Source organism: Dromiciops gliroides, chromosome 2 (assembly GCF_019393635.1).
Source record: "Dromiciops gliroides isolate mDroGli1 chromosome 2, mDroGli1.pri, whole genome shotgun sequence".
NCBI lineage: Eukaryota > Metazoa > Chordata > Mammalia > Microbiotheria > Microbiotheriidae > Dromiciops > Dromiciops gliroides.
This window is the reverse complement of record NC_057862.1, coordinates 369,637,315-369,925,672: the sequence shown is the minus strand read 5'-3', so window position 1 is coordinate 369,925,672 and position 288,358 is coordinate 369,637,315. Positions and strand designations below refer to the sequence as shown.

The window sequence follows — 288,358 nt, the reverse complement described above, 5'->3', positions numbered from 1 at the left end:
ATAACTTGAAAATTAGCAAAAGCTACAAATCAGGGCTTGATTTGTTTTTTAGTTGATTGCCTAGAATTAAGAAAGTGATGGAAAAATTGTTAATTATACATATCAAATTTTTTAAATTACAAAAGTATTTTATGTAGAGATAGTTTTCAACATTTGCTTTTATAAGATTAGTAGTTTCATAATAATTAATAATGATTAACAATTTTTTCCATCACTTTCTTAATTCTAGGCATGTTTTGGCACGTGACTGCATTGAAACCCTCAACACTGGAAGAAGCTTGAACTCAAACTCATCACTTATGCCATTTACAAGCTATTTGCCATATACACACCATATACATGCCATCACATGGCGCACATGTGGCACACATGACACAAAACATGAAGACATGCCAAAACGCCATCTCACCAAAACATACCAAAGCAGCCAAAACACGCCCAAACATACCCAAATATGAAACAGCCCAAACACGAAACATGCCCAAACACGCCAAAACACAAAACACGCCAAAACATGAAATGCCCAAACACAGACCATGCCAAAACATGGAAGCATGTAAAAACATACAGAAACACATCTAAACACATCCAAACATGTCAAAACAGACCAAGTGTTTGTTGTATAAATAAAATCATATAAATAAAATGTCCCCCTCTTGCAAGAGTTGTTTCATATTTTTTTGTGTCTAGCACTGAAACCACTGAGAGTGGTTTGGGAGTTGGATATCTAGACAGATAAGCAGACTTAAGAAATCCTCAGGATTTCTGAGAAACTCCACATGAAAGAGTTGCTGCCTCTTACACTTTTTTGTAGATATTTTAGCTACCAAGCTAAAAACTGTCACACAAGGAACCCTAGAACTCAGACTGTCAGTCATTTTACAACTGAAGAAACTGAGGCCTAGAGAGGGGAAAGGGGTTGTTCATGGATATATCGTAAGCTCCTGCTGAACAAGAAGCAGGGGATGAGTCATGGAATTTCTGGAGGAGGCCTAAGAAAGGCTCAGGGGAGGATCGTTGATGGGAATGGGGGATGTGTCTTCTCTCTCAGGCATGGGACCATTCATTCCAATGACTGGAGCTGTCAGTTGCTTCACTGTCACTCATCCATTTAACCTTGGGGGAAAAACACATTTGTGGCAGATAACAGGCATCAGGGTGGAGCAGGCTGAGCAAGCCCTTCCCGGAGCTGCTCGGCCTGATGGATGGGCGACACAGGCCTTCTCTGACCTGTGCGTGTACGTTATCTGCTCTACCACGGGAGGCTTTTCATCATGCCGACAGCTACAGCATAACACACCTGCGGTGTCTGCGTCAATGGGGAGCTCTGTTGGGGAAACAGGAGACTCAATCCAGGGAAAGAAGATGGGTCCCAGTGGGCAGTAGTTTCACCAACAATTCAGGCTCAAACTACAAGGCCTTAGCTGGAAGCCAGTTGATTGGAGTGGAAAGAGCATTGAACAGGGAACAGGAGGTATAGGTCATACCATGGCATGACCTTGGGTAAAGTCAATTGCCTTTCCTGGATCTACTTATCAGCAAAACAATGAGGTTGAACTGTATGGTCTTTAGGGACTCTTCTGGATGTCATTTCTCAATAGTCAACAAGCATTTATTAAGCTCTTCTATGTGTTGGACATTGGGAATATGCAGACAAGCAGAAATATAGTTCTGGCAATTGGGGTTAAGTGACTTGCCCAGGGTCACACAGCTAGTAAGTGTTAAGTGTCTGAGACTGGATTTGAACTCAGGTTCTCCTGACTCCAAAGCCGGTGCTCTATCTGCTGCACCACCTAGCTGCCCCGAACATACATTTTAATGGGGGAAGATGATACACAGAAAAAAACTAAAAGAAATAAAGATTGCTGGTTCAAAGATAGAGGAGAGGAATAAACATGGTGGCCTGGGTGACCTCCCTAAATGGATGTTCTGGGTGGAGCCATCCAATCAGAAGAAGAACTCACAGGAGCAAAGGGTACTTCCAAGGGCTGGAGTAAGCTTCCCAAATGAAAAGATTTCTAGATATTGTAGAAAAAGACCAAGGTGCAGCTTGGAAAGGAATGAACATTATATTATGAATATTATATGAAAAATGGTTGGACAATTTGAAAAACTACAATATAAATTGTCAATCAATGTATTTATATTGTAGTAGGCTTCCACCAGTCGCAGACAACCATGGATCAATGCCTTGAAGAGCCACAGGCCACAGTGTGGCTGTGCAGTCCGATACAGGAGCCACAGCAACAAGGACATTGGAAAACTGCTTCTCTGTTGCCCGTGGGTTCCTGTGTCTCATTCGTTTTTCTTCCTCCCGAGCTTGAAGGCCCATCTCAGCTGCACGCAAGCTGCTCCAGAGTACTGAACTCCATCGGGCGCGGTCCTTGGCCATCTCCTCTCAGCTGCCAATGTCTATTCCCAGAGCCCTCAAGTCTCGCTTGCATACATCTCTGTAGCGAAGCTGGGGGCATTCCTAAAGACCTACTCTATGGAGAGTTAGCCTCAGGCCAAAGACCTGCTGGAGGCCTCAGTCAACAAACATTTATTAAGCTCTTACTATGCTAATGGTAATGCTCATATTCTAATGGGGGAGACAACAAACAAACAACCAGGTACAAAGAGATAAATACAACGTAAATTGGAAGTAATCCCAAAGGAAAGAAATTTGTAGGAACGAGGGGACAGTGGAAAAGACTTCTTGGAAAGTGAGATTTGAGATGAATCTTGAAGGAATCCAGAGAAACCAGAAGATAGAGGTGAGAAGGGACAACATAGGAGACAACCCATTGGTTTTATTAAAAGACATAAAATAGTGAGGAGATTCAGTACCCCATGGAAAGAACAGCAAGAAGTCCAGTATTGTTAAATTGTCAAGTATGTGGAGTATGAGAAGACTGGAAAAGCAGGGAGCAGTCTAATGATGAAGGGCTTTAAAAACCAGAGGATTGATATTTGAAATGGGTAATAAGTTTATTGAGAAGAAGGGTGGTATGGTCAGGCCTTCATTTTAGGAAGATCACTTTGGCAGCTAAGTGGAAAGGACTATTATGATAAGGCTATTATGATAGTCCGGACATAAGGTGACACAAGTCTGTACCAAGGTGGTGGCTGGGTGAGTGAAGGGAAGGAAGAGATGTTGTGAAGATAAAAGCAACAAGATTTGGCATCAGATTGGATATGTGAAATGTATGTAAGCAAGAAATTGAAGATGGCATTAGGATTGGGAGTCTGATTGGCTGAGAGGATGCAGATGAGAGGAAGGTGGGAAAAGGGAAGAGTTTGGTAGGAAAGATAATGAGTTGTGTTTTGGACATGTTATATTTGAGATAGCTACAGGACATTCAGTTCAAAATGTCCAAGAGGCAACCTTGGATGGTGAGAATAAGAACACAGATCAGGAGAGAGATAAGGGATACACACACGTATATGTGTATATATACATGCATGTGTGCATACATATATACATGTGTGTACATATATACATGTATATACATGTGTTGTGCGCATACATATTATAGACCTGGGGTTTATCTATATAGAGGTCATAATTAAACCCACAGAAGTTGATGAAATTACCAAGTGAATAGGGCTTCTTAAACTTTTTCCACTTGTGACCCCTTTTCTCCTGAGAAATTTTTACGTGACCCTCGGGTATATAGGTATATAAAATGGGTATACATAACCTTTTACTGTTGCCAAATTTTTCACAACCCCCATATTACATGGCCCCATATGGGGTCACAACCCACAGTTTAAGAAGCTTTGGGACAAGAGGGCCAAGGACAAAGCCCTGGGTGACCACATGGGCATGACAAAGATGAAGAAACAGTAAAGGAGACCAAGAACTAACAAGACTAAGTCTAACAGGTAGCTGGAGAACCAGAAAATAGCTGTGTCAAAGGCTGCAGAGAGGTCAAGAAGGATAAGGATGAAATATGTCTTGTGTGACTTCATAGGTTTGATGGATGTCATTTCTCTTGGCCTCTCAATAGGGAAGGAGAGAATTTGGAACTGAAAATAAAAATTCAGTAATTTTTTTTTTAATGAAGGATGCAGATTGAGGAAAGGGCATTAGGTTTGGCAATTAAGAGATCACCAGTAACTTTGGAGAGAACAAGTTCATTCAAATGATGAAGTCAGAAACCAGATTGCAGAGGATTTAGAATTAAGTGAGAAGACAAGGGGAAGCACCAATTATAGACACATTTCTTAAGGAGTTTAGCCAAGAAGGGGAGAGGATATATAGAACAATAGCTAGCAAGGGTGGTAGGATCAAGTGAAGGTTGTTTAAGGATGGGAGGGGACATAGTCATGTTTGTAGGCAGCAAGGAAGAGGCCAGTAGATTAAGAGAGATCAAAGGTTAGAGAAAGAATGGGAGCGATAGAGGGGACAATCTGATGGAGAAAATGGGAAAGGATGGATTCAGGGATGCACACAGAAGAGTACTACTTCATTAAAGTCAAGGATGAAGGAGGAGATAGTGGGAGGAAGACATCTGAGTGATATGAGATGATGAAGAGAAAAGAGAGAGCTGTTGGGGAATGGCCTCAATTCCATGAAATATGAAGCAAGGTCCTCAGCTGAGAGATTGAGTGGGTACCATGGGAAGCTTGAAGAAAAATGAGAAGGTTTGGAATGGCTGTGGATTTGAAAAACTTTAATGTAATTACATATTTTATGTAAATCCAAAGAGCATCACAAAGACCAGTGAGTGGAAGTTACATGAAAGCTATTTTCAACTTGATTTAAGGGAGAATCCTCTAAAAATCAGAACTGTCCAAAAATAAAACGGTCTGCCTTTTGAAGTCATAAGTACCCTACTACTAAAGACATTTGGGCAGAGACTGAATAATAACCTGGCAAAGTTTCTGAAGAGGAGATGCCAATATGAGGACTAGATGATCTCTAAATACTCTTCCAACTCTATGATTCTAAATGATAAGGACCTGAGAACAACTTGGCTATCATTAGGAGAAGAAAAGAGAAGAGGAATGTCAAGGATTTTGTAGTCAATAGAACTGAGAGAACTTGGTGACTGATTGAATGCAGTTCAATTTAGTTTATTACTTTTTTTTTTAGCAACAAACATTTATTTTTTTTTCCAGTTACATGTAAGAGTAGTTTTCAACCTTCATTTTCATAAAATTTAAAGTTCCAAATTTTTCTCCCCCCTCCCTCCCTTTTCTCCCCCCTCCACAAAATTGCAACCAGGTTGTATATGTACAATCCACAAGTGTTCTTTCTATGGGGGTGGATAGTAAGCTTCCTCATTAGTTCCTTGGGATTCTCTTGGATCATTGCATTGCTAAGAGTAGTTAAGTCATTCACAATTGCTCATTGAACAATACTGCTATCACTATGCACAATGTCCTCCCAGCTCTGCTCACTTCACTATACATCAGTTCATATAAGTCTTTCCAGGTTTTTCGGGGATCATCCTGTTTGTCATTTCCTATAGCACAAGACCATTCCACCAAAATCATATGGCACAGCTTCTTCCATCATTCCTCAATTGATGGACATTCCCTTGATTCTCAATTCTTAGCCTTCACAAAGAGTTGCTATAAATATTTTTTGTATAATTTTCTCCCCTTTTCTCTTTGTCATGATTACTATTGTTAACTGTTTCCCTTCCATCCTATTCCCTTCCCCATAATATTTATTCTATTATCCCTCTTCTTTCATCCTATCACTCTTCAAAAGGGATTTGCTTCTGTCTGTCCCCTCCCCCACTCTGCCCTTCCTTCTTTTGCCCCTCTCTCTTTATCCCCTTCCCCTCCTATTTTCCTGCAGGGCTAGAGAGATTGCTCCACCCAATTGAGTGTGCACATTATTCTCTCCTTGAGCCAGTTCTAATGAGATTGATGTCTTTGAGCCAATTCTGATGAGTGTTAGGCTCATTTATTGCCCAGATTAAACAGATTACTACACCCAGTTGGGTGTGTGTGTTAGTCCCTCCTTGAGGCAACTCTGATGAGTTTAAGGTGTTTGAGCCTTTTCTGATGAGTATAAAATTCATTTACCGCCCTGCTCCTCTCCCACACTCTTCCCCCACTCCATAAGCCTTTTCCTGTTTCTTTCATGTAGGATTTCACCTCTGCCCTTCCCCCTCCCCAAGTGCATTCCCCTCACCCCTCACTTTAACCCTAAAGATGTCATCATGGGGCAGATAGGTGACACAGTGGACAAAGCATCACCCCTGGACCCAGGGTCAAAACCCAGCCTCAGACACAAGAGAGTCACCCACTGTACAACCCCATGTATGTCCCCCAACTCCAGTTTTTTTTTTTTGCAGGGCAATGGGGGTTAAGTGACTTGCCCAGGGTCACACAGCTAGTAAAGTGTCAAGTGTCTGAGGCCGGATTTGAACTCAGGAACTCCTGAATCCAGGGCTGGTGCTTTATCCACTGCGCCACCTAGCTGCCCCAAACTCCAGTTTTTTATAGTTCTCTAGGGTCTTGTATTTGAGAGTCAAATTTGCCATTCAGTTCAGGTCTTTTCATCACAAATATCTGAAATTCCTATTTTTCATTAAAGTCCCATTTTTTTCCTCTGAAAGATGATGATGAGTTTTGCTGGGTAGTTGATTCTTGGTTGTAATCCCAATTCCTTTGCCCTCTGGAATATCATATTCCACGCCCTCTGGTCCTTTAATGTAGAAGCTGCTAGATCTTGTGTTATTCTGACTGGGGCTCCAGTATTTGAATTCTTTCTTTTTAGAAGCTTGCAATATTTTCTCCTTGACCTGAGAGCTCAGAAATTTGGCTATAATATTCCTAGGAGTTTTCCTTTTGGGATCTCTTTCTGGAAGTAATCAGTGGATTCTTTCAATTTCTATTTTACTTCTTCTTCTAGAATTTCAGGGCAATTTTCCCTGAGAATATCTTGGAAGATGATGTCTAAGCTCTTTCCTTGATCACGGTTTTCAGGTAGACCAATATTTTTCAAATCATCTTTCCTGGACCTATTTTCCAGGTCAGCAGTTTTTCCCAGAAGATATTTCACTTTGCCCTCTATTTTTTTATTCATTTAGATTTGCTTTATTGTGTCTTGGTTTCTCATAAAGTCACTGGCTTCCATTTGTTCAATCCTAATTCTTAGGCAATTATTTTCATCAGAAAGCTTTTTCATTTGGCTTTTCAAGCTGTTGACTTTTTTTCTCATATCTTTCCTGCATCACCCTCTACCTCTTTTTTCCTCTACCTCTCTAACTTTATCTTCAAAGTCCTTTTTGAGTGCCTCTATGGCCTGAGACCAATTCATATTTTTCTTGGAAGCTTTAGATATAGCGGCCCTGATGTTGACATCTTCCTCTGAGGGTACACCTTGTTACTGAAGAAACTTTCTATGGTCCTCACCTTTCTCTGTCTGCTCATCTTGCCTTTCTTTTACTTGACTTTTAGCTCCTTAAAGTGTGGCACTGTTTCCAGGCTACAGTATCCTAAGCTTAAGACATCCCAGGTGGTATGATTTAAGGAGGATCAGGTTCTTCACTCACCTTGCCTGTTCCCTGGTCCATAGATGACCCCAGGCCAACCAGCCAATCAACCAGATTTCTGCTCTGATGAGCCTGTGCCCCTCCCCTACCTGGGCAACTGCTACTTGAGTCTACCTCCTGGTTCTCAGCAGGGGTGAAAAATCCAAGTTCTGCCTCAGCACCAGCATAGACCCCTGTAGTCTCCCCTCTGCCAAGGGCTCAGCCCACTCACCAGACCGTGAGCTTAGTTCCAGATGACACTGGCACTTCAGCTGACTCGGAGGCTCTGGGGGTCTGCTTCTCTGGTGAGGCCTTCCTGGGACTGGATCTGTGTCAGGGTGACTGAGGGGTTGGGCTCAACTCCTGTATTAGCACAGCAGCTCCCGCCTTCTGACCTTCCAAGCTGTTCTAGGTTAGAAGATGATTTCAGCACATTCTTCTGCGGGTTTTGCTGCTCCAGGCATTGTCCTATGGCATTATTTCGATGGTTTTTTGGACCGATCATGTCATGAGTTTGAGAGCTCACTGCCTTTTCTCCACCATCTTGGCTCCCAAGTTCAATTTGACAAACCCTAATTAAGCACTTACTAGTACAAGGTACTGTGCTAGGCACTCAGGATAGAAATATAAGGATAGACCCTGTTTATGGGGAGCTGGGTGGCACAGTGGATAGAGTGCTGGCCCTGGAATAGAGGACTTGAGTTTAAATCTGGCCTCAGATACTTACTAGATGTGTGACCCTAGGCAAGTCACTTCAATCTGTTTGCCTCAGTTCCTCATCTGTAAAATTAGCTGGAGAAGGAAGTGGCAAACCACTACAGTATCTCTTGCCAAGAAAACCCCAAATGGGGTCACAAAGAGTCAGACACAAATGAAACAACACAACAGCATACCCTGTTTAGACTTAAACAAAGTTGAATAACAGGAGGCAGAGACATAATGAAAGGGGTAGAATCTTTCAGGTGTAAATGAAGCACTGTACAACTTGGAAGGGATCTGAGGCTTTGAATAACTCAACTACTTATGAAAAAGCCAGAAGAAAAAATAAACTTTCCCTTGGGGTACAGATTAGCTCACTGACAAAGTCAATAGCTACTCATTTGCCTAAGACCTCTCAGGAATACGGATAACTAAGATGGTTACCATAACCTGGGTTTGACTGTAGCTATGTTTAAGATACTAGTAAGAGATCTAACTGGATCTAACTGCCAGAAGGCAATGGGAATAAATAACAATTAGTGCATTTCTCTATAGAATTTTAAGGTGTGCAAAATGTCATTTATGCCATTATATCCACTGGTCTTCATAAACAACACTGTGAATTAGGCATTACAGTAATTAGCCCTATTTTACAGATGAGGAACTAAAGGTCAGAAAAGTCAAGTCACTTTCACAGTTGGTAAGCATGGGAGGCAGAATTTGAACCCAGGTAATCTCCTGACTTCATGTCCAACTAACTTTCCACTATAACACTATCTGTTATTCAGTTGAATATATTCAGTTATATCAGCCATCTTTGATAAGTACTAAATGAGGGTACAGACAGTACCCTGTAGAAGGCCATGAAAATAGGAAGTAGCTAGGTAGCACAGTGGATAAAGCACCAGCCTTGGATTTAGGAGGACCTGAGTTCAAATCCCACCTCAGACACTTGACACTTACTAGCTGTGTGACCCTGGGCAAATCACTTAACTCACACTGCTCTGCCAAAAAGAGAGAGAGACAGAGACAGAGAGAGACAGAGAGACAGAGACTGTGGAAATTCAGAGCAGAGAAAGATATGAACACAGATGAGATGATCAAAGTAGACTTCTAAAAAGAGGTACCATTTGAGGTAGGTCTTGAAGGATTGCTAAGATGCTGTTAAACAGAGGTGGGGACAGTGGGTGAACAGGATTCCAGGTAACTGCAAGCAAAGGACATATTTGGGGAACAAAAATTGTCCCAGCTGGCAGAAGCAGTGGTAGCCTAGAAGGCGAAAGGATAGAAGATTAGAAGGGTAGGTTGGGAGGAGGGTTGCCAAGCAAAAGACAAAAGACATTTAGGATCCTAGGATTTCAGTGAAAGTTTGATAACCAGAAGGTAGAGATATTGACCATCAGTCCTTTCCTCTTTCCTATCAGGTTAAAGGGTGAAATCAACAGGGAACATAATAAATATTGAGCAGCCTAAATTCTTGATTACTTAGCTACTTTGTTTAAACATTGCTCCTTTAGCTACCTAACATACCTTTTAGCAACATTGATTAGTCAGATGTTCATTCAAATGTGTGAAGCTTTGGTCTAAATCAAGGGAATAAAATGACATGTTACAGATGTGACAAGAGTCACTGGGCCTGTCTTTAAGTCCTACCTCAGCCCCTGACAACCTTGAGGAAGACATTCAGCCTCCCTCTCAGTTTCCTCACCTATAAAATGAGGGTGTTGGAATAGATAGCCTCTGAGGGGAAAAGAGGGAATAGGGAAAGGGAAGGAAATAAGTATTTATTGAATACCTGCTAGGTTTCAGGCACTGTGTGAACACTATTGATATTCTCTCATTTGATCTCTCTGAGGTCCTTCTAGCCCTAGCTCTGTGACCCTATGATTCTATGATTAGAAGGAAGCTCAGAGATTATCTAGGTCAGTCTGCTGTTTTATAGATGGAAAAATTGAGGCCCAAAGAGACGGAAAGCGATTTGCCCAAGGTCACACACTAAGTGAGTAGGAGAACTGGAATTTGCTCTGCAAGCCAAAAGAAGCCTCCTCCCCAGGCTTTTGTTAACCTCTGGTCCCCTCCAGCCCCCACCTCCAGTCACCTTCTCAGCTGCCCAGACTCGGCTTCCTCAGAGCAGCCCGGCATTGAGGGCACAGACTGGAAAATAAATGAGTCTGTTTATGAAGCCCATAATGTCTCCTGCAAAACAAGGCGCTCAGCGGAGCAGCGCCGCCTCTAATGGGATATTATTTATGTCATTCTCCTCCCGGCACCCGAGTCATTACCGCCTGGGATGGGTTCTCTGTCACCCTGCACTCTGCTCCGCTCCCTCACTGATGGGCCCCAATGTCAGACTGAAGGATGTGCAGCAGCCCCCCACCCCCACCCCCAACCAGCCATGAGCCTGCTCTTCCCTCATGTATCCTCTGGAAAGAATAAACCCATCGAATCCCACAGCCCCCTTCGCCCCTCAAGGGGCTAGTGAAAAGGCACAGGAGGGGGAAATCACATGACAGATATCCCAATTTAACCTTGACCCGCCCAAAGGAGTTAAAATTTCCCCAGATCTGTGGTACACTGAAGAGCGAAACCTTCTCCCATCTGTCTCCTCACAACAGCTCTACAGTGAGGTAGAGTGCAAATATGATTACCCCATTTTAGATGCAAAATATATGTCCCCCATAAGAGATTACTCTGTGGTTCCACAGCCCCTGAAAACTATAGCTCACAAGCCCCCATTGAAGTGCTCACTCTTACCAGTTAGCCAAAGGACACAACTCAGTTAGTCAATAAACATTTATTAAGTGCCTACTGTGTACCAGGCATTGTGCTAAGTTTGGGAATATAAAAAGAGGTGAGGAAATGGACACCTTGATTTGCTTGAGTCCTCCACTTATCCAGATAATCAGAACAACTTATAAGGACTGGCTGCATTGGCTAACACACCTCACTGAAAAGGTGATCAGAGTCAATCAGAGTCAACCTAGCTGGAAAATTAGTAACTCTGAAGTCAATTAAGCTCATACCAGCATTGAAACTGATCCTGAACTATTTGTGATGGTAGTCCATAAGGACCTTCAAGAGACATTCCTTTCTTACCTGATTGCAAGTTATGAGACCATGAACATATCCCATTTATGGTCTTATTGTCTTCAGCTCTCCCCCAACTTTGGTTATGGGACTCTCAGAATTATCCTGGGGGTTTTTTTGTGGTTTTTTTTGTTTGTTTGTTTGGTTTTTTTGCAGGGCAATGGGGGTTAAGTGACTTGCCCAGGGTCACACAGCTAGTAAGTGTCAAGTGTCTGAGGTCGGATTTGAACTCAGGTACTCCTGAATCCAGGGCCGGTGCTTTATCCACTGCGCCACCTAGCCGCCCCCTATCCTGTTTTTTGAGAGATCTCCTAATCAAACCTTGAACTGTGAACTGCTTATCACCAAGGATGCTTTCTGATTTGTGTATCAAAGGCCACTTCCTTGACCCCTGGAATTCCTCACTCTCCCCTCCCCTTGGGAATGGAACCCACTAACTCATTCCTTTCTAAGCCCACCTTTTCCTCCAAAATTTTTTAGTTGCCTTTGTTTAAAATGTATATAAACCCACACAGTCTACTATCTGGTGTCCTATGTCCTGGATAGTACCCATGCAGCATGTTAAATTTTTTTCCCTGATAAATAAAAACCTTTCTTTAATTTTACAGGCATTGTCTGTCTCTGGTTTCCTTCCCTTTTGGGGAGAAGGGGATTTAAATCTCAAGAACTGGCCTTTGTGTTCTCTAATCTCCTTTGGGGAATGAGAGATCTAAATTCCATTTTAGAGAAGTTTGCCTCAGTTTTACAGAGGCAAAAGACAGTTCCTGCTCTCAAGGAGCTCACAGTCTAATGGAGGGAGACAACCAGCAAATAAATATGTACAAACAACCTATATACAAGTTAAATAAGAAATAATTAAGAGAGAAAAGACTAGAATTAAGAAGAGTTAGGAAATTCTTCCTGTAGAAGGTAGGATTTTAGTTGGGACTTAAAGGAAGTCAAAGAAGAGAATAGGCAGAGATGAGAAACTCAAAACAGAAGGCATAATAATAATAATAAAATGTTAATAAATAAAAACAAGCATAGTAAATATAATAAAACAGCATAGTAAGAAAAGTAGCAGTATATACTCCTTCGAATATATACAAAATGGAAAGAGTGAACACAAATAGAGAATGCATACGGTCAGAGTACATAAGAGTCACATATATACTAGGACATACTAGTAGGTTTGGAAAGCCCACTGGTACAGGGTCAACTCATATCACCAGTGCTGCAGGGCCCAAGGATGGCTTCTGATGACATCATTGCATTTCTCCTGCTGATCTCCCAGTGACTGCTGCTTAGTCATGCTCCATTGGTCCCTGCTTATTGCTGCCAGATCAGGCTTTACTGGGCTCAAGGTTGTTGAGTTTCTCTCTGTTTTTTGGTTTTAGCCAGGGCCCTTTACTTATACACTATCTCTTTCCTCATATGAAGTGTGGGCTTGGTCATCTCAATTTTGGAGCTCCTAGTGCTTCCCTTCCCAGCTCCCACCTCTGAAATGACCTGTATTTGTATATACTTTGTATTTATTTATAAGTGTACATGTTTTTTTTCCAAGAGAATATAAGCTCTGAGGGGGCAGCTAGGTGGCACAGTGGATAAAACACCAGCCCTGGATTCAGGAGGACCTGAGTTCAAATCCGACCTCAGACATTTGACACTAGCTGTGTGACCCTGGGCAAGTCACTTAACCCTCATTGTCTCACACACACACACACACAAACATATATGAGCTCCATGAGGGACAGAATTGTTTTGCTTTTGCTTTTGTGTCCTCTGCAGCTAGCGCAGTGTCTACAAAATAGAAGGCACTTATTGAATGCTTGTTGAATAAAGCCAAAGGCTCAAGCTACTACTCTTTTAGAAAGGCTAGTTTTTAGAAACACTCAATTACTAGACTTTTCCTCCCATAGGAAGGGAGACATACTGGGGTGAGACCCTATCTCCTCCCCATGCTCTTGGATGGGGCAATTAAGCCCTATTTGGTCCTATCTTTGATTTCCAGGACTGCTGTCCTGGTTTTTAGTCTCTCCTGGTCAGGAAGCTTACATTGGCTTCCCTAATGGGGACCCTCTCCCAAGGTCTACAGACTTCTAGCTATCTTTTGGGGAAGTCTTGAGCTTTTCTCTGTGAATTTCTTGGTCATTTTTTGATCAGGTGCCCTTTTTAGATCTATTCTCAAAAAAAAATTCACTTGACTTGACATCATCTCAAGTTTTTTTTTCCTTTATTTCTTTTGCCTTTCACATACTAACTCCTTGAAAGAGTTTACACTACTCATTTCCTTAGAAGATGTCAAAACAATCTCTTAACTGCTAAATCAAATTACCTTTTCTTGTTCCTTGTGTTCCTTGACTTTTTTGTAGCTTTTTACAATTTCCCACAGGACTTTGAAATAGGTATTTCCTCTCTGAAAGAAGCTTCCTTATCCCAGGCACTAAGCATTCTGGAACACAGAACATTCAGCTAAAGTCCATCAACTCAGATCTTTTTTTTAAAAACTACTTTATACTCACACAAGACAGAATCTCTGTCAAAAACCTCACTCTGACTCAGGGTTAGAAATTCCTTGTAGCTTTCTTCTTCTTCTTCTTCTTCTTCTTCTTCTTCTTCTTCTTCTTCTTCTTCTTCTTCTTCTTCTTCTTCTTCCTTCTTCTGGCAATTGGGGTTAAGTGACTTGCCTAGGGTCACACAGCTAGTAAGTGTTAAGTGTCTGAATCCGAATTTGAACTCAGGTCCTCCTGAATCCAGGGCAGGTGCTCTATCCTCTGCGCCACCTAGCTGCCCCTTTTAGCTCTCTTCTTAATAGCTGATTGCTAAACTGCTCCCAGAAAGCTTCAGTTTAGAAGGTACCCTTCTGATAAACTGCCAAAGGCTTTCTGGGTCCCTTAGCAACCTAGACAAAATGCTTTTTGTCTCCTGTACAAATGAAAGGGAGGGGGAATACTCAGGAAGCACAGAACTATACTCATTGTCTTCCACTGGCCTCATCCCATTATATGCCTTTTAAAAAAATGTATGTGTGATGTGTAACTAGGCCTCCAAAATACAAATGAAAAAACTCAGGTAGAAAGAGAGGAATGGAATTGTCCAAGGTTACAGATCTCATAAGTGTTAAAAGAAGGACTTGGGGCGGCTAGGTGGCGCAGTGGATAAAGCACCGGCCCTGGATTTAGGAGTACCTGAGTTCAAATCCAGCCTCAGACACTTGACACTTACTAGCTGTGCGACCCTGGGCAAGTCACTTAACCCTCATTGCCTTGCCCCCCCCCCCAAAAAAAAGAGAAGCATAAAAAGGTAAACATGAAAGACTAATCATAAAGGACTCAGTATAGTTAAATTGTTCACATTCCTATATGGGAAAATGAAACCTGTAACTCCCTTAGGGTAGTTAGAAGGCATTTAAATAAGCAGAGGGCATGGCTGTAAGTTGAATGTGGATAATCTCCAAAAAAATTGTAGGGGTGAAAAAGAGGGATGCACTGGGAGAAGGGAAAAGGGAAATCTAGAAGGTGAGAAATTTTCTTATATAAAAGAGGCAAAAAAAGATGAGCTTTTATAATGGAAGGGGAAATGGGAGCAGGGGTATGGACAATGCTTGAACCTCACTCTCACCAGAATTGGTTTAAAAAGGGAAGAATAATATATACATTTAGTTGGATATGGAAATCTATCTTATCTAATAGGGAAATAGGAAGGGAAGGGGATAAGAGATAGAAGGGGGAATGATAAAAGGAAGGGCAGATTAAGAGAGGCAGCAGTCAGAAGCAAAACCAACTTTTGAGGGGAGACAGGATAAAGAGAGAAGGATAAGCAGAAGAAAATAGGATAAAGGGAAATAATAACTGTGAGTGTAAATAGGATGAACTCACCCATAAAATGGAGGTAGATAGAAGAATGAATTAGAAACCAGAATCCAACAATATGCTGTGTACAAGAAATACACTTGAAATAGAAAGACACACATGGAGCTAAAATAAAGGGCTGGAACAGAATCTATTATGCTTCAACTGAAGTAAAAAAAAGGCTGGGATAGGAATCATGATCTCAGAAAAAGCAAAAATATACCTAATTAAAAGAGATAATCAAGGAGGGTACATTTTGCAAAAGATATGAACAGGTAGTTTTTTGATGAAGAAAGCAAAGCTATCTATTGCCATATGAAAAAATGCTCTAAATCACTATTGATAGGAGAAATACAAATTAAAACAACTCTGAGGTATCACCTCATACCTATCAGATTGGCTAATATGACAAAAAAGAAAAATAATGAATGTTGGAGAAGCTGTGGGAAAATTGGAACATTAATGCATTGTTGGTGGAGCTGTGAACTGATCCAACCATTCTGGAGAGCAGTTTGGAACTATGCCCAAAGGGCTATGGGAGTGTGCATACCCTTTGACCCAGTAATACCACTACTAGGTCTGTATCCCAAAGAGATCATAGAAAACGCAAAAGGACCCACATATACAAAAATATTTATAGCAGCTCTCTTTGTGGTGGCAAAGAATTGGAAATTGAGGGAATACCCATCAACTGGGGAATGGTTGAACAAGTTGTGGTATATGAATGTAATGGAATACTATTGTGCTGTAAGAAATGATGAGCAGGGGAGGCTAGGTGGTGCAGTAGATAAAGCACCGGCCCTGGAGTCAGGAGCACCTGAATTCAAATCCGGCCTCCGACACTTAACACTTACTAGCTGTGTGACCCTGGGCAAGTCACTTAACCCCAATTGCCTCACTTAAAAAAAAATAGAAATGATGAGCAGGCAGATTTCTGGAAAGACTTAAGTGGATTGATGCTGAGTGAAGTGAGCAGAACCAGGAGAACATTGTACACAGTAACAGCAACATTGTGTGATGATCAACTGTGATAGACATGGCTCTTCTCAGCAGTGCAATGATCCAAGATAATTCCAAAGAACTCATGATGGAAAATGTTCTCCACATCCAGAAAAAAGAACTGTGCATTCTGAATGCAGAATGAACCATAGTGTTTCTACATTTTTGTTGTTGTTTTTTTCTTTTGGGGTTTTTTTCCTTTTGTTCTGATTCTTCTTTCACAACCTGACTAATGCAGAAAAATGTTTAATGTGATTGTACATACACCTTTATCAGATTGTTTTCTGTCTTGGGGAGGTAGTAGAGAAGGGAGGGAGGGAGAAAAATTAGGAACTAAAAATCTTATGAAAACAAATGTTGAAAACTATTTTACGTGTAACTGGAAAATAATAAAATACTTTTATGATATAAAAGAAAAAGAAAGTACATGTTGCTAAAAGAAACCAGACATAGTAATGTCAAAAGAATTTATAGCAAGTTTCTCTGATAAAGGCCTCATTTCTCAAATATATAGGGAACTGAATCAAATGTATAAAAATAGCCATTCTCCAATTGATAAATGGCCAAAGGATATAAAGAGGCAATTTTCAGAAGAAGAAATTAAAACTATCTATAGTTACATAAAAAAGCTCTAAATCACTATTGATTAAAGAAAAGCAAATTGACACAACTCCGAGGTACTACCTCATACCCATGAGAAATGACAAATGCTGGAGGGGATGAGTGAAAATAGGTACATTAATGAACTCTTGGTAGAATAGTGAACTGGTTTAACCATTCTGGAGACAATCTGGAACTATGCCCTAAGGGTATAATGAAGTGAACAGAACTAGGAGATAATTGTCCACAGTAATAGCAATATTGTAATAATGATCAACTACGAAACACTTAGTTACTCTGATCAGCCAAATGATCCAAGACAATTCCGAAGGGCTCATGGTGAAAAAAATGCTATCCACCTCTAGAGAGAGAACTGATGAACTCTCGGTACAAATTGAAAGATAATGTTCTTCTTTCCTTTTTTGCTTTGTTTTGTGATATGGTTAATATAGAAATATATTTTTTATGATTTTACATGTATTTAAAAGACATATTATTTGCCTTCTTGGTGAGTAGGGAGAGGGGTGGGAGGGAGGAAGAAAATCTAGAACTCAAAATTTATTAAGAATGTTTAAAATACTTTTTTTTTTTTAAAGTGAGGCAATTGGAGTTAAGTGACTTGCGCAGGGTCACACAGCTAGTAAGTGTTAAGTGTCTGAGGCCGGATTTGAACTCAGGTACTCCTGAATCCAGGGCCAGTGCTCTATCTACTGCGCCACCTAGCTGCCCCTAAAATACTTTTTAAAAAGAAGAAAGCAACTGGTCTTCCAGGGAAGGGGATAATTTATAAGATCATATATATATAATCCTAGAAGGACCTTAGAGACCACCTAGGCCCATCCCACTGTTTATAGATGAGGAAAGTACAAAGAAGTTAAGTGGCTTCAAGGATGTTTACTCAACAATAGAATGAAAAAGATGTTCATCACAGGTACAGGATTGGTTCAATGGGGGCACAGTGCCTCTTTACTCAACCAATGGTGCATCTGGTCAGAAGGTTATGTTGACTCAAATGGTAGTGGAAAGACCATCAAGCCTGAAGAGCTTCAATGACTTGTATGCCAGGCTGTTATGACCAGCAGGCTACATAAGTGGTTCAAGCCTTAGTCCCCTGGTCCCATTAAGTTTCTTTTCTTTTCTTTCTTTCTTTTTTTGAGGCAATTGGGGTTAAGTGACTTGCCCAGGGTCACACAGCTAGTAAGTGTCAAGTGTCTGAGGCCAGATTTGAACTCAGGTACTCCTCACTCCAGGGCCAGTGCTCTATCCACAGTGCCACCTAGCTGCCCCCCCCCATTAAGTTTCTAGAGTGGTTTCATTGCCTTGTTTAATCCATGTGTCAGGGACCTTCCAATTTTCTATAGACCAGGCATGGTGAATTTCCAGTTATGTAATGGGGTCTACCTGTAATGGGACCTACTAGCTCCATGGTCCCTACAAAATAGATAATACATGTTGTTTTTATCACAGGGGTGCATGTTGTTAGGATTATATAATTTAAAATTAGAATGCACCTTAGAACATAGAACATCCTAGCAGAAATGGATCTTAAAACATAGATTTCTATGTTAGAGTTAGAAGGGTCCCTAGAATATCAAATGTAAAAGTGAAAGGGATCTCAGGAATAATTTTGTCCAATTCCCTCATTTTATAGATTAAAAAAAAAAAACCTGAGGCAGACAGGTTAAATAACTTGCCCAGGATCACACATTTAAATTCAGGTCCTCTGACTCCTAATACAGTGTTCTTTCTACTACACCATACTGCTTTCTGCTACACCATGTTGCTTATTGCTGGAATTGTTCCAGTATTACAAACTGATTTGCAATACACTGAGGTGGGGGGGGGGGTGGGGCTGGTGAGGAGGACAAGCCTGACTATATTGAACAATGACCCATAGTGTCAATTTTTCCCAGCTCTGGGTGGGAGTCAATGTAGCATGGTAGTAAAAGCATGCCCATGCACAAGTGCATGCATTTACTCAGAAACACATGCCTTTACAAAAGCAATAGTGGAAAAGGGAAGGACTTTTGCTTGCATTTCAAGGGGCCTTAAATCTGCAAGACCCAATCTAGAGACCTACTTCTTACCATCAGAAAATGCTTCTGATGACGCTGTGGCCACTCCCAGCTTGGATTCCTAGGGACCAGTCCCAGGAGGTGAGAGGAGTGAAGGCTTCATCAATCATTAACCATCATTTTTTTTTTTGTTTTTTTGTTTTGTTTTGTTTTTGTTTTTTGCGAGGCAATGGGGGTTAAGTGACTTACCCAGGGTCACACAGTTAGTAAGTGTCAAGTGTCTGAGGCCGGATTTGAACTCAGGTACTCCTGAATCCAGGGCCAGTGCTTTATCCACTGCGCCACCTAGCTGCCCCCTAACCATCATTGTTTCAGGGTCGCAGATGATCAGAAGCCCCCTGAGAGATTTAAACCTAAGGTAGATGATAACGAAGTGAATGAGGATGTCAAAAACAAGTATCTCAAATGAACAGTCGGACCCAATCCCAGCTCTAAAATTTTTTTCTATATTCTTATATGCTAAGGTCTAAGGTTCCTTTTAACACCAATATTCTATGTTCTAATGTTTTGTTTTAAGGACTCTGATCTCTAAACAATCTAAGAGTTTGCAAATCTCAGCAATACATAGTAGCAAAGTGTGGTAGAAAGAATGGAAATCAGGAGATAGTTCTAATCCCAACTCTGATGTTTGTTGTTATTCAGCCATGTCTTACTCTTGGTGACCCCATCTGGTGTTTTCTTGGCAAAGATACTGGAGAAGTTTGCCATTTCTTTCTCCAGTTCATTTTACAGATGAGGAACTGAGGCAAACAGGGTTAAGTGACTTGTCCAGGGTTACACAGCTAATAAGTGTCCAAGACTGGATTTGAACTCATGTCTTCCTGACGCCAGTCCCCGTGCTCTATGCACTGAACTACCTAGTTACCCAACTCTGACACTGACTTTTTAGAAATCCTTGGATAAGTTGCTTACTCACTTTGGGCCTCAGTTTGCTCTTTCGAACTAGTATGAGGGGGGTAGCTAGGTGGCGCAGTGGATAAAGCACTGGCCTTGGATTCAGGAGAACCTGAGATCAAATCCAGCCTCAGACACTTGACATTAACTAGCTGTGTGACCCTGGGCAAGTCACTTAACCCTCACTGCCCTGCAAAAAAAACCAAAACCAAAAAAAAAAACACAAAACAAAACCCTGCTTTGAGGGCAGGAGAGTTAGTAGGAAATGAACTAAGTGATCTCCAAGTTCTGTTGGAGCTTTGAAATTCTGGGATTCTGTGTTTGGTGGAAGTATAGCTATAGGAACTCTGTGAAGTCTAAGGAAAGTGTGTTGGAGCTTCATAGAACTCTCTGGGAGGACTGAGAAGAAGACTGTGAGAACTTGAGCCTGCAGGCGAAGGACATATGGAGGAAAATCTTGTCATGCTTATGGTCTGGTGGGAGAGGATGCTTTAAATTCCCAAATTACTTATCTGGCATTGTGATGCAGTGGTGAGCATGCTAGCTTTGGAATTACAGAACCACGTTTCCAATCCTGGCTTTTACTAGCTCTATGTCCCTGGAAGAGTGACTTCTCCTCACTGGTCCTCAGATCCCTCTACCATAAAATAAGGTGTTGGGCTAGATGATCTTCAGGACCTTTTCTAGCTCTAAATCCTATGAGCCAAAAGGAAGAGACATATGGCTGGTTTGGGGTCTAGTCTACACGTTCAACCAGGGCATTAAAGCTGGATGGCGAGGCTCCCTCTATCCCCATCTTGTGCCTTTTCCCACCCTCTCCTTGTCTCTTTCCAGCTCTAAATCTATGATCCTATAATAGCAAACCTACTCTAGGTTCCCATATATTCTCTTGCTCTATCCAAAATTGTTCTCAGGAAATAATCCCCAAAACACATTCCAATCAAGTATCAATACTGAGAATATCTCCCTCAGCGAAGTCCTCCTTAGGGGACTTGGCATTTTTAGAGATCTGAAATAAGTGAACCTGTAACATCAGAACTAAAAGGCAAGCCAATAGGTACAGAATGTATTTTAGGGATAGGAACTTTCTTGGACACCTTGAAATCACAATATACAGTCAGCCACCAGTTCTGCCTCCTCTGGTCCTGGGAACAGCTACCTATTTTATTTCCCATTGAACCTCCTGCTAGTAATTTTTTTTTTTTTTTTTTAGTGAGGCAATTGGGGTTAAGTGACTTGCCCAGGGTCACACAGCTAGTAAGTGTGTGTTAAGTGTCTGAGGCCGGATTTGAACTCAGGTACTCCTGACTCCAGGGCCGGTGCTCTATCCACTGCGCCACCTAGCTGCCCCCTGCTAGTAATTTTTGGTACTTATGAGTTTTGTCTTTACAGTGACTCCCCCACTATCCCAATCCTTCTTCCTTCTGTTGGCTTTGGCCCTCTTCACTTTAACTTCATTACTGTAATTAAGACCAATCTCCTCTCACACATAGGGGAAATTTTAAGTGCCAAAGAGGCCACCTAAAGTTCCTTTCCAATCACAGCCTCCATAGTTCTCTCACTGTCACTGTCTGTCACATCACCCTCCCCATTTCAATACAATTTCCTTCCCACCCTGGATGTCTTTTGTCATAGTCCCATCCTCATAGTCATCTCTCTATCACTATCTCCTTCCAGTAATTAGGGTAGATATGTCTATCTCTCCTTTGAACCCAAGAAGATCAGCAGTTGACACCATGAATACCTTTAAAAGGTACACAATTTCTAGAACACATCCTATGTTCCTTAGTTTTTGAATGGAGACTCTGTTTCAGGAATGGGTTTGCTAGTGCATATATTCCCTATGCCATGTAGCACTCTGGATCTCATTCAAGCCTTCTTACTCCCATTGTAGAATGACCCCAGGGTCCAAGATATCTCTCTATATCCTACTCAAGTTGAACTGACCTCAAATTGATTTCACCAACTCTTAGAGCATTAACCCTAAAGGGGACATTGGAACATAGAATGTCAGAGCTAGAAAAGAGTTTAGCCACTAGAATAGAGAATGCCCCAATTGAAAGTAACCTTAGAATTTAAAACCTAGAACGCTATATAGCAGAAGAGGCCCTGGAAACAATCTAGTCCAACTTTGTTATGTTATGGGGAGAAAACTGAAAGCAGAGAGGTTGGTCACTTGCCAAAGATCAAGTATCTAGCAAGTGGCAGAAACAAGAATAGAATCCAAGTATTCTGACTCCAATTCCAAGGCTTTTTCTATTGCAGCCTGCTGTACAACTGAAACCTTTCCCATCGAAGCAAAACATTCAGAGTTAGTTAGCAAGGAACTGGATATAATTATTATGTGCAGCTCCTTGCCCACATACAAGACCAAGATAAAGTCAACTCAGAGCAAAAAGACTTCTGTTTAAGAAATCTCCAAAGTAGAAAACTTTGTGATTTGCCCAGGTCCCCTGTTATAGAAGTTAACAAAGTCTCCTTGTATGTCATGTGAAGCACCTTGCAAACCTTAAAGTGCTATATAAATATTACTGATTATGACGATGATGGAGGAGGAGGGGAAAGGGGCAGAGCTGAACAGCTCTTATTTTGATGAAGATACCTAGGTGGTATAGTAAATAGAATGCTGGGCTTGGAGTTAGGGAAATCTGAGTTCAAATCCATTTTCAGATAGTTACTAGCTATGTGACCATGGACAAGTAATTTTACCTCTGCTAACTGTCACTGTCAGGAGGAAACCTATACAGGGAAAATATCACAATGATGACAACTGTAACATCTGGGACTCTCTTGGGAAAAAAACCAGCTACTCTTACTGCACAAAACAAAAATGGTTGATAGGGAGTTGAAACTCAAGAGAAATAGGGAGAGGGAAGAAAGAAACTGCTTTTGATGTGTTCAAATTGCCAGGCCAGGCATTATGTATGTCTTCCTGAATGAAAGAAAGAAAAAAAGGAAGGAAGGAAGGAAGGGAAGAAGGAAGGAAAAAAGGAAAAATCAAACCTTGTTCGTGAGAAAAAAAATTCTTTTTAGATCTAGCCCAAGTCCTTCCAACTATGGGTTTAGTTCTATGTGGCAGATGAGCATATCAGGGCTCTCGAATAGCAAAGTGAGCTCCCAGGTCTCCCAAATACTACAGGAGGAGTATCTCTGTGCCCAGGGCCTACTCTTCCTCCCGGATATCCCTGAACCAGCCCCTTTCTTTTATTCCCTCCCCTTTCCCCAGGGGATGGATGATTTGGGAGCTGAAGGCCTCCAAATGGGGAGGTTATATCCTGAGGACAGCGACATCAATCACTGCATTTTCATTATTAAGTAACCTCTCGGTGCGCTGGGCTGAGTCCGCACCTTATCTGAACCCAGCAGCTGGGCCCTAAATTCCAGTCGTGGCACCTGTCTGGAGGAATTCAGCTGCCTGTGTTTAAAATGAGTGTTAGCATCTATCATTTCCCCCACACCAAATGGTTTTGTGTCGGGCTTTGGCAGCACTAATCTGTCACTAGGGTATCCACTGCCTGGCTCCATCCCCTCTCTGTCACTGTCAGGAAGATCCCACATGGGGGAAATGTCACAATGAGGACAATTGTAACATTTGGGACTCTCTTTAAAAAAAACCAGCCACCCCTACTACAAAGGCCTGTTGTCTATTTCCTACGTCACAGGGTTGTTATGGTGAAAGCACTTTGTAAACCTTAAAACACTATAGAAACATTGAATTATTATTATCCAGATCACTCTGGGTGGTCACTGAAGTGAAGTAGTCATTGTCTTGTCACCAACCATGATAGAAGTAGATGGAGTTGATGGCATAGCATGAATGAATAAATGAATGAATGAATGAAGCATTTATTAAAAGCATTTATTAAGAATTTATTATGGGCAAAGCACTATGCTAAGCACTGGGGATACAATTAAAAAAGCAAGGCAGTCCCTGATCTCTCAAGGAGCTCATGTTCTAATGAGGAAGACAGCACATATGGAAGATTTCAGTTGCAAGTCTAATGAAAAAGTCCCATGGTCCTTAGGGTACAGTGCAAAGCAGATGTTAATGCTTTTTCTTTAATATCATTTCCACTGGCAAAATCATATCAGTCTCTGATGTTGAGCCATTTGACAGTGCCAAAGACTTTGGTGGCAAGAACTTTCCTTTTTGGGTCTTCTGTAACTATAGCTCTAGCACCTGTAGGAGCACTTTCCTGGCTGTAACCACAAGGGTTGCTTTCCAGGGGTTATTGGGTTGGAAGCATTGCTGTTCTCAAGACCCTTGGTTTCAGGGTCTTGGGCTCTTTCCATCAGGAGTGATGGCAGTCAAGGTGTTTGTGGTAGTTTGACTTGCCTGGCACATGCTGCTTCCAGTGTATCCCTCGGGGTGCCTTGCTGTTCAACTAGACTGGCTTGCATGCTCTGTATGTAGCTATTGTTTGACATTTGGTAGGTATGACTGGTCCCTTTTCCCACGGTAGCTGCTTCCATGATGATTGGCCATGAAGTCTGGGCTGGAAAAAAGGACTGGTGGACTCTAGAATGCTACCACTCCTGACATTATCCCTGGCACCTTGGATCAATACACAGGCCCTGATCATGGTACTGAATATATATCATTGATCCTGATACATGCTGGGGAAACAGAGATGAATATATAAAATGCAGTTTCTCTCCTCAAGGAACTCTAGGAAGAGAGTTGGGAAAGAGATACCAATAATTTCAACAACAATAATAACAGACATTCATATAGTACTTTGAGGTTTATAAAATGCTTTGTAATTTAAAAAAATAGAATATGATAAGTATATCAGAAAGGTACAAAGGGCCAGAAGCAATCAGAGGGATCACTCATAGGACTTTTACCACCAGCTTTTGTGATGGAGGAGAAGGCTCAGAGAAGCCTTTATGGAGAATGTGGCACCTGGGTTGAAGGATGTAAAGTATCCCACTAGAAAGAAACTGGGGTGAGAGGAGGGGAGGAAAAGAGTACATTCTAGGGATGGAGAATGGTACAAGGAAAGACAGAAGCCTAAAAAGGATGGTGTGATTTCTAAGTATAGTGAGTAATCCAAGGTCTCTGGAGTCAAGGTTGCATGAAGAAAAGTAGTAGGAGATAAGACTGGAGACATCTAGCACATGGAGTGACTACAGTGACAAGGTAAAGAAGTTTTGACTTAATCCTCTGGGTGGTGTATCCTCTAGCCACTGAAGTTGTTTGAACACCAGGCTTAGGATGTAATCAGAGATGTGGTCTTGACAATATGTTCAGGATGGATGAAAATAGCAGAGGTTAGATGCAGGGGGATCAATTTAGAAACTATTATAATAATCCAGACAAGAAGTGATAAGATGATGTCAGTTGGAGGTGGAAAGGAGGAAATTAATGCAAGGTATCTTGTGGAATTTAAGTGAGCAGGACTTGGAGACTGATTAGGTATGGAAGAGAAACTTGTCTAACTTCCCTCCACTGGAAAAAAATAACGATGCCTTTTGTTTTTATATCACAGTAGTTTCCAGATATTTCACATACACACAACTATAACAACCAAGCAAAACCAAACAACATGGTGATTATTTCTGATAGAGAATACAATATTTCACACCATTTGAATAGGTAAATTAACTCATGCCACACAGAATGGAGAGAGGCCTTTCCTTATCTCTTCTTCATAACCAAGACTTGTCATTACAAATGCTTAGCACTGGGCTTCATGTTAGCATTCTTCCTCTATATGACTATAGTCATTGCATATGTATTGCTCCTGATTCCATTCCTCTACTCTAGTCCCAAAGCCCCCTGCTCTTTTGTGCTGTTTTACTGGTGCTATTTTCAGCAGATGATCCTAGAACTGAAAGAGCCCACAACAGACCATGTAGACCAGGTCCTTGTTTTTAAAATAACCTCTATTTTTATTGCACTTTAAGATTTACAAAGTACTGCCTTCACAATAACTCTGCAAAGGTGTTAGTGCAAGGACTATTATCCCCATTTCACAGATGTAGTAACTCAAGCCTTTAAAACAGTGATGTGACTTGCTCAAGGTCATAGGACTAGTCAGTGTCACAGCCAGGATTCAAGTTAGCATTCAAATACTGAGTCTAGATCCAGCATTCTTTCTGCTACATTTTGATGCCTCTTGCTCACTTTTTTCAGGCAGGTGAATGTCTCAAATCATACAGATAGTGGCATCTAGGATACTCAAGCTAAATATTGTACATAGGAGCCCCGCATAGCTCAGCCTACCTAGAAATGACCTTGTTATGCACCTTGTAGGTCCATACACACTTCAGAGATTATTTAGATAGTAGTGATATCTACCGATTTGGTGATCTGTGGGTTGTCTCTTCTATGTTTTTCATGTCTACAAGGATGAAGACTACCATTTTATCGTTCTGACAAGCAAGAAGTTCTAGGTGAAATCTTTCCAATTTTCAAATAAGTCCATTCTTGGGTTATTTACAGAGTGAAACAGACAGAAACAGAGAGACAGAGAGGGGGATAGAGAGAAAGAAAAGAGAGGAGAGAGATTTTTGTTGAATGGATTAAAATAGAAGACATTAGATGCAGAGGGAACAGCTTGGATGCTATTATAATAATCCACACAAGAGATGATGAGATGATGTCAGTTGGGAGTGGAAAGGAGGAAATTAATGTAAGGTGTATTATGGAATTAAAATGGGCAATATTTGGAAAATGATTATGTGTGGAAGACTTCCCTCCATTTGAAAAAATTATTGATACCTTTTGTTTTTATGTCACAAAATTCCAGCTATTTCACACACACACACACACACACACACACACACACACACACACACACACACCTATAACAGTCAAGCAAAACCAAGCAACACCATGACATAGTATATAATATCTGACTGAATTCCTCATGCCACACAAAGTGAGAGAGGTCCTTTGTCATCTCTTCTCATTGATCAAGACTGCTTATTATAAATTCATCAGTGAACTTCATGTTAGTATTATAGTCATTGCATATATTGTTCTGTGAATTCCACTCTTCTCCATTCCTGGGATCCCCTGCTCTTTGTCATGCTGCCCTGGTCCTTTTTTCAGTAGATGTCCTCTAGATTACAACTGGTTCATCATGATCTTTGGTCTAATTCGTGAAATATATTTCACTAGACCTCAATAGACCATCGCTATTTTTTATATTTCTTTAATATGTTCCCACCAGATTTTCCTTCCAAAGATCATACTGCTGATTCACTCCCATTGGTTTCCATCTGATACTAAGGAGGCTAAGGTCATGAGTCTGATCCCTCTGAGGGACAGTTACCTTCACTAAGTAGGCCCAGTCTGCTGCATTACTAACTCTGGCTGTTTAATCTATTCTTCAGGTGCCTGCACTTATTCATCAAGAGAAAGGAGAGGGAGAATGTGGATGGCTCAGTACAAACACATCTCTACTGGAACAGCTCAAAGCAGGAACCCTACCGATGATTGATCTGAAGCATTATCTTGATGTATGAAGCACAATTAAGCTTCAAAAGCCCCTTGTAAGAAAGTCCAGAGGAGAACAAACAAGATGGGGACTGAAGAATCATGTTCCATGAAGATAAATGGAAGGAATGGAGATTGTTTCAGTGGTGGAAGAGAAGACTTGGAATGGGGAGGGCACAGTAACAGCTTCAGTTAAGTATATACGATGTGGAGGATTGGTTTTGTTCTACTTTGCCCCAGAGGGAAGAACTAGGAGTCATGGGTAAAAATGAGAGGAAGACAGGTTTTCTTTCAATCGATCAACATTTATTAAATGTCTACTATATGCCAGGCACTGTGTTTAGCCACAGGGATACAAAAAGAGGCAAAAGAAAATATCTGCTCTCAAAGAAATGACAATATAATGGGGGAAGGGACAACATGCAAATAAATAGACAAAGCAAGCTAGCTCTATACAGGATAAATAGGAAACAGTAACAGACAGAAGGCACTGGAAATAAGATAGGTTGGGAAAGACTTCCTGTGGAAGATGGGATTTGAGTTGGGACTTAAAGGAAGCCATGGAAGTCAGTGATCAGAGAGGAGGAGGAGGGAGAGTGTTCCAGGCCTGGGGGACAGCCAGAGAAAATACCCGGAGTAAAGAGATGGAGTGTCCTGTTAATGGAATAGCAGGAAGGCCAGTGTTACTAGATCAAAGAGTATGTGTCAGGAAGTAAGCCATAAGAAGACTGGAAAGGTAGGATGGGAGTAGGCTATGAAGGGCTTTGAATGCTAACAGAGCATTTTGTATTTGATCCTGGAGGCAATAGGGAGCCACCGGAGTTTATGGAGTGAGGGGTTGGGAGTGAGGGTGACATGGTTGGATCTGTGTTTTAGGAAAATCGCTTTTGTGGCTGACTGGATAGTGGATTGAAGTGGGGAGAGACTTGAAGCAGGCAGACACATAAGCTGCTATTGCAATAAGCCAGGCATGAGGTGATGAGGGCCTGAACTAGACTGGGGGTCTGTCAGTCACTACAAGGAAGAACTTTCCAGTCATTTCACCCCCAAATGGGTGAAAGTCTTCAGAGACAGGCTGGATAACCACTTGCTGGGGTTATAATGGGAATTCTTGCATAGGGAGGGAGTTGTTCTAGATGACCCCTGACCTCCCATCTAGCTCTCAGATCCTGTAGTTCTACTGGACAAATCATTTTTTTCCATTTCCAGGTGCAAAAACCGAGGCTCAGAGTTAGGATTCGATTTGCCTGCAGAAACAACCCTCACTGTCAGCAAGTAACAGAGAGAGAAAGCAAGATTCGGTTCTAAATGCTGACAAGTTTGGTATTCTTGGGCATTTATCTTTCATTTGACCTTATAAGAGAGTCTATTTGTGCTGGGATTTTAAATTGAGAATTTTTCTCTTTTTAAAAAAAATCCCTGTGCAGTTAATACAGTTCCATATTAATTTCTATTCACGCCAGTGGTTCTTGTATTTATTCTTCTCAGGGACCACTGAGTCGAAAGGGACAGAGTGAAAGTCATTTCATTTTGTGGTTGGTTTTGTTTTGCTTTTGCAGCATGAGGTAGGGGACTGCAGGGAAGGGAACAGCAGGTGCAGAAGCCTTAGTCTTAATAAATGCTTGTTGATTGATTGGTCTAGAAGTCTGGTATACTTGGGATCCACCATGGTTCCTTCATAATGCCCAGAGCCCCTCATATTAAGCTCTCTAGCCTACGTGTGGGTGAAGGCCTAGTAATCTGCGATTGGAGACACTTTGCCTGAATGACAGGACTGAACGACAAACTCTACACTAGATAAATATGAGCATAAATGGGGCAGAGAACCATTGACAGAATAAGAAGCAGTGTGGTGTTACGGTAAGATGGTGGATTTGGAATCAGAGGGTCAGGGTTTAAATCCTAGACCTGCCACTTAGTACTTGTGGAAAAAATGTACATCTGTATGGTTGGGTGTTGTTGTGTTTGTTTTTTTAAATCGGTTTCACAAGTACAACATGGAGTGGATAAAGCACTGGCCCTGGATTCAGGAGGACCTGAGTTCAAATCTGGCCTCAAACACTTGACACTTACTAGCTGTGTGACCCTGGGCAAGTCATTTAACCCTCATTGCCCCGCAAAAACAAAACAAAACAAAACACAAGCACAACATGAAGAAGTCATGGCTTGACTTCAATTCACCTGAAAAAGATCTGGGGGTTTTAGTAAACCATAAGCTCAGTGTGAGTTAATAGTGGGATCTGGCCATCCAACTAGCTAACTAGATCTTAGGAATTGCATACAGAAAGAAGGAGGTGATAGTCATGCTCTCTCAAATCACAACTGGAATATTGTATTCAGTTCTGGGCATCACAATTTAGGAAAGACATGGGCAATCTGGAGAATATCCAGACCAGGACAGCCAAAGTAGAGAAGGACCTTGAATTCATACCCTGTGAAGATGAGTTGAAGAAACTTGGGATTCTTATCCTAAACAAGAGAAGCTTACAGTAGTGGGGGACAGGGTGAGGGTGGCAGACCTTCGATGTCTTAAAGGCCAATCACATGAAAGAGGGATTAGACTTGTTCCACTCAGCCGCAGTAGAATAGAACCAGGAACAAAGGGTAAGATGTTATAGAGGCAAAGCTAGGCTTGACACAGGCAAGGTGGTTGTTGAAATTCCTAATAATTAGAACTGTTGTCCCAAAGGGAAATGGTCTGGGAGAGAGTGGGCTCCCCCTCATTGGAGCCCTTCAAGCAAAGACTGGATAATCCCCTCTTGATATGTTGGTGTAGGCATCCTTTCACTAGGTATAAGCTGGACTAAATAACTGGTCCCTTTCTATGATTTCTGTGTGTGACTTTAGGCAATATCTTTCCCCACTCCAGGCTTCAGTTTCCTCATATGTAGAGGAAGCAAGCTTCACTAAATGACCTCTGGTACTTTCTGGCTCTAAACCCTATGACCTGATTTCCAGAAGTATAAATAGGGATGTACAAAGGGAAGCTACTTTTGACAGCCCACTTCTATACAATGGTAGTGCCACTGTGGCCAGGCTCTATTCCTTTTGTATCTCCTATCTATTCTGACCCAGGGCTTAAAATAGCACTCTGCATACAACTGGTACTTAATGTATTTTATCGAAAGAATAATCTTCTTATAGTTTGGTTCAATCAATTTATACTAGGGGCAAGGGCACAGATTTGACAATAGTTCCTAGTTCAGAAACACAACATCATCTCCCACTTCCCATTCCCTATCCATACCCACATCCTCTGTTCAACCTGCACCCTCTAGCACTTTCCATCTTCTTCTCATTGTAGCCCCCAGACTTTATTCTTGATACTGTGCTCCCTGCTTGGAATGTCCTCTTCCATCCCCTCATCTTCAAATCCTGCTGACCCTCCAAGGCCTAGTTAAAGTTCCAAGTCTCCGCTAGTGTTTTCCTTCAGTCCATGTCGACATTCCCATGGTGTTTGTGGCAGGTGCTAAATCCCCCTCTCAGGATCTCTCTGAACGAGGCCATTACCCACCTCAGTGTCACCACTGTTGAGATGGAACTGCCAATAATGGTAGAACAGTAATATAGCCTTGCATCTTAGACCAAGACACTGGAGAATCCCAAGAAAATAACACACCAGTGAGACTTGGAGTTGGAAGGGACTGAAGTACAGCCCTTACCTGAGCAGACCACATACCTTCCTCAGCATCCCTGACGATGCCTTCCAGCCTTCAGCTGAACACTTTAAGGAGCAGGGAACCCAATACTTCATGAGATAGTCCATTCTATTCTTTTTTTTTTGGCGGGGCAATGGGGGTTAAGTGACTTGCCCACGGTCACACAGCTAGTAACTGTCAAGTGTCTGAGGCTGGATTTGAACTCAGGTACTCCTGAATCCAGGGCCCATGCTTTATCCACTGCGCCATCTAGCTGCCCCCAAGTCCATTCTATTCTGAATGGTTCTTGCTATTAAGTTTTTCCTTACATCTAACAGAAATCGGCCTTTATGCAACTTCTACCCTCAGCTTCTAGTTCTGCCCTGTGGGACCAAGTAGAACAAGTCTACTCTAATCATGTATATAAAAAGAAAGCATAACCAGGCTTTCAAATAAGCCTTAGAATGTTTTGCATGCTGCTGCATTTGAGGAAGATATTAATTCTAATTGGTCAAGAGAATGTGGAGGCATACCTGGATAAGGAGAGAAGTTAGTACCAGCCTTTTGAGATCAACACATGTAGTTCTTCAGGAGGAAGACCTTGGAAAAACTTTCAAAGCAGTAGACATGTAGCAGAAGCCAGCTCCCCAACTTGTCCCTGATTTCTAGTTTGTCTCCCTAGAGACTTTGGGGAGAGACTTTCCCCTTGGGCGAGTTTGGGACAGAGATTTTATCTCACTCATAGCAGAAGAGCTCATTCTTATGTATTTTATGGTATATTCTAATCCACAAATTCCAGTTGCAAATCTCCAATTTCTGTTTGCTGTTCTGCTTGGATATATGGGTTTGTTTACTCTTCACTGTTTGTGATGGTCTTTTGTGTAACTAGCATTTGGTAGGAAGAGTCAAATTGGCAAGTGTAAGCTAAATGCTCTCTCTACCTTACGAGCTACTGAGACAGTGGATCTTATTTTGAACCTATTATGTCAGTAGACCAGCAATACATGAGAAGGAGTAGATATATAAATCTAACCAAATGCTCTTCTTGGAGATAGGAAGGGAAAAAATAAGTGCCCATCCATGGCCTTTCTTCTGTACCCCTAAAAGTGGAAATCAGTCTTCCTTTAAGTTGAGTGGACTGGATTTCAGAAATATTTAACCATGAGACCCACAAGCTATATGTTTATACATTTAGATAGTCCATATGTCCATATATATCTTAGAGGTATGCATATCAAAAGACATACATTTATTTCAATAACAAAGAATTTAAATTGATGTGGTTTTACTAATAGCTTTTTTTGTGTGAGGCAATTGGGGTTAAGTGACTTGCCTAGGGTCACACAGCTAGTAAGTGTTAAGTGTCTGAGGCCGGATTTGAACTCAGGTCCTCCCGACTCCAGGGCCAGTGCTCTATCCACTGCACCACCTAGCTGCCCCAAATCAATGTGTTTTATAAACTACAATTAGAGTTAAATGACACCAAAATACAAAGCAAAGGAAAAGACCCTAGGCACAATGCTACTTTTAAGTTAATTTGATATTTAAATTTACAACAAAGGGGCAGCTAGGTGGCGCAGTGAATAAAGCACCGGCCCTGAATTCAGGAGTGCCTGAGTTCAAATCCGGCCTCAGACACTTGACACTTACTAGCTGTGTGACCCTGGGCACGTCACTTAACCCCCATTGCCCCACAAAAAAACAAAACAAAGCAAAACAAAAAACAAAAATAAATTTACAACAAAATCATTTCACCTCCTCTCTTATATGGCCTATGAAGCACCTGTGTTTTTCAAACTCCTCAAGTCACCTTGTAACTCCAAAGTAATTTTCCCTTTGTACTTGCCACTTTGTTGAGCTCCACAAAGTCAGAAACTACCACAAAGTCAAGCTCAAAACTTTGAAGTGTTTTCCTTAGTTTGCCTGGGGAAAAGAGAAACAGGAACGTGAGGATTTGGGGATGGGTGTTAAGAACACAGAAAATGCTCTGAACAGAAATCTAGGTGCTGTCTGGGTAAAGCTGGCCAGCTCATTCAGATCAAAGCTGAAATAGCCCAGATGTCTCTTCTCTTTCCTCCTCAGGATCTCAGGAACTTGCCAGAGCTCCTGGGCTTCTATCCAGAGACTTTGGCAAATTCCTGAGAAAGATGGAGAACTACATGGAATTAGTCTTCTTTTTCTTGAGTAATCAGGAGCAGCCTGTATCCTGAAGCAAAGTTCTCTTGGAGAAAGACCTCCAACCATTCTGTGGTGCTTCTCTCCAGAACAGGTCCTTTCTGTCCTTTCTCTTTTCTGAACTTTCCTTTGTTCTTAGATATTGAGTATCTGTATTGATTTCATTCTACATCAATTGACTCTAATAAAATCCCTTAACCTGAAAGTTGAAAACGATTTAGCAAGTTGTCTTAAAGAGCCAGACACTTAATACAGATTCCATATGGGTCATATAGAGAGTTAACCATTGAACACTTATGAGTGTTAATGAGAGCACTGGATGAAGGTAATCCTCTACTTCCTAGTGTGTAGTATGACTGGCACAAGCCTGTCTTCTCAAAATTCCATTTCTCAGAAGACCATGTACCATGTTGTGGCACTAGACAACAGAAGCCAGCATAGGGACACATAAGGTTGATTGTGTCAGGAAGGTGACAGAGACCTCTGAGCTAGAAGACAGAGAATCACCAGAGTCTAATTCCATGTGTCTCTTCATCTTTCTTAGCAATTTTCCAGACCTGCTGTCTAAAAGCCAAGGAACTCTGGCAAGTTCCTGAAGTCCTGAGGAGAAAGAAGAAGAGACATCTGGGCTATGGAGAAGTGTGAGACTGGGAAATGTACTGAATAAAGATACAGGCGCTGCCTGGGTTAAGCTGGCCAACCTCATTCTGGCTACACCAGAGACTTTGCCAAAACTCTCCCCACACTGGAGCATGAGTTTTTCAAAGGGAATCAATCATTTTCAGTGATTCTGTAGCAGATATGCTAAGATGAATAGAGCCATCTTCAAGCTCAAGACTTTGAACTGTTTCCTCAGCTTGCTTGGTGAAAAGGAGAATAGAAATGAGAGGATTTAGGGAATGAGTACTAAAAATGTCTCTAACATTAATTTTCATTACTCTTTCTGTTCCAATTAAATGTTTATACTAATTCGATGCCCTTGTTTACCTAGTTTAAGTAGCTAGGTGACTCAGTGAATACAGTGCTGGACTTGGAAGCAGAAAGATCTGAGTTCAAATACTGCCTCTGTGGCCCTAGACTGGTCACTTACCCTCCCTCAGCTTCAGTTTCCTTATCTGCAAAGTAAGGATAATAATAGCATCTGCCTCACAAGAGTGTTGCGAGGATCAAATGAGATAATATTTGCAAAGCACTTTGCAAACGTTCAAGTGCTATATAAATGCTAGGCTATTAGTAGTTATTTTCTGTTAGCATAATGACTGAATATCTAGATCCATGATGAATTTTAAAAGTTTCCTATTTTATAAAGAGTTCAAACCATGTGAAGTTTAATTACCATAAGATACTCTCCACCTCCTCCTTCTATCCCTCTCTTCCCCTCAAACAGAAAAACAAACCCAAACCTGTGAAGGGCTAGTTTTCTAGTTTTCTGCCTAAAGAGGCAGAAAAACAAAATGCATTTCTTCACATTCTTCCTTTTCTTCCTATAGCACTTATAGACCTAACAGGATCATACATTTTGAGCTGAGCAGGATATTAGAAGTCCCAGGTGGTATGATTTAAGGAGGATCAGGTTCTTCACTCGCCTCGCCTGTTCCCTGGTCCTGGTCTGTAGATGACTCAAGACCAACTTGCTAATCAACCAGCTTTGTGTGTTGTGATTGTCAGCTCTGATGAGCCTGTGCCCCTCCCCCACCTGGGTCACTGCTACTCAAGCCTACCTCCTGGTTCCCAGAAGGGGTGAAAAACCCAAGTTCTGCCTCAGCACCAGCATAAACCCCTGTAGTCTCCCCCCTGCCAAGGGCTCATCCCACTCACCAGACTGTGAGCTTAGTTCCAGACGACACTGGAGCTTCAGCTGATTCAGAGGCTCTGGGGGTCTCCTTCTCTGGTGAGACCTTCCTGGGACTGGATCTGTGTCAGAGTGACTGTGGGGTTGGGCTCCACTCCTGTCTTAGCACAGCAGCTCCCTCCTTCTGACCTTCCAAGCCGTTCTTGGTTAGAAGATGATTTCAGCACATTCTTCTGTGAGTTTTGCTGCTCCAGGCATTGTCCTATGGCATTATTTTGATGTTTTTGGCACGATTGTGTCATGAGCTCGAGAGTTCACTGCCTTTCCTCTGCCCTGAACAGGATATTAGAACCTATATCATTAGATTTGAAAGGGTCCTTAAAGACTTATATGAACTGATGCAAAGTGAAGTGGGCAGAACCACAAGAACATTGCACATAGTAAAAGCAATATTGTAACAATTATCAACTATGAAAGCCTTAGCTAATTTAATAAATACAATGATCCAAGACAATTCCAAAGAACTCATGAACAATGCTATCCACCTCCAGAGAGAGAACTGATGAACTCTGAGTGCATATTGAAATTTTTTTGCTTGATTTTGTTTGCCTTTTTTTGCAACATGGCTAATATGGAAATATGTTTTGCATGACTTCACATGTATAATTGATACCATGGCTTGCTTCTTAATGAGTGGTCAAGGAGCTGGAGGGATAGAGAGAATTTGGAACTCAAAATTTAAAAAACTGAATGTTAAAGTACATGAATGCATATATACATATACATGTATACATACATATTGTATACATATATTATATTATATATTATAAAAAAGAAAGCATCCTTCTTAGGATATCCACAGGATATCAGAGCTTGGAGGGACTTCTGAACAGAGAATGTCAGAGCTAGATGGTACTTTAGAAATAAGGTATGTGGGGCAACTAGGTGGCACAGTGGCTAAAGCACCAGCCCTGGATTTAGGAGGACCTGAGTTTGAATCCAGCCTCAGACACTTGACACTCACTGGCTGTGTGTGACCCTGGGCAAGTCACTTACCCTCATCCCCCCCCCCAAAAAAAAAATCAGGTATGTGAATGTAGTTAAGTGGGAGTAGATAAGTGACTTGTCCAAGGTTGCATAAGTTCATTGGATCATAAATTTAAAGCTAAAAAGGACTTTGAAGATCATCTAGTCCATGCCTCTCATTTTACACATGAAAAAACTAAGGCTGAGGGAGACTAAATAACTTGCCCAAGGTCACACAGGTAGCAAGTTGTTGAGCCAGGATTCAACCCAAATCCTCAGACTACAAAGCTGGTATTCTTTCCACTACACTGCTGCCTCCTACACCATTTAGCTCATTATCATATATTGTCTTGTTTTGCTTCCTAATTGCTTTGTATCATTAGTGAGACTGTAAGCAGGGACCATGTCTTTTCCTCTCTTGTATTTTCCACAGGGCCTAGGGCAGGGCTGGACACATAATTGTTGAACTCAATTAAAATCCTTTTGTCTATGCATCAGCCCCCTCTGAATTCCCAGGAGTATTTCTGTAGCACCAAGACAACTTTAGTGCGTACACTTGCTGCTTTTTGAACAGCTGTACCCAATATGGACAAGATCTGCTGTGATTCTTTTCTTTTCTTAGGGAATATCCTCAGGAAATGGTACTTGATTGGTTTATGAGCCCACTTGACATCCCAGGTTATTTAGTTGGGATATGTGTAAAAAATGCTCTAAGAGACATTTCCAGCGATAAATATGAGAAGAAAAAAGGAGGGCTATTCATGTAGTCAGAATGAAAAACAATATAAATATAGTCCAAAGACTATACTGGTATCTCAGAGCTACAAGAGAGAGGACTCTGAGTAAATCCCCTATGGAGAATTTATGGGAAAATGTGAACAAAAAGTATAAAGAATGAGAGGCAGCTAGGTGGCGCAGTGGATAGAGCACTGGCCCTGGATTCAGGAGTACCTGAGTTCAAATCCGGCCTCAGACACTTAACACTTACTAGCTGTGTGACCCTGGGAAAGTCACTTAATTGCCTCACTTAAAAAAAATGTATAAAAAATTAAGCAATAAGGAGAGGCAGTGTGGTCTCATAGAAAGACCACTGAAACTGGGGTCAGAAAATCTAGATTCAAGTCCCAGATCTTATATCTATACCTACCAGCTATGTGACTCTGGGCAAAACACTTAATTTTCATTAACCTCTGTTTCCCATTTGTAAAATGGGACAATAATATTTACACTACCTACCTCACAGGCTTAGTGTGAGGGAAATATTTACCCTTAAAGTACTGATAAAATCTTGATTCTTTCAAGGTAATTTAAGTTAGTCTTGGTGGGTTTCTGGATACAGGAGGGACAAGCATGGAAAGGGAAGGTGTGAAACAAGGGAAAACTTTGCAAACCTCAGAATTGTGTGCTGGACCAGATCTACTCCCCAAGTCAACTCCCCAAGAATCATGGAAGCTTTAGATTGTGTTGTATTTAAATGTCATGAGTTTCAGAAGCATACCCTCTAGGGCTGGAAGGGACATTAGAAAGAAAACTCCTTGGAAGGATCTCCTCTGGTTTTATTTCTTATCCTTTTTATCCTGAATTTAAACATCAAATAAAAAAGAGTATTTTCATTTCATATATACACTGTAAAACACAAAAAGGATTCTATGTGAAACTGCAGATCTCCATTTCATACTACTTAATACATGCCATATTTACTTTCAAAACTTTACTGTTTTTCTGTACTTCTGAAATTCTGTTTCTTTCTATGAATTTTTGGAAATATTTCAATGTCCCTGGTTTTTTTAATCCCCATTTCTTTTTAAAAATTAATTAATTAATTAATTAATTTAGAATTCTCCCACTTTACATGTAAAAACAAATTGTAACATCAATTTTTATAACTTTCTGTTCCAAATTCTCTTCCTCCCTCCCTACTCCCTTAAGAACTCTAGCAATTTATTTATTTATTTTTTGCAGGGCAATGAGGGTTAAGTGACTTGCCCAGAGTCACACAGCTAGTGTCAAGTGTCTGAGGCTGGATTTGAACTCAGGTCCTCTTGAATCCAAGGCCAGTGCTTTATCCACTGCGCCACCTAGCTGCCCCCTCTAGCAATTTAACATAAGCTATACATGTGCATTTATCCCCATTTCTAACCCCCATTCTCCCCACCAAAGTTCCACCCTCATCAATTAAAAACCCTTGTGACATATAAGCCCAGTCAATCACAGTGAATCCCCCAAATGGCAATGTCTAATAATGTATGTTTTGGGTGGCTAGGTGGCGCAGTGGATAGAGCACTGGCCCTGGATTCAGGAGGTCCTGAGTTCAAATCTGACCTCAGACACTTGACACTTACTAGCTGTGTGACCCTGGGCAAGTCACTTAACCCTCATTGACTCACCCCCCCCCCCAAAAAAGAAAGAACCAATAATAATATGGTGCAACTTGAGTCTATCACCTCTCTGGCAGAAGATGGGTAGATTCTTCTTCATGGAAACATAGTTGATGATTACATTGATTAGAGTTCTTAAATCCTTCCAAGTTGTTACAAGCTGTTGATGTTGTATAAATTATTCTCTTGGTTCTGCTCTTTTCACTCTATCTGAGATAATTTCATGTTATTTCTTAACGTGCAATAATTTTCTGTAATATTCACATACTATAATATTTTCAGCCATTTCCCAATTGACAGATATTTCCTTAGATTCTAGTTCTTTTCTTTCTCCTTTTAATTTTCCCTTCAGGATCATGAAGTTTGTTTTTCTTCTGACTGTTTTCTCCCTAGAATTATCCTCTCAACCCCATCCCACACTGAACCAAATTGTATATGTGCATAAGTCTAAGCCTCCCTTGTCTCTTTCAGTTAAGTGAGGTCCATATGAAACCCAATTCCTCCACCTCTTTCTCCATATTTTTTCTCACCCACCCCAATTATTAGAAATAATAAGTTGTACCCCATTTTCTCCTTTCCAAACTATTGTATTTGGGTAGAGCCAAGATGGAAGAATAAAGGCAGGGACTCATCTGAGCTTTCCCAAATTCCCCTTCAAACAACTTTAAAATCATGCACACTTGCATGCACGTGCACACACACACACACACACACACAATCCCTGAAGGAAATAACACCTTAAAAAACCAGAATTGGCCAAATGGTAAAAAGAGGCACAAAAATCCACTGAAAAGAAGAACTCCTTTAAAAAGCAGAATTGGCCAAATGGAAAAGGGAGCACAAAAGCTCACTGAAGAAAATAATTCCTTAAAAACTAAAAAGGTGTATTCCTTGTACCTTCCCTTCTATTTCCCCATTTAAAACCCTCAGAACAAAATAAATATACCCCCCAAGTCCTTTGTTTTTTCCTATTTAAATCCCTCAAAATCTTTTGAAAATAAGATTCTGAAGGGATATTTGTTTCTTCTCCCATTATTAGCATATTAGTCCTACATCATCATATTGTTCCTTACAATTGCTCAAATAAATATCTCTCTGGCTTTCATCACACTCTCAAGTTTGTATTTCAAAGTTCTTATTCTCAGGGCAGCTAGGTGGAGCAGTGGATAATGCACTGGCCTTGGATTCATGAGGACCTGAGTTCAAATCCAGCCTCAGACACTTGACACTTATTAGCTGTGCGACGCTGGGTAAGTCACTTAACCCTCATTGTCCCACAAAAAAAAACAAAAACAAAGTTCTTATTCTTGTCCTTTCATCGAAAATGCTTGAAAGTTCTCTATTCCAATAAAGATACATTTTGTTTTCTTTGTGGGATTATACATAGCTTTGCATTCTTGCTTCTAACACTATTATTTTTTAACCTTTTTGCATTCCAAAATCTACTCTTGGTTATAGTGAAAACTTCCAGGTTTTGTGGAATCCTGATTATGGTCCATTAGTACTTGAACTTACTTTCTGGATGCTTGAGGTATTTTTTTCTTTGACATGAGAGCTCTAGATTTTGGCTACATTATTTCAGTATTTTTTTTCCTTTTGGAGTTTCTTTTAGGAAGTAATAAGTGTATTCTGTCTATCTTCACTTGACTCTCTGGTTCTAAGCAGTTTTCACTTATTATTTCTTCAAATATAATATATAGATGTTTTATAAACCCTTTTTAAAAAAGAATCTAGTGATTCATAAATTCTTTCTCCTTGACTTGTTTTCCAGATCAGTTGTTTTTGTTATGAAATTTTACATTTTCTTCCATTTTTCTAATCTTTTGATTTTGTTCTAACATTTCTTACTGTCTCATGGAGTCATTGATTTCTATTTGGTCAATTCTAGTTTTTAGCTAATCCACTATTTGCATAAAGTCTATCTTATTTTATAAACTATTCTCCTTCCAATTCTTTCCTTTAGATCTTTTATTTTTGTAATCTCTTGCTTCACTTCTTCCAGGAATTTATTTAGTTAGTATTTCTGTGGAAAAATCCATTTTTCCTTTACTTGCAGTCGTTACAGAATTACACTCCCCTTTTGGAGGATCTCTAGATTAACAAATATTTTTAATACTGCCTGGTATTCTCCTGTTTTATTTTACTCATCTCTCCAGACATATTTTCTGAATTGGAGCACTGAACCTAGGCCAAGCTATACCTTTTACTTTACTTTTGCCTGGAGTGGTCAACCCTGCTTGGTCTCACCCTGGCTTACTTGCATTCTTTGTCCTGACTTCCCCCTCTAGAGGTTAAGCCTTCTTTGATCTTTGAGGTTCAGGGCATTAGATTTTTCAAGGCCCTCTTTGGCACCTCAGGGTAGAGTGTTAGGGACCTATGAGTCCCTAGGCCTGAGTTAGACCAAGCAACACTGGTCAGTGGTATTTTCTACCACTTTCAATGTCCCTATCCTTTGGCTTTCTGACCACCCTGGGATTTTCTCAGTGAAGTCCTCTGCTTTTGTTATCTTTTGAGACAGTATCTTGCAGTCTACACCATCTCTTGCCCTTCTCTGGTCATTCTGGGAGCTGCAAGTTTGTTTGCCTGTCTGCCTTAACTTTGCTGCTGGCCCCCTTTTATAATGTCTGTGCTTGCACACATACACACACACACACACACACACACACACAGAGGAGCACAGTTCTGCAGTTAAGGAAGTCACTCACTATAGCTTCTCATTGAATTTATTGATCACTATTATGTCTGGAGTAAATTTTAGGTATTTTCTAGAGTAGGTAAATGGGATCTGACTAGTCTTCCTGGGTCCAGGCAGCCATCTTAGCCAGAAGTCCTAAAGATCACCTTTGAAATAGTTCCAAGAAGGGGGTTAAAAAAGCAGAGGTATTTTTAAAAATCCTGTCTATGTTTTTTTGTTTGTTTGTTTGTTTTGTTTTGTTTGTTTTTAGTGAGGCAATTGGGGCCAAGTGACTTGCCCAAGGTCACACAGCCAATAAGCGTTAAGAGTCCGAGGCCGAATCCAAACTCAGGTCTTCCTGACTCCAGGGCCGGTGCTCCACCCACTGCGCCACTTAGCTGCCCCAAAATCCTGTCTATGTTAATGAGTCATTCATCAGGAGGGGCAGGTATAAATGAGAAGAATAATTCTTATCCTTGGACCCATACTACCTAAAAAGGTACCACATCCTCTTGAATTGTAGGGAGAATGCCCAGGAGGAACTAGCCCACCTCTAGGGCTCATGCCTTGCAGAATGAAACCCATTTCAGGTAAGCACATCACAGGTCCGGACTCATTCTTTTAGCACAGGTGAGTAGCAAGGACAGGCCAACAAGAGGGTTCTGGAGACTTCAGTCCAAAGAGCAGCTCCAGACCTGGCTCCACTCATCAAAGCCACCTCCACATCTCCTACCTCTTCTCATTCCAGGGTTTGATTTTTAATTCCGTTTCGCTTGTCTGACTTTGCCTTCATTATCCCCTGGTTGCAGTGGAGGGGTTAGTTAAAGTGTCTGGAGCGATATCATTTACAGCCTATGGTTGCTAAGCAACGGACCCAGGTGAGCTCTTGAACTTTATCGTCAGTGCTGAAATTTACTAAGGTAGAGGGATCAGGGCCGGAACCAAAATATTCGGGCACCCAGGGCAAGAAGCCAAAGCAGCACTCCCTACTATTTAGCAGTGACCCCAATTATTTGGTTCAGCTAAATATTTGGGTAATCTTGGAGCCAAATTGGAAAGTAGGTAATCCTCCCCTCCACGCTACCGTCCAATGCCCTCATGCAAGCACCAATGCCCAAGGCTTTCTCCCTTCTTATCAAAACTTTGTTCTCAGGAAAGGTTGTGATAAATTTATTCGGACTAGGGACTAGCCGTCAGTGACTGATAACAGTTTAAAGTCCTACCCCTCCCAGGGGAATATGCATTTTAGCAGTGGACAAGATCTTAAGCTAAAGTAATAAAAGATGAAATTTCAGCTAACTAGAAGAGGCATATTTGGGGGCAGAGAACCTTCCCTGTGCCCTTGAAATTATACCTATAAATCAGGCTGCCTCAGGCATTGCTCACACTTGACCTGCTATATATTTGGCCCCCGATTCTCAAAGTCCTCTGGAAAGGGATGTTATGTGGAGTCAATAGTGTGACATGATAACCAGAAGAAGTAATGTGATCTAAGCCTACGTTAGGTTAGGAATAATGTCCAGAAAGGAGGAGGTGCTACTGCCAGAGTCCATTTGGGGAACTATGCTCAATCGGGGGTATAAGAGAATGGTGAAAGGTTTGCAAACTATGCCTTGAGACAAGCAGTTACAGAAACTAATGCTGTTTAGCCTGGACAAGACAAGACTTCCTGGAAGACAGGCTACCTGTCTTCAAATATTTGATGGACTGTCATGTAGAAGAGGGACAAAACTGCTTCTCTGGGGCCCCAGAAGGCAGAACAAGAAGCAATGCATGAAAGGTAATAAGGCAGAGTTTAGCTTGATGCAAGGAAAAGAATATCTGTACAGTTGGACTAACTAAAAGTAGAATGCCTGGACAGCTCATAGATCCTCTGATCCTGAAGGTCTTCAAGCCACTCCTTGTCAGGAATATGGGAGATAGGATTTCTGTGCAGGTATGTGTTGCCCTAGATGACCTCAGATGTCCCTTACAACTCTTGGGTTCTGTGCTTCTGCACTACCGTCCTCAATGGCATAGGATGGTATAGTTCAGCAATCAGCTTTCCAAGCTTTCCCAACCAGAAGAATCTATCATCTCAATTTCTCCCACACAAACCTTGGGGGGAACCTAGATCCTTTAGAACAAGGGGCTTTGCAGGGGCAGCTAGGTGGCACAGTGGATAAAGCACCAGCCCTGAATTCAGGAGGATCTGAGTTCAATCTGGCTTCAAACACTTGACACTTACTAGCTGTGTGACCCTGGGCAAGTCACTTAACCCCCATTGCCCTGCCAAAAACAAACAAACAAACAAACAAAAAACCCAGGGGCTTTGGGACCCCAGGAGATCACTGTCAAATCCCTGCATTAGAAAGGACCTTCAGCAGTCATTCATTCCAGTCCTCCCATTACTAGAGCCAAAGTAGACAGTAGATCTGTCTTTTTCTGAAAATTTCCTAGAGACAGAGATGCTATCCATATCTATATCCATGGAGAAAAAAGGGAAGAGGAAATATGTTTAAATTAAAATAGGAGACGATTTTCACTGGGCATGAGAAAGAACAGTCAGAGTTCAGGGTCCAGGCTTCAGAAAATATGGAGAACTTTGACATCCATGAGGATAGTTGTTACCAGCTCCACTTCACAGATGGAGAAACCAAAGCAGAGCAATCCAGTAACTTGCTCAAGGTAACCCAATTAAGGCCAAAGAATAAGTGGCAATGTGATATAATAATAACTAATTTATATGTGGAGTTTGATGGCTTACAAAGCTTTCCTCACAACCCCACCAGTTATCACAGAATCAATCAGTCAATAAACATTTATTAATTACCTACGGTGTGCCAGGCCCTGGGCTAAAGACAGTCGTAGAATCTTCATTTTGGATGGGACGTCAGGTGGCATGGAGTCTGAGCCATACCTGAACAGGAATTTCCTCTGAAATATCCCCAACAAACAATCACAAGGCCTCTGCTCGAAGACCTCCAATGATGGTGAAGCCACTGCTCTCCAAGCTAGCCCATTTTACTTTTGGACAGTTAAGATGATTAGGAAATTTTTCATTACAAAAAGCTGAAATCTGCCTCTCGGTGATTTCTTCTTAACACTTACTTTTGCTCTCTGGTCCTAGGGTTATAATTATTATCTCCATTTTTCAGTAAAGAAACTGAGCCTCAGGACAATTATGTGTCTTGCCCATAATCACACAGTCAGCAGGCAGTTGGTCATCAGGGCTCCAGTTTTCTTTCTACTATGCCACATTGCCTCAACAAATGGAGAGGGAAGACTCAAGGAAATGAGTCTGGAACATGGTACAATATGATGTCAACCAGATGAGTTTTCCCCTTCCAAGGGACATGAGAGCAGCCATCTTATCCAGATTTGTAGCCTCTTTAGTGCTAAATATGGGGCTCAACACAAAGCAGATTTAATAAATGTTGAGTGAATGGATGAATATCTGGCAGAGTCAGCTCAATGATGAGGCAAAGGCCATGGGTTGGATGGATCTTTATGGGAGGCAATTAATTTCATTCTAGAAACTGGAGCCCACACCCTGGACCCCAGTCTTCTGGGTCACAAATATACATGCAGGAGAGTAGGGATGGCTCAGTGCTGTCTATCCCCACTGCTAAAAATATAACTCAGAGTTCATGCCGGGTGTCCATAATATCCTCCTCTTCACTAAAGAATGGCCTATTGCTAATGACAAGAGATCTGTCACAACGCAAAACTGAGTCTGAGTTATTAGCGGGCGGAGCTTTCATTTGAACTGATCTCTTTTCAAGGGACTAATTATAGATTTATTAATATTTATGGGCCTCATGTTACTGCTGATAGCTCCTGTTTGAGGGCATTAAAGAGGGCATTAAACCTTATCTCCCAACGTCCAGGATTTGGGTATTTGAAGGCAACTCTAATTGGGTGACCTGTAATCAAGATAGAGCTGAAAAATGACAATAGCCCGGGTGTTGGCATACATTTAAATACTATTCGCTGACTTAATGAGTATCTTTAGAATTAATAATCTTGCTAGGCCAGATTTCCGGCCTTAATAGAAGGAAATCGTATTAAATACTTTAGTTAAAGCAATCAGCTTTCTGATAAGGCAAATGGATTTTCCTGGGCTGGGTTGTTTTCTTCTGCAGAAGGTTTCAAATACTTTGAGTTTCCAGCATCAACACCATTGTCATCAAGTAGAGTGCAAAGACCTGAGCTAGACACCACCCAGAGAAACTGATGCAGACCCTTAGAGTTCATGGCTATGATGGCCAAGAGACTTGAGTTCAAGTCTGAGTTTTGCTACTTACCATATTTTGTGACCATAGACAAGTCACTTTAATCAGTCAATTATTCATCAATCAAATAAACATTTATTAAGGGTCTACTATGTATGCACTCTGTTAAGCACTGGGGATGCAAAAAGAGGCAAAAGACAGTCTCTGCACTCAAGGAAGGACAGTTAGATGGCATTGTGGACAAAGCACATGGCCTGGAATCAGGAAGACTTATCTTCCTGATTTAAAATCTGGCTTCAGGTACCTACAAACTCTGTGACCCTGGACAAGTCACTTATCCCTGTTTGCCTTAGTTTCCTCATCTGTAAAATAAGCTGGAGAAGGGAATGACAAACCTCTCCAGAATCTTTGCCAAGAAAACCCCAAATGGGGTCATGAAGAATCAGACACAACTGAACAAGTCATTTAATATTACACACACATACCATTCCAAGTAATATATAAAGTTCTTGAGTGCAAGGAAAATTTGGGGGGACTTTACATCTCTTGTGCCTAGCACAGTGTCCTGTACACATTACATCTTTAATTTTTTTGCAGCACTTGAGACTTCCAGTGTAGGAAGCTCCTGATAAGAAATTTCCTTGATCAATGTAGATTCCCTTTAAAAAGGTGCTTTGGGGGACAGCTAGGTAGCTCAGTGGATAGAGCACCGGCCCTGGAGTCAGGAGTACCTGAATTCAAATCCGGCCTCAGACACTTAACACTTACTAGCTGTGTGACCCTGCGCAAGTCACTTAACCCTAATTGCCTCACTTAAAAAAAAAAAGTGCCTTGGAGCATCTGGTGATTAAGTGCATTGTCCAACATATGTCAAAGGCAAGATCTGAACCTGAGTCACCCTGCCTCCAAGACAGACTATCTCCTTCCTTCGAGTCTCAGTAAAAATGCCATCTTTTACAAGAAGCCTTTCCCAATCTGTTTTAATTCTATTGTCCTCCCTCTGTTATTTCCTATTTATTCTGCACATGACTTGTTTCTACATAGTTGTTTGCATATTGTCATCCCCCTTTAGACTGTAGGTATCTTAGGAATAGGGTCTGTCTTTCACCTTTCTTTGTATCCCTTGAACTTAGCATAGTACCTCGAACATAGTAGGCACTTAATAAATGCTTATTGATTTATTGACTTCACTAATGCCCATTGAACTGATTTTTAAAGGAGTTAATAGATATACAGTAAAGTGCTCGATCAAGTGTACAATGCTACAACTATTTGGAAATAGTGATGGCAATAACAGTAAAATTCTATAATATGATTCTATGAAACCTGGTCTCTGTTCCCTAGCAGCTTATACTCTACACAATCATACCATCTATTTCTTCAGAGCTTTTTAACTTTCCAAAAGTGCTTTCACATGCTACCTCATCTTATTCTTCCAACATCCTGCTGTTTACCTGGAAGGAAAGCTGGCTACAGTCTGTCAGAGCACGGAGGGTGATTTGGAGGGGAGGCCGTGGCTTCAGGGAAAGTTTCAGAAGGGCACAATGACATCTCATTGTCTCCCAGAGAGAGAGAGACAGACAGACAGACAGACAGACAGAAAGAGACAAAGAGAAAGAGAGAGAGAGTAAGGAATGATGAGAAGAGGCAATGTGATGACTAGTTATCAAAAGATTGGGATTCTTTTAAAAATATTCCTATCTCATATTTTGTTTCCAAATATGTTCCTCTTCCCTCCCCTCCCCATCAAGCCATCCCTTGTAACAATGATTAAAAAGTAAAAAATGGGGAAGAAAACAGTTCAGTAAAACCAACAAGCACATCACACATTACTGATGAGACATGCAGTATTCCACACTCATACTAAGATTAAAGTGCCAGCCCTATCCTTGCCATTCTCTAAGTGACAGGAAAGGGAGTAGCCTGGGTGATGCCATAGTGACCTGATGGCTTGTCCCTACCACTCTACAAAAATCGGTGTCTCCAAAGTTACTGACCTTATTGCTAGATTCAATTTTTCCCATTCTGATTTTCTTTGACTTCTCTGTATCATTTGATATTGACATCTATCTCCATCATCTTGATAACCTGTTTACTTGGCTTCCATGATACTTATTCTCTTGGCTCTCTACCTCTCTGAATATTCCTTGTTGTTGTACAGTTATTTTCAGTTGTTTCTGACTCTTCATGACCCCATTTGGGGTCTTCTTGGCAAAGAGACCAGAATGGTTTTCCTTCAGATGAGGAAACTGAGGCAAACAGGATTAAGTGACTTTCCCAGGGTCACACAGCTAATAAGTGTTTAAACACATTTGTTTTTTTGTTTTTTTGGTCTTTTTTTAGTGAGGCAATTGGGGTTAAGTGACTTGCCCAGGGTCACACAGCTAGTAAGTGTTAAGTGTCTGAGGCCAGATTTGAACTCAGGTCCTCCTGACTCCAGGGCCGGTGCTCTATCCACTGTGCCACCTAGCTGCCCCCCTTAAACACATATTTGAACACAGAAAGATGAGTCTTCCTGACTTCAGGTCAGGTGTTTTATCCACTGAACCCATAGCTACACTAGTCCTTCTCTACCTCTTTTGCTGGCTCCTTATTATATTCTCCATAATTTAAACCTAGGTGTTCTCCAAGTTTTCTTCTTAGTCCTCTTCTCTTTTTTCACTATACTTTCTCCCTCGGTGCTCTCATCCACTCCCATGGCATCAAGTGTCACTTCTATGAAGATGACCCCCAAATCTATATTTCTCACTCCTAATTCTCCCCAGAGCTGCAGACCGGTATTTTATTTCCTCTCTTTATATATCTCTTAAGTGGGTGTGCAAATAGGACATCTAGTTCAACGTACACAAAACTGAATTCCTCATTCCCACCCTTGCCCTGACCCTTTCTCTTTCAAATGTTTAGATTTCTATTAATGGCACCACCATCCTTTGTCTTAGAGACATCTTTGCATTTTCTGTATCTCTCATCCTTCACATGTGATCATTTCCCAATCCTGTCATTTCTATATCAGAATTCTCTCTCATATCTGTCCCTTCTTTTTCATTTCCACTGCCACCTTCCTAGTTCAGACCCTCCGTGCCCTCTTCCTGTATTGTTCTATTGGTCTCCCAACTGGTCTTGTTGCTTTGAGTCTATGTTCTTTTTAAACTCTTCAATATAGTTGTTGAATACAAAACTTCTTAAACTGTGGGTCATGACCCCATATGGGGTCACATAACTGAATATGGGGATCACAAAAAATTTGGCAAAAGGTTATGTATAGGGGCAGGTAGGTGGTGCAGTGGATAGAGCACCAGCCCTGGAGTCAGGAGGACCTGAGTTCAAATCTGGCCTCAGACACTTGACACTTACTAGCTATGTGACCTTGGGCAAGTCACTTAACCCCAATTGCCTCACACACATATAAAAAAAAACCTAAAAGGTTATGTATACCTATTTTACATACCTATATACCCAGGGTCAAGTAAAAATTTATCAGGCAAAAAGGGGTCATGAGTGGAAAGAGTTTAAGGAGCCCTGTTCTAATGTACTAGTATATGCTTATGATGCTCCAGTACTCAAAAACTTTCTGTAGCTCCTAATTGCTTCCAAAATCAAATATAAACTCCTGGTCTTACTATTCCTTCCATATTCTGGCTTCAGTCAATTTCTTTTACATATTCTGTGTAACTCTCTAACCCTATGATCCTCCATCCTCCAATCCCCACTTACTGGACTACAAAACTGAGAGCAAGAGAAGGGAAATGACTTCACCAAAATCATTCAGTTAGTGACAGAAATGGGACTCCAGCTTGGTATTCTAACTCCCAGTCTAGGTTGTTCCTTCACAGTGAGCTGCATATAGTAGGTATTCAATGAATGTTTGCTGATTTGAATCAAATGTTCCTTCTATCTCTAACTTCTATGACCTGGAAACATCTCCATGGGAACCTCATCGTAAAGAGCTGCTGTCTGTCGGCCTGGGGCTGGGGAGATCCTGGGTCCCTCATGAGCCCAGAAAATAGTAGCATCAGTCAATTGAGCTGGACCTCCCCACTGGCAGGCCATCAGTTGGACAGTTGATTACGTTCTGTCAACAGGCAAAGCAGCATCTCTCGCTATCTCTGATGAGAGCATTTGGCAGCCCTAGCTCCGGCTGTCTCCCCGTCAGGTTGTACACACCATCTGAAATTAGACTGATGATGTTGTCTCCAGACAGGCAGGTGGGCAGCAGAGACAGGCGGGCTATTAAAAGGAACACCTAGTGCCCATGTGCAGAGCAGCTATGAGACTCTGAATCACACTGGCACTACTAATGGGCATCCTGAGTTTCCTTAAGATACATATACGCATCAGTATATGTGCACATATATGAATGGATATGCACATTTTCAGAAACACACACCTGATGTATATATTTCAAGAGGCAACTTGGTATAGTGAGAGGAATATGTGAGGGAGAGACAGGACACCTGAGTTCTAATCACAGATGTGTCACAAATTCCCTGCAGGAAAGGAGATGGGAAAGGAAAGAACATTGATTAACCATTTACTATGTGCCAGTGCTTATTCTCTCACTTAACCCTGGCAGGTAGATACTATTGTTATTTCTATTTTACAACTGAGGAAACTGAGGCAGGCAGCAGTTAAGTGACTTCCCAGGATCACACAGTTAAGGGGCTTCTGAGGCTGGATTTGAATTAAGGTCTTCCTGATTCCATGTGCCCTCCATTGATTGGACCACACAGCTGCCTTGAGATGTCTGAACTAGATGATTCACCAAGTATTTATTGAATGCCTACTATGTGAAAAGTCTGCTGCTATATGCGAGGAAGACAAAGATAGATGTTATATAGACCCTGTCCTCATGGAATTTCCAGTCTTTTGTTTTTCTTTTTTGGGGCGGGGCAATGAGGGTTAAGTGACTTGCCCAGGGTCACACAGCTAGTAAGTGTCAAGTGTCTGAGGTCAAATTTGAATTCAGGTCCTCCTGAATCCAGGGCTGGTGCTTTATCCACTGCAGCACCTAGTTGCCCCGAGGCTTTGTTTTCTGATAAGAATACAGTAGTAGCATTTGCAATGTCTATGTTGTTATTATTCAGTTCTGCTCTCATTGGATGGCTCATTGACAAGATATCACCATTAAGCTCAAACCAGATAATTATAGGAATAGAATAGAATAGGATTTGGTCTAGAAGGGGCCTTTAAAACCATTGAATCAAATCTCTTCATTTTGCAGATGAAGAAACTGAGGCCCAGGAAAGTGGTTTGCCAAAGGTTATAAAGGGAGTCAGTAACAGAACCTGGATTTTAATACAGACTTTCTGATTCTAAACCTAATGGCTTTTCTTCTATATCCAGAAATCAATAAGATTTAATGTAAATATCAGATCTGCAACAGCCCTTGGTGATCATCCAAGACCCTCATTTTACAGATAAAAAAATTGAGCTTCAGCCAGGTTAAGTGCTTTGCCAAGGTCACATCCTTGGAGTTAGAGCTGGGACTCTTACAGAGCTTTTTCCATTATACCTTTGATAATAAAGATTAGAGGGGTCAGGATAGCTAGCTCTAACTGAGCAAGAGGAAGAGGGGTCATTAATGTCCTCTTTCATGCCTTCCAGACAGCTGAGTGGTACAGTGGATAGAAAGCTGGAGTCAGGAAGACTCATTTTCCTGAGTTTAAATATGGCCTCTGACTCTTAGTAGCTGTGTGACCTTGGGCAAGTCACTTCACCCTGTTTGCCTCAGTCTCCTTATCTGTAAAACAAGCTGAAGAAGGAAATGGCAAACCATTATTGTATCTTTTCCAAGAAAACCCCAAATGAGGTCATAGAAAATTGGCCATGACTGAAATGACTGAACATTCATGCCTTCTATCACTAACTCACTAGCTCCCTGGATGCCTGTTCCCTCCCTGGAAGAGGGTTCACATTCATTTCCCTTCCTTCATTTGTCATTAAATCATGAAGAAAAACAACCCCTTCCTCACTGTGCATACATGCTGCTGTGATATATGTCCATATGAAACTACCATAGCACCAAGCTGTGGGCCTGCCAATCTCATCGGGGGTCCACTTCAGCCCATTCTACACTCTATGGTACCTTCAAAGTATCCTTCCCCAAGCACAGATCTGACTGTGAATCCCCTACTTGACCAACTTCAGGGTCTTCTTGTTGCCTGTAGAATAAAATACAAATGTCTCTGTTTAGCTTTGAAAGCCCTTCCCAACCTGGCCCTGACCTATCTTTCCAGCCTCCGTGGTCATTGCTCCCCTTCATTCACTCTGCAATGCAGCAAAGCTATTTGCTATACTCTGAAATGCTCTTCCTCCCCATTTTCACCTATTGGATTCATATCCATCCTTCAAAGCCCAACTCAGGGGAAGCTAGATGGCGCAGTGGATAGAGCACTGGCCCTGGAGTCAGGAGTACCTGAGTTCAAATCTGACCTCAGACACTTAACACTTACTAGCTGTGTGACCCTGGGCAAGTCACTTAACCCCAATTGCTTCACGAAAAAAAAAAAAAGCCCAACTCAGATGTTACTTCTGGCTAATAATGAATTAGCACTTTTTTTTTTTTTTTACCTCAGACGCTTTTCATCTGTACTGTTGTCTCTCTGCATTGATGTTTTAATTCCCCTAACTTTAAGCCCTGTGAGGCCAAGGGCCAATTCATCTCTGAGGCAAGGGAATACCCATTACTATATACCAGGTGCTGTGCCAAGCAATTTACAAACATTATCTCATGTGAACCTCACAACAACCCACAACCTCTTGGGAGATAGGCATTGTTATTATTCTGATTACACAGTTGAGGAGCCTGAAGAAGACAGAAGTTAAGTGACTTGCCTAGGGTCACACAATGACCCAGTAAGTATCTGAGGCTGGAGTTGAATTCAAGTCTTCCTGTCTCCAGGCCTGGAGTTTTATCTACTGAGGCACTTAGCTGCCTTAGCTGAGCTTCCTTGTCTCCTTTAGTGCCTGGTATAGGATTCCATACCTAATAAGTACTTAATAAATGCTTGTTCATTTGAGTTGGTTGATCTAAGTTTGTCTGATAAGTTGCCATGATAGGTAGTGAATCGCCTATTACTTGAGAACTTCCAACAGGAGACTGGATGATCACTTGTCAGGAAAATGTTATGGATTACTACCTATACTGTGGTTATCCATGTTTTTGTCCTTTCCTTCTTCCAGGTTATGAGCTGGAGAAGGCAATGGAAAAACATTTTACTGTCTTTGCTGAGAAAATCCCAAAAGGAATCCCAAAGAGTCGAACACAACTGAAAATGACCAAAACAACAACAACAAGGTTGTGAGTATGACAAAGGCAGCTATCGTCTTCACATAGTCTGGTACATGTTCTGGAAAGACCCCTAGATTTGGAGTCAAAGAACAAAGTTCCAATTCATCAGCTCAGTTTGACATGTTCTGTTACTTGCTGTGTAGTCTTGAACAAATCACTCAACATTAGTTTCCTTTTCTGTAAAATGGGAGCACTGATGGGAAAAAAGTTGAGAAAATGTCCCTTTCTCTCCTTTACTGAGGTGAAAGACTCTAGGTGTAAAATATTGTAATTACTGTCAGACACAGTAGATGTTTTGGCTGACTTTGCTGAACTGCTTCCCCTCCCCTCCTTTCTTTTCCTATGCTTTGTTTAAAGCGAGCTGGAGAAGAAAGAGATATATTCAGAAAAGGCGATATGTAAACAAAAATTCTTTTAAAATAAGAGTGCTGACACTATTGCATTCTTGGTGGAATTGTGAATCTGTGCAGCCATTCTGGAATGCAATTTGGAATTTTGCAAGTAAAGTAACTAAAATTTCCATACCTTTTGACCCAGGATTCCCAGGCTTATATTCTAAGGAGGTTATTGATAAGAATACAGTCTTCATATACACCAACATGTTTGTAATAGCACCTTTTATAACAGCAAAGAACCGGAAGCAAAATGATGTCAACTGATTGGAGAACGTGGCACATAAAGGTAATGGAATATTGCTGTGCTGTAAGAAATGATGAATGTAATGATACAGAGAAGCAAGATCTACATGAACTGATGCATGGTGAAGTAAACAGAGCCAATACAATGCACACTATGTACACAATGACCATAACAATGTAAATGAAAAAAAACAACTTTTCAAAATTATACAAAAACCTCAAAATATAAGATATGAAAAGACATCCCAAGCCCATCCCTTTGCAGAGTTGAGAAATTCACAAATGTTGTACATTGAAGATATGTTCAGACTTTTCCAATATATTGATCAATTATGCTAGGTTTTCCTCTTTTTCTTTTTCTTTTTTTTTTTGTCTTAAAAATCCTATTTGTTATATGGGATGGCCCTATGGGAGGAGTAGAGAAGGGATACTTGGGGAAACTATAGTGATTTTTAAAAAGACATCAACACGGCCTCAGACACTTGACACTTACTAGCTGTGTGACCTTGGGCGAGTCACTTAACCCTCATTGCCCAACCAAAAAAAAAAGACATCAACAAAAAAGTATTACTTCTTTTGAAAAAAAATTAAAATTAGTGCTGAGCTTGGAGTCACAAGACTTCACTATATCATTTAGATTACCTGTGTGATTTTGGGCAAGTCACTTAATCTCTCTTGTCTCAGTTTCCTCAGCTGTCAAATGAAGGAGATGGAGTAGGTAGCCTTTAAAGTCCCTTCCAACAATACATCTCTCTTTTTTTGTGAGGCAATTGGGGTTAAGTAATTTGCCCAGTGTCACACAGCTAGTAAGTGTTAAGTGTCTGAGGCTGGATTTGAACTCAGGTCCTCCTGAATCCAGGGCCAGTGCTCTATCCACTGTGCCACCTAGTTACCCCTCAACGCTAGCTCTCTGACCCAAGTGAGGAATGATTGAACTAGATGATCCCACAATCACTTTCTAAGCTGTATCTCTCTCTATATACAACTCTTCCTTCAGTGGATATTTAATAAGTATTTGACAAATGAATGGCCTTTAATGATAAAAAACCCTGTTGAGTTGGGCAATGGGAAACACTGAGGGGGTTTTGAGCATGAGTGAAAACTGTGCTGTAACTCTGCTAGCGTAGGAGTCACATCTGATAGTTTTCTTCACCACATATGGTTTAACAGTGATAGGCTTCATAGCAGGTGCTCAGAAAACTTATTATTATTATATTATTATTATAGTAGCTCACATTTACATACCCCTTTATAGAGCACTTTCTTTAGTACAACCCTGTGAGGTAGGTAGTCCCAAAGTGATCACCCCCATTTTACAGAAGAAGAACCCAGAGTTCAGAAAGGAAATAATGAACTTGTTCTATATCACCTAGGTAATTGTGAAGGGGCAGCTAGGTGGCACAGTAGATAGAGCACTGGCCCTGAAGTTGGGAGGACCTGAGTTCAAATTTGACCTCAGACACTTACTAACTGTGTGATCCTGGGCAAGTCACTTAATCCTAATGGCCTCGAACATCCAGGGTCATCTCCAGTCATGCTGATAGGTAATCCCAGCCAGATCCTGGATGTGAGCTACACTTTTGGTCTTATCCTTTAAAAGAGAAACTGGAGGGTACAAAGTACAATAGCTAGGTCAGACAGAGAAGATCTGACTGAATGCACATACATTTAGTTCCCTCAGGTTCTTGGGACCATGAGGTGCCAAGAAACCATGGCAGTGGTAATCCCAGGGATGGTGGTAGGTAGAGACCATGTTCCTACTCTTTGTCCTGAAGAGGACCATGACATGGGCAGGGAGGGGGGGGACGATGTCATGACTTGCGATAAATTGTATTTAAGTGAGGAAGGGCTGTGCAAAGTCACCAGCCTCACTCTATTCTCCAGAGTCATTTGGGTCCAGTGGCAAGATAGACATCAGGAGGAGTGGAAATGGCCCCGGATGTTTAAGGCCATTAGGATTAAGTGACTTGCCCAGGATCATACAGCTATTAAGTGTCTGAGGTCAGATTTGAACTCAGGTCTTCCCAATTTCAGGGCCAGTGCTCTATCCATTGCACCCCCTAGCTGCCCCAAGAAGAAAGAGTGACTGAGAGATTGAGGAGTTCCTGGAGCAAATTTCCCGAATGCATCTCAGGAGTTCCTGGACCTAGTGGAAGAGTTTCTGAGCAAATCAAGAGCTGGAAGTAAGAAAACAGAGTCAGAACCACAGCAGGGAGGAGTAAACTAAGACCTTGCCTTTCAGCCATACGGTGAGCAATGTGACTGTGTGGAGTTAGGGAAATCAGTCTAACCTCTAAGGACCCGGAATGCTTTTCTATGTCAAGGAACCCCACTTTCAATAGCTCTATAAATCTAGACAAACATAGGCACTTGGGGGTAGAGTTACTTGATTCTCTAGTAACACAAAGTTCTATTCTCTAGTAACACAAAGTTCTATTCCTCTTAAATCTAATCCAACAGAAATGTATTAAGCATCTATTACATATAAAGCACTAGGGATGCAAATACAAAATGAGAAAGTCTCTGCCCTCAAGGAGGGCATGCAGGGAAATTTGGAAGACTGTACAGATTCCTGGGCTAGGGGGAGTCCACTAAAGAAGAAAGGTACCTGACCTTCTAAAAATCATGAGTGACAGTACCTTGTCGCTCTATTTCAGGATAACACTTTAAATCTAGAGGGCTATAGAAGTGCCTGGGGAAGTAAGGTTCAACAGAAGGAAGAGAATTATGCCCATAGGCTTGGTGATGAGCTTTTGATATTTTGGTTGGGTTAAATAGGACCCTACTTGTATGTGACATCTTGTTAGCTTTTAAGGGAGCTGAGGCCATTTTCTCATGTTCTCAGGGGGAAACCATGGTTGGAAGCATGCACCAGAAAGCATGATTACTGAGAAGCCTCCATGGACCAACCTGGGCTGTATAAACTCAAAACTGTGGTTCTGTGCCACAGGTTATACTTGCAGTAGGGTAATAATATTGCAGGGCAAAGACTCCTTAACTCCAGTTTGCCACTCCCTCTGAATAGCCAGCTACTCCCAATACCTTTGAGAGGGGAGAAACATCTTCAGATGCTCTCTCAGCTGCTCCTCCCACCTACACAAGGTTTTTTTACCTCCTTTTCAAGGAGGAAGAGAGGACTAACATAAACCCTGGTGAATGGGTTCCGTTTTCTTCTGTTTGTGAAGAATCTTCCCTGGAATGGGGAGAACAGAGGAGAGGAAAAAGAAGAGGGGAAGGAAAGGAGATGGAGAGAAAGAAGAGGAGGAGGAAAGGAGGAAGGGGAGCAGAGAGGGGTGCGGAAGAGAATGAGAAAGGAGTTTTTTTTGTTTTATTTTGTTTTGTTTTGGCGGGGCAATGAGGGTCAAGTGACTTGCCCACAGCTAGTAAGTGTCAAGTGTTGAACTCAGGTCCTCCTCCTAAATCCAGGGCCGGTGCTTTATCCACTGCGCCACCTAGCTGCCCCCGAGAAAGGATTTTTAAAAGAAGAAGAAGAAAAAAGAAGAGAGATAGGAGGCAGAAAGGAGAAGGAAAGAGCAGGGAAGAAAAAAGAAGAGCGGGAAGACAGAGAAAGAGGGGAGAAAGAGAAATCAGGGGAGGAAAACTAAGAGAGGAGGTAAAAAGAGAGAAAGAAGAAAAGAAAGGAAGGCAGAAAAAGAAGAAAGGAAAGGAAAGGAAAGGAAGAGACGAGACGAGACAAGATGAGAGAATGGGGTGGAGGGGAGGGAGGCGGGCGGAGTGAAGAGGGGAGAGAGAGAGAGAACTACAATTCCTCCTCAGCTCCCCAGTCTGCTCTTGCAGAGACTTTCATCTCTGATACAAAAGAGTAACTTCAGCTCCCACTTGAGGGGAAGCGGGAGGCGGGAGAGTGACGGGAAGTGCGGTGCAGTGCGGGAGTTTAGAAGCTCAACTGAATAATGCATTTCACTTTGCAGCAGGTGTTTCATCTTTCTCTTTTTAAGTCAGGACTTGAGGCCCTTACGGAGTCAGGGGGTAGGGGCAGCAGCCGCTAATGCTGTGGGAAGGGAGGAGCTAGGAAGAGAGCAGGCACCTCCTGCAGGCTACACCTCAGGGAGAGACCAAGAAGATGAATTCCCTTTCCCTTTCCCCAACCCCCGAATCAGCCTCCCTCTGTCCTTAGGCTGGAGACTTGGGGAAATGGGAATGAGGACAGACTGGCAATGTTATGAAGTAGGTACTATCTCACCTTCCCTACTCTGGCGGGTCCCCTCCCAGACGCCCATCCTGTTTTTCCTTTTTGGCGCTCAGTTGGCTATTAATTAATTACCGCCATTCTGGAGGCAGACGATAGGGGCTCAAATGCTATTTCTGACATTTATTTCCTATGTAACCTTGGCTGTCACAACTTCCCTGAACCTCAGTTCCTTCCTATTTGAAATAAAGTGTTTGGACTAGCTGGCTTCTGGGGTCCCTCCCAACCCAATCTAGGATCCTATCCTCTGAATTCCAGTTAAAGTGTGAGTAGCCACCCAAGATATATTAGCAGATGACTATGATATTTTTAAAATTTTATATTTAGAATTTTATTTTCCCAAATTACATGTAAAATACAAATTTTGACATCAATTTTTAAAAAACAGTGTGTAACAAATTCTCTTCCTCCCTCCCTTCCCACCCCCTGCCAAGAACTCAAGCAATTCACTATAGATGACTATGATATTAATAGGCAAGTGAGGCATTAGCAAGTAACAAAGTACCGATAACATTCATTGAATGTACATTAATATTCAGGGCCTAGGCAAGCCCTGGGCATAAAATGACATGATTGTTACCCACAAGGAGCCAAAGAGCTTTCAATCTAGTATGGATGTGAGACATAGTTACCCGTATTTAAAATGAGAAAGATATATGAATAGAGTTGGGGAGGCGGGGAGAGATGAGGGGCTTCAGTGTTGTTCCCCTCTTTCTTGAATCCTTCGGGGATTCTCAGCCATCCCCTCCTACACTCTGCTAAAAGTAATCTTTCCCTCCTCAAATTTTCCTAAAACATTCTGTCTGAATCTTCCCTCTGCTCCTAGCGAATTCTCCCTTGAATCATATTTGATGCAGGGTTAGGAAAACAACAGACACCATCTCTTTCTTCAGCTCCACCCCCCACCCTCCAGCTGGCACTGATAGGAAACCCAGGCATCTAGCCCATCATCATTTAAAAGATAGATTCCTCCTTCTCTGTGCATTCAATAACCAAATTTAAATAGTGTAAACACAAAATTAGCCAGCAAAATCAAAACTCACAATACTGGCCAATGCACACAGCCTGGGCACTCTGTTGTGCATTGATCTGTGTCTTTCTTTGGGCTCCAGAATGCTGCATTCTGACCCTCCATCAGCTCTGCATGGTGACTCTCATGGAGATGCCTGGTGGCTTCTTCATTGTCTCACCACCTCCTATAGTTTCCTTTCTTTACTGGTCTGTTCAAGTTCAAAGTCAAAGCCATGGACTCTTGGGGGATTCTGGGCAATGTCTGCCTGGCTACAGTCACTTTCCACTTCTGAAATTTCCAGGGCAATGACTAGTGGCATGGCAAAGGTGAGTTACATTTATTTCAGGATGCATTTTAGGGATATTTGCATTTTAAATGGAAAAAATGCAAAGGAAATTGTTTATAGAGTCAAAGGAATGAATCTATAATGATGGGATGACAAGTTGTAGGGAAGTATTTAGAGTCCCCTAATGTGTTCCCTCAGGATACAATGACTACCCTGGCCCCCACTGCCTGAAGGTCAGCTATGTTTACTTTCACCTCTCCCCCAGGGTTCTCTACTACCTTTAGTGCACTGGGGTGTCTGGGCCCCAGTCTCCACCAATAGCGTCCCCTCAATTATAGGACGTTATCCTCTTTGCCCTGGTTTCCATTTATCCACAAACAGTTGGAGTAGCTTTTACAAACAAATATTTACTCCAAAAGGTATAATCACAATTGTACAAATTTACTCCCCCTACATGAGGCTTAATCCCCCTGTCCCCTTGCACCACTTCAATCTCTGGAGAGGGAAAGGAGATTAGAATCACGGTTTAATTTAGTTCCCATAGAACACAGTCCTAAATTTCAAGTCCCAGACTCCCCTTGGGTTTGAGTCACAGGCTCTCTGCTTTCTCAGGACTCCCCTGCAGGGCCAACTACCTACAACATCGTGCCTACAATCCTGACTCCAAGGTTGCTATGTTCCAGTAGAGATCACCACTGGCGACTAAAACTGAGAAAGACAAATGACATAGAACCTTTAAAAAAAAGCTCAGGTCCATTTCTCAGAGCTAGGGTAAAATATCCCCCACCCCCCTTCTCAGTTCAGTTGATGGTGGCCTCATGGTGGGTAAACTGTGATCCCCACCCTCTGGAAGCAGTAAAAGAGATCCACTGTCCCGATCTGGCAGTTTTTCTAGACTATGCAGCCAATCAAAAGATGCAGAATGCCTCTGTGTTAGGCAATCCAGGCACGCTCCAGGGCCCACGAGAAATAGAACAGACAAGCTATGCAGTCCAGTACTCAGAGCCTAGATCTCTGATCAGGAGCAGAACGTGCACATTCATGGCACTGGGAGGGGAATCACAGGATTTCCGTGCCGGAAGAGCCTTGAGAGGCCATTTAGTCTAACCCACACCTGCATAAGGATCTCCTTAATTAATGGAACTTATGATTGCTGGGAGGGTAAAATGAGATTATGTTTGTGAAGCCACTTGGCAGAGTGCCTGGTGCATAGTAGGTGCTGAATTATGCTTCTTTCCTTCCCCCTCCTTCAACATAGAGGTGGTCCCCCAGCCTTCCCTTGAAAAGTCAAGTTGCCCAAGGTCAATGGCAGAGCTGAGACTAGAGCACAGGTCTCCTGCCCTGCCATCCAGGGCTCTGTCCAGTGTACCACATTTCCTCTATTAAGCCGAGAGGATTTCAGGCACTACCTGGCACTCTCCCAAGAAGCAGAGGAAGGGCCTGGGCCCCCAGAGAGGCCTCACCCACCCATCTAACTTCCCCTAGGCTATGTCCCAACCTGCCAGTTTGGACAAGAACTTCTTAATAATTCATCTTAGCATCGGTGTTTTGCAGTTGTCCCCCTCCCAAACCCTCCTCCCACTGCTTCCCTCAACACCTACTTTGTCTGGAAAGCGACTCTGTGGAGCCGGAGGCTGGGAGCTCAATGTCAGCCTTGGATAGCTGGGCTGCAAATCATTGAGATTGTTTACATAGGCCCCTCCCTCTCCACCAGCCTTCTAGAGCCTCCCACTACCCATTTGCACATCAAAACCACACAGGGCAAACATCGAACACCAGCACATCCAACGGGACCGCACGTATTCTGGGGCTGATGGGAATATCTCATAGCTGGTACCTACTGTGGATGGGGAATCACAGGAAGACAATGCAGTCACTTTAGGACTGACTTTACTAGGGGCCCTTCCCCCTTGCATCTCCTCCATACAAGCACATTCTCACCATATCATAATAGTTACCATTTATATAGGACTTTATGATTTATAAATTAGTTTACACAAGTTATCTCATTTGATCCTTACAACACCCTGGTTATAACACTCATTTTACAGATGAGGAAACTGATGCTCAGAGAGGGCAAATGATTTACCCAGAATTGCACACCTAATAAGTGGCAGAGCCAGGATTTGAAGCTAGCTCCTATGATTCCAAATCCAGTGCTTTGGGCATGATGCCAGCCTATGTCATTCTTGTCTTCTCTACCCCTCTGGGTAGCCTCCTCTCTCCCCATCTATTTTCACAACCTGTGATGTAGTTGGTCCTCTTTGAAAATGAAGGACAAACGGTGCAGCTAGGTGGTCCTAGATTCAGGAGTACCTGAGTTCAAATCCGGCCTCAGACACTTGACACTTACTAGCTGTGTGACCCTGGGCAAGTCACTTAACCCCCATTGTCCCACCAAAAAGAAAAGAAAAGAAAATGAAGGATAAGGAAGTCCCTCCTTGCTCTCCAATTTCCTACATGCCCACTTATAGTTTTAAAAAATGGAATTGAGGAATCGTGATTGCTAGTGCTGGCTGCCCTAGACTCGGCCACTGTAGGCCTCAGTCTTCCAACCTATATAAAAGGAAATGTGGGCCTGCCTTGTGACTTAGTTTGTCTTCTCACAGAAATACCTTCCTATGCTTCCCAGGATACTGTCTAAGAAGCAGTTTCATTGTGTTGCTGTCCCTCTTTTGAGTCCTCCAGGTCATTTTCTGCTGACTCCAGCAAAGTTAATTCAGAAATAACCCAAGAAGAGGGAGGAGGAGACAGTGAGGGGCCAATCAGTTTCTTTTATTGCTTTTGTTAAATGCCATCTTATGGGTTCTCTTTCTCCCCTCCAAGCCCTTGTTTGCCCAGGGATGAGTGGGATATAGAATCAAACTTGATGATAAGCTGGCTTCTCATTTTATTTTTGCAAACTTCACCATTATAGACAATTTTTTGTCAAATGTTGCCTAATTGTTTCAGGCTTTTAACAACATAAATCATGGACCACATGAGATAGAAAAGAATCTAGAACATAAAAATTCACATTTACATAGCACATTGAGGTTTATAAAGTGCTTTCCCCTCAACAACCCCACTAAGGTACTATCATACCTATTTTAAACATAAGAAAACTAAAGCTCAGAGGGGTTGTGACTTGCCCAAGATCACACTGTTAAGTATTAGAGCCAAAATATAAACTCACATTTTTTGGACTTGAGGGGATTCAAATCCAGGTCTTCTGACAGAACATAAAACATGGAGCATCAGAACTGAAAGAAACCTTAGAAGCCATCTAATCCAATGTTTCCTTAGCCAAAATATGGGAAAATATCTAAATGATATACTATAACTACCCCCATCAGCTCAGGCTCAGGAAATAGGGTCCAAGAGGCAGGGGGAAGAAGGGAGCTTAGGATGAGAAGAGGAGAAGAAAAACTTAGTGTTTCAAGTTTTTAGTTTTGTTAAGCTATAAGAAGGACCTTTGGGGGCAGCTAGGTGGCGCAGTGGATAGAGCACCAGCCCTGGAGTTAGGAGTACCTGAGTTCAAATCCAGCCTCAGACACTTAACACTTACTAACTGTGTGACCCTGAGCAAGTCACTTAACCCCAATTGCCTCACTAAAAAGGCAAAACAAAACAAAAAGATATAAGAACCTTTGGTGGTAAAGGTTTTTAAGATTTGAGAAAAATTTTCCAGGAACTAGTAGGGAGACATGGGTCTTATTTGACAGATGGGGGAACTGAGGCTCAGAGAGGAAAACAACAACAACAACAACAACAAAACAAACAAGACTAAGATCCTATGAAGCCCTATGAAACATCCATAGGGACACCAAGTTTAACAAGCCAAATACTTGCCATCCAGATACTTATATATAGCCTGGGGGGTGGATAATATACAATCACTTCTAGCTAGAAGGCATGCTATTATAAGAGTATTAAAGAGATAACTGTGGTGTGAGGGATGAGGAGAGAAATCACCATCAAGGAGAGGGCTCAAGAAAGGCTTCCTGAAGGAAGTAGCATTTGAGTCAGGCTGAGTCCATCGGACATATGGAAAGGAGACTGTTCCAAGTAGAGGGAAAAGTCTCAGCACATGTATGGAGATGTGAAAGCAAAGACTGCTTGAAAGGGCAGGAGGTAGTTGTCCAGTTTTTCTGGAGCAGAAAGTGCATAGGGTTTGTGGGGGGGTTGTAAGATGGGATAAGGCTGTATGGTGGGTCCAGGTTGTGAAGGGCCTGTCCAAGATTGATGACTTTTTTTTTCTTTTGGTGGGGCAATGAGGGTTAAGTGACTTGCCCAAGGTCACACAGCTAGTAAGTGTAAAGTGTCTGAGTTCAGATTTGAACTCAGATCCTCCTGAATCCAGGGCCAGTGCTTTATCCACTGTGCTACCTAGCTGCACCCTCCCCTCCCCCACCCACCCACATCCAAGATTGTATGATGAGTTCAGTGACCCAGGTCTCTTGACTTGTTTCGGCCTCACCATTCCTCACCCAACTCTTTCTGCCACACCAAGGTGCCTTTCTCTAGAAGAACTAATAATAAATATATCAAGGTCCCTAGTGTTGCTGTGGGAATTCATTCTTTGGTTCCCCTTAGGACAGAGGGGTGCAGAGGCTCCCTTTGGGATAATACTGAGTAACTGGTGAGAAAGGGGACATCAAAAATTAAGGAAGGGAGGGGGGATGTGGCCACCAAAGACAAATAATTACATACAACATCACAATTTTTCAAAGCACTAGTCCTGGATGAGAGATGGGGGTCATATTCCCCTTTTACCTCCACCTCAACACCATGAGTACTATCTCTGATTTGGTCTCTTACCCACTACCTCAAATCAAAGGATTTAAAACTAGAAAGTACAGTCTAACTACTGCCATTCAGTAGAAAGGACACTCAATTTAGAATTATAGGATCTGGACTTGAAGGATGGTTTTGCTGCTTAGTACCTGTGTGACTTTTGAAGGGTCACTTAACCTCTCTATGAGCCAGCTTCCTAATCTGTAAAATGAGGAAAGTGGACCGGATGATTTCTAAAGTCCCTTGGAGCTCTAGATCTGTCATCCGTGGTTATACCCATTTGATAGGGCAGAAAGCTAAGTCCCAGACAGATTAAATGACCTGGTCAAGATTAAATGTGTAGGGGATAGAGAATTCAGATTTTAACTCTGGTCTTCCAACACAAAATCCAGTGGTCTTTCACCATGATGGTGGTGGTGATGGGGATGATGATATGGGGCCATATATTGATTTAAGCTTTGCAAAGTACTGTGTTTGGCATAATCTTAGATAAGCCTTGTGCCAACTCTATTATGTACTAGGTATCAATATAATCAGCTACATCATATAAAATGGGGATTATCATTCCCATTTTATAGGAGAGGAAACCGTTTTTCAGAGAAATCAACTGATCTGCACAGGTCCCCAAAGCTAACTAGCATCAGAGGCTAGTCTTGAACCCAGGTTTTTCTTGAACCCAAATCCAGTAATCTTCCTATTATTGGTCCCAAGAAAGCATCTCTATATTATTTGAAAGTGATTCCCTTCTCCCAGAGGCCAAGGGGGAGGTGGGGCTGTTGATTTCCTATCTTGTTGTGTTTCATAAATTAGAAACCTTTCCAACCAGACCTAAACTGTCATGTAAATATTAGTGTACTACACCCCTCCCTTTCCTAGCCTTGTTGAGTAATCGATTGCCCAAGGCTAGAGCTGCCCTATCAGCACCTCCAATTCTCATTTCAATGACAGGAGGCTGGGATGGCAGCTACCGGGCTGTGGAAACTGTAAGGACATCAAAGGACACAGGATCTCTAAATGTGGGACGCTGTGTCAGGGGAAGCAGTTTGTTGCTATTTCCCAAATAGTTGAGGTGAAAGGGAGAAGAGTCCCAGATCAAATGTCACCTCCTCTGGGAAGACTTCCCTGACCTGACCAGCCCACAATGACCTTTGTCTCCTTAAACTCTCACAGCCCATTTCTGTCTGTGCCTAAACCTTGAAAGAACATCCATAGGGGTCATAGATTTAGAGCTGGAGAGGACCCCAGAGTTTATCTGGTCTGATCGCCTCATTTTACCGATGGAGATACTGAATCCCAGAGTGGCAAAGTTACTTGCCTAAGATCACATAGTAAGTGGCAGAGTCAGTATATACATACATACATATACATATACATATACATATACATATACATATATATGTATTTTTTTTTGCAGGGCAAAGTGACTTGCTCAGGGTCACACAGCTAGTAAGTGTCAAGTGTTTGAGGCCTGATTTCAACTCAGGTCCTCCTGAATCCAGGGCTGGTGCTTTATCTACTGTGCCAACTAGCTGCCCCCCCCAGAGTCAGTATTTTAGGCCATGTCCTCTGACTAAAAATCTGGTATTCTCCATTGTACCATATTGCTTCCTCATTCTGTTATGGTCTCAGTGAGTTCTTCCATAATAATATTATAGAGAAAAACAAATTTTTATTATTATACTTCAAAGTGTCAAGGATTCATGACTCCATGGATGGGGGATTGCTTTCCCTAATTCAGATAGCAGCCCCTTTATATTTTAGTAGGTAGTGAAGAGTCAACTGTTGTCAAACAATTGTTTATACTGAAGTCACTCTGATCATGAGTGTTTCCAAGTGTAGCTGAGTCGTTTCTCATTTGGTTTTGTCTCCAACTCTTTCTGGCTTGGACTACATTAGTGCAGCCTCTCAGAGCCACCTCATACCACAGTGAAGCTTCAGAGTAGGACCATAATGGAGAGTCATCATCATCACCCATTACAAACACCCTTTTCAGATGGCACATAGCTGATTGTGTCAAGCCAAGAGGCACTGCAGAGTCTCATCAATGAGACCCAGAGTCAGGCTAGAGTTCTGGTCTGAATTTTCCATATACATGTACAAAGCCCCACGCATCACCTGACTTTATCCTCATAATCCTGTGAAGCAGGTAAAGTATAACCCCCATTTAAAGGATGAAGAAACAGAAGCCCAAGCAACACAGAGTCTCCTGTTCCCGCTCCTCCCTCTCTACTTAACAAAAGGAAAGCCACAATGACACTTGTGAAAGATTGTCAGCCCTTGAGCTAGAGGCCACATAGGTCTGTCCTTAATCCTTCTGGCAGAGCAAGTGGGGGGTGGGGAGGGGACAGGTTTGAAAATGAAATGTCTAACCAAAGTCACACAGCGTGATATCTGGAGGAAAGGGGTCCCATCTTCAATATGGCGAAGTGAAAAGAACATAGACTTGGAGCCAAGGAACACCCGAGCTGGAATTCAGGCTGTGACACTTACTAGCTGTGTGATCTAGGACAAGTCATTTTTGTTCTCTAAGCCTTCACTTTCCTCATGTATAAAAGAGGCATACTGATGCTTGCACCATTTCCTAGGATTGTAAGAAAATTATTTTACATACTGAGGGAAAAAATGGAGTAGATGGCCACTAGGGATCCTTACGACTCCAGATCTCATCCCCTCAATTTTATTTTGCATCTGTCTTTGTTTTTGAAATATGTTTCTTGTAAACAATAGGTCATAGGGTTTTGTTTTCTTATCCGATCTGTCATTCTTTTTTTTTGTATTTGTTATATTTGATCACTTAATCCATTTACATTTAAAGTTATGAGAGGTTTATATTTTCTTCCATTTGTCTCTAATATTCTTCCAAGTTATTATTTTTCCCTCTTCTGCTGTAAACACAATACTATATTCCTTTAGTTGCTTTAGTTTAATCTTTTTAAAGCAGCCCCATTCCACTGACTCCTTTCCTCTCACTCTTGATTTTTTCTTCCTTTCATTTGTTATTTTTCAGTCATTTTAGACGTGTCTTACTCTTTGTGACCTCATCTGGGCGTTGGTTTTTTGGGGGGGGGTTTGGACAAAGATAGTGGAGTGGTTTGCCCTTTTCTTCTCCAGCTCATTTTACAGATGAAGAAACTGAGGCAAACAGGGCAAAGTGACTTGCCCAGGGTCACACAGCTATTAAATGTCTAAGGCTATATTTGATCTGACTCCAGTCCCAGTGCTCTATCCACTGTACCACCTAGCTGCCTCTTCCATTTGTTACCCCTTTCCCTTTGAGGTTTTGCTTATTCCTTTTTCTTTCCTGTTTTTAATCTGGTCATTTGATTCTTCCCACCTCTTTTTTTCCTGTTAGTCAAATGGATTCCCCCTTCCTTTCCTTCCCTTCGGCTCATTCTGCTCATTAGCATTTATTTATTCCCACTCCCTTCTAGAAAAGGGTTTATTCACTCTTCTCTTTCTGTCTATTCTAGCCCCTCATTCTCTGGTTGACTCCTATGACTCCTATAATTACCTAGTCTTCCCTATTTTCTGTGCTCTTCATGCTATCAAAATTCCAAGGTATCTATTCTGGGATATCCCCTCTAGAGAGTTTCTGCCACTACCTTGTAGAGCTTGCCCTGAAGATTCCCCTTTCTCATTATGACTTACTCCCAGAACAATGCTAATTTCTGAGGGTGACAGAAAAAACACAGCCCCTTGGTAAGATCTATGCTCTCCTATATCCCAATTATGCAACCCATCACTGATTTCCCCCCTGGGTCCGTGCCCTCATACTCTCCCAAGTGCTAGTTGACTCTAGGCTTCCAACTCCCCCCTTCACAGAAGAGTGGTCTTTTCAAGCACCAAATTTCCCAGACCATACTCAGCACAAGGTCTTCATCTCCTTTTACAGAACATCTCACTTCACCCATAATAGGAACACTGAGCAGTGGAACCTCCTCCCACCAACAAAAAAAGGCCTCCCTCCTTTCTCCCTTCTTTTCAATTCTTCCCTCTCCACTTCACCCTTGTGGTCTTTTCTCTTCCTGAGACAACAGGGGTCACCATCTCCTCCTTATTAGCCCTCAGATGCTTCACACAAGGCTCTCTACACTCCTATTGTCCCCTCCTTCCCTGTATCCTTCCATCCTGTAATGTGGTCCTACCAAAAAAAAAAAAAGATTCATCAATCCTTAATGCCCCAGGCTTGCCTCTTGATTGTTATCTCCACCTGACTTCCACCTTCACCCCTATACTTTGTGACCAGAAAGAAATCCTTTCCTTGTCTCTCTGCTCTCACTCTGTTGCTATTTCTGTCCTTGGTAGTTGCATTTTTCACCCTTCTGCATTTTTGGTGTCTGGGGTGTTCAAGAAGCAAAAAGTCGCCTGGTCTAGTTTCTTTCTAAGAATGTTTCAAATGCCTCTTTACTGCTGAATATCCATCTTTTTTTCATTTATGATTAATCTCAGATATGCAGGGTAGATCACCGTGGGCTGCTTCCTGACTTCCATTTCACTTTGAAATACAATATTCTATTCTCTCTTGCACTTACTAGTGTGTGAAGAATAGTCTTGCTTTATTTGAATTTCTTTTCCTCTGTATTTCTCCTGATCACCTCCAGAACTTGTATCTGAATTGAATTGTTAAAGTTAACTACTATATATCTTAGAGTTTGCTGCCTAGAGTTTTTTCTGGAGATGATCCATGAATTCTTTCCATTGGAATTGCATTTTCTGTTTAGAAGTTCTAGGCAGTTCTCTTGGATTATTTCTTACATTATGGTGTTCAGGCTTTTTGTTTTGTTTTGTTCTGGGAGACCTATGATCCTTAGGTTGTCTTTATGCATCCTTCCTTCATGTTAAATATTTTGCTTTCCTAGTGAGCGTATTTCCTTTTAATGTTATACCTTTTTTTCTTCTCTTCTTTTAGATTGTCCTTTACTTCTGTGAACTTGTATTACCAATCTATCATTCTCTCTTTTGTTTCTTTGGTGAGACATGCCATCACAAATTAGAGTTTCTTTATTTTGTCCATTAATTTTTCTGTACAGTTCATAAATTCTGCTCTCATTATTCTCATGTCTCTTTTAAAAACACTCATGAACAGTGTGTTGTGGTTCCATGTTCTCTTCAAGTTCCACAGTGTCCTCTGTTTCATCCAGTGTTGAATTGTTTTCCTTTGTTTTGCAGTATTTATTCATAGGTGCTTGAATTCATTTGTTAGATCTGGAGGACATTGTTCCTTCTCTTATTAATGTTTTCCTTATTCACTTACCTGTTTTCTTTTTCTGGAGATTTTGTAATTTCGGGCTTTTTTTCTCCTTATTTTCACATTGCTCACTTTCTGACTCCCTCTCTTCTAATGATGGTTTCTTGGAAGCTGAATCTCAAAGCATCTTAACCTCCTCTCACACCAGGCAATTCTTGGTTCACCAGCCTAGGTCTCTGCCCCATGTGACTTTTGGGAGACAGAACAGACCCCAGCTGGATGCTGAGTCCTTACACTCAGGCTTACTGGGGTGCCACACGTGGTATCCTATCTTGGCATCTTGTCCCACTCCCTCTATTTCTCATTCATCTGGCCTGACAACAGTTTGGAGAGCTATCATGCTGGTATCATGAGGTTGATTCCTGTAGCTTGGGTCTCCTAGGCTTTGGGAGGAGTGGGAATTGGGGTGTAGGTTTGAGCTGCATGTCAAATCTAGACTTTCCCTTGCCCCTTTTCCTTTGCTCCTTCACTCTATTGCAGGGATTTTTTGCAACACAGAATACTCCCTGCTGCAGTGCTGGCCTGCTGCAGCCGAGAAGGCTGCTACAACACTGGCTATCTGTCCAAGCCCATGTGTGAAGTCTTTGGTTCAGCTAGTGCAGCCTTGCTGCCCACAGCATGGTGGGTAGTGCAGGGGGATGTGCTGAATGAGCTCAGGATACACACCAGTTCATGGGATTAAAAAAATACTTCTCTTGAATCCTGGGTGTCCTAACCCATAGAGATAGCTGAAGTTGCTTTCATTTATCTTTGGCACAGAATTCATGTTTTGGAGATATTTGAGAGGATGAAAGAAAATGTCTAATTCTCCATCTTGTTAGTCACATGATCCAAAAATAGCTCTAAATCTTAGAAAAATCAGGAACACCATATAAGTGTAAGTTACTATTAGTCCTCTCTCAGGGCTGTGCCCACAGTAGGCTTGTCTCTTGTTAATGGCAAATATAAATATTCCTTTGACTAGTTAATTGACATAGGTGCAGAAAAGGGAGCCCTGGAGGCTGAGTAAAGATGGGAAGTATATATTTCATTTTGACAAGTCTTTATTACATATCTCTTCAGTCTTCAGTGCTATGGGGGACATAGAAATGGAGAAAGCTCAGTCCCTGTCCTTAAGGAGCCCGCAGTCTGTTTGGAGAGACAGGGTTTTTGCATTTAGTAATAACTGATTTTAGCTCTTGAAGTCTTACAAGAGCTTTCCATGAATTATCCCATTTGAATGTCACAAGAGTCCTATGAGGAAAGTTCTACAATGATTATTATTTCCCATTTTACAAATGAGGAAACTGAGGCTGAGAGATGACATGACAAACTCATGGGCCCAAAGCTAGTAAGCCGGGTCAGAGCACAGGTTTCCTAACTCAATGTTTCCCACATCATCCACCACTTCATGATGCCTCTCCATGACCTTCATTATGAAGAGAACAAACTGAATAGAATCAGGTCTAAATGTATGGCCTAAAACTGTTGATATAGCAGATAGCAATGTAGTATGGAATGATCAGGAGCAGCTTCCTAGAGAAAGTAGGCCTTGAGTTAGGCTTTGAAGGATGGGTAGAATTTAGATAGGAGAGAAGGCCCTTCTTGTTGCAGTCAAAGCTAGTCTTAAAGTCAGAAGACCAGAGTTCAAATCCCAACCCCTGCTCTGCTACTGGTTGTGTGGTGAGATATAAAACCTCTCTGAGCCCTCACTTTATCTATAAATTGAAAATAATGTTTTTTCTGCTAGCTACTTCATGGGGTTGTGGTAAAGAGTGTGATTTTTCAGTGGAAAAATGCTAAAGAAATTAGTTAGTATGAGATAATATTTGTGTGATCCTAGGCAGGTCACTTAACCTGTATTTATTTCTGTCTGCTGCTCTGGGAACTCTGTGTCCACAAGGGTTCAAAGAAAGGTAAGAGAAGCTGTGTGGATTGACATCTGTTGGGAGACTGAATCCTGAGTCTGGGAATGGCTGTTACCTCCCTAAACATAGTCTAGGAACATTCCCACTATTATGGGGTTGGGACATATCAAGGAATTTGGGACTATTAAAGTTTAAACTGGCCTACTAGCTAAAAGAGGAACACACTTTGAGAAGTAAGAGGGATAAACCCATTACATGCCATGGGATAGAGATAATTCCAGAAGTCAGGACCACCACTTCACTCAAGCTTCCCCCACCCCCAAAGGGAACTTTCCATCGTCAGATGATGATCACCCCATCTACCATCTATAAAATCTTTTGCCTCTCTCCTGTTCGAGGAGATAGGTATCTCAGAGAATCATGTCTCTGTGCCATCTCCCCCTGACAGAAGTTCTTGACTCCTCTGTTAATTACTTTCTTTAGCACTGAAATAAAAGATTATTTTATTCTAATTGTGTGCAATAAGGTCTAATTCTTTAAAGAGGAATACCTAAGGACACTCACCATCACCAATTTCCCCTGTGACACCACTATGCCATTAGCAGTCTTAATAATAAGTAGATTAGATACTTATGGTGAGTTCAGAGGTATATGGGGAGGTACCTTGCTAACTCCCTACCACCAACTAAAATTCTGCCATTGCAGATTCACTCCCTTAATTTGAAGTCTCCCCCACCCTTTCCTTAAAGACAAATCCCCTGGAAAAGGGAGGCCTTAATCTTTATCAGCTCCTCAGTGTGAATGCCTTCTCAATACTATCCTAGGGAGAAGGTTTTAATAGCTACAGAGAGAAAGAGAGCTTGAGGTCACACTATACCTGATGGGAGAGATCTGATACCCTTGAGGTGCTAAACTGTTTAACTCAGGAACCCCCTAGAACAGCCACTATATCCCTAATTGTCAATAGTCCCCTATTTTGTACTGAGAAAAGTTCAGGTTCCTTTGTAGGACATTCACCTTACCTGGATTACATTATCTACTATGACTTATTTTTTGTTATTCCTTTCCATATGTTCGATGCTCTGGCCATATTGGAAAAACTCTCTGTCCCCCCAATATGCCTTTATCCAAGCGATTCCCTAGGCCTGAAATGTCCTTCTTCCTCTTTGTGTACTGAATTCTTCCTACCTTACCTTTAAAGCACAACTCACATGCTTCCATGAGACTGTTCTTGAACCCCCAGTAAATAATAACCTTCATCCTCAGCCCTCACACAGCATTTTGTTTTCCATTTCTCTAATCCACTTATCATTTAATATTGTGCATTATGGTTGTCTGTTCTTGGATCTTCTCCCTCTATGACTTTGAACTCCAGGAAGGCAGGAACTGTGCTTACTCTAAATTGGTGTTTCTCCCAGTGCTAAGCTTTATACACAGCAAGTGCTTAATAAATGTTTGATGACTGAATGATTAAATCAGGGAAGCAAGAAAAGCCCAGGTCTTCCCAACTCAGCCTAGGTCATTTTATTTCAATGTTCATTACGTACCTACTATTAAGTGCTAAGTCTTGTGTATACAAATATGAAAAATGCCAGTCCTCAGCACTGATGGTGAAACCTCCCTATTCTTCTCAGCTAGAAAGGCAGTGGGCTATAGGTCAGAATGAGCAAAGCATTGTGATTGTGGCCAAAATCTTGGTCTAGTTCATTTAGTTATAATCCTTTGTTTCAAGGTTGGGTTCTTTTGCGGGGAGGAGAGGTAGAACATTTCAAAGTGATAGCAGTACAAAAAATTAAAAGCATCAACATGTTTTTAAAGTGTAGTCCATTTTTTTTCAAGGGGCATACAATCTTTTGTTTTGTTTTGTTTAGTGAGGCAATTGGAGTTAAGTGACTTGCCCAGGGTCACACAGCTAGTAAGTGTTAAGTGTCTGAGGTCACATTTGAACTCAGGTACTCCTGACTCCAGCGCCAGTACTGTATCCACTGCGCCACCTAGCTGTCCCAGCATACAATCTTTGAAAGGACAAATATGACTTGTACACAGACATGTATGATACACAATAGAATGTGACTGAGCAAAGGAAATTGGAGAGGGAGCAAGCACTTTCAGCTGGGGAGATAAAGGAAGACTTCATGGAGGGGGTGGCATCTGAGCCAAACCTTGAAGAAAAGAGGATTTCAACTGGCAGAGATGAGGAGGGCATGCACACACACACACACACACACACACACACACACACTCCCGTCACCTTGTGCCTTCTTGTCTCCTCCTAAAATACACCGATTTAGTCTCTCCTAAAAGGCTATATAATGGGGATTAGCAACCCAAGGCATGCTGGCCAGACATGCAATGCAGGTTGATTTTTAGTGGAATGCAGACCCACCTCCCAGCCAGGGAGTCTGTGTCTAGGGTCCCAACCCCCTCTTCTAGAGAACTAGTCCCTCCTGTCTCACCTCTCTGAGAAATCAGCATGTGCCCCACACCCCCATTCTCAACCCCTCTCCCCTATCCCCTCTTGGGAGTCTCAGCCCCTCAAATTCAAGGAAATCAGTGAAAGGATGCTTGGAACACTGCAGGCAGCCTCCTGGTCCCCATGAGGGCAGATGGGGGGGGGGGAGAGAGAGAGTCGGCTTGATTAGGTGATGAGTGGGTTTAATATATAAACACAGATTGCCGTAGGGCCACAGGAGGCAAAAGAAGCCGCCTCCTTTTTTCCTCCCTTTTTTTCTCTCTCTCCCTCTCTCTCTTTTTTAAATCTTTAATGTCTCCAACCAGCCGGCAGTGGGGGAGGTGTTGTGAGTGTGCCATATTTCAAAGGGCTGTCACAGCAGGAAGGATTTTCTGAGCATTTCCCAGCCAATCTATTGTGTATAAATATATAGATGTATATATAGGTTTCATTATCCCCTTCAGGGCTCCTAGAGAATAGATTCTTTTAATATGTATAATATATTTGAGCTGTTATATGCCTGGAGGTGGGGGGGTGAAGGTAGAAGGGGGTGGGGGTACCAGTTCACTTGATGTTTCAGAGTCATTTCCAGGGGCCAGGTGATGGCTGGCTTTGTAGAGGGTTTTGTGAAGGAGGGAGAGGGTGAATTGACTTGGCAGCACTGGCCAGACCCATCTATCCAATTCTGGGTACCACCTTGGAGGAAAGGGGTCCCCAGAAAAATAACTAGGACTGAGAGAGGACAGGAAACCATGCCATAGAGGGATCCAGTTGAAGGAATGAAGAATGTTCAGCCTGGAGAAGAGAAGACTAAAGAGGGACAGGATAGCTGCTCTGAAGTATTTGAAGGCTCGCCTGTCATGTAGAAGGATTATCTTTTGCTTGGCCCCACAGGGCAGAAGAAGTAGGAACAAATGGGTACCAAGGCTGATTTCAGCTCAGGATAAGGAAAAAACATCCTAACAATTAGAACCATCCCCCCAAAAAAGAATGGGCAGGCTCAAAAGGTAGTAAGCTCCCCTTCATGGTAAACATTCAAGTGGAGACCAGATGTAGAGGGGCATTTTGGGGTGTGTTTTTTAACCTGTGTCGGACTAGATTGTCTCTGGGGTCTTTTCCAACTTAGAGATCCTGTGATTCATGACCTAGTCTTTGGGGTCCCCAATCTTAGGGCTAAAAGGGCTTGATTCTTAATGGTTTACTAGGAGGGCAATACCACAGTGGCACAGTAGCTGAAACCTTTTGGTAAGGAGGCCAAGACTATGGGTTTGGTTCCCACTGGGATCAGCTTGGCATCCACTCAGACGGTCCTTATATGGCAATTTGGAAAATGAAGTCTGAAGAGGGGTGAGAAAGCTTGGATGGTTCAGTGCAAATCACTCCCCCTTTCAACCTTAGACAAGTCATTTCCCCCTTCTCCACCAAAGGTCTCAATCATCAGAGGATTATTGGCATCTTGAAATGTCAGAGATTGCAAAGTGATCTAGGGAAATGATTTACCTAAGGTGGAATAGTGAATATGAGGCAGAGCCAGGATTCACACTTAGGTCCAGATTCCTTCCTCTGATACCACACTGCCATCTTTCTGTTGGAGGAGCAACACCTATTTCAGGGCTGATGAGAAGAGTGGAGGAGTAAATCAGCAAGGATGGAAGAAAGATGATAGGGATGAATAGAGATTAAGTGGGCCACTGTGACTGGGAAAGAGAATTGGCGTGAAATTAGTGGTGGGTGAGGGAAGCAGTGAGGAGAGAAAAGAAGAGCAGGATGCTCTCAGATCCCAGCCTAACTGGGGCTTCCTAGCTTCCTTTCTTCTGGGGATACTAGTATGGGTTAAAAACATCTGGGGTCACATCACTCTTCACTCACCTTTGCCAATCTGTGATCCCCTAAATACTGCAGTATAGTGGGAATAGTGCTGGACAGCAGGACCATTTGTCATAGCTAAAGCAGCAAGGCACCCTAAAGGTCAAACAGGAAGCAGCATGTACTATCACCGTGACCTGGACCACCATTTCTCAGCTCAGGACCTTGAACCTAACAGCCTTGGGAGTGGCAATGCTTCTAGCCCGCTGTCTGAAGCCACCTTGGTGGAGATGTAGCCTGGTAGCTGCTCCTGTGCATACTATAGCCACAGCCAGAAGATCCAGAAAGGAAATGGCTCAACATCAGAAAGAGCATTAACACCTGCTTTGCCAATGCACCTTAAGGTCTATAGGATTTTTCCATCTAACTGGTAGCTAAAGTTTTAATTTGTGTTGTTTTCTCCATTAGAATGTGAACTCTGGGGACAGCTAGGTGGTGCAGTGGATAAAGCACCAGCCCTGGATTCAGGAGGACCTGAGTTCAAATCCAGCCTCAGACACTTGACACTTACTAGCTGTGTGACCCTGGGCAAGTCACTTAACCCTCATTGCCCCTCCAAAAAAAAAAAAAAAAGGAATGTGAACTCTGTGAGAGCAGAATGTGTCTTGCTTTTCTGTTTGAACCCCCCCCTCCCCCAGCTCTTAACTTGGTGCTTTGCACAAAGTAAACCCTTAACAAATGCATTTTCCATTCATGTTGGAGAGAGGGATCCTTTTTTCAGGTGTAGGTTGGATTTGATGGCCTCTGTGGTTCCTTCCAACTCTGAATTTCTATGTCAGTATGTCCTCAACCACATCACTTTCCATCTCTGGGCCTCAGTTTCTTCCTCTATAAAATAAAGATATGGGCAAAGAGTCAGACTAAGATCCCTTCCCTGGAGAAGGTACTTGAGCTAGGCCTTAAAGAAGGGATAGAATTTTGATAGGAAAGGATTGTCTTGGCAGGTAAAAGCATCATGGAATAATAGGGAAGAGTTCCAGTCTAGGAGCCAGAAGTCCAGGGTTCTGGTCCTGATTCCAGCTCTGCTCTTAATTGTACCACCTTTTCAGCTCCAAATCTAGCATCTTTTGGTCCTATGGCTTTGAACTCTTCCTCCACAGATTTGCTCACATTCTTCCCCTCTCTGGGATACCATCCTTCCTTCCTTTGGGTCTGTATAGGGACTGCCTATTCTTCATGACCCAACTCAAGCTCTACCTATATCCTGTATGGAGTCTCCCTCAATTAATTTTTTTAATCTTTTTTAAAGTCTCCCTCAGTTATTGCAATCCACAGGGACCTTCCACTCCTCTTTTTTTCTACCCTGGTATCCCACTCTTGGTCACTGTCTTATATTACCTTGTAAATTACTCTCATATTGTCTTATACTATAATTTCCTCCTTGAGGGACAGTGTGGTGTAGTAGATAAGAGTTCTGGATTTGGTGTCAAGGGACCTGGGTTCAAATATCACTTCACTTGGTAGCAATGTGATCACAGGTTAAGTTATTTAATCTCAGTTGAGTGTCTCCACTTCCTCTTCTATAAAATGGAGATAATTATATTTGCACTGCCTACCTCACAGTTTTGTGGCAAGGAAAGTACTTTGCAAACTTTCAAGCTTAAGAGCTTAAAAATGGAACTTAGATTGTTGAAACACCCTGTATAAGTATGAGTTATTGAATTAGTCTTTAAGTTGGGTGATTTAAAGAAGATGTTAATGGATTTACATGTATGTGTCTGTGAATAGAGAAGGCATTCTGGCTTAAGGAACAGAGTTCTGGGCTTAGGGTCAGGAACATCTAAGATCCCAGCCTAGCTCCGAGATTTACTAGCTCTGTGACCCTGGCAAGTCACTTAACCTTTTCGTACCTCAGGAAACTCCCCATAACTTAATCTAATATATCGGACAAGGGAATTCCTATACATGGATCCTTTGCATTTGGGCTTCTATAAATTCTAGCTTTTGTATTTGTATTTCCAACACTAAGAAATAATAATAAATATTATTAAATAATAGTGTTAGATGTTATTAATAATAAACCATATTAGATAATATTATTGAAATACTATTGATAATACATAACATTTTAATGTTTATTAAATGTTATCATGATAGTACTTAATAACAAAACCACTGCTACTATTACAACTCCTACTGCTAGCCAGCTATTGTTTATATATTGCCTTAAGGTTTACAAAATGTTTTATAATCGCTAGTTGTGTGACCCTGGGCAAGTCACTTAACCCTCATTGCCCAACCAAAAAAACCCTGTTTTACAAGTATTATCTCATTGGATCCTCACAACCCTGGAAGGTGGCTGTTATTATATGTCCATTTTACAGATGAGGAAATTGAGGTAGGCAGTAGTTAAGTGATTTGCCCAGCATCACACAGCCACTGTCTCAGGCTGGATGTGCTTGATAAATGCATTTTGACTGATGTGCATGTAGAAGACAGTAGAAAGAGTACTGGCTCTGGAGTGAGAGGACTGGGTCTGAATCCCACCTCTGATGCTATCTATTTGACGTTTGGTCATTTAATCTCCTTGGACCTCAGTTTCCCCATTTGTAAAATGAAGGGTGTTGAACTATGTGATCTCTAAAGTCCCTTTCTGCTCTAAGTTTATCATTGTATCATTCTGTCTTTCCCCAATCATAAACTTCATGAGAGAAATAGCTGTGAGAGTGTCTCTCTTTGCATCCCCAGAGTGCCAGTTACAGAGAGGATTTTGCCTAGAATACTTACTCTGATATTTTATAGATACTAAAGAATTTGAGCTCCCTGCAAATAGAAATTTCATTTGTTGTCCTTGTATCTCCAGAAGCTATCACAGTGTCTAGCACACAGTAGGCACTTAATAAATGCTCATTGATGGATACATACATGATCTCTACCCAGCAGGCCCCCATAGAGGCAACCTATGCACAACCTATCCACACAAGGTATTTTTCCCTACCACTGCATTCTTACTTGAGACGTTCACTGGTACCTATCAGCTAGGTAATACCTGGCAGCCAGGTGAGGAAATTCCCTCCATCATCATAGGCTGGCAATTTCTCTACAATTTATAGTCTTAGAAAGTTGCCTAAGCTCTGAGATGTTACATTACTTCCCCAGGGTTATAGGGCCAGTATTTGTCCAAATTGGCACTTGAAGTCAGGTCTTCCTTGCTTGGAATCTTGCTTTCCAGGCACAACGCTATGCTGCCACTCTGCAAGGCCCATAGTAGGAATGGTGGTAATATCTAGAATTCATACAGTGCTTTAAGGCTTGCAAAATGCTTTGCATGGAATCTCATTTGAGCCTCACAAGCTTCAGGTGAGGTAAATATTAAAGGAATTATTATCCCTAGTGTACACGTGAGGAAGCTGAGGCCCAGAGAGGTGAAGATGACTTGCCTACGGTCACACAGCTGGTGTTTGAACTTGGTCACAGTGGCTACAAACTCCAGATGAAGGAGGGGGATTTAGGATGGAGAATGACAGGTGGGGTAGTAGAGGGAAAGGGAAAGAGGGAGAAGTGGTTGCGCTCTTTATTAAAGCTAGGTTTTCCTCACTGTGCCCCTCCCACAGTGCCCAGGAGATGGTGGTATCTGATGCATTTCCCCAGCCAGAGCTACTAGCCCAGCCCTATTAGCAAAGGCCTCTCTGTCCCATCTGTGGTGTAATGAAGACCCCTGCTGGAAGAAAGCAGAAATTCTAATTCCCATTTGTCTTAAACATTAGGCCCTGAAAGGGGGATCATTTGCACACTTGAGAGGTTGTATGAAGTTGACTGAAATCCAAAAGAAGTTGATTTGATGACCTCCGATTGTAACAGCCTCTTGTTAGTGAGGAACAGGGATTTGAACCTATGATTTCATTGGCATAGGGAATTCCCAGGTGGGGAAACTCCCTCTACCTGTGCAGATCAGCATCTTCACTGTGACAGACTTAGAAAGTTGCCTGGAGCACTGTGAGCTCAAGTGATTCATCCAGGATCATACAAACAGTATTTCACAGAGGTAGGACCTGAACTCAGGTCTTCCCGGCACCAAGGCCAGCTCTGTAGCCATTAAGCCATACTGCTCCATGTGAGAGAGAAGCTTTCAAAAGTTCCCTGAAATATTAACAAAGCAGGTTGACTTCAGAAAGGCCTGGAAAGACTTGTATGAACTGATGTATAGTGAAGTGAACAGAACCACGAGAACATTGTGCACAGAGTCAACAATATTGTTTAATGAAGAACTGTGAACGATTTAACTATTCTCAGCAATACAATGATCCAAGACAATCTCAAAGGACTAATGATGAAGTATATTATCCACCTCCAGAGAAAGAACTGATATTGATTGAACACAGACTGAAGTATGTTATTTTTCACTTTCGTTTTTTATTCAAATTTTCTCATACAAAATGACTAATATGGTAATGTTTTACATAATTGCATATGTATAACCCACATCTGATTGTTTACCACCTTAGGAAAGGGTAAGGGGAGGGAGGGAAGGAGGGATAAAAATTGGAACTCAAGACTATAAATAAAAATGTTTATTTTTTAAAGTTCCCTGAACTTCATTATACAGAGACATACAGAATCCTAGAAACTCAGAGATTGTCTAATCCAGCTCATGCCTGATTTAGAATTCCCTTTACAAGAGAGATGTCAAAAATACCACCCATAAACCAAAGGGCCTCATGAACCAGATTTAAATGTAATTAGGAAATATTTAATAAAATAAATAAAAATAAAATAGGATATAATGTTAATATGTGGTTTTCTAAGTCAATATGCCACATGCAGGGATCCTTATATATAGCTTAGTGACCTCCTTTCTATTGGAGTTTGATCCCATTGTTCCACAATATCCCTGACAAGAGATGTCCAACCACTAATTGCATACTTTCAGTGATAGGTAACTTACTGCTTCACAAGCACTCCCACTTTGGGAATACTCTGTAAGTTTTTCCTTGTATTGATTTGAAACTTGCTTCTCTATAATTTGTACCCTTTGTATCTACTTCTGGTGTCATGAGACCCACCACAACAAGTTTTATCTCTTCCAATGAAAGTCCCTCAAACTTTTGAAAACAGGATTCCTGACTCCCCTCCCTAAGCCTTGTTTTTTTGCAAGCTAAATATCCTTAGCTTCTTCACCTGATTTTCCTATGGCATGATCCTTAGTACCCTCTCCAACCCAATCAATCTCTTCTGCATGCACTGATCAATGTTCTTCCTAAAATGTAATGCCCATAATTGAGTTCAATATTCCAGCTATATCCTTACTCAAGCGGACTACATTGGGACTGTGATTTCTCTCAACCTAGGCACACATGGAGATGTTCATTCATTCTTTTATCCAACAGACATTCTCCAAAAGCCTAATAAGTGCCAAACTCTATGCTCATTGGTAGGTAGTCATGGAGGAAAGTCCCTGATCTCAAACAGCTGATAGTCACGGGAATCTAGAAGGACCTCATTGGTTACCTTGCCCAACACCCTCATTTTTACAGATACAGACCCTGAAATCAAGCAAGAATATGTGAATTACCAAAGGGCACATCTTGAATTAGTGGTGGGACTGAGTTGAGAGTCAGGTAGAACTTTTGGTTCTCTGTTCTTTCCACTGAACCACATTCCCATATCTATCAGGGCTTGTCAACAGTCAAAGTGCCCTCTCTTTCCATTGGCCAACACACACACACACACACACACACACACACACACACACACACACACACACACACGGGCCACCCCAGGATAGTTCTGTATCATTGATGATAGCAGAAGCCATGAGAATCAATGAACTTTTAGAATACAAAGCCAGATTATCCAATAGCCTTTGCATAGTACCATAGATTTAGGGCTGGAAAAACTTCAGAGATCATGTGCTCCAAGCCCATAGTTTTGTAGACAAGAAAACTGAGGCCTAGAGAGGCTGTGACTTGCTACTGATCTACGTTAAACTACTCTCTTATCCAATCTTTGATGTTTCTCACTTGCTAGATCATCATTCTTGTTCCCCTCCCTTAACTATGTACCCTATGGCTCTGTCTTGGGTCCTCTTTTCTCATAACTCTACACCTCTTTCTTAGAGATCCCATCATCTTCAACATATTCATTCAATTATCATCTCTATGTAGATGACTCCCAGATCTGTATTCAGTCGCACATCATTTGGCCAGTTAGGCATTTCCAACTTGACATCTTATGAGCATCTTAACTTCAACTTGTCTAAAATAGAACTTGTTATGTTCCCTTTCCCAATCTCACATCTCTCCCAAACCTTCCTATTTCTGTTGTGCATAAGACCATCTTTCTATGTAAACTCAAGTTCACAGTCGTGGAATCAATCTCAACTTCTTACTCTCCCTCAATCAATCTAATCAATTACATCTAATCAATTAGATATTCAGCCTAACTTTTAATCTTATTATACAGTACTCCCCTTCATCTATTCTTTAACTCACCAAAGTATCTGCCTACTGTTCCTCATTCATGACACCCTACCTTCCCTCTCCTTGCCAGGAATCCACTCCCTCCTCACCTTTGCCTTTTAGAATTCCTAGCTTCCTTCTTAAGTGCCAATTCCCACACAAAACCTTTTCTAACTTCCTCAGTGACTGGTGCCTTTCTCTGAAAATGACTTTGTTTTTACTTTGTATACTTTATACTTACTTATATACTGTTTCCTTTGATAGAATGTAACTTCCTTGAGGCTAGAAACTGTTTCTTTCTGAATTTTGTATCCCCTAGGGTCTACCATAGTGCCTGGCAGAAGGTGCCTAATGAATGTTTAATTGAACTTGCAGTCCATTTAAACTCAAAATCTTTTCTACAATTGAATTGATTCTAGAATCCATGCTAATACACTGGGTAAGACACAATGCCTTTACTTTCTCAGAAGACAGTGAGGATGTTGTTGTTCAGTCATGTCTGACTCTTCATGTTCCCATTTGGAGTTTTCTTGGCAAAGATAATGGAGTGGTTGGTCATTTCCTTCTTTTTTAAATAGAATTTTATTTTATTTTTTCCCCAATAACATGTCAAAATAGTTTTCAACATTCATTATTGTAAGTTTTGAGTTCCAAATTTTTTGCCTGCCCTCCCTTCACTCCCCCATCCCCAAGACAGCAAGCAATATGATATAGGTTATACAGTACAATCATGTTAAACACGTTTCCACATTAGTCATGTCATGAAAGAAGAATCAGAACAAAAGGGGAAAACCACAAGAAAGAAAAAACAAACAAAAACAATGACAGTGAAAATGTACGCTTCAATCTGCAGTAAGACTCCATAGTTCTTTTTCTGGATGTGAAGAGCATTTTCCATCATAAGTCTTTTGGAATTGTCTTGGGTCTTTGTTTTGCTCAGGAAAGCTAAGTCTATCACAGTTGATCATCACACAATATTGTACAATATTCTCCTGATCCTGCTCACTTCATTCAGCATCAGTTCATGTAAATCTTTGCAGGTTTTTCTTGTCATTTCCTTCTTCAACTTGTTTTACAGATGAGGAAACTGAGGCAAACAGGGTTAAATGACTCACCCGGGGTCACATAGCTAGTAAGTGTCTGAGGCCAGATTTGAACTCAGGAAGCTGAGTCTTCCTGACTTAGTGCTCTGTCTACTTTGCCACCTGCTTGCCCTCCTTGTCCTACTCAAAGAGTCAAAGATAGTATCTCCCTCACTAAGTAGACTGCAATTTCCAAAAAGGTCTTCAGGGCATATGGCTTATGCTACCTTTTGCCCCTTATGTCAGGGTTTGGAAATGACATAAGTTTAATAAGGATGCTCTTTACCCATAGCTGTCAGTTTGATAAAGACTCTTCTCCCCCAAAATTAGTTTGGGGAGCCAGCTTTGATAGTGTAATTGGCATTTCTCTTCCATCTTACCACCAGGTGTCTCCATAACACCAGCTAAAAGTAGAAGGCAGTGATTTACACTGCAGCAAGCTTCTCTTATTTAAAAAGAAAAAAATAATTATGCCCCTACTAACAATTTTTTTTTCTTGCAGGACAATTGGGGTTATGTGACTTGCCCAGGATCACACAGCTAGTAAGTGTTAAGTGTCTGAGGCCAGACTTGAACTCAGGTCCTCCTGAATCCAGGACCGGTGCTCTAATCCACTGTGCCACCCAGCTGCCCCAACACTTTTCAAAAAACAATATAATCAACAATTTGCTTAGCCTATGCTTTATTCAAGTGAAGTTAAGAATGTATTATATTTTTAACAAAAAAGTTTAAATGTAGAGTAAAAATAAAGTAACAGATACTTTATAAAATCCTTTATGATCTTATTTCTAACTTAAAATAACAATCATAATATTATTAATGTAGCATGTGGGCTCTTTCTCAAAGTTTCTCAAAACATAGTGTCTTTGATGTTACTGCTACTCGAAATTCTTTTTCACTATTGAAATGAATACTGCTTCATAACAGCTACAGGAGAAACACTGATTTACACCAAAAAAAAAATGTTATGAAGGGTAGTAAAATTTAAATTACTTTGTTTGATAAACCAGAGAATTCTTTATTTGCTTAGAGTCAAAGCCATAAGATTTTTAGGTTTTAAAGCTTGTTTCAATGTGATATCGCAAGTCCTTTTTTAAAAAATGTAAATAGTATTTTATTTTTTCCAATTACACGTTAAAGGCAATTTTCAACATTCATTTTTTTAAATTTGTGTGTGTGTGTGAGAGAGAGAGAGAAAAAGAGAGAGAGAGAGAGAGAGAGAGAGAGAGAGAGAGAGAGAGAGAGAGAGAGAGAGAGGCAATTGGGGTTAAGTGACTTACCCAGAGTCACACAGCTAGTAAGTGTTAAGTGTCTGAGGCCAGATTTGAACTCAGGTCCTCCTGAATCCAGGGCTGGTGCTCTATCCACTGCACCACCTAACTGCCCCAACATTCATTTTTTATAAGATTTTGAGTTCCACATTTTTCTTCCTTCCTCCCTCCCCAAGATGGCAAGCAATCTGATGCAGTTTATATACACATCACAAATTTTTAGATGGCTTAAAATCACACAGTGCAGGCTGCCATTTAAGTGACATCAGGTCCCTGTACTTCAAGACACCTGAAGCTGCTTTGGAGCCATGGTGGTGGGAGTTCCATCTAGTCTTTGGACCGGGGCAAAGTGATTGACTTCATGGTGGAGGGAGTAGAAAAACATTCTGTTCACACCTTTGTGTTCAGATCATTGAAGAGGATTCATGACATGTTTGTAGCTGATAATGTGAAGCCAGTATAGTTGGATGAAGAGAGTAACAAGCTGAAGATGTCTGTCAAAGTTCATACCAAGTATGGTCCTGGGTTGCAAGCCTATTTTGAAGGAAAATATTACAGAATAAGGCTCTCAGAGAGCAGTGGATACATATAGGCATAAACAGTATCCTGACAATCAAGGACAAGAACTTGAATATTTAGTGACTGGTGCACATCCTAAAACTTCCAATATTAATCTTTACCACAAATAATTTTATTTATTTTCTTTTTTTTGGTGGGGCAATGGGGGTTAAGTGACTTGCCCAGGGTCACACAGCTAATAAGTGTCAAGTGTCTTGAGGCTGGATTTGAACTCAGGTCCTCCTGAATCCAGGGCTAGTGCTTTATCCATTGCACCACCTAGCTGTCCTCTACCACAAATAATTTTTACCACACTACCAGGACCTGATATGGCTTTGATTGCAGCTACTAAGAGTCAAAGCTCGCCAAATGAATTGGCTGCACAATCTTTAGCTGTGGCCCCACCTCCTTCACAATCTAGGATAGATACAAGTACTTCAGCTGATGGAGGTGACATATGGACATGCTGGGCTTCCTGAACATTCACAGTCACTTGTGTTAGCTATGGCTATGATGGAAGCTAGTGGCACCAGGAATGCTGCAATGATGGCCAAAGGGGCACGTATAACGCCTAAACCACAGTGGCATCCACCATGGAAACAGAGTCATCAGTGGACATCTAGGCTAGGTCTGATGTATTGTGGTAGAACCTAGGAATCAGTGGGGTTTTTTTACTAGTTCTGCTTCTAAGGCTATAAAGAGTTGGGACCTGGCTAGTGGTAAATTGAAACTGTCATTGACTGGATATATCAGTACTATAAGAGGGGTGATAGTAAGTGCAAGGAATCCATACCTGAGTGAAGTGCTGGGATCTGGAATACAATAAGCTTGTCAAACATTATCATGGACATCTAAGTGCAATGTATGGTTTAGATTTGCACCCAACAATTGACATGCTTATGACTTTTAGTAGAGATTCAACTGAACTGATATGGTACATGAAGACAAAAGTCAGTGTACACACATTGGCAGGACATACAAAAGCAGTGGCTACACTAAAGTGTCAAACCACAGAAGCACAGATCATAACAGGAAGCCACCAAAAGACTTATAAAAATACTTAACAAAACATGTCATATTGATGAATCACAAAAAATTCAGAGCAGTGGTTTTGCATCCAAGACATTAAACCCTTGCATCTAGTTCTTCAGATAATATTAAATAGTGGAAAGTTCATTCATTCAAAATCTTTCTGGTCATAATTAATACACTAACTGTGAATCCAGATGGAGTGCTTGTATCTGGAGCAGATAATGGCATTATGTATTTTTGAGACTGGAGAACTGACCACAATTTCCAAAAAGCACATGCAGCTGTGCAGCCTAGATCTTTGGACAGTAAATTAGGAATATTTGGAGGTACATTCAACCAATCTGGAAGTCAATTACTGAAGAAGCTGATAAAACCATTAAAGTTACAGAGAAGATGATTCATCAATGGGAAAAACTCATTGTTATTGAGAGATTTTAAAATGGTAATGTATACATAACTGTGACATTTTCTGGTTTGGCTCTTATAAATGCATTTGGTCACCTTGTGTTCTATATGGGCTTATAAAACAGAAACTCAGCAGAAACCATTACTGCTTCATCACATTTTACAATAAATTCCCTTTAAAAAAAGCAGATGGACTAAGATCAAATTTGTCATTTGCCTATGTAAATGGGTTCCATTTTCATTCATATTTAGAAATATCTAGGTTTTGAAAATAAAATAATTCCTTCTCTATACTGGTCAAGTTTAATAAGACCACCTCTTTTCTATTTAAGTTACAGGGCAGGTGTTTCTTAAAATTGGGAAAAAGACAAAATATTTTGTAAATTATCTATAGCTCTGAATTTCTCACAAGTGCAATTACTTTATCTTTCTGGATCAAAGTATGAATTTATACTCTTAATAAAGATGTTGAATTGATTTATTTTTAAAGTACTAGTTTCTTCCAGATTATCCACCAAATACACACTTTTCAAGAGGAAAATTTTGTTGTATTATCACTAAGGAAAAAAGGCCACCTCTGCTTTTAGATCAAATGCCCTTCCAAGTATTTTGTCATAAGAAAGTCCATGGGTTTCAAAACAAGATCTAAGTGCTCTATGCTGTTCTTCCATATTGTAACTCAATTTTGCAAAATTCCTTTCTTTTAATGAGCTGCTTCCCCCCCCCCTAATTAGACATGATTACTGTGCAACTTGAAAAAAATGGTATCTAGCTCCTCACTCTGATTCCTGTGAAGGTATATGATTTCTGAGTCTGGGCGCTCTAGAGTCCCTTCAGCTCTAAGATTCTGATTGAGTGATCCTTCAGAAAGAAAAATGGAGGGGGCAGCTAGGTGGCGCAGTGGATAAAGCACTGGCCCTGGATTCAGGAGTATCTGGGTTCAAATCTGGCCATAGACACTTGACACTAGCTGTGTGACCCTGGGCAAGTTACTTAACTCCCATGGCCCTGCCCCCCCCCCAAAAAAAAGAAAGAAAAATGGGCCATCCCTGCTGGGATATTCGTTGTAGATTGGGATGAGCCAAGGAATGGTTCCTGGAGGGGAGGAGTGGGGTAAGGGTACTGATAGCAAAAGTATGGAAGACAGAAAACACACGTCGTATTTAGGGAAGGTAATGGAAGATAATAAACATTTTATCCTCACAACCCTGGGAGGTCGGTACTATTAATATCCCTATTTTACGGATGACGAAATTGAGGCAGGCAGTGGTTTAAAGCACTTGCCCAGGACCACAAGCTAGTACGTGCCTAAAGCTGAATTTGAATTCAGGTCTTCCTGGCTTCACATGTCAAGCTCCATCCACTGTGCCCCTGACCAAGTAACCACGCAAGCTTTCCTATACCGTTCTTCTGCCTTCTTGCCTCCCTAGGACAACGTTATTTTCTCTAGGTCTCTAGGACTACGTCATTCGTGATATGGGAAATTCACCACGCACCGTCCCATTATACGCGCGTTGCAGATTACCCGGATTACCCGCTCATTATCACCTACACCGGAACTCCTACAATTTTTTCCACTTTTACCCCTGGTATATAAAATAGGTATACAAATCACACATTTATTGCCATTTTTCGCGACCCCCACATTCACTTAGGCAACCCCATGTGGGGTCACGCTCCACAATTTAAGAAACTTTGACCTACACCACATCTGACAGGCACAGATGATGGAGAGGCGGTTTTCGAGGCTTGTAATCGCTCGCATACGCATGCGGGGCACGTTGCCTCTACTCTAGGGCTGCCCGACATAATGCCTGACTAAAGAGAACTAGGTTTCGCGGCATCGCGTCTTCTCCAGGGCTGGTTTGGGTATAAAATTTCCCCAACCCAGGACCCCGAGATTGGAGTGGGTGCGGATGAGAAAGAGGGGTAGGGGGGTTCTGGGGGATGGACGCGGGGGAGAGCGGGGGAGAACGGCTTTGAGTTTCAGGATGCGCAGGACTCAGGCGAACACCGAGAACAGGCCTGGCTCGGGAGCGGGTCCTAGGCCTGCAACACTGAACAGGAGCGGGGAGGGCGGGGAGGGGAGGGCAAGGCGTTGGGGCTTCCGGGAGCGGCAGCGGCGGCGGAGGAGACACGGCCATGGCGACGTTTGCAGGTAGTTCGGTCCCGGCCTGAGCGCAGCTGGAAAGGGTGGGAGTCCCGTTCGCAGCCCTTACGCGCCGCGTTGTCTTTCCCCGGCTCCCTCTCAAGGGCTGCGGGTCACCTGGATGGAGGAGGGGTTGGGGGTGAGGAGAAAGCCCTCTTCCGGCGCAAGCGCATAACTTTCCGGGGCGCTGCGCCCCACTACTAGTAGCATCCCCTCCGGCGCAGGCGCAGAATGTTCCTTTCCCTCCCTTGGTGCGTTCCCCCTTCTCCCGGGGCAGTGGGCTGGGGAATGTCAGTCCCTGTCCTGAGGGGGTAGCCAGGAGGGAGGACTCCAGGGAATGGGAGAAAGCCTTCTTCCAAGCCTTCCTGCGGATTATTCGCAGACTTCAAATCTGGGTTTTCCTCCCTGTCGGTTGAGTCCCAGAGAGGTAGGGGACACACAGAGTGCATGGGGAGACCGGCAGCAGCTTCTCGGAAAGGATGGAAAGACCTACGATGTGGGAGCCACTTTCCCTCTCTAAGCCTGTGTGTCTTCCTCTGTAAAATGGGAGCAGTAACACAAGCCTTGAGATGTTTCTATGAACATCAAATGAAAAAATGTGTGTGAAAGCTTCTGAAACCCTAAAGCTTTAAGACGAAGCCTATCGGGGGGAGGGGGGGGAGCTTCCCTCGTTCCTTTTCTATTGTATAATCCCGGATGAGTCACTGCTCCCTCTCCCTGGGCCTCAGATTTACTTCTGTGGCTCTCTTGCTGACTGGCCTGAAAGTATTGACAATACTATAGAGAAGAAAGTAGGAAATAGAGGTTTTGTGGAGGGTATTTTTTATGGGGAGGTGCTTTGAACATCCTGTAGGGAAAGAGTAATAATAATTATAGGTTCGTAAATCTCCAGAATTGGAAGGGGCCTCAGAGGCCTCCCAGTCCAGGTCCATTCATTTTACAAATGGCAAAACCAAGAGGGAGGTTAGCTGTCTTTTCCAAAGTCAGACAGGTGGTAAATGTCAGAGGTGGCTCTTTATATAGTGCTTTTAGGTTTGCAGCTTTCCTCATTACTGTCTTAAGGTATAGGGAGTTAGGTTTTATTATTTCCATCTTACAGATAAAGAAACTGAGTCAGTTTTCAAACTCTTTTGGGTTTCACAGCCAGTGGTGTCATAGCCAGGGCCTCTCTATACATCACAGTATCATAACAGATCATAATATTGGAACTTTAGAGCAGAAAGGAAACTTCATTTTGCAGATGGGATACCAGGCCTAGAGGGAGGAAATGTCTCAGGCTCATATAGTAAGTCTATGGTAAAGTTGGAGCTAGAACCGAAGTTTCCTGACCCTTAGCTTAGTTCTCTTCCTGCACCATATTGGCTCTCTCACCCCAAGTCAGGCTATTGGTCTGCCTGTCCAACACAGCAGCAATTTTATTCACACCAGTTGTAATTTTGTAAGTGATTTTAATGTAGAGTGGTGTGATATAATGACTTTGTTTTGTAGTGGTTGGCTGAAAACTGTTAAGAAGCAATACAGTTTGGGGTCACTAGAGGGGTGATAAATGATATTTAGCTATAATATTAAAGGGAGAAATGAGCCCTTTCTGTGCATTAAGCAAGAAAATAAATACTTTTGTCTCATTGCTGCCTAATATAATGCCTGGTGCATAGTAGGCACTTAATAAATATTTATTGATAAATTGGTTATTGATTTATTGATTGCTGCTTAGGACACAACCCTCCATGAATACGTCTGAAAGGACATTGGTATTCTAGGCCAGAATTGTCAATTATGTGGCCATGCAACATTCCCAAGTGTGGTCCAAATCACATTAAAATGTATTTGGGAAATATTTAACAAAATAAATAAAAATGTTTTAACATATAGATCATGTTAATATGTGATTTTCAAAGTCATTATGAAGCCACATTGGCACTTGTGCCAATGTGAATTGGTGGCATAGGTTGCTCAGGTGATGGAGCAAGTTACAGGTCGTTCTAACTTTCTCAAGATAGTAGGTGAAATGTAGTTTCTGCCTCTGAAAACAAAATCAGTATGTATAGTTTAGTGGCCCTCTTTCTATTTGAGTTTGACACCACTATTTAACCTATTCCAGCTTTATCTACTCCCCATGCTTGCTGAGTAACACATTGATACAGGCTGGATCATGAAGCTTATTTTATTTTGTCTCATGTCTTGTCTGTCTCCTGGGTTTGAGGACAACTAGGAAGTTGAGTGAGATAGTCATCTCATACCACTTTTCAAAATAAGTTATTTTATTTTTAACAGAGCCAGCTGCAAAGTCTGGAATATCAGCTGAATCTTCAGATAGAGATGTAAAGGCATGGGCATGGAGAGACACAAAGGGAACGGGTTTTTTTTAGCACTTTTTTGTTTTTCTTACTAGGCCTTTATATTTTCCCTAAAGGTAGTAGTAAAGGTAGAATCTAGGACATGGTTCAGTCTCAGTCCCAAGAAATAAATCTACTTTTGTTTCTGTTATGAAAATTCCTGTTTTATCTGTTGCAGAATGTTTGAGAGAACCTCTGTCTATGTTCACTTGATGTCACTCAACCAGTCCATCAGCCCTTTCTACAGTAGCAATGTAAAAGATTGTGTTAAAAAGGCTTTTGTAGACTTATGGCCAGGATAAAGAAAATATTAGGTCTTTCATCACAGCTAAAGGTCAGTTAAACATTGGTCCATTTTTTGGAAAACTTAGCTGTGGTTCTGGTTACCATGTAAAACCTTCAAGGATCAACCTTGATAACTTTTTTAGTAAACCTCAGAAGGGAGGTTTTACTAGCATCGGTAAAATATCTTTGAAAGATAAATCTTAGCCTGACTTTTTCTCTTGCATTCTTCCTACCAGACTTTGGAATATGTGAATTCCACTTAAGATCTTTCACTTTGAGGCTATCACATACCACGTGCTATTAGACTGTGTGACTTCATAGATTAGGAATTCCCTGAAATTCCCAGTGTGCTTGAAGAACCAGAGAAGTCCCATAGAGAGCATAGCATTAGCATTTCTCGGGATCATATAGAGGGAAGCCAAAGAGGACATCTAAAACACAACATTCTTCAACTTCTTTGTATGTATGACTTGCTAGTGAAAGCCTCCCTTCCATCTCCTATAACGTTGCTATCATTGATTGGGATTGTGGCTCCCAACAGAAATGATTGATTGGAATATAAATGCTCAGCAAATGACTTGTTGGAAAACAACTTAGTCCTGTCACTGTCCCATTTCAGGAAGTTATTACTGTCACCTTCTCCCTCAAGTAACTCTTCCCCTAATCCTTCCACATGCCACCATCTAAGATAAGAAAAAAGATGACAGTTCATGCTGATGGGACACCCTGAATCAATTCGAGGACACAACCCTTTACATGCCCTAATACATGCATGTATTAGGTGTCCAGTAAACATTCGTAGGAGAAAATAAGAGTAGGTGAGTGTTGAAGTAACCATAGCATACTATATTTAATAATATTTTCAAATACCCAAAATGTGACTACTTTGTGAGATTCAGCTGAGAGGTCTCAAAGCCCCCCAGGAATCTGTGCCTGGCCCTCTGCTGTTTAAAATTTTTATCAATTACTTGAATAAAGACATAGATGATATGTTTATCGTATTTGCAGATAACACTAAGCTGGGAGTGACACTAACACAATAGATGACACTTGGGACCCAAGGGTCTTGACAAACAAGAGCATTGGGCTGAATCTAATAAGATGAAATTCAACAGAGATAAATATAAAGTCAGACTTAGGTGTGAAAAATCAACTTCAGAAGTACAAGATGAGGGAGGTGTGCTCTGAAAAAAAAATCTGGGGGGGTTTTAGACTACAGGCTTTGTGAATCAGCATTGAAATATGACTGCAAACAACAACCACCAAACCTAATGCAGTCTTGGGCTTCATTGAGAGACATAACTTCTAGGAATAGATAGGTGATAATCTCACCACAATTTATTCTGCCTTTATCAGGTCTCATCTGAAGTACTGTGTTCAGTTCTGCATATACTGATAAAGATATTGATAACCTGGAAAATAGCCAGAGGAAAACCCTTAGGATGTGAAGGTATGTAAGCTTAGGGACAAATCATAAGCCTAGGAGAGTTCTGAGTGTTGTACTTTATTGGTTCCCTGACTAAAAGGAAAAGGTGGAGTTCAGGAATAGCAAGTACTGAAGGAATATAGAAATAAGTAATTGCTCTTGGTGAGATGTTCTTGGATCTGTAGAAGCCCAGTTTCAAAGACCAGCCAGCAGTTTGATCCTCTTGAAACTACAAAGGCAGGTAACTCATCTGGGAAAGTTGGTGCTTAAGATAAACTGTATTCAGTGCAATCAGCTGACCTGGTTCCCCAAAAGGTCGGTCCCTAGGATCATAGGATCTTAGATTTAGAGCTAAAAGGGACCAAAGAAGTTATCTAACCCAAAGTTTTTTAAATTGTGGGTCCTAACGCTATATGGGGTCATGTAATTGAATGTGGGGGGGGGTCATGAAAAATTTGGCAACAGTAAAAGCTTATTATGTATATCTATTTTATATACCTATAAACCCGGGTCACATAAAAATTTCTCTGGTGAAAAGGGGTAGCCAGTGGAAAAAGTTTAAGAAGCCCTGATCTAACCCAACTCCCATATTTTATAGACTAGGCTGGGAGTATTCAAAAGTTTCATCCTAAACTGGATTTTAACCTAGGTCTCCTGTCTCCAAGTCCAACATTCTTTCCAGTATACCATGAGGGTATTTCCTGTTCAAGGTAAGAAGTAGGACTAACTAGCTCTGAGGAGTCTTCTAATTCTGAAATTCTGTGTCTTGTGTGTTTATGACTCTAGAGTAGGCAGGGAACCTTAGCTCATAGAATGAGAAAAATTCTGGTAAGATAGTGGGAGGTGAGGCTTAAAGCTTGAATATGGCAATAATAGGAAAGGAGGAAGAATAAGCAAAGGCATGGGAGCAAAAATGAGAGTCATTTTTGCCAGTCATTGAGCAGACCTGCTTGACTGGAGTGCAGTTTGTTTACTTGCCTTCTTTACTCTAAAATCTTAAGTAAACTGGCTTTGTTGATACTGAAATAATTATTTAGTTGGCAGCTGTAAGAATAGGACATTTGGAGGCTGGAACAAAGATAGGAATGTACCACAGCTCTGAAGCCAGAGCCACCTTCCTGTATTTTATTGGCTATTGCTATGGGTTGTGATAGGAACCTCTTTTCAAGTATTCAGTTCTTTAACCCTTTGGTTGTGGTTTCCATTTAAACTGTATTTTTGGATCCCTCTGGCACAGAATTTAGAATGTTGTACTTCTGCCCAGATCATATGGCTTTCTTTACTCCACCCTGTCTCCTGGTTGTTGGATTTTCAGAAAGCATTGGTTTACTTTTCACTTTGCTCTGCCAATTCCATGCTGACCTTGGCATGAACATACCTCTTGGCAAAGAAGTGTTTTCTTCACTCCTGCATTACACAGATTCCCATGGTGGCTGTCACCAGCTCATGAGATTCCATAGTGTTGACATCCATCGGCAGGGCTCAGATATCATTTGGGTAGCCTATAGTGCTTCTTCTGTAGACAATGTTACCCAGGTATAGAAATGGCTTATGCCAACCTCTAGAGGAACATATTTTATTATCTGTGATTTTAAAGCCTCTTAGTTTTTCTAAATAGTGTCCATGCTCCTGGAAGATAGCCCGTTGTTTTCACTCACCTGCTGCCTATAGAATTCTGCTCCCTTTTCTGGAAGCAGGCTTAGGTGGTTAGCTTGTCTTTGACTCAGAGCAAATGGAGACTTTCCAAAGGTCCTGATAAATACATTATGACAGAACACCGGTCGGTCCCAAAAGGCAAGCATACCTCATTTCATATAATAACTGAATTCCTGGTGAATTTTGTAAATCATTCTGTGTTATAAAAGCATTAAGCTCTTGTTTAAAGGAAACAAGTGTGTTAGGTTTGCCACTACTCAAAAGAAAAGGCAAGATTGGGCTCAGGATCAGCATCTAATTGTATCAGGCCTAAATTCTACTCTTTGCTTACCTCCCAACAACCTTGTGCAAGTTTTATTAATGCTCTCATTTGTAAAATGAAGAAGATAAAGCTCAGAGGTGTGAAGTAAAACTTGGCCAGAGTTGCCCAACTCAGACCAACATGTCATGACTCCTCAGAATCCTTTTCTTAAAACTATCCGAGATGCATCCAGAAGTCTCAGGAGGAGTCTGTGATTTTAAGCCTTCCATACAGACACACCAGGGTGGAGAGCTTTGCTTGGTGGGGAGAGGCTGCCCTCAGGTGCAGTCAGCAGCAGAATCAACCAGCAGTGTTCTAAAGATCCCCTATGCAAGCAGCAACTATGCATAGTGTAGGATCAGAGATGTAGAGATGAAAGGGGACTTTGTCTGACACCCTTCGCCTTACAGGCAAGAAACCTGAGGCTCAAGTCACATAGGCAGAAGGTAACAGAGCCAACATTTGAACTCAGATCCCTTCACTTCAAATCTGCTGCACCATGGGGTGGCCTTACTTTGCTTCAGTTTCCTCAACAGTAAATTGAGCTGGAGAAGGAAATGGCAAACCACTCCAGTATCTTTGGGGTCACAAAAAGTGGGGCGTGTCTGAACAAAACAACGAATTTATATTGGGAAGATATGGGAGATCGTCTTCTAAACCAGGGCTTCTTAAATTTTTTCTACTCAACTCCTTTTCACCAGAGAAATTTTTACACAACCCAAGATATGTATACCTATTTTATATACCTATATAACTTTTGGTTGCCAAATTTTTTGAGACCCTCCCCCCCACATTCAGTCACCTGACCCCATGGAGTCGTGACCCACAATTTAAGAAGCTTTGTTCTAAACAAGTAAGTATCTGGTGTAGTTCCCTTTTAAACTTGGAGTAGTAAAGCTTCATTAGTGTCCTCTGGCATAGAATCAAGAAATGTTTAGGAGTCACTGTTCCAAAGGGCAGAGACTGTATCCTTTTTTTCCTTTCATGTTACAAAGCTCAAGCTAGCTGGTCAACCAATAATAAACTTTGAGTCAGTCACCAGGTGCTTCCCCACTGGCCCATATGAACGAAGGCACCACTTTATATAGTGAATCAGGTTGCCTTGGCTTGTTAAAGATTAGTTACAGTGTCTTCTAGGTGACCACACCCAGCACTTTGTGCCAATGTGAATTGGTGGCATAGGTTGCTCAGGTGATGGAGCAAGTTACAGGTCGTTCTAACTTTCTCAAGATAGTAGGTGAAATGTAGTTTCTGCCTCTGAAAACAAAATCAGTAAGCTGATGTTACTGCCTAGTCACTCATAGCCTTCCCTCAGTTTTTTCCTCTTAGTTTTCAACCCATGGACCTTGACCCCTTCACCTAAAAAAAAAAAAAAAGCTGACTTTTAAGAGGCATCTAGATTATAAACTCTATGACAGCTGAGAACTGTGTTTCGTTTAATCCTTACATATCTCCTCAAGCAGAATATGGGGATATTTATTTGGTAGATGATAAGTCTTTGAGAATGAGTGAAAGAAAAGGATTGTTTATATTGTTTTGGACAGGCATTGTGTCAAGAAGGAATACATAAGGGGCAGCTAGGTGGCGTAGTGGATAGAACACCGGCCCTGGAGTCAGGAGTGCCTGAGTTCAAATGCGGCCTCAGACACTTAACACTTACTAGCTGTGTGACCCTGAGCAAGTCACTTAACCCCAATTGCCTCACTTAAAAAAAAATACAAAGAAGGACTACATAAATCATTGGTATATCCTTACAAACCTGGCTTATAGGAGCATAGGAAACTTGGGTCAAGGTCTTTTTGCCTTCTTATACTTGATCAATAGAGATCTAAAGAAACTAAAGCAGTTGTTTAGAACAGGGCTTCTTAAACTTTTTCCAATCGAGACCCCTTTTCACCTGAGAAATTTTTATGCAACCCCAGGTATATAGGTATATAAAATAGGTATACATAACCTTTTACTGTTGCCAAATTTTTTGAGACCCCTACATTAAGTTACACAACCCCATATGGGGTAGTTACCCCCAATTTAAGAAGCTTTGGTTTAGAACATCAGAGGCAGCATGGGGTAGTGCACAGGTGTCACACAGAGCCCAAACCAGATGAAAATAAGTAAATGAATGGATGAATCAAGATATAGAAACATATAGATAATTATTAATCTGTCCCTGACAAACAGGACAGAGGTGAGGTACCAATGCAAAAGACTACTGGTCATTACTTCATTTTCTATTATATTTATGTATAAGATTATATACTACTGGAACCCAGGGCCTGGGCCTGACTGACCCTGTTTGATCCTCTTGAAGTAGTTGTAAAGGCAGGTAACTCATCCAGAGAAGTCAGTGCTTAAGATCTTTGGCATGTGTGTGTGCACGCGCACACTCGAGCATGTGGACGGGGGTAGGGGGGTTCTTGTTCCCTCCTTGATTACCTGGCAGCTGATGAGGACTGAACTAACTAAAGCAAAATCTGTTTTGACTTTCCTGCTCAGCATTGTCTGTATCTAGTTTTTCTGTGATAACTTTCAAAGGAATTAGCTAGTATGGACAAATGTGGAATGTGATTAAAGGGCTTCTAGATATACCATAAACTCAAATAGTGACTCCATTTGCCATCTTGAAATCATGTCAACTTATAAGAAATATTTATAAGAAAACCTTTTCTGTGATTTCTGGTGATTTCAGTAGGATTTGGTCCCTGAGTAAAGTTAGTATGATTGCACTGATTGAGGTCTCTAGTTCACAGAACTACAAGTAAATACTTTTGTTCATAATGTTGAACCAATTGCCCTCCCTCCCCATAAGCATTTTGGTTTTTTGTTTGTTTTTCTTTTTAAGTTCTGTCTTCAGAATACGGGACAACTTGGTGCACACATTGGAGAAGCCGTTGAAAATTGAGTGGAAACGAAATCAAAGAAGCAGATAGAGTTCACTTGCTGTCGAGGGCCTTGTGCCTCTCCTTCCTTGCCCAGCAGAGACCATGTACTGCCTTCAGTGGTTACTGCCTGTACTGCTCATCCCAAAGCCCCTCAACCCAGCTCTCTGGTTCAGTCACTCGATGTTCATGGGCTTCTACCTTCTGAGCTTTCTCCTGGAGCGGAAGCCATGCACAATCTGTGCCTTGGTCTTCCTGGCAGCCTTGTTCCTTATCTGTTACAGCTGTTGGGGGAACTGTTTCTTATATCACTGCACTGGCTCCCACCTCCCTGAATCAGCTCATGATCCCAGGATAGTGGGGACTTAGGAGCCTCATGGCTGCTAACTGATTGGCTTTCAATATGAGAACCCAAGGGGAAAGGATGTTCACGATATGATTGATCACAGGCTTCCTGCACGTCTGTGTAGACTAGATTAGTACATTCCTGATTGGGCATCCTTCACCTGTGACATGTCACTTCCAGTTTTTTATGATGTGAACAACAGCACCACCTGGTGCTTTCGGTTTGAAGCCCAGCAGTGGTCAGTGGTTGTTGCTGTTTTCCTTCCCTGCCTTCATTCCTACACCTCACTGACTGGATGATCACCCTTTCATCTCACATCCTGCCAGGGGACCAGACTCAACACGGCCAGCCTAACTCTGCTGATCCAGGGATCTCCACTATGTGGCAGCAGACCTCATGTCTTGTTTTTACCTAGGCGAACCTTGTCTGGACTGCAACTAGTTTCCTTCTCTCCAACCTTTCAGCCTTATATTGCCCATAGGGCCAGTTGAGTCATTGTCAACACAGGTCTCTTAACTGCAGAAACCCCAGCTCTTCAATGAAGCCAGTGGCACCTGGGATCTCTAGCCTCCTGCTCAGTAGGCTAGAATGAAATGTTTTGGCATTTCAGTGCTGTCCACATTTAACTCTCCTGTTTCTTTTTCTGAAACAATAACACTCTTGCAATAGTTCCTGGGTATAAGAACAGGTCTTGCCCCACAGTGCCACATCCCGCCCCAATCAATTTCTAGAGTTTACAGGGTTCTCATTTCTTGGGGGCAGTACTACGAGCTGTTGGGGTTTTTTATCTTTCATCCCAATTCCTTTAAATCTGCTGATGCCCACATGATTGGGTTGGAGAGCAGGTCTTTGCTTTCAGAATGGTAATGAGCAATCAGTGGTTGGGGGATTATCTTGTTTTTATTAGCTGGGAAGAATGTATATTGTGTATCTGAATTGGGAATTTATCACTAGCACAGTTGATAACTCTACAGTGGTGGAGATTGTTGAAGGACACAAGCCCTAGAACGCATCAGCCTGAACAGAACAACTCAGGAGAGGTGATAAGAAGTAGCCACTTCGTTCCTTACTGGGACCCCTAGGCTTTGTCTCTTCGAAGATCCCATTGTACAAAGAAATACCCAGGAAGAAGACTTTCTTGTTTTTCTTAGTATGCTTTCAGTCTGATCCACTCACTCATCTTCCCTTGAATTGATTGAGGAGTGGGAGGTGACCTGGGCAGAGGACTGAACTTGGTGCTTGTCACCTGAGGAATTGGACCTAACAGCAACATTTTTGAAATTTAAGGGCTGCTGGTTAAAACATTGTTTATTTTTGGTTGGCTCAATTGCACAGCTGTTTAAGATGTTTAATAAAAGCTTTATAAACTTTGGTCTGTGGACTCCTTACAATACCATTATTATTTTTTTTTTTTTTGCCGGGCAATAAGGGTTAAGTGACTTGCCCAGGGTCATACAGCTAGTAAGTGTCAAGTGTCTGAGGTCAAATTTGAACTCAGGTCCTCCTGAATCTAAGACTGGTGCTTTATCTACTGCGCCACCTAGCTGCCCACCTTTAGTTTTTATGACTTTAAATTGGGGGGTAGCAGAAAGGAATCATGTTGTGTGGAGGGAGCTAGAAGGGCCCTACTTACCATTGCAGATGTCAGGGCTCTTTGTGACCATCTAGTAGAGAAGAGAAATTGAGGCCCAGAGAGAAGTGATTTATCTAAGGTCACATTCCCACTTAGTAACAGTGCTTAGAGTAGAAGCCAGGTCTCTACTCCCATTTGGTGCTCTTTGCCCTTAATTTTGTCACAGCTGGACTTCAGACTTCTGAATTCCAGACTTTGTGCAGTCTTGCTATGAATCCTCACCTGGGCACTTTGTCTTTCAGACAAAGCTTATACACTTTTCTCAGGGTGTTCTAGAGATGTGGAGAGTAGGAACAATAGTGTCTGTTGAAGGTGAAGGGGGCACCGGACAGGACAGGTGACTGGAGGAGAACCAGTTATCCTGGGCACATAGTCTAGCCCCCAAATGGAGTTTATAAGAGTGAGTGCTAATAATAGAATCATAGCACTAGAGGGGACCTTCGCGGTCCCCATCCTTCTTGTAGAAAGGGACTAGTCCAACTGGCTCATTTTATAGGTGAGGAAACAGGTTCAGTCAAATGACCTTTCTAAGGTCAGCCTGAGGTGCTATTTTAACCCAGGTCCTTTGACTCTAATCCCAGTGCTCTTGTTACTGTATCAAACTACCTCCCCTATATGAGATAGAGGCCAGTATCGATTAAACACATTTTACAGAGGAAACTGGAAAGAACATAGGAGTGAAATTAATTTCTCAAGGTCACTGATGTTAAATGCTCTCTTCTTTTAACTAATGAGTACAGGGGCCCCCAAACCCCAGTCACATGGAGTTGCTATGCTGTGAACTCCTTTCCATGTTTTATTTTCCCAGCAATGGCCTCAGTATGCAGGAGGTGCTTCATAAAAGCCTCTCCCTGAACTGGTTGAATCCTGGCTCAGTCCCAGTCTTGTCCGAGCATCCATTGTGGGCCTTCCCATTCTCTGCTTGTCTGGGGGAAAAAATGGGAAATAGCAATGGACAAGAAAGATTAGGGGGAACAAGAAGATAGAAGAACTGAAAAGGAATGGGGAGAGGGAGAAAGGAATGGGGATCAGGGATGCCTGGGAAGGCCTACAGAAGGAGCCTCGGGAGTGACCTGGCCCTGGCAGGGAATCAGCTAGCCATTCTCTCTGGGAGAGTTAAGTGCTTCACTGAAGTCCTCCAGGGATTCCTTACACCCTCCCTTCCCCACCCCTTGTATTAGAATTGGGACAGTCCTCACATAACAACCAGACCTGCCAAAGCTTTGGCTGAGTTGCTATAGCCTCTGACCACCCTGAGGCATCACAGTGAGGCGTCAATCACAGAGGATGATGGATAGTGGAGGCAACACATCTACACAGGTGCACAAACAACACTATCTTGCACTATTGAGGTCTGTTTGTGTTTAATCAGACAAAATGCAAAGTATTTACAAACCGCCTTTTTGCAATTCTCAAAACATCCCTCCCTCCCCACCCCCCACCAAGGCTGAAAGCTACACAAGCAGACCAAGGTGAAGGTGAGAGACCCCAAGGTCTCTGCATAGTCATCTGGAATTTACAAAACACTGTTTTAAAAAATGACAGCTTCAGAACCTCTTGTAGCAAGGGGCTGAGTTCTGCAGAAGGACAGGAATGCTACAGAGCATCCAGACAGTGACAGCAGTTGTCATGGTACAGTCTCATTAGGTAACAAATTGCCTCTTTATTGGCTTGGGGAGGAGGGGGGGATTGAAGAATGGAAGTGGTGGTGAAGCCCTCAGAACTGGCTGGGGCATCTAGGGAGGCCGTTGCCAATGCCCTTCCTTGTAGACAAGGCCTGATGGGCACAAGGAATCACAGCCACCTCCTGGGGCTCCTTGGGCCTGAGCCTGCATTCTCAGCTGACTGGTGCGGAGATTGGAGAGGTTAGCCCCAGGTGTGCAGCCCCAGGCACTGGGCTGACCCAGGACTGGGCAAGTGAACCCCAGGGTGCCTGTGGTCATTATTGCTATGCTACTGAGAGGTGGGAGGGATTACTGACTGGGTCTACCACTGGGGGTTGTGAAATAGGAAGAAGGTAATGTATAATGTTCCCCAAAGGATTTTTTACATGTTAAATATGGACACACAGCTACACACATGCACCCACATACACGCACACATGCCAACCTTGGCTTTCCAATCTTTTGAGGACCTCTCTTGCAAAGTGAGGTTTCTGAGGAAATGCTGCTCCCTCCACCCCCTGTTGCCATCAGCACTAACAACCTTGTCAGGGTCTGTGCCCGGAAAGACAAGCTTGATGGGAAGATGGGAGGTTAGGGGTGGGGGGGGGGGTGAAGGAGGGATAGGAATGAGGAAGACCTAGCCAAAAATGGCAGTGAGCCTTCAGGGTCAATAAGAAATGCAAGGCCCCTTCCACACTGTGTCGTGACCCAGGGAAGACTCTGGGGCTAGGTGCCCTTATCTTTGACAGCTATTTCTGTCACCAGATTTTAGATTCCTTCAGGCAGGCCCCACCACTTTTCTCCTGCTTCATGAGCTGAAAGAGCAGGTCCAAATTCTGTTGACATGTCTAAATTATCTTCAAGGTAGCAAGTTTCCTGCCATTGGAGGTTTCCAAGCAGGGATACTGACAGGGGGTTGGACTAGAGAACTTCTAAGGTCACTTCCAACTCTGAGACTATGAAAAAAAACAACCCTCCCCCCCCCCCCAAAAAAAAGACACCAAACCCTTTCTCCCCCCCTTTCCCCGATTTCTCTCTCAACCACCACATCTCTGGTCATTTGGTGCAAAGGATGATCTGGCGTGCACCACCTTGGAGGGGGTGAGGGTGTAGCTGGTCATCTTTGTCATTGCTTCTGTTCCCATCTCCCAGGGGACAAAGACCATCACCTTCTCAACTTTGGAAACAGCCTTAAAGGCCGCCAGATTCTTAGCCTATTGTGATGCTTCAGGTTTCTTAGGTCCCAACTCTGTCACTCATTCACCTTGTGATCTGGGAAAAGTTCTTTCGCCCTCTTTTGGGCCTCAATTTCATCCCCTGTAAGACAGGGTCGTTAGACTTGATCTAGCTCTGATATTCTGTGGCATCGTATTGTGTTGAGAGTGTGAAGTCACCTGATCATAACTGGAAAAAAATCTTTAAAAACAGCAGGTACTGAGTTCAGAATAGGAAGAGAACACGGATGGACGTAGCTGCTGCTGACCGGTCTCCAGCCCTGTCCTACCCCTGTGATAAAAACCAGGCTCTTCTGGCTCTTCCCCCATTCTACTTCCTTCCTCCCCGACTTAGGAGCCCCACTCTGGAAGAGCTTTGTTGAGGTGGGGGAAGGAGTGGAAAGCATGGAAGGGATCAAGTGAGGATTCCTTGCCAGCCTTTAATGATGGAGCCCAGGGCTAAGCAGGCATTCCATTTATAACCCTGGAGATACTGCACTGGTTTGGAAGGAGGGAAGGAAGATTGGAAACTGTCATTTTAAAGCCTGCAGCCCCAAAGGATCAGAACACATCGCTGCTCTATGATGAGGTGGAGAGTGAAAACTATGACAGGTCGGGTCCTCCAAAATCCCCTTGGAAGTCTGTTAGATATAGTCCCTCATGGGGAAAAACAAAAAGGCCAACTCTAACGCAAAGGGGACTCCTGGGCTAACCTTCCCTGAAGAGGTATCAAGCATAATGGCTAGGTTCAGAAAGACTTCTTACCCCCATGGATTGGCAGGGAAGAATATGAGTGAAGGGCAAGAGAGGAATCAGCCCTGCAGCCCTGTAGGACTTCCAGGTTAGAGTGGCTCTTCAACTTGGAAAAGGGGATCTTTGGACAGCTCACGAGCTAGAAGCTGGGAATAAATAAATCAGGAAAAAGATGTGGGGGAAAGGGTTTGATAGGTACTGAGCCAAGGTTGCTGACCACAGCCAAACATTAAATGGGAGGGGTCTCAGAGAAAGCATCCACCAGGATTGTTCAACCAGTTTCAAGGGGAAGAAGAGAGTCCTCAACATGAGGTTTCAGAAAATGTCAACAAGATAGCTTCAAAATGATTTTCTAATGGACGAGTCCTACAGTGTTAACTGTTGAAGAAAGGAGACTAGACTGGACGGGGACTGGAAGACTGATATCTGCAACCTGATTTGCACTGAGCCAGACATGGGTCTTTCCCTCATCTAGGCAGGCTCAAGGCCCTTTGGGCTGAGCTAGATGTGGCTCAGAAGGGCTGTTCCATTTTCAGGTGTGAACAGAAAAGGCTCTGACCATCCCTTATCCACCCAAGAAATGCCCAAGCTCTTTCTTCCATAAGAACCTGTTGCTGGGCTGGCTGATAACACCAAACAACAAGGAAAGGGATTGGGTTTTTTTGGGGGGGGGATGGGGAGTAGTGAGTGACAAGGGATAGCTAGGGAAAGAAAAGGGGTCTTCAGTGCCCACGCTGATCTTCAGTGCTGAACCGTTAGCCTGAGATCTGCTGCTCCAAGAATCTGGTCCCTCCGTCCTCCCAATGAGCAGAGGGAGGCTAGGGGCTGGAATGCCCATGGTAGAGTAGGCCTAAGGCTCAGACATTCAGCCCTTCAGCTCCATCACTGGCAGCTCTAGGGCCACCACCTCACTGCTGCTCAACTTAGGGCAAAGTCATCATCACTGTTGGCAGGGAAGGGGTGACCAAGTCCCTTTGGCTAGGCAAGGGGGGGGGGAAGAAGTGGCCCATTGCCCAAGATCCGGGAAGAGCCCACCATAGCTACAGCACCATGGTCTCAGCTGGATAGGCCTCTGGCCCAGCAAGCCCTCAGGGTAATCCTGAGGGACAAGAGGGAGTCTTTGGCACCAGGGCCCCAGCCCAACTCTATAGGTTCTCCCCAGGCTGATACTGGGGCTCTGTGGATGTGAAGTAGTCCTCCAGGAATGCTTGCAGGTATTCGAAGGTGGGCCGTTCTTCAGGGTCCTTTCGCCAGCACTGGCACATGAGGTCATGCAGGGATTCAGGGCACTCTGGTGGGCAGGGCATCCGGTATCCTCGCTCAACCTGGTCCAGCACCTCCCGGTTCACCATCCCTGTGGGCAAGGATGAGATGAGGAAGACTGAAGGGGGCAGGAGAGGGAGGCTCCCTCCTTTCTTCTAGACACTTGAGTCCATTAGGATCAAAGAGATGAAATCACAGATGCCTGTGAAGCAAATGTCCCTACCTGAAAGGATTCTTTTCTATGGCACTGATGATGTGTGGTCATCCAGCCTAGTTCTACCTTCTGGGGCCAAGCAAAACCAGTCTAATCCCCTTTTCATGGGACAGCCCTTCAAGTGTTTGAAGATAAAGATAATCACAAAGTCTTTCCTTCTCCCAACTATATATCCCTAGGGTCTTTATTTGATTCTCATGTCGTATGATCTCCTGTTTCCACTGTCCTTACCATCTTCCCTACACATTCTTCAAACATCCTGATGTCCTTCCTAAAATCTGGTGTCCAAACTTGAACACAGAATTCCCAATGAGCTCAGACCCAGGCATGGGACAGAGGAACAATCACCTCCCTCATCCTTGTATGATAGCATTGCTCTGGATGCCACATCCTCCTCTTGATTGCCTCAGCTCCTTCCTCGGGTACTTCCCAAAGCAGAGCCCCTGATTAAAGGCACCCCCCCAAAAAAGCCATCCTTGCTCAGTGCCTTCAAGGCTGCTCTGGCCTGATGAGGAGTGGGACCCCAAAGCTGGTGATAGGTGGTCTCAGGCCGACTCCAGTGACATTCGCCCTGTTGTTCTGAATATAGGCCACACTTTCTTCCTCAAATAGGGCATATAGAAAACTTGAAGGTGGTCAATAATCTCACTCCAATTGGTTTTTGTCCACCTGCCACTAACCTGGTGACAGTTGGATGTTAAATTAACAGTCTTGTCTTATTCCCTTCTTGGTGACTTTTTCCCACTTAGAAGCATATTGTAGGTCTGAGAATTTGCCAGTGATACCTGGTAGAGACTATTTAAGACCAAGTATGCACAGCTCCCAACCCTTTGTCAACCATCTACCTCTGCAACTTTCACAGTAACAATTTTTTTTTCAGTGTTGACTACTAGGGGATACATTTTTTTCTGTCCATAATATGTCAATGGAGAGAACACACACTTCATTGAAATCATGGATTCCCTGAAGTAGATCTATTTTTTTTTCTCAAAATGATCTTTTGGGGAGGGAGGCATTGCAGTGCATACTGAAGTGGAGCCCATATTCAGGACAATTTGATATGTAAAAGTCCCTGGGCAGTTTCCTCCTGCCCCCAGCCCTGTTCTTGCCAGTGCCTGTAATTCCACCCTTTGGCTTTCACTTGTTCCTTTAGGTTCCCTTAGGTTAAGGCATTGCCCCTTATAAAAATTCAAGTTCCCTCACGAAAGATCATGTTCCAGCTTGTTCTTAGTGATGACTTTCCTAAGTCAGCAAGAGTGCCAGGAGCACCTTTTGAGTGGGAGAAGGATAAGAGGAATGAATGTGACCAGAAAAGTTGAGTCAACCAAGGGCACAGCTACCCAAGATAGATTGTACCTGCTGCATTTCGGGCTACGTGCTGCTCCTGGGGATGCCAACTGGGGCAGCCCCCCTTTTGTGATCCTGCTGACAGCAGGACCCTGCACTCTGGATTTACCTGGATATGGCACTCGACCCTTGGTTGTCAGCTCAGTCAGCAGGATTCCAAAGGACCACACATCAGACTTGATGGTGAACCGGCCGTACAGGGCAGCTTCTGGGGCTGTCCATTTGATGGGAAATTTGGCACCTGAGGGAGAAAGGTATGTAAGGGAGAAGAGAGAAGCTGCTCTGTCCCTAGGGGGACCTAGGCTGGGAACTTGGAGGCCACACAGATGTTACAAAATCAAAGGGGAATCAAATGGCATCTGGCCCAGGCCCCCTCCCCGCCCCAGTGTAGCCCCTCCACATCTTTAACTGTTCACTCCCACTCACCCCAGGTAAACAGTGGCTACATCTTGTCATTTCTCTTTCCACAGTATCTCTTGCAAATGTCCCCTTCTCTACACCCACTGTAGTTCAGTCTTTCATCATGTATCACCTGGACTATGGCAACAGCCTTTTAACTGGTCTCTTTGTCTCCAGTCTCTCCCTCTTCCAAATTGCCCTCCACCCACCTACTGAAGAGGTCCTACTAAAGCACAGATTTAACCATGTCACCCTCTTCTCCCCTATTCAATTAACTCCACTGGTTTCCTATCACCTCTAGAATCAAGTACAGATCCTCTGGCATTTGAAGTTCTGTACGATGTGGCTCCTTCCTACCTCTCTAGTCTTCTTACACATTATTCCCCTTCCTGCACTGTAGGACTCGATTATCCTTGCCCACTAGCCAGCTTCTCCTATCTCTGGGCCACTGGCGTGGCTGTCCCCAAGCCTGAAATGTTTTTCCTCATCCCCTTCCTCCCTTGGAATACCTGGTTTCCATCACAACTCAGCTCAAGCACTACCTTTTGCAGGAGACCTTTCCTGCCACCAGCCCTCAGCCCAGCTGTTAGAGCCTTCCTTTCTAAGGTTACCTTATTCCTACCCTTTCTACATGTCTTACTATATCTATATATGTCCATCATGTGAACAGAGCTAGTGCTTTTCAAAGCGTTTTCAGATCCATTATCTCATTCAGTCTTCACAAGACTCCTTACCCTAGTCAATAGGTATGGGCAAGTGTTTCTATCCTCATTTCACAAATGAGATGATGTGACTGACATGACGTCACATGGTGAGTCAGGGAATTTATTATTAGCGAGGCAGGGAATTAAAATTGGAAAGGGCCTTAAAGATCATCTAGCCCAACTCTCCCACCTTCTGAAGGAAACAGGCCCCAAAACATGAGCTGAATTATCCACAGCCACACAACTAGTAAGTGGCTTCAAGCCACAGTCTCTGACTCCCAATGTCCTGGGCTACATTGCTCTCCAAATTGCTTCCCAATTGGTGCATTTGTTGCATCTAACATAACCTTTCATTCCCCTCCCCCAACCTCTGCTAATCCCTATCTCTTTGCTTCTCCTTCAAAATCAGACCAAATCTCACCTCCTCCAAGATACCATCACTGACCACTTGAGTTGAGGTCAGTATCCTCTTGGCAAACTGGATAGGTATTATTATTGCTATTTTATAAAGGAGGAGACCAAAGGGGCAAGTGACTAGACCAAGATCCTACACTAAGTTGGTGGAGTTGAAGCAGCCCCTAGGTCTGCTGACCTCAGCACTTCCTGCCCCACTAGCCTGCTGACTCCCTCCCCATGGGGCCTGTGTACCTTGTCTGGCAGTATACTCGTTGTCCTCAATAAGCCGGGCCAGCCCAAAGTCAGCCACCTTGCATACCAGATTCTCTCCCACCAGAATGTTGGCAGCCCGGAGGTCTCGGTGGACGTAGTTCATCCTTTCCACATAAGCCATTCCAGATGCAATCTGTAGGTAAAACCCATGTTTCTGGAAGAACCCTGACCAGGGGGATGCTGGCCCCTCTCAGTTTCTGACTCAAGCTCATTCACACATCCAGATGGAACCATGTTTTGAAGTTTAAAACAAACAATTGAGTCCCCATAGGCTAACCCAGCAAAAGGAGAGGGCTAAGAGTGTCCAGAGGGAGGCCATTTTGGGAGGGGTCAGGTATGGGGCATGCTCCATTCCCTACATACAGGAGTTTGAGGTGGAAGAGCCCTGACAGATCCCTAGCCCAACCCCCATATTTCACAGAAAAGGGAAATAGGGCCCAAGGAGATAAAATGACTACCCAAGGCCCTTTGAGATCCTTAAGTCTAAACCCCTCATTTTAAAGATGGCAGAACCTGAGCCCCAAAGAGAAGAAGCAACTGACAGCAAGGCAGTGGCAGAAGTAGGGCTCAAACTGAGGGCTCTTGGGCACAGCCAGCTGCCCCTCTTCTTCATGAACCACTTCATAAGGGTGTGCCTTATTGCTAGACTGTAAGCTCCCTTTGGATGGGTGCCACGTCTGATCGGTCTGAATCCCCTACAGCAGAGTACTTGTTAGCTGATTTCCACTCAGTGAATGAGTAAGTGCTTAATGACGGATTAATGATGGATTGCCTGTATCAGTGGTAATTGTGACACTAGCCCACATTTCTAAAGCACTTTCAGACTTACGTAGTACTTAATAGCCCCTTTAGGGAGGTTGGGCAAATATTATTATGCTCATTTTACAGATGTGGATACTGAGGTTAAGAGAGGAGGTCATCCTGCTAGGAAATAGCAAAGCCAGGACTGAAAGGCAGATCTTCCGAATCCAAGACCATCCCTTCTACCATACCTCACTGTCTCTCAATCAGTCAACATGTTGAATTATTTCTTCCATGAGCCAACCCAGCAGTCATAGCCCAGCTCAGAAATCTAAAAGACACAGTTCAAATAAATGGTCCAAACAATCGATCCTACAAGTTTACAGAGCAGGAGGAAAAATACTGGGCTGCACTGGCCTGAGAAGAGGAGGGAACCTGGGCTAAACCTTAACTATGAAGCAGGGTTTGGGAGGACACATAAGCCAGAAGTCTGGGTGCCCTGGACTCTGGACCACTCCTCGAGCTCACCTGAGCAGCCATGTCCACCAGCTGTGGCAGCCGAAGATACTTGCCCATGTCACCTTTAAGGAAGTCCAACAAGCTCCCTGTGGGAGGAAGAAACGTAGTTCTAATTGGGAGTGGCCTTGAGCCTCCCCATCCCCCTGTTCACCCACCAAAGCAGAAGAAAGGTGCCCCAGCCTTGCCCATAGGATGGAAAAGCCAGTCAGGGCACAGGACAAGGGGTTCTAAGAAGGGGTAACTTTGGAGGTGTCAGTTTCATGGCTCCTCATCTCACCACAGGTTTCAGAGGATTTAGAAATGAAAGCACCTCAGAGATCATCTAACTCTTATCATGTCACCAAGAGGAAAACTAAGGTCCTGGAGGAAAAATGAATTTTCCATAAGACCACAAAGCTAGCAGTAAACAGCATCACTGGAGTTTGAATCTGGGTGTAGTAGAAAAGAGCACTAGAAATCAGAAGGCAGAAGACCTGGGTTTGATGCCCTGCTTGGCTACTAAATACCTGTATGACCTTGGGCAAGTCACTTCTCTCCAAGCCTCAGCTTCCTCCTCTAAAATGAGGTGGCTGGATCTTAAAGATCTCTTTCGGCTCTGTGTCCCTAAACTCTACAAGACAGGGAGGATGAAGAAAATGCAAGTGAATGCCCTGATGGAGCTCATTATTTGAAAGGGATTCTGGGGGAACTTAGGACTTGGGTGAGATTTAAAAAAAAAAAAGACTGCCTTGGCTTTACAGTTTGGAGAATGTCAGGACATTCTGATGTGGTCCAAGGGTTAGCACATAGGGCAGCTCTGGGCCAGGTCCAAACAGGTTCCAGGTCCAAGATGTTTTGTTGATGAGCCTTTTGTTCAGTTGGCAGTGCAACAAAACATTCCAAATGAAAACAGTTTGTTCCAGCTCTTGGTTCACTGTTCATTTCAGATCTATGGGGTGGGGTGGGGGTGGGGCGTGAATCCTTTATACAGGGAAAGATATTCCGCAAAATTATCTGTTCTGTGAATACCATCTATTAAGTTGTCCAAACCCAGAAGTTTGTATTCCCTCCTAAAATTGTAGGATTTAGAACTGAAAGGAAATTCAATCACCATTTTACAGATGAGGACACTGAAGGCAGAAGTGGATCTCAGTGGCCATCTAGTCCAATCTTTGCATTTTACAGGTGAGGAAACTGAGGAAAGGACTTGACTGATATCACATAACTGAAGAATGAGAGCCAGGATCTAAACCCAGGCCTGCTGACTCTCTTCAGCTGCTCCATCCACTCAACTTTCCACTTGCCCATCACCTCCCACAGTTCGTCCAGACAGTTAGACCCAGCCTGACTGACCCATGGACTGGCTTCGGTCCTATGGCTTCCTCTTTTGCCCTGCAGCTCACCCTTGTTCATATATTCTGTGACGATGTAGATGGGCTCCTCAGATACCACAGCATACAGCTGCACCAGTTTCTCGTGCCGAAGCTTCTTCATGACTTGTGCTTCTTGCAAGAAGGCTTCTGGGGACATAGTGCCAGGCTTCAGGGTCTTTATCGCCACCCTGGTGGTGCCATTCCAGGTCCCTGGGGGTTGAGAAGCAGTGCACTCAGGGCAAGGTGCCCACCAGAGGGTGCCCACCCTGATCTCCTCAGAAAAGAAAGCTGAGAGACATTGAAAAGGTGGGATCAACACGATCCAGCAACTGATTAGATATAGTGACGTGGGTGGAGGAGAGGGAGAATGAATGAAGTCAGGGTTGACAGGTTTCAAACCTGGATGAAACTCTCAACAGAATTAGGGAAGTTAGGAGGTGTGGGTTTAAGGGGAAACATAGGAGTTTTGGTTTGGACATGTTGAGTTGGAGATGACTAGTACCTCCATCCAGGTGGAGGCATCAAGCAGGGAGTGGGAGATGCAGTACCAGGGCACACAAAAGACTAGATAGAAGATCCCAGAAAAGATCAAATCCATCCTATGTGGGAGCCATCCGTCCCCGCCTCTACTCTTCAGACTTCAGCATCCTCACTCCCTCTCTTCTCCTTCCCTATGGTCACAGAAGAGGTAGCCCTCTAAACCTGGGCACTTGATCCTATTCCCTCCCTTCAGTCCCCTGTGGTAGCCATCCCTCTCTCTTGGGCATCTTTAGCCTCTCCTCCCCTGGCTCCTTCCTAGCTGCCTACAAACATGCTCAGACTTTCCAATTCCTTTTAAAATGGCCACTGACCTGCAAGATAGTTCCAAAGGATTCATGATGGAAAAGGCTCTCCAAATCCAGAAAAAAAAGAACTGTGGAATATGGATGCAGATTGAACCATACTATTTCTTTTGCTTTTGGTGCTGTTGTTTTTCTTGTTTGAAGTTTTTCCTTTTTGCTCTGATTCCTCTCTTATAACATGACTAATGCAGAAATATGTTTAATGTGATTGTACATATATAACCTATATCAGATTACTTGCTGTCTTGGGGAGTGGGGAGGGAGGGGAAGGAGGGAGAAAAATTTGAAACAAGAAATCTTATAAAAACAAATGTTGAAAACTATCTCTAAATGTAACTGGAAAATAATAAAATACTTTTATAATTAAAAAAAGAACTCAAGCCATTCAATAAAATAAAATAAAATGATCACTGACCTTTCTATCCCATTTAACTCAATCTCTCTCCTCCCCATCACTGCTAACAGATGAAAAAAATTGTCTATACCTGATAACTCCACTTCCTTAACTCCTTGCAACCAGGCTTCCACCTTCATCAGTCTGCTAAACCTACTCTCTGTGGTCATCACTGACATTTAGTTACATGTAGACATAGTTTTCAACATTTGTTTTTATAAGATTTTTTGTTTCAAATTTTTCTCCCTCCCTCCCCTCCTCCCCAAGACAGCAAGCGATCTGATATAGGTTATATGTGTACAATCACATTAAACATATTTCTGCATTAGTCATGTTATAAGAGAAGAATCAGAGCAAAAAGGAAAAACCTCAAAAAAGAAAAACAACTGCACCAAAACCAAAAGAAATAGTATGGTTCAATCCACATCCATATTCCACAATTCTTTTTTTTTTCTGGATTTGGAGAGCCTTTTCCATCATGAGTCCTTTGGAACTTTCTTGGACCATTGTATTGTTGAGAACAATCAAGTCTATCACAGTTGATCAACACACAATGCATACTGTGTACAATGTTCTCCTGGTTCTGCTCATCTCAGTCATCATCAATTCATGCAAGTCCTTCCAGGTTTCTCTGAAATCTGCCTCCTCTCTTCTCTCCTTACATCTTCTTCCTTTTACCATCTCCTTCACTGCCATCATTTGAGCTATCAACATCTCAAGGCAGATTCTCCAGTTCTTCATTTCTGCCCTTTCTTCCTCATTCAAGACATGGGCCTCCAACTGACTGCACAACTTCTCTATCTGAATGCCCCACAGGCATATCAAACTAAACACAAACAAAACTGAGCAGTTTAGCTGGGATAGGCCTTCGTCACTACCCATCTAGACAACTGCAACAGCATTCTCCTGCTCAGACACTGTCAGGAACTCCCTGACAGCCTCCCAGGAAAAGAACAGGCTCTTCTGCCCGCCATGCAAGGACCTTCACGAATTTCACACAGTTTCCTTCATAGACTTATTTTATATTCATCCCCTCTGAAAGCCAACCTAATTAGACTCCCTTCTACCCCCTGTACCATGCCCTGTATACTCTCAACTGTTCCATTTTGCTCATACCATTCCTTACGCCTGGAATACCAGCTCTTCCCCACCCCAACTATTTTTTCTTTTTAATTTTTTAAAGCACAGAGACTTTTTTATTTTCCAGTTCCAAATTCCCTCTCTCCTCCCCACACTCTTTACCTACTGAACAACGTTAAGGCCTGATAGAAATAGCACATCCTCCATTGAATCTTCCCTGACTCCATGTCAGTCATGATCTCCACATGGTACTGTGCATCTTCTTAATGCATTTATCATTATCATATTGTATTAATTAATGATGACCTTGTTTGTTGCTATCTGTATATATATTTTGTCTCCCTTCTAGACTTGTGAACATCACAAGGACGGAGGCCAGGCTTAGTCTAGCTTTGTCCCCTTTCCCCAGGTGCCAAGCACGGTGTTCTGCACATGGTATGTGCCAAGTGAGTGTTAGTGAATGGATGGGTGGAGCCATAGTGTGAAAGGCACCGAATGCCAGGCTAAGAAGTTTAGGCCCTGGTGGTCATTGTTGTGGGGGACAGCAGCTGATGTAAGCAGAGCTATGATCTAGAAAGATTACTCAAGAGGGACTTTGGTCCTTATGAGGGGGGGGGTAGCTTTGAGTAAGAGGAAGATGGCCAGGAGTGGGCTTGATGCGACTGACAGCACTGGGCCCAAGTACTTGTGTGCACATCTCATCTCTCCAGCCATGTCTTGATTTCATTTCCTTCATTTTGGGGACTAGCTGACCTCTCTGACCTCAACACAGGGTGTCCCTCTTACAGGTCCCGCAAACAGCAGGGGCTTAATACAGCTTTGCTGACTTGTCCTGCACTGACTTAATTTGAAGATCAAACCATATGCCTGAGCAGCAGGGAAGAAATGATGTTTATATTCCCAGGCTAAGGGGGAAGACTCAGGTATTTTTCCTGTGGCTTAGGTGGGGGGGTGACCTGGCCAGAAGGGAGGGCAGACTAACATCAGGGACAAAAAGGGAAGGAGAAGTCAAAGGACAGAAGACAGGGAGGGAGGGAAGCAAGGAAGGAGGGAGCTCTCACCCATCCACACTTCTCCAAAGCAGCCCTGACCCAGTTTCACTTCCAGCCGCAGGGACTCCCGGGGGATCTCCCAGGCATCCTTAGCCAGGCCCTGGGTCTGTGGCTTGGATGTCGGGCAGACATTGGTGAGTCTGTGGCACAAGCCATCAGCATGTTCTGGAAGAGGAAAGGGGAGAGAGGGAAGAAGGACAGGCCAGACAACTGATAAGCGATAAACTCCAAAGATAGCCCATACCCTGCATTCTGTTCCTTAGTTTTTTCAAGATTTTGACTGAAGTCATGAGTTTATTTGCCCTGGGACCCTTTCTTCTTCCACCTCACACACGTGCACGCACGCATGCATGTGCACACACACATACATCACACCCCCTACACACACATCCCAGATACAGAGTATACATCCCATGCACAAAAGCACATGCAGGCATGCTTCCAAAATAGACACATAGATATGAAAACACACAGATTGACAAGTATGCAAAAACACATAGATGTATCTGCATATACGAACACATGCAGTCAGACACTAATATGGCAATATATACAAACACAGGTCTGCCTGAAGACATGCAGACACTTGGTTAGATGACAAACCCTCCAGGATTTATAAGCAGCTATGCAGAACAACATACACGGGCACATGCAGATACAAGCCAACACAATCACACACACACATACCAGTATACAAAGATACCCACAGATACATACACAAATTTATTTTTAAAAATCTACACATCTACATAGCACATAGGCCCATATGCAGGCACACAGAGACAGATACACAAACACAACATACACAGATGCAGTCACACAGGGAGGTTCATGGCTCCTTCCCAAAGTCGCAGCAGCCTTCCTAAGGACGAGGCTGGCCAACTGACCCCTGGGGATGCTGCTGTCTCTGCAATGCAGGGGAGGTTCTTCTGGCTTCCTTGCCAACCCCAGGATCACCCACAGCTCAGTCTCTACCAAGTATCCCCACTTCTCCCTCTTGCCAGGGTAAGACCCCACCCCATCACACATACCCCCAAACACCCCACACACATCCCATTGTGGCCCAAGGGAGCAGAGAAGGGGCACCCCCCCATCCCTGTGTCCCTACCCCTGGGACTGCTGACCAGCTCACGACAGAAACATACTGGAATAATAGGCCACAAGCTGCTGCAGGCTGTTAAACTGTGTGCGGGAGGTGATGTAGAAGCCGCCACTGTCCAGCTTTCGGATCTTGTAATGTTTCACATTGAGGCCCTTGGCATTGTCGAAGTCAGACACAGAAAGGCAATAGGCACCTACAAAAAGAGCCCAGGGAGAAAACAGGTTACAGAAGCAGGGCCTGTGACAAGGAGCCCGGGGCCCCTTCTCATCTCAGGACATGCTCCTCGCTCACTGATCACTCTCAGCTGGAGATGTCAGGCCCAGGCAGGAATCTTGAAAGGCCCGCCCCCTTTCCCAGAAGCAGAGGCTAAGGGGCTCCATACACACAAAGGACAGGGCACTGGCCTGTGGCCAAGAAAAGGGCCACTGAGTAAGGATACTCCAACAATAACTGATTGCACTGCTCCTGACAGTGGGTCCAAACCCAAAGCCACAGCTTGGAATCAGGGGAAGTCAGGGAATGAAGGGGTGAAGAAGGCAGGGAAACCCTCATCCTTGACCCTCACTCCGATCCAGGCCTAACAACCTTGGTATCAGACGGCTAGGATTTGTCCCCTTGATAGACAGAGCCTCTGAGTGGAATGACCACAGGGCCAGGAGTCAGAAGAACTGGGTTCTAGTCCCAGCTCCGTCCCTAACTCCCCGTGTCCCTTCCCCTCCCTGGGCCTCAGCTTCCTCATCTGTCCAATGGGGACAATAATAACTTTATACTGAAAGTATAAAATGCCCTCATTTTAAAAAGAGAGGCTTTGGGGGCAGCTAGGTGGCGCAGTGGTTAAAGCACTGGCCCTGGAGTCAGGAGTACCTGAGTTCAAATCCAGCCTCAGACACTTAACACTTACTAGCTGTGTGACCCTGGGCAAGTCACTTAACCCCTATTGCCCCGCAAAAAAAAAAAAAAAAAGAGAGGCTTCCATCTCCCCCTGTTTCTTTGCAGAGGTGAAGGAACCATGGAGGTGGAATGCTGCATAATCAGGTCATACCTTTTTGGGGCCAGTTGGTCAGTTTTTCGGGGTTTTTTCCTTTCTCTTATTATCACAAGAGATGACCCCAAGGCAAGGCATGGGGGAGGGATACCATGGGGAATTAAGGTGACAGTAAAGCAAAAGCCATCAATTAAATTTATTTCCAAAAAGAAGCGAGCACTGGCCTTGCCTGCCATCAACAGTACACAGTCTATAAGGCAGCAAAGGGGTGCCGAAAGGGAGCTGGGCTTTAGGCCTGGAGACCTCGATTCCAGGACCATCTGCAACAGGAACTGAGTGACTCCCTGACCAAGAGCAAGGAAGGAGCTCTCCAAGCTTGGTTTGCTCCTCACTCATGTTACCAACCCTGGGGTAGGGGGGAGGTGAAGGCGCTTAGTAGTTTATGTCCTGTCCATCCCCCACCCTTACCTACCACCTGCATCCGGGATAAATATGCCCTTGGGCAGTTGGTAAAGAAGCCCCTCAGTCTGCCTGAGAAAAAATTAACCAGAAATGCTTGCTCCTGTCGTCAGTCCTGGCTCAGGGCCACATTCCACCAACTTAATGGCCCCTGCCTCTACCTAGTGGGAGCAACGGAAACTACACCGCCCCCCCCCCCAATTGGTGCAAGGAATGTCAGTCATGGCCCTCCCTACCCCGGAGGTAGCAGCCTTTCCTGGCCAGGGGCTGGATGCATCATCCCCACAAACCCTCAGGGCAGGGTTAGGGCAGGGGTGGGCAGGAGAGGGGGAGCTTTGAAAACCCCCAGTGCAACCCTGTTGGTTCATTGTCACATTCCATTCCAAGGGCTCATTTCCCTGTCCACATAACAAACAAAGGGAGAAGCTAGGGGCTTTGGAGAAGAGGGGGAAGAAACACTCAGGATTTGTGGGAGACTGCTTTCTGGGTCACTGGAGGAGGGGGCGAGGTGCTGCTGGAGAACAGTCTCCTCCAATGAGCCCGGAGCCCAGCTTGGCCACCTGCTTGACGACAGAAAGCCGGAACTAGGAGAGACCTTGTAACAAAACACAGCATGTGACAGCTGCCAGGGTCCTTGGAGCATAGAACTTCACAACTGGAAAGGGCCCAGAAATCACCCAATCCAACTGTAAGCCCCAAGAAGTTAGAAGCAGACTCAGGCCCCGAGCTGTGCCAGCGTCCCTACATACACTGCTCCTTCTGTTTCTCTAGCTTGCCCGGTGCCAGAGGCTCTACTGAAGAGGGAGGCCAGAGTCCTCAGTTGTCATGGGTTACCCAGCTATTCCCAGCTCCCTGACCCACTTTCCACACAGCTCTTGGGGAAAAGGCTAGAGCCAGAGCCAGGACTGGCTTCCCATGTGAAGCCCGGCCCTCTGCTGATTGGCTGAGAGACACAATGAAGGGGCCAGGCAGCCTCCAAAGGACAGATCAATGTGGCCACAACAGAGTAATAAAGGGGTGGGCGGGAGGTGATTTGTTGCAGCCCAGGAGCAAGGGAGATCAGAGCTGCAGGCTCTCTCAGTGGTAACCACAGAAAAAAGGCATAGTGAGGATGAGAAGGCATCATTAATCACCAGGCCTCCTGGAAAAGAGCATTAGGGGTACCGTGGGAAGTTGGGCGAGTTGGGGCTCAGATGCAGATTTGATTAATGTGCACTGACTGTCTCTCCTGCCTGGAATGCACTTCCTCCTCATCTCTACCCCTCAGAATCCTCATCTTATATCAAGTGCCACCTCCTCTTTAAAGCCTTGCCTGATCATCCTAGTGGTCTGTGCTCCCTCCCACCTTAGATGACCTTGCATTTACTTATCTGTGTGCAAAGTGGAGTCCTCTGGTAAGAAATAAGCCCTTAGAGGCAGGGACTGCTTTGTGTTTGTCTTTGTGTATCCAGTGCCAAGCACTGAGTTCTGAATAAAGAATTAAAAAAAACATTTATTAAGTACCCACTCTGTGCCAGGTATTGTGCTAAACTCTGAGGATACAAAAAGAGGCAAAAGACAGTCCCTGTCCTCAAGCAGTTTATAATCTAATGGGGGAGACAACTTGAAAACAAATATATACAAAGGAAGCTAGTTACAGGATAAATAGGAAATAATTACCAGAGGGAAAGCACTAGAATTAAGAGGGGTTGGGAAGGCTTCCTGTTGGTGGGATTTTATTTGGGACTTAAAAGAAGCCAGGTAGGTCAGTAGTCAGAACTGAGGGAGAACATTCCTGGCATGGGGGACAGTCAGAAAGACTACCTGAAGCCAAGAGATGGAGGGTCTAGTTTGTGAAATGGCCCGGAGGGTGGTGTCACTAGATGGAAGAGTGAGGTGTAAGAAGACTGGAAAGGTAGGAGGGGGCTAAATGATAAAGGGCTTTGAATGCCAAGCACAGCACTTTGTATCTGTTTCGGTTGTTTTGTCCTTCATTCCCGAAGAGGACCATGACATCAGGGTAATGGCACAACTGGCAGTGAATTGGATTTAGGTGAGGGAGGGCTGTGCAAAGTCACCAACCTTACTCTCTCCTCCAGAGCCATCAGGGTCCAGTGGCAAGATATACATCAGGAAGACTGGAGATGGCCCTGGATGTTTTAAGGCAGTTGGGGTTAAGTGACTTGCCCAGGGTCACACAGCTAGTGTCTGACATGAGATCTGACCTCAGGTCCTCTTGACTCCAAGACCAGTGCTCTACCATCTACCTAGTGCCATCTAGCTGCCCCATCTGCTTCTAGAGGCAATAGGAAGCCACAGTAGTTTACTGAGGAGGGTAGTGACATCAACCTGCCAAAGAACACAATAGTTGCTTCATATATCTTTGCTGAAGTGAAATGAATTGATGAATAATGACCCTATGGTACTTTACATTCAGAGTCCTAAGATTCAGAGTTGGAAGGAACTTCATGATGGCTAGAGCTACCATCAGTGACTTTATTCTGCGTGTGTGAGTTTTACTTATGTTTTGTTTTCCTATTACATTTACAGATTACCACTACTGTGTAAGAGATCACTTGAAACAAAATAAAACTGATAATACAGTGACCTCATCTGAAAGTGCATGCAACATTCCACATCTACCTCTCTGCTTTTTAAATGAACAGAAATCTTTTTCCCTCTTATCTTTCCCCACCCCATTGGGAAAAAAAAGAAAAGGAAACCAAATTCCTTGTAAGAAATATACATAATCAAGCAAAACAAGTTCCCTCAATGACTATGTACAAATATATGTGTTACAGTTATCCCTTCCACATTGCAACGTTTCCCATCACAATTTTGATATATTGTGAGTCAGCATAAGAAATTAAATGGCAGTTTTTAGGAGTTCTGCGGAAGTTGCAGATGACACTCAAAGGCCATCAGATGACAGAGTCTATGACCGAATACTTAATTAACCCAAATTTTACAATAAAGAAGTATAAATACCCCATAAAAGAAAAATTTCAGATTTTTTCTCTGGCATAAAGGGAGGATACCCCTAATGCCATGAGATGCAGGTATGTGTGTGTGTGTGTGTGTGTGTATGTGTGTGTGTGTGTACATGCTCACCCCTGTGGTGGAGATTAGGAGAGGTACTGCAGGAATGGAGAAGGGCTAATGTACTAATTAAAAAAAAAAAAGAAAGAAACAAGAGAATACGATCTGAAAACCAATGGCTTCCAACTTGACTTCAATTCCGGGCAAAGTTCTGTAATAGATTATTAAAGACATGGGTAGGGAACATCTGGAAAAGGAAACACTAATCACAGAGAAGCAGTATGACTTTATTAAGAACAAATCATGTGAATGTGATGAATTCAGAGAGGCATGGAAAGATGTACATGAACTGATACAGAGTAAACAGCTAAGAAAACAATATTCACAATGACAACAATATAAATGGATAGAACTGCTACACACACACAAATCAACAATAAATGTAGAAAAAGGGATAAAGAAAAAGCATGATTCAAAAGAATAAATATGAGAAAATGCTCCCACTTTACCCCTTTGTAGAGGTGGGAGTTTCTCAAATGTTGCACATTGCATGTATTACGCTGATTTTTTTCCTCTTTTTTGTCTATTAAAAAATGCTATTTACTATATGAGATGGCTCTCAGGGAGGGAAAATGAGAGAAACTATGGTGATGTAAAGAGAAAAAAGATATCAATAAAACATAAAAAAAGAATATTCATGTCACACTAAACTTTCTTTTCTTTTGACAGCGTTACAGACAGGTAGAACAGGAGAGTTACATAGGTATGTTTACCTAGGTTTTTGCAAATTATTTGATAAAATATCTCATGCTAGTCTGGTAGAAAAGGAGAGGTGTAGGGCTAGCTCAGAGGTGTCAAAGAGCCTAAAAATAATTGGGAAACGTTGAACAAAAAAATAAAAATACAATACAACATAGTTAATATTTAATTCATGGTTTTCTAAGTCAATATGCCCTTCAGGGATTCATTTCTATTTGTGTTTGAAACTACTGGTCTAGATGATAATACAATTAGATGGATTCAGAACTGGGTGAAGAGTAGAGGACAATAATTCAATGTCAGCTTGGAAGGAAGCTTCCAGTGGAACACCACTGGAATCTGTTTGACCCTATGTTTGAACATTTTTGTCAGTGACTTAGATAGAAGCAGAGAAGGCACGCTTATCCTGTACACAGACGTCAAAAGCTGGACAGACAGCTACCACACTGGACAAAAAAGTCCAGAGCTAAGAAGATTCTAACATTGTAAGAGCAGGGGGTGGCAAGCTATCACCTTACCTAAGAACCAGATCTCACCTGCTGCTTGTCTTTATATGTTCCCTAAGCTAAGAATTCTGACATTTTAAAATAAAACTTTACTGTATTTTAAAATGTTAAAAATAAAAAAGTTCTCAGCTCATAGGCCCTTCAAAAACAGGAAGAGGTCCTCAGGCTGTGGTTTGCTGACCCCTGGTCTAGAGCATTGGGCCAAATCTAGTAAGATGAAATCTAAAAGGGATAAATGTAAAGTCTTCAAGTCTTCTACTTTTAAAATGAATTCACAAGGACAATGTGGAGAAAGAAGAGCTGAAAAAGAGCTGAAGGTGTAGTGGATAAAGCACTAGCCCTGGATTCAGGCAGACCTGAGTTCAAATCCGGGCTCAGACACTTAACACTTACTAGCTATGTGACCCTGGGCAAGTCACTTAACCCTCACCGCCCCACAAGAAAAAAGAAAAAAAAAAGCTGAAGGCTTAAGAGGCCTGCAGGGTCTACAGGAGTCAACAGGGTGTGTGGAATGGCTACTAAGAAAAACTGATACACCCTTGAGCTTCATGATGAGAAGCCTAGGAGGTGATGGGCCTGTTCTGCCCTGCCCTGGACAGACCAAAACTGAAGTGCTGTGTCCAGTGTTGGACAGAACTGTGCAGGGAGGGCGTGAATAAGCTGGGAAGCATCCAGGGGAGGACAGCCACCAAGCCAGTAAAGTGTCTTGAGTCCATGCTCCATGAGGAGCTAGAAAGCTTTAGCCTGGAGAAGACTTGAGGGCACATACAGGGAACCTCTCAAAGGATTGGGAGGGCTGCTATGGTATGGAAGAAGGTGAGACTTCTTCTGCCTGGTCCCAGAAAGCCTAACCAGAAGAAGCAAGGGTAGGAAGTGCAAAGAACCAAAGTAGGCTGGATGTCAGGGAATAATAATCAGACACCAGGCATTCTGCTATCTCAAAGAGGAATGGTGGTTCCTCCTCCCGGAAGTCTGTTTCAGGGAGGATTCCTTTGACAAGGAGGCTGGACCAGATGGCCACTAAGGTCCCTTCCAACTCTACATTTCTGTCCTTTATTTGATGACTCGGAGAGGTAAGTAGGGCAAGTATTATTTCCACTTAACAGACAAAAAAACCCGAAGCCCAGTAAGGTCCAGTGACTTGCTCCAAATCAAAGAGTGAATTAGAGATGGATCTGGGGCTCATACCTAGGGTACTAGAACCTATGCCCTTAGCACCTTGGGAGTTGATGGAACCTCTAGATCAAAGCTTCTTAAACTGTGGGTCATGACCTCATATGGGGTCAAATCACTGTGGAAGTCACGAAAAATTTGGCAGTAAAGGTTTTATTTGTATACTCTTTTATATACCTATAAACCCGGAGTCATGTACACATTTCTCAGACAAAAAGGGGTTGAGGGTAGAAAAAGTTCAAGAAGCCCTGCTCTAGATTAACATGGGTGGTGCTTAGTTAGGTGCAAGTGGTCTCGAGCAACTCCACCCCAAGCTGGGGCCCTGCCTACAGTGCCCTTGTAGTCCAAGGATCTTAGGGCAGGGGGTGGAAGGAATGGATACCTTTGGTGGTCTCACTTTCCCGCACCAGAAATGTGCCTCGGGGATTCTCCGAATTAAGCAGCAGCCGCTCAGACTCCCGACGGGTGATCTTGCCAAAGTACCACCTTAATTTGGGATGGGAGGGTGGGGAGGAAGGGAAAGAGAGACTGCTGATTTTTGCTGATTAAAAAAAAATCAAATTTAATTTTTAAAGAGAGAGACAGAAGGAATCAAGTTTGCAATGGCCCTCTCCAGCATCACTGAAAGGATGCTAGGATGTAGAGCCACAGAGGGTCTTTAGGGGTGGTCTCTAGTACAACCCCACCCCCCATTCCCATTTTAAGTATGGAGTAACTGAGGCTCAGGATGGTTTGACCAAGGTCCTTTGGGCAGGAATGAGCAGAGCAAGGATTCAAACCCATGCTTTCTGACTCCATATCTAGCACTGCCCTCTGGGAAAGGCAGGCTTGCTTCGATTTTGATGCCCATGGGTTCCTTTTCCTAAGAACCTGGTAGAGATAAGCAGTGAATTGGTTACAAATAGGTCCCATTTCTACAGGGTTTTCTGCTTTACCAAAAGCTTCATTTGCCATAGCCTGGTGAGGTAGATGATATCATCTCCCTTTTCACAGGGGACCAGACTAAAAGTCAGGGAAGTGACTTTCCCAGGATCACATAGCTTGTTAAGTAATAGGGGTGAGACTCGAAAGCAGGTCTTTAGATTCTTAGGCCACTGCTCTTTCCACTAACACCAAAATGCCCTTTTGAGTTAGAAAGGCCTCTGAGCAGGTCCATACTAGCCACCCAAGGGCAGGAGGAAGCACATGGGGCAGCGCTGCAATTGGGAAGGGGTGGGGTGGGCAGGGCTGCTACTTACTCCTCAGCCTGGATGGAATCAGATGGGGCTACGTAGTTGCTGGGGATGTAGCCAGTCTGTCCAGTGGTGAGTGAGTGGGCCAGCCACCAGTCTCCCTCTCTGAAGTAAGAGAAGGAAAGGAGAAGAGGAGCTGTGAGTAAGGAGGTCCAGGGAGCTCTTGGAGTAAAGCTGAACTCTGCACCCCACTGTGCTGCGCTCCAGCCAACAGGAGCACAGAATGTCAGAACTGGACGTGAGCTTTGAGATCATCTGAGTCAAGTCCTCCACTCCCCATCTTACAAAGGAGAAAATGGCAGCTGAGAGAGAAAAGCAACTCACCTAAGGGCACACAGCTACTGGGATACACAAAAAGCAGCTACTCCAGGATCCGGGTCTGGAGCCAGGATGTATTAGATAAGGGTATCCTGAAAGCCAGGGAGGTGGCCAGGGGAACAGGCATGGGCTGGCCTGAGCCATCTCCCCTAAACATCAGGAGAAGCCTCTCTTGCATTGCCTCATGCACCTGAAAGAGGCAGGGGCTGCATAACCTTCTAAATGGAAAGCCCTAGAGGTCAGTTCTCATTCCCAGTGGGGTACAGAGTGGTCGCCTGGGCTCAGAAAGGAGAAAGCAGGATGTGACTATTATCGAGGAAGGTACAGCAACTCCCCAGCTGTGGGAAGCTGCGATAAGAGACCACTAGCAGGGTATGGGGCTGAGACCCTACCTGTAGCCATCCTAGCTGGTAGGGACCATCAAATTCACACCCTCATTCTACAGAGGAAGAAACTGAAGCCAAGAAAGGGGCAATGACCTGCTCGGGTCACAAAGCAAGTCAGCAGCGGAGTTGGGATTAAAATCCCCAGTCCTGACTCCTAACCTTGGCTCTTCCCGCTGCAGTTTTGTTGGCCCCTTAACCAGATCCAAGAAACCCTGAGTTTTCTATGCTGCTTGGCCAGGGAAGGTTGGTACAGGCCTAAATCAGGACACTCGGAGTGCTCTTCAGATTATGAGTTGAGCCCCCTCCATGCAGATGTCATCTTCCTCTAGGGACAGGACCCACACTAGGGTGTAACTGGCCACCTCCTGGGGGGGAGGGCTTCATACTGGCTCTCTGGAAGGGTATTTGGGAAATTCCCACCTGAAAGGGCATTTGCACACACATCACAAGCAAACACACACACCCTTTGAAGGGATGGGAGAGGAGAAGAGGCTTGGAGTACAGACACCAGGAAAATGGGAAGATGGGAAATGGTCTGAGAACATCAACTCTCTGGAGCCTCTGGGTTACTCAACAATAATAATAATAGCTTATATTTACACAGCATTTTAAGGCTTGCAAAATGCTTTACATACATGATCTCAGTTGTACCTCACAGAGACATGTAGGTAGGTGCTATTATTATTCTGATTTTACAGATGAGGAAACTGAGGCTCACTGAGGGCAAGTGACTTGACCATGGTCACACTGCTAGTAAATATCTGAAGCAGGATTTGAACGTAGGTCTTCCTGACTACCTGCCCAGCACTGTATCCACTATACCACAATGCCCAGGAAAGGAAAGAAACTATAAAAACAAAAGGATGCCTGTGATCCTGGCTTTCCAAACCCAGCCACCACCCCTACCTTGTCCTGTACCCTGACTCAGAGGCAGTGATTCATTACTATAGGCCTGCCCCTCTTTCCCCCAGGGGGCATCATGGCTACTCGGGCAGAGTCCTCTCATTAAGTGAATGGCCATCCATTGTTGGCAGAAGTTAACTGTTCAGTTACTAGTTTACCCAGCCAACCTAGCTACTGCTCTTTGCCTGGTGCTCTCCAGGTTGGGAGAAGGGTGACACCATTATGTGGGGTCTCCCCCAGCTTGGCCGTGGCCCAGCCCCTGCCCAGATCCCAGCCCCAGCCCCGGCCCCAGCCCCAGCCCCAGCCAGGCGCCCTTGGAAGGCAGTTCCCCAGGATGGGGTGGGAGGGGGAGGAGAGAAATACCTTTGGAGCCATCTGAATGTGAACCAGGTCTGGCTGGAGCACAGGGAATCCCGATAGACAACAGGGGAGCAGGAGAAGAAAAAAAAGGAAGAACAGAAAAAGAAAAGAAGCAGAATGATGATGATAGGATAGCAAAGGGGAGGAAACAGAAAGAGAAGCAGCCCAAAGCTTCATCATCTGCCAGAGGCCAGCGCACAGCAGAAGCAACCAAAAGAAGCGCAGGGAGGGGATAGGAAAGGAGAGGAGAGAGAGGCAGAAAGGCTCTGGAGGTGCAGCCGCTCTACAGGGAGGTAGAAACCTGCCCTGGAGGGAGGGCTGGGATCAGGACACAGATTAAGAAAGAGCCAAAGTGACCTTGGCCAGTCATTTCCCCTCCAGTTCTCCATTTTGTCCCCTATGGGATCTGGGAGACAGACTAGATGGTGCAGAGGCCCTATCTACCTCTGACGCTTTAAGGGCCTCCCAGCTCTGGAATTCTATGGTTCACGAGCCCTTTGAGCTCTAAAATGTTTATGACATTTTGAGGCCAGAGTTATAAAAGGCACTTTCATATCTCTTTGATTCCCACAACTCACCTCTGAGGTGGGGAAGGAAAAAAAAAAGGAAACTGAGGCCCAGAAAAAGGGAAATGACATGTCCAAGGCCATACAAACTAGTAATATTGAAATTAAAATTCAGATCTCTCAGGTCCTTGTCCAGTTCTCCTGTACCACAAATGCTGTGAACATCAAGTGTCCCCAGAGTATTTGAAGTTGGGTTTTGTTCCAGTGACAGATATCTATATACAGATGCATATATAGATATATATATATACATATGTATGTCTATATACACATACATGTATGTGTATGTATATACAGATACACACAGATATGTGTGTATGTATAAACACACACATATATGTATGTATACCTGTATAGACATATAGACATTCATTCATATATATATTATATATATGAATGGGTTGTAACTGTCACTAAATCCCTGTGGTTTAGGGTAGAGGCAATGTTACCATTTCCATTTTTATATGGAAAACATGAGACCTAGAGATGAGATGAGGAAAGAGGTTCCATTCATTTCCACAAGCATTTTTTAAGCACCTTCTACATCCCCAGGCATGATGCTGGATGCTGGGAACACAGAGACAAAAATAAAACATTGCCTGACCTCTTGGAGCTTATGGTCTACTGGGGAAAAAACAAACATGTACGCAGATAGTAGAGCTTATAACAGGAAGGATGGATGCTCTCACCAGCTGACTGGTCGGTCTCAAATCAAGGCAAAATGGGGCAAGGAAAGAGCCTAAATGCTAGGAAGTAGATCTGTCCAGCTCAGCCCCTCCCCAATGGAATGATGAACAAGCCACTGATCTGAGCCGGTCTCTGGCACTGTGCCTCACAGCTTGGAATTTAAGGCCTCCCCTTTAGTTGACCCCCAATGAGTCCGCCCCTAAGCATTTTTAGAATACCAAGGATAGGGCAGGGGGATGGGGGAGGAGAACAGGAATGCCAGTTATCAGTTGGATGGGGGAAGGGGGGAGGTCACAAGGGGGAAGCATACCTGTATCCAGACTCACCAATCCAGTATGATTTAGGAGGGGCCTTGCCAGGCCTGGGCAGGGAAATATATCCAGGTGTGAGGTTTCTGTGCTCACCAAGCCCAGGCCTAGGAAATTCTAATACAGAAAGTTGGCTTTGCCCAAGGCTAGGCTGTCAAGTGTCTGAGGTAAATACCACAGAGTATTGAGACATCTTTCAACACTTACACACCAGTTTATACAACCAAGGGAGTGCTAGCTTCGTCCAAGCTGCCCCCTCAGGAGGCTGAACATTTATTTCAGTGAGGTAACTATTGTTCCAAATGGGGCTCTTTTTTTGAGAATAGTGTTTGGAGCCATGTGGTGGACTGAAGAGTGCTGAACTTGGAGTGGGAGGTTTTGAACTTGGGTTCAAATCCCACTTCCTAGCTGTGGAAGCTTCAGCAAATCCTTCAACCTCACTGAGTCTCTGTTTTTTCACCTGTACAACAAATGAGTTGGACTGGATGACAACACAGGTTTCGTCTAGTACCATGATCTTACAATCAGGCACACAAAACTAGTTTCCACTTTATAACCGTACTTTGTTTTGTGGCATCTGATAAGGGAGGCCACCTTATTTGTTAGACCTAGCTGTTTACATATATAAAGATCTACCTCCAGAGGGTAAAAACCCACCACCAATGAAGTAGTGGGGTATGGTAGAAAGATCCCTAGGCTGGGAGACAAAAGACCAGAGTTTCTAGCCCTGGTTCTACTAGTAATTCACTGGGCACCCTTGGGTGAATCACTTCCCCTCTGAGACTAGATAATCCCCCTGCCCTATCCTAGAGACTAAATAATCCACCAGCTCACAAATTCTATTCTAATTCCAAAGAATGTACTAAAAGCAATTCCCAAACAGACGCTCAGACAGGTTCTAATGCATAAGTTTTTCATCCTTTTGTGTGTCATGGGCCCCGTTGGCAGTCTGGTAAGACCTGTGGGCAATTCTCAGAATAATGTTTATTAAATAACTGAAAGAAATGCTAAATTTGACTTAAAGGTTAGTGAAAATAAAGGCATAATTTTCCCCCCTTCAAGGACCCCAGGTGAAGAACCCATCATCTAATGAATGTTTTGCTAGAATAAATGGAGGGAGCTCTGTAGGTCTTCTTTCTACTTTGTAGGACATTTATTTGATTCTGAGCTCCCTAGGTTGGTGGGTAAATTCCAGTCAAAGGAACACCAACTATTCCTCTCTAGGCTCCACTTGCCCTATGTTTACAGGGACAAGGGGGGGGGGGATGTTCTAAGATTTTCTGAGCTGCCTAAAAAAAAAGAACTAAAGACACAAGGGGTGTTCTTCAGTCTACCAGAGCCAATCCCAGAGCCTGTTATTTGCACTAGATGTAGGGTCCTACAGGCTATATTCACAGCAAGGGGGAAATCAGGCCGACTTAACATGGTCAACCTATGTTAGCCATTCCCACTTTATAGTATAATGTGACCGGTGTGGAAGTCACAGGACCCTTCCAGGCCAATGAGCACTGGCCTGACCCAGGCTGTACACTCCTAACCCTGACCATTAATTTCATTCATGTAGATCCCTAGTCATGAGCAGGCAAGAAAGCATGGATGGCTCTCTATCGAGCCTCTCTTCTCAGTATGAAGCCAAACCAGGAGTAGACCCTCCTCATGATGGGTCAGAAGCACTATCTCCAGTTACATAAAGGCCAGGCCATTAATAAATGAACCATCTTTGCCTGAAAAACCAACAATCAGAGCGTGGAATTCATGCTTGAATGCTGGGGTTGATGAGTCTAACAAGTAACTTTTGGGCTGGCCTAGTTCTGATTCATTTGCCTGGTATATATATTTGACTGGCTGTCAGGCCAGCAGTGAATGTGTGCCAAGCCTGGGTCTTGGAGGACTTCCATAAGGGGCTCACAAGAATGGGGCAGCCCCAGAGAGCTTATTCCTTGGCCTCGCGATTCAATTCTCATGAGAGTAATTGTGTCTGCTGGTGAAGTTGGAGGAAGGAGGAAGCTATGCAAAGAGTCTACAGTTCTAGCTATCAGATACAGGCCTGTATCTGATACAGAGGGATCAAACAACAGAAGGGTGTCTTTGTCAGTGAAGAGGAATAATATTTATAGGCAGGAGAAATGCAAGAGTCATAGCACCCTGAAACACAGAGATGCAAATGCTTAAAAGCAAAGCAAGATATCACACAGCCACACAGACATGCTTTCAGGTCTCTGCAAGCACAATGGGGAGCCCCAAATCCTGGGGACCTAGCTTTGACTCAGTCAGACCCAGAGTAGATAACCCAAAGGGAATCAGGAGGGACCCCAGACCTCTAACATTCTGGAGGACCCCTCCAACCTTTACCCCAAACCTCTAGCATGCCCCCAAGTCTCTGCTTTCTTGAAGGGTTGGTTGGTGCAAAATGATTAAGTTAGTCCTCTATCTTCAAAGTCACTAGACTTAGTCTCTTGGCTAAGGTGATAAGACTGGAATTTTGCCTTGGGCACCAAAGTTAAGAAGGAGCAAAAACTTAGTATATGCATTCCTTCAGCAGGGTAAAAGCCATAGTAGTAACTAATTCCTCCTCCTACGAAACTGAATTTGTCTTAATTACTGTTTATATATATTTTTTAATATCATGAATTACAAAGTCTACGTGAGGACATGTCTTGTGCCTTTTACCCTGAACACTTCTATTACTAGTAATAACTGATTTTTACCCAAAGAAGGGCTCAGGACCTTGATGTGCTGCCCCCCTTCCCAGAGAAGTTTGACTTTTTGAGAAAGGATTCTACAGGGGACAATACCTAGCCAAAGTAATTAGTGCAAGTTCCATTTGTGTTAGACTTTTTAGGCACTGGGATCTCTGGGTGGGGGAAATATTTGGCTATGGGGGAGGGGAGAAGCTTCCTGGTACCACACAGCTGACTGCCTAGTCTATGTTTGTGTTGAGCTGGTAACCTGTAACTCTAATATCCTGTTATGCCTCTCAGTCTTTTTATGGTTCCCTGTATCTTTTATTTCTCCAACAGTTTCATTCTCCTTGCCATTGAAGAAAGGAGGATTTGGATTTTATAGTATAGGCCCCAGTGTCCTACCTGCATAACCAAGTTTATTATTTACTAAGCCAGGGCTGAGTGTATCCTCAAAGCCCAGTTCAACAACTGGGTCATGGAGCATCCCCATCTGAAGATTCAAGGCCTCTCAACCAATTGGATCCCTGAGGAAAAGTTGGTTCCATGGTGCTTCATTGTATTTTCCTTGTATTCAGTACTTTTCTGGTATTTCCCAACAGCAACCTGAGCCTGCAAAGCTTTGACAATAGCTGCAAGGAAGGCTGAGGAAGGGTAGAGGTGGGATGGAGAAAGAGAGGTGGGGATAGAGAGATAGAGGAAAGAATAGAGGCAGCTTTGAAACTCTGGTTAAAAAGTGGCTATAACCAATGTTGGGAATCATATACAGCAAGGGTGGGAAAAGTGGAAAGCTTCCCACTGTCTTGTGAATTCCAAGAAGCCCATCTTGTGTGATCACCTGGAGCTACTGTGAGGATAGATTCTTGGTTTAAAGTGGCCCTGGGTGGGGCAGATAGGTGGTGCAGTGAATAGAGCACCAGCCCTGGAGTCAGGAGCACCTGAGTTCAAATCCAGCCTCAGACACTTAACACTTACTAGCTGTGGGACCCTGGGCAAGTCACTTAACCCCAATTGCTTCACTAAAAAAACAAAAACAAAATAAAGTGGTCCTGGGTTTGAAGCCACATAGGAGTCAAAGGCAGGGGGAATGGTGGGGGTGGGCATGGGTAGCACAGAAATTCCCCTGGGAAAAACCACAGCAATCACTACTGATAGAGGATATGGGCAGGAGGAGTTGAGAGCTGAGGTGCCATTAGAATCCAGAACCTTAGGGCCAGAAGCAACCTCAGGTTTCTCATCCAAATTGTTCCTATGCAGAAATTCTCTCTAGAACATTCCCAACAAGCAGTCATCTAGTTTCTGCCCAAAGACCTATAGGAACAGAGAGGTCATTACTTCTCAAAGCAGTCCATTCTACTTACACATATCTATGATGGTTCTGAATTTTTTCCTTCTAATCAAGTGAAAATCCACCTCCCTGAATCTTCCTCATGTTCCTACTTCAGCCACCTGGGCCCAAGTAGAAAAAGTCAAATCTCTCTTCCATATGATGGCCTTTCAAATGCCTGAAAACAGCTAACATCCTCCTGAAGTCTTCTCTTCTCTAGAATAAGCATCCCTGGTTCCTTTCACTGATCCTCACAAGACATGTTCTCTAGTGTCCACTCTCCTGGCAACACATATTCCAGCCTCAGTACACACTTTACCTGGTCAACATCATTCCTAAAGGGAGGAGTCTCTAGGCTCAAAGCCATCAGAAATCTCCAGAGAGTGCCCAGGGGCTTTGCCTGCTCAGACCTTATCAACCCCAACCCCTGCTTCTGGGAGAAAGAGAGAGAGAGAGAGAGAGAGAGAGAGAGAGAGAGAGAGAGAGAGAGAGAGAGAGAGAGAGAGAGAGAAACAGATACAGAGACATCTATTTATAGATCTAGATCTATTTAGATAGATAGATATAAACCTATATTTCTATTTCTATTAATGCAGCTTCAGTATCTTGACCAACATATTGCAAGCTCATACTGAGCCTGCAGCATCCCAAAACCTTCAAATATTTTTCACATAAATCATTAACTAGTCATGCTTACCCCATCCAGTGATTGTACAGTTGATTAACATGCAGAACTTGACATTTATTCCTATTAAACTTTATCACATTAGATTCAGTATATTGTTCTAGCATTCCTTCCCTTTTCCCTCCTCCCTTTTCTTTTTCCTCCCTCCCTCCCTCCTTCCTTCCTTCCCTCCTCCCTTTTCTTTTTCCTCCCTCCTTCCTTCCTGGGAGAAATGGTTTTGGTATCAATGAACTTGGAGTCAATGAATTTGGATCCAAATCCTGACTCTGCCAGTTACTGCTTTACTACCTTCATGACCTTGAGAAAGCCACTTCACCTTTCTAAGCCATAGTTTCCTCCTCTTTAATAGGAGGTTAGTTTAGATGATCTCTATAAGATCCCTTCTAGTTTGAAGTATTATGAAAACTTTACATGCTGTCAGTCATCTTTCTTAACTTTCATCATGTCCCTCGCCTGTTCCAAAATCTTTTATGGCTCCCTATTGTCTATAAAATAAAACCTAAACCATTACCAAACCTTACCTCTGAACCTAGCCCCAAGACTACCTCCCCAGCCTCATCCTCCACTATTTCACTACACAAACCTTCTATCCAGTAAGGTCCAGCTCCTCAATGCCCTTTGAACATTTCTTACAGGTTCCTACCTTTATGTCTTCAGTCTTACTATTTCCTTTTGCTTGGAATAACTCCCCCATCTCCTCAAAACCTTGGAATCCTGATCCAGATGAAATCCTGTCTCTTCCAGAGAAGCTTCACCAGACCACCCTTGCATGATCTCTCCCACTTCTAATGGTTTTGCCATTCACTCAGCAATTAGTAAAGAATGCTTGTTGTCATTGGTTAATTGTATGTGTGTGTGCCCCTTCTCAAGTAGATTGTAAGCCCCTTGTGGAAAAGCACTATACCTTATTCATCTTAGTATCTACAGAGCCTTGCACAAAGTAGATGCTAAGTAAATGTTTGAGAAGCGATGGATGGATGGATGGATGGATGGATGGATGGATGGATGGATGGATGGATGCACAAATGCATGGATGCACAGATGGATGTCACTAGGTTTCAATCTCAGCTAGGCCCTGGGTAGCACCTGGGGGCTGAAGTGGAATGAAGCTCACAGACCAGGCCAGTTGTAAAATCTAGAATGCACAGACTAAAGAGCTGGGATAGGTTTATAAAAGGAAATGTGGCAGACATTGCCCCCCTGGTATTCCCCTACCCAGGGCTGGCTGACACTTATACTAAGAATGCATGCAAGCAACTTGAATCACAGAGGAAGAGAGAAAAAGGAAGAAGAGAAAGGACGAGAAGATAAAAAGACAGCTGGGCAAGCCCAGGCAAAACAAATAGGAGGAAGTGAGTTGCCCTGGGTAAAGGAAAGCCAGACCTGGATGAAGCGAGGAACAAGCACATGCAAACACGAGAGCAGGTGGGCTCCAGCAGGAGCTGCCCCAAAGCATCAAACGCCAGTAGCAGAAGCACCAATTGCCTCCCCAAGGCCAGCTGCCACCCCCAACCAAGATGAGGAAAGAGCAAGGTACACACCTGACATCCACTTTTCTCCTAAGCGCAAGCATGTAGCAAAGGAGAGGAGAGAGAGACAGAAAGGGCTTGAGATCAGCACTGTGGAGGGTTAGAAGCTGTTGGGAAGCAAAGTGGGTCACTTAGCGCAGAGGATGGCTCACAGGAAGCAAGGTCCCCTCAAGTCTGCCCAGCTAAGGACTCAAGTTCAGTTCCTTCCTCATACCTTCCCAGTCCCTTTCTTCAGGCCCAGGGCCTGGACTTTCTAGTGACCTTTTGGCATCAAGCCCTCCCAGCTCCGCACCCCCCCCATCCTGGGTGAGCAGGACTGCTGATAGTCAGGGCACAGGGCAGGGCTCTGCATTGCCAACAGGCACTGCTGCTCAGTCTCAGAGACTCACGGCACTGAATACCAGAGGCTTCCTGTTGGCCAGAACCAGCTCCTGGGAAGGAGTAAATCTAGCCAGAGCAAGCACAGCTGCAAAGCTCCTTTTCCAGGTGAGGAGGAGGTTGGGAAGCATAGAGGAATCATGTGAAAGATGATTAGAAAGTCCTTTCCCCTGAGCCTGGGCCCCTCCACAGAACTCTCTTCTCTGCCTTCTGTGTCCTAGCCCAGGCCGCAGTCCTGTCCCAATTAGCCTTTTTGGCTGAGGCTGTCCCTTTCACCAAGGCTGACCATGTTAGATCACTGACACCCATGCTTCCCACCCCAACCCAGGATTCTCCAGGATCCTTTATCAGTTACACTGCCCAGTTGGAGCAATTGGGAGTCAAGCCTAGAATGCCCCAGGGCGACAACCCAAGCATCTGACCTCTTCCTTCCTTTACAGCCCATGACAAGCCACAACCAAAGTTTCTGATGCCTTGAAATCCCAACCTTGACAAAAAAGTCATCCCCTCCCCACATAACAATCAGGCATAGGGCCGGCACTGGGGTTACTTATTGACACCTGGGATGCCAAGTGGACCCTGAACTCCCTCCTTACCCACCCTCCACCAGGGACTCAGAGTAGTTGGTAGGGAGCAAAAGGAGACACTCACGTGTTGTTGACTATCTGTAGGCGTTCCCCTTTCTTGAAGGACAGGTCTGTCTCAGTGCGGGATTCATAGTCATATAGGGCTACAAAAGTGGTCACCCCACCTGCAGCAGAGACAACAGAAAGGATGTCAAGGGCTTCAGGGTAAGTGGATGCAGTCACTCCCATGTGAGGCTGGGGTCAGGTACTGTGCTTTCAGGTAGCACCAGCTAGGAACCTCTTCCTGGTACCAGGTGAAACTAAACCCAGGCCTTGGGCCCCAAACCAAGACAAGTCGAGTCTCAATATGGCACAGAAACAGGATGTTCAAAACAATCTTTCAAAGTCTAAACAAAGGGAATAAGGACAAGGACAGAAATGCTGCTAAGGAGGCATTTCTATGCCACCTTAAAGGCTGCAAAGAGCTTTCCTCAAAATGACTCTGTGAGGCAGCTGGTCCAAATGGTAAATGGTACTTTACATTTTCCAGAAGAGGAAACTGAGACTCCCCTAAAAATGACAAAACGAAGACAAAGTGACAAAAAGCAAAGAAAGCAGAGTCAAAATAATATATACATGAACTCTGCGCATGTAAAATATGATACTAATCTGAAAAAAAAAAGAAAGGAATCAAAAGGGGACACAAAGAAACAGGGGTTTATGGCTTATTATTTCCCTAAATGTATTTATTTTTTTGTTTCAGGATGCTGATTTAATTGCTGTAGGGAGCTTCCCATGAGTAAAGTTCTTTGACCAATGTAGATCAATACTTGCTTTCAAATGAGTCTTAAGAGGGTCCCTTGGGGGCTTTGTTGTTCTTGTTCAGTCATTTTTCAATTGTGTCCAACTCCTCATGGTCCCATTTGGGGTTTTCTTGGCAGAGATACTAGAGTGATTTACCATTTCCTTTTCCAGCTCATTTTACAGATGAAGAAACTGAGGCAAACATGGTTAAAGTGACTTTCCCAGGGTCACACAGCTAATAATTATCTGAGTCCAGATTTGAACTCAGGTCTTCCTGACTCTAGGTCTAGCACTTTATCCATTGCATTATCTAGCTGCCCCCTCTGGGGTCACTGAGAGGTTAAGTGACTGAGGCTGGATTTGAACCCGTATCTTCCTTACTTTGAGTCCAGTTTTCTATACACTGCCTCAGACTTCTTTTCTAATTTTTTTAAAAGAACAACAAAAACAAATAAACAACCTTAGAGAAATAAATTGACTTCCTCAGGTTCTCATGGCTATTAAATGTTAGAGCTGGGATTCAAACCTAAATCTCTGGCCTCTACATCTAACTTTCCACTCCACCACATGTATGTAAAAGCAGCAAAGTGTTCTGTGCTTAGAGACAGGAGATCTGGGTTTAAATTTCAACTCAGATACATATACGCAGCATCCATCATGATTTAACCAAAACCAGCCTCCAGATCAAGTACTAGCAGACAGGCCATGATCCAATGCGGCTTTGGTGATCTGGGAGCTGTCATCCCTTCGTGCTGCGGATGGGGCCAGGGTACCCAAAAAGGCCTATGGGAGGTCTGAGGGGTAAGGAAGAGTCAAAGACCCATAACTTATCACTTCTATCCCTTGATCTCAACGCTGGTTTTAGCCAAAAATCATGGCAGCAAAGGGACCCCAAGAGGAAACTTTATCAGCTTGTTGCCTTTTCTCCTTCCCTTCCCATCCCCCCAGGAACATATTCCATGTCCCACTCCCTAATGTTTCCCCTAAACTATTCCCCCTCTCAAGGATAGCTGCATGTAAATAGGGGAGTCAATGAGTAAAAACTTTCTAAATCCAAAGAAAGAAATTTCTAATGGCAGAATTCCAGGCACTGTTACAGTTGTGGAGACAGTTGAGGGCAAAGGACTCTTCCTAGCTCCTCTCATGCACAGGATTCTAAATCACAGGATTTAAAAGACAGAGTAGGACGGCTAGGTGGCAAAGTGAATAGAGTACAGGGCCTGGAATCAGGAAGAACTGAATTTAAATCCAGCCTCACTTTAGGCCAGACTTTGTGTTTTGGCCTCTTCCCACTTTACTAGCTATGTGACCTTGGTCAAGTCACTTAACCCTGTTTGCCTCAGTTTCCTCATCTATAAATGAGATGGAGAGGGAAATAACAAACCACTACAGTATCTCTGCCAAGAAAACCCCAAATTGGATCACAAAGAGTCAGACACAACAGCAGTGACTGAACAACAACCCCCCCAAAATGATGCAGTAGATAGAGTGCTAAGCCATGAGTCAGAAAGATCTTAGTTCAAATCTGGCTTCAGATACTTCCAAGCTCTGTGACCCTGGGCAAGTCACTTAACCTCTTTCTGCCTCAGTTTTCTCATCTGCAAACTAGGGATATTACTAGCATTTACCTTCCAGGGCTATGAGAATAAAATTAGATCATATTTATGAAGCACTTAAAGTGATATGTGTGTGCTGGTTGTTATTATTATTCTATTTAGTTCCAGAAAGGCCCTGGAGACCACTAAGTCCAGCCCCTCATTTGACTAAAGAGGACACTGCTGTCCTGAGAACGTATATGGCTTGATCAGAGTCACACAGAAGCAGGGCCAAGGCTCTGTCCCAGGTCCTCTGGCTTGAAACCTCTCAAATCATTGTGCTTCCATATCAAGCCAATTCTCACTCTTTCCACTCAGTTTCAACAAGGCTCTTCTTGGCCTCTTTTCTGGAGCTGAGCAAGTGAGAGAAATTCCCTAGGGAGACAGTGAGTCCATGACCAAGTTTTGGGTTATTCAACTCCAGAGTCCTAAATCCCAAGGGAATCCAGGGCCAAAGTCAGCCAAACCTGAGCCTCTCCTCACCTGCCAAAGGCCCTGAGCGCTGGGGGGAGGTGACTGTGTCTGATGTGTTGAAGCCTCCGAAGAGCTTTGGCTCAGGTGCTGTGGTCCCAAAGGGTGGGTTAGGAGTACGGTGGGCATCAGGCACAGATGCCTTGTTGGGGGTCTGAGAGGCAGGGAAGCCAGTGTGGAGGACACTCTCAGGGGGTTCCAGGCTTCGGCGTCGCTGACTGGGGTCTTTGGGTTTGCTTTTGCTACTCCCCATGGTCCAAACTGTAGAAGAAGGGAAGAAGCTAAAACATATATACACACACACACACACACACACACACACACACACACATATACACATATACATCATATATATATATCATATCATATGTTCTCTTAGCATTAAGAGTTAAATACAGGAGGCAGCTAGGTGGCGCAGTAGATAGAGCACCGGCCCTGGGGTCAGGAGTACCTGAGTTCAAATCCGGCCTTAGATATATAACACTTACTAGCTGTGTGACCCTGGGCAAGTCACTTAACCCCAATTGCCTCACTAAAAAAAAAAAAAAAAAAAAAAGTTAAATACAGGGGCAGCTAGGTGGTGCAGTGGATAAAGCACCGGCCCTGGAGTCAGGAGGACTTGAGTTCAAATCCAGCCTCAGACACTTGACACTTACTAGTTGTATGACCCTGAGCAAGTCACTTAACCCCCATTGTCCCACAAAAAAAGAGTTAAATACAGAATATCAGAACTATAAGGGACCCTGGAAGTCAGAACAAAGAATGTCAGAGCTGGAAGAAATTTTAGAACATAGAATCAAGAGATTGGAAAAAACCTTGGAAGATCATAGCTGGAGGGGCCCTTAGAACATAGAACGTCAAAGCTGGGAGGGACCTTAAAGATCATTTGGTCCAACTCTTTTGCTTTAAAGAAAACAGGTTCAAAGTGGACAAAGGTCTTTCCCATTGTCAAACAGGTAGTAGGTTGAACTTAGGATTTGAACCCAGGTCCCTTGACTCTAAGTCCAGTGTTCTTTCCACTCTATTTAACACCAGCTTGCAGTCAGGAACTTCCACCTGCCTCTAAGTTCTCAAACTTGATCCCTCTCCAAGGAGGAACCCTACTGTCAGATGCCCTAAATCTTAGTTTCTACGAGTCAAGGATGCCCATGACTTCCAACATGTCACCTTGATCTCTCACCACTGCTGAGACATTTTGAGGTTAAGCAAGTATCTTTATTTACAATTTATAAAAGGAAAAGTAGAATTGCAGATATTATACCTTAGGGAAAAAGAAGGCAAAAGTTCCTCAGAAGAAAGATAGGGGGGTAGCTAGGTGGCCCAGTGGATACAGCACCAGTCCTGGAGGTGGACCTGTGTTCAAATCTGGCCTCAGACACTTGACACTAGCTGTGTGACCCTGGGCAAGTCACTTAATCCCAACTGCCTCACCAAAAAAAAAAAAGAGATAGGAAAGGTCTACTCAACTAGGAAAAAAAAAATCCCCCCAAACTGGAAATAAAGTGGGCACCCATCAAGTGGGGAAGAGTGAAACAAATTAGAGTATATTAATGTAATAGAATATTACTGTACTGAAAGAAATCATGAAAATGAAGAATTTAAAGAACCATGGGAAGAACTATATGAAATGATTCAGTGAAGAAAGCAGAACCAAGGGAAGGGTTTATATAATACTTACAATAATGTAAATTACAACACTGAAAAGCAGTCAAATTCTGATGAACAACTATAATGAGTAGTCATGGTCCTATAGCAGACAAAGAAGCCTACCCTCCTCTGTAAAAAGTGGGGATCTACAGATGTGGAATGTGGTTGCTGAGGAGCCTGGCCTAGCTTACAGTTTGATTTTGGTTTGAAAGAAGGGTTCAGTGGGGAAGGAAGGAAAGGGGGATGACTATGGTCTAAAAAAAAAGCAACAATAAAATTTTTTTTTTTTAAAGAATCTTTCCACCATAGACTAGGTAGCTCCCTTTCAAGTTCATTAGACGATTTTTTTTTTAACCCTGACTCAGGTTTTTAACCCTGCCAGAATCCTCCAGGCTCACATGGCGGCTCATATAGCCTTGTCCTCAAACATAATCCTTCACTCCACTCTGGCCTTAACCCAAAAATTGCCCATTCTCCCTCAACCAGGAGTTTGGGCTTAGTCACAGCTAGGTACTCTGGATGGAGTCCATTTATTTGTTTGATAGCCAACTATTAGTCAATAATGAAGCCTGCTGAACACTGTCAGCCAATCCAGTAGCCTCCTGTCCTTCAGTCACATGATACCATCCTTTTTTTTGCCAGTGGTTGTTACCACAACCATTTATAAAGTACCACCAGCACGTCCAGAATTGTGTGAAATGCTGGGAGAGACACAAAGATTAGGCCAGCCCTGAAGCAGCTTGTATTCTAATAAGATGATAAAACAAACACAAATAACCGGGATACAGAATGCTACCAGATAGGGGCATCAAAGAATTACAAAACAACAAAGGGCCATGTGACGTCTGAGGGAGAAGGTTGTTATAGAACAGAGGGGTCAGGGCAAAAAATCCATTGAAGAAGTGGCATTCAAAATAGGCTTTTAAGGCTAAGGAATAATTCAGGGGGTGGAGAAGGAAGGCCCTGCCAGGCAGAGAAAAAGGGTGGCTGGTGGCCGGGAAAGCAGCTGGTTTGGCTACAGCATGAGGTATCTGAGGGGATGAATGGAAGATAAGGCAGGAAAGTGTGCTGGTGCAAGACTGCCAAGGGCCTTCATTCCCAGGTAAAGATGTTTGAACCTTAGAAAACTGCTGAAGATTCTTCCATCACATTCACAGTGTACTGAAAAAAATACTGGACTTGGGAGTCGGGAAGATCATTTTTCAGATCCCACCTGTGACACCTAGCAACTGTGTGACCCTGGGCGACTCACTGGGCCTCTCAATGCTCCGAACATCTCTCTAACCTAGAAATTTCAGGAGAATTAGTGACCTGCAGTCATGGAAGAAGTTTTCACACCAGAACTACATGGATAAAATCATAAGTCCAAAAATAAACTTCAAAAACCCCAAAATGCCAATTGCTGTTATTATTCCCTCATCAGTCCTGGCACCCCTCTCTCAACTAAAAGAAAGAACACGGGACATTTTTAACCACTCAGTAATGCAGTTTTTCCATCCCTTCAAAGCTGTGAGGTACCTGCTGCTCCCTTGTGACTTTGTTCTCTCCCATCCAGTGCTACCAACATCCTTGCTTTCTAACTGTGTCCTTCTGAACCCTTCACTTTGCTTCCAGTTATTTTTGTCTCTCTGGGTTCTGACCAGCAGCTTATCCTGCTTTGAGAGCCAGTGTCCAGCTGTTCTAAAACAACTTTGTCTCTGTTTCAGAGATGGCAAGGCTCAGTAGAAAAGAAGTCTAGATTTGGATGGAATCAGAAGACCTGGCCTAGTCACAGCCTATGTAACCTTGAGAAAAGCATTTTCTATCTCAGGGTCTCAGTCTCTCCTATCAAGAAAATTAAGTCTGATCTTGAAGTTCTCTTGCAGTTCTTTTTTGTTCCCATTAAAATTTTCTTTTCAATTAACAAGCATTTATTTCTTCTCCCTCTACCCTCCCTCCCCCAGATTGAAAAAAATAAAAAACCTTGCAAACCCTTGTAACAAATAAGCCTAGTCAAGCAAAACAAATCCCCCCATTGGCCAGGCCCAGAAATGCGGGGCACATTCTGCATCTTGAGTCGTTCATCTCTCTGTCAGAGGTGGGAAGCTGGTTTGCTAGCTGACATCTGGAGTTGTGGTTGGTTACTGCATTGGTATCAAAATCAAATAGAAACAGGGACTACTAAACCACACACAAGGATTGCTATGGGCCACATATTAATATTATCTGTTGTATTGTTTTCATTTCTTTTGTTATATATTTCCCAATTCCATTTCCCAATCTGGTTTGGGAGTGCCTGTTATATGTGAGAGTGTTATGTGCCACGTTCTTCATGCTGAACTCCTCTGAGTTACTGTACTGATGATCAGAGCTAAAAGCTGTTGGTCTTTTCAGTGTTGATGTAATGGTTCTCCTGGTTCTGCTTGCTTCACTCTGTATCAGCTTCCTTCTAGTTCTGAATTCTCTAAATCTGGCTCAGTTACCTGGACCTGCTAGGGCTCCATACCCTGGTATGACACCTACAGAAAATATGCCCAGAGAGGTGGGGGCACAGGGCATTGGCCACATGTTCCCAGCCCTGTTTGGTGATATAAAAATAATAACTTATACTAGTGAACATTTATTTGATGCTTTAAGATTTATAAAACACATTCTATCTCGCAAATCTATATGGGGAGAGGGTATTTTAAAATATGACTAGCTCATTTTACAGATGAAGAAACTGAGGCCTAGAGAAAGAAAGTGAGTTGCCCAAGGTCACAACTTGCCTAAGCTAACTGTGGTGCTGTAGGAGGGATGACCGTCCCTTCTTTCCCCAGGACTCACTCCCATGTTCTGCCTGTGATGGCTAGACAGGCCCTGCCCTCTTGAGATGTCCCAGCTTCCCCATCTCTGAGGAAGAGAAATGACTCCTTCCCCCGCCACACGGACTGAGGCAACATCTGCTAAAGGTTTTGAGTTCCCTCACAGAAGGACTCAGTACTTGGCTGACTGCTTTCTCTACAAATTCCCATAAAGGAAGGCATTAGATAGCTCTCTTAACTGAAGGAGTAAAGGACCAATAGTCGAGCTCTTGCTTGGAGGCCTCAACCCTGAAGCCTCCAGGAGGAGAGTGAGATGATCGAATCACAGAATCTCAGAGCTGAAAGTCTCAGAGGCACCTGGTCAGAATCCTTGTCAACAGCATCCCTGGTGAGCGGTCACCCAGCTTCTGGTTAAGGAACCTTAGTTTCAAGGAGCACATCCCCATTCCACTCTTTGAAATCTCCAGTTTTACACAAGATTTTCCCTACACGGAGTTTAAAGCTCCCTCTCTGAATCTTCCATCCGCTGCTCCTCATTCTGCTTTCTGAGCAGAATAAGGCTGACCCAGCTTCCCCAGGGCAGGCCTACAAATACCTAAAGACAGCTACCACGCCCCACTGAGTTATCTTCTCCAGGCTAACTGTCCCCAGTCCCTTCTATTGATCGCAGCCTAGTACAGTGCAAAAGAAAACATACTCAAATTTACCTACCTCAATCCTAGTCCTGGCTTGGCCTCTCAATTGCTGTGTGGCCCCTGGGCTTGTGTGGTCATTTAGTCTGAATCTTGGCTTCTTCACCTGTAAAATGGGGATGATCCCCGGCCTTCTTGACTCACAGGCCTGTTTGGAGGCTCAGCTGAGAGTGGATGGAAAAGAGCTCTGTAAACCATAATGTGCCATAGGGATGTGAGAGTCTTCCTATGTCCTCACCACCCAATGCTACTGAGTCTGGATGGTACAATTCTGAGCATTTATGCCAATCATCAGCAACCACATTTGATGGTTTCTTAGATTACTAATGGAACTGTCAACAGCTAGGAGACTGAGCGTGGGTGACAGGATCATTATCTTGATGGAGAAGAGGGATTTTCGACTCATTCTGCCTGATGGGGAAGAGGGATTTTCGACTCATTCTGCCTGACTCTGGAGGGCAGAGCTAGGACTGAAGTTGAAGAGAGGAGAGGAAGGGAGACAAATCTTGGTTTGATGTGTGGAAAAACTTTCTAACAGTAAGTGCTGACCAAAAAGCAGCATGAGGTGGTGAGTTCCCTGTTCCCAGAAGTGTTCAAGAAGAGGCTGGATGATCACCCATCTGAGATGTTATAATATAGATTCCTGCTGTAGGTGGGAATGGGACTAGTCGGCTCATCCAGAGCCCACTGGCTCTGACATTTGGTGCTTCCAGAGCAGAGGCAGATTATGACTCAGAACCATGACATGGCTAACAATGGAATTAACCCAAAATAATTCCCCAAATAGGAGGAGACCTAGAGAACACACACCTGAGATTTGGAGTAGAAAGGAGCTCTGGCAGTAAGAAGCTCAAACACTGTTGAAGAAGAGAGACTAGGGAAAAGCATGTTCCAGGCTCTTTTCTCAAACCATGGAAGAGCAACAAAATTATTCTGCAGGTTCTCACTCGTCTCCTGAAATTCCCCAGTGTCCATTTAACTCTTGGAAGCCCAGTTCTCAGCTAAGCCAATGGCAGGGCCAGAGACAGATGAGATGAAATCCATCCACTTCCTCCTTTCCCTCCTCCCTGTCTCCCGGGCTCTGCCTGACCAGATCTCTGGATCCCATAGGGGTAGTGATCTATATCAGAAGTCTGGGCTCCAAGGGGCAGCTAGGTGGTGCAGTGGATACAGCACTGGCCCTGGATTCAGGAGGACCTGAGTTCAAATCTGACCTCAGACACCTGACACTTAGTAGCTGTATGACCTTGGACGAGTTACTTAACCCTCATTGCCCCTCACAAAAAAAGGGGAAAAAAAAGAAGTCTGGGCTCCAAATTGTGAGTCTGACCTCCATCACATTTCTCATCCCATTATCTCAGCTTTGGAAAAAAAAATCTCTCAGTCATCTGTAGTCACTATAGACAGGCCTTAAGGGATCATAGGATCATAAATTTAGAATTGTAAGGCACCTTTGATGTCAATTAATCCAATTCTCACATTTTTAAAGAGGAGAAAACCGAGGCCCAGGGAGGGGATCACAAGGTTAAGTTAAGTCGCAGGGATAGGATTTAAACATTGGCCCTCAGGATTCAGGAAGACAGTGCATAGACCTGGCTTTGTAAATCATAAAGCACCAAGTATATGGGGAGTACATAGGAATATGGTGAGTCGAGTAGCATCTATATGCACCAGGAACGATGTGAAGCACTGGGCATACAGAGAAAGACAAAGGCCAGTCCCTACTCTCAGGGAGCCCAGAGGCTCATAGGGGAGACAACAGGCAAACACAATTATGTACAAACAAGATGTACACAAGATAAATGGGAGATAATCACAGGAGGGCACTAGCATTAAAGGGGATTATGAGAGGCATCTTGAAAAAGGGGACATTTTAGCTGAGACTTGAAGGAAGCCAGGAGATGAAGATGAGGAGAGGGGGCATTCCAGGCATAGGGGGCAGCCAATGAAAACATCTGGAATCAGATGGAATGTCCTGTGCAAAGGTGGCCACATTAGAATGGGAGGAGGCAGGGAGTAAGGTGTAAGAAGACTGGGAAGGTAGGAAGGGGCCGGGTTGTGAAGGGTTTTGAGAGCCTGAGGATTTTCTATTTGATCCTGGAAGTGATGGAGAGCTGTTGGAGTCTACTGAATTGGGGGTTGGGGGGGCGGTGATATGGTCAGACCTGGGCTTTAGGAAAACTGATTTGAAAGCTGAGGATGGAATGGAGTGGGGAGATACTTCAGGCAGGGAGCCCGGCTGGGGTGATTGAGCAGATTTTCCCAGGGAGGTGGTAAGACAGCTAAAGGAATACCTGATTGGGTTTCAGAAGTATCTAAATTCTAGACCCAGTTCTTTGGCCAGTTACCATGTAACTTGGGCCGTGTCCCTTTTCCTCTCTTAATAGCAGTCCCCTTATAGTCACTACCTGCTCTAACATTAGATATTCTAAGGTCTTTCCCATCTCTGACAGTCTGTGTTCCATGTTCTAAAGACTCTTCGGGCTTTGCCCTTCCATTTTCCGTGTTGTGAGGTTCCTTTTGGCCTTGACTTTCCTGTGCCAAAGCCCCTTCCAAACAAAAAGCCAGCTCTGGCATTCTATCATTCTCAAAGGATCCCTTGTGGCCAAAGCTCCTGAGTCAGACCCGCCTCACTCACAATCTGCTGCCTGTGACAGATGAGTTGGTTCCTCAGGAAGTAAGCTAAACTGGGGCCTGTATCACAGGTGCAATGTGGCATAGAGAAATGGTGGCTCAGGAGACCAGAGTCCAGCTTTAGTCCTGATACCAGGCTGGGCCCTAAAACTAGGCCCTAGAAAAGATGGCCAGAATGGGCCATGTGGTGAAGAGCCCTAGCTCAACCTTCTTCTCCCTCCCCTGCCAGTCCTTGCCATCCAAGGACACCCATCTCAACAGCCAATCACTGGATAACACCAAACATGGCAGAAAAAAAGAGGGTAACAAGTGGCCTTAGGATCAGAGCCCTAGTGGGTGGTTCACTGTCTCACTCCTTTCCTATCAGGCCAAGAGATCCTGCCCAGGTTTAGAACAGAAGACTATCAGAGCCCAGACAATATAGGACGACAGCTGGCAGAGCTGGCAAGGACCTTAAAACCTAGAACGTAAGGGTTGGAAATGACCTTAGACATTATATAGTTTCACCTCCTCGTCTTACAGGTGTCCATTCCGTCCCAGAGGAGGACTGTGACTCAACCAGACTGACTCAGTGAATTTGGGGCAGAGCTGGGATTATTATTAAGAGTAGCAACAATTCCTTAAGTGGATCTAGCACTTAGCATGGTGCCTGGCACAAAGTCGGTGCTTAATAAATGTCAGCTGACTGATTGTATATGTTATTTTATGGTTTACAAAGTATTTCCATGTCCATTAATACATCCAGTCCCTGCTAGACCACTGTGAGATGCTCAGTACCAGTACTATTATTCCTGTATGACAAAGCCAAGGGGAAGTGATGTGCCCCATATCACATGCCTATTAAATGGTGGAACTAGGCTGACTCAAATCCAGGTCTTCTGACTGTTTCTCAGTGCTCTTCCAACCACACTAGCCTTCTGCCCTGACAGAAAATGTCAATGACCGGGTCCCCCAAACATACCCTAAACTTTGTTCTGTTTCCCTGACTCTGTTTCCTCTTTTCTTGGATGAGGAACAACAACCCTGTGAGGAAGTACTGGGACAGAGATACCCATTTTACAGGTTAAGAGATTGTCAGAGAGGAAGTGACTTCTGGCTCCTACTACTTGAGGATGTCGGTCCAAAAGCCATGTTTCCCATTCATCTGTTTCATTCAGCCTTCTGTAGCTCTACTCTCCCATCTGGAAAACAGGCTGCTCTCCCTCTCTTGAGCACTCTTGCCCACCCACGGACATCCTTTCTCAACTCCTGTTCAGTACATGGTGAGCATTAACCTCCATCTCCCCCCGCACTGTGATGCACCGACCCAGGCTGCCCTCCTCCCCAGCTCCTCTTGCCAACCAGGTTCCTGATGTTTTCAAGAGGCAACTGAATCAGAGGGGCCCTTCCTTGGGTTTTATGAAGGACAATGGGGTCCATGACACAGTAGAGCAGCAAGTGCTCTGTACTTGACATCACAAGATGTGGGTTCAAATCTCGGTTCAGGAGCTAGCTATGTGATCTAGGGCAAGTCTCTTCATTTTTGGTTCATCCTCTAATCCCTGTACTACCTTGTCATAGAGTTGCTATGGGGAAAGTACTCTAAATCATAAAGGATTATATAAATATTAAGTGTGAAATCATATTTCTATTTCAAGGATCCATGTTTTGTTGGCACAAGGACTCTTTCTACCAACACAGGCACTGACTCCTTTGACTTAGCAGGTGGTCCCTGAGAGCTGTTGTGGCCAAAAGAGCCATCCCCCTGTGACCATCCTAGTAATGAACTTCTCCAAACTTTAGCCAGAGTAATCCTCAGGCATCAAAAATGCAGACCTTCCCCTGCTCCTTGACAGGCTGGCAATACCTCCCCAGAGTTTGTGCTTTCCTAGGATCACCTCTGAAAGCCCAGAGTCACCTTGGAACTAGGACATTATAAGAAGACTAAGAAAAATAACTATTGTTATGATTACCAATGGGGGTGGGGGTGGGGAGTCAGGCCTGTGATTTCATTGGCAAAGGGAATTCCCTGCTGAGGAAACACTGTCTATCACTGTAGACCAGCAACTTGTAGCCATAGAGAGTTGCCTGAGGTCACTTCCAAAAGGTCACAAATTGAATGTTACCTGTTAAAAGTTGAGAGGCAAAGCTTGGGCTCCTCAATCCAATTCCAAAATTCTTTCCATTATAAATACTCTGTCCTGGGGAGGTTGGGGATGGGGTGCTAGACAGGATAATGGATAGGGAACCAGGCTCATGGAGTCCTGAATTCAAATATAACCTCAGACACTTACTAGTTGCGTGACCCTGAGTGAGTCATTTAACCCTGTTTGCCTCAGTTTTCTCATCTGTAAAATGAGCTGGAGGAGGAAATGGTAAACCACTCCAGTCTCTTTGCCAAGAAAACCCCAAATGGGGTTTTCTAAAACAACTGAAAAACAATGATAAACCCCGCCTTCAATAAGGGCAAATACACAAAAGTAGGCAAGGGTAGGAATTGGAGAGCAGAGGTGTCATATTCACAGCTCACAGGCCAAATGGGGTCCACAACACTTCTGAATGTGGATGGAACAAGATCAGAATGTAATTGAAAAATATTTAACAAAAATGCATATATATAGTAAAGTATAATGTTAAAATGTGGTTTTCTAAATCAATCAGTACCCACAGGGATCCTGATGTATGGTTTGGTGCCTTCCTTCACCCCCCTACTCCATTTCCATTTGCGTTTGACACCCCCAGTACAGATTTTATGAAGGGGAGTCAGAAGTAGTTTTAGAACACAGGCCTTCCAGATTCTGAAGCCAACTCTCTATCCATTACCCCAACCTACCATGATAATGATAAACAATATTGCATAGAGGGACAGGAGACCTAGGTTCTTTTCCTGGATCTTTCAGTAATTTGTTGAGTGACCTTGGACAATTCCTCTTCCTGTCTGGGCCTCAGCTTTTCTGTTTTGTCTTCTGAATTCAGAAAGCCTTCAATTCTAGGCTAAGAGGCTTCCTTTCATGTTCTCTTTTTTTTTTGGGGGGGGGGTGCCGGGCAATGAGGGTTAAGTGACTTGCCCAGGGTCACACAGCTAGTTAAGTGTCAAGTGTCTGAGGCTGGATTTGAACTCATGTCCTCCTGAATCCAAGGCTAGTGCTTTATCCACTGCGCCACCTAGCTTCCCCCCATGTTCTCTTGAAGGAAGCACAAGGGAGGGACAGAACTAAAATGGTTGTTTTAGGAAGCTGACAACATTTAGGGATCAGTGAGGTAGAGACCAGAGTACAGAACTTCAGAATTGGAAAGGAAGTAAAGGCCACACCCCAAAAGTAGTCTCCACTATTACATGTCTGTCAAATGGTCTAGCCTCAGCTAGAAGAGCAAGCCCCAGTAAGGGGGAGCCCCTTGCTCCCCTACCCACCAGTCCTTTCCACTTTTTGACAGCTCCAATTATTAGGAAGCATTTTCTGAGTGGAAGTTTAAATGTGCTTCTCAGAGATTCCTACCTACTTCTCCTGGTTCTGTCCTCTGAGACCAGATGGGACAAGTCTAATCCCTCTTCCCCCTCCTGTCCCGACCCCCTTAGCTTTTGCTTTTCTAGACTAAACACCACTCCTCCCATTCCTTCAACTCATCCTAATGTGGCCTGGACTCAAGGGTCTTCAGCTTCTTGTGTCCCCTCCTCTGGCCACTCTCTAGTTTATCAATATCATTCCTAAACTATGTGTTCTAGAGCAGAGACAATATTCCAGATGTGTTCTGACCAGGCACAGCAGCAGCATCACCTCCCTATTTCTGGAAGCTCTGCCTCTGAGTATAGCTCAAGAGCAAAGTATCCTTTTTGATGCTTTTGACTCATGTTGAGCTTGTGGGCCACCAGAACCCTCAGATCCTTTTCAAATTTCCACCTAATCATTCCTCTACAACAATATACTTGTAACATTAAGAAAAACACACAACCTCAAGTTAAAATTTTGAATGGCTGTCCCGTGAAAGAAGGATTAGATTTGTTCTGTCTGACTCTATAGGGCAAGAGTAGGAGCAATGGGTGGAAATGTTTCCCTATTGAATTTCTATTTACTAGATTCAGCTCAAAGATTTTGTCTGTTGAGATCCTTTTAGATCCTAACTGTCAGCCAGCTATGCCTTCCAGCTTTGTGTCACCTGCAAATGTGATAGACAACCACCTATCTCTTTATACAAGTCCTTGATTGGGGGAAGTTTAGACGAGAACTCAGAACAGATCCCTGTGGACCTATATTGGAGACATCCTTCTAGAACTGACATTGCACCATTACAACTACTTTGAATCTAACCATTCAACCAGTTCCAAATGCATCTAACCATTATCTAGGTAGCCCAGCAGATAAAACTCTGGATCTGGAGTGAGAAGACCTAACTTCAAATGCTACTTCCAACACTAGTTGTATGTCCCTGGACAAGTCACTTGACTTCTGTCTGCCTCAATTTCCTCATCTGTAAAATAATAGCACCTACCTCCCAGGGTTGTTGTAAGGCTACAATGAAATGATAATTGTAAAGTGTTTTGCAAACTATATAAATGGAAGCTACCACTACTTTTCTTATCTAACTGTATTTTCACCTAATTCAAACCTTTCCAAATTTTCCACAGAATAGCATGAAATGCTTTATCAAACATTTTACAAAAATGTAGCTAAACACTAGCTACATCATTCCACTCATGTGCCAGTTTATTCACCCTGTCAGAAAAGGAAATAAGGTTAATCACTACATGATCCAATCTTGATGAAAGCCATGCTGGCTCTTTGTAATCACTATCTCCTTTTCTGGATGCTCACTAACCATCCCTTTAATAATCCATTCTAGAATTTTCCCAAGAATTAAAGTCAAGCTGGGTGACCTATTGCTTGTAGACTCTGTTCTTTTCCTTTTTTTAAAATCCCAGAAGAATGGATAGAATCAGTGGGGAGCCAGATACCTAGAAAGAAAAGTTGAGTTCTACAGTCAAAGATCAGTTGGAAATAGGAAGGTGCTAACCCATTGTGCCCTATTTATTCTCCCATGATGTCTTCCCGCCCTGCCCCCCCCCCTGCCCAGGGCAAAGAGAGTTAAGTGACTTTCCCAGAGTCACACAGCTAGTGTCACATGTCTGAGGCCAGATTTGAACTCAGGTCATCCTGAATCCAGGGCCAGTGCCACCTAGCTGCCTCTCCCCCATGCTGTCTTACAAGATTCTTGGGCTATCTGTAGCAGAAAAATGATTGCCTCTAGAAAATTTGGGGGAAAGGGGAAGCAACTAGTCAAGTAGTGAAGCCTTGACCCTCCTGCTTCTCCTCCTCTTCCCATACCTCCGACCTGGAGAGATATCCAAGAATAACAAATAAAGCAATCCCTTATAGTTTTTAGAACACGCTTCCAACCATTGTCACATATGATCCTCAATAATAATCCTGTGAGGAAATCAGTATAAGAATTAATATGGAGGAAAGCTGAGGCCCAGAGAGGTGACATCAACTTGCTGAACCAATGCCACATACCTTTTGGGTAGCAGAGTCTGAACCCCAAGCTCCTTACTTCTAGGACTCTGCCCCTCATGGCCAATGTGAAGTTTCTCCTCTCTCTAGTTTCTGCCCCTTCCGGAGACAGAAACTGAAGCCAATTTCACTTGGTGCTGAATCATGATGAGCCACTCATTCCTCCCCCAACCTTGCTCAGGAAAATCTTCATTTCACATGACTTCCTCTAATTCCCAAGGAGCCCCTGGCAGGAGGGGAAATTCTAGGGGCCCCACATGAAAATAGTGTCACGGCTGTATACAGGCTGACAAGGAGGCTGATGAGGGAGCTGTGGTGAGAGGGGGAGGGGAGAAGAGTTTCTGGGAAGGAGACAAGATGAGGAGGTAGGCAACTTCCCTAAAGCTACATGGCACTCCAATCATTTCCTACGTTCTAACTCTGTGGCTTTCTCTCTCTCCCCTTCCTAGACTGGCTCATCTTTATTCACACCACCGTCTCTTTTCTAATATAAATTTAATACTCGCTAGGTCCTCTATGGGAGGCAGCTGGATGGTGCAATGGATAGGGTACTGGGCCTGGAGTCGGGAAGACCTGAGTTCAAATCCAGCCTCAGATACTTACTAGCTGTGTGATCCTGGACAAGTCATGTCACCTCTGTTTGCCTTAATCTACCAGAGAAGGAAATGGCAAACCACTCCAGTATCTTTGCCAAGAAAAACCCATGGCCAGTAGGGTCCATAGGATCACGAAGAGCTGCACACAACTGAAGGACCAAACATCCAAAGGGGCTTTTAATACCTTTCCAGCCCTGGACCTTTGTTTCTACTCTCCTCCAAGCTGGAATACCCCCATTTCTGAGCACTTTAACCCCTCCCAGCTGTTGAGGTCCAGCTCTTTCACAAAGTCTTCCCTGCTCTCCATAGTCAGGAGTAATCATTTCCCCCTAAGATTTCACATAGCTTCTCTCTAATGCATGGATTATGTGAAATTTGGCAGGGTACTTATCTGAAGTTGTCTTGTAGATAGCAAGCCTGTGAGACTGAGATTAAGGTTGCTTACCTGCCTTAGGCTGTTGTACAAAGCATACACCTAATAAATGTCTGTTAAAACCCCCAATATGCTTTAGTCTCAAAGTGTTAATGGGGGAGGGGGGGCTGTGAAAGAGAGGAGAGGGGAGAAGAAGGGAGGGCAGAGGAGGGGAGAGGACAATGAGCAGAAGAGCAAAAACAGGAGAGGAGAGAGAGACCAAGACGCAGAGAGACAGGACTGAGGTGTATGCTCACAGGCAGCGAGAAAAGAAAGTTGGCTTGTTAGGGAGAGACTGAGGGGAGCTTCTTCCTGCATGGGGACCTTCCTGAAGCCCCCTCCCTTCAATTACTAACACACTCTTTCTCCTGAATTACTTTCCATAAATTTGCATTTACTAACGTGTGTGTGTGTGTGTGTGTGTGTGTGTGTGTTTTGAATCCCCACAATCCTACCACCAGCAGTAGCAGACTGGAAGCTCCTTGAGGGCAGGGACTATTGTTCAGTCATTTCAGTTGTGTCTGATTCTTGGCAAAGATTCTAGAGTGGTTTGCCATTTCTTTCTCCAGCTCATTTTACATATGAGGAAATTGAGGCAGAATATAGTGACCTCCCCAGGGTCACACAGCTAGGATGTGTCTGAGGCTGGATTTGAACTCAGGAAGATGAGTCTTCCTGACTCCAGGCCTGGTGCTCTATTCACTGCACCACCCAGCTACCCACCCGTATGTGTATGTGCTGTCATGCCTCTAAATGCTTAATAAATGTTTGAACTGAACAGAACAGCATGATGCTGTGTGGAGAAAGGACAGAGCTCCAGATCTCACTGCTACTCATTAAGGGCAGGACCTTGAACAAATCACTCAAACCTCTCTGGGCCTTAGGTTCTTCATCCATAACATGAAGGCATTGTACTGCACGATCTCTACGGTCCTTTTGAGTCTGATACTCGTATATATATTTCGGGTATCTCCGATTTTGTCAGGGAAAACACTCCCTATGGTACCTTTAGCACGCTTACTGTTTCGTGAGTTGCTGTTGCCCAAAATTAAAAAACCCATCACCTTGTGATCAACCTGATGATGACCATCCTTAGACTGGTCCTAACTAGAATCACACAGATGGTCTGTCACTGAAGCCATACAGGAAGCCTTTCTGTCTTGGTAAAACTTGGCAGAGCTTGGACTGTATTGGCATAGGCCACAAAAGTCCTGGGTCAAGAGAAGCAGCATGAGGCTCTATCAGGAAATAAGTACATCAGACTTGGGTTCAAATCCTACCTCGTTATTCACTAGTTGTGAGACCCTGGGCAAGTCATTTAGCTTTAGCTTAGCAAGTCATTATGTGCTTAGGTCCCTTCCAGCTGTGATATTCTTGGTTCTGTGTTTTGGTGTCCTTTTCATTTATGACATGTTATTCTTTCCTGGGCAGGGATTCCTGAATCCAGACCCATTTGGGCTTTCTTGATGCCCGAAATTTTCACCCACATTTGGTAGCAGAAGACAGGATTATTTTTGGGTTAATGGTTTGAGGGAGCTTTGTTTAATGAAGACAAATGGATTGATTTAACAAAACAAATTCACCAAACATTTCTAGTGCCTTAACATATAAGCTATCTCCCTATAGATAGCACTTTATTCCTTTTGAAGTGATTGCCTGATGTGACCCTTATAATAACCCTGAGCTCAACTGGGTGGGGATTATTATTCCTACATCAAGGTGGCAGACAATGAGGTCCTGACAAGTGTCTGGATTTGTTCTGGCTTAGTGGCAAAGGGTGCCAGAGTGAGAAACAGAACCCAGGTCTCCTGTGTCTCAGCTCAGTGCCCATATCAAGGCACCATGATGTCTTATATCTGTTCCCTTGAGGCCGCCTCACCATTGCTGTTGGGAATGAATGATTGAGCTGGCCCTTCCCAGGAGTGGCCTGCATCTCATCAAATAAAACAAAGAACACAGAAGGTGGAGACCATCAAGTCCAAATCTCTCATTAGAATTGGGGAAACTGTGGCCCAGAGAGAAGTGTTCTGCTTCGAGCTACCCAGTGCATCAATGGTAATGCCTATCTTCCTTACTTCATAATTCATTTATAGCCACAACTCTAAAACCAGAGATAGATACCCCCTTAAGGGACCCATGCTGAGGGGGGCTGTGTACCACCCCAGACTGAGATGAACTCAGTTTCCCCCACTTCAAAAGGCAACATGAAAAACCAACTGGCAGGAGAGGGAAGGAAAGGGTTAAAATGGCAACATCTGCACATAAGCCAGAGGGAAGCTATGACAGCAGAAAGAAATGGGATCAACCCCCTTTCCCTACCACCTCCCAAGCCTCCAAGCAACCTCCTCCCAATAAAGCACAAAGAGGTCACTGGCTATTCACCCGCCCAGCAAAGGAATCCACATTGATAAAAGAGGCCCAGCAGAGGCCCCTGGGAGAAAGGCCTATTACTGAGCCAAGAATGTACATCTACTGAAAGGAGAGCAAAGGCGGGTGGCAGGGGCTGCCTGAGCCTCGAGTCTGTCTCCCCTAATCCCAGCTCCAGATCAGCCTCCTCCCTGAGGCACCATCCCCCCAGCCCCATCTCCACTTGCCTCAAGTTATAAAGAAAAGATCACTGGGGAATAATCAGGGCACCAGACATTCTAGTGGCACTTCATACTTTTCCAAGATACTTCCACAGACTGGGTGCCCCCAGCCCCTTTATTATTTTTTTGTGAAAGGGATTGACTGTCGGGGAGGGGGAGGGGAAGGGGATTCACTATGAAATGGTGGTGCTGCCCAAACAAAAGTGATGGATAATTTTCTAAAAATGATTTTCCCAGGGTAGCCTGCAGCAGGGGGCAGTCCGCGGAGCCAGGAGACGTGGCTTTTACTGGACTGTGAGCTCCCAAAGGGGGGGAATTGAGCTAGGCTTGGTATCCCTTCCAGTCCAACAAGTGCTTAATAATGCTTGTTGAACTTAATAATGGGCACAAAGGGCTATAAAGCTGCCTATAAAGGTGCGGTGTGATTATTACCTTCTGATCCAGACTTTCTTTAGGTGGTCATGTAGTCAGGAGACCTGGAGGGAATAAATAGATTAATAATTATTAGGGACCTTAGAATTGATCTGGTCCAACCCCCTGATTTACAGATTAGGAAACTGAGGTCCAGAGACCCAAAGTCACATAGGTACTAAGTGGCAAAATTGAGATTTGAACTCAGATCTCCTGACTCCAGATCCAGGGGTCTTTCTACCCTAGCACCCACATGTAGGCAGCAGACTCTGTGTGCCTTGGTCTCGACACTTCTTGGCCAAATCTGGGACAAGTCATTTTCCTACATGGGGACCAATGTGGTAAAAGCACAGGAAATGGAATTTAGAGGTTATGGGTTTGGATCTTGGCTCTGCCACTAAGTCACTTAATCTCTGTGGGCCTCGGTTTCTTGCTCTGGGAAATGATCTTTAAATCTCATCTTGCTCAAAATCCCCTGATCTCGTGATTCTGTTTCCTAGTTTTCCCTAGAGATAGCTTGCTGTAAAGACTGGACTTTGAACTATAAGCATGAGATTTCTGTGTGTGTTGGGAGGGAGTTGGGGAGTGTGAGTGTATTTGAGACAGAGAGAGAGAGAGGGACTTAATTCCTATTCCTCACTTTCTCACATCCTCACGTCCATCCTCTACTGAGGCAGGAGAGGGAGGAGCTTGCTGGGTATGGAGACAGGAATGTGGGAGCTGGGCCCAACTTTCCAAGGCCTGCCAGTAAGAGGACAACCTCAACTAAGGAGCAAGGGGCTCATTCTTTCCACCTGGACTCTGGCAGTACAGGCCTGCCCTGGGGCAGAGAGCACTCATTTTTAAATTAGAGGAGCTGGGTTTCAATCTTAGTTCTCATATTTCCTAGCTGTGTTGTCTTGGGCAAGGTAAAGTCTCAGCTTTCTCATCTGTAAAATAAGAGGTTGGAATCGGATGACCTAAAGTCCCTTCCAGTTCCAGATGGAAGGACAGCAATAAATAAAAATCAGTGCATTTTTGTAGCCCTTTAAGATTTACACAGGACTTTTCTCACCATCCTCCTTTGAGGCACGTATTATCATCCCCATTTTGTAAGTGAGGAAACTGAGTCTCAGAGAGGGTAAATGACTGACCTTAGGTCACATGGCTAATAAATCAGAGCCAGGACAGAAATCCAGGTCTTCTGACTCCAAGTCTAATGAGTGCCTTTTACCCATTCCTACTCTTTAAGGGAAAGTTTTGAATAGGAGAAACATTGAATGAAAGACTGGGATGAGGATAGAGGGGTAGAGACCTGGGACTCTTCTGTCTTTGATAAGTACTTATTGAGTACCTACTCTGTGTTCAGCACTGTATAAAATAAAGAATTCCCCAAATTGGAGTTGGGTAATCTTCAAGTCCAACCCCTTTATTTTACAAATGGGGAAGCAATCAATCAATCTACAAGCATTTAATAACTGTGTGCTATATTCCAGGAACTGTGCCAAGAACAGGGGATACAGAGAAAAAGCAAAAATGAGAAAACAAAAGCCCAGGTCCTGCCCTCAAGGGGCTTACCTCCTAATGGGGAAACAACCCATACAAAGGACAGTACACTTAGAGGGAAGGCCTTGGGGGCTGGAGGCAGCACCAGCAAATGTCTTTTGCAGAAGGTGGTTTAGCTGAGTCTTGAAGGAAGCCAGGGGTTCTAAAAACAGAGGCGAGGAGGGGGAGCATCCAGAGGAATGGCCACATGGGGCACTAGTGAGTGGCCCGGCTGAGCCTGGAGTAGAAGCCAGGATCTCCTCTTCTACAGTTGAGGGCCCTGAAGCCCAGAGGAGGAAAGAGACTGCCCCGGGTGACTGGGTTCAGCACCGGCAGAACCAGAAGAAGGCTCCTGCGTCCTGACTCCTAAGCTGGGACTCTGACACCTCAAGAACCCTGCCACCCAGGAGCCTAAAATCCACTTGGAGAAATTCAATGAAGAAGTTCAAAATGAGAGATTAACTATTATTTGGTGTCTACCACCTTGGTATTGACTGGAAGAGCCCCCACAGAGATTGAGACTTGACTGGCCAAGCATTCCTTTGGGTCCCATGACACAAAATGGGGCTGTCCTTAGGTTACAACCTACATAGCAGCCAGGAGCAGCCTTAGATGACCCCTTCCCAGGACCTCATGCCCTGAGGGCATGTGTGAGGAAAGGCTTCCCATGGCCCTCAAAGGGTACCGGCTGCCAGCATGAGCAACATCTGCAGCCCTAGAAAACATCTGCCTCCCTGAGCCTAAAACACCTTCTGCCTGGGAGCTCGCAGAGAGAGCTGAGGTTTGGCTGGCATCGCAAGGATGGCGGTGCCAGTGGATGAACTGGGTAAAGTCCAGTATCCAAGGTGATCCTCTTTCATAACTGGATGCTGTCAACCTAAAAGAGCTATAAGGAACTGATTCATCAGAAGATCCCCGTCTGATGAGGCCTCAGATCACAGATATGTAAGGGACCTCAGAGGGCATCTGCTTCAACCTTTTTGTAGTACAGATGAGAAAACCGAGGCAAAAGGAAGCTGATCACCAATCGCGGTCACCTGAGTAGTGAGTGGCAGACATAGGATGGGGACCCAGGTCATCTCACTGCCAGTCCATGATTTCTTCTATTAGACCAGGTGGCCTCTCACTGAGCTGAAGCTCTCCTTCCTTCTGCCCCATCCCCTCCTCAGCAAGCTGGTTTGGAGCCGGAGCTCCCGACACACTCTCCCTTCTAATGCCCATACCCTAGGATCCTGAGCTCCCTCCGGCGCTCGGCTCAGCACAGTCCACGAGCACTTCCCCCAGCACCAGACGGTGACTCTGTACAAGGCAGATGTTCACAGGTCTGGTGCCTCTCCTAACATAAGTTACATAGTTTATAAATACTTAGGAGTGTATGTATTGTTTTCCCAATAGGAGGTCAGCTGCTTGAGGGCAGGGACAACTACTTTCTTTGCTTCTGTAGCTCAGTTCCCCAGTACTGAGCAGAGTCTGGCTCATAGCAGGCATTTTGCAGATGCTTGTTGATTGACTGACTGACTGTGGACACTGCCATTTGCTCTTGCTCCTCTGGTGCAACAGAGAGGTCCAGCCCTCTTCCGCACACCCCCAAGGATGGCTCCTCCCACCTGATAATGGAAGACTCCCCAGCCAGCCAGTTCTGTCTCCAGGCAGAGAACAACTAGCTAGGGCTCAGGCAGAGGATGAGGGACAACAATCCAAAACTCAATCGTTTTAGCATAAGGGGAAGCAAGCACTGGAGTTTAGCCTCCAGCTAAACTGCTCCCCTCATTCATGTCAGTAATGAGAGTGTGAGGCAGATGTCACCAAACATTGTCCAAACCACAGCTTTGGTGAGATCGAATTGGAGGACTGATTCCCTAAGACAAGCAATACTTTGTGCATTTTTCAAAGTCTTTTCCAAACCATCTGCTCCAGGAGCCTCACAAACATTACTGTAAATGAGGCAAAACACAGGTTATCCCTGTGTGACAGAGGAGGAAACTCAGGCCCAGAGAGAAGTGCTTTGCCCAGGGTCACACAGTGAATTGATTCTCATCCTGGGATCAGAACATGGGTTTCCTTAATTCCCTGGAGCACTGTTCTTCCCACTGAAAGGACATCTCCTGTGGCCCCTTTACTCTGCATTCCTTTGCCAGGTAACAATTCTTTTGTCCCTTTCATTCCTGGGTGAACCATCTGCCTGCCCCAGGAAGGTCACCAGGGCCCTGCTGGCAGTGTCTGAGATGTTATCCTCAGAGCAGCGGCAGCATCGTGGCATAATGCACACAGCCGGGCCTTGGAGCCAGAACAGCCTGAGCTTCCAGTGCTGCCCCTGAAGCATACTGGCTGTGGGACTCTGAGTAAGCCACATCACTTTTCAGTGACCTCAGCAAGTCTTTGTGACCATGACTCGTAGGACAGTTGTGAGCTACATCGGTAAAGAGTTTACTCATCAGGGAGCTCCCCACGCTGACCAGATCACAGGTCTGGACAAAGAAGAATCCTCACCTCACCCCTCTTGGTCCGAGTGATGAGCGAGCTCTGCACACAACCATGGGCTGGCTGACAGACTCGACAAGGATCTCATCTCTCCACTGTCCTGTCTGAAATGACTTTATATGGTTGAAAAATCCTCTTACCTGGCTCAGTCCCTGACCCACAGGGCTGGGGGTAAGGGGAGGACCAGATGTTCTCAGCTGAAAATCAGAGAGGGATGAAGAGAAGGTTAGCCAAGAGCTGTTCTCAGTGGCCACAGGGGAGGGGCCTGGGGAATCTGCAGACACAATGAAACTTGGTTGTGAAAACATCTCCCATAAGTACCAAACTTTGACAGTTTCACATTTCCAAAGCATGTGCATATTCATTATCTCACAGGATTTTCCCCAAAGCCCAGAGAGGCAAAGAGGGCAGAGAGCATTCTCTCCACTCCGTCAAGAAAGGGAAACTTTCATAATAATGTTTAGAAGGGGCCTCTGACACCATCTAGGCCAACACCCTTATTTTATTTAAAAATATTTTGTATTGGTACCTTTGTGTTTTACAGAACCTTCTTTTATGAATATATCCCTCCCCTTCCCCTCTCCCAAAAGCCGCCCATTTTGACAAAGAATGAAAAAGAAGTTCAGGCAAAACCAACCAACACACCCACTTCAGCACCCTTACTTTATAGATGAGAAAACTGAGGCCTAAAGAGTTGCCCTTCATTTCCAAATATAGCCCTCACCAACTCTCCTACCCAGAGAGATAGATGAAGTGAACTTTAAAGGAGAGCTGGCTGTTGAGTGATGGTGGCAGAGGGAAGGTCTGAAGGTGGCAGTGGAGATCAGGAGCATGCCAACTTCATCTCCTACTTTATGTGCCCAGGTCTGGGAGAGAGGGAGTAGCCAGCTTTGGAGAGGGTGTTAAGAGATAGGCTGTCTTCAGAAGTAAGTATTAGACAATGGGAGGAACACAAGTGGAAGGAGATTTTTAAAATTATTTCACAAATTTGATAAAAGAGGATTACAGAGAGGGCACAGTGGAAAGGACAGGGACTGGGGAGGGTGAAGACTGAATTTACTGCGTAGGGGAGAGCTGGCATTCCTAACATCTGCTACCTTTGATGTTCAACCTGCCCCTTTATACACAGGACTTTGAGCCAACCGAGTAAGTGGGGTCACACAGAGGGAAGATACAAGGGAGATGTGGCAAATCACCAAGTTTAACGTCTTCCTTTTGCACATGAGAAAGCAGTCCTAGAGAGAGGAAGTGATCTTTCATCTAGAGCCAGCAGAGACCCAAACCACCATTCTAGTCCAACCGCCTCATTTCCGAGATGAAAATCAAGGCCCAGGGAAGTCCAAGTGATGTATCCAAGGTCACACAGCAGCAGAGGTGGAATTTGAATCCAGGGGCTCTGGTACTAGAGATAATACTCATTCCATCTTCCTAATGCCAAGTCCAGTTGCTTTCCCCTGGACCACCCTGCCTGTCACAAGCATAACTTTGTGAGTTGTCAGAAAATTCAGTTCTAATTCTGGCCACTGCTGCTCCTTCTCTCATTCTGCTGGGCAGTGATGAAGAGCCCATCTCTACTCCCTATGTTTTATGATTCTCCATATTTGAGTGGATGCCTCATCTTTCTGAGTTCAAATCTGGTCTCAGACACTTACTAGCTGTGTGACCCTGGGCAAGTCACTTAACCCTCTTTGCCTCAGTTTCCTCATCATAAAATGAACTGGAGAAGGAAATGGCAAACCACTCCAGTAGCTTTGCTAAGAAAACCCCAAATGGGGTCACAAAGAGTCAGACGTGACTGAACAACAACAATTGACACGTTTGCTGCAGACAAGAGTCATCTCATACTGATCCTATACTGAAGTGGAGGTGTTATAAACCTCCATCTTTCATGGCAGGGAATTAACTGGGAGAAACATAGGATGATCGGGTTTAGAACTGGAGGGACCTTTAGAAACCATTTCATCCAAGCCCCTCATTTGAAAGAAGAGCAAACTGGGACCGAGAGAAGTGGAACACTGAAAATGTTTCAGAAACCCTACAAGGACATACAAATTCAAACTGTTACAGAAAGTTGTTTTTCAAGGTCACACAGGTGAGGCACAAAGCCCCGGGTCCAAGGTCTGAATCTATATCCATTGATTCCATGCTTAGTGTTTTTCCCATTACACCAGGAATACCTGTATAATATCTCCTGTTATTCCCAGGAACAGAAAAGAGTGACGAGAAAAGAGTTAAGACCAGAAGAAGGGGGAAGGCAGTTTGAAAGGTTACAGTTTGTAAATAGAGAGTGCAGGAGGGTGCATTATGAATAGAGGCCAGGAGAAAATGGTCTCAGAGGTTTAGGGGACTCTCCAGAGGACAATGTAGCATGAATTTGAGAGTGAAGGGGGGGGAAAGGGGGGGAGGGGGAGGCTGACTTCCTCAATGAGAGGCCAGAAGAACTGAGTTTTAGCTTAGATTGGGGGGAGGGTTAGAAGCAAAGAGAAACCATTACTTTGAAAGAGAGTTAGGCAAGAGAAAGATCTGGGTAGAAAGGGCTGAGCTCAGAGGAATAGCTTTAACTGAGGAAATCCCTAAGCAACATTTCTGCCTTAAGCCTGACTCTGTAACTATGCCATGAACCTGTAATTTTCTCAACTGTGTATGTACCCTGTAATTTCTCACACTGTAGCAAAATTGGTTATTCCAAAGTCAGGAGGGAGTGGCTCAAAATGAGGTGCCCCTTTAAGCCTGTGATTGTATCAGTAGAAGAAATGGCCAGGGGAAGCACAGATTTAGAGTTGGAATGGACATTAGAGAGTCTAACCCTTTCATTTACAAATGAAATAACGGTCCAAAGGGTTAAATGACTGGAACCAGAGTCACCAGGATAGAGCTGGGACTTTCCTATTGGGGTCCCATTGGTGTCTTATTATACAGAACAAAGGCATGACTAGTTTCCCCTCATTTTCTTAAAAGTCCCATAATACTTGCCCCCTCCACCCACCCTGATATTTCATCACAATGTCTGCTTTTAGATTTTAAAAAAATTCTCAGCATGTTCCTCTTTCATGGTGAAGGGCAAGGCTGTCTTTTTTTTTTTTTTTAAACATCATTCTAACGCGAGGTTTGCTCAAACATGATCCCCTCGACATTCACCCCCTCAGACCTCGGCCACCTGGAGATACAATTACAAATCTCTCTCTTTCCCAACTGGGCCTCACCCTCAACCAGCGATCTGAGTCACTGTTCCCATGGTAACGCTCAGGCAGGTGGGGAAGGGGCCAGTTTCTCCTATGCTCCACAGATGAAATTTCCCTTTAGGAAATTTCTATGAATATACTATAACCAAAAAAAAAAAAAAAACCCAACCCAACCAACCATATATCAACTCATTGTGAAAAGGCATTCATTAGGATTGATCATTTTAAAAAATCAACTTCAATAAGCAGGCCTCTATTTGAGATGAAGAGCCCAAGAAAAGGAAAGACAGGGGTTCCTGGCAGAGGGGACCTAGGTTAACTTGTGTGGCCAGAGATCAGACATCTTAGGCAGCCCCGTCTGAGTCAAATATATAGAATACATTTTGTTTGCTTTTTTACTTTTTATTTTTTTTTTGTGAGGCAATTGGGGTTAGGTGACTTGCCCAGGGTCACACAGCTAGTAAGTGTTAAGTGTCTGAGGCCGGATTTGAACTCAGGTACTCCTGACTCCAGGGCCGGTGCTCTATCCACTACGCCACCTAGCTGCCCCTTAATTTTGTACTTATTTATCTGGTACAAGTTATTTCCTCTAAGTAGAATGAAACCCCCTTGAAGGCAGGGGAGGCAATTGGGGTTAGGTGACTTGCCCAGGGTCACACAGCTAGTAAGTGTTAAGTGTCTGAGGCCGGATTTGAACTCAGGTACTTCTGACTCCAGGGCCGGTGCTCTATCCACTATGCCACCTAGCTGCCCCTTAATTTTGTACTTATTTATCTGGTACAAGTTATTTCCTCTTAGTAGAATGTAACCCCCTTGAAGGCAAGGACTGTTTTTGTTTTGGTCTTTCTAACTCCAGCACCAGGTATGGTACCTGGTATGGTACTTGGTATGTACCAAGCATTCAATAAATGCTTGTACAGTGACAAGGGAGGAAGCATGGTGTAGTAGAAAGAACATTAGCTGTGGAATTAGAGGAGTTAGGATCAAACCCTGCCTCTGATATGTTTACTATCTGTATAACCTTAAGCAAGTCACTTCACTTTTCCTTTGGTGGGGGGGCAGTTTACTCAACAATAAAATGGGGGGTTCCAAAGGACTCATGATGGAAAATGCTCTCCAAATCCAGAAAAAAAAGAATTGTTGAATCTGGATGCAGATCGAACCACCCTATTTCTATTGTTTTGTTGTTGTTTTTCTTTTTTGAGGTTTTTTCTTTTTGCTCTGATTCTTCTCTCACAACATGACTAATGCAGAAATATGTTTAATGTGATTGTAGATATATAACCTATATCATATTACTTGCTGTCTTGGGGAGGGGGGAAGGAAGGGAGGGAGGGAGAAAAATTTGAAACTATAAATCTTATAAAAACAAATGTTGAAAACTATCTCTAAATGTAACTGGAAAAAATAAAATGTTTATATGGAAAAAAATTAATAAATAGATAAATAAGTTGGGGAAAAAAACAATAAAAGAGGGGGAGGTGCTGACTCGATGGCTCCTGAGATCCCTTTTGGCTCTAGACTGAGGATCCTCTGAATGAATGCACAGGGCCTCACACTAACTTTAGCTTCCCCCTGAAGGAGGGGCTTCCAACAAGCATTTATTTAGAAAGCACTTGCTATATATCTATCAGGCACTAGAGATATGGAAAAGGGCATACATGGGGTTCTAGCCCTCAAGGAGCACACATTATGATGGGGGAGACAAAAGCAACTGAATATGTACTTAGCAAGATTTATAAATAAGGAGGGAATCTCAGAGGGAAGGCACTGCTAGGGTGAGAGGGGGCAGGCCAAAGTAGCAGAAATGTGAATTAAGGCTCATGGTACAAACAAGAGAACTTTTACTGAAAGGCCACAGTGCACATGGCTATGTGGTAACTTGGAGGAGATGTGGGAGATTCAATAAACATTGATTTAAGTGTCTACAATATACAAGGTGCCGCGTTCAGCTCTGGGTATACAAAGATAGGAAGGACATAGTCCAGCCCTTCTTTCAGGAAGCTTCTATTCTAATGGGAGACAGAACAAACACCCAAATAGCTATGATCAAGGACAAGTGTGGTTAAGTGCAAAAGAGGAATATGATACACCGTTCCAGCCCTCGGAGAGTTTCCAGTCTAGCTAAGAAGACAAGACTCACACCCAGGAACAGAGAAATAACCACAGATGACTGTTTCTATTATCCATTGTCTCCCTCCTCCCAGTTCCGAAACCACCACCCCTTTGCTGCCTCTTTCCTGGATTACTGCAATAATCTCCATTGCAGGAAGGGGCACGGGGGAGGGAAGGCTACAGGGGGAAAATTTAAGTGACATAAAAACAAGCTATGGAAATAAAAAATAATTTTCTAAGTCTCCTTTCCTTTAGTTTCCCCACTCCTGGCCCAAGCTGCCCATTCTAACAAAATCATCTTCCTAATGCCCTTCTCTGGTCATTTCCCTTATAGAATATCAGAGATAGAAGATGTCCTAGAGCTTAGCTGGTCCAGCCCTTCTGGAAGGGAGAATCTTTTCCCTGGCTCAAAAAACCTACAGGGGTTTCTTACTACCTATTGTATCTTGTCTCAACAACTCCTTCAGGGGGACAGCTAGGTGGTGCAGTGGATAAAGCACCAGCCCTGGATTCAGGAGGACCTGAGTTCAAATCTGACCTCAGACACTTGGTACTTACTAGCTGTGTGACCCTGGGCAAGTCACAACCCTCATTGCCCTGCAAAAAAACAAAAAACAAAAACAACTCCTTCAGGAAAAATGCATTAAGCTATTGTGCAAATTCTTTCACTGGATCAATGTTTTTTTGGTTTGTTTTGTTTTTTTTTTTGGGTGAGGCAATTGGGGTTAAGTGACTTGCCCAGGGTCACACAGCTAGTAAGTGTTAAGTGTCTGAGGCCGGATTTGAACTCAGGTACTCCTGACTCCAGGGCCGGTGCTTATCCTCTGTGCCACCTAGCTGTCCCTAGGATCAATGTTTATTAAGTATTATTTTGGGGCATTATTGGAAATAAATAAATCTGGCTATGCAAAAATTTTAAAGTAACACCTCCAAAATAAAAGGAAATAGGTCAGGGGAAATCTTGGTAATAAATATATAAAATAAAAACACAATTATGTTTATTCCTCCAGTTGATAAATCACCAAAGAGTATCAAGAGACAATTCTTTAAAGTGAAAAAAAATTATCAATAATCACTTGATAAAAATTTCAAGCTCTCCAACAATCTGAGAAAACAACTCTGAAGTAATAATAATAATGGCTAACACTTATATAGTACTTACTATGTGCTAAGCACTATACAATTATTATCTCATTTGATCCTTACAACAACCCTGGGAGGAAGGTGCTATTATTATCTCCATTTTACAGATGAAGAAACTGAGGCAGGCAGAGGTTAAGCAATTTGCCAGAGGTCACACAGCTACTAACTGTCTGAGGCCAGATTTGAACTCAGGTTTTCTTGACTCTAGTCCCAGCACTCTATCCACTGCACCACCCAAAGTACTACTTTGCACCAATCTTACTGGCAAAGATAAATAAAACAAAATACAATAGAGGCAGAGCTATAGAGGGATGGTCAAGTTAGCAGGCTGTTGGCAGAACTGGGAATCTGCATACAGTAGTCTTTTTGGAGAGCAACCTCAAATTATACAATAAGAATTACAAAACAGATCATATCTTCTGACCCAGAAATCACACAACTAGGACTGCATATGACCTAAAAAAATACTGAAAAGGAAAAAAAGGTAGTGGTAGAAAAATATTCACAGCTGTATTAGTTGCAAAAGAAAAAAAAAAAGGAAAAAAACCCAACCTGGAAACATCCTACATGTTAAACAACTGAACAACTACTGAATATCTTCTCTGAATTACTTCTCTGTCTGCATTTGGGGAGAGGCAATCCTGGCATAGTGGACAGAGGGCTAGCTTGGAGCCAAGAAGGTTTGAGTCCCACCTCTGACATGCTGACTGTATGACCCTAGAGAAGTCACTTAGCCTCTAAGGGCTCTAGACAAAAGGTATTAACCTGCATTGGTGGAGGGAATTCCCTCATACGTGAGTTGCCCATATCAGTGAAACCACAGGCCCACATCCTAGTCTCACATCTTGGAACACCTCTCACTTTCCTCTCCACTTAAAACATAAGCTCTTTTTAGGCAGATTACTGTTTCATTTGGGGGGGTGGGGTGGGTCTTAGTATCTCCAGCACCTAGACCAGTGCCCTACAAATCTTAATAAGATCACAGGACCATAGATTTTGAGCTAGAAGGGACTTCATCAATCGTCTAGTTCAGTTCTCTCATTTTACAGAGGAGCAAACAGATACCCAGAGAGGTTAAGCAACTTAGGTGTTAAGCCACTGAACCAGAATTCAAACCTAGGTTCTCTCATTTCAATCCTAGTATGTTTTCTATTATGCTGTAAGGGGCTAAAATTCTAGCTAGTCTGTCTAAAATATCTAGTGAGTGGTCGCCAATAAATTATAAGTTTTAGCAAGAGTTTAGACTTTCAAGCATTTATTAAGGAGGATAAGAATTTGGTGAAGAGAGAAAGAGGCCTATCTATCAAAGGGAGCACACATTTCTGTTCCACTCTCCATGAGAGTCCTCATGAGAGTGAGCCACACCTCCTTCATCCCACAAGCCTCCTGTGAAACTGGCAACATCCCATCCATATGCACACACATCTCCAAGCTAATTGGCTGGTAGCCTTGATTGACAGTACCCATGAGCGAACGTCGCTTCCTGACACCAAGGAAAGTTGCATGGCTTGCCCTCAGACACCTTCTCCTCATGGCAGAGCTTTCCTACAGTAATTCTCCAGCAGGTGGCGTCATTCCGATCATTACAATGCCACACAAATTAGGCAGCTGGGTGGCACAGCGAGCAGAGTGCTGGGCTGGAATCAGGAAGAACTGAGTTCAAATCTAGCCTTATACATTTACTACCTAAGTGACCTTGGGCAAGTCACTTAAACTCTGTTTGCCTCAGTTTCCTCATCTGTAAAATGGGGATAATAATAGCACCTACCTCTTGTAGGTTTTATGAGGGCCAAATGAGATAATAATTGTAAAGCGATTAACACAGTACTTGGCACATAGCAAGTGCTACATAAATGTTGGCAATCATCATCATCATTAGTATAGTTTAACTGTTGAGTTAAAATTTAAGGATATCAGTGTGACTATTCTATTGTAAAATCTTAAAAAAAAAGAGGGCAAAGACAGAATACAAAGAAATCTGGGGAAAACAAAATGCAATGCTGAAGGAAGAAATCAGAATCAGAATGACCCAGCACACTGACAACATCCACAGAAAAAAAGAAACAAAATTTTTGAAGTCCACAGAGAAATTGGAAGATAACCTAGAGCAAATAAGTTGTTTTGTTGGGTTTTTTTTACCATTTTTGCCAAAAAGATTAAAATTTCTTTTTTATGAAAATGTAACTAGTTCAGTTTTTATGGTTTTACTTGGAATTGTATTCTTTATTTTGTTTATTTGTATTTCATTTTGTGGTAGGGTGGCATAATGAGGATTAAGTGACTTGCCCAGGGTCACACAGCTAGTAAGTGTCAAGTGTCTGAGGCTGGATTTGAACTCATGACTTTCTGAATCCAGGGCCGGGGCTTTATCCACTGCGCCACCTAGCTGCCCCTTTTATTTGTATTTCTTGAGACTGTCATGTTCATGAACTGTATTTTGAAAATAAATAACAATGATCTCCTTCAAGGCCCTCTATCATCTTGTCCTACCCATTTTTTCCCAACAAATCTCTCTCTATGGTCTAGCCTAGACTTTAGGCTCTGACCAGGACAATCTCTTGAGTGACTCATAAAGGTGAAATGGTCATTCACCCCCTCCTTACAACATCTACACGTGGTCATTTACCCCCTTCTTTCATCCACAGATTATCATTCACTTCCTTGTCACAGCATCTATGAACTGGTGCTACACCCCCCCCCAAATGATTGATTTCACCTTACTACCCTCTATCTTGCTACTTGCTACCTCTGTAACCACAGGCAAATCACTTCCCTTTCCTAGACCTCAGTTTCCTTATCTACAAAATGAAAGATTAGACCAGGCCCTGACACCCATTTACTCCCAAAGGCTATCTTTGTTCCTGATGCTTCCACTCTTGGAATCTCACCACTGCCACACCAATCTCCAGCTGGATCCAAATCAATGCCACCTCTTCCAGGAAGCTTTCCCAATCCCTCTCAGTCAGAAACATCGTTTCCTTCCTCAGATCTTGATCAGCACTCTGTACCTCTCTCATGTATTCATTATATTCTACTTTGTATGGTGGTTATTTTCATGTGAGCCTTATTCCACCACCCCAAGTCCCTAGTTAAATTGTTAAGTGCTTGAAATGGGGGAGGGTGGGGTAGGCAACGAGGGGACTGTGGAAATTCCCAGGCCCCGGCTCTTCTCATCGCACTTCCAACTAGACTTCATGTGTGAGGAAAAAGACCATATCCTAAACTTCTCTATATCCCTATGGCTGAGCCCAGAGGAGGCACTCAATACAGAAAGGTTGGCTGACTATGTATACACATTTATGGGTTCTCTCATCCCATCCAAGTTATATTTCCCACTATTTCCTGTTCTTCCTATTAATAAGTCGGTGGCCCTATTTTTAGCAGGGTTTGATTGAGATAATAAGCCACCCTTGACTGACAGTATCTTGTGCTTCCCAAGTTTGTAATTCTTTCCCAGGAAGCCCTTGCTGGAAGTGATTACCCAGCAAGAAGTCCCCCTCCCCAACCCCCACTATTCCAAAGTAGCAGCCAGTGGGGGTTCTACAAGGTTCTCCTTTTTCTCCACTAAGGAAACACATCAGGGCTCAAGACAGCATAAAGGTGACAGTGTGGAGTAGCTGAAAGAGCCTTGGCTAGAGAAGCAGCAGACCTGGTTCTAGTCCTGGCTTTGTCACTAATTCACTATGTGACTATAGGCAAGTCACACACCCTTCTGCATCCCTCCACCCCCACCTCTGTCGAGCTATCTACATGTAACATAGGATGATTTAGAGCTGTAAGGGACTTTTGAGATCATCCTGTCCAAATCATTCAATTTATAATCCATATATTATATGTTACAATCCATTATAATTTATAATATAATTTATACTCCAAATGGGAATTTGGAATCCCAAATTTCCTTAAATGAATATTAAAATAAAGTTTAAATATATGGATAAATGAGCAAATATTTCAAATGGACCTGTGATCTCATCCATTTTAATGTTCCTTGCAATAATGGAGTTTCATAACCCATTCCTGTCTGTCAGTCAATTAGTCAGTCAACTAGGAATGTGTTGCTTCCCTCCTCCCCCATTAAAATGTGAGTTCCTTAAGAGCAGGGATTGTCTTACTTTTCTATTTTTATCCCAGCACTTAGCACAGTGCTTTGTACTTAGTAAATGATTAATAAATGCTTTATTCATTCATTTATTAAGGTTGACAACTAGACTTTGAGCTTGAGGAAAAGGACCATGTCCTTGATTTCTCTATATCCCTATGGCACAGAGCACAGGGAAGGCCCAGGGGAGGCACTCAATACAGATAGGCTGGCTCAACTGTATACACATAGTTGGTTATGACTTCTCTCATCCTATTCAAGTTATATTTCCTACTATCATATAGCCAAGCACTGTGCTAAGTGTTGGGATACAAAGAAAGGCAAAACAGACCCTGCTTTCAAGAAGTTCGGTGCAATGCTTGTTTCTCCTGTGTGACTTATCCAGGTCCTCCTCAAAATTCACTACAGAACATTCAACCAACATATTAATGGGACCCTTAGGAAGCTGAAGCCCAGAGAAGTAAATGGACTTGGGTAGCAGAGGCAAGATTCAAACCCACATACTATGAGGCCAAATCCTACACTCTTCCCACTTGGCCCTCGTTATGACTTCATTTCATTCCCACTCCTGCTTTGGGAAGTAGTCTTGCTCTGCAGGATCCCGAGGATTGAACTTCAACTATTTTGGTCCAATAGAAGAAGCAATTTCCTAACAGCCAGAGTTCTCTAATACTAGAATGGTCAGCCTCCTCAGAAAGTGAGTTTCCCCATTATTGGAGCAGTTTTCACAGGGCCTAGAAGATGAGCTTGCAGGGGATGTTTGTACTGAGTGGGAGGTTAATGAGATAACCTCTTAGGTCTCTTCAAGCTAAGAGATTAGGATTCATCTACAGTCCTGACCAGAGGATCCTAGGATTCAGAGCCAGAAGAAACCTTAGGACTACCATTCAAGTTCTGCCATTTACTACCTGTAGGACCTTGGGCAACCCTGTGGGCCTCAACTTCCCGATTCATAAAAGGAGGGCGTTGGGATAGATGACTTCTAAGGTCTCTTCCAATTCTAAATCTATGATGTTATGATCTAGGCTGGCTTCCTTCAATGAAGAAAATAAGGCCCTGAGAAATTAAACAATCCCCCCACCCCCAAGATTACACTAGTAATAGGTAACTAAGCGGGGCAGCTAGGTGGTGTAGTGGATAGAGCACCAGCCCTGGATTCAGAAGGACCTGAGTTCAAATCCAGCCTCAGACACTTGACACTTACCAGCTATGTGACCCTGGGCAAGTCACTTAACCCCATTTGCCAAAGAAGAAGAAGGAAGAAGGAAGAAGGAAGAAGAAGAAGAAGAAGAAGGAAGAAGGAAGAAGGAAGAAGAAGAAGAAGAAGAAGGAAGAAGGAAGAAGGAAGAAGGAAGAAGAAGAAGAAGAAGAAGAAGAAGAAGAAGAAGAAGAAGAAGAAGAAGAAGAGGTAACTAAGCTAAAATTGAAACCCAGGACCACTTATTCCAAATCTCATCCCTTTATCCTCTATCAACCTGGATAGGGGGTGAGGGGCTGAGAGCAGAGAAGATGATGCAGAGTAGAGCAAGCATTCTTAGAAGAGGGAAGAACCAAAGTCAATAAAAGGAAACATTTTCCCACCCCTCTTACCTGTCCAACCCAGACCAGAAAGGGATGACTCAGTGATCCCAGACCCAAGCAGAGGGAGTGCAGGTCAGCCTGTCACCCCCACCCCAACATAGGAGAACATTGAGCGCTTCTTTTCCTTGCCAGGTGAACAACCCAGCTTCTCTTCCTACATTCCTCCCCCCTTTCCTAAGAATATGGAGAAGGTAACTAGATGAACAATTTCACCCATCTTCCCCCTCCCACCACCCCCTCCCCATACCTCCCCCTTCAAGCAACCAAGGCTGTCTTCTCTCCACTCCAGCAGAAACAAGGGGGTGGGGCAAAGAAAAGTCTTGTTAGAACATGCAGCCTGAGGCATAGTAAAAACCTCCTAGAAGCAAATACTGAGTGTACTATCTCCTCCCTGACAAAAGGCTCTAGAGACAGCAGGACATAGGGGGAAGGAGTTCAACTCCCACTTCTGACTTACTCACTGTGTTACCTTGAGCAAGTCCCTTCCTATCTCTGGACCTTAGTTTCTTTATCTGTAAGATGAGAGGATTGGAATTGCATATATTCCAATTGCTTTCCTTCTCAATGGGCAGGGGAGGGAGATAATTTGGAACTCAAAAAAAATTTTTTTAATGAATATTAAAAATAAACGAATAGGGGCAGCTAGGTGGCGTAGTGGATAGAGCACCGGCCCTGGAGTCAGGAAGACCTGAGTTCAAATCCGGCCTCAGACACTTAACACTTACTAGCTGTGTGACCCTAGGCAAGTCACTTAACCCCAATTGCCTCACCAAAAATAAATAAATAAATAAACAAATAATTTTTTAAAAAAAGGAATGCATATAGTCTATATATACTTATATATTTACATGCTTTCTCCCATTAGAAGGCAGCTAGGTGGTGCAGTGGATAGAGCGCCAGGCCTGGCTAGAGTCAGGAAGACTCCTGATTTCAAATCTGGCACCAGACACTTACTAGCTGTGTAAGCCTGGCCAAATCAGTTTGCCTCGGTTTCCTCATCTGTAAAATGAGATACAGAAGGAAATATGAAAGATATGGGGATTAGACTAGTAGGCCTCTATTATAGATCTAAGATTCTAGGACCCAAGGCCATATAGTGTGCAGTAAGTCAGTAGAACAGTGTGGTTCTAGTCCTAGATTTACTACTAGCTCTCTGACCTTAAATAAGTGGGTTCCCCTCGCTGATCCTCCATTTTCTCATTCGCAAAATGAAAGGCTTGGACTAGCTCTCAAAGGACCCTTCCAGCTCTAAATATCTGTTTCTTTCTGTACTGCCATAACCAACTGATCTTCCTGCCTTCCATCTTTCCCCACCCTGATCCATCTTGCAAACCATGTCACAGTAATCTTCCTAATGTACTCCTATAATCATATAACTCCACAAAAAAAAAAATTAAATGGTCCCCTATTGTTTTTAGGAAAAAGTCCAAATTCCTTGGCCTGGTATTTGAAGCTCCCATGTTCTGCCCTCAAAATACCTTTCCAATCAATCTTGTTTACAACTATCCAACTTTCATATACTATACACTCTAGCCAAACATCAATACTCAATGGTCCCCAAATCTACATTATGCTTTCTCTTCTCCACACATTTCCTCAAGTTTGGAGTGTCCTCCCAACCAATTGACACCTGTTGAAATCCTACCCATCTTTCAAGGACTAATTCAAAAGTCATCTCTTACTTATATGAAGCCCTCCATAACTAATCCAAACAGATGCGAGCTCTCCCTATTCTGAGTGGAACAACAGTTTGTCAGTGCTTTTCCTATGCATTTATGTACATATGCATTTATCCCTGGTGTTATAATTATATATGAAATGTCTTATTCTACTACCAGACTGACTATAAGCTCCTTGCAGAAAGGGATCCAAGCATATAAGGTCACACATAATAAATGCTTTAAAAAATTAAATAAACGAATGAATGAGACAGCTAGTATAGTGGAAAGCATCCTTGATTTAGAGTAATGAGTTTCAGATCCAAATCCCAACTCCAAAACTAACTACCTATGCCTCTATGGGCATAGAAGGAATGGGACCATTTATAGCTAGAAGAGACCTTAAAGATCATCCAGGGGGCAGCTAGGTGGTGCAGTGGATAGAGCACCGGCCCTGGATGCAGGAGGACCTGAGTTCAAAACTGGCCTCAGACACTTAACACTTACTAGCTGTGTGACCTTAGGCAAGTCACTTAACCCCAATTGCCTCACTAAAAAAAAAAAAAAAAAAAAAAAAAGATCATCCAGTATAGTTTTTGACCTAGGATCTGTGGACAGACTTGAGGGGGTCTGTATACTTGGATGGAACAAAAAAGTACATCTGGATTTCAATATTATTGGTTTTCCACTTAAGAAGGGTTTCCAACACAGTCTTGACTCATTCCTCTCCATGCAGCAAAGAGGACTTCACTCAGTAGTTTTGTTCTCTCACACACATACTTTTCAGCTTCCTTTTATGTGTTGTGCTCCTCCATGGAACTCAGATTACAAGCTTAAAATATGAAGCTTCTCCCCCTAATAAATAAATTTAGAATATAAGCTTCTTGCAGGCAGGGACTACCTTTTTTTCTACTTGTATCTGTATTCCCAGAGTTTAGCCCAGTGCCTGAAACATTGTAAGCACTTGATAAATACTTGATGTTTTGTTTTTCTCTCTGTAATTCCATTGTTTTATTTTATACATTTAAAAATATGATTCTGAGAAGGTATCAATATGTTTAGCCAAATTATCAGAGGGGTTCATGACACACAAAAAAAGTTTTAGAACCTTTGACCTAGTCTAATGTCCACGTTTATTCTCCAACACCACTATATTTTATAGATGAAACTCAAGCCCAAAGAGATTAAATGATTTGTCCATAGTCACATAGCCAATACGCAGAGGAGCCAGTAGAGGAGATCAAAGAAACAGGGAAAGGACCCATACCTACAAAAATATTTATAGCAGCTCTTTTTGTGGTGTCAAAGAACTTAAAACAAAAGAGATGCCCATCAATTGGGGAATGGTTGAACAAGAAGATGATGGAACACTATTGTGCTGTATGACAAGGGGGATGACTTCAGAAAAACCTGGGAAGATTTATATGAACAAAGTAAAATGAAGTGTGCAGAAACAGAAGAACAATGTAGACAACTCTGATCAATACAACGATCTACCACAATTCCAAAGGTCTCAAGATAAAACATGCTATTCACTGGATAGAAAACTGATGGATTCAGAGTACAGATCAAAGCATATTTTTTTCTCTTTCTTTCTTTCTTGCCTTTGTTTTTAACCAGAATATGGCTAATGCTGAAATTTATTTTGCACGACTACAAATATTTGTAATATGCTCTTTTTTCTTTTGCCTTCTTAATGAGAGAAAGGGAGTAGAGGAAGAGAAAAGATTTGGAACTGGAGAAAAATATTTAAATCCCTGTACAGAGAGAGAGAGAGAGTACACATGTAGTACATATATATATATACACACACATATATATACATATATATATATATATGGAATGAACTGGGAGAGGGGTAAAGTAAGTAGATGAACCATAATTCAAACCCAACTCCATTTAAGACAAAGTGTAAACAATGTACAGGGTATCATGCAATGAAAGGAAGATCTTTTTGGGGGGTGGATAGGAAGCAGGGAAGGAATATACATAGACAATGTGTCTTCAATCAAGTCACTTTCTCTTTCTGGGCTTCAGTTTCTTTAGTTAACTAGGAGAATTGGATCAGCTGATCTCTAAGGTCCCTTTCCAGCTCTAATATTGTATGGTCTTGAGTCCTTCCATCTGGGACACACAGAGTCCTGTGTTCTAAGCACATCTTTTCTTCCACCTCCAATAGTCTCCATGGATTTGGTGTTAGGGAACCTGGGTTCAAGCTCTGATACTAAGTGGCTGGCCATAATGACCTTGGGAAAAATAATTCAGAGCTCAATTTCTTTATCTGCAAAATCAGGTGGGCTGGATATGGCTCAGAGATTCTTTAATCTTATCACTATCTGAAGGACTAGCCTAATTTACCTAGAGGCTTACTGGGAAAGGGCTACTTCAATTCAGTTCAATTCAACAAATATTTATTTAGTCATTGTATATAGGGCACAGGATGATAATTGAACAGTAGTTCCTGCCTTCAAAAATAAGATACAAGATAGAGTAGTGGGATGAAGGCAAAGGAGAGAGTCAAAGTGCAGAGAGGCAGTGTAGTATAATGGAAAGAGTACTGGCTCTACAATCAGTCAGTCAACAAGCATTTATTAAGCACCTACTATGTGACAATGTGCTAAGTAATGGAGAAAAAGAAAGGTAAAAAAAAAAAAAAGAGTCCCTAGACCCAATGAGCTCACAGGGGAAACAACATGCAAATAACTATGTACAAATAAACTATATACAAGATAAGTTGGAGAGAAGGCTTCTTGTAGAAGGGAGAAGTTTAGCTGAGCCTTGAAAGAAGCCAAGGAAACCAGGAACCAGAGATGAAGGAAGGGGCAGAGCTCCAGGCATGGGGGACAGCCAGTGAATACACATACAGGAGATGAGTGTTGTGTGCAAAGAACACCAAGGAGGTCAGTGTCTCTTGGTAGCAAAGTATGTTGAGGGGGAGAGCAGAGTAAAGAAGAAAAACAGAAAGGGGGGTGGTCATGAAAGGCTTTAAAAGGTTTTGGTTTTTTTAAGTATTTTATATTTGATACTGGAGGGAATAGGTAATTGATTGAATTGGGGGGAGAAGAGGGGTGACATGATCGAAGCTGCACTTTAAGAAGATCAGTGTGTTGGGGGCAGCTAGGTGGTGCAGTGGATAAAGCACCAGCCTTGGAATCAGGAGGACCTGAGTTCAAATTCAGCCTCAGACACTTGACACTTACTAGCTGTGTGATCCTGGGCAAGTCACTTAACCCTCATTGCCCCGATAGATAGATAGATAGATGGATGGATGGATGGATGGATGGATGGATGGATGGATGAATTAATGAAGATCAATGTGGCCCCTGAGTGGAGGATGAACTGGAATGGGATGAGACCAACCAAAAGGCTCTTTCAATAGCACAGGTATGAAGTGATGAGGCCCTGCACCAGGGTGAAGGCAGCATAACAGGAGGGAAGGGGATATATACAGAGATATTCTGAGTAGAAATGAAATGGCAACAGATTGAATATGGCAGCAGTGGTGAGAGTGAGAGTAGAAGATGATGCCTTGGTTGTAAGCCTAGGTAACTAGAGAGGATGACGGTTCCTTTGTAATAGTGAAGTTAGGAAGGAGGAGTGTTTTGGGGGAAAGATAATGAGTCCAGTTTTGGACAGGTTGAATCAAAGATGTCTAGTTTGACATCCAATCTGAGATATCCAATTGGCAGTCAGAGATGCAACACCGGAGGTCAAGAGAGAGGTGAGGACTGAACACATCAATCTGAAAATCCTCTGCATACTGATGATAATTGAGAATCAAAGGACCCGAGGTCACATGCCACCATTCCCACTACCTGTGGGAACTTGGGCAAGTCCTTTAACTTCCCTGAACCTCAGTTTACTCATATATAAAGTGAGGGGCTCATACTACAGGCCTTAAAGGTCCCTATAAACCTATGAGAATTTGAGACAAGTGAGATACATCAAATAAGGAGCAATTAAGGGAGGCTGCCCAGGAGTTGTCACCCAAGCTGGGCATAAAAGGAAGCTGTCCACAGGAGATGAGCAGGGAATACATTCCACCTCTCAGTTCCATTCCCTCCCCCCTCTCCCCAACAGAGACTCTCCAAAGGGAGCTGTCTGAAAGACGGACTCTCTCAGGGCCTCAAGGAAACAAAGGCTCACTTGAAAGTTCCCTCAGAGGCCCCCCAAAGCGAGCTCAACCTGAAGGATCTTAGGGCCTCAAGGAGACAAAGGCTCTCTTGAAAGTTCCCTCATCCTTCCCTCCCCTGCCAAAGAATGTGCTGCCCTCAGAGCTCTCAAGGCTAAACCCAGCTATCTATGGGGCTCTGCAGAGGGGGGAGGGGAGGTTGGTTGGGGGAGGGGAGGGAAAGCTTTACAGCCTGGTTGGGGGGGGGGCCGAGATAGGGCAATGACTGTAACAAACTAAATGGGGCAGATAGAAAGGCCAGGAAAGCCTGAGACACTGTGTCCTCCACCAACACTCAGGGCAAGAAGACATTCCCCAGAGGGGCACATATGATAGATAATAAACCCTTGTATTTCTACATCTTTTTGCTTTCACACACATTCTCTCCTTCCCTATCCCCCTCACTATATTTACGTTAGCAGCAAAAGCCCTAGATTTGGAGTCACAGAACATGGGTTCCAACCTCAGCTCTGCAACCAAGTGGCCACGGACAAATCCTTCAGCTGCCTCTTGGGGCTTCAGTTCTCTGTCCATGAAATAAGGGGGTTAGACAAGAAGATCCCTAAGATTACTTCTCCCTCTCACTTTTAAAAGAGTAAAATTTGGAGCCAGAAGACCTAAAATAGGGTCCTGGTTGGCCACCTACTAGCTAGGAAACCATGGGCCATTTGCCAGCTCTGTGTGACCATAGGAGGGCCACTTTCCCTCTCTGAGATGCCTAGTTTCCTCACATGCAAAATGAAGATAATAATGGGGGGGGGATAAAGGGAGGGAGTGAGAGAATTTACAGGGATGATTAGATGCTTAATACTATCTCCTAACAATAGGTTTTATTATGGAGAGGGAGAAGTGGACAGTGCAGATGGTCTGGAATGGAGCTGGGAGGGGGGAGGTACAAGTGAGGGGAAGCAGCAGGCACTGAACACAAACTTAGCAATTTTGTTACATTTTGTTGAAGGGAGGGGAAAGCCTGTCCAATTCCCACCCCTCCCTTCCAGGGTTGTGGGGGTAGGCTTTCCAAAGAGGTGGTTTAATTAGAATCAACCTGAGGTTGGACCAAGGCAAGATTACTTAGTCTTAAATTTCATCCACATGGCCCCAGAAGGGAGAAAAGAAATGGGGAGGGAATAGAGACACTGTAAGAGGTCTATGGAGATCAGAGCAGAACATAGAGAATGGACACTTAGTGGCCCCAAGGTCCTAAAGATTTCCCAGTGGAGGGGGGTGGGGTGGGAACAAGTCTGGGTAGCAAGTGGTCCAACCTGTGTCCTCTTCCAGAGAGAGGCAGGGAAGTGGGTGTTGGGGGGGGGGAGGGAAGAGTTATTAATTTTCTGTTCCCAGAATAAAATGGCATAGGGAGTTCTCTCCAGGGAACAGCACAGTCCCCAGTGTGTAGAAGACAGGCTGGTGCCCAAGTGTTCTCACAGCACTGCCATCTCCCCTTGCAGAGAGAGCACTCAGAATTAGGCACTGCAAGAGCCATGTCAGAGCTGACAGTGAGAACATTCTAGACTCTTCTCAGTCGGCTCAATGTCAGACACAGGGCCAAGGAAGGGAAGAGGGATTTGAACCCATGAGGCCGGATCTTATTCCCTTCCTGCAATACCGAGGAGGTCACAGCCTCACTGAGTCGCCCAATGACAGAGTTGGACTAGAATGGGCTGACCTCCCCATTCCAAATCCTAGGATCATCTAGGACTCCAACTCACTCGTGCTGAAGTACACCGACCACAGTGACTTCCCATCACCCTTTTCAGGATGTGGACAAGAGGACCAGAACTGGAGTCACAAGACCTAGGCTCCAATTCAGTAAACAGCTATTAAGCACCAACTCTGTACCAGTCACTGTGCTAGGCACAGATCCCATGAAGGGAAACTGTTTTGTAAAGTCTGTACCCTCAAGGGAGGTAACATGTGCACAAATAAGTCAGGACAAAATTTATACAGGGCACTTTTTTTGATTGGTGGGGGGAAGCACTAACAACTGGGGAAGAAATCAGGAAAGGACCCTTGCGGGACACAGTGTCTGACCTGGGCCTTAAAGCTGGCTAAGGATTCCTAGACCAGGAAATGGGGAGGAGAGCAATGCAGTGCTGTGGATGGTTAGCAGCAAGTAGGCAGTTTGACTTGAATTTAGGGTTTGTGAGGGAGAGAAATGTGGGAAGTCCAGAAAGACAGGTAGGAGTAAGAATAAAAAAGGCTTTAAATACCAAACACAGAAGTTTGCATTTTATAGTACGGGCAATGGGGAGCCACTGTCACTTGCTGAGTTGGGAAGTGACCTTGGTCAGACCTGAGCTTAAGAAAGTCGCTTTGGCAGTAGAGTGGAGGATAAATTAAGAAGGGAAGAGGCTGATGGCAGGGAGACCAATTAAGAAGCTAGTGAGTTGTTGGTTTTTCTTTTTTTTGAGGTTTTCCCCTTGTGTTCTGACTCTTCCTTTACAATATGACTAATGCAGAAATGTTTAATGTGATTGTACATATATAACCTATATCAGTTTGCTTTCCTTCTTGGGGAGGGTGGGAGAAGAATTTGGAACTAAAAATCCTATGAAAACAAATGTTGAAAACTATCTTTACATGTAACTGGAAAATAATAAAATAATTTTATGATAAAAAAGAAGCTATTGAAGTACCCCAGGCAGTAAGAGATAGGGGCCTAAACTAAAGGGGTGGCACTGATAGAAAAGAAAAAGAGATGGAAGATCTGTTATGCAGATATGATGGACAGCTTATTGGATGTGGGCATGGGGGGAGAGTCATGACAGGAAAGAGAAGAGTCATAGATGAGTCCAAGGTTGCAAACATTGGTGTGATTGGTTGAGGCCTGGCTCTGGCCCTAATTGTATGACCAAGCAAGTTATTTTTCCTCTCATCATAGTTTCCTCTTCTATAAAATGGAATAACAATACTTGTACTACCTATTTCACAATGTTATTGGGAGAAAAGGACTGTGTAAACTTTAAAATACCGAAGAAACAAATGTGCACCATCATTGTTACTGATGGTAAAATGTCATGCATCTGTGAGCAGGTGGGGGAGGCATTTGAGTGGGTGGAGTGGGAGGGAAGAACCTTTCCCAAGATGACCCAGCACAAAGCAGAGGCATCTGCCTGCTCGTGCAGCCAGACGTGAGGAGAGAATACATCGTGGGATTTAGAGCTGGAAGGAACCCCAGAAATTATCTAGTCCATTTTACAGACAGGGAAGCTGAGTCCTGGGGAAGGTGAAGTGATTTGTGGTCACGCAGCTAGTAGTAAGTCAGTTAAAAAATTGTATACAGTCACAGCTACCATAGTCCAAAAGAAAATAGAAATGTCCGTGTCTGGAGCCCTAGCTAAGGCAATCTTTAACAGACAGCCCAGGAAAGCAGAAATCCGCTTGTACCCTTAGGAAACAAAAAGGAATTTGGCTTCGTGCATGTGGAGTGACTGGATTGCCTCGAACCAGCTTAGCAAATGTGATTCTACCCCCCACCAAATGGCCTGTTGGGACAGGCCCTACTCTTCTAAAGCGGATACTGTGACTTCCAAAAGAAAACTCAGAACCTTTTCCCCAGATGCTAGCACCCCAGCTTGAGGCAGAGAGCGAACTGCCCCTCGCACGGGCACTTGCATGAGAGGCTTGAGGATTAATCTGAAGAGTTTAGGAAAGTGAGAGGGGAAAGGGCACTAATACAGACAGAAAGGCTAGTTGGAACTAATGCTGAGACAGAGATGGGGGCATGGGCAGATAGCATGTCGTTGTTTCAAGTGTTTACAAGATTGTTCTATTGTATAACAGAAAAAAAGTGTTAGACTGAGAGTCAGGAGAACCAGGTTCTGGTCTACCACTAATGTGCTGTTTTCTTAGACAAGCAGCTTCCCCTCTATGGGACTCAGTTTACCTATATGTCAAGTTTACCGTATATACCCAGCTCTGACATTCCATGTTCCAAGGTTCCTTCCACCCCAATCATTCTATATTGTTGTATGGTATTTCCTAGCTCTGAATAATTCACTAAAAACCAAACAAAAGAGGGGACAGCTAGGTGGTGCAGTGGATAAAGCACTGGCCCTGGATTCAGGAGGACCTAAGTTCAAATATGATCTCAGACACTTGACACTTACTAACTGTGTGACCCTGGGCAAGTCACTTAACCCTCACTGCCCCCCAAAACCAAACAAACAAGAACTGAGCTAGGCAAAATCACATCTACTTATACTGTAGTGTGTAGGGAGACTATTTTTATTGGGGGCAGGGGCGGGTTCCAAGGATTTTTTTCCATAAAATGAGGCAGTGGATCAGACCTCTTCTAGCTTTTGGGATTCTTCACCATTTTTCAGAACCAGGGCAGTACTGCAACGTGAGCAGAGGGCTCTTTTACCTGAAACCTTAGGCATTGTACTAAGAATTAAAAAGAAAATGGCCCCCCAAGGTACACATGCCACATCTGGCAATTACACGGCAGACAACCTGTCATTTGGGTCCATGGACATCTCCCAGACCACAGGCAAAAGCCTCACTTCAGGCATATCATGCATCACCTTCCTAACAGGCTCTTGCCTAGACTTGCTGTCTCACCTCCACACTCTCCCAGACTTCCCTGCTATACCTGCCTTAGCTGTCAGAAATTCAGAGGCCAGCTGAGGCTGGTAGGTTTGACTAAGCGCCCGAGTCAGGGAGAGTGGAGACGCTCCACCCCACCCCCTCAAAGCTTCTCCACCTGACCCATCCGTGACACTCCCTGGGTTTCCAGACTCCCTCCTAAAGTGAAGTGACTCAGCCCGATAAGTTGGGGAAGTATTCAGGGTGTGTCTGGGCACTACTTAGGAATTCCAGGTGGAAGAGAATGAACCTGAAGGCCTGGAGGAGGAGGGGAAGCCCTTGTGAGAGCTGGAGTGGGGAAAAGACTTTGGAGGGGAAGTCCATGCCAACTCGGACCTCGAGTACATATCTATTCCATAAGAGCCCTCAAAAAGGAGCAGCCTGGCTCTGTTTGAACACGTCTGGCGATAAGGCACTCACTTCCTCAGTAAGCCAGGCCACTCTACTCTCACACTTAGAAAATTCTTCTTTTTGAGCTCACATCTGCCGCCCTCTAACACTTCCCCACTCATTCTGCTTCTGCCCTCGGCCACCAAGCCAAGCAAAGGTTGCCTCTCTCTTCCATAACAAGAAAGAAAACATGGCACGGTGGATAGAAGGTTGGCTTTTAAGCCAGGAAGAGCCGAGTTCAAGTCCCACCTGACACATCCTGACGATGTAAGCCTGGCCAGGTCACTTGACCTCTTAAGCAATTTTCTAAAAATGAAAGTTTCAGGGAAGGAGCTGACCTGTATTTATTTGTAGAGGAAGTTTCTGCATCTGGGAGTTCTCTGAGTCAATGAAAACACAGGTGCAGTCCCTATAGCTAGCTTCACAAAATAACCTGGCAGATATCTGAAGGTCTACCCAAGTTTCTTCTTCTTCAGGCCAAATATTTAATTTTGTGGAACAAGCATGCATCTTAAGCCCCCTACTATGTGAAAGGCCCTATGCTGGCAATGAGGACACAAAGACTGCATACAGACCATGATTTCATAGAGTTTGCAATGAAATAAATAGCCCTGATTCCTCCAACTGTTCCTCACGTTTTGCTTCAAAGCCCTTAGAAACTCCAGTACTGAACAAAATTTGCTAGGGGTGGTTTAACCAAGGCAGAGAACTGTGGGACTCTCACCTACCTTCTGGACATTAAATCTCTTATTATTGAAATCTAAGATCTTGGCGGGGGGTGGGGTGAGTGTGTTTTTTAAACTCTCATGCTGCTAACTCATAACTGAGAGGGAGCTAGGTGGCTCAGTGGATAGAGCCCTAAACCTGAAGTCAGGAAGTCCTGAGTCCACATCCAGCCTCACTTAACTAGCTTTGTGACCCTAGGCAAGTCACTTAACCTATGTCCGCCTCAGTTTCCTCCACTATAAAATGGGGAAATAATAGTACCTACCCGCCATATGGTTTTGCAAAAACATGATATTAAGGAAAACAAAACTACTAGGGACAGTTCCACAGCAAAAATGCTACAAAGGGGCAATTGATCAGCCCCATCAGAGGGGTTTCAAGATTCTCTGGTGAGGTTGTTAAATTGCAATAACAATGTGGTAATGATGATGATGATAACTCCCACTTCTCCAGTGTTTTAAGGTTTCCAAAGCACTTTCCTCACAAAATCCAGTGAAATGGAAAGAGTAAATAGTATCATCTCCATTTTATGGTTGCAAAAACAGACTCAGACTAGGGAAAGTGACTTACCAAGGTCACCAGTGATGGAGCTGGGATCTCAAAGCAGACCTTTCTTGATGTGGAAGCAAATGTTTTTCCCTCCCTGCCAGGCTTCCTCTGCTTCTTTTTTTAAAGGCTGCTAATCAGGACAAATTCATGCAGGGTTTCTCTGTGCTCTCTGGTATTAGGCTCTGTTTTGTAACGATTGGAATAACGCCACCTGCTGGATACTTACTGTAGAAGAGTTCTGCCCATGAAGGGAAGGTCTTTGAGGGCAAGACCAGGAGTCTTTTCTTCAGGAGTCAGGAAGTGACGCGGACTAGTGGGAGGAGGAAGGAAGAGACTGTAACGATTGGAATAACGCCACCTGCTGGATACTTACTGTAGAAGAGTTCTGCCCATGAAGGGAAGGTCTTTGAGGGCAAGACCAGGAGTCTTTTCTTCAGGAGTCAGGAAGTGACGCGGACTAGTGGGAGGAGGAAGGAAGAGACTGGCGCTCAGTCTCGGGCTCTGGCCTTTGGACTCTGGTGGAGAGCGGAGCTAGAAATGTGCTCTCCCTTTAATAGATAGGAATCTAGGCCTTTTTCTCTCTTTACCAAAATTCTTATTCTCCTTAATAAATGCTTAAAAGTCTAACTCTTGCTAAAGCTTATAATTTATTGGCGACCACTCATTAGATATTTTAGACAGACTAGCTAGAATTTTAACCCTTAACAGATTGATGTCAGTCTTTTCTCCCCAAAGATACTGTAGATTCCTAAAACACTGGACAACTCTGTCTCCAGGGATTCTATACACTCTTCACTTTTGTTCAGGTATCTAGCCTATCCTTTCCCTAACCTCCTGTCCTGTTGAAAGTCTTTTTATCCTCTAATGCCAAACTAAAAGGCCACCTCCTCCATGAAGTCCTCCTTGATCTCCCTGGTCAGTCAGTCAGTCAGTGAGTAAGTAAAAATAAAAACATTTATTAAGCACCTGCTATGTGCTGAGGCGCAGTAATAACTTTTTTGCACCCTCTAAACATATTTATCATGTATTATTGTGTATTACAGTTCTTTCTCTTTGCACTTCATTCCCCTACTTGACCATAAACTTCATAAGGGCAGGAATGGTATCTGACCTAGTTCCCCTGTCTAACCAAACATTGGGATGGTCACGTAGGAGGTGCTTGGGACCTAGAACCTGAATTTAACTACATAAGATTCCCTTTTGAGAGCTGGCCATAGAAGCTCACCTGTTCAATCCCAGGCCACATCCACCCTGAACTCTGCATCACTCACATTAGAACAGGATTCAAGGAGGTGGTGATATGGGAATGACATCATCGCGCATCAGGCAGTGCAGAGGAGGCATTGAAGTAGTCGCAGGAACACAGCGCAAGGAGCCAGTGAAGAGAAGATGAAGGAAGAGTACAGGGAGGCTGTCTCACTAGCACTACAGTCTGCATCTATGTCCTAGGCTAGCCCCACCTCCCCCTGGAAGCCTTCCTTGAAAACCCCAGCCCACCATGGTCTCTCATTTCTGACTCTTTGTCCCCCTTCTCCCAGGTACCAGTGGAAAAGCTCTCTACCCTTGGGTGAATCCTCTATGAAGAACCAATTGTGACTTCAGAGGCCGGATGGTGAAGTTTGCTTCAGGCTTCTTGTCCGAGGTCATGGGCTCCAAGTGAGGCATTCAGAGTTCTTCATCACTTAGTCCCTTTCTAGCTTTCCCATCTCTTCCCATGTAGTTCTCTCTCATTTACCCTAAGCTGTAGCTATCCTGGTCTTCCTGCTGCCTCACAAGGAATGTTCCATCTCCAGTCTCAGGGCCTTTGCCCAGGCTATCCCCTATGTCATGTCTCTTCACCTCTGCCTTTTAGAATTGCTGGCTTTCTTCAGTATTCAGCTCAATCATCATCTTGTTCCAGCCTTTTCTGGTCCCCTCAGCTATTAGAAGATGCTGGGTGGCACAGTGGTTTGAGCGCTGAGCTTGGACTCCCAGATGACTTGTGTTCAAATCTGAACTCAGTTACTAGCTGTTTGCCCCTGGACAAGTCATTTATGCTGCCTGCCTCAGTTTCCTCATATGTAAAGTAGAGATAATAGCACCTACCTCACAGGCTGTTGTGAGGATCAAATGAGATAACATTTGTAACGTGCTTAGCACAGTCCTGAGACATAGTAGGTGCTTAATAAATGTCAGTTCCTCCTTCCCTCTAAAGGTTACTTCCCATCTACCCTGTGCATATCTTGTATGTGCTAGTTGTGTCTGCTATAAGAAGGCAGGGATTGTTGTTGGGTTTTCCTTGCATCCCCAAGGTTTAGCACAGTATCTCACTGTGCTAAGGAAGCACTTCATAGATGCTTGTTGATTGTCTGAGGGAGGGAGTGAGTGGAATTACAGACACGTTTACAGACACGACCAGTGTGATCTAGAAAGTGAGAGGTCTGTGCTAGTTGTCCTCAGAGGCCCTTTCTGGATTTCGAGCTATGACATTATGATCCCATGGTTGGCTGTGCTCAACTGTATTTATTAGTTACAAAGGACAGTCCTATGGAGGAGGGTGAAGGAGGTCATTGGGACCTCCTGTGGCTGACTGACTACTGAAAAGAAAAAAGCAATAATGCAACATTTAAAGAAGGAAACAAGATAAAGATTTGTGGGAGGACATGAGCAAGAATAGCACAGGATGGAAAGGCATGAATAGGATGTGATCTGCACTAGTGGAGAAAAACCTACATGTAGGAAGACAGTGGAACTACCAAGCACAGAAGTGGTAACATACCTCCTTGTAAAAGCTTGTGTGTCATCTTTGGCCAACAGCCCTTTGGACATTTAGCTAGGAGAAGAAAAGGGGGCCTACCCTGATCTGGGCTCTGCCCAGCCACCACATCAACCACATGTGGTTTTGCAACATTGCCAGGAACCTTTCCTTGAATACCCTGATCCCCTGAGGGTTCTCTGACAGAACAGGTAGCATGGTATGGTGGGAATAACCCCAAATGTGGTGTCAAAAAGGCCTAAGTTTGAATCTCAGCTCTGCCATTTGCTAGCTGTGTTACTTTGGGTAAGTCATTTTAACCTCACTTTCTTCCTTTGCAAAGATCAAGGGCTTTGGCTGGGCAATGTCTAAGGTTCCTCCCAGCTCGAAATCTGTCAATTTTATGACCAAAAGTTTGCTGGGAAGACTCACTGTCTGTAAAGCACTTCATAAATCCCAATGAGCTAGTATTATGATAGCAAGGGGTCCTTGAATGAGGTGGGCTTGGGCATATTCAACCTGAAGCTTTCAGAGAGGCTGAGCCAAGATCACAGGAGAGAAAGCTGAATCTGGGAAATAGTCTGGAACCCATTGGATCTCCTGGGGATCTTGTCAGGTACTGATCAGGCCCAGCTAAATTCAGGGATAGGAAGGCAATGGGTAATATTAGCAGCATGGCAAAGGAGACAGTGTTGGACTTGAGAGTCAGGAAAATCTGTGTTTGAATCCTGCCTCAGACTGTTAAATAGAATCCCAGAAGCAGAGCTAGAGTGGACCTGGGTAGACACACCAGCCCAACCCTTTCGTTCCCTGAACCCCAGGGAATTTAATCAACTTGCCCACAAAGGAAATAAATGTCAGAGGCAAGACTGGAACCCAGATCCTCTTAATCCAGAGCCCATGCTCTTTCTACTGTACCATGACGCTTTACTAGCTGTGTAACTCTGGACAAGCCATTTGTCTTCTTTGAGCCTCAGTTTTCTCGTCTGTAAAATGGGAATGTTGGTAGCATCTACTTCCTAGGACATTGTACATCGAACTACTTTGCAAAACCTAAAGCATAATATAAATGTGAACTATTATTATTGATAGCAGCAGTGGGGAGATAGTCAATTATGCTGACCTTCTTAACCCAGAGCCCCCCACATCCCAGGCTGCTGGACCTCACCCTTCTCTCCTCTCTTTGTCCTGAAACCACCCTTCCCAAAGCAGAGGAAGTGCCAGCACAGCAGAAAGTCAACTTAGGTCAGACCTCAGTAGGTTCACTTCTCCCCTTAAGGCCTCTGACAATTCAGTTTCATTTCACTAAGTGTTGGACGGGCACCTACACCCATGGACGGACTTAAACGTCTGACTTCAAGGGATAGGAAGTCAAAGCCCCCCATCTACTCCTTGAAAGGCTTTTCACAAAGGACCAAACCTTTAATTCCACAATTAAAGAAGCAAAATAATGTTCCCTGGATCATAGAATATTAGAACCGAAAGGGAATTTAGACACCATCATCCATTCCAATGCCTTCATTTTACACATAAGGAATCTGAAACCCTTCTAGAGAAATAAGTGGCTTGCCCTGAGTCTCACAGCTCATAAGGAGATCTAATAAGCAAATGCAAGTCTTCTGACCCCAAGTCCAGTGTTTTTTTCCTGTATACCATATTAGTTCCAACCACAAACTACTCATGAGACCTAATCCAAGCCCCAAGTCATTAACTCCATGTGTGACCTGGATCAAGGCACATCCCCTCTCTGCATTTAAGATTCTTTGTATGTAAAGTCAAAGGACTGGACAACATGGTTTCTTAGGTCTCTCCCAGCTCTAATATCCTACGATCTAGTATTCTTCAGGCTGGGACACATTCACAACGTAGGCAACAGAGGGGAGGTCAAAGCGGGGGGGGGGGGGGAAGAGGAGGAGGAGGAGGAGGAGGAGGAACTAACAGAGCAGCTGGGCTGGGGAATTCAGAGCCTGTCAGCTTAAGACACTCCCCACACTCAGCCTCACCTCCTGCCTACATGCAAGCTGGCTGGCCATCCTTGGACAAGACAACCAGTCCCCAAAGGCTGGAAGGCACTGAATACATCAATTAACCAGGACACAGAATCCTGTCATCGATCCCAGTGTCCTCTCAGTCTCCTAGGCTCGAACCCACTCAAAGCTCTGAACTTGTCCTTGACTCCTTTCTCCCCCTCAACTCCTCCATCCAATCTGTCACCAAGGCCTTCAGATTCTCCCTTCAAAATGATCCTGGCATCCACCCTTACGGCCACCATCCTAGCCTTTTGTTGTCATTTGCCTAAACTACTAAAATAGCCTCCACTTACTCTCTCTCTTGTTTCTTCTCTTTCACATGCAGCTAAGTTAATCTTCCTGAAGTCAAGCTCTGATCACTTCACTCTCCTGCTCATTAATCTTCATTAGCTCCCTATTATAGCCTACAGGATAAAAGTTCACCCTTCTCAGCTTAGCATTTGAGGCCCTCCCCAATCTGGATGGTGAAGATCTTTTCAACGCTAGCTCCTCTGCTAAAGGGCAGCTGGGATAAATGAAAAGCATGGAGGGATAGAAAACATGACAGAGACAGAGCACTTGAGTCTCAGCTCTACCATTACAAACTATGGAACCTTTTAAAAATCATTTCTAGGAGCACAGGATTTAGATTTAGAAAGATCATTGGCAATCATCTCATCTAAGGGTTTCATGGACCATTGATTAATTTCCTCATCTGGGAAATGGGAGTATTTAAACTGGCAAGACCTAACCCATAAGCTGTTGTAGAGAACAAAGAAGGTTATGCATATAAAGCACTTTTTAACTATAAGGCACTATTTAAAGATAAGCTATTATTATTTTTACACGTGTCCCAGTCACACTGTCCCCCTCTAATACACCTGTGACTTTCCTGACTCCCTGCTTTGCTGAAGACTGCTAAAATTTTGTTTTGTTAAATTTTCGAAAAGAGTAAAAAAAGGGAGTAGCTAGGTGGCACGGTGGATAGAGCACTGGCCCTGGAGTCAGGAGGACTTGAGTTCAAATCCGATCTCAGACAGTTGATACTTACTAGCTGTGTGACCCTGAGCAAGTCACTTAACCCCAACTGCCTCACCAAAAAAAAAAAAGTAAAAACCCTGCATATTAGCAGTAATAATAATAATAATAATAATATCCCAAAGGCACATATACTTTACCCCCTAGCAATGTTTTAGACACTTTGGCATGCTACATTTACATTTTCAGGCCAATAGGCTACAATTTGGCACATCAATGAAAGAATACAGCTATTTCTTTTAAAGTACTAATATTGCTACTCCCAGGGATTAATTTTGGTACTAAGTGAATCTAACTAGCACATCATAGCTTTTGAGAAAAATCGTCCATCGTCAGGGAGAGTCCAATTGTTAGCAATTCTCCACAATCCCTCCCCCCACCAATTACTTTGTATTTATTTTATATGTATTCTGTATTTGTTTTATCTGTGTACGTGTTGTTTCTCTCCAACAAAACTTGAATTCCTCAAGGGAAGGAACCATTTTCCATGTTTTGTCTCTGAATCTGTGGATCCTGGCACATGAAGACCTCTCCAAACCATGTGCCCTAGACACCCACCAAAGCATTCATCAACAACCCCAACTTCAGCAAAGCCTTTTCTGTCCACTCCAAGGGATCAGCTATAGCATTCATCTAGCACTTGGCTAGTGGCTAGCTCACACTATTAGATGTCTTCACAGCTCTATGTCTTACCTATGCAACCACATTCCAAGTTCCTCTCAAGCAGGGACCATACTTGATTCATCTCTGTATCTCACATAGACAGTAGGTACTTAGGAAATACTGGTAGGTTGACTGGCAAACTGATACCCACATGTCAGATCAGAACCCATTAAGCCCCTGACTTCCTTTCCCAGAATGTCAGATGTCAGAAACTTGACTCCAGTCCCATTCAGAAACAAACCAGAAGCTGTAAGCCAAAAGTGGAGATCCAAGCCTACCCCAGATGGGGAGTTTGAACTAACTCTCAGAATGTTGGGGTTGGAAAGACACTTATAGACCATTGAGCCAACTCCCTTATTTGAAAGAAGAGGAACTTGAGGCCCAGGATGGGGAGGGTCTTGCCCAAAGTCACAAAGAGCTGGTTCTGCTACTTACTAGCTGTTTGACAGTCAGCAATTCATTTCGTATCTCTGAAGTTCCTCATCTGTAAAATAAGGATCACAAGATTTACACCATTTGCCTGACATAGAAGAATTCACTTTTAAAATTTTTATATATTCACACACACACACACAGAGTTCACTGACCCTAGAGTCAGAGGACCTGGGTTCAAATCCTGTTTCTGCTACTATTTCTGAGAGTTTGGGAAGTCAATGGACATCTCTGGGCCTAGTTTTCTCACCTGAAAAATGAAGGGGGTGGTGCATCTAGGTAGCACTGTAGATAAAGCACCAACCCTGGATTCAGGAGGACCTGAGTTCAAATCCGACCTCAGACACTTGACACTCACTAGATGTGTGACCCTGGGCAAGTCACTTAATCCTCATTGTCCCACAAAAAAAAAAAGAAAGAAAAAGAAAGAAAAATGAAGGGATTGGACAATGTGGCCTCTGAGGTCCCTTCTAGCTCTAGACCTACAATCCTAGATATGTACATACGTGTACACATATACGCCATTACATGAAATGGATATACACCTAACCACATATGGACCTGGGCTCAAATACCACCTTGGACCCTACTTGTATGACTTTGGGGAGTCACCTTTCTTAGTCTTAGTTACTTCATCTGTAAAACTGAGGAGGGGACAATTAGACTAGATGGACTCCAAAGGTCAATCCAATTCAAACTCCAAGATCCCACAACACTATTTAAATATATGAACATGTGAATTATCATTAGGAGAGGAACCATGGGGGCAGCTAGGTGGCTCAGTGGATAAAGCACCAGCCCTGGATTCAGGAGGACCTGAGTTCAAACCTGACCTCAGACACTTGACACTTACTAGCTGTGTGACCCTGGGCAAGTCACTTAATCTTCACTGCCCCACCCAAGAGAGAGAGAGAGAGAGAGAGGGAGGGAGGGAGGAAGGGAGGAAGCATGGAGTGGTGGAAAGAGCATTTTCTGAGAAAGACTTGGACTTTAGAGACATAAGTCCAAATCCCACACTTACTAAACTATAGGGCCACAAGCAAGTCAGTTCTTAGCCTCAGTTTTCTCACCCCAAAATGGAGCTAATTATTAACATATATAATTACTGTTCCTGATATATACACTGTATATACACTTCCTATCCCAGATGGTGGTTAGGGGTAGGGGAAGATGGTTTATATAGCTTAAACTGCTATAGAAATGTGAGCTTTGAGTAATTATAAATTAATAAAATATACAAAATAACCACAAAAATAAGCCTAACCAGAACCCAAGTATACAAACTCCCAGGCCTACAATATTTCCCTTATACTAAATTGCCTCCCACTCCCCCTTGCCCCTGGTTCAGAGAAAATTGCTTCCTCAGAGGAAGGAGAGAAAAGGAAAGGGTAACCAAGGGGTCTGCAGCCTCAGGGCCCAATTTAGAAGGCTCAGGGTGGGAACTCAGCTAAGAGCTTTCTTCTCTAGCACAATAGGGCTTTCTTTCCTTCCCGCTGTTTACAGCCCTGGGATGAAAAGCTGCAGGGGGAAAAGGGGGCCTAACTCCCCATGCCACTTAGATCTGAGCCAGAACACTGGAATTCAAAGCAGGGGCCAGTCACCTACAACCCTAGTCTAAGAACTCCTCTCTTTGGGCCATGGGACCTGCCATTTCCAACTTTCTTGAATCTCTGGAGAATCAGAACCCATCTCATCTTTCCCCTGGGAACATGAGGCTGCAAAAGATTCCCAGAGCATCATGGATAAGTTTCTCTCCCATCTTCCCATGCTCTCTTCTCTCCTTTCCTCTCCTCCTTTCCTACCCCTACTTCTACAACAGAGACTGTCTTTTCAGACTCCTAAGTCTTCTGAAGGGGCCTAAAGCAGTCAATCCTGGCAGCTAGGAAGTGACCAAAAGAAGAACTACCAGATGGGGTCAGGAGATCAGAGTTCTACTGCTAAGAAACTATGGAACCTTTAAGCAAGTTACTTCTGTATTATGGGCCTCAGTTTCCTCATTTGTAAAATGAGGAGATTGGATTTGATGATCCCTAAGGTTCCTTCCAATATAGTTTGTGGTTTCCTGTAAGTACTAAAAAATAAATGTTTCTGGATTAATTGGTCTATTTTCTAAGGTTCCTCCTCCCTGAAAACCTCTATTTGATATTCCTTGTGACTCTGACAGACTGTTTTCAAAGTCTCTTGTAGCCATAACATCCCACATTCTATGTTCTAAGACCCCTTCCAGCTGCATCCCTTCAGGTTTTGAGGTTCTTCCTTGCTCTAAAAGTCTGTGGTGTATTTTCAAAGGTTTTCCCCTTCTAGCTCTGTCCCGAGGTGTCTTCCAGCTCTGTGGTTCTAGGTTTTATGTTCTAAATTCCCTTCTAGCTCTTACATTCTGCATTCTAAGTCCTAAGGTCCCATCTAGCTTGTACTTGCAAGGGCCTCCTCAGCTCTGACACTCTATGATCTATAGACTAACCAGAGACATTAAGCAAACCACAAATCAAAGGCCAAAATGTACCACATTAGCTTGCAGAACCCCAAAATGAACCCAAGTAACAATATTTTTACTGAACCACAATCCCAACCAACAATATTGTTTGTTTTGGGTTTTTTAAATACCCAAGGAGCCAGTTCCAACTGGTAACCAAACCTACATATTTTCTAAAATGAGTGTAAGAGAATACAACAGGAGCATCAGAACATTCCCCAAATAGAACCAGTATTTCATGTTGTTGTGCCCAGGGAAGCACCTGTCATTGACAGGGTGAGGAGGTGAGCCTGCTTCCTGTGGGCATAAGGAATGAGGCTCAGCATCTCCATGGCCCAGAACCCAGGACCTTGAAGAGAAAAGTGACAGGGGCTGGGGTCAAGGTTTGGCCAGGCAAAGAACCAGCCCTCCCTCCACCCCCAGACATCAGGATAGCCATGACAAGCCTCTATAAACAATATGGTCAATGTCCTCCAAGAGCTCAAAGTTTAGCAGGGAGATAAGACACACAGTAACTACAATACTCAATATTAAATGATAAATACACTGTAAAACCAAGTACTGCCAGGCATGGTGGCACGTGACTGTCAACCCTGCTGCTGGGATCACTCAGGCTGATGGATCTCTTGAGTTTGGGAGTTCTGAGCTGCAGGGGAGCTACAGTTAATTGGGTGTCCTCACCTAGTCTGGCATCAATATGGCAATCCAGAGGGAGGGGAGAGCTACTGACTGCCTGAGGAAGGGTGAGGCAGCCCAGGGCAAAAAAGGGAGCAGCTTAAAGCTTCCATGCTGATCATTGTTGGGATCAGGCCCTGTGTGACTGCTGCACTTCCAGTTTGGGCACAGTAGGCAGATTGGAGTCTCAAAAAAACAAAAACTAAGTTCTATGTGAGTTCCTAAGAGAGAAGCTTGTTACTGGGCGGGAATGGATGATGGGAGAGCTGGGGGAAGAACAACTAAGACTTCCCCTAGTGATCCCAATCCTCCCAGAGGTTTTGGGAACACTCTCCTTGGTAGCAGGATCTAGGCCATGTCTATCATTCTATCTCCAGAGCAGCTGAGCTAAGGACCCTGCATATAGTAAATCCTTATAAATATTTATTTTCTAAAGATTTGTTGAGTTGAATGAAATTTGGGGGAGAGGGAATGAGATACCATAGTTGGGGTGGGCAGGCCAGAAACACCACTCGCTGTAGCACAGTTGGGTACATCTGGTGACAACTGGCAAGCCTAGCCTGGCTTCTGAGGGAGCCAGGGCACTCCCTCTTCTTTGCAACCCCTCTCCTGGCAATCAAGGGCAAAGTCTAATTATGCTGAGCTCTGAAAGTGGAAGAGGAGAGTACACAAGTTGGATTAGCCCTGGACCACTTTGGGAAAAGGGCCTATTTGGAGGTCCCTACTCCCCAGAGTCTCCTTGACTCCCCCATCAAAGTCTGAGGAAGGCCTTACCTCCTGGTTTGCCCTCTCCCAGCAGAGAACATCAGTATTCTCCCCCAACTCCATCACTGGTCTGCCCCATTCTGAGCTGGCACACTCTGCCTCCCTCTGCCCTTACAACACCTGTCTTCCCCAGCAAATCCGGGGTAGGGAGCCTGGAACAGGCAGTGTGAGCAACATGGCCTCAGAGTAGTTCAGAGCTGGAAGGATCCTCAAGGATCATCTAGTCCAGCAGTTCTTTTTGTTGTTGTTGTTCTTTTTTTTTTTCTTCTTTTGGCGGGGCAATGAGGTCACATAGCTAGTAAGTATCAAGTGTCTGAGGCCAGATTTGAACTCAGGTCCTCCTGAATCCAGGGCCGGTGCTCTATTCACTGTACCACCTAGCTGCCCCTAGTGCAGGAGTTCTTAAACTTTTGGGGGAGGCATGGATCCCTTTGGCAGCCTAGGAAAGCCTAAGGATTCCTTCTCAGAATAATGCTTTCCATGCTTAAAATAAAATACATAGGATTATAGTGGAAACAAATTACACTGAAATACAATTCTCAAAATAATAAACAAATTCACAGATCACATATTAAGAACCTCAGAATTCTAGTCCAACACCCTTCTTTTAAGAAGAGAAGCTGGGACAGCTAGTGCGGGGGTGGGGAGGAGGGATGAATCCCCCTCACGGTGCGTGGTCCCAGGTAAGAGAGAAAAGGAAGTGGGAAGGTCTGTATGTCACCAGAATGGGAGGAACCATCATCACCACACCTCCCCTGTGGGAAGCACTTCACAACTGACAAAGCACCTTTCATAGACACTGCTCCATCTGTTGATCATTTCTGTGGGAGAAATCGGGGGTAGGACAGATTGCCTAAGCCATTTAAGTGGGAAGGGTTAGGCAGTGGGATGGTTTATCCATTCACAGTCCTTTGAAGCAAGTTCATAGAAAGGCAGAAAAGGAGAGAGGGGAGAAGGCAAAAGGGGAATTATGAGGTAGTGAGAAAGAATCCTTGGAACTCAGGAGGCCTGGGTTCTAGTTCAGACTCTGTCACTAAGTCAGCGAGTGACACTGTACAAGTCACTACCCTTCTGTGGGCAACAGTCTTCCCCTTTGTAAAACAAGAGTTGGATTCATTTCTCTCTAAGATCCTTCCAGCTCGCTCTGACATTCTGGGTTCTAAGATCACTTCCAGGATTCCCAGGCTCCTGGGTTCGGTGGGCACTCGGCTCATCTTGCGCTACTTTTGATGCCAAAGCCTTGGCACTCTGAGTACCTACAGTTGCTATAGCTTTCAGGGCACATTGGTTCCATTACCCCACAGTCAGACCCAAAACTTTGGTTCTTGAACCTAACGATTTAATAAGTCAAATGGGAAAATGTGGAAGCTTCAAAAATTCTGAACTAAGGTAGAATCAGCTCACCTGTCAACACCCAGGTAGGCAATATAGTACAGGGGGAGGATCACTGGCCCAGGAGCCACACGGCCAGGATTCTAATCCTGCCTCTGATACAACCTGTGGAATCCAGGGGAAATGATTTAATCTTCCTCATCTCTAAAGTAAGGGCTGTGAGTGAGATTTTCCCCATCCCTTAGTTATAAGAGATTTAAAGTGACTTAATTAAGATAATAATCAGCATACTAATCTAAAAAATTGTGATTTATTATATTTAGATTTCTTGTATTTTAATTGTATTAGTAGGCTGTTTCTCTTCTGGCTACTTCCTTTCCAATGTCAAGCATTAAGTAATATCAGAAGATACAATAGTCAGCAATATTATATTTTAGAAACCACGAGTGTTATGCTTGACTCAAGGGGGTCATGCAGCTCACTAGTGGTATACTTGACTAATAGAAGGGGTCATGCAGCAGAATTATAACCCTGTTGCCATAATAAGACTGATAAGAGTATTGGAAAATGCTGCCATTTGTCATGTAGGCAGTTTCAATATTTCCTAAGAATATTCTTTAATTTTAGATACTTCTAATTAATATGGAATATAAGCATACAAGCTCTGGAAGGGCATAAAAACCCGTTGATTTTGTAACTCAAGGTCTTTCAGGTCCAACCCCTGACTGACCAGCTTTATTGTGGGACTAAAGCTCTCTCAATAAACCTATTTGCTTCAGCCTGGAGACTTTTGTTTCTGTGCTTCTGTCAGACTTAGAAATTTTCCCGACAGGGCTAGACACTAGATGACCTCTAAAGTGCCTTACAAATCTAAACTTATGATCTTCATAACCCATCAATATTGCTCAATATAATTACTGCCAGCTAATTTACTGCCACAGGCAAAGGAGTAAGGTAAGCCCTGATGACAAGGCCTGGAACACAATTTCCAGTTTCAAAGCCCCAGCTATGGGCAAAGAGAGTAAGAAATGAACCTCTTTCCCTTAGGATCAAATCAAGATGTGAGACCTTGGGGAAGGCCCAACCTCTCTCTCTGACCCTCAGTTTCTCTAAAGTCTCTCTCAATTCTAAATCCCTTACTTCCTGCTAGGCCTCCCAGGGAATTAGGGATTGTGGGGTAGAGGGAAGGAGAGGGAGGAGAAAAGAGGGAAGAGTAAAGAGGGAGAAAGAGGAAAGGGATAGAAGGAGAGAGGAAGGGAAAAGGGAGAATGGGAGAGAGAGCCAGAGAGCAAGAGCATATAAGCATAGAGAGCTGCTGACCAGCTAACTGGTCCATCTTCAGTGTAGGAATAAACAAAAAAAACACGTTCTGATCCTGGCCCTGACCCATGTAACTGGAGGCTGGAGAACAGGTGTTTTCCTGTCCTGAGGAATCTTCTGCAGCTTTTCCAAAGTCACAACCCATAAACTAACTAATTCTTTTTGTGAAAAAGATTTTATCAATTGGATTTTCACCTCTGGCAGCAGAAATACAGGATATGGGGTGGCTTTGAGTCTCATCTCTGACAGTAACCAGCACTATGACTTCAGAGAAATCACTTTCCTTCCCTGAACCTTATCTTCCTTTCCTTATCTTCACCTGTAAAAAGATCAGGGGTTCTTAACTTTTTTTGTATTCTGGACCCCCTGGGCAGTCTGATGAAAGCTATGGACTCTTCCTCATGATAAGGCTTTTAAATGTATAAAATAAAATACATAGGATTATAAAAGGCACCAATTATATGGAAACACATAGTTATCAATATTTTTAAAACAACAACAAAAACCAGTTCACAGACCTGAGGTTAAGAACCCTTGGACTAGGATGACTTCTGTGGTCTCTTGCAACTGTGACATTTTGAAGTTCTTGATCACAATTTGATAAATGAAAACTCCTATGGGCAAGAGACATAGAGGAAATATGGAGAATGATCCAGCACACTCAGGGGTCCAGATGGAGGCTACTAGAAGGAAGAAGTGGGGTCCTCAAAGGCAGCCTGACATAAGGAAAAGGGCACTGAACTTAAAATCAGGAGATTCTAAGGGTTCTAGTACTAGAACTCTTAAGAACTAACTCTGACACTTATTAGCTGTGTGACCCTGGGAGAGTCTCAGTTTTCTCATTGGTAAAACAGGGGAATAACAACCTGAATTAGAAAATCATAGAACTGGAACAGCTAGGTAGCACAGTGGATAAAGCATTAGCCCTGGATTCGGGAGGACCTGAGTTCAAATCCAGACTCAGACATTTTAGACTTACTAGCTGTGTGACCTTGGGCAAGTCACTTAAGCCTCATTGTCCTGCTCACCCCCAAAAATCATAGAATTAAAGAGTTGGAAGGGACTTAGCTGTCTAGTCCAACCTACATACAAAAGGCACCTCCATTATAACATAACTGACAGTCGTCCAACCTCTGATTAAAGATCTCCAAGGAGGCAGAAAGCTGGGGAACAATTTTCATAGTCAGTATTTCTGATAAAGCCCTCATTTCTAAAATATATCAGGAACTAAATAAAACTTATAAGAATCCAAGTCATTCCCCAATTGAGAAATAGTCAAAGGATATGAACAGGCAGTTTTCTAATGAAGAAATCAAAGCTATCTTTTGCCACATGAAAAAATGCTCTAAATCACTATTGATTAGAAAAATGCAAATTAAAACAACTCTGAGGTACCACCTCACACCTATCAGATGGGTTAATATGACAAAAAAGGAAAATAATAAATGTTGGAGAAGCTGTGGAAAAATTGGAACACAAATACATTGTTGGTGAAGCTGTGAACTGATCCAACCATTCTGGAGAGCAATTTGGAACTATGCCCAAAGGGTTAAAAAGCTGTGCATACCCTTTGACCCAGCAATACCACTATTAGGTCTTTTTCCCAAAAAGATCATAAAAAAGGGAAAAGGACCCACATGTACAAAAATATTTATAGCTGTTCTTTTTGTGGTGACAAGGAATTGGAAATCGAGGGGATGCCCATCGACTGGAGAATGGCTGAATAAGTTGTGGTATATGAATGTAATGGAGTATTATTGTGTTGTAAGAAATGATGAGCAGGGGCAGCTAGGTGGTGCAGTGGATAGAGCACCGGCCCTGGAGTCAGAAGTACCTGAGTTCAAATCCGGCCTCAGACACTTAACACTTACTAGCTGTGTGACCCTGGGCAAGTCACTTAACCTCAATTGCCTCACTAAAAACAAAAACAAAAACAAAAACAAATAAAATATACACTCTGTTCTTTAAAAAAAAAAAGAAAAGAAATGATGAGCAGGCAGATTTCAGAGAAACCTGGAAGGACTTACATGAACTGATGCTGAGTGAGATGAGCAGAACCAGGAGAACATTGTACACAGTATTAACAACATTGTGTGTTGATCAACTGTGATGAACTTGACTCTTCTCAGCAATACAATGGTCCAAGATACTTCTTAAGGATTCAAGATGGGAAATACTTTCCAAATCCAGAAAAAAAGAACCGTTGCATCTAGATGCAGATTGAATCATACTATTTCTATTTTTTTGTTGTTGTTTTTCCCCTTTGCTCTGATTCTTCTTTCACAGCATGACTAATGCAGAAATATGTTTAATGTGATTGTACATATATAACCTATATATCAGATTGCTTGCTGTCTTGGGGAGAAAAATTTGAAACTAGTAATCTTATAAAAAACAAATGTGGAAAACAATCTCTACATGAAACTAGAAAATAATAAAATACTTTTATGATTAAAAAAAATCTCCAAGGAGAGGGACCACCCCCCCCCACACACACACACCCTACCATTTTTGGAAAGCTCTAATGACAATAGCTAGCCTCTCTATGATGCTTTAAGGTTTGCAAAGCGCTGGACATACGTCAGTTACTTCATTTGATCCTCACAACAATCCTATGAGGTAAGTCTTATTATCAGCCTCATTTTACAGATATGGAAACTGAGGCTGAGAGGTCAAGGGACTTGGACCCAGAGTCACACTGTAAGTGTCTGAGGTGGGATTTGAACTCAGGTCTTCCTGACCCCAGGCCCAATATTCTCCAAGTCCAACTTTTCCTGATATCCAGTCTAAATTTGTATAGGGCCAAAAAGAACAAGCCTAATGCCTCTTCTAGTGAGAAAATGAGATTAAAATATAGAAATCTCCTTGTAACAACAACTCTACATGAATGTGAGTTATTATTGTGACTATAAACGTTGTATTTGTCATTATTTTTACCAGGAATTTACCCTGTTGCCCATGTGGGACCAAAACAAGCTAGCTTCTGAACAGGCAAGATGGGCTAAGAGAGAAGAACTGAGTATATTGCTTGTGGAGCTCCAGAGTACAGCAGAAAGGATGCAGAAGTTGGCTTTAGAGGATCTGGGTTTAAATATGAACTTACCATTTACTACCTAACATGACTTTGGGCAAGTCACTTCCTGGGCCCTTGCTTTCTTATCCTAAAAATAAGGGGATTAGGGGCAGCTAGGTGGTGCAGTGGATAGAGTACCGGCCCTGGAGTCAGGAGTACCTGAGTTCAAATCCGGCCTCAGACACTTAACACTTACTAGCTGTGTGACCCTGGGCAAGTCACTTAACCCCAATTGCCTCACTAAAAAAAAAATTTAAAAAAAATAAGGGGATTAGACTAGAGAGTTCCTTATAACTCTAAATGTATGATTCTGAGTCCAATGCTTGTAGCTTGTTGGGGTTCACAAAGTGCCTTCCTCCCAAGAACCTAGTATCTAATAGGAAGTTAAGGGCTTGCCTAGGAACTTAGCTAATTAAGGATCAGATGTGAGCCCTGAGCCTAGGCTCCCTTCCACAAAATCCAGTGCTCCATCCATTCTACCATACATACTGATATGCAAAGCCAAGTGGCCCAAATCTATGAGGTGATCATTAGGGCAGCACAACTCAGCTCAGCTCTCTGTCAGAGAGAACCCGGCATGCCTGGTCTATGAGGCACAGGCCCAATTAAACTCTGGAGAGGGTAACCAGCCATACAGAATAAAACAACAGCTTTCTAGAATTAATGAGGGGATGCTGCTGTTTCCAAGAGCAGACTTAGATATTAATCTATCAGGCTATTATGGGACCAGTCAACTTCATGCCAATTTGACAGATTCAGGTGCCCACCTCTCATCTAGGTTACTGGGAATCTAAGAAGAAAATGAATACTGCATTAGGAGATCCACAGGGCTCATTTTCCTGGCTAAGAAAGCCAAGTCACAAACCCTGATCCCTTACCTGTCCAAATTCTACCCATCCTTGAAGGCCCAACTCAAACCTCATGTCCTCCAAGAGGCCTTCCCCTGATGCACGAGCTCACTGTGACTTCTCCCTCCTCTGAGTTCTTCCAGATCCATCTGTCAGCACCACACAATCAAGGCCTTGATAATAAACCGTCTTATACTATTTTCAGGTCGTTTGAAGCACATCAATCGCATCTCCCTACTGACATGGTAAGATTTTTGAGAGCAAACACCATGTCCTCTACTTCTCTAATAACCAACACAGCACAAGGTCAGGTACACAGTAGGCCCTTAAGCAGGCTTCTGTTGAATGAGAACACCCCGGCCCCTGGGACTTGACATGAATCAAATGTGGTACCTGGCAACTGATGGTCACTACCTAAAGCCATATCAGGATTCACCATGGTGGAGTAGAAAGAACCTGGGACAGAGGTGGTCAGAACGCCTGGGTCCTATGTCCAGGGGACCACTAATCTGCTGTGTGACCTTGGTCTGGATCTCATTGTTGTCTTCTGTAAAATGAGGAGGTTGGCTAAAGCAACTAAAGCTAGAGGTGTGCTTCAGTTCTGACATATAGTGACTCTGATTTGGCAAGATTTGAAAAGGACTGTATCAAATCAGTGATGATCCCCACCCTAGGCACTTTTTCTTGTCAACTATAAGAAAATAACTGTGGGCAACAATTTCTGCAAACAGCAGGGGCCAGGCAGTGGGAGTACATGATGGCAACATCAAGCCAACACCCACTGAAAACCCTCCCGCCTGCCATCTTTGGTCTGTAAGCCATCAGTTGCCAAGCCCTGAGTGTCCTACACCATACACCATGTGGGAATGCCCTGCCCCAGCCAAGAAGTAAGAACTGAAGCCAAAACATCCAGCTCTGCTTCTGGCTGGACCTGATCCATCTGATATCAGGGAGACAGCAACAAGCCAAAGGGAAGATTTCAGCTATCAGAAGCTTCAAAACTTATACAACATAGCAAGGACCAAAAGCCTACAATCGTCAAAGAGCCTGCACAATTCTTTCCCCTAATAATAGAGAATTCAAATGGAGCTGGCCAGTGAAGTTCCGGAGAATAAAAACGAGATTCATCTGAGCTATAAAAATAAACAACTGGGGATACATTCTATTTCGGCACCAATTCAGAAGGCAATACTTCTGGATGCCTGTCATATCACCAGGGGATTTCCATTCCAACAACAGATTTTTCTCATGCACTAAGCTAATACAGCCCATGCTGCGATAATGAACTAAAGACCAAATTATAGAGCCAAAGTATGGCAAGAGCTAGAAGGGCCCACAGAACACAGAATGTCAGAGCTGGAAGCAGACTTGGAACAGAGGATATCAGAGATGCAAGGATACACTAAACACAGCAAGCTGGAATTAGAAAGGACCTCAGAAATGTGGAAATGTAAGGGACTTTAGAATACAGGATGTTGGAGTGAAAAGGGAACCTTTGAACATAGAATATTAGAAGTGGAAGTGGAAGTACCCTTGCAGTGTCTAAACCTCTCATTTTACACAAAAGAAAACTGAGGTCCAGAGAAGCGAAATGACTGGCCCAAGATCACACAGGGTCAGTAGCAGAGCAAGGACAACAATCCAGGTCTCACCCATCCGACTGCTGGGGAAGGCTTCCTGAGAGAAGGAGGCCTTGAGCTGGGTTCTGAAGGTCAGGTCAATGGTAGACTTGAACTAATAAGACTTGACATTTGTATAGCATTTTAAGACTGGCAAAGCACTTTATGCACTTGATTTCACCCGATGCTTACAACTACCCTATGAGGAAGGGAATATAGGTTATGATTATCCCTATTTTACAGATGAGGAAACTGAGGCACCTAGAGCTTGTTACTTGCCCCTCTTCTCGGAGTTCGTAAGTTACAGTTGGAGAGAAGATTTGAACCCAGGTCGTTCCAGAAATGCAAGGTAAGTGCTCTTTCCAATACACAAGGTTGCTGTGGCAATGACTGCAGCCAAAGACTCTAGCTTCCTAAGTTATAAAGATGTAACAACACTTGACAATTATGTAGCACGTTTATTTCAAAGCTCGTCACAGCAGAGTGAACAAAGCAGAACCAAAAGAAGAATATATATAAATATTGCAACTATGTAAATTAAGCTAGTTCTAAATAGCAACAATGCCATGATGTTTCCAAGCTCAAAAAGACCTTAGAAACAATGTGGCATAAAAAATGTAGACAATGGATTCAGAGAACCTGGCTTTGAATCTGGCTCAGCTACTAACCGTGTGAGCTTGGGTGAATCACTTAATTCCTCCAAGCCTCAGTTTCCTCATCTGCAAAACCAAGGGGTAGACATCTAAGGTCCCTTCCTGCTCAAAAATCTATTAATTGATATAAGACATGAGTTCTTCAATTCAAAACCGAAATGCTATTTGATATCTTCATGACCTTGGGTAAGTCACTTAACTCTTATCAGTCTTGTTTTCCTTATCTGTATAATGAAAGGGTTGGACTAGATTAGGGGTTTTCAACCTGGGGCTCATGAACTTTTAAAAAATTGATAACTACTGCAATGCATATACTTCATTGAATTTTTTTTTAAATATTACTGTGATCCTGAGAAAAGGTCCTATAAAAAGAACAGCATAATTTGAGAATGAATCCTTAAGAAAGATAACTTTACCTTCTGTTAGCATTAGGGATTGGGTGGGGGGAGGAAAAGAGGGGGGAGAATCAGTATGTACTATACTATACATTACTTTTTGTTACATTTTGTAAAAATTCATGATTATGTGCAACTTTTAAGTAAAACAAAATGGGGGCAGCTAGGTGGCTCAGTAGATAGAGCACTGGTCCTGGAATCAGGAAGACCTGAGTTCAAATCCAGCCTCAGACACATAACACTGTCTAGCTGTGTGACCCTGGGCAAGTCACTTAACCCAAATTGCCTCACCAAAAAAATTTTTTTTAAGTAAAACAAAATGGGTACTCCTCTTAGCTTTCTGAAAAGATAAAAAATGATTAGAGGTCGTTTATGTGAAACTTAAAAAAATTGTCAGATGAAATATATATGCATATACACAGAGACATGTGTATATATATATGTATATACTTTAATGTGCATATACTGATATACACAAATAAATTATATGACAAAACTAATAGTAAATTTTCAAATACTGAGTACTTGGTGTCCACATAAGACATCATTTATTTTACTGGTTGGAGTTTTTGGTTTCGATTTTTTGGTGGGTTGGTTTTTTGTTCGTTTTTTTTTTTTTTTTGCCTCTTTAATAACAACAACAAAAAAGTATGCTATATATTTGCATTTATTTTGACTAAATATAGAAAGTCCTTCTGCCATTAGAAAACAAAAACATTATTGTGAGAAGGGGGCCAAAGTTTCATCAGACAGGCAAAGGACTAGAAGAACCCAAAAAGGTAAAGAATTCTTGGTCTAGAGGATGTCTAAGATGCTGTGATGACACAGATAAAAAGCTGTCAATCATAGACTATCTTTTCTTTTAACAAAGAGAAAAATACTAAAGCATGAGGCTGTGTGTGTTATCAATTACAATTACTTTTTTATGTTAGTTTTTGATATTGTACATGGTAGAAAATTCAATTGGGAGTTTTTATGATGTGTTGAAATAGAATTTATTAATATAAAGTTTTGTATTTAAGTGCTATCACACTAGGTGCTTCATTTTATCTTTACTGCATTCCCCTCTTCCCCCCATTAAGGGGGTGGGGACAAAAATCACTAAATTTAAGGGTTTAGAGAAATGATTTGACCAAAGGCACTTATGGGTTAAAGATAGAGACACAGTAGGAGGTAAGATTCCTTCTACTGGCTGTGGCCAGTTGTTAAACAAATTCTTTTCATTTAATCAAGCCTTCTAACTCTAATGATTAGAGTTAATATATGTGCCTGAATATAATATTGTATTCCCTTTAAAATATTTTAATACAATTTTATTTAATATGAGTGTGTTTGCAAAGTTTTTTTTTTTTTTAATCAATGTGAAGAAACAATGAGCAGGCAGATTTCAGAGAAACCTGGAAGTACTTACATGAACTGATGCTGAGTGAGATAAGCAGAACCAGGAGAACATTGTACACAGTATCAACAACATTGTGTGTTGATCAACTGTGATAGACTACTCTTCTCAGCAATACAATGGTCCAAGATACTTCCAAAGGACTCATGATGTAAAATGCTCTCCAAATCTAGAAAAAAAGAACTATGGAATCTAGATGCAGATTGAACCATATTGTTTCTACTTTTTTTGTTTTCCTTTTTTGAGGTTTTTCCCTTTTGCTCTGAGTTTTCTTTTATAGCATGACTAATGCAGAAATATGTTTAATGTGATTGATTGCACACAGAAAACCTATATCAGATTGCTTGCTGTCTTGGGAAGGGGAGGGAGGGAGAAAGATTTGAAACTAGAAATCTCATAAAAACAAATGTTGAAAACACGTAACTAGAAAATAATAAAATACAGTATTTTAAAAAAGGAAAAAAATATGGTTGTGTTTGTGTATCAGAGTTATGTTTGTTGTTGTTCAGTCATGTCCAACTCTTTGTGACCCCATTTTGGTGTTTTCTTGGCTAAGACACTGGGAGTAGTTTGCCATTTTCTTCTCCAGCTCATTTTATAGATGAGCAAACAAAGGCAAACAAGGTTAAGTGACTTGCCCATGGTCACACAACTCAAGTACCTGAGTCTGAATTTGAACTCAGGTCTTCCTTGACTCCAGACCCAGAGATCTAGCCACTACACTACCTAGTTGCCCAACAACAACATTTATTGTTACAGACCTTTCACTAAATCAGAAGGGACCTCCTCTAATTAATCCATATTACAGAGGTCTAGGAATATTTTGAGAAATCTAGAGGAATGAGCAATTTACCAAGTTGAATTTTTCCTGGGAAGCCTTTCCTTTCTTTGGTACCATGGTCTGAGCAGCATATTATTGCAGTCACTGCTAAAGAGAAATCTGAAGTCCAAATGGACTGTGTGGGGGCCCAAATATACTACTATTGACTGGATACGTTGCTTAGTTACAGAGTTCACATAACTCCCCCCACCAGCACTGCTGGTTGTTAAGAATAAAGGAAGACAGGATCTCAGAGAGCAGCTAGGTGGGGAAGTGCATAGAGCACTAGGTCTGGAATCAAGAAGACTCATCTTCCTGAGTTCAAATCTGGCCTCAGACATTTAGCTGTGTTACCCCAGCTGGGCAAGTCACTTAACCCTGTTTGCCTCAGTTTCCTCATCTGTCAAATGAGCTAAAGAAGGGAATGGCAAACCACTCCAGTATCTTTGCCAAGACAACCCAAAACAAGGTCACAAGCTGAAATAACTGAACAACAAGGCTTTCAGCCTGACAAGGAACATAAAGATCAACTGCTCCAACCACCTCGATTGACAGAGAAGAAAACTGAGTCCAAAGAAGGGAAATGATTTCCTTGAAGACAAACAATGACTTCCAGACTGGAATTTTTCCTGCTACACTATGCTGTCCTGGGGGTGGGTGCATCTCAGGGCCTTCCTAGTGTGTCAACACCAAGGAAGAGATTGTTTTCTTGTGATTAATACACTCACCCCATAGGGCCCCAAAGGCTGGAATCTGTAATTGAATGAGAGGACACTAGCACAAGCCTCTCTGTATTCCCTCCTTTCCCTATTACATTGAGTTCTGCCCCCAGAACCACCACTTTTACAAAGTCACTTCTCTTGAGGTTTCAGTTTGCTCCTCCATAAAATAAAAGGTTGGACTAGGGCATATTCAAGGCCCTCCCCCAGCTCTGACATTCCATATTCTAAGGTTCCTTATAGCTTTGAAATTCTATTACAATAAAATAAATTCAACAAACATGTATGAAGCACCTATTCTGTGCAAAGCCTGATGCTAGGCACTGAGGATAGCTACAAAAATGAAAAGGCATAGTCCCTGCCCTCAGGAAGCTTACTATCTACTAGAACCAATAGCTCCACCAGAACTAATTAGGATGCCCTAATAGCCTATGTCCTAAAGTTCCTCGTGGTGCTAACATTATTTGTCCTATCTTTTAAGTTCCCTTCCAATTCCCCCATTATTTGTTCGATGTTCTAAGATTCCTTCCAGCTCCCACATTATATGTTCAAAGTTTCCTTCCAGCTCTGATATTCTGGGATCCTAGCCTCTTAAATGGGTTAGGTTAATCATTAAATTTATAATCTAGTTCACTCTATCAACCTGCTTAGTAAACCTTTTTTTTTTCTTTTTTAAGATAAAGCAAAGGAAAATTCCTGCCTGACCTGTGACTCCTCAATTGGTGGAGTCTAAATTGATGAGATCTTGCTGTACTGAGAGCATTAAGCCTGTGTGGTGAGACAGGCCCTGTATCAAGGAAGTCAAAGAAGCTGAGGCCCATAGGAGTTTCTGACCCAGGACAGACAACAAGCAGCATGTAGAAGGAAATGCTGCCCAGGCCTGGAAAGGAATGAGACGGCTCTCTGTCCTGGGGCCCAGGATGCACCATCCCGGCTGGAAGCAGCAATAAACTTTCCAATAGAGATGGGGAGGGGGGGGAGAGGAAAAAAAAGTCCAAAAAAAGTCAGATGTAATGTGGGGAAGTGATGTCATGTGGGAAATTGTACTCAGAGATAAAGGAACAAGTGATTTTACAGACAGTGCAGGAAACAATGTAGCTTTAGTTAGCCGGCAAATTTCCCCCAAACGGTGCCAAAAAGCAGCAATTTTTAGAAGTGGCCTTTTTAAAAGAGCTCTATAGAGCTGCACAGGAAGAGAGGGACTCAATTTAGTGCTTCTCTCCAATGGGCCTTTGGGAAGCTGTCCTGCCCCTCCGTGGTTTATTGCTGCTTGAATTCACCACCCAAGCCAGAGACAAAAACAGAACTGCCCTTTTGGAACAGGACAACCTAGAATCCGAGAATGTCAGAAATGGAAGGAGTCTAAGAACAAAGAACATAGAATATCGGATTCTAAGAACAAAGAACATAGAATATCAGATTCTAAGGACAAAGGACGCGGAATATCCGAACTGGAAGAGGCCTTAGGGAATATAGAATGTTAAGAACCTTAGAACATAGAATGTTAATGCTGAAAGAGCTTAGAACACAGAATGGCAGAGGTAGAAGAGAATTTAGAACACAGAATGCTAAAGCTGAAGGAGATCTCTTGGACAATGGAATATCAAAGCTAAGGAGGAAACTTGGAACACAGAAAGACCAAAACGGAAAGGACTTTAGAACACAGGACTTGGAGGGTAAGAGGGCAAGGTGGGAGCAAAACTACTAGAATCCAGGTCTCTTGAATGCCACCAGTACTCTTTCCATCTCTCAAATCTATACATGTTGGCCCCTCCTTAAAAGGGAGTTTTCAGTGCAATTTGGAGTAGTCAGAGAGAGGTAAAGGAGATTGGGGGAAGGAGGGAGGAGCTGGAGATGGACCCAGTGTGAGACAAAAGCATGTGAGCCGGGAAGAAACTGAGCAGTCCATTGAAGCAAGGGGACATGGAAATTTCATAGAATGGGGGGAGGAGGAGGAGAGAAAAGAAAAGCTCAAGATCACAAATAAAATCATTCAGGAAAACAGAATTTTGCTTCAAACCATACATGAAGCACAAATCATTTTCTTTCCCTCTACTGGGAATGATTTCTAACCTGCCCTGTCAAATGCCTCACTTGTCAGAGCCAAGCAAACCCAGGCAACGAAACCGGGGAAACCCTGCATGCAGCTGTGAGCCCACTCATCCCTTTCCCATGAAATAATAACACTTTAAAAGGCAGGGAAGCAAGACATCGGGTATCATTCTCAGAGTGAAACTAAGGCACAGGAAACAGAAGACACAGACTAGGAAGCAATATAGTATGATGAAAAGATCACTGGGGTCAGAAATCTCATTCAACTTGATTTAATTGAGTTGAACAAGCATTTTTTAAGTATTTACACTTTGCTACGCCTTGAAGGTACAAAGATGGAAAGATGTGCAGTCTACCAAAGCCAACTGAGCTACTTCAGCTGGTTAGAATGTTCTAATATAGGCAGTGCACAGAGGGCTGGTCAGAAAAACCTGGGTTCAAGTCCCATCTCTGACACATATTTGCTGTGGCGAGTCATTTAACCTCTCTGGGAATTTAGGCACCTGTCTAAGACTATAAAGTGCCAAGTAGCTATCGATTAGAGCTGGGTCTATCCCCTTACACAGAGATCCCTATAAACAGCTCTGAAACCTCCCTACTCCCCTTCCAAAAAAATGTTCAAACCACTTTAGACCAGTGTTTGAGCTGTGATTCTGAACAGTTACTGAACAAGTCACCTCTCCTCTCTAAACTCATTTCCTCATCTATAAAGTGGAGATGATACTATTTGCAAGACCTACTTAGAAGGGTTATCATGAAGAAAGCAATCAGTAAACCCTAAAGCACTAGAGAAATGGGAGCCTTTCTCATCACCATCAGAGAAGTCACAAGATAGTGGCAGACTACAGTTATCCCTTCTACATTGCAACTTTCCCCACCGTGATTTCGCTATATCTTGGGTCAGCATAAGAAATTAGATAGGAATCTTGGGGGAGTTCTAAAGAAGCCGCAGACAACACACAAAGACCAGCAGACAACACAGAGCCTATGACCAAATACTTAACCCAAATTTCACAATGAAGTACTCTAAACACCCCATAAAAGAAAAAGAATTCTGACTTCTTCTTTGGTACAAAAGGAAATCCAAAAAATTTTACATGGATTTTCCATATCACGGTGGGGCACTGGACCCCTATCCCTCATGATGTGGAAGGGATAACTGTAGTAGGTGGCATGGATAGGGAGAGGGGAGAGGGACTGGACCTGTGATCTCATTGGTATGAGGAACTCCCAGGTGAAGAAACTCCCTCTACCAGTGCAAGGTGGCACTTTCTCTGTAACTCAATCTTTCTGTTGTTGTTGTTGTTGTTGTTGTTATTGTTGGGTTTCTTTATTTTTTTTGGTTTGGCGATCAGGGTTAAGTGACTTGCCCAGGGTCACACAGCTAGTAAGTGTCAAGTGTCTGAGACTGGCTTTGAACTCAGGTCCTCCTGACTCCAGAGCCAGTACTCTATCCACTGTACCACCTAGCTGCCCCCTCAATCTTAAAAAATTATAAGGATACATGATTCAGTTCAATCCAACAAATATGTAGTAAGTGCCTACCAGGGGGCAAAACAACTGTGGACCAGGTGCTCTGGCTCTGCACAGGGCACCATGAGGGTCCAGCAGCATTGACTTCAAGGAGGCTTCAGATCTACTTGAGGGAAATCCAAACAATGAACAGTTAGATAAAAATGCAAAGCCGTCTATAAGTCTAAAGGAAGGAGTCAATGAGTGCTGGAGGCACACACAGAAAGGCAGGGAGACACTGTGTGGATCAGGGTGGGTCAGAAAGGCCTTTCAGAAGTGTGGGATCTGTTAGGAGCCTGGGAGGCTTGTTATACTTTGGAGAGTCAGAGAAAGGAAAGGGAACTGGAGATGGGGGAAGAGCATGAGTCAGACACACAGTGCTCTGCACTTAGTAGGCACCTGAGTAACATTCTCCAGCCTCTGAATCATCATTGTAAGGAAAACATTTTTTAAATCTAAAAACTCAATCTAAATGTTAGTCATTATACCGATTCCTTATCAGTGGCCTCTCTTCTCATCCTACCCTTTCCCCTCCCTGTGCCTTTGAAGGCAGCTCCCTCTTCCTGCCCCAAACTCCCTCCATCCCACCACACCCCACTCCAGCTATAGAATATCCATCTTTGAGGCCTGGGTCAGGTGACATCCTTCCCCATGGAGCCTTCCTTGATAACCACTCCAACACCTAATGGAAGTGATCTGTCATTCCCCAAACTTCTGTTTTTAATTAAAAACCCAGAGAATATCAGAACTGGAAGGAATCTTTTATTTATTTGTTTATTTTATTTTTGGTGAGGCAATTGGGGTTAAGTGACTTGCCCAGGGTCACACAGCTAGTAAGTGTTAAGTGTCTGAGGCTGGATTTGAACTCAGGTACTCCCGAATCCAGGGCCGGTGCTTTATCCACTGCGCCATCTAGCTGCCCCCTGGAAGGAATCTTAAAGATAATCTAGTCTATAAACCCCAAATGAGGTCACAGAATAGGACATGATTGAAACCACTGAACAACAACAACAACAAATAGATAAGGAAATGAAAACCCAGAAACAGGTAATGATTTGCCCAACATCACACATGGGTAGCAGAGACAGCACTTGAACCCAGATCCTTTAACTCCAACTCCAGGGGCCTTTCCACTATACTACACTGACTCTCCCCAGGAGCAGGTAGCTTATGATACCTTTTTATCATAACACAAGCACAGCAGCATGTTCTCATGTAGCAGGAAGGAAAGATGCTATCCCTGGAGTCCTTGGAGATGTGTACAAACTAGATCCTGATCTTTATCAGCTGGACAAATCACTTGCCCTCTCTGAGCTTCAGTTTCATCACCCTTTTCAAATTTATGTAGCACTTTAAGCTTTGCGGGGCTGCTAGGATATGGATAGAGCACTAGGCTTGGAGTCAGGAAGACTCATCTTCCTGAGTTCAAATCTAGCCTCAGACACTTACTAGCTGTGTGACTCTGAGCAAGTCACTTAACCCTGTTTGCCTCAGTTTCTTCATCTGTCAAATGAGCTGGAGAAGAAAATAGCAAGCTACTCTCTGTCCTTGCCAAGAAAACCCCAAATGGGGTCAGGGAAAGTCGGACATGACTGAAATGAGTGAACCACAAAATTAAGCTTTACAAAGTGCTCTATACATACACACACACACACACATAATTTAAATATACATACATATTACATATATCATTTGATCTGTAAAAATCTTATGTGTAAAATCAGAATAATAATTTTAGCACTACCTACTTCATATGCCTATTGTGAGGCAAGTGGTACAGAAATGAGTCATTACTATCAAATAATAAGCATTTAATAATAACTGAGACACATAGAACATCAAGGTTTTTGTTTCTTATTTAAAATTCACAACCACCTTGTAAGGAAGGTACTAAATGTATTATGACTCCCATATTACAGATTTGGACAGAAAGACTCAGAGGTTATGTGACTTTAAGTGTCGGAGGAAGGATTTTAACCCAGGTCTTCCTCTCTTCAAGTCCAGCAGTCTCTGCAGCATGACCTCTCAAGATGCTACTGAAGGCATTAGACCACTCTAAGATGATGGTATCTTATAGGATCATTGAATAATAGTGCTAAAAGAGACCTTAAACATCATTTAGTCTAAGTCCCTCATTTAAGAAAGAAATAAACTGAGGCTCCAGAAGCGTAAATAATTTGCCCAAGTAGTAAAAGCTGAGATTCAAACCCAGGCCTTAGCCCAAGTTCAGTATTTTTTTCCAGTACACCATAATGCCAGCTATGGGAAGTGGCATGTTATGTGTGGGAAAAGGAAAGGAGTCAAAAGAGATGTGGATACGAATCTCACCTGGTACATTCACAAGGGAGGTGACCATAAGCACACAACTTAACCCTTCTAAGCTTCTATTTTCTTTTTTTTCTTTTTTTTCTCCATAGGTTCTATTTTCTCATCTGCAAAATGAGGTTAATAACAGTACTTCCCTCATAGGATTGTTGGGATGATCAAATGAGATAATGTTAGTGAAGTTCTAAATAAGTATCTACCTAAAAAGAGAGGCATTATGGGGTAGTAGATAAAGAGCTGGCCTTAGAATCAAGAAGACCTATATCAGATTGCTTGCTGGCTTTGAGAGGGAAGGGAGGGAGGGAGAAAAATTTGGAACTCAAAATCTTACAAAAATGAATGTTAAAAGCTATTTTTATATGTAATTGGAAAAAATAAAATACTATTAAAGAGGGGGGGAAGTAAAAAAAAATCAAGAAGACATGGGTTTAAATTCAGCCTTTGCTAGAGGAGACAAGCTATATGACCATGGGGAAGTCATTAACTTCTCAGAGCCACAATCAACTCTCTACAACTGTACATTACCCAGGAGTTGCTGATCTGTATTGGTGAAGTTTCTACTTCCTGCCCCCTCCCTCAAAAAAGAGATAGATCTGGAGATAGATAGACAGACAGGTATATATACACACACACAAATCAATATATATAATACATTTTAAATGCACTAAGACTTTTGGCACACCGTACTTATAATATATATACACATTTGTGTATATACGTGAGTATGCATGTGTGTACATGCATGTATATATGTATTTTTATAGCCACAGTGCTCAGAAGGGGACCCAATGGCCTAGAGATGTGACATGGCACACTGATAAGAGCACTAGATTAGGGAAAATGAACCCTGGATTCTAACCCCGGGTTCATCATTAGCTGAACAAATCACTTTCCTTCTCTGGACTTCATCTGTAAAATGGAGACAAGGGTTATTGTGAGAATCAAACGAGAGATGACAAACATGAAAGCTTTTTAAAAAAGTATAAAGTGCTGTGTAAATGTATGGGTCCTTACACCTTCTTCGAAGGAAAAGGAACTAAGAAAGCAAAAGGGGACTGACAATGGGCAAGAGCCCCAGTGGGTCTGGCAGAAGGTGCTGGCACCCAGAATATATTCAGTTCCCAAATGGGGCTATTTGAGGAGCCGCCAGTGCCCTCTACCCACTGTCTGGCTCACTTTGTCTCAGGCAATTTGACCTCTGGTTGAGAACTCTGACCACAGGATCCACAAAAGCAGCCACCAGCCATTATAGGATTTTAGAGTCAGAAAAGGCCTTAGAAATCATCTAAATTCAAACTGCTTTTGTTTTACCCATGAGTAGCCTAGGGCCCAAAGTGTAGAATGACTGGCCCACAGGTAGTAAGTGACAGAGCCAGGATTCAAACAGACTCTAAGCATTCCAGATCCAGCCCCTCTGCCATGACACCACCGTCCCATCCATTCTTCCTATACACTACTAGTAGATATAGCCTCTTAAGGGAACTTCAGGGGGCAAGGGGACAATGGGGGGGGGGGCTGACAGGTTCCCAGGCTCAGCAGAGAGGGGCTTGTCTCCTAGTTATCCTCTCACCCAGTCCCACAATCAGGGCCCGTTGGAAAGCCTCTAACATATCCCCTACTCTTCCTTCCCTTTAATGTCTATCCTACAGAGAAGCAGTATTATACTGAGCAAAGAGAACTGGCTTCCAAGCAAGGGAGATCTGGATTAGAGTCCTACCCCTGATATATTGCCTCTGTGTGACCTCAAGTAAGTCACTTCACTTATGATGATCCTAGGAAACTCTTTAAGTTACAGAGAAAGTGATTACCTGAATTCCCTATACCACTGAAATTACATTGCCACAACTTAAGCTAGCCTACTTCCATCTGTCTCAAATAGCCCAAGAGGAAAATCAAAGAAAATCCATCCCACCACCCCCAAGTCAAAAGCTCAGATCCCAGATTTAAATGGAATCTGTATTGTCCCTAAAATGAATAAGAATTCAACCTGATCCTAAGATTTGGAGCTAGAAGGGCTCTTGGAGGGGAGGGGAAGAGGAAGAGAATAAGTATTTATATCATGGCTACTATGCACTAGATACTGTGCTAAGCACTTTTACAAAAATTATTGATCCTCACAACAATTCTGTAAGGTAAGTGCTATTATTATCCCCATTTTTCAGTTGAGGAAACTGAGGCAGACAGAAGTTAAGTGATTAGCCCAGTAAGTGTCTGAGGCTGGATTTGAACTTGTCCTCCTGACTCCAGACTCTTAGAAATCATTTAATCAAACCCCACTATTGTAATCAGGAGACAGAGCCCATGGTTTCAATGACTTGCCCAAGGTCAATGGAATAGTAGATAGCAGGGCTGGGATTCAGATCCAGATCCTCTGAAACCAAACTCAGTATTTTTTCCACTCCATCATAGGGCTTTATGGGTGACAAAAAGCTTTCTTCATCACAGCCTCAGAGATCCCTCCTTCAACTGTTTCGAATCTCCATTCTACAAATGAGGAAACTGAGGTTTAAAGAAGTTAAGGGGGTGGAGCTGGGCTGCACACCCAGGTTTCTTGGCTCTAAGTTTAGTGCTCACTCCACTATCCCATCCAGATCTCTGATTATTCCTACAACCAGAATGCACATGTGCGCTTGGAATGCCCCACATTCAATCCGCTCTCTCACCTCACCTCCACCAACCCCATCTAACATCATTCACTTAATCTCCCCACAATAGAGCCCTCTCATCTGACAGCCCAGAACATCATTTCTCCCAAACCAATGGACCCAAAACTTTTACCAACTTGGATAGTCAGCCTTGAGCTCTGACATCTAGGACGAAGCTTTTCCCCTAACAGTGTTTATAAACATATCATTTAAAATGGACGAAGCTGAAGGGGTAAGAACGTTGGCTGGGGAACGTTCAGTTCTGAGTACTAAGCAGATCGAAGATTCCCAAGGATTCCCCTTAACAGACCAAGTTCAAGACCAAGACAAAAACAAAACAAAACAAACAAAACACACACACACACACACACACACACACACTCACACTCAAACGGGGGAGGGTAACAAAGAGGGTGGCCTGATCAAGGTCCTAAGAAAGACCAGTCCCATGAGGTTGGAAAAGACGACTCACAAACAGAACCCAACTGTGTCGAGTTATAGCGTTTAAAAAACAAAGACCCTCTGAAACGAATACTTAAAGGGGGGGAGGAGAGAAGGGGGGCGACAGATCAGAAGACTCCAGTGCATCAGGGATATTAATATTTCATATTTTGCCCTAGATATGACTGAGGGTTTTTTCTCCCTGCCTTGTTTTCCCAAGTGATTTGAATAAATGAACTAAAGAAAGTCTTCAATTATCTAGCTCAGGCCTGACATTCCCTAGTCAATCCCCATATCTACATCCCAACAAAAGGGCTCCTCCACAGAAGCCGGTCAGTCACTTCTCTCTGATGCTTGGAGCTCCCTTACTCCTTGGGGAAGGCAAACGCCGCCGGATTCGTCTAAAACCATAAATACCTCAACGCCCTGACATTCCTGAGTCAAGCTGGGTCAGAGCTTGGGCCACTAGGGCCCTCGGGAGGGCTTCAGGGCCCTGCTTGAAGCCCCAGAGAGTCCCAGGCTCCAATTTACGCGTCCGCTCCCTAGGCTTGGAATGATCCTGGCGAGGGAGGCTCGGTGGGAAATGTGTCTGCCGGTTCTCCGAGGCGGATGGGAAACAAAGCCAGGGTCAGCTTCCCCGAGGCCCCAACCAGGGAGAGGTTAGGGCAACGCCCCCCCACCCCCCCATACACACACACACACACACACACACACACACACACACACACACACACACCCAGGACAACGCCCCCCCAACACACATCCCGAGACAACGCCCCCTATACACACTCACTAGGACAACGCCCCCCCAATACACACACACACACACACGCACACACTCTCTCTCTCTCTCTCTCTCTCTCTCTCTCTCTCTCTCTCTCTCTCTCTCTCACACACACACACACACACACACACACACACACACACGGACTAGCCTTAGCATTCCCCCTCCCCCTCCATACCCCAGACAGCGCGCCTAGGGTGAGGAAGACAAGAAGGAGGCGGGGAGAGGGAATCTCTTACCTTCTCTCCCCAAGAAAGACAGTGGACCTCTTCCTCTTCCTCCTCCTCCTCGCCCCCAGTCCTCCCGCGACACCCAGACTGGCTGGCTCCGGTGGAGAGAATGAATTATCGGTCGGAGAGAGGAGGAGGAAAGGCGGCGGAGGGAGGGAGGGAGGGAAGGGGAGGGAGAAAGGGAGGAGAAAGAAGGAGGGGAAGGAGAGGGAGGGAGGGAAGGAGGAGAAAGAGGAGAAAGAAGGGAGGGGAAAGGAGAGAAGGAAAGAGCAGGAGGGAGAGGAAGAAGAAGGGAATTCTAGGTGCTCCGGGTAGAAAGGAGGTGGGCCGAGAAGGGGTAGATGGGGTTAGAGATCTGGATCCAGGCTATTGGAGTGTGAGAAAGAGATCTGGGTGCCGGAACGAAGGGGAAGGGATTGGCTCTCTGAGGGTGAGGGGCGGGGAGCAGGGCTCCAAAACGAGCAGCGAAGAACGGAGGATGGAGAGGTGCGGGTGGGGAGTGGAGCTGGGGAAAGCGTGCCTGAAATGGGGGCTTCAGGGGCGAGGATAAGGAATTAAGGGGCGAGGGGCGGGGATGGGGCTCGAAGGACGGGGATCTCGGTGGTGGGCGCGGTGTACCCGCCCACCTCTTAGCTGTGGCTGCTAGGGAAGGGCTAGGAGTCCTGAGCACTGTGCAAGCTTGGCCGTGTGGGCAGCTCCGCTCTGGTCCGGGCAGATTCAGGTCGGGGGTCAAAGAGAGGGGGAGGGAGAGCTGGCTGACGCCCCCACCCCCACTACCTACGAGAAGGGAAAAGGGAAAAGGGTGAGGGGAGATGGAAATGGAGCCAAAAGGAGGTCAAGCCAGCCCCGCCTCGGGACGAGAAGTCCAGTCTACCCTGTCCTGGTTTGAAGAGTCTCTCACTGCCCCCTTCGCCGTCGCCTTCTCCACCTCCTCCTTCCCTTCCCCTCCCCTCTCTCCCCTCCCTAGAGAGTGGGGGAAAAAACTCTAGCGGAATATGGCAGCAAAACCGGAAACAGCTTGAGAAAGAAATCCCCCTCCCTTCTCATCCTCCCTCCTCCCATTCCCCTACCCTTACCGCTCCCCCATTCTTCCATCCCCCACCCTGGCGCGGCCTGAAATGAGCTCCTTGCAGGGAGCCGAAGAGTTATACCCCCTTCTCCCGGCGGACAGGGCTGCTGGCTGCATCTGGGGGAACAGCTGGGCGTCTTATCTGCTCATGGTTGCCACAAACCAGAGGCCATGGCTCCTTCGAGTTGTCACCTTAGCGCAGCCACCCCCATCCCCTCCCCAGCCTTTACATACATACCCTTTTAACGGCGAATCGCTCCCAACCCTGAAGGGAGAGTGGGGGGTGGAGATCCACAATACACTTTGTTGGTCTTGGGACCTAGCTTCTCAGCCCTTGAACCATCCAACTCTTGCAGCTTCCATACATTCCACGCCTTCCAACTGCACACCCTGTCTCAATTTGTCATAGATGAGAGATCCCTGAACTGATGATATACTTCGATTTTTATGTTAAAAAAAACCCTATACTAGTATTAAATAATTATTCTAAATGCTAATCCCCATATGCTTATGTATACAGCACTTTAACATCCGTTTTAACATTTGATCCTGTCAAGTGGTTAGACCATATTATTATGCTTATTTTATAGGGGAGGGAAATGACTCTTAAGTAAAATGCCTTGCCTTAGGGCAGATTTTTAACCTTTTTTTGTTGTTGTAGTAGCCCAGGACCCCTCTGGCAGTCTACTGAAGCCAATGAATCCCTTCTCAAAATAATTTTTAAATGCATGACATAAAATGCATGAGATAAATAATACTTAGCAAAATGCTTTACAAATATTAACTCATGTGATCCTCACAACAACCCTTCAAAGAAGGTGATAGTTATCCCCATTTTATAGTGGAGAAATTGAGTCAAAGTTAAGAGACTTGCCTAGAGGGCAGAGCTATTAAGTATCTGAGATTGGACTAGAGCTCAGGTCTTCCCATCCTTGGTCACAGGTACACTACAAAATAAATCAATTATGTTGAAACACAGTTATCAAAACAGTTTTCAAAATAAGGTCATGGCTGTTGCTGAGTGAAGTGAGCAGAACCAGGAGAATATTATACACAGTAACAGCAACATTGTGCCGTGATCAGCTGTGACAGACTTAGCACATCTCAGCAACACAATGATACGAAACAAATCCAAAGGACTTGTGATGGGAAATGCTCTCCACATCCAGAAAAAGGATCTGTGGAATCTGAATTCAGATTGAACCATACTGTTTCTACTTTTTTGTTGTTGTTGTTGTTGTTTTCTTTTTTGAGGTTTTTCCCTTTTGTTCTGATTCTTCTTTCACAACATGAGTTGTGAAATATGTTTGATGTGATTGTACAAATATAACATGTCTTGGAGTTGGGGAGAGGAAAGGAGAGAGAGAAAAAAATTTGGAACTCAATCTTATAAAAAAATGTTGAAAACTATATTTGCATGTAACTGGGAAAAAATAAAATACTATTAGGATTGGGGGGAAAATAAGGTCATGGACCCCAGGTTAAGACCCTCTGCCAAAGATTTCATATCAAGTGATCACTAAGACTGGAACATCTCTAGCAGGTTCCTAGTCAGAACTTTGTCCACTTGGCCATCATAGGGAGCTTCAGGAGAGGAAGGAGAATGATTTAAATCCTTTTCTTGTATGAAAGACAATTCCCTCTCCAGGCAAAAAATAATGATAATAATTAGCTGCTTTACATTTTCACTGACAGCAGCAAGAGTCAAGCATGATTGACAAAGCCAGAGTGCCCACCTCCAAACCTGCCCCCCCCTCACAGGAGGGTAAGTTGCCTTCTTTTCTTTAATTCATTCAACAAGCATTTCTTATACTCCTATTATGTGCAAAACATTGCTGTACCAGCTGGGGAAAATACAAAGCTTAGCTAAGACTGTTTTTCTCTTCATCTCAGGATCTATTCATTGATTGATCCCATCCAGTGTGCCTGGTTCCTCTTATTCTACCCCTCCCTTCCATCCCTTCCTCCTTTATAAGTCATGGAATTTCTTTGCTTTGTCTCAAGCACAAAGATCCATGGGAAATTTCACCTGTGGGAAAGGTGAGAAAGAGACTACAGTAGGGGAGGAAGGGGAAGATCAAGATGGAAACTTGGAGTTCAAAAAAAAAAAGGATTTAGAATGAAAAGAATTTAGAATGAAAAGTTTAGCCACAGAATTAAGTTCCAGCCACTCATTTGGAATTCAGAGTCCTGTAAAATCTGCTCCTTGGTAAACTATCTGAGGGCAAGGACAAGATAAAATACCGTATTGTTCTTGAGATTTTGTGATCCATTGAAATGTAGTGATCTGGACTTGGAGTCTGGAGAAACAAGGATTTAAGGGCACTTAAGTGGATGACCCTAGGAAAGTCATTTTACTTCTTTCTCTTCATCAGTTTTCTCATCTTCTTGGTATAACTGGATAAAGTGATTGTAGAGTCAGGAAGACCTGAGTTCAAATTCTGCCTCAGATACTTTTGAGCTGTGTGAACCTGGGCAAGTCACTTAACCTCTGTCTTAGTTTCCTCATCAGTAAAAGGGGGATAATTAAAGCACCTACCTCCCAGAATTGGGGTGAGGACCAAATGAAATCATGTTTGCAAAGCATTTTGCAAGCCTTAGAGTATATAGATGCTAGAATTTATTATTATTAGTAGTAGTAGTAGTAAAATGGAGTCAAATAATCATTGCATTGCCTTTCTTCTGGGATTATTGTGAGGAAAACGTACTTCACAAAGGTTATACATGTGAGGTGCTATATTATTATTTCTATTTCCGCATAGCCTTTAGTTTAGGGACTTATACAGTCAATGCTTGATCAGTATTTGTGAATGAAGGAGTGAATAATTTTTGTATATTGATTTCCATTAGCACTACTCTTCACTAATAAAACATAGATTGCTTCCTTCTCTCCTGTCTCCCCATGGGTGGAAGTGGCCCTAGCTTCTCAAAGACAGAGTCAATAGAACACAGACTCTTCGTCTGGGTCTCAAAACAAACTAATGTGCCAGCTATCTGAGACCCAGGTTGCCAAAGCATCTTTCAAAGTATCAAAGATAAACTTTAAATAAATAAATAAGGAAAAACTGCACATGTATAACCTATATCTGCCTGCCACCTCAGGGAGTGGGGAGGATAGGGAGGGAAGGAATGAGAGAGGGATAGGATCTGGAACTCAAAACTTTAAATAAATAAATAAATAAAGTATCAAAGATTCTTGAATGTAATATAAACAGGTGTGTGCAAAATGATTGCTCAAAACCACAATTTGTAACCATTTATGCACAACAAATGCCCTGCAAATAACAAATGTTTATAAAAATTATTGGGGCTCCAAACTACCCACCCAAAATCCTCTATATGATCATGTCATTCCCCTGCTCAAGCAGTGTCTCTCCACTGCCTTCAGGACAAAATACCAACTCCTCTGTTTGGCCTTTAAAGCCCTCTACAATTTGGCCCCAGACTGTCTTTCTAGGCTTAATGCACATGACTTCCCTTCATGAACTCTCCATTCTCCTCACATTTCATTCCCACTCTCTAAAGCTTTGCACTGGCTCTTACTACTTATGCTTCCTCACCTCTGCCTTTTAGAAACCCCAGCTCCTTTCAAAGTTTGGCTCAAGCACAACCTCCCACCTAAGCCTCTTCTTCACATCCCTGACTCCTGGTTTCTTCTCTCCTCCTACCTCCCCTCCCCCACAACCACTTCGTGTATATTCTGTGTATGCTGTTCACCTCAGTAAAATGTACACTCTTTAAGAGTAAACACTGTTTCATTTTTGCCCTCATCCCAATCACCTAGCATGGTACCACAGGAGTGGTTTGCCTTTTCCTTCTCTAGCTCATTTGACAGATGAGCAAACTGAGGCAAACAGGGTTAAGTGACTTGCTCAGGGTCATGTAACTAGTGTCTGAGACAGGATTTGAATTCAGGAGTCTTCCTATCTTCAAGCCCGGAGCTCTCTCTATCCATTGCACCACCTAGCTGCCCAGCTAGTACATAGGAGGCACTTAATAAATGCTTCTTGATAAATTGATTATCTCACTCTATTCCCCTTCACTTGTCCTGTACTCCAGCCAAAGCTATCTAGTTGTTTTCCTGCTCACATCTCATAATTTTCCCACTGAAAACTACTGCTCACACTATTCCTTATACCTGGCTTGCCTTCCCTGCTCATGTCTGCCCATTTAATTCTGCCCATCCAAATGTAGAGGAATGCACTAGATGAGGCCAGGTAACACAAATAGTAAATGTCAGGGCAGCTAGGTGGCACAGTGGATAAAGCACTGGTCCTAGATTCAGGAGCACCTGAGTTCAAATCCAGCCTCAGACACTTGATACTTACTAGCTGTGTGACCCTGGGCAAGTCACTTAACCCTCATGGGGGTGGGGGGAGAAGTAAATGTCAGTGGTAATTGATCCCAGATATTGTGGCTCCAAACCCAGTGCTCTTTCCAAGATACCTTCTTGCCTCTTTAGGTACAACTTTATATTTCAAGGTAAATCTTTCTAAACAAAAAAATTTACTTTATACTAATAATTGCACTGATTTGCTGAACCCCAAACCAACCAGGGCAGCTAGGGGACACAGTGGACAAAGTGCCAGGCCTGGAGTCAGGAAGACATCTTCCTGAATTCAAAGTCAGCCTCAGATAATTTACTAGCTATGTGATCCTGGGCAAGTCTCTTAACCCTATTTGCCTCAGTTTCCCTGTCAAATGAACTGGAGATGGAAATGGCAAACCACTCCAGTATCTTTGTCAAGTAATGGTGTCACAAACACTCTGACATGACTAAAATGACTGGATGACAACAAAATATTTCACTGATTTGCTGAAACCTAGATTAAGTACTGATGTTAAGGCTTCCCCCACCCCTCCTTTTTCTCCCAAATGAAGTTAGAGTTGTTCTCAATCCAGCTCATTTTCACAACAACTCTTTGAGTTAGGTAATACCTGTACTGTTAAGCTCATTTTACAGATAACAGGATCATAGTTCTAGAGCTATAAAGGACCTGGGAATACACCTCCCTCGTTTTGAAGCTGAGGAAATCAAAGCCCTTAAAAATTTATCCAAAGTCACACCAGGTTGGCAACACATGACAGAGCCAGGATCTGATCTCAAGTCGCTGTGCATACAAATGCATCGTTCTTTCTGCTGAACTCACAATGGTCATAATGATGATGACAGTGAGCATAGGCACGATGCTTTCATATTTACAAAGTCTTTACAAACATATCATTTGATCTTCACAGTGACTCCATGAGGTAAGTGTGATTATTACCCCCATTTTGCAGATGAGGAAAGTGAGGCTCAGTGAAGTCAGATGGCCTGCCAAAAGTCCTACAACTAATACATGCCAGACGAAGAATTCCAACCTAGTTCTCCAGCCTCAAGACCAGATGCTTTCTCCTGCAACACACTGCCACACTATATGCCTAGTGTGCACCAAATTGAACTGAAATAGAATCAGAGATTTCTATAGTTTTGAGTTATAACTTGACCAAAAACAAAACAAAACAAAAAAAACCCAACCCCAAATCACTAGGATGGACCAAATGGAGTCACAATGACTGAAGTAAAAGACAGATATTCTTCCATCTGAACATGATCCAAAGTGATGTTTCCTTGAATCTAAGTCCCTGGTGATATATGTCTACTCCATCCTGGGCTTGGAGCTTGGACAATATGTCTCTGCCTTCAAGGAGCTTATAATGCAATTGGAGAGACAAGACACACACCCAAGAAATGACTAAAGGATCACCTCATTAAGGTGGTCTCTAAGGATCCCATCTAGCTTTAGATCTAGGATCCTATGAGGTTTTCAAAGGGCCAAGACTAACTTTAACCTAGAAAGGAGAATCCTATGTGAGCAGGGAAGGTTCAAAAAGGTTTTTAAGAGCAAGACCTTAAGGAGATAATGGTGGTGGTGGTGGTGGTGGTGGTGCTGAGTTCTTGAAGAGGAACATGACATTGAGGTGATGTCATGACTTTCACTGAATTGGATTTAAATAAGGGAGAGGATTGCAAGGTCACCAACCTTCCTTCTTCCTCCAGAGCCATCCAATGGCAAGATATATATCAGGATGATGGGAGATGATCATGGATGTTTAAAGCAATTGGGGTTAAGTGACTAGCCTAGGGTCACACAGCTAGTAAGTGTCTGAGGCGAGATTTGAACTTAGATCCTCCCGACTTCAGGGCCAGTACTCTATCCATTGTGCCACCTAGCTGCCCAACCTTAAGGAGAAGTAGATTTTGGAAGGAAAGAGAAGTAGAAAAGTAAAAGGACCAGTAGAGGAGGGAAGGACAGACAGCAGCAAAGACACTGGCCAGGCTTGATTCACAGAATCAGAAGTCAGACATCATTTGGCACACTGACCTTCATGTTACAGATAAGAAGACTTAAAGTGGAAAAGTTAAACAGTTTGTCCAAAATCAAACAGGGACAGTGGCAGACTTAGGATTTGAACACTGGTCTTTAGACTCTAAATGCATGTTCTTGTTATGCTGTCACCCTGTTCTATCCAGGTTTGGAAGCTAAGTGCAATAATAAATCATAATAACTAATATTTATGTAGCCTTTCAAGACATACAAATTGTTTTCCTTGAGGTGGGGGATGAATATGGGCCAGGCTTTAAATTTAAGGCAGACTGTAGAATTGATGCTGTAGGGAGAAGACAAGGTCTATATCACTGTGTTGCCCAGCCTTGACTGCTGCCACTACTCTTGACTACTGTTTACCCTATCTCACCTACCAGGCCTCATACTGCAGGCCTTGAGACCTTGATAAAGTGACATGAAACCAGGAGGAAAGACTGAGATGAGACTAGACATCAGAAGAGCCTGAACTTGCCTACCAGTGGCACGCTGGGAAATGTTTAATAACTGGCTCTCCAAAAAGGCTCAGTACACTTTTAAGTTAAATATGCATTATTAACATTTTCTCCATCACTTTTTTCTATCTAGACAATCAACAAAATAATTAAGCGAGTGGTGATTTATATAACACTTGTTGATTTCCAAGGTATAAATGTTAACCATGAAAATTTAACAACCTGCTCTAGCAAGTCAGTACATGCTGGCTCTGGCACAAACCTATAAACTGCCTTATCAGTAGAGCTCCTCCCATCCATACTTTCTTTGGAATGATTCCCCAATAGATAACAAACCCTCACCCCCTTTTACTCTCTCCATTCCTTTGATACAAAATCCCAAGCTATCAAACACCAAGTCCCTCTCCAATCCCTGCTTCCCAATATTTCCTCATTCACCCCAACCCTTTACCCCTGATGTTTCATTACATATCTGCCTGCCCATTGAGTTACTGCTGGTCCTGATCTATAATGCACAAACTTCCCTTCATATTAGACATCTTTTCTCCTTCTGGCTCCCTTGTTCTAATGAATGATACTACATCCCAAACCTTCCTTTCTAGTATCAATTGTACTTTCTGTTCCTCTCTCCTCCTCCTACCTCGTTGATCCTGGAGGAGGGAGAATACTAGCTCCCTAATGTTACTGCCAGACTCTTCCTCTATCACCATCACTCAGCAATTTCTCTTTTGAGGTTTATTCTAAACAAATTTATGACCCAATCCAGAACCCTGTTGCTGTTATCTACTGACCCCCCAGGACATTCTTCCTCCCTTTTCTTTTTTTCTTTAAATTAAAATTATTTTCAATTAACAAGCATCTATCATCTCTCCCTTCCCCTCCTCCCAGAAAAAGAAGGGAAAAAACGCAAAATCCTTGGAACAAATATGCATAGTTAAGCAAAACAAATCCCTGCATTAGCCATCTGCCAAATGTAAAGCTCATTATGCATATCTTGTCCATCATCTCTCTGATAGGAGACAGACAACATTCTAAATCTTCAATCCTGGGGAATCATGACTGATCACTGACCAGAATACTTAAGTCTTTCAAAATTGTTCATTTTTACAATGTTGTTATGATAGTATAAACTGTACCCCTAGATCTGCTTGCTTCATTTTACATCAGTCCAAAGTGAGGTTCAAAGGAAAAAAAAAAACGAACTATATGTACAAAAATATTTACAGCAGCTTTTTCTGTGGTGACAAAGACTGTTGAACTAAGGGAGTACTGATCACTTAGAAACTGGCTGAAAAAATTATGGGGTATGAATGTGCAGGAATGCAACTGGTCTATAAGAAATTATGAAGGTCACAGTTTTGGAGAAACCTGAGAAGACTTGTATGAACTGATGCAAAGTAAAATTAGCAGAAACCAAGCTCTTTTTTTGTTTGCTTAAGTATTTTTTTCTTTGACCTAAAAGCTCTGGACTTGGGCTATTGAAATGCCTGATAGTTTTTTACCTTTGAGGTTCCTTTCAGGAAATAACCAGTAGATTCTTTCTAATTTCACCTTGTCTTTTAGTTCTTAGAAATCTGGACAGTTTTCTTTCTAGATTTCTTGAAATATAGTGTCTAGGCTCTGGTTTTCTTCATGGATTTTCAGATAGTTCAAGGATTCTTAAATTATCTTTCCTTGAAATCTTTTCCAGAGCAATTACTTTTTTATATATATGACATTTTTCTATTTTTTAATCTTTTGACTTAATTTTAATATTTTATGTTGTCTCATGGGATGGGATATGGGAAGGTGAGAGACAGTGAAGAATCTAGGATGACTCCTAGATAATTAGGTCCTGTTTGGTTCATGCTAATTTTGGGAATCCTGTTATTTGAGTAAGATTCTGTACCTCTTGTGCTAAACTTTTTGGTTTTTTGGTTTTGTTTTTGGGGGGAGTGGGGCAATGAAGGTTAAGTGACTTGCCCAAGATCACACAGCTAGTAAGTGTCAAGTGTCTGAGGTGGGATTTGAACTCAGGTACTCCTGAATCCAGGGCCAGTGCTTTATCCACTGTACCACCTAGTTGCCCCCCCCCCCCCGCTAAACTTTTTTTTTTCTTTTTTGCAGGGCAATGGGGGTTAAGTGACTTGCCCAGGGTCACACAGCTAGTAAGTGTTAAGTGTCTGAGACCGGATTTGAACTCAGGTCCTCCTGAATCCCGGGTCGGTGCATAATTCACTGCGCCACCTAGCTGCCCCCGTCCTAAACTTTTAATTCTCTTTCTAAATCTCACCTCCTTGGCTCTCATTTTTCTCCTATTTTTTCTATCATTCTCACTTTACTTTTAGTATCAATTTTAACTAATTTTCAATCAATCAGTCAACATGTATTAAGTACTTGCTATATGTCGGGCTTTGTGCTAAGTACTGGGGATACAAAAAGGAGCAAAAGACAGTCCCTGTGCTCAAGGAGGTTACAATTTAATGGGGGAGAAATCATGTAAACAAATATATACAAAGCAAGCTATAAAGAGGATAATTAGGAGATAATTAAAAGAGGCAAAGCACTAGAATGAAGAGGAATTAAGGAAGACTTCCTGTAGAAGATGGGATTTTAGTTGAGACTTAAAGGAAGCCAGGGAGGTCAGTAATTGGACTGGTGGAACAAAAGTGTTCCAAGCATAGGGGATAGCCAGAAAAAATATCCAGAGACAAGAGACAGAGTATCTTATCCATGGAATGACCAAGAAGCCAGCGTCATTGGATTAAAAGTATGTGTTGGGGGGGCGGCTAGGTGGCGCAGTGGATAAAGCACCGGCCCTGGATTCAGGAGTACCTGAGTTCAAATCTGGCCTCAGACACTTGACACTTACTAGCTATGTGACCCTGGGCAAGTCACTTAACCCCCATTGCCCCGCAAAAAAAAAAAAAAAGTATGTGTTGGGGAGTAAGGTGCAAAAAGACTGGAAAGCCAGGAGGGAGCTAGTTTGTAAAGGGGCTTTGAATGTCAAACACAGATTTTGTATTTATTCCCAGAAGCAAGAGGAAGACATTGGAATTTATTGGGTTTGGGGGCAGGGAAGAAAGGTGGGATATGATGTGATCTGCATTTCAGGAAAATCATTTTGGTAGCTGAATGCAGGATAGATTGAAGTGGGAAGAGACTAGAAGCAGGCTGACTAACCAGCAGGCTATTGTAATAATCAAGGTATAAGGTGATGAGGGCCTGTACTAGAGAGGTGGCAGTATCAGAGAAGAGAAGGGGTTGCTTTTGAGAGATGTTACAAAGGTGGAATTAGCAGGCCTTGGCAAGAGATGGGATATGGGGAGGTGACAGACGGGAATCCAAGATGACTCCAAGATTGTGAACCTGAGGGAATGAGAGGATGGTGGTGCCTTCTACAGTAATAGGGAAGGTGGTGGAGAGGTGGTAGTAGGGAGGGAATTTATGGGAAAAGATAATGAGTAATGTTTCAGACACATTGAATTTAAGATGCCTATAGGAAATCCAATTCAAGATGTCTGAAAGGCAGTTGGACATCTGAGATTGGAGGTCAACAGAGATTTGGGCAGAAAAGGTCGTTTTGAGAATCATCAGCATAGAAATGGTAATTAAATCCATAGGAGCTGATGCAATCACCAAGTGAAGTACTATAACAGGAGAAGAGAGAGGGCTCAGGACCAAACCCTGAGGGACACCTAAAGTTAGAGTGTGTAATCTAGAGGAGAATCCAGCAAAGGAGACAGAGAAGGAGTGGTCAGATAAATAAGAGGAAAACCAAGAGAGTAGTATCCTGAAAACTCAGAGAAGGAAGAAAGAGTGACTAACAGTGGCAAAGGCTGCAGAGAGGCCAAGGACAATGAGGAGGGAGAAAAGACCATTGGATCTGGCAACTAAGGCATCATTAGTACCTTTGGAAAGAGCAGTTTCACTGGAATGATATGGTCAGAAGACAGATTCTAAGGGGATAAGAAGAGAATGGGGGGGGGGCAGCTAGGTGGCGCAGTGGATAAAGCACTGGCCTTGGATTCAGGAGGACCTGAGTTCAAATCTGGCCTCGGACACTTGACACTTACTAGCTGTGCGACCCTGGGCAAGTCACTTAACCCTTATTGCCCTGCAAAAATTTTAAAAAAAGAAGAGAATAGGAGAAAATGTGGAATCACCTATTGTAGATGCCTTTTTCAAAAAGTTTAGCTATCAAAAACAGAAGAGATATAGGATGATAGTTAGCAGGGATAGAAAGATCAAGTAAGGTTCTTCAGGAGAGGAGAGACATGGACATATTTGTAGGTAATAGGAAATGAGCCTGTAGAAAGGGAGAGATTGAAAATAAGTGGAAGAGTGGGAATAACAGAGCAGGCAATCTGTAGTAGGAGATGGGATGGAATGGGATGACTTGAACAAGTAGAGGGGTTAGCCTTGGTAATTTTGTAGCTCTTGTATCAGTTATTCTAAGAATTCTAATTTATCTTGAGGTCAAGCTATGATTTTCTTTAAGAATTTATTTGTAGGTACTTTGGAGTTACCCTCCTTTTCCAGGTTTGTGTCTTAAGTATCCCGGCCTCATAATAGCCTCTTTATCCTTTTTTGTTTAGACATTCTTCCAGTGACTTGCTCTGGGCAACCTGGTGTTGCTGGAGGTAAGTCTTTGATCCTGGGCCCTCTAAGAAAACACTACTCCAGCCCCAAGAACCCATGATCTGCTCTGGGTGACACCTCACTGAGGGCTCTAAGCATTGAGTCCCCATTCTTGGACCCTCTTGGGAACATTCCCTATTGGTCTGGGTGGAGAAGGTACAGGGGTGAGTCCCAGATCAGTTCTGGACTTACCTGAGCTGCTGGCCTACCTCCAAATTCTGAGTTTGTGTTCTTGGCCCCTTTGAGAGACCTCAAGTTGCTGAGCTACTGGCATTGGACAGAGCCAAGAGTATCAGTTATAGGTGTCCCTTCACTATTGGCCTAGCTCTGAGTTCTAGGATCCTGACCCACCCCTGTTTCATAGTTCTTGTCCTAGTCCTTTGCCTGTAGGTAAAATTTGTGACCTTGAACTAGAAAGATGACCCATTATAGTTTCTCTGTTGAATTCTCTTTCACTATTCAGTTCTTCTCAGATCATTGTCGGAGTGGTTGTATAGATAGCTGAGCTGTTTTGTTTCCTCTTCCATCATCTTTGTTGGTCTTTCTGGCTATATGATTTTTTTTTTTTTGCTTTTTTGTTTTTTGCAGGGCAGTGAGGATTAAGTGACTTGCTCAGGGTCACACAGCTAGTGTCAACTGCCTGAGGCTGGATTTGAACTCAGGTCCTCCTGAATCCAAGGCCAGTGCTTTATCCACTGCACCACCTAGCTGCCCCACTGGCTATATGATTTTGAGAAAGACATTCTTTGTCCTCAACATCCTCCTCTGTAAACTCAGGGTTAGACCAGATGATTTATTATTATTATTTTTTTATTTCTTTTTTCATAAAAGTATTTTATTATTTTCTAGTTACATGTAGAGATAGTTTTCAACATTTGTTTTTATAAGATTTCTAGTTTCATATTTTTCTCCCTCCCTCTCCTCCCTACCCAAGACAGCAAGCAATCTGATATAGGTTATATATGTACAGTCATGGTTAGTACATTTTTTCTTTTTCTTTTCTTTTTGTTTTTTTGTGGGGCAATGGGGGTTAAGTGACTTGCCCAAAGTCACACAGCTAGTAAGTGTCAAGTGTCTGAGGCCAGATTTGAACTCATGTCCTCCTGAATCCAGGGCCGGTGCTTTATCCACTGTACCACCTAGTTGCCCAGACCAGATGATTTTTAAGGGCCCTTCCAGATCTATGAGTCCATAAGTACTTAGTGTACATAGAAATCTTAATATCTAGAGTGCCAATTCTTACTATGTAGGGAGAATGACACTTCTGAAATCTTAAATAGAACACAAGTAATAAAGATAATAAGCAGAATTTATTACTTTCTCAATAATGGTAGAGGCCATTTGGGTAGATTAATGTTGGATCAAGTTTCACAGACTTTAGTTCATACTCAAGTGAAGCTAATATAGAAGAAAAGCACTTCACCAAATCTTCATCTTGGCTGCTCTCCTTCCCCTTTTTTCAATGAGTGCCCAGCTCACAGTATCTTATCTTTTCCTCAACTCCTACCCTCATAATAAGGGCCTTCAACTTCTTTGTTGATGTCCCCTCAAATACTTTAACCTCCTACTTCTTCAGTCTCCTCAACTGCCATGATCTTTTCCTCATAAAAGCGATTCCACTCAAGACCATGTCATCACCCACAAGTGTTCCACTTTCATGGTCAAGAACTCACAAGTTCCTTCATCTAACTGATCACAATCTCCTATCATTCTATTAGTCCCTATGCCTTACTCTTCCCAAACCTATTTTTTGTGTTCACTGTGACCTGTAAACTCTCCATCCCTCAGTTCTGGGTTAGGCCATCTCCCCAGGCATGACTACACTCTCCCTGCCTTCCTAATCTCAATGTTTTAGTGAACTAATGTAACTCTATACCATCCTCTACTCTTAAATTCCTCATTGCCTATCATAATGTATTCATGCCTTGCCAAACATCAATACTGAACTGTGCTCCCCATCTGCATCTTCCACTCCTATTAATATAGATGTAATGGAGTTAGGAAAAGTCATGAAACTGTAGCCTGGGTATGCTACAACTTTGTTATCTAATCTCAATTAGGGCCTCCCAGCAGCAAGGTAATACTTTTATACCTCAACTGTCAAGAACAGGCAGATAAACACAAGCACCCTCCAGCAGCACCTTGCAGCACCTTCCAGACCTGCTTCCAGTCCATCCTGCAAGGGGATTATCTGGGAAAGCAACTGCAGTGGAGAAGGGACCAGCAATCCCACTTAGGCGGCCAACCAACTGCCATATGTAGGGCAAGTGAGCCAGCCTAGCTGAAGCAACAAAGTACAGAGAGACAGGACACAGCAACTACCAGGTTATGTCAAAGTACCACCATCACCCTGACCACTCCCTTCCCTCAGACCTCAATGGAGACAGCCCAGGACCCTGAACCCAAGAGCCTTGGGAATAGCAATCCCTTCAGCCTGGTGCCTTCAGCTATTGACCTGGGAAGTAACCCCTAAGGAGAAGCAGTCTGGCAAATATTCCTGCAAGGGCCACAATGCCAGCCACTGAAGACCCAGAAAAGAAACTTCTTGCCACCAAAGTCTTGGCACTCTTAAATGGTTCAACATCAGAAACTGATAAGATTCTGTTAGTGGAAGTGACATTAAAGAGGAGTCACTGCCATTTGCCTTGCTGCTGCACCCAAGAACCATTAAGCTTTTCCCCCTGACTGGCATCTGAAACCTTCCATATTTGCTGTCCCAGCAACAGAATGTGAGATCTTGAAGAGCAGAGGCTGTCTAATATTTCTATTTGTATTCCTGGGGCTTAGCTTTGCACACACTAAGCACTTAAAAATTGTGTGCTTTGCATATACTAAGCACTTTAAAAACTCCTTTCAATTCTCTATCCTACTCTCCAAAATAAGCTGATCCTAAAGTCTCCTATCATATCCCCTTCCCCTACTCTTTCTTTTTTTTCTTTTGTGAGGCAATGAGGGTTAAGTGACTTGCCCAAGATCATACAGCTAGTAAGTGTCAAGTGTCTGAGGCCAGATTTGAACTCAGGTCCTCCTGAATCCAAGGCCGGTGCTTTATCCACTGTGCCACCTAGCTGCCCCCTTATTGAATATTTTGTACTGGATGCCCCATAGGTATCTCAAACTCAACACATCCAAAGCAAAACTCATTATCTTTGCCAAAAAAGAAATCCTCTGCTTTACCAAATTTCCTATTTCTGTTGAGGGAGTCACCTAGAAGCTAGGTAGCACAATAGATAGAGTGCCGGCCTTGGGGACAGGAAAACTTGAGCTTAAATTCAGCCATTTACTAGCTGTGTGACCCTGGGAAAGTCACTTTCCTACTCTTGACCTCAGATTCCTAATCTGTAAAATGGAAGTAATAACAAAATATACATCAGAGGGTTGTTATGAGGATTAAATGAGATGCAAAGCACTTTGTAAACCTTTAAGTGCTAGTTGTTGTTATTACTGTCTCCTAGGTTTCTAACCTCAGTGTTCTCCTTGACTTCTCACTCTCACTCCCTCTACATATCCAATCAGTTGCCAAATCTGAACTCTTTTTACCTCTACAACATCTACCACATCTGTTCCTTTCTTACTGCTCACATAGTCACCATCATGTTCAGGCCCTCTCTACCTCAAACCCAGGCTATTAGAATAGCTTCTTATTTGGTCTCCTTGGCTCAAATCTTCTACCACTCCAGTTTTGGGTTTGGTTGTTGTTGTTGTTGTTGAGACAATTGGGGTTAAGTGATTTTCCCAGGGTCACACAGCTAATAAGTGTCAAGTGTCTGAGGCCGGATTTGAACTCAGGTCCTCCTGACTCCAAGGCCCGTGCTCTATCCACAGTTTAACCTGAAAACAGCCACCAAAGTGATTTTCTTTTTTGTTTTGTTTTGTTTTGTTTTTTTGCAGGGCAATGGGGGTTAAGTGACTTGCCCAGGGTCACACAGCTAGTAAGTATCAAGTGTCTGAGGCCGGATTTGAACTCAGGTACTCCTGACTCCAGGGCCGGTGCATTATCCACTGCGCCACCTAGCCGCCCCCCCAAAGTGATTTTCTTAAAAGCCCAGGTCTGACCATGCCAGCCTCTTATTCAATAAACTCTAGTGAGTAAGTAACTCTAGTGGCTCTCTATCACTTCTGGGATAGAATATGAACTCCTCTGTTTGACATCTCTTCACAACCTGGCCTCTCCTTACCTTTTCAGTATTATTAGGAGGAAGGGAGGGAATAAGCATTTGTCTGGTGTCTACTATGTGCCAGGCACTGTACTAAGCACTCTTTACAAATATTTTTTTCATTTGATCCTTACAAATGTGAGGTACCATTATCATTTCCATTTTATAGCTAAGGAAACTGAGGCAAACAGAGATTAAGTGACTTGCCCAGCTAGTATTTGAGACTCAGGTTTTCCTGAATCCAGGCTCAGTGCACTGAGTCGCCAGCTGCCTCAGATTATTACAAGTTCCTCTCCTCCACACACTCTTGAATATAGCCAAATTGGTCTATATGCTATTCCTAGAATAGAACACACCATCTCTTGCTTCCACACCTTTGCACTAGCTGTACCTCTAGAGTGACTGAAGTACAAAACCCTCTATTCCTCTGCCTCTTGGAATCCTTAGTTCCTTTGAAGACTCAGCTCAACAATTTGAAACTGTACTCAAAGGTACAAAGCTATGCATGCATACACATTGACCCAGCAATACCACTCCTAGGTCTGTATCCCAAAGAGATTAAAGAAAAAGGAAGAGGACCTATATATAAAATATATTTATAGCAGTTCTTTTTGTGGTGGCAAAGAATTAGAAACTGAAAGGATGTCCATCAACTGGGGAATGGCTGAACAAGTTCTGTTAGTTACATGATTGTGACGGAATACTAATATGCTATAAGAAATGATAATAAATATTCTGTAATAATAGTTTTAAGTGAGAAAAATAAATGATGAGCAAGATACTTTCAGAAAAACTTGGGAAGACTTATTTGAATATGAACTTATGCAGAAAGATAATAAACAGGAGAGAGTAATAACAATTTTATACATCAATTAACTGTGTATGACTTAGCTACTCTCAGCAAAACAATGATCCAAGGCAATTCCAAAGGACTTTTGATAAAAAATGCTATCCACCTCGTGAAAGACCTGATGAAGTCTGAATGCAGATTGAAGCATACTTATTTTTTTATTCTCTTTATTATTCTTAGGGTTTTTTGGGGACTGAATTTTCTTTTGTAACATGGCTAACACGAAAACGTTTCGTATAACTGCATAAGTATAATCTATATCAAATTGTTTGCCTTCTCAAGGAGAAGGTAGGAAAGGGAAAGAAAAAATATGGAGCTCAAAATTTAAAAAAAACAAATAATAAAAATTTTTATTTACATGTAATTGAGAAAAAATAAAATAAAAATTAAATGTAAAAAACCCAAAGACTCAGCTCAAGAGCTACCTTCAACATGAAGTCTTTCCTGATTCCTCTGGTTGTTAGCACACCCCCTCCTCAAATCATCCTGTGCTCATTTTGTATAATGTATGTGTGTACATGCATATATTTTGTCTCCATATTCCAACATAAGCTCCTTGAGGGTGGGGGCTATCTTTTTATAACCAAGGCTTAGAATATTGCCCAGTACACAGTAAGCACTTAATAAATGCTTGTTGGTTGGCTATTTGGTTGAGGCGCAGGGAAATCACATTCATTTAGACATTCAACAAACATTTATTGGGTATTGACCATGTGTAGGGCCCCACTCTTAGGCACAGCAGGGGATGATCACTGTCCAGAATGAAAGGTAAGGCAGAGCTACAGAGAAGAATTGTAGTTATGTGAGTTCATTTCCTACCTCATGAACATCCTTCTTGGCTTGAACTTGATAATGGGTTCACAGTCTGACTAGCACAAAGTAGAAGCCCAGTGGTAGAAGATCCATAACAGAATAACCCCCAAATTCTGGGAATGAAAATGAACTACTCCCACACAACAAATGGCTGCAAATGTTTAAACTTCCTCCTTCTGTCCCTATTTGAAGAATTACCTCCATGTGGGTGGAACTCTATGAAGTATCTACCAAAGTACCATTTGTCATTGAGGCAAATCTACTGAAGTGATAATGCCTCCTTAGTTCTTCCAGGCAAAACACAGACCACAGACTATCATAGATTTGGAGCGGGAAGAGACCCTACAAAACATCTAGATCAACCTCATAATTTTCCAGATGAGGAACTGGAGCCAAGAGACATCAAGTGATTTTCCTAAGGTCACATATCTAATAAGTTCCTGAAGAAGGATTTAAATTTAGGTCTTCCTGACACCAGGTCCAGCACTCTATCCACTATTCAATGCTGCCTGTCCAGTAACAGACACTGCAACATTCTCTCTTGGCTTCTCTTTTTTTTTAATTAATAAAGTATTTTATTTTTTTTCCGTTACATGTAAAGATAGTTCTCAACCTTTGTTTATACAAGCTTTACAATTTCAGATTTTTCTCCCTCCCTCCCCTCCCTCCCCCCTCCCCTAGACAGCAGGTAATCTGATATAGGTTTTATATATATACATACATACATATATATATATATATACACACACACACACACACACATAATAACATTAATCCTATTTCTGCATTAGTCATGTTATAAGAGAAAAAAAAATCAGAGCAATGATGGAAAACCTCAAAATAGAAAAAAAAACAACAGCATCAAAAATAAAAGAAATAGTATGGTTCATTTAGCATCTATACTCCGCAGTTCTTTTTTTTTTTTTCCTGGATTTGAAGATCCTCTTCCATCACGTGTTCCCCGGAACTCTTCTGTGCCATTGCATTGGTGAGAAGAATATAGTCCATCACAGTAGATCAACACTCAATGTTGATGATACTGTGTACAATGTTCTTCTGGTTCTGCTCATCTCACTCATCATCAGGTCACGTAAGACCCTCCAGGTTTCTCTGAACTCCTCCTGCTCATCGTTTCTTATAGCACAATAGTATTCCATTGTATTCATATACCACAACTTGTCCAGCCATTCCCCAATTGATGGGCACCCCCTCAACTTCCAATTCTTTGCCACCACGTAAAGAGCAGCTATAAATATTTTTGTACATGTGGGTCCCTTTCCCCCTTCCATGATTTCTTTGGGCAAAAGACCTAAAAGTGGGATTGCTGGGTCAAAGGGTATGCACAGCTTTATTGCCCTTTGGGCATAATTCCAAATTGCTCTCCAGAATGGTTGGATCAGCTCACAGCTCCACCAACAATGGATTAGTGTTCCAATTTTCCCACAGCTTCTCCAACATTTATTATTTTCCTTTTTTATCATTTTAGCCAATCTGATAGGTGTCAGGTGGTACCTCATAGTTGTTTTAATTTGCACCTCTCTAATCATTAGAGATTTAGAGCATTTTTTCATATGGGAATAGATAACTTTGGTTTCTTCATCAGAAAACTGCCTGTTCATATCCTTTGACCATTTCTCAATTGGGGAATGACTTGGGTTCTTATAAATTTGATTTAGTTCCCTATATATTTTAGAGATGAGGCCTTTATCAGAAGTACTGGCCTCAAAAATTGTTTCCCAGCTTTCTGCCTCCCTTCTAATTTTGGATGCATTGCTTCTGTTTGTGCAAAAAATTTTTAATTTAATGTACTCAAAATCATCCACTTTGCATTTTATAATATACTCTATCTCTTGTTTGGTCACAAACTGTTTTCCTTTCCAAAGATCTGATAGGTAGACTATTCCTTTCTCTCCTAATTTACCTATGGTATCACCTCTTATGTCTAAATCGTGTATCCATTTTGACCTTATTTTAGTATAAGGTGTAAGATGTTGGTCTATGCCTAATTTCTGCCATACTATCTTCCAGTTTTCCCAGCAGTTTTTGTCAAATACCGAGTTCCTATCCCAGAAGCTGGAGTCTTTGGGTTTATCAAACACTACATTACTAGTGTCATTTACTACTGCATTTCCTGAGCCTAGCCTATTCCATTGATCTACCACTCTGTTTTTTAGCCAGTACCAGATAGTTTTGATGAGTAGAGCTCCAGGTTTGGTACCGCTAACCCACCTTCCTCTGAATTTTTTTTCATTATTTCCCTGGATATTCTTGATTTTTTGTTTTTCCAGATGAATGTTATTATTCTTTCTAGCTCTATAAAATAATTTTTTAGGTAGTCTGATTGGTATGGCACTGAATAAGTAAATTAATTTAGGCAGTATTGTCATTTTTACTACATTAGCTCTGCCTATCCATGAGCAATTGATATCTTTCCAATTATTTAGATCTGATTTGATTTGTGTGAAGAGTGTTTGGTAGTTGTGTTCATAGAGTTCCTGGGTTTGTTACACTCCCAAGTATTTTGGCAAGTACACTCCCAAGTATTTTATATTATCTACTGTTACTTTAAATGGAATTTTTCTTTCTATCTCTTGCTGCTGGACTTTGTTGGTCATGTATGGAAATGCTGATGATTTATGTGGATTTATTTTATATCCTGCTACTTTGCTAAAGTTGTTAATTGTTTCAAGTAATTTTTGAGTTGGTTCTCAAGGATTTCTTAAGTATACCATCATATCATCTGCCAAGAGTGATAGTTTTGTTTCCTCCTTGCCTATTCTAATTGCTTTAATTCCTTTCTCTGATTGCTAAAGCTAACATTTCTAGTACAATATTAAATAATAGGGGTGATAATGGACATCCCTGTTTCACCCCTGATCTTATTGGGAAGGCCTCTAATTTATCTCCATTGCATATAATACTTGCTGATGGCTTTAGGTAGATACTGTTTATTATTTTAAGGAAAGCTCCCCCTATTCCTAAACTCTCCAGTGTTTTTATTAGGAATGGGTGTTGTATTTTGTCAAAAGCTTTCTCTGCATCTATTGAGATAATCATATGATTTTGGTTGGTTTTCTTATTGATGTGGTTGATTATGTTAATAGTTTTCCTAATGTTGAACCAGCCCTGCATTCCTGGTATAAATCCCACCTGGTCATAGTGTATTATCCTGGTGATCACTTGCTGTAATCTCCTTGCTAATATCTTATTTAAGATTTTAGCATCAATATTCATTAGGGAAATTGGTCTATAATTTTCTTTCTCTGTTTTTGCTTTGCCTGGTTTTGGTATCACCACCACATTTGTGTCATAAAATGAATTTGGTAGAACTCCTTCTTCACCTATTTTTCCAAATAATATGTATAATATTGGAATTAATTGTTCTTTAAATGTTTGGTAAAATTCACCCATAAACCCATCTGGCCCTGGGGATTTTTTCTTAGGGAGTTCATTAATGGCTTGTTCAATTTCTTTTTCTAATATGGGTTTATTTAAGGATTTTATTTCTTCTTCAGTTAACTTGGGCAGTTTGTATTTTTGTAAATATTCATCCATTTCATTTAGATTGTCAAATTTATTGGCATACAGTTGGGCAAAATAATTCCTAATTATTGATTTAATTTCCACTTCATTGGTGGTAACATCCCCTTTTTCGTTTTTGATACTGATAATTTGGTTTTCTTCTTTCTTTTTTTTAATCAAATTAACCAATATTTTATCTATTTTATTGTTTTTTTCATAAAACCAGCTCTTAGTTTTATTGATTAATTCTATAGTTTTTTTGCTTTCAATCTTATTAGTTTCTCCTTTGATTTTCAGGATCTCTAATTTAGTATCTAATTGGGGATTTCTAATTTGTTCTTTTTCTAGCTTTTTAAGTTGCATGCCCAATTCATTAATCTCCTCTTTCTCTTTTTTATTCATGTAAGCATTTAGAGCTATAAATTTTCCCCTAAGCACTGCTTTGGCTGCATCCCATAGATTTTGGTATGTTGTCTCATTATTGCCATTTTCTTGGATATAGTTATTGATTGTTTCTATGATTTCTTGTTTGGCCCATTCATTCTTTAGAATGAAATTATTTAGTTTCCAATTGATTTTCATTCTACTTTTCCCTGGCTCTTTCTTACATGTAATTTTTATTGCATCATGATCTGAAAAGGATGCATTTACTATTTCTGCCTTTCTACATTTAACTATGATGTTTTTGTGCCCTAATACATGGTCAATTTTTGAAAATGTGCCATGTACTGCTGAGAAAAAGGTATATTCCTTTATATCCCCATTCAATTTTCTCCAGACATCTATCATGTCTAACTTTTCTAGTAATCTATTCACCTCTTTCACTTCTTTCTTATTTATTTTTTGGCTAGATTTATCTAATTCTGAGAGGGGAAGATTCAGATCCCCCACTAGTATAGTATTACTGTCTAATTCCTCTTGTAACTCATTTAACTTCTCCTTTAAGAACTTGGATGCTATACCACTTGGCGCATACATATTCAATATTGATATTACTTCATTATCTATAGTACCTTTAAGCAAGATGTAATTTCCTTCCTTATCTCTTTTAATGAGATCTATTTTTGCCTGCACTTTGTCTGAGATAAGGATTGCTACCCCTGCTTTTTTTATTTTAGCTGAAGCATAATATATTCTGCTCCAGCCTTTTACCTTTACTCTGTGTGTATCTCTCTGCTTCAAATGTGTTTCTTGTAAACAGCATATTGTAGGATTCTGGTTTTTAATCCACTCTGCAATTTGCTTCCATTTTATAGCAGAGTTCATCCCATTCACATTCACAGTTATGATTACTGACTGTCTATTCCCCTCCATTCTATTTACCCCCTTTGTACTTTCCCCTCCTTCTTTCACCCTATTCCTCCTCACCGACGTTTTACTTCTTACCCCTGCCTCCCCCAATCTGCCCTCCCTTGTTATCACCCCCTCTCTTTTCTTTACCCTTTTCTCCCTTGCTTTTGTCCTCACTTCTATCAGTCCCTCCCTTTCCCTTCCCCTTTTGATTCCCTAAAGAATGAGTTAAGTTTCTTTATCCCAATGAATGTATATGTTATTCCCTCTTTGAATCAAATCTAATGAGAATAGGGTTGAAACAATGTTCACCCCTCCTTTCTTTCCCTCTATTGTAATAGGTTTTTTTTTCACCTCTTCATATGATATAATTCATCCCCTTCCACCTCCCCTTTCCTCTCCTCCCCATAGACTCCTTTTTTAACCCCTTAAAATTTTTTTTTGTATCATCACATCAAAGACAATTTATATTTATACCCTCTGTGTAAAATCCTTCTCTCTGCCCAAATACATTTACAGTTCTTAAGAGTTATGAGTATTATCTTCCCATGTAGGGATATAAACAGTTTAACCTAATAGGGTAACCTTTTTTTTTTCTCCCCCTGTTTACCTTTTTAAACTTCTCTTGAGTCTTGTATGTTGAGATCAAATTTTCTATTCAGTTCTGGTCTTTTCACCAGGAAAGATTGAAAGTCCCCAATGTCATTAAATGTCCATCTTTTTCCCTGAAAGAAAATGCACATTTTTGCTGGGTAATAGATTCTTGGCTGCAATCCAAGCTCCTTTGCCTTCCGGAATATCATATTCTAAGCCTTGTGGTCCTTTAATGTTGAAGCTGCCAGGTCCTGAGCAATCCTGACTGTGGCTCCATGATATTTAAATTGCTTCTTTCTGGCTGCTTGGAGTATTTTCTCCTTCACCTGATAATTCTGGAATTTGGCTACAATATTCCTTGGAGTTTTTCTTTTGGGGTCTCTTTCAGGAGGTGATCAGTAGATTCTTTCAATGATGATTTTATCCTCTGATTCTATGATATCAGGGCAGTTCTCCTTAATAATTTCCTGGAATATGGTGTCTAGATTCTTTTTCTGGTCATGGCTTTCAGGCAGTCCAATGATTCTCAAATTGTCTTTCCTCGATCGGTTTTCCAGATCAGTTGTCTTTCCAATGAGGTATTTCACATTTTCTTCTATTTTTTCATTCTTTTGATTCTGCTTGACTGATTCCTGGTGTCTCATGGATTCCTTATCTTCCAACTATCCAATTTTAATTTTTAAAGCATTGTTTTCTTCAGTAAGATTATGCACCTTTTTTTCCATTTGGCCAAGTGAATTTTTTAAGGCACTGTTTTCTTCAATGAGATTATGCATCTTTTTTTCCATTTGGCCAGATGAATTTTTTAAGGCATTGTTTTCTTCAATGAGATTATGCACCTTTTTTTCCATTTGGCCAACTGAATTTTTTAAGGCATTGTTTTCTTCAGTGAAATTATGCACTTTTTTTTTCCATTTGGCCAGTCAATCTTTGTGCTTCCTTTTCCAAGCTGCTGATTCTTTTTTCATAGTTTTCTTGTTTTGCTTTCATTTCTCTCCCCATTTTTTCTTCTACCTCTCTCAATTGATTTTTTAAATCCTTTTTGAGCTCTTCCAGGAAGGCTTTTTGTTCCTGAGACCAATTCACCTTCCCTCGTGAGGTTTCACATGTAGGCAATTTGAGGGTATTGTCCTCATCTGAGTTTGCGTTGGCTTCTTCCCTATTGATACAGAAGCTCTCAATGGAGAAGGCTCTTTTTTGCTTCTTACTCATTATTGCAGCTTATTTATTTATTTTTTAAGTTGAGGTCTGCTCTCGGGGCACCAGAGTCCCTGTTTTGGGCTTCTTGTGCAGGGGTATAGGTGCTGTCCCCGCCCTGCACTTCCTGTCTGGGTGCGCTCAGCCAGCCAGGCGCCCGCTCCTGGCGTCCATTCCCGCCTGACCCGTTTGTCGCCCACCCAGCCGGTGCAGGTAGGTTTTTCCACTGTCCTTCTTGGCCACCAGATTTTTGAACCAGGTTCCAGGGGCCTCAGTTGTTCGGCTGTGGCCCGCAGCTCCTGCTGACTTGCCCTGACCTCCTCGGCGCTGGGCCTCCCTTTTGCCCGAGTCAGCCCGACCTTCTCCTGAAGTCTTCTAAATTATCTCTGGTTGGAAGACTGTGTCTCTCTGTCCCTTTGCAGGTTCTGTAGTTTCAGAATCCATCCAGAGGCTTGATTTAATGTTCTTTTTGAGGGAACAGAAGGAGAGTTCAGGCAGTTTGCTGCTTCCTCTCCACCATCTTGGCTCTGCCCCCTGCTTCTTTTGCTTAAACATTTTCAGTAATATGATTTCCCCCCCATATATAATGAAGCCAGGGGTTAGCTAGAGATACATACAACTTTAAATTCAGATAGGGAGCCTCCTTCTAAATGTTAGAAATTTTCCTAATTGGGGGATCTAAGCTATCATGATTATACTAATAACTTTAGAAAGGATTCCTGGGGTCCTCAGAGTTATTATATTTCCTTAGACTAAAAGGAATCTAGCTATTGTAATGGGTATGGCTAATTAACTCTCCAGCCCCTTGTATGAGAAAGGAAAGAGGGCAGAGTAAGATAAAAAAAGCCTAAGTGAAATTTAGTTCTGCCCCTTACAGAAGAAAGGAGGGATCAGAAAGGATCAAGTACTTTCCAGAGTACCACCCATCAGTGTGACAACACTATGGTCATGGAAGTACATTCCTCAGACCTCCTACTAGAATTACTATTGCTACAAGACCTCCAGTAGCTCATTCACCCCACTCTAAGTCTTAGTTTTTTTCATCTCTGCCATGGAAACTATACTGGTTGGCAAAGAGGAAGTATGATATAGTAGAAAGAACCCTGCACAAAAAACTGGAAATAAACAATGTACCCAACCATATAAAAGACTGCTCCCAATCATTATTAAGACAAATGCCAATCAAAACAACACTGAGACTTCACCTCCTGCCTAGAAAATTGGCAAAAGTGATAAAAGATGAGACTAGTCAATGTTGTTATGGTTTTGGAAAAACAGGCACACTATTTGGTGGATCTGACCATTCTAGAAAGCAATTTGGAATGTTTAAAAAGTGACCAAAATATTCATATCTTTTAGTCCACTGTTAGGCAAATGTGCCCCAAAAAGGTAAAAAAACCCCAAAGTTTTCATGAACAGCAAAATATTCATAATAACACTTTTTTTGTGACAGAAGAGAACTAGGGGGGGAAAAGTAGAAATCAATCAATTGTAGAATGAATGAACATATTCCATTGTAAGAATATAATGGAATATTCCTATGATGTAAAAAATTATGACTATGGAGAATTCAGAAGATCATAGAAAGATTTATATTGACTGATGTAGACTAAACATAATAGGAAAGCAATATACACAAGGTCTTTAAAAATGTAAATGGAGGGGAAGGGGGAAGAGTCAACACTACACACTATATAATCATATTAACCAAGCTTGGCAACAAAAAAGAGGTGAGAAAATGTACTTCTCTTCTTTGCAGAGGTGGAGGTCTATGGATATAGAACACAACATATGCTGTCAAATATATTGGGTTAGTTTTCCTGAACTGCCTTTTTTTCCCTTTGTTTTTTGTTCTTATAGTTATTCTTTCTTTCTTTTTTGTTATATAAGATATTCTGTTCCTCTCTCTGTATCTTGACATTGGTTGTCCCCCATTCCTGGAATGTATTTCCTTCTCACCACCATCTCTCAGAATCCCTAGTTTTCTTCAAGGTCTTTTCTGATCCCTCTAGTTGCTAGTGAATTCTCCCTAACCACAAATCAGTATATATACAAATGTACGTATGTGTGTGTATATGTGTGTGCATTTATGGGTTTATATAATATATAATTAAATATGAACATATTTTTTCTCCCCCTTCCCTAACCAGACTGTAAGATTTTGAGGGCAGGGACTGTTTGCACTTTTGTCTTTGTATCATCAGTAGCTATCACAGAGCTTGAAACATAGTGTGCTTCTGGGGATGACAATATTTACACTCCCTATTTCATAGGGAATTTGTAAGAAACGAGCTTTGTAAACCTTAAAGTGCTATAAAAATGAAACTTATCAATAGGATTTTTAGAGTTTAGAGTTAGAGGATTTAAATAAGAGTCAATGAATTAAGACCTGGCCATGTCACTCCACTCAAAACTCTTGCTTTGTATCTCTCTAATGTCCTCAACTTTGATCTCTGATACTTCTTCAATGGATCTGTGATTACATCTATGTGGCTACCATCTCCAAAGATGAAGACTGCAACTCCTCTATGCCCTCTCTAGGGGGGTCTGTATTATACTAGGGACTTTCCTCAAGTTCTTCTGAGAGGACGTGGGATCATACATCTCCCTGGGTATATCTTTAAGGATATTTTTTTTTTAATTTTTTTAACAAACAAAAAATTATGTTCTGTCTTTCCCAAATTCCTTCCACACCCTCTGGGAGGAAAAGAAATACAAAAAAATAACAAATGTGCACAATCAAACAAATTAAATTCTTGCACAGGCCATATTAAAAAACATATGTCGGGGGCAGCTAGGTGGCGCAGTGGATAAAGCACCAGCCCTGGAGTCAGGAGTACCTGAGTTCAAATCCGGCCTCAGACACTTAACACTTACTATCTGTGTGACCCTAGGCAAGTCACACCCCAATTGCCTCACAAAAAAAAAAAAACCCAAAAACAAACAAAAAAACCCATACGTCTTGGGGGCAGCTAGGTGGCGCAGTGGATAAAGCACTGGCCCTGGATTCAGGAGGACCTGAGTTCAAATCCAAACTCAGACACTTGACACTAGCTGTGTGACTCTGGGCAAGTCACTTAACCCTCATTGCCCCACAAAAACCAAACAACCAAACAAAAAAACCCAAAACAAAACAAAAAACATGTCTCACTCTGCATATTGAGTCTATCACTTTCCAGTCAGGAGGTAGGTAGCACGTTTCATCATCTGGAATTGTGGCTGGTCACTGCATAGGTCAGAGTTCTTAAGTCTGTAGCATTTCTTTTATACAACTCTTAGCTGATAATATGTTGCAGCCCGCTCAAGCCCATCATATACCTCTCAATTGCTCTTTGGGTGACCCTCAATGGAGCCTGTGGTGATCTGTGAATCACAGCTTTACAATATCACTGGAAGAATGTTGTTGGGTGGACCTTTGTTTCCAGAAAAAGCTTGAGGGACATTAAAAGCACTGCACAATTTCCCAAAGATAACTCATCTACTCTCCTCCATAATTATCAGTTTGGGTCTGGCTCACTGTTCACTGTTGCAAGAAAATGGCTTTGTAAACCTCAGGCGAGTCTTTCCCTGCAGTTTCTGTCCAAGATATTTGATAAGGCCAAACTTTTTTGAGTGACTAGGAGGATTCTCATTTAGGAGGCTCTGAAATATTCTAGATTTTGATGCAATCGGCACAAAAAGATCTGCAAATAGGAACATCTGGATTACCTTACCACCTATAAGGAATCCCTTTTTGACTTCTACTCTGCACTGGACATCCTCTTTGATGGTGGCAAATACCTTCAAAGTTCAGTTCAAGTGCCACCTTCTTCAAGAAGACTTTGCTTATTCCCCCAGTTGTTGGTACCCTCCCCCAACACTGTATTGTTTGTGTGTGTGTGTGTGTATCTCCTGTACATACTAATCTGTGCACATGTTAATAAATTCCTTGAAGACAAGCACTCTTTTTCTCTTTGTATCCTCAGTACTTAGCTCAATGCCTGACACATAATAGGTGTTTAATAAATGTTCTTCATTCATTCATGTCTAGGTACAGCACTGAGTAAGGAAATGTTGAGTTCTGGGTCCTCTCTTTGTTTCTGCAAACTAAGGATACAGGAACCCCTACAGCTGCTTAAACTACACCAAAGGAAGGAATGTCCAAGGCAGCAGGGGGTGGCCCTGGCCTTATGTTTTAAAACAAAACAAAACAAAACAGAAAGGGTAGTTATGTGAACATTGAGGCCTAAGCAAAGGCTTCTTTGATCTCTAGCACAGACTCCTCTTTATACAGATGTTAGCCAGAAATTTAATTGTCTTGGCTGACCCTGAGCAGGGAGCCAAAAGACCGAATTTCCTGGCCTGTAGACACCCATACCCCATCTTCCAGGTCCCAGGCCTCAGATGCCCTCTTCCTTTTTATGAGGTGTGGCTGAACACAAGAGCTGGAGAAAGGCAGAAAGGAAACACGGAATGAAGAAATTGTCTTAATGCAATGTGGACACTGCCTATGAGGCTCAGTCTACAACCTTGGTTGGGTTTAATATGTCAGTTACTCTTCTTTAAATCTGAAATAATATACTGACCTCAAATGGAGGGTTTGTGTCTGCATAGAGTGTGGGAAATCTGGAAATGAAAGATGTAGTGAAAAGAACATAGGACACCTGGGTTCTAGCTGTGGTTCTGCCATAAATTGTCTGGGTGACCTCAGACAAGTTTCTGATCCTTTCTAGGTTTGTTTCCACCTCTAGAGAGATTTATACTAAATAACTGCTCACATTTTTCTAGAACTTTCAGGTTTCAAAGCACTTTCTTGTCCATTTATTCCATTCCACAAGCATTTTCTAAGATGAGCAAGGGATTGCACTGAGTACTTGGGATGGTGACAAAGATGAAACAATCATTGCCCTTATTCTACTAGATGGAGAGAGTAGCACAATATGTACATGGACAGAGAAATACAAAATATATAGAAAGTAAATACACAATAATTTCACAGGAGGTTGCGAGTGAACACCAACAACTGGGGCCATCAGAAAAGGATGTCTGTAGGCAATAGCACTTCAGTTGAGCTTTGAAGGGAGATGGGGATTCTGAGGTGGAGACAAGAAGGGAAAGCATTGTAAGCCTGCCTAAAATCAAGGACACATCAGATGGGATGTCACACACAGAGAACAGCAAGGTCAATTTGTGTGAATAGGGAATAATTCAAAATTGGTCTGGAAAGACACATCAGAGCCAGAATGGTTTTAAATGCCAAACAGAAGAATTTGTACTTTATCCTAGAGGCAACAGGGAGCCATTGAAACTTCTTGATAAGGAGAGTGACATGGTTAGACCTATGTGTGGGGAAAAATCAATTTGATAGCTGTGAGGAAAATAAATTGGAGGAGGAAGAGACTGGGAGTAGAGAGATGACTATTCCAATAGTCTAGACTTGAAGTGATCAGGATTCAAACTACTGTGGTGGCCACGTGACTAGAGAAAAAGGGATGGATAAGAGAAAAATTATAGAAATAGCATCTATGTGACTTGGGAACTGATTAGATATGGGGGTCGAAGGAAAACGAAGAGACAAGTATGACAATATCTATTGTATAACCCAAGATCATGCAGGATGTAAGCCCAGGTCTCCTAACTCCAGGTTCAGTACTCTTTCCATAATATCCTTACCTCAGCAGAAAGAAGGCATTGGCTCTCCCCAAGTGGTGCTAAATGCAGTCCATAGCATTCACTATCAGAACTGCTATCCCAAGTATGAAGCATTCTGTGGGTTAACATCCATTCAAAATTATAGCTCATGAGCCCCTATTAATATTACCAGTCATCCAAAAGATAGGCTAGTCCAAAATAAAAAAAAATATTTACTGAAATAGCATAATAAAGTGAAAAGAAAACATTACCCCCATACACAGGTGGGATACATTTTTAGACACAATACCGGTGGAAAAGGCACATTGGCAGAGAACACGTGGCCAGGGAATATACATGAAGGGACAGACTCTAGGAAGCGATGCTGCCACAGCACGTGTCAGTAACCCATGCAGCTACAGTGCAGTGATGGCCAGAGCAACTCATGCCTCAAATGCTGCCTAGCTACCAATATTTTTTGGTGATGTTATTTCTCTGTTCTCTGCTGCTTTATGCTGGATATCATTACATTGTCTTTTCAGGGCCACCATGTCTCTACTGCTCTCTATTGGCTATCATGTAAATCTCTGCCAAGTATCTTTACTATCCTTGTAATTGCTAAGCTGTTCATCTGCTGGGCTTTCTGCTCTCATCTATTAAAGTGCAGTGGCTAGAAAACTTTTCCTTGAGGACAGGCCACTGAAATGCTACTTCTATTCAGGCAGCCAACAAAAAGCCCAGAATGCTCCTGGGCTAAGATTAGGTCAATTCTTTTAATTGTCTTTTTTCCCCTATTGCAGACTCATAGCCCTTGATCCCAGATAGCTGATTTAGACCTATAAAAGTCCTTTTAATCACCTATTATTTTCCTAATTCAGATCTGTGTTCCCAAAATTTATTCTGGGGAACTACACATACAGACACACAGACACACACACCTTTTACATTCTCCTTCTACTTTTCTGGCACTCACTGAAACCTGACTCTCCTGATGATACTGCTTCTCTTGACACTCTGTCCAATACTGGCTACATTTCCTTTCATACTGATCCTAGCAAGGAATTTAGAATACTCCTAGCCATAGGTAGGCCAAAAATGTCAAAGGTGATGATGTTCAATCATTTTGTTGTTGTTGTTCAATTATTTTTCAGTAGTGTCCAACTTTTCATAAACACATTTGGGGTGTTCTTGAGTGATTTGCCATTTCCTTCTCCAGCTCATTTTAAGGAGACTGAGGCAAACAGGGTTAAATGACTTGCCCACGGTCACACAGCTAGTAAGTGCCTGAAGCCAGATTTGAATTCAGGAAGATGAGTCTTCCTGACTCCAGGCCTGGTACTCTATCCACTGCCCCACCTAGCTGTTCTAAGTTGTTCAGTCCTGTCCAACTCTTCATGACCCCATGGACCATACTATCCGTAGGGTTTTCTTGGGAAAGACACTGGAACAGTTTGCCATTTCCATCTCCAGTACATTAAGGCAAACAGAGGTTAAGTGAATTGCCCAGGGTCACACAGCTAGTAAGTGTCTGAGGTCATATTTGAACCAAGGTCTTCCTGACTCCAGGCCTAGTGATCTAACCACTGTACTATCCAGATGCCTCCCATAAAGGACCTAGTGAGACAGGGCCAGTACTCTATCCACTGTGCGATCTAGCTCCTGTACTCAATTAGTTCAATATGTGGCCTACACTCTATCTCTATCCCAACTCCTGCCCTCATATTAGGAGGCTTCAACGTATATATTAATGGTCCCCCAAATACCCTAACTTTCTAATATCTGTACCTACTCAATTCCCATAATCTACTCCTTTGCTCCAGTTTAGGTACACACAGAGAAAATCCTGTCCTTCAGTTTGTACACACATATCCACTTCCACATTCATGAATTCTGAAGTTCCTTGATCTTGATCATTTTTAAGCATCTTATCTTTCCTTATGCTTCACAACTCCATCTATATAGTTCATTCTCACTTATAAGCTCCATTCCCCTCACCCCTTAACTCTTTCCCAGGTTATCATCCTTGCACTTGCTATACTTTCCTCCCTTTCATATCTTGATACCTTAATGAAGGAGTTCAACTCTATACTATACTCTAATCTTAAATCCCTTGCTCTCTTGTCTTTTCATGCCTTGCCAAACCCAGCCCCAAATTACTCCTATCATATGCTTCCTTTACTCCCCAAAACATAAACCTATGATGACTGGGCCCACTATATATTTATGTCACCTAATCTCAATTGGGCCCTCACTACATCAAGAGAATTACAGCTAGGCTCCTATTAGTACAAATAATAAATCCCCTGCAGTGGTCACAGTATTCAAATTTGTAGGGGGCGGCTAGGTGGCGCAGTGGATAAAGCACAAGCCCTGAACTCATACCTGAGTTCAAATCCGGCCTCAAAAACACTTGACACTTAACTAGCTGTGTGACCCTGGGCAAGTCACTTAACCCCCATTGCCCCATGCAAAAACAAACAAACAAACAAAAAATCTGTACTGCATGTTTCCTGTGGACTGAACTAATTAACATATTTTATATAATTATAACTTTGAATACTGCAAATTTTAAAAAAATCAGCCACTTCAAGGGATTCATATTCCCATTAATTGGGATCTAGCTGTATTCTACTGCTTCCTAATCAATTTGTTATCAACTCTACAGTAGCTATTCCAGATCTTATTTCTCCTGAAACGCTGAACAGTATTCCCTCCCTCTACTTTCTCTGCTGAAGACTTTACTTCACACTTAAGGCCATTCACTAAGAGCTCCTTCTTCTGCCCTCCTCCTCATCTTACATCATTCAGACATGTTCCTTCACTATCTTGTCCTTCACTCCTGTTTCAGATGAAGTGATGGCCTTTCTCCAGGCCAAAGACAACCAATCTACTTCCTGTTTTCTCCAACAGACTGTCTTCAGTATCATCCTCATTCTCTTTCTAATCTTCAGTCTCTTTCCTTCCATTGGTTTCTCTTCTACCAGCAAACACACCTGTATCTCTCCAGCCTTAAAAAAAAACAAACAAACCCTTTATGACTCATGATAGAAAATGCTATACACATCCAGAGAAAGAACTATGGAGTTTGAATGCAGATCAAGCTATACTGTTTTCACTTTTTTCTTATTGTTTTTAGTTTTTCTTTCTCATGGCTTTTCTCTTTTGTTCTGATTTTTCCTTCACAACATGACTAATGTGGAAATTTAACATGATTGTACATGTATAACTTATATCAGACTGCTTGTTGTCTTTGGAAGAGGGGAGGGAGAAAAATTTGGAACTCAAAATCTTACAAAAATGGATGTTGCAAACTATATTTACAGGTAATTGGGAAAAAACAAAATACTATTAAGTGAAAGAAAACAAGTACTTTATTTGATCTAATCATTCCCAAAGCTATGATTCTATTTCTCTCTTTGCCATTTTGTATAAATTCCTTAAGAAAGCCATTTATTCTAGGTCTCTGCATTTCCTCTCCTCTTTCTTAACTCTCTAGTCAATTATCACTCAATTGAAACTGACCTATTTAAAATTCCAATGATCTCTTAATTACTGAGATTAATAGCCTTTTCTCAATCCTCATCCATTTTTTACCTCTCTTCAACCTCTTCCTTCTGGATATTTTTTCCAGTGATGGTTTTGATAACACTGTTCTCTCTTGGTTCTTCCTATCTTACTATTCCTCATTGTCCTTTCCTGGATCTTCATTCAGGTCATACCAACAATGTCCCGGGCCCCTTCTTTTTTCCCTCTACACCAGAGGCTCTTAACTTGGGGTTCATGAACTCTTTGGTCAATGGTTAAATTTCAGGAAATCTGTGAAGTTGGATGGGAAAAATTACATCTTTATTTTCATTAATTTCTAAGTAAAATTTAGGATTTCCTTCAATTCTGAATGTTGCTTTGTCACCAAAAGAAATCATGGCAGGGGCAGGGAGGGAGGTATGAAGTCAGCAATTTTGCTGGGCTCTTCCAACCCACTGCCTCCAGATGGAGAACTGATCAACTCAGAGTGGAGACTGAAGCATTTTTTTTCCCTTTTTAAAATTTTGCTTATTTTTTGGGAGGGAGCGAACATGACTAATATGGAAATATGTTTTGCATGACTCTATACATATAATGGGTATTGTATTTCTTGCTTTCTCAATAGGAGGGGAAGGGGTAGAGAGAGGGAGAGAAAATGAAACAGATTTAAACTAAAAAGGGTTTTTTTTAAATCATAGATTTTTATATCGCATTACAGTTGAAAATGAACTAGTTATCGAACATGACATGCATGTTTCCATGTCAAAGACCATTATACAGTTTAATATTTGTATTCACAGTAAGCTACAACAGCCTTCACATTACTCTATCTTTAAAAGTACAATTTAACTTTATTTTAATTTTGACTATATTTTAAGGGTATGATCTGGTTATTTAATGAGTTAAGCAAATATTCCTATATCATAATTTTAATTTTTTTATATTTTGATAACTATATTTCAGAATAAATGGTTCCCTTTGAAATCCTATGTATTTAATGTTATACATGACAAAATATCATCCTGAGAATGGGTCCATAGACTTCAATAATCTGCCAAAGGGGTCCATAATGCAAACAAGTTTAAGAACCTCTGTTCTATATTATCTCAGTTGATGTCCTTAGCTCCCATGGGTTCAGTTATCATCCCTATGCAGTTTGATTTCCAGATCTGTGTATCTAGCCCTAGCCTCTCTCCTGACCCCCATCCTGAGTCACCAACTGCCTTTTGGACATTCTGAACTGGATATATTATAGACATCTTGAATTTAGCATGTCCCAAACAGGGCTCATTATTGTTTCCCCCATCCCCAAACCATCTCCTCTATTACTGTTGAGGACCCCATCAACCTCCCAGTGATTCAGGCCTTTAGCCTCAGAGTCTTCCACTACTCCTCACTTTCACTCAACCCCCCACATCCAATGTGTCATCAAATCTTGTCATTTCCAACTTCACAACATCTCTTGTCTCCACTTGCAGAACTGCCACCATTGACCCTGCATGCTTGGACTATTACAATAGGTATTTGGTTTGTTTCCTGGTCTCAAGTCCCTTCTGATTCCAATTTATCTTCCACTCAGTTGACAAAGGAATTTTCCTAAAGAACAAGTCTGATCATGTCACATACCTTCACCACCTCTACTCAGTAAGTCCCTGTGACTCCTTACTTCCTCTGGGTTTTAATATAAAGTCCTCTGGCTTGTAAAGCTCTGTACAACCTGACCCCTTCCTACCTTTCCAGATTTCTTATACTCTACTCCTTCCACATACTGTATGACCCCGTTACACTGGCCTATTTGTTGTTCCTCCCACACAACACTCTAGTTCCTGGCTCTATGTCTTTGCCCTGGCTTTTTTTCCACATGTGGAATGCTCTTTACCCTCACTCTGATCTTTTCATTGCCCCTGTCTTCTTCAATATTCAGCTCAAATCAGCCTTGGATCATTCTCACCAGCATTCCTCCTACATATGCCCTGCTGAAAAACCACAAAACTATGCTGAGTCTACTACAAATTTATGTTACATAATCTGGACTGGGCCCTCACTTCTGCAAGGCAATCTTTGTACACCTCCCTAATTAATTCACTAACTCACTAACCACAAAGGTTCTTCCAAACCTTTTCATCCCTCTTCAAACCTCCCTTGGCTCCCCTTCTCCCTCCTCTCTCAACTGAGAACCTTGCCTCATATGTTACTTTAAAAACTGAGGGCTTTCTCGGAGAATTATCTATTCTCTCCTCTTTATCTCCCATCACTCAGACACCTTTTGTCATAATATCCTCCTTCACTACTGTCTCATATAATAATATCTGTTTTACCAATGAATAAATTAAGGCTCAGAGCATTTAAGGGACTTGTCCAAGGTCACACTGCTATTAGGTGTCAGATTTACAATTTGAACCCTACTGTTCTGAATTAAAATACAATTCTTTACTCACTATACTAATTGCTGCTTTGAATGTTTGGTTTCCTTGATATTGAACTCTCATTTTTCCTCCCTCATCTAACTCTGGGAGCAAAAGCTCCTTATTACCTACTGGTGAGAGGCATTGAGGAATTTCTGTTATTCTATCATAGAATCTGAGAGTTGGGTAAAACATGAGAGACTATCTTCTACAACCCATACCTGAATAAAAATTACTCTCATATAACATATAACATAAAAGGGGTCATCCGGATTGTGCTTAAAGACTTCCTATAAGGGGACACTTCTTTCCACTATATCCCTAGGTAACTCATTTCAGGATAGGATAGCTCTAAGGATTAGGCAACTAGGTAGCAAAGTGGATAGAGAACTGGCCTTGAAGTAGGGAGCACCTGAGTTCAAATCTCAACTCAGACACTTACTAGTGGTGTGACCCTGGCCAAGTCACTTAACCCCAATTGCCTTAAACATCCGGGGCCATCTCCAGTTATTCTGATATATATCTTGCCACTGGACCCAGATGGCTCTGGAGGAGAGAATGAAGTTGGAAACTCCCTCATTTAAATCCAATTCACTGCAAGTCATGACATCACCTCCTGATGGCATGGTCTAGGTGGCACAGTGGATAGAGAGCTGGCCCTTAAGTCAGGAGGACCTGAGTTCAAATCTCACCTCAGACACTTAGTAGCTGTGTGACCCTGGGCAAGTCACTTAACCCCAATTGCCTTTAAAAAAAAATTCGGGCCCATCTCTAATCATTCTGATATATCTTGCCACTAGGCCCAGATGGCTCTGGTGGAGAGAATAAGGTTGGTCGCCTTGCACAGCCCTCCCTCACTTAAATCCAATTCAGTGCAAATCATGCATGATATCACCTGATGTTATGCTCCTCTTTGAGAACGGTCAAACAACAACATATAATAACAGTGACCCCTCTCCTTGCCAAGGCCAATTCCTCTACGTACACAAGTAATTTCATCCCATATCACCTTCTCTAGGAGACTTCCCTGTCTATCCTTCCCACTTTCACTTATCTTCAATCGAGTCTACTGGCTGCTTCCCTACTGCCTACAAATATGCCCATATTTCTTCCATTCTCAAATCAATGAACTTCATAAAATAGAAAGAAAAAGAAGGTTGAAAAAATAGAATAAAATGTAATATATATTGTATCAAAAACAACTGACCTGGGAAAGAAGTCAAAGAATAATGATTTAAGAATTACCAGACTCCCTGAAAATCATTATTTTCTTTAAAAAACATTTTTGGATACTATCTTCAAGGAATCATACATAAAAACTGCCCAGATCTATTAGAACCAGAAGACAAAGTTAAGATAGAAAGAATCCACTAGTAATTTCCTGAAACAAATTAAAAAAAAAGTACTAGGAATATCATAGCCAAAATATATAGAACTCCCATTTAAAAAATACTAGAAGCATCCAGAAAGAAGTAGTTGAAGTACCAAGGGACCACAGTCAGTATCACATAAGAATTGGGAACTACTACTGAAAACAAGAGACCCTGAGATACAATATTCCAAAAGGCAATGAATAGGCTTACCAATAAAAATAACTTATGCTGTAATACTGAGTATAATTCTAGAGGGGGAAAATGGATCAGTAATGGAATAGAGGACCTTCAAGCATTTCTAATTGAAAGATAAGTATTGAGTAGGAACTTGGAAATGCAAACACATGAGCCCAGAGAAACTAAGAAAGATAAATTTATTTGGGCGATTGTAAAGAACTATATGATGATGTAATGCTAAATTTTAATGGGGAGAATACATGAAAACCTTCAGAACTGACTCGCATCAGAGGGTATTGAAGAAAAATGGATCCTAAAGTTGTATTGGATTCTGTCCTAGGATCTTTAAGAGGGGAAAGAGAAGGGAAGATAAGAGGAATACACTACTGTAGAAATGAGGAAGTAGGGGGATGAAAACTTTTCATAGATGCAGAATAAAATTATTTGAAAGGAAGGGGTGAGGGAATGGTTATAAGAAGAACCTCACTCAAACAATACAAACATACACACATATCCCTGCACCCCCTCACAAAGTTTACTGTGGAAATATATAAAATTAAATTGAAAAACAAGTGGGGATAGGAAGAGAGTGAATTAAGATGTGGGCTAGGAACAACCACAAAGCAAAGAACTTCCTTATCCTAAAGAGAGAAATGAAAGGAGGGAAAATGAAAAATACTAGAATCCAAGAGGGAACACAGTACCTTAAACTGTCTCTTAGACAACTGGGGAATGGCTGAACAAATTATAGTATATCAAGATAATGGAATATCATTGCACCATAAGATATGACAAAAGAGATAATTTTAGAAAATCCAGGGTACTATGATCTAATGAAGAGTGAAGTGAGCAGAACCAAGAAAACAACTTACACAAGGACAGCAACGTTCAAGAACTTCTTTAGAGGAACTATGATAAAGCATACTACCCACATCTGATGGACACAAGGAGCAGAAAGAATAATACATTTTAGACATAAATTAATTTTGCTTGACTATGATTATTTGTAACAAGGGTTTTTTCATCCTTCTTTCTTGAGGTTTTTAATGGGGAAGAATACTGGAAGTGAAGGGGCTTAGCAACAGTGGCTAAAAAAGAAAAGACAATTGTAATATTGCTTTAAGTGCACAGAAGATAACAGAAGGAAGTTCAAAAGGCAATAGGGATAATCAGGACAGTTTTAAAAATAATGTGTAGAACTTGTTACATATATATTTTAAAAGAAATATGAAGTGGAGATTCATTATATAGAATTATCATTTTTGCTGTTTGAGTTAAAAATAAAAAATAAATCTTTTAAAATTGTTAAAGAAAAATTAAATTTAAGAAAAAAAAAGAAAACATCTTAGAAAGAAAAAAAATCCTTTGATTCAAAATAATAACCAGTGATTGGCAGCAAGGACAATTACTGTCAGCCCTAATGGTTATCTGTTCAATGTCTTTAATTCCTATGCGATTCTCTAGGGATGAATGGATATACTGTAATCTTTCATCTGTTCTGACTATTCTCTTCCTTTAAAACTTCTCCAAAGCTATAATTTTACACTGCTTTCTATAACCAGAGGTTATAGCTACAAGTCTATTAAAATCTAACTTAAAAATGTTTCCAAAAAAAAATCCAAATAGGGGCCTACTCTCCCATTGAAGTGTGCAAGAAACAAGTCAGAGACTGACCCTGACAAAATGTCTCAATTCAGGAATTTAAACTAGAAATATGAATAAACAGAAGAAAGTGCCAACAGTAAAGAAATCCTATGGATACAATAATGTCCAGTACATAATCAAGTAAGGTACAATTTGATCACAAAGTCTCTAAATATGCCCTTCAACAAAAGAAAGAAAAGCCAGAACAATGAATCTGGCATGCAATTTAAAAAACTAGAAAAGGATTACAGAAAAAGAACAACTAAACACAGGAACAGAAATTTCGAAAGTCAAAGAAGAGATTAACAAAACTGAAGGGAAAAAAATTAACTGATAAAATTAAAAGTAGATGTTTGTTTAAAAAAATAATATAATTTAAGTTAGCTAATTTTATTTTAATGGAGTGTAAAATCAAATTACCAGCTTCAAAAACTAAAAAGAAAAATACATAATAAAGGTAAAATAAAGGAATTTATAAAAATGATTAAGCCAATTATATGCCATCAGAATGGATAACTTTAATGCGATGAAAAAATACACGTAAAAGTAGAATATGCCTAGATTAATAGGACAAAAATAGATAATTTAAGTAACCCAATTTCATTAAAAGAACTTTATAAAGTTATAAATGAACTCTCAAAGGAAAAAATACCCAGGACGAGACTGCTTTTAAATTAAATTTTAACAAATATTCAAAGAACAATTAATTTCAATATAAACTACTTGCAAAAAAAGGAAAAGAAGAGATCTTACCAAAATCATTCTATGATACAAATATCATCTTGATACCTAAACTAGGGAGAGAAAAAGCAGAAAAAGTAAATTACAGACTAGTATGACTAATGAATAAAATATTAAATAAAATATTAGCACAGAGGCTACAACAACATTTTTGGATCTGTGAAATGACACAATCATTTTTAAAAAGCAATTTGGAATTTTGCAAATAAAGTGACTTAAATGTCTATACCCTTTGAACCAGAGACTCCATTACTAGGCTCATAACCCAAGGAAGCTACTGCTAAGAAGAAAATCCCCATATGCAACAAAATATTTATAGCAGAACTTTTTGGATAGCAAAGAATTAGAAACAAAGTAGATGTCAATCAATTGAGGAATAGCTAACAAATTACGGTACATAAATGTGCTAAGAAATGAAATGTTTCAGGGGCAGCTAGGTAGCGCAGTGGATAGAGCACCGGCCATGGAGTCAGGAGGACCTGAGTTCAAATCCAGCCTCAGACACTTAACACTTACTAGCTGTGTGACCCTGGGCAAGTCACTAAACCCCAATTGCCTCACCTAAAAAAAATTTTTTTTTAAAAAGAAATGAAATGTTTCTGATAAATACAGAAAAGTATAGGAAAATTCATATTAACTGATACAGAAATAAATCCACATAAGTCATTGGCTTTTCTCTATACTACCAATAAAACGCAGGGAAGACATAGAGAAATTCTATTCAAAATAACTAAATAATGTGTAAAAAATTTGGGAGTCCATGAAAGACACACAAAGGAACTATATGAATACAACTACAAAGTACCCCCTTACAGAAATAAAGACAGACTGAAATAATTGGAGAAATATTCATTTCTCATGGTTAAGTTGTGCCAATATAAAAATGAAGATCAGCAGCTAGGTGGTGCAGTGGATAGAGCACTGGCCCTGTATTCAGGAGGACCTGAGTTCAAATTCAACCTCAGACATTTGACACTTACTAGCTGTGTGACCCTGGGCAAGTCACTTAACCCTCATTGCCCTGCAAACCAAAAAAAAAAGATCCTTCCTAAATTAGTTTGCTTATTCAGTCAGTGCTGTGTCAAACTACTAAATAGTATTTTATTACTTTCCAGTTACATGTAAAGATAGTTCCAATATTTGTTTTTATAAGATTTTGAGTTCCAAATTTTTCATCCTTCCCCTCCTTCTCCTCCCCCCTCCCCAAGACAGAAAGCAATTTGATATAGGTTATATATGTATAGTAAAAGATTACTTTTTAGAGTTGAAATATAATATTAAAACTCAACTGAAAACAAAAGGTCAAGAATCTCAAAGGAAAATGAAAAGAGGTGGGAAGTAAAGGGTACTATAAAACAGTAATTAGTAAATCTATTAGGGATTGGTTTAAAAAAATTTTTTTAAATCAATTGGAGGGGGGCAGCTAGATGGCGCAGTGGTTAAAGCACCGGTCCTGAATTCAGGAGTACCTGAGTTCAAATCTGGCCTCAGACACTTGACACTTACTAGCTATGTGACCCTAGGCAAGTCACTTGACCCCCATTGCCAAAAAAAAAAAAAAAAAAAGAGAGAAAAAAAAATCAATTGGAGGGGCAGCTAGGTGACACAGTGGATAGAGCACCAGCCCTGGAGTCAGGAGTACCTGAGTTCAAAGCAGGCCTCAGACACTTAACACTTACTAGCTGTGTGACCCTGGGCAAGTCACTTAACCCCAATTGCCTCACTAAAAAAAAAAATCAATTGGAGGAACAAGTATAAAGTATATAGAAGAAAATGAACATAGTTGCTTCGTGTTCAAAAAACCCAGATACCAATTATTAGGGTAAGGGCCCTTAGTGGAAAAAGCAGTTTGACAAATTAAGAGTAGACCATCTCAGAGCTGTGAAGTGATCCAACCATTTTGGAGAGCAATTTGGAACTATGCCCAAAAAGCTATAGGACTGTTCATACCCTTTGACCCAGTGGTACCCCTGCTAGGTCTGTATCCCAAAGAGACCACAGAAAAGGGAAAAGGACCCACATGTACAGAAATATTTATAGCAGCTCTCTTTGTGGTGGCAAAGAATTGGAAATCAAGGGAATGCCCATTAACAGGGGAATGGCTAAACAAATTGTGGTATATGAATGTAATACAATACTATTGTGCTGTAAGAAACGATGAGCAGGAGTTCAGAGAAACCTGGAAGGACTTAATGAACTGATGCTGACTGAGAGGAGCAGAACCAGGAGAACACTGTACACAGTAACAGCAACATTGTGTGATGAACAATAGAGATAGACTTGGCTCTTCTCAGCAGCGCAACAATCCAAAACAGTTTCAAAGAACTTGTGATAGAAAATATTCTCAACATCCAGAAAAAAGAACTGTGAATTATGAATGCAGATTGAATCATACTGTTTCTACTTTTGGACTGGATTTTTTTGTTTGAGGTTTTTCCTTTGTACTCTGATTGTTCTTTCACAAGATGACTAATGTAGAAATATGTTTGATATGACTGTACATATACAACCTATATCAAACTGCTTTCCATCTTGGGGAGGAGGGAGGGAAGCGGGGGAGAAAAGAAAAATTTGGAACTAAAAATCCAGTGTAAACAAATGTTGAAAACTATCCTTATATGTAATATGTAACTGGAAAATAATAAAATTAAATTAAAAAAAGAGTAGACCATCTCATAGCACACACCCAAGATAAGTTCCAAATGAATACATGATTTAGATAAAAAGGTCACATCATAAACAAATCAGAGGAACAAGAAAAGAAAAGCTTTTTGCAACAATGGACTGGGAACATGAATTTGAAGGAATTCATGATCATATAAAGGATAGAGAAGATTACAGAAGATGAAACTGATGATTCTGAAGACATAAAAATGAAAAATTTTTGCACAAACAAAATCAATGGAGTTAAAATAAGAAGGGAAATAACAATTAATTGGGAAAAATCTTTGCAGGGAACTTCTCTGATAAAGTTCTTACATCTGTGATAGCCTATATAAGGGAATGATCCAAATAGACAAGAATAAGAGCCATACCATAATAGATAAATGGTTAAGGGATATGAACAGTTAATTCTCAAAAGAAGAAACTCAAGCTATTAATGGCCATATGTAAACATGCTCCAAACCTCTAATAATTAGAGAAATAACCAGTGGGTGATTCATAACTCAAGATAGCTTGTGGTTCTACCTCTCATCTATCAAATTGCCAAAGATGATAATAAAGGGAGATCGCAGTTGTTGGAGGGACTGTGGAAAGACAGGCACATGAATGTATCTTTGATAGAACTGGTCTAATCATCATGGAGAGCAATATATACACTCCCCCAAATCACTAAAGTAGAAATATCCTTTTAACCCCAAAATACCACTAATATACCTATATTCCAAAAAGATCAAAGGAAAAAGAAAAATATCCACACATGCAAAAATATTTATAGAAACTATTTCACATGATCACAGATTTAGAGCTAGAAAGGATCTTAGAAGGCAATCAATCCAAACTGTTCATTTTACAGATGAGAAAACTGGATGCCAGAGAGGTTAAATGACCTGCTATGTGTCACACAATCTGTAGATGTCTGAGGCAGGATTTGAACCCAGGTATTCAGGCTCTAACTCTGTTCTTCACTATACTACCTATCTTTGTTGTAGTAAAAGGGGTGTGCATCAAATGAGAATGAATGAACAAGTTAAGCTAAATGAATGTAATAGAATATTATTTCACTGTAAGAAATAATGAAAGAGACAGATTCAGGTAATCCTGGGAAGACCTGCATGATCTGATGAAGAGCAAAATAAGCATAAATCAAAACTACGAATCCAATAATAACAGCATTGTAAAGAAAAACAATTCTGAAAGACTTCAGAAATAGGATGGATGAAATGACCAACTAGGACTCCAGAGGACTTGGAGGTTTACTTCATGATGAAGCATATTACAACCTCCTGACAGAAAAGTAATGCTCTTAAGATGAGTGAGATATGCAGTGGATTTATCATGCATATTTGTTACAGGGATGGTGGTTTTTTTCCTTTTTATTTTCATTTGGGGGAGAGAAGAAGTCTAGCAATAGTATAGTTCAAAGAAAAAAAAGAAGAAAGAAAAAGAAAGGGTAATGAAACATTTTAAAACTACACCAAAGTGAACAGAAACAAGTTCAGAAGGAAACACAGACTTCAAGGACACCTTTGAAAGTAATATATTTGAGGGGCAGCTAGGTGGTGCAGCAGATAGAGCACCGGCCCTGGATTCAGGAGTATCTGAGTTCAAATCCGGTCTCAGACACTTGACACTTACTAGCTGTGTGACCCTGGGCAAGTCACTTAACCCCCATTGCCCAGCAAAAAAAAAAACACCAAAAAAAAAAAAAGAAAGTAATATATTTGAAAAGAAAAACGAATTATACATAATAGAAACTTGCAGCTTTATGTATAATTCTCATTATCTGTTATACTTTATGGTATGGAAATGCTTATTTCACTTAATGTTTGAAAATTTTTAAAAATGTACATTATAACCTGATTTCACTAAGATATAGAGTTGGAAGTGGGATGTAGGATCAAAAGAGCAAATAGTTCTCTAGGCCTGAAAGCCCCAGTCATGACTCTGGGCTTTCCTCCTTCCCCCAGATAGTTCTACTTTCAAAAAAAAGGTCTCATCTCCATGTTTTTATTTTTAAAACCACATGTGTTATTTCCCAAATAGGCTTCTCTCTGATAGGTTGAATAAGGAGGGGGTTTGAGTTGGGGTGGTACATATGACTCAGTCTTCCCTCCCTTAGCTCTGGACACTATAGCTAGGGCTCTGCCTACAGGAAGGAAGCTAGATTCTGTGACTTGAGGTGGTCTAATGTTTACAATGAAATGTTAGTATTGCCTAGAAAAGGCTCTCCCAGCTGTTGATCTGGGCCCTCAGGTCTCAGCAGGATCCGCCATTCCAAACCACAAAGGCTAAACCAACAAAAAAAGTGCTGCTACAACTGTGCCAAATTCCCATCTCCCCTGAAGGGCCTCTCATATCACCACTAAAGAGAATACAATTAAATGCCACCTATTTCATCAAGTCACCAATTGTTAATAACTCCTTATCTGAAATGGACCACAAGTCAACTTGAGTTATGAATCACCCTCTGGTTCTGGACAAGTAACTTCCCCTCTCTGGGCCACAGTTTCCCTATCAGTAAAACAAGGACAATTGGACTTAAGGTGATTCCCAACTCTGCCTCCATTTCTCCACTTACTTCTAAACCCTGTACAATCTGGATTCTTAGCTAATAATTCAATTAAAACAGCCCTTTCCAAAATTACCCATGATTTAATTGCCAAATGTAATGGCCTCTCCTCAATACTCCTTCACCTCTCTGCAGCATTTTATTCTGTTGATCACTTTTTCTTCATTGATATTCTTTCCTCTGTAGGTTTTTGTGACGCTCATCTCTCTTGGGTCTTCTCCTGTCTGACTGATTATTCCTTCTCAGGGTCCTTTGCCAGGTCTTCCTCCAGCTCACACCCACTAATCTCCAAGGCTTTGCCCTGCCCTGGGCCCCCTTCTTTTTTCCCTCTCCACTATCTTACTCAGTGATCTCATCAACTCCCCAGGGTTCAATTATCATCTCTATGCAGATGATTTCCAGTCTCTCTCCGGAGCTCCAGTCCTGCATCACCAACTAAGTTTAAGCCATTTTGAAATAAATTTCTATCAGACAGCTCAAACTCATCATATTCATAACAGAACTCATCTTTCCCCTCAAACCCTCCCTTCTTCTGAACTTCCCTATTTCTATCAAGGGTACTACCATCCCTGCCCCCCCCCCCGGGGGGGCACCCAGGATGGTAGCTTCAGTGTTATCCTTGACTCCTCACTTTCACTCTCTCCACATATCCAATTTGTTGTTAAATCTTATCACTGAACCTTCACAACATCTCTTGTATGCGTCCCCTTCTCTCCACTCATATATTCATCACTCTGGTCCAAGTCCTTATTACCTCTCAGACTATTGCAATCGCCTTCTAATTGCTCTCCCTGCCTCAAGTCTTTCCTCACTCCAACCCATCCCCAACATATTTTCCAAAGTGGTTTTTCTAAACCTCAGGTCTGACTATTGCAAACCCTCCTCCCACTTCCATCATTCTATACAAAGTCATCTATTTGGCATTTAAAGTTCTTCACAACCAGCCTCATCCTGCCTTTCCAAGATTCTTATACTTTACTCCCCTCTGCACACTTAGTGGTCCAACTGCATCCCTCTAGCCCTCAGTTTCATTATCTGTAAAATCTGTAAAACTCAATGGCCTTGGGGCAGCTAGGTGCTGCAGTGGATAGAGCACCAGTCCTGGAATCAGGAGGACCTGAGTTCAAAGCCAGCCTCAGACACTTGACTCTTACTAGCTGTGTGACCCTGGGCAAGTTACTTAACCCCAATTGCCTCACCAAAAAAAAAAAAAAAGAAAGAAAGAAAGAAAGAAAAGAAAAGAAAAAATGGCCTCAAAGGTTCCTTCCAATTCTAAACCAATACTCTTATAACCCAGACACAGAACATTCCTTCTCCTATCTTTCTGCCTTTCCTTTGGCTTTCCTCCATGTCTGGCAGGCTCTCTGTCCTCACCTCTGTGTTTTGGTTTTCCCTGGTTTCCTTCAAGACTCAGCTCATATCTCCCCTAAAGGAGGCTCCTCAGCCACTTCCCTCCATCTATTCTGCATATATCTGAATTTACCTTGTTATTTTCATGCTGTCTCTTCCATCAGAATGTGAGATCTTTGAGCTGCATTTTTTGCTTCTCTTTCTATCTAGAGTACTTAGCACAGTGGCTCCTGGCACATAATAAGTGATTGATAAATGCTTATTGACTGACTTATAAAAAGTGCTCTGCATATTCTTTGTAGCCATAAGCTCTCCATCTCTCCCTGTAAATCTCCCAGATTGACTGCTCTATTTCTGAATAGCTGGGAGGTTGTTCCTGTTGCTCGTGCAGCTGCAGCTACACTACTAGCTATGGAAATGATGTCATGTGTAGCCCCCTTCGAACACCTGAACCAGCCTAAAATGGTCCAAGCACTCCACAGGTTCTGCACCCCTGACTGCAGCCCACAATAGCAGCTTTTCTAATCTTGGCACAAAATTGGAGGATTTCCCTACCTCATATTTGGAGGCAGGTAGGTGCTTCACACAGATGTCCTTGGTGCTCTTTATCACTATGCAACTGACTATCCAGCATCCACAAACACTTGATTAAGATGGCCTCAGGCTGCTGTACCTTCAGTGCGTACTGAATGTCAAGAGCAGGTCCCCTGAGCCTCTCTAATAATTGCCTGTGTTTCTCTGCATCTTCTCCTGTCACTCTGACATCACATCTGTGGCATGTTCCAGGCAGGTATCAAAGGCTTCCTCTCCAGATAATTAGTTATGTCCCTGTGAGAATACCTTACTTGTCTGTTTCAGCTTCTCCCAAGTTGCACTGCTTGCCTCACAGACAATCTTGGAGTCTATGCCAAGGCCAGTATTGCCATCAGATCACAGCTGCTGAGTGAGTGGCACACCGGGTCACTGGCTGTGAGAGAGCCTGTTGTCAATATGAAAGCTTTATTCTCATTCAACAACTCCCAGTCAGCAGTGGGATTAAAAGAAGACTTAATAGCTAATTACCAAATTCTTCCCTTTGTCAGTTATCTCTCTGTGGAGCAGAGAATGCTTCTCCTCTACCCCACCCCCCATCTATTCCACCAAGCTTGAACAAAAGAACAGAGAATCTTCCTTACTCTAGGTTTTACATGCTCCCTCAAAGAACACATGATGGAAAACCTTTGATTATGCTTTTCTTCCTCCTTATAACGGTAACTAATATTTATATAGTGCTTTAAGATTTGCAAAGCACTCTATATATTCTTATTTGGTTCTCACACTAACACTGTGATTCTAGCTCTTCAATGTAAGGAGGAAGCCAGGGCAGCCATCTCATCATTTCTCACCTGGCTGCTCTCCTGGCCTTCATCATTGTTTATAGAAACTCATCTTCCTGGAAGATCACATCAACTCTGAAATCCCACCTCCTGAATATTGAGGGGCGCCCTCCCTCTAATGGGAGAGGATGGAGGGTGGAAATTGGAGAGCTCCTCCCAGATCCCCTTTTTAATGTGGAGGCCCACTGGCAGCCATCTCCTCCCTTCCCACTTGGCTATATAACTTCATCCTTTCCTTCCTCCCCATCCTACTCACCTCCCTTTCAGATTCTTTTTATGTTATCTCCCCTCATAGACTGTGTGTTCCTTAAGGGCAGGGGGTGTCTTTTGCATATCTTTGTATCCCCAGAACTTTCAGTTCAGTCATTTTTCAGTCATGTCCAACTCTTTGTAACCTCATTTGGAGTTTTCTTGGCAAAGATACTGCAGTGGTTTGCCATTTCCTTTTCCAGCTCATTTTACAGATAAGGAAACTGAGGCAAACAGGCTGAAGTGACTTGCCTAGCGTCACACAGCTAGTACGTGTCTGAGGCCAGATTTTAACTTGGGTATTCCTGACTCCAAGTCTGGTGCTCTATCCACTGTACCACCTAGATGTCCCCAACACTTAGCAAGTGCTTAATAAATGTTTATAGACTGACTGGCTATGAAATAGGTATTACTGGGGCAGCTAGGTGGCACAGGAGATAAAGCAATGGCCCTGGATTCAGGAGGACCTGAGTTCAAGTCCGGCCTCAGACACTTGACACTTACTAGCTGTGTGACCCTGGGTAAGTCACTTAACCCTCATTGCCCCGCAAAAAAAAAAAAAAGAAAGAAAGAAAAGAAAAGAAATAGGTATTATTATCCCCATTTTATAAATAGTGAAGGTGAAGTAGAGAGAACCTAGATGACCTTCCCAAAGTCATACAGCTAGGAAGTACTGGAGGCAGGACTCTATTCACTAAGCTATATGAGTACTCCTGAATCATTTCATCAACAAGCACTTTTTCAATCCACAAGCTTTTACTAAATAATAACTATGTGTGAGGTGCTGTGTTAGGTATGAAAGATACAAAGGCAGAAGTGAAACAGTCCTTCCCTTCAAGGAGTTTATATTTTCCATTCAACAGTTCTTTCGAGTCCATCTACTCCACATCCAGTAGCCAAGTAACCAGTGTCTATCCACTCCAGGACAGAGGCATAGGTGGCAATCACATTCTGGTTCACTACTCCAGAGTCAGGAGGCTACATCTCACCCTCAGGGCACTAGGGCTGCTTCTCAGAGGTTCAGGTGTCCCTTCTTTAACACTATTGGCTTGAGCCTCTATCGTGGTTGCATTTCTACCAAGAGTAGCCATCAGTGACTAGTTCCCCAGTTCCATTTAAGTAATTAATATGAATTAGCTTTTACAAAGGGATATGTACTTTGAAGATATAGTAAGGACAAAAGCATAACCATTTCCGGATAACAACTCAGAGGCACACTCTTCCCAACATTACCTTGGTTGCTGAATTGTTCAGACTTAGAGCACAGTTTCCAAATAGTATTGGTCAGGGAGGCTAGGTGGCATAGTGGATAAAGCACTGGCCCTGGATTCAGGGGGGCCTGAGTTCAAATCCAGCCTCAGACACTTGACACTTACTAGCTGTGTGGCCCTGGGCAAATCCCTTAATCCCCATTGTCTCGGAAAAAAACCAAAACAATAAGAACCAAATAGTATTGGTCCCACCAAGTTCATATCTAAAAGTGGCTTCACTACTGGTTGAATCCTCATCTCCACTGCTGCTGAGTTGAGTCCCAGAAAGTTGCTCTTCACTCTTTGATGCTGAGCCGGCTAAAAAACCCAACATGGGTTCTATTCCTTAGACTACTGAATACCTAGACGGCTCCCTCTCTTGAGCTGTCATGGTCATAGCCTCTAGATCATTTTCCTTCACTAAAACTAAAACTAAGACCAAAACCCAAAACAAACAACAAAACAATAAAAACACACAGGCAGGCAAAAACACAGGAAGGCCCATATTCATGGGTTACATGTCAGCCTGGGAGGGAGAAGGCCCAATGCCTCTCCCCTCTGTGATGTTTAAAATCTAAATTGTGGTCGCCTTAAATTAGAAGCTTTAGCACCAGTCCTTGGGCATTAAACATTTATTAAAGCATACAGATATTCCCATGGAGTTCAAAAAGTTAAGAAAAAAGCCTATTTAGCCTAGAGTTCCAGCCTGGTCTGGCTCTTCCTCAAGTCCTCTGCCACAAGCCTGCTTCAATCACGAACTCTCTCCAGCAAACTGATTATGGAAACTTTTAATAGGTCTGGAACAGAGGCGGGCCTTACACACTGCTTCAAGCTGATTGGTTGGCATCATCCAAATTCATTGGTTCTGAAGGTGTTCTCAAGGTGTGATTACAATCCAGTTAACTTGAAGTAGGCTAATCAGTAGTTAATCACTCTCACTTGATTCAATCAGTCTAGATTAATCTCCAGGTGGGTCTTTGAGTATCTGCTAAATCTCATTATTTCATCACACCTCACAGCACTGTCTCTCATCAAATTTGAAGGGGAATTCTCAATGAAGGAGTGAAAACAAGAACAGCTGCCCAGCCAAGAGGGAGGCTGATGCCATCTAAGGCCTTCTGAAGATGCCTCCAGTTCCAGGTCCATGACAATACCCAATTCAAGAAGCTGTCATTTACCACATGACTAGTGGACCAGAACCAATTATCTATGCATGCTCCAAAGTCTCCTCAAAGCACTTTTTTTTTTTTTTAAGTGAGGCAATTGGGGTTAAGTGACTTGCCCAGGATCACACAGCTAGTAAGTGTCAAGTGTCTGAGGCCGGATTTGAACTCAGGTACTCCTGACTCCAGGGCCGGTGCTCTATCCACTGCGCCACCTAGCTGCCCCTCCTCAAAGCACTTCTAATACATGTCATCATGACTTTCCTGGAAGCACTTCTATGCTGGGGAGTGTATCAGTAGGATTCTGTGCATATATAAGTCCCCCATTATACATACAATATCCTGTAAGCATATACCATTATACAAGAACCAAATTTACCTAAAGTTTATACTTAAAAGAGCACTGCTAAAAACTAGCAGCATAGACTCACCAAATTTTTAAAATCATTCTAACCTATGTCCAAACTTTAATGTAGTCTAGACTCAAAAGTCAGTCACAATAGCCAACTAGCTCAAGGGTACTGAGGTGAAAACAATGTATGCTTTAGACCCACAATCAATCTTGTATGTGTCCCATAATATTAATGATAAAAACAACAATATTACACTAAAAATACATTAAACAACTTTATTTTATGAAATCTTTCTCCAGTGATACCAAAATGCTATTTGAACTTGATAGGTTAAAAAAAAATTCTTAATGAACCCTGAGGGAAAATATAGACTAAAGACTTTCAGTTTTAATCCAGAAGTCAAACTGAATCAATATATGAAGGTTATACAAATGCCTTAGTTTCCTCCAGGCATGCCACATAAATCTATCATGAAGAAAGCTATGGGTTTATAACAAGAGACTTACTGACAACCTAAAATAAAAGTTCAATGGGAGGGGCAGCTAGGTGGCACAGTGGATAGAGTACCTGCCCTGAAGTCAGGAGGACCTGAGTTCAAATCCGACCTCAGACGCTTAACACTTACTAGCTGTGTGACCCTAGGAAAGTCAATTAACCCCAACTGCCTCACCAAAAAAAAAAAAAGTTCAATGGGAAAAATAGGTTTATAGGAATTAATACCTACATGATATCAGTCTTAATCTACATTTTTGGAACTGTAAAGTAATAGTTTTGGAATAACAATAACAGATTTGAAAAATATCCTAACAAAAATTCAAGTAATATTTTTAAACAATGATCAATCATCCTAAAACAGCTATAAAAAGTTTAACATTTGCCTGAAAAAAAGCAAGAGGACTGATAGATATTCTTTTGGTTTTGGTTCTTTTTGCGGGACAGTGAGGGTTAAGTGACTTGCCCAGGGTCACACAGCTAGTAAGTGTCAAGTGTCTGAGGCAGGATTTGAACTCAGGTCCTCCTGAATCCAGGGCCAGTGCTTTATCCACTGCACCACCTAGCTGCCCCCTGATAGTTATTCTTTTTTTAAAAAAATCATGATAGATTAAAAATTTGCAGAAATTATCTTGAAATATGCAGACCTCACTTTGCCAAACAAAAAAGTAAAGGCTAACAAAAGATATATGCCACTGGATTTGTTTTATGTAACCAAATGTGACAATTTATGAAATTGCTAAGAACCAAGAATAAAAGACTCCTCGTGGGCAACATTCACATGAACTCAACCAATAATGTCACCAAAGAAGCATCAAACAAATGGTTGAGTAATTCAGATTTGTTTATAGAAAGAGTGGTTTATGATAGAAATTGAGGTCGTTGCCACTAGAATTATAGAAGGAAATGGTAAAAGATGTGGCTATCACTACACTTCACCAAAAAATAGTACCTTTTGTTGTTGTCATGTCCAACTCTTCATGACTCCATTAGGGGTTTTCTTGACAAAGATACTAGAGTATCACAGACAAAATTATTACCCACAATCACCTAAACATAACATTGACCCATTAAAATGTAAGAACATTTTTAATAGTCTGGAACTACACAAAAAATATTATTTCGGTGAACCTAAAGAAGATGAACTAACATACTAATGCTTTAATTCTATCTCAAAAGACAGTTATTTGATTACCTTGCAATAGTTTACAGAAGACTAAATGTAAAAGAATACTAGACTTGTCCCACACAATATAGCCTCCAAACGGATTTTGAGATCTCTCTCCAGAACTCACTTGGATAAAACCTGTCTCCTTAAAGCACATTTCCTTGTGTTCCAAAATATCAAATATCTCAAACACATTTTAAAAATGGTTCCTTATGTTTTATTTAAGTGAGGAAAACATAAGCAAAGCATTCTTCAGTCAAAGATCACCATCCACTAGTAAATATTTATTTCTAACATGGGTCTTGTTTCAAAGTTGACAAAAATATCTGATATAATTTAGTTGTAAATCCATATATAACAGTTCTGTAATAAAGCAGCTGCTTAAAGGCAAAGTTTAGTTAGTTTTTTTAAAATAATGTGTATCTTTTAGTGTTCTTAGAAGAGAAACATCTTGTGGTTTGGGAGAGAAAAGGGCTTATACCATGATACTCCCAATAAAACTTAGCTCTTGGAGGAAAGAAAATGTATGTCACAGCCTCCATCAGTGTCCTTCCTGTAAGCAATAACAAGAAATATCTCAAAGTTTCTTCAAATGCTTTTCAAAAGAAGTTAATACATTCCATAATCACTCTTTTCTTTAGAGTTGGCAAATGGGGCTACAAGTGAATCATCCTGCTTCTCAGGGAATGGTTTTGCTCCAAGAGCTGAAGGAAGTTAAAGTGATAAGCATTCCCTTGAATGGCCCTTACTGGGGGTATTTGTAGAATCCTACTATCAGAATTGGAAGGACATCTAAATCATATCATGTCAGAGCTGAAAGGAACCACAGGACAGTTAGTCAATCAACAAGCATTTATTAAGTGCATACTAAGAGCCAGGAACTATGTTAAAAGCTGAGGATTGAAAGAAAGGCAAAAACACAATCACTACTCTCAAGGACACATTCCAATGAGAGAGACAACGTGAAATTAATTCGGTACATACAACAAAGTAGATGGGAGATAATTTCAGAGAACAAGACAAGGCACTAGCAGCTGAGAGGATTAGGAAAGGCCTCCTGCAGAAGATGAAGTTAGAGCTGAGTCTTGAAGGAAGCCAGGGAAAACTAAGAGGCAGAGGTGAGGAGAGAGCATGCCAGACATGGAGAAAAGCCAAAATAAAGGCAGAAAGATAAGAGATGGAATGCTCTAAGTGAGGATATTGATTTAAGACTTGAAAATATCCTCAGAAGCAATAGAACAAGGGCAGCTGAGTGGCACAGTGGATAAAGCACCAGCCCTGGATTCAGAAGGATCTGAGTTCAAATCTGACCTCAGAAACTTGACACTTACTAGCTGTGTGACCCTAGGCAAGTCACTTAACCCTCATTGCCCTGCAAAAAAAAAAAAAAAGAAGAAGAAGCAATAGAACCTAATCCCTCATTTAACAGATGAGAAAATTGACACACAGAAGAGAAAGTGGTTCTCATAGCATCACACAACAGTAAGTCTGCCAGTGTGGTTGAATTGAAATAAAATATAAGAAGACTGGAAAGGTAAGAAAGGGACATGTTGTGAAGAACTTTAAATGCCAAATAGAGGAATGTGCAGTTAATCCTGGAGGTAATAGGGAGCCACTGGAGTTTATTAAGTAGGGAGAGTAACATGGTCATACCTATACTTTAAGAAAAACACTTTGAAAAGCGAGTGGAGGGGGATGGCATCAAGATAGAAGAATAAGAGGAAGCATTTTTACCTAGTTCTTCTAGCACTCCTCCTTTTCTTCTCCCCCCCCATGAATCATAAGTTTTTATTTTTAAAAAATAATAAACATTTTTATTTATATTTTGAGTTCCAAATTTTATCCCTCCTTTCCTCCCTCCTCTCCCCGCCCCCGTGAGGCAACAAGCAATCAGATATGGGTTATACATGTGTGATTATGTAAAACATTACCATATAGTCATTTTGTATAAGAAAACTTGAATAAAAGAAAAAAATGAAAGTGAAAAATAGCATGCCTCAGTTTGTGTTCAATCAATATCAGTTCTTTCTCTGAAGGTGAATAGTATGTTTCATCAATAGTTCTTTGGGATTGTCTTGGATCAGAAGCAATTTTTGGATCACTGTATTGCTGAAAATAGTTGTCACTCACAGTTCTTCATCAAACAATATCAGCACACCTCCTTTTCAGCAATTGAGAAAAAACATCAGACTGAACTCTGATCAGGAAAGCCAAGAAAAGTTAAATTTTCATTTTTCCAGGCCAGGACAACTTAGGAAGATAGAAAGAGATGTCTGGGGAGACTGGGGTGGGGACTGTCCAGGAGCACAGCTGGGCTACAGTGGAGGTGGGGATGAGAAACATCCCAGTGCCAAGGTATGGAAATGGAGTCAAAGCAGAACATCAAAGTAGGAAGCAACAGGGTGGCAAGGACCCCTGGACTAGCAATGGAAGCAGGAATGGGTGCCATCTGGCAGCTCCATCACCCATTATCCCGCTCCAGGTCACAGATGAAGGGCAGAGAGGAATAGTTGGGAGCATCTGAGTAATGAACACAGAACAAGTTCTAGAAACATAGCTATATGACTCTGAACTCAGGAGTACAACATTGACTCAGTTCTAACTTTCAGTTCAGCACATAAGCCTGCAGTGGAATAACCAAGGCAGAAGAACCAGACCAAAGAGAAGCCAGGAGTTCAGTTGCTCTGAACCTTTAGAACCACCCAACATTGACTGTGACTGAATATATCAGCTGTCTACTGAAACTCAACTACACAGAAGCTAAAAGACCCAAACCTGGGTCAGGAACTTACAGAGCTCAGACCACAGGAGCTGTGAACAGACCTCTACCTGGATCATACCATTTGGGGAGAACTGAAAAATTGCAGGCCCCCAGACTGAGCTGTGAATACAGCAGCAGAACATAAAAAGACAGATGCTCAGTTCAGAAATTGCTCCTCTCCCTGCCCCCTCCCTCAGAAGTGAGCAGAGCCCAAAACTAACATAAAGTTCAAAGTCAAGAAGTAGACTAGAGACAGACCACACGGAACCGGTGGCACTTAGCGGGCAGGCAGTGCGACCTAAAGCCGGAGAGGGCCTGAGCTCCAAGGCAAGCGCATGGGAGGCTCCTCTGCGTGGGGGCGCACGGCGACGGCAGGGGATGCACGAAGGGTGGTGAAAACCAAGGGCGCCGCTGGGGCGGCTGGGAAGCCCCCGAGGCGCCGCTCCTGGCACACACACACACACACACCCCCCACTCCCCCGGAAGGGAAAGGGCCGGCCTGGGAGAAAGAGGAAGCTGCCGGTCCAGGACCAGAAAGCCGAGGAGCCGCCATTGCCTCTGGCTCCCTTGGAGAGCTGCTCCCTGGATCTCGGGGGGCAGCGGGAGCCCTGGGTAAAGTTTCAGAAGCGGCAGAGCCTGACTTGCGAGGGGGCAGCCAAACTCCTCCTAGACACCTTTGAATACCAAGGTCTGGTGAAACACACCGGAGGCTGCTACTGCGGGGCGGTTTGTTTTGAAATCTGGACTTCGGAAGATCTGCACGTTTTTGACTGAAACTGTAGCATTTGCAAAAAGAAACAGAACCGACACTTCATTGTTCCAGCTTCTTGCTTCAAGCTTCTGAAGGGTGCTGAGAACATAACCACATACACTTTTAACACTCACAAGGCCCAGCAGACATTCTGCAAGAGCTGCGGGGTGCAGATCTTTTATATGCCTCAGTCCAACCCTGATGGTTATGGAATCGCTCCCCACTGCCTGGAGAAGGCAGTATGCGCAGCATCGTCATCAAGGAGTTCAACGGCAACGAGTGGGAGAAGGTGATAAAGGAGGACAAGACCACTCAGAGCAAGTCCAAAGAGTGACCCGTCCTCCTTCTGCCTCGGCCAGGCCTGGCCCGTGAGAATGAGGCTCTCTGGGACAAGGCGACTTGGCCCAACAATGGAGCCTGCCATGACATGTTTCTGGGAGCCAAGGGGCTTCTCCAGTTATGTCTGAAGCAGGAAAAATTAAAGCAACTCACTTTTCATACAGAGAGGCAGCCTGAGACAGCTGGTCCTAGAGGCTAGTGTTCTTTCTTGGACCAAGCAGCCCATGCCTAACTCCTTGGGTTGCACGGTCTTCCCCCCTCAGCCCAGTCTGTGGTCCAAATCATTTCACGTCCTCCCCTTTCCTCCCAACTTTCATGTGAGCTTTTAGGAACATGAGCCTGCTTTGGTTTTTATTAAAGATAATTATTACTGTGATTTAAAAAAAAAGAAGTAGACTAGAAGAATGAGCAAACAAAAAAAGAATCTGAACATAAAGAGCTACTATAATGGCATGGAACCTCAAGACACAAACACTGAAGAAGATAATGATTCAAAAACATCTGCAAGCAAAGCCTCAAAGAAAAATGCAGACTAGATGCAAACCCAAAAAGAATTACTAGAAAAGTTACAAAAAATTTTAAAAGAGCAAAAAGTGATTTTTAAAAACAAATAAAAGCAGTGGAGGAAAAATAGAAAAAGAAATGAGAGATATACAATGGATTTGTGAAAAGAAAATTAGTAGCTTGGTAAAAGAGGTACAAAAATGTTACTAAAGAAAATAACCCCTTGAAAATTAGAATTGCCCAAATGAAAGTTAATGACTCCAAGAGACATCAGAAAATAATAAAACAAAGTCAAAAGCCTTAAAAAATAGAAGGGGACAGCTAGGTGGCGCAGTGGATAAAGCACTGGCCCTGGATTCAGGAGTACCTGAGTTCAAATCCGGCCTCAGACACTTGACACTTACTAACTGTGTGACCCTGGGCAAGTCACTTAACCCCCATTGCCCTGCAAAAAAACAAACAAACAAAAAATAGAAGAAACTGTGAATTACCCCATAGAAAAAACAACTGTCCTAGAAAATAGATCAATGTAGACAATTTAATCATTAATCGTTAACCTGCATGAAAGCCATGAACATCTAGACATCTTATTTCAAGAAATTATAAAGAGGGGGCAGCTAGATGGCGCAGTGGTTAAAGCACCAGCCCTGGATTCAGGAGTACCTGAGTTCAAATCCGGCCTCAGACACTTGACACTTACTGGCTGTGTGACCCTGGGCAAGTCACTTAACCCCCATTGCCTGCCAAAAAAAAAAATTTAAAAAAAAAAGAGAAATTATAAAGAAAAATTTCCTAGATATATCAGAAAGCAAAGCTGAAATTCAGAGAATCCATTAGTTATCTCCTGAAAGAAACCAAAAAATGAAAACTCCCAGGAATATTATAGTTAAAATACAGGTCAAGGAAAAAAATACTGCAAGCAGTCAAAAAGAAAGAAGTCAAGTGCACTGGCAAAGTGGACAAAGGAGGCAAAGTCATGATCACACAAGATTTAGCAGATACCATTATACTTTTGATATGATATTCTAGAAGGCAAAGGATCTAGGATTTCAAGGAAGAAAAACTATCCAGAAAAACTGTATAATCCTACAGGAAAGAAAATGAATATTTAATAAAATAGAGAACTTTTGGGCATTCCTAAAGAAAATACCAGAGTGTGTACACACACACACACACACACACACACACACACACACACACACACATATACACACATACATATACATATACACATATAGGTATGTGTAGGGGTGTGGGGGGGTGTGTATAAAAGAGATGTTGAGAAGGTACAAATGACAAAATTTGGCAACAAATTGGATATGTGGAATGAATGAGTGAGAAATCAAGGACAGAACTGAGATTGTAAGCCTGGATTACTGGAAGAATGTTAGTGTCCTTGATAGAAAAAGGGAAGTTCAGAAGAAGGGAGGGTTTAAGGGAAAAGATAATAAGTTCTTTTGTAAATATGTTGAGTCCAAGATGCCTAACGGACATCAATTTCAAGGTATCAAACTCAGTTGGTGATGCAGGACTGAAGTTAGGAGCGAGCCTACAGATGGAGACATAAATATATTTTTATTATATATAAATAGATATGTATGTGCATATATATGTGTCTGTGTATTATATGTGTGTACATCTCCCAGTTTTGATAAAATGGAAAACATAAATTTCCTAGAGAAAAACTTTCTATTTTATAAAAACTGCTAGGAAAATTAGAAAGCAATCTAGAAGAAATTAGGCTTAGACAAACATCTTACACCACACTCCACAACACATTCTAGATAGATATGCGACCTTAATATTTAAGATCATACTGTTGAAAAAATTTAACAGATAATATACCTCTCATAACCATGGTTAATAGATGTACTCTTAACCAAAGAAGAGATAGAGGAAATCACAAAAGATAAAATAAATAACTTTGATTACTTGAAACTAAAAAGCTTCTGCACGGACATTGATGCATCTAGAATAAGAAGGGAAGTGATCAAATGGGGAAAAAAATCTTTGTAACAAATTTCTCTGATAGGGGCTTTGAATTTCAAGATATATAAAATTAAGAAATATGTATATAAGACTAATAGATATTCCCTCAACAGATAATTAGTCAAAGAATATGAACAAATAGTTCTCAAAGGAAAAACTGCAAAGTATTCACAATCATGTGAAAAAATGTTCCAAATCGAAATGCAAATTGAAACAACCCTTAAGTTTTACCTTATAGCTTGCAAACTGGCAAAAATGACCTAAAAAATGGCTACAGTGAATGCTGGAGGGTTTGTGGAAAGGCAGACATACTAATACATTGTTGGTGGAACTGTGAAATAGTACCAGCATTTTGGAAAACAATTTGTAATTTTGCAAATAAAGTGACTAAAATGTCCATCCCCTTTGAACCAGAGGTTCCATTATTGGGTTTATACTCAAAAGGAAGCCACTGATAAGAAAAAAAGTCCCCATATGCCCCAAAATACTTAAGGCAGCACTTTTTTGTGATCACTAAGAATTGGAAACAAAGTAAATGCCCATTGATTGGAGAATGGTAAACAAATTGTGGTACATGAATGTAATAGAATATTACTGTGCAGTAAGAAATTATGTGAGTGATGAATAAAAACAGAGAAGTATGGAAAAATCTATATGAACTGATGGAAAGTAGAGCCAGCAGAGTCAAGAAAACAGTATGCAAGCATACCTCAGAGATACTGCAGGTTTGATTCCAGGCCACCTCATTAAAGTGAATATCACAATAAAGCAAGTCACATGAATTTTTTAGTTTCCCAACGTATATGAAAGTTGTTTACCTTATACTGTAGCCTATTAAGTGTGAAATATAGTCCTCTTTGAGAATGAAGGACAAACAACAAACAAGTATATGATAGTATTATGTCTTTTAAAAATGTGCATACCTTAATTAAAAATACTTTAGCACTAAAAATGCTAACCATCATCTGAGCCTTCAGTGAGCTGTGATCTTCTTGCTGATAGCTGCTGCCTGACCAGGGTGATAGTTGATAAAGGCTGGGGTGGCTTTGGCAATTTCTTAAAATAAGACAACAATATGGGGCAGCTAGGTGGCACAGTGGATAGAGCACCATCCCTGGAGTCAGGAGTACCTGAGTTCAAATCTGGCCTCAGACACTTAACACTTACTAGCTGTGTGACCCTGGGCAAGTCACTTAACCCCAGTTGCCTCACCAAAAAATAAAAAAAAATAATTAAAAAAAGACAACAATAAAGTTTGCCTGATCAATTGACTTCCTATTACTTGAACACTTAGAGGACACTGTAGAGTTATTAATTGGCCTAATTTCAAAATTGTTGTGTCTCGGGGAATAGGAAGGCCAGAGGAGAGGGAAAGAGATAGGGACAGCCAGTTGATGGAGCAGTCAGAACACACACAACATTTATCAATTAAGTTTGCCATCATACGGTTCATGGTGCCTCAAAACTTTTTTTTTTTTTTTTGCGGGGCAATGGGGGTTAAGTGACTTGCCCAAGGTCACACAGCTAGTAAGTGTCAAGTGTCTGAGGCCGTATTTGAACTCAGGAACTCCTGAATCCAGGGCCGGTGTTTTATCCACTGTGCCACCTAGCCACCCCTCCTTAAAACTATTACAATAATAACATCAAAGATCACTGATCACAGATCACCATGATAGATATTATAATAATAATGAAAAAGTCTGAAATATTGCAAGAATAACAGTCATGATATGAGCACATGCTGTTGGAAAATTGGCACCAATAAACTTACTCAATGCAGGGTTGCCACAAATCTTCAATTTGTAAAAAAATATAATACTTGCAAAGTGCGATAAAATGAATTATGCCTCTCCACACTAACTACAACTATGTAAAATGAAAGAACAATAACAGCAAAAAATCAAAAGTAAATGTAACAAAATTAAAAGATCAAGTGGGACTTGAATGAAGTAAAATGAGAAGGTACTCTCAACCTATCCCTTCATAGGAGCACAAGTGTTACACATGGCACATACATTAAGACTTTTTCAACATATTCATCGGTTGTATTGTTTTTTTTCCTCTTTTATCTCTAAAAATACTATTTATAATATGGCATGGCTCTCTGGGAGAGGAAAGGGGACAGATAAACAGGATACTATGGTGATGTAAGAAACAGAAAATATCAACAAAAACTTGGTTTTATTTTTTGTTTTTAAGAAAAACAACTGTGCTAGTAGAGATCAACAAGGAAGCACTGAATGTTCAAGCTCAAGGATAAGCCCAGAGAAGTTGGATTTGGAGTCTCTCTAGTCACTAAGGAAAGGAAGGATCTTTTCTTTTCTTTTTCTTTTCTTTTTTTTTTTTTGGTGGGGCAATGAGGGTTAAGTGACTTGCCCAGGGTCACACAGCTAGTAAGTGTCAAGTGTCTGAGGCCAGATTTGAACTCAGGTACGCCTGAATCCAGGGCCGGTGCTTTATCCACTGCGCCACCTAGCTGCCCCCAGGAAGGATCTTTTGAGGGAAAAACTCATTGAGAAAGTCTGCATGGTCTCATTATATGATTGGGCTGTAAAATGGATCTCAGGAGAAAACGCATGATATAGTTCAATGACTTTTGACCTCTTTTATATATGAAAGGTCTCAGAAATGAATGAATGAAAAAAATATTAAGTACCTACCATGTTTAAGTACAGGAATCACTTGAAAAATTTATTAGTCAATAACATCATCAAAGAAATCCTATGGACTACATGCCTTCATCCATAATGGAGTTATGGAGAAAGGCAGAGAAGAAAAGGATGTGTGTAGCTTCCCAGACCTTGAATAAGAGAACTAATATGGCTGAGTACACAATTGGGAATACTGAGGATGCCTGGATGTATAGCCAGTGTTTTTCAGCATTGTACCTGAATGGTGGATCTTATCAGACCCTCATGACAGAGAAAGATAAGTAAAATATGAGCCCCATTTGTCCTGCAGAATTCTACCACCTTGGGAACATGCTCCAAGGGATTTCTGAGCCCCCTTCTATTTTTCAATGGTGTGACATTAGTTCCCTGAAAATGCTGGTATATCTATAATCTAGATTACCTCATTATATTTTAGAAAACACTGGAAGATCATGATGAAAGAATATTGACGGTATTAGACTAAATACTCCTAGTATGAAGCTGTCAATCAGTAAGTGCAAAGGATCTGTCAAGTATGAATATCACATCTCATTAAGACATGAGTACCAACCTTAAGAAGATAGAAGCACTTGGGGCAACCAGGTGGTGCAGTGGATAGAATACCAGTCCTGGATTCAGGAGGACCTGAGTTCAAATCTGGCCTCAGACACTTGACACTTACTGGCTGTGTGACCTTGGGCAAGTCACTTAACCCCAATTGCCTTACCAAAAAAAAAAAAAAGATGATAGAAGCATTCATCTTGTAGTGACATCCAAAGATTCACTATCCCATTCACAAAATGGGAGTGCTTGGCTTTGAAGTGAGCTGTCACTAAGTTCTGAAACTCTGTGTATAAATATTTGAGTTCAAGTATGGACTGACAGCAATCTGCTGACATATTCTGGCAGGAGCTAAGCTAGATCATCAGGCAACAATATGTAGTAGTGCCGGCCCACCATGAGTTCAACGTAAATAAATGACCAGAGGACTACCATGGATACAGGTCACCTAAACCTCAGGTGCTATGCACTGCATACCTTGGTAGTCCCCATGGAAGGGGTAAAGGTATTCTTGTCATAAGTAAAAGGGAACGCTGTAGTATAGAATTAGTCCCCTCTGCCCAGATTTTCTTGGATATTAGCAGTGAATATAGCTATGGATTATCTCTGAAAAAGGATACAGAAGAGGAGAAAAAGTATAAAACTTTGAGGACTCAAGCTTAACATCTTAAAGGGGGCTCTCAGCTTCTGAAGGAGTCGCATAAATTGAAGCTAAGGTTTGGACTATTGTGCTGGATCCTACATGAGGTATGAGAAAGAAGTTCATACTACTCAAGGCCCACTGATCCAAGGCAATGAAAGCACTTAGTGAGGATTTTGGACCCTAGTACCAAGAATGGACTCTAGAGCTGGAGCAGAACAGGTTCTACCAACCCAAGAGGGTGCATGCAAGAAGGGAGAGCTGTGCATGAAATTTTCCAAGGCAAGTGCTACTGACTCAAGCTGCTTACCTGAGGAGCATCTGCAGTAGCAAGACTGGATTGCAAGAACCTGGACCAGAGACTCTGTCCTCTGGAGGAGGAGAAAAAGAACCTGAGTGATGCCCTCAAGGTGACAGATCACCGTGGGGTCAAAGAAGCCTTTTTCTATACACTGAGGCCCAAACAGAATTCATTCTAATCAAGGTCAAGACATTGAGAGCTAGCCACTCAAAGAGGTATAAGACTTGGCATGAATCAAGAAATCTGGAACCATGACATACCATTACTAAAGTGACCCAGCTCTGTATCTGTGATCCTGAAATATGTGTGGTCAAGCAAAACAAATCCACACACTGGGAATACCTGAAAATGTTGGCCCCATTCTGAACCTCTGGTCTATCACCCCTCTGCCACATGGTAGGGTCTATTAGTCTTCTAGAACTGTGACTGTTCATTGTAAAAGTCTTTCAAAGTTTAGGTAAACACTCTCATATGTGCTTGGAACTGATGGAGAAGCTTTTTGCTATTTCTCTGGTTTTCTTTTCCATTCATCATTCTGGTGCCTTTTTAGGACTGGAGTGTTTATGGGAAAGCAGAGCTCCTCTAAGACCTTTTATTATTGCCACCTTAACCAGAGGTCCTCCAGTGCCAGTCTCTTAGGCAAAAAGGATGGGTATGTGGCAAATAAAGCCATGAAATGATGTAGCAAAATGATGAACTTTGCAATCCTCTGTTATTCAATGGAAAATGAACAAATAAAAAAGTACTGTGCATTTACTGTGTGTCAAATACTGTTCTAGGTGCTGAGGATAAAAATACAAAAGAGAAGTCAAGGACCTTACATTCTAATGGGAGATACAACACTTATGGGGGAGTAGTAGTGCTAGTTTGGAAAGCTATAGGTATGCCAAATGGAGCTACAGAAAAGATTACCATACTCCTTCCAGTAGCAATGGCAGTATTTATTTGATTATGGTTCCAGAATTAGAAACTGGTGGCAGAATGGGGGAGGAGTGGTATAAGGTGGGGAGTAAAGTGGATTAAGGTTGGACCAGGCCTAGATATAGGGGATATAAGGCATTCACCAATCCAAACAGTGGTACCCTAGGGCAGAAGTCCTGGGGCTGAAAGGGTTAAGAACTCCAGGGCATGGTATCTGGTCTAGGAGGCAAGGTAGAGGGTGAGGAGGTGGAAAGGAAAACTGCCTCTTTAATAACCCTCTCTGGGGGAAAAGTGCCATAAAGCTAGAAACATGTATTCCTGATGTGACCAAGGGAATCACCTGAAAATTGGGTGTGGGAAAGAGATTATCTTCCTGGCATTCTTAAATTCATCGTTTCCTTATGGTGAGAATACCAACCATGAGCAGGGGTTGGGGTTGGGAGGGGGTGAGGAAGGGATTGTTTTATTAGCCCAGGGGGACAGCATCTCTCCTCTGACATTGCTACCACTCTGTTGAAGCCCCTCATCACCTCAAGCCTGGACTGTTGCTAGAGCCTGCTGTTAAGTCTGCCTGCTTTAAGTGTCTCCTCACTTCAACCCATCCTCCATTCAACCACCAAAGTGATTTTCCTAAAGTTCAGGTCCAACTATGTCACCCCACTATTCTATAAATTGCCACTGGCTCCCTATCATTTCCAGGATCAAATACAAAATAAGCTGGCATTCAAGGCCTTCATAATCTAGTCCTTCCTATCTTTCTGCTCTTCATATACATTAGTCTTCAACATGTACTCTTCAGTCCAATGACATTGGCCTCCTGGCTGTTCCATGAACAAGACACTCCATCCCTCAGCTCAAGACATTTTGTCTGGCTGTCCCCCATACCTGCAATATTCTCCCTCCTCATCTCTGCCTCCTTGCTGCCCTGGCTTCCTTCCAGTCCCAAGCAAAGTCCTATTTTCTACAAGAAGCCTTTACCAATCCTTCTTAGTTCTAGTGCCTTCCTTCTGTTATTTCCTATTTATCCTATCTGTAGATAGCTTGTTTGCATATATTTGTTTACTTGTTGTCCTTGCCATTAGACCGTGAGGTCTTTAAAGGCAATGATTGGTTTTTGCCTCTCTTTGTATCCCCAGCACTTAGATCAGTGCCTAGAACTTAAGAAATGTTGATTGATAAACTGACTATATGAGCCCTGGGTAAGACAGTACTAACTAGGGAGAGAAGGGAAATGATATCAACTGTTTATGGATAATTCTAAATTCTATCTATTGTTTGAGGGGTTTTTTTTTAACTTTTCTTTCTGACAGAATAACCATTGTTTAGTATCTGACATGCATTGTTATCTTCAGGGCTTTCATGCTGCCTTTCTACCCCATATATGTTAACAGAGACCTAGACATGAACTATATGCCATTTATGTTCTTATTTTTCACTAGAGGGAACTCTGAGAGGAAGCAAAATGACCCAAATAGAGTGCTTTGGGGGGGGGGAATGTTCCCCAAACTGACCTTGATCTATACAAGTCACAGCTTAATTGTGCTGGGCTTTGGAACTACACAAATAACATGACCAGGAATGGTGTCACAGGCTTTACTCTGTACCTGCTGGAGTTGCCAGGGTTGTCTATTGATCTGTTCTTTGGAGTCTCAGAAGGTAGAGAATATGCAGAGGCCCACAATCAGTACATTTTGACCAAGACATCAATTAAAAACTCTTCTTTTTGGCATCTTAAGTCCCTGTATTTCTAGTTTTATTACACATTACGCTACAGTCCAGTCAAAAAGGCCTTTTTGCAGCTCCTCTCATATCACCCTCTATCTGCCATCTCTTTACTGTTGTACTAACTGTCCTGAATGCCTGAAATGCACTCTTTCCAAACCACAGCTTCTGGAATACTTGCTTCCCTTCAGACCTCAGTTCAAGAATCACCTTCTACCTAAGGCCTTTCCTGATCTCCCTTCCCTTCCCTTCCCTTCCCCTCCCTGAACTGGCAAAGCTAAGATTTGAACCTAGGTCTTCTGATTCCATATCTATCAATCAATCAGCATTAAAGTTCCTATGTGCCAGGCACTGTGCTAAGCAATACCGATGCAAAGACAAAAGTCAAATAGTTCCTGTGGTTGAGGAGCTTATAATCTAGTAGGAGAGACAACATGTACATCTATAAGTATGTACAGAATATATACAAAATGAATACAAGGTAGCTCTGAGAGAAAGTGCCCTAGCAGCTGGGGAGATCAATAATACTCTTTCCATTCCACTGATGTTGGGGGGTATCACAGAAGAGATTCAGGTCTCAGATGGCATCTGACCTAGATGACCTGAGTTCTCTTCTACTCTAAGATCCTATGAAATGGTAAACCACTAGGCAAATATTAGCATGCTAAGCATGCCCACAGGGAATTTAAAAAGCCTTATTAAAAAGGTGATTCATAAGCCCACAGCATGAAATAAACGGGTTGAGATTTGGAAGAAACCAAGTTGCAGACAAAGGTAAATTTTAGTAAATAATGAAAAGAATTACTCCAGGCACTCTTTTCTTCAGGCTCATTTCTTCTACTCACTGCCTTAAAACACATAAGCCTCAGGCAAGATGATGAAGTCTTGAAGTTTTTCTTCAAAGCCTACCCATTTCCTTTCCTGGCAACCCTCTGTGCTTCCTCCATATAATCATTTAAACCTTGATTTATCTTCTCTGGGCCTTGATAAGGATCTGGTAAACTTATTCACATTAAGATAAAATTGGGGGGCAGCTAGGTGGCACAGTGGATAGAGCACCGGCCCTGGAGTCAGGAGTACCTGAGTTCAAATCCGACCTCAGACACTTAACACTTACTAGCTGTGTGACCCTGGGCAAGTCACTTAACCCCAATTGCCTCACTAAAAAAAAAGATAAAATTGATTATCCTCTTTAATGGGTTACATTTCCAGAAACATTTACTTGATATCACTAAGACCAAAAAATTCATCTCCAATGGTGAAATTATTTCTTGGCAGTAGGGAAAATTTGGGAGAGGCTGGGCACCCTCCTACCTTCAACCAATAAATATAACCTTGTTGTTGGTGACAAGGTTCAGGCCAGACAACAGCAGGCAATCAGCAGTCATCCATGGGGTGAACTGAGGAACATGGAGAAAGCATCCTTCCTCCCATTCTTCCCCTTCTTCATCAGTGATAGGGGATAGAGCTCTGATTTATTTGGAATACGGAATTCCCTCAACCAAGGTAGGTCAGCACCTTCTCTGCTATTTCTCATCTTAGAAAGTTGCCTAAAACACCAAGAAGTTAAATGACTTAGCCAGGGTTACATAGGCACTATGTGTTAGAGGCAGTACTTGGATCATGGTTTTCCTGCTTCTATGTTCAGCTCACTTTCCCCTTTACCATACTGTGTCTTGCTTCCTCCCCTGAGGCCCCAGATTTCACCACTGCACATCAATGCTTCGGGTAAAGTATTGTCCCCTTTCAGTTGATACTTTTTTAAAAAATGACAACACTTCCAAGGTTAAACCCATTGTGACCCTAACATTTTAATGCCAGTGACTTCACTAGATGGTTTTTCTCCTCGGCCAGTGAAATGACAATGGAAGAGTCCTAGTTATCTAGAAGAAGTTATAGGGAAATAGGGTTACTGAAGACAAACTTCAACTACTTTGTTGTTTTGGGGGGGTTTTTTTGGGCAGGGCAATGGGGGTTAAGTGACTTGCCCAGGGTCACACAGCTAGTAAGTGTTAAGTGTCTGAGGCCGGATTTGAACTCATGACTTTCTGAATCCAGGGCCGATGCTCTATCCACTGCGCCACCTAGCTGCCCCCAAACTTCAACTACTTTGAAATGTTATCCAGGATTTTTTCCTAAAGTGGCAGTTTTGCAAAAAGGGAGTATCATCATCATCAGCTCCAAATTCTCTCCCTCGATCCCCTCCCCCACTGAGGGAGCCAAGAAATACAACAGACATATGAAGTCATGCAAAACAAATTTCCACATTAGCCATGTTGTGAAGGGGGGGGGGGGAAGCAAGAAAAATTAACAAAGTGAAAAAAATGATGCTTCAATCTGCACCCAGAGTTTATCAGTTTTCTCTCTGGAAATGGATAGCATTTTTATCATGAGTCCTTTAGAAATGTCATGGATCACCACATTAATCAGAGTAGCTAAGTCTTTCACAACTGATCATCCTTATAATATTGTTGTTACTGTGTATAATGTTCTCCTAGTTCTGCTCACTCCACTTTGTATCAGTTCATGTAAGTCTTCCCAGGTGCTTCTGAAACCATCCCCTTTGTCTTTTCTTATATCACAATAGTATTCTATCACAACCATATACCACAACTTGTTCTGCTACTCCCCAATTGATGGGCATCTCCTCAACTTTCTTTTCTTTTCTTTCCTTTTTTTTGGGGGGGGAGCAGGGCAATGAAGGTTAAATGACTTGCCCAGGGTCACACAACTAGTGTCAAGTGTCTGAGTCCAGATTTGAACTCAGGTCCTCCTGAATCCAGGGCTGGTGCTTGCCACTGTGTCACCTAGCTGCCCTCATCCCCTCAGTTTTTAATTTTTTGCTACTATAAAATGAGCAGCTATAAATCTTTTTGTGCACAGGTATATGGGTAACCAAGAAAACTAAAGCAACACCTTTTTTGTCTGTAGTTCCTCTATCTTGTCCCAACCCTATTTGTATTGCAGCTCACTTCTGCAACCTTCCTTTCTACTAAAAGCAGAAAGTCTGAAACAATCCTATCTATTAGTGTGGGGTTACAAGGGATGGCTAACCTGATGAAAAGCCTTTCCTGTTACTAGCCCTAGCAACAGGCTTGTCCAATCAAGGGATATCACATCCCCTACTCCTACCCTACAAACCCCCAGCAATAGCCTTGTCCAATCCAGAGGTACCCATACCCACAATTTAGAACTTTTCCTGAAGGGCTATAAAACTATGTATACACTTTGATCCAGCAGTACCCCTACTGGGCTTATACCCCAAAGAAGTCAAAGAAAAAGGAGTGGGTAGAATTGTTGGTGCCCAACAAACCAGAACTAGAACCAGAAATTTAGGATCCAGTGAAGGTTTATGACAGAACCCCATCTGCGCAGGTGGAGACTCCCAGAAGGAACAAAAGGACAAAAGTTATATAGGTTTCACTAAATTGTTCTCCGGAAAGGGTGGCCTCATTCACAACAAAACCAACAATACATTAGGGTCCCAATCTTCCTATATCCCTTCTAGAATTTGTCATTTTCCTTTTCTGTCATCTTTGCCAATCTGATGGGTGTGAGGTGGTACTTCAGATTTGTTTCAATTTGCATTTTTCTAATCATTAGTGATTTAGAGCATTTTTTAATATGACTATTGATAGCTTTGATTTCTGCTTTTGAAATCAGCCTCTTTATCTTTTGACCACTTATCAATTGAGAAGTTGTTCTTATTTTTAAGGGAATATTGATCTTTAGTAACATTTGCCCCTTAAGTAACAACTTTAAAATATAGGCAGCAACAATAACAAATCATAGCCCATCAAAAAGCTACAGCTACTAGAATCAAAGTTATATGGAAAGAACACATAATCATAAACTATTAGACCTGGGATCTAATCCCAGCCTCACTAGTTACTATGTGGCTTTGGGCAAGTCACAACCTTACTGAACTTACTCATTGACAATAGAGTAAGAGGCGGCATAGCACAAGAGACGGAAGCGTGGCCCTAAGAGTCCAAAAGACCAGCTTTTCCTGTCTAATGCTGATACATACCAGTTGTCAGTCAATCAGCAAACATTCATTAAGCACCTACTCTGAGGCAGGCACTAGACTAAGTGAGCACTGGGGATACAAAAAAGGGTAAAAATCCATGCCCTCAAGTATCTCAGAGTTTAACATGCAAACATTTATGTATGAACAGGCTATGGACATTATGCCAACATTTATGTACCAACAGGCTATTACAGGATAAATTGTAAATAATCAACAGAAGGAAGACATGAGAATTGAGAGGCTGGGAAAGGCTTCTTGTAGAAGGTGTTATTTTAGCTGAGATCTGAAGGAAGCCAAAGAAGCCAGGAGATGGAAATGTGGAGGGAGAGTATTCCAGGCACGAAAGATAAGTAATGAAAATGCCCAGAGTGAGGAGATGGAGTGTCTTGTGAGGAGCAATGAAGGAAACCAGTAGTACTGGATAGCAGGGGAAGTGGGGGGAAGAGCGTACCATGTAAGAAGACCCAAAAGAGGGCGGAGGTAAGCTGCAAAGGGTGTCACTGAACAGCAGATTCTCTATTTGAGCCACAGGACTTTATAAGCAGAACACAGGAAGATCACTTTAGGAATGACCCTCGGCAAGTCATTTAACCTATCAGTGACCTAAGACAACCCCAGTTAGGGAGACTGACAGTCGGCTAGTGGAGGGAATTTCCTCTCCCCACAGTGAATAGCATCTGATTCTCCCCCTGTAGTTTGAAGTGTAACATAAATGTCAGGTATTGCCACACTGTACTTGGAAAACTGTAAATCTCAATATAAATTTCAACAAACACCCAGTAGGCACAAAGCCCAGGATAGGTGCTGGGGATTTAAAGATAGATCACAAATGGATTTTCTTTCTCAGGCAAGAGTTGTGAGCTCAGTGGAAATCCCTTTATGCTTAATTGGGAAAAGAATTAGAGGTCAAGGGGTTTCTATTAATACTCTCCCCTTCCCGTGAATTCCCATGGTGTTTATAGCCTAGGCCACAATAGTTCAAATGGCCCTCCCCCACATAGATTTTTCTAAGGTCTCATGTGTTAAAAGAACTTCTTGGCTGTCCTTACTGGCTTGGAAGCTGATGAAGATAAAGATCACATCTTAAGTATATTTTAAATATTTCCTAGTGTCCTGCTTAAAAGTAGGTGTTTAATATGTTTGTTAAATAAATGAATTGTTTTGTATTTTTAACTTTTCGTGTAGATGTCCAATTTGGGCATTTAAAACCTATCACAATATAGCTTTTTCAAAATTGAGTTCACAAACTTCAAAGCCACTCACCAACTTCACAACATGACCTAGTAGACTCAAACCAACTTGGTCTAGTTGTTGTTCCCTGAATGATTCATTCCATTTCTTTTTTCTTTCTTTTTTTTTTTTTTTAGTGAGGCAATTGGGGTTAAGTGACTTGCCCAGGTTCACACAGCTAGTAAGTGTTAAGTGTCTGAGGCCGGATTTGAACTCAGGTACTCCTGACTCTAGGGCCGGTGCTCTATCCACTGCGCCATCTAGCTGCCCCAGATTCATTCCATTTCTTACCTCCATACCTCTGCACAAGTTTTTCCCCATGCCTGGAATGCTCTCCTTCCCCTCCTCCAACTCTTAGAATCTCAATGGCTGCTGGTGGTTCAGTGGGGAGTGCTGGTCCTGGAGTCAAAACCCAAGTCTCAAATACAGCCTCAGACACTTATTAGCTGTGTGACTTTGGGCAAGTCACTTAACTTTTGTTTGCCTATTTCTTCAACTGTAAAATGAATATAATAAGAGGCTCAAATAAGATATTTGTCAAGTGCTAGGCTAGAGTTTAGTATATAGTATGTGCTTAATAAATGCTTATTCCCTCCCCTCTTTGAACCTTCAGTTCCATTCAAGGCTTAGCTCAGGGGTCACATTCAACATGATCTCCCCCCTCCCCAAATTACTTTGTATTTTTTTGTATTCGCTTATCTGTGTGTTTTTCCTCTTTGGAAAAGTTAAAATCCTTGAGAATAGGGACAAAATTTTCATTTTGCTTTGTATCCCCAGTGCATAGCAAAGTGCATGTAGGAACTTAAATGCTTGTTAAGTTGAAGTCAACAGGCATTAGCATTCCCATTAGTGATATAAGCAAGAGTAGAATGTGACAAGAAATGAAGACTTGGCAGGCCTAGGCATGTTCCTTCAAATGGAAGTTCTGTAGGAACCAGCCAATCAGAGAAAGAGGCTACAGGGGCAGAATGTACTTTCAGTGTGAGAAGTCCAAGGACAGAGTCAGGGATGTATTTGAGCCAGCTAAAAAGAGCTCTTGAAAACAAATTATTAAATTTTCACTGTAAACATTTACACCTTGGAAATCAGCAAATGCTACAAATTAGAGCTTGATTTCTTATTTCATTGGTTGTGTGAAAAAATAATGGGATCTGGCAGATACTCAAAGGTTCACCTGGAGATTAATCTAAACTGACTGAATTAAGTGAGAGTGATTGACTTTGCTGATTAGCCCACTTCAAGTTAATTAGATTGTAACCACACCTGGCCTGCCCTTAAGAAGGTATTGATATCGGGCAGCTAGATGGTGCAGTGGATAAAGCATCAGCCTTGGATTCAGGAGTACCTGAGTTCATATCCGACCTCAAACACTTGACACTTACTAGTTGTGTGACCCTGGGCAAGTCACTTAACCTACATTGCCCAGCCAAAAAAAAAAAAAAAAGGTATTGTTCTCCCAGAAGAACATTATACACAGTATCATCAACATTATGTGTTGATCAACTGTGATAGACTAGATTCTTCTCACCAATCCAACGGTACAAGAAAGTGCCAAAGCCAAAGCCAGAAAAAAAAAGGGGGGGGGGACTGTGGAATATGGATGCTGATTGGACAAACTATTCTTTTGGTTTTGGTGCTGTTGTTTTTCTTTTTTGAGGTAATTCCTTTTTGCTCTTATTCTTCTCTTATAACATGACTAATGCAGAAATATTTAATGTTAATGTGTGTGTGTGTGTGTGTGTGTGTGTGTGTATAAAACCTATATCAGATTACCTGCTGTCTAGGGGAGGGGGGGAGGGAGGGAGAAAAATTGGAAATTGGAAATCTTAAATAACAAATGTTGAAAACTATCTCTACATGTAACTGGAAAATAATAAAATACTTTTATTTTTTTTAAAAAAAGAAAGTATTGCTCTCAGAAGCTAAGGACTTTGAACTCAACTCGAGACCACCTTCAAGTCCAGTGAACCAATGGATTTGGATGACACCTACCACCCAGCTTGAAGCAATGTGTAAGGACCGACTCTGCTCAGTTTGGTGGGGGGTTTTTTTGGTGAGGCAATTGGGGGTAAGTGACACAGCTAGTAAGTGTTAAGTGTCTGAGGCCAGATTTGAACTCAGGTCCTCCTCACTCCAGGGCCGGTGCTCTATCCACTGCGCCACCTAGCTGCCCCATCCACACTCAGTTTGCAGCAGTTTGTGGTTGAAGCAGGCTCATGGTGGAGGACTTGAGGAAGAACTAGACCAGGCTGGAACTCTAAGCTAGATAGGCTTTTTCTTAACTTTCTGAACTCCACATGTTTTCCTTTTTACTAATACCTAGTATGCTTTAATAAATGCTTAATGCCCAAAGACTGGTGCTAAAGTTTCTAATTTAAGGCAACCACACATTTAGATTTTAAACATCACAGCTGTCTATACTTAATAAAGTGATGGAGATTGTGTTAATAATACAGATTAAACTTAAGGGTATGCCATACATGCATTTTTCCCTCAGAGAGCCAGTTGTTAAAATATTTACCCACCTACCAGCAGGCTGAGTTTCCAGGTTCAAGAGGCTTCTTTAGCACAGTTAAGTCCAGAGTATGAAGCTTAGGGAGGAATGAAGACATACGTGGCAGACCTGGACATTCTCCTTAAACTGGAGGTCCGTACTAACTAAATTATAAACTCTTTTGAGATTAGGAATCACAACAGTGGCAAGTAAAAAGCCTTACCCATAGGCTATTTGGCTTTTACTCCATCTGTGTCCATAAAGAGAGGCATCCTGTAGTGGTAGATAAGAAGACTAGCTTTGGAGTAAGAAAGGCCTGGGTCCACACCCCACATGCTACCAAAGAAGCCTAAACTCTTCTTTGCTGAAGAGCTGCCAATCTGCATTGGCAAAAAGTTTTCTTATGATGAGATTACAGGTCCAGAGCAAAAAGCAAAAACAAAACACTCCCCAAAAGTCCTAGTCCAACAGCTTCGTTATGGCATGGGGGTGACCATGGGCTCTCACAGGCTCTCGGCAACAGGCTCAAAAGGCCCAGTGACAGATTGTCAGAGAACCACTTTACCTCTGTTAAGGGGCTGATTACTAAGTTCCTAGATTGCTAGGTTAGACATCAAA

At 42.5% G+C, this 288,358-nt stretch overlaps 2 protein-coding genes and 2 pseudogenes across 29 annotated transcripts; 3 read left to right on the top strand and 1 right to left on the bottom strand.

The window, feature by feature from the left end:
* The first annotated feature begins 83,744 nt into the window (after positions 1-83,744).
* Positions 83,745-85,401, top strand: LOC122738905 (annotated as a pseudogene).
* A 2,013-nt stretch (positions 85,402-87,414) lies between these two features.
* On the top strand, positions 87,415-98,106 carry LOC122742761 (BLCAP apoptosis inducing factor). 6 transcript variants are annotated; one of them, XM_043987242.1, is made up of 4 exons: positions 87,454-87,536; positions 91,505-91,598; positions 92,224-92,284; positions 96,371-98,106. In XM_043987242.1, exon 4 carries the CDS (start codon positions 96,513-96,515, stop codon positions 96,774-96,776), a length of 264 nt encoding a protein of 87 aa, XP_043843177.1. In that variant the 5' UTR covers positions 87,454-87,536; positions 91,505-91,598; positions 92,224-92,284; positions 96,371-96,512; the 3' UTR covers positions 96,777-98,106. The 6 variants fall into 6 exon arrangements, with proteins under 6 accessions (XP_043843174.1, XP_043843177.1, XP_043843173.1 ...); XM_043987238.1 differs by lacking the exon at positions 92,224-92,284; XM_043987241.1 differs by lacking the exons at positions 87,454-87,536; positions 92,224-92,284 and adding an exon at positions 87,553-87,571.
* A 1,658-nt stretch (positions 98,107-99,764) lies between these two features.
* On the bottom strand, positions 99,765-215,131 carry SRC (SRC proto-oncogene, non-receptor tyrosine kinase). 23 transcript variants are annotated; one of them, XM_043990301.1, is made up of 19 exons: positions 213,815-214,722; positions 194,809-194,904; positions 187,729-187,777; positions 156,786-156,842; positions 152,662-152,705; positions 140,533-140,677; positions 135,404-135,652; positions 132,607-132,706; positions 131,590-131,607; positions 123,798-123,830; positions 121,834-121,932; positions 120,978-121,081; positions 113,739-113,888; positions 112,603-112,758; positions 109,256-109,435; positions 107,883-107,959; positions 106,593-106,746; positions 104,951-105,082; positions 99,765-103,371 (listed from the first exon to the last, which is right to left on the bottom strand). In XM_043990301.1, the coding sequence occupies exons 7-19, from the start codon at positions 135,642-135,644 to the stop codon at positions 103,163-103,165; spliced, it is 1,653 nt and encodes a 550-aa protein (XP_043846236.1). In that variant the 5' UTR covers positions 135,645-135,652; positions 140,533-140,677; positions 152,662-152,705; positions 156,786-156,842; positions 187,729-187,777; positions 194,809-194,904; positions 213,815-214,722; the 3' UTR covers positions 99,765-103,162. The 23 variants fall into 23 exon arrangements, with proteins under 23 accessions (XP_043846236.1, XP_043846237.1, XP_043846243.1 ...); XM_043990302.1 differs by lacking the exon at positions 194,809-194,904 and having other exon boundaries at positions 213,815-213,896; positions 214,680-214,694; XM_043990308.1 differs by lacking the exon at positions 156,786-156,842.
* Positions 215,132-269,942: 54,811 nt separating this feature from the next.
* Positions 269,943-270,765, top strand: LOC122738904 (annotated as a pseudogene).
* Positions 270,766-288,358: the final 17,593 nt, after the last annotated feature.

What these genes read in the sequence shown, in the direction of transcription:
- LOC122742761 (XM_043987239.1), top strand. Translation starts at nt 96,513, where the DNA reads ATGTACTGCCTTCAGTGGTTACTGCCTGTACTGCTCATCCCAAAGCCC.
- SRC (XM_043990305.1), bottom strand. Translation starts at nt 135,644, where the DNA reads ATGGGGAGTAGCAAAAGCAAACCCAAAGACCCCAGTCAGCGACGCCGA. An exon ending in GCTTGTGGCCTATTATTCCA is followed by an intron (nt 112,759 to 113,738) that starts GTATGTTTCTGT and finishes TTCCTCTTCCAG; the next exon opens with AACATGCTGATGGCTTGTGC. An exon ending in TGGTGGACATGGCTGCTCAG is followed by an intron (nt 106,747 to 107,882) that starts GTGAGCTCGAGG and finishes TTTTACCTACAG; the next exon opens with ATTGCATCTGGAATGGCTTA.